This window comes from Xenopus laevis, chromosome 7L (assembly GCF_017654675.1).
Source record: "Xenopus laevis strain J_2021 chromosome 7L, Xenopus_laevis_v10.1, whole genome shotgun sequence".
Lineage (NCBI taxonomy): Eukaryota > Metazoa > Chordata > Amphibia > Anura > Pipidae > Xenopus > Xenopus laevis.
This window is the reverse complement of record NC_054383.1, coordinates 53,008,176-53,296,533: the sequence shown is the minus strand read 5'-3', so window position 1 is coordinate 53,296,533 and position 288,358 is coordinate 53,008,176. Positions and strand designations below refer to the sequence as shown.

General features: G+C 40.2%; 3 protein-coding genes, 2 long non-coding RNA genes and 3 other non-coding genes across 19 annotated transcripts; 3 read left to right on the top strand and 5 right to left on the bottom strand.

Moving 5' to 3' along the window:
* Window positions 1–8,678: 8,678 nt before the first annotated feature.
* On the top strand, window positions 8,679–23,028 carry ncoa4.L (nuclear receptor coactivator 4 L homeolog). Its single transcript, XM_018240346.2, is given in 11 exon segments — window positions 8,679–8,760; window positions 8,763–8,783; window positions 12,230–12,375; window positions 13,649–13,789; window positions 15,607–15,695; window positions 16,011–16,119; window positions 16,221–16,325; window positions 16,873–17,022; window positions 17,225–18,184; window positions 18,660–18,752; window positions 20,632–23,028. Coding segments are annotated over 11 exon segments (1,887 nt in total). The 5' UTR covers window positions 8,679–8,693; the 3' UTR covers window positions 20,638–23,028.
* A 2,378-nt stretch (window positions 23,029–25,406) lies between these two features.
* On the bottom strand, window positions 25,407–54,536 carry timm23.L (translocase of inner mitochondrial membrane 23 homolog L homeolog). Of its 2 annotated transcripts, none has more exon segments than NM_001091593.1 (7): window positions 25,407–26,615; window positions 28,975–29,085; window positions 30,144–30,202; window positions 39,294–39,378; window positions 52,255–52,348; window positions 53,778–53,836; window positions 54,389–54,536. In NM_001091593.1, coding segments are annotated over 7 exon segments (630 nt in total). In that variant the 5' UTR covers window positions 54,495–54,536; the 3' UTR covers window positions 25,407–26,499.
* LOC121395861 lies at window positions 29,912–30,116 on the bottom strand. Its single transcript, XR_005962740.1, has one exon. It is a non-coding gene; the product is annotated as a small nucleolar RNA SNORA74 (small nucleolar RNA).
* LOC121395862 lies at window positions 38,189–38,389 on the bottom strand. Its single transcript, XR_005962741.1, has one exon. It is a non-coding gene; the product is annotated as a small nucleolar RNA SNORA74 (small nucleolar RNA).
* On the bottom strand, window positions 47,856–48,057 carry LOC121395863. The gene has a single exon (XR_005962742.1). It is a non-coding gene; the product is annotated as a small nucleolar RNA SNORA74 (small nucleolar RNA).
* Window positions 54,537–97,121: 42,585 nt separating the features above from the next.
* LOC121395424 lies at window positions 97,122–121,302 on the top strand. Of its 2 annotated transcripts, XR_005962470.1 has the most exons (4): window positions 97,122–98,197; window positions 102,604–102,825; window positions 112,137–112,226; window positions 120,723–121,302. It is a non-coding gene; the product is annotated as an uncharacterized LOC121395424 (long non-coding RNA). The 2 variants fall into 2 exon arrangements; XR_005962471.1 differs by lacking the exon at window positions 102,604–102,825 and having other exon boundaries at window positions 97,123–98,197.
* LOC121395425 lies at window positions 112,136–131,681 on the bottom strand. Of its 3 annotated transcripts, none has more exons than XR_005962474.1 (4): window positions 131,172–131,681; window positions 125,637–125,792; window positions 124,983–125,107; window positions 112,136–112,541 (listed from the first exon to the last, which is right to left on the bottom strand). It is a non-coding gene; the product is annotated as an uncharacterized LOC121395425 (long non-coding RNA). The 3 variants fall into 3 exon arrangements; XR_005962473.1 differs by lacking the exon at window positions 112,136–112,541 and adding an exon at window positions 121,433–121,753; XR_005962472.1 differs by lacking the exon at window positions 112,136–112,541 and having other exon boundaries at window positions 123,685–125,107.
* Window positions 131,682–133,237: 1,556 nt separating this feature from the next.
* On the top strand, window positions 133,238–282,102 carry parg.L (poly(ADP-ribose) glycohydrolase L homeolog). Of its 8 annotated transcripts, none has more exons than XM_041568586.1 (18): window positions 133,238–133,358; window positions 143,357–143,405; window positions 144,331–145,056; window positions 156,892–157,051; window positions 161,348–161,470; window positions 176,985–177,068; window positions 184,595–184,669; window positions 217,266–217,358; window positions 231,027–231,184; window positions 236,690–236,769; window positions 236,868–236,928; window positions 253,093–253,168; window positions 256,277–256,424; window positions 265,664–265,742; window positions 267,682–267,790; window positions 274,749–274,854; window positions 280,460–280,588; window positions 281,401–282,102. In XM_041568586.1, the coding sequence occupies exons 3-18, from the start codon at window positions 144,371–144,373 to the stop codon at window positions 281,511–281,513; spliced, it is 2,280 nt and encodes a 759-aa protein (XP_041424520.1). In that variant the 5' UTR covers window positions 133,238–133,358; window positions 143,357–143,405; window positions 144,331–144,370; the 3' UTR covers window positions 281,514–282,102. The 8 variants fall into 8 exon arrangements, with proteins under 8 accessions (XP_041424520.1, XP_041424522.1, XP_041424519.1 ...); XM_041568588.1 differs by lacking the exon at window positions 133,238–133,358 and adding an exon at window positions 135,983–136,001; XM_041568585.1 differs by lacking the exon at window positions 133,238–133,358 and adding an exon at window positions 136,056–136,155.
* Window positions 282,103–288,358: the final 6,256 nt, after the last annotated feature.

Genomic DNA, 288,358 nt, shown 5'->3' with positions numbered 1-288,358 from the left:
CTGAGGCTTACCCCCTTTTCGGATAAGCGAGAGAATGGGAGCAATTTTGGAAGAAAACCCCTTGATAAATTGTCTGTAATAATTAGCAAAGCCAATAAATCTTTGGATAGCTTTGGTACTGGTGGGGAGAGGCCAGTCCTGGATAGTAGAGATCTTGGCAGGATCCATTCTGAAACCCTGTTGAGAAATTATGTAACCAAGGAAAGAGATGGACGATACTTCAAAGGAACACTTCTCCAACTTGGCAAATAGGTTATTTCTCCGCAGACGGGAAAGGACCTCTTGGACTTGAAGACGATGCTCAGCAAGGTTCCTGGAAAAAATAAGGATATCGTCCAAGTACACCACTACATATTGGCCCAGTAAATCCCTGAAAATGTCATTTACAAATTCTTGGAAGACCGCGGGGGCGTTACAGAGACCAAATGGCATTACAAGATATTCATAATGCCCGTCACGGGTGTTGAATGCGGTCTTCCATTCATCTCCCTCTCTGACCCGGATTAAATTATAAGCCCCACGAAGATCCAACTTGGTAAAAAGACAAGCCCCTTTGAGTTGGTCGAACAGTTCGGAGATGAGAGGAAGGGGATAACGGTTTTTAATTGTGATTTTATTTAAGCCTCTATAATCAATGCAGGGCCGCAAACCTCCATCTTTTTTCTCTACAAAGAAGAAGCCGGCTCCAGCCAGGGAAGAGGAAGGACGAATAAAGCCCCTTTGTAGATTCTCTTGAATGTATTCCTTCATGGCACAGGTTTCAGAAGGAGAAAGCGGATAGGTGCGACCCCTGGGGGGCATGGTTCCAGGAAGAAGTTCGATGGGGCAATCATAGGGACGATGGGGAGGCAGGACTTCGGCAGATTTTTTATTGAAGACATCAGAGAAGGCTTGATAAACCAAGGGCAAAGAAGAATTAGAAGACACAGATGAAACTTTAATGATGGATTTGGTGGGTAAACAATGTTGTTGGCAGAAGGAACTCCATCGGGAGATCTGAGACGAAGCCCAATCAATTACTGGGTTATGAATATTCAACCAGGGCAAACCAAGTACAATGGGAGTAGAAGGACAATCGATCAAAAGAAAGGACAGTCTTTCAAGGTGCATGGATCCCACAATAACGGAAAGTTCATCGGTGGAGTGGGAAATTGTAGCAGAGGATAATGGACGATCATCGATCGCCAGAGCACGAAGAGGAACAGCCAGAGATCGCAGGGGAATGGAGTGGTTTTCAGCGAAGACTTTATCCATGAAATTCCCAGCTGCACCGGAATCAAGGAAAGCTTCAGAAGAAATCGTCTGGGTTCCAAAACGAATCTGCACAGGAAGGAGGAAGCGTTGAGCAGAAGAATGGGGAGAAGGACCAATTCCACCCAGGTAAGTCTCCCCAGTCTTACCTAGGTGTTGGCGTTTCCCGGCTTCACTGGGCACTCGTAGGCGAAGTGGGATTTTCCACCACAATAGAGGCAAAGTCCAGCAGCCCTTCTCCGAAGCTTTTCCTGTTCGGTCAGACGAGCCCGTCCAATCTGCATCGGTTCTTCCGAAGGCAGGGAAGAAGAAGCAGGAGCCGCAGGATTTGGAGAAGACAAGGTGGAAGCCGGATTGGGAAGGAAGGGTCTTTGGAAACGAGGAGCCAGAGTAGGTTGGAACCTGTGGAATCTCTTGGTTGGGGAGCGCTCTCTGTCGAGTTCAGCTTGAAACTCCCTCTGCCGAGTATCTACCTTTATGGCCAGGGCGACTAGATCTTCCCAACGGGATGGAATTTCCCTGGACACCAGATCAGTTTTTATGCGTATCGCCAGACCGTTGTAAAAGGCAGCGTGATACCCGTCATTATTCCACGACGTCTCTGCAACCAGGGTGCGGAATTCAATGGCGTACTCCGAGACCGAGCGAGTTCCCTGTTGAAGATGGAACAGGCGTGCGGAGGAAGCAGTGGCACGACCCGGAGCATCAAAGACCACTCGTAGTTCACGAACGAAAGCTCTGGCATTATCGATAATGGGATCCTCCTTCTCCCATAGAGGTGAAGCCCACTCCAATGCCTTTCCTTGCAGACGGGAGAAAATGAAGCCCACCTTGGCACGTTCAGAAACGAATTGACTAGGTGAGAGTGCAAAGTGGACCTCTTACTGGTTGATAAACCCACGGCAAGCTGCAGGGTCACCACTGTAGAGTGGAGGAGCCGGAATGCGGGGCTCGGAGACGTGAAGTGGGGTCACAGGTACAGGTGCCGGAACAGGATCAGCGGGGGTTAGAGCCGACAACTTGGCAAGTATTGTTTCTAGAGCCTGACCAAAATGAGACTGCTGTACCTCATAGGACTGCATCCGGGAAGCCAGAACACGAAGCGCTCCACCGACATCAGGCGGCGCTGGATTCTCCTCCGAAGGGTCCATGGCCCAATTATAATGTAAGGCCAAAGGCCTCAGAGGTAGTGAGGACCAAGGGAGGAGGTAGCAAAAGTCCAAGTTCGCGGTACAAATAGGGATGAGACGAGAGAATGGTCAAACAGGCAATAATATCAGTCCAGGCAGAAGAGGTTCGAAGTCGATGAATCAGGCAAGAGGTCGGTACACAAAATAGACAAGAATATCACAAGAAACACACCCAGGAATAGCAAGCTAAAACCTATAATTGGGCACTGATGACTTCCCAGAGTTCCTTCTTATAGGCCCAGGTTTGGCGCCAATTTTGGACGCATCGGCGTCATAACGTGTGCGCGGACGCGCTGACGTCAGCGACCGACGCGCGACGTGTGCGACCGACGCCGGCGCCGATTATTGACGCCGACGCCCATTCCGTCGCCGGCGACCAATCAGAGTGCGGGAAGAGGTGGGCGTCATCCGGCTGCGTCCGCGAGGAACCAGGGAGCCACCATCTTGGTCACCATTTTGGAATCCTGACTCAGACTCCATTACAGTGAGTCCATCTTAAAGAGAGAGCAGGATGGATACCTTTAATCCTTAATTAATTAACTACTTGTTATGCTGTGTTTTTTTAGGCACTCTGGGGATCAGGAGCAGTCTGAAAGAGCAGCAAAGAAATCTAAAATCTGTAGGTCTTGTGATAATCCTGCATTGCAAGGCAGAAGATTATGTCAGGATTGTATTACGCTGGCTTCAGGAAATATGACCAATCAGTTGGTAGAATTCATGAATAAAATGTCACAGTCAGTATCTCAATCTATTGAAAGTGCTCTATCTAGAGCTACTGATAAGCTATTAAAAAAGCCAAGGACTCAGGAGGAGATTTATTCATCAGCTGAGTCTGATTTGGATCATTTTGTTCAAGTTTCAGAAGGGGAACTAGAGGATTCTAATGAAGAATATGAGGCTACTGAGCAATCAAATTGTGATCTGGAATTGTTCTCACCCCTTATAGAGGCTATAATTAAAGCTTTAGATTTGGATGATCCACAGGAGGGCAATTCCAGGAGAGACAAATTGGCTCGGTCGCTCTCACAAGAAGCAATCATATTTTCCTGTGCATGAAATATTCAAAGCTGAGTTAGAGAAGGAATGGAAGATTCCAGATAAAAAAAATTCTTCATTTCCAAATGTTTTAATAAAATGTACCCTTTTCAAGAAGATGCTATTCTAAATTGGGTCACACCTCCTAAAGTAGATGCCCCTATTACCATAATTGCCCACAAAACTACATTGCCTGTAGATGATGGTGTATCTTTTCATGATGTAATGGAGAAATGTCAAGAAAGCACATTGAGGAAAGCATACCTCGTGGCTGGTGCTGCCTGTAGACCGGCTATTGCTAATATTTGCCTTGCAAAAGCTTCCAAGATCTGGTTAAATAACATTGAAGATGCTTTATCCAGAAATGTCAGTAGATCCCGAATTAAAGATGCATTAAATGAAATTAAATTGGCTTCCGATTTTATCATAGAGGCAGCAACTGAGAATCTTCATCTAGCAGCAAAATCTATGGCACTGTCTGTGTCAACTAGAAAAGCATTATGGTTGCGGCAATGGCAGGCTGTTGCTGCCTTAAAACATAACCTTTGTGGTTTACCATTTGAAGGGGAATTTATATTTGGTTCCAGTCTGGAAATGATTATCTCTAAGGTTACAGCAGGCAAAAGTCCCTTTTTGCCACAAGATGGAAGAGGTAGAAGATACCAATTTCCGAATTCAAGGACTGAAAGATCTACCTATAAAGAAGCAGAGTTATACAGACCAGGTAGAGTTTTTCCGAACTATCAAGCGTGGAGATCTGGACAAGCCAATCTTATACGTGGCTCCAGAAAACAGATCAGGGCGAACAGGGGAAAGTATACATGACGCCAGAAATTTAACCCAAGACCCAATTGGAGGAAGGCTTGGGAAATTTCGTATAGAATAGGAGAAGACCATCCAAGACAGATGGGTACTTCAAGTAATATTTTCGGGTTACAAGTTAGAATTCAGACACAAACAGTTGAGGACTTTATTTCTGCAGTCCAGGGCTCCGAGGGATCCCAGAGCAAGACAAGCTCTTCTAGGAATTTTGAAGAATTTAAGCAAACAAAATGTAATAACACCAGTTCCAGAGCATCAAAGATGGCTAGGAGTCTATTCCCCTCTGTTTCTAATAAAGAAAAATACAGGAGAATACAGAGCAATCCTAGATTTAAGGATTCTAAACAAAAGTCTACATATCAGAAGGTTCAAGATGGAAACTTTAAGAAGTGTGGTACAAGAGATAGATCAAGGAGATTGGTTGGTCTCAATCGATATAAAAGACGCCTATCTACATATTCCTGTGGCCAGTTCTCACCAGAAGTTTCTTCGATTTTTTGTGCTAGGAAAGCATTTTCAGTATCAAGCCCTCCCTTTCGGGCTAGCAACTTCACCAAGAACATTCACAAAAGTTCTAGTTACATTGGTTGCAGCTTTGAGAGAAAAAGGAATACAAGTCTATGCATACCTAGACGATATCCTAATCAAAGCCAGAGATCCTCAGCTATTAATTCATCAGAAGAATTATGTTCTGGAATTTCTACAACGCCACGGTTGGAAAATAAACTTTGGCAAGTCTCAATTAATTCCAGTTCAGAAGCTTCAGTACTTGGGAGTATTAATCGATTCAATTCAGATGAAAGTTTTTCTGACGAAGAGGAGAACACAGGATATCAGAAAATCAATACAACTAATCAGACAGAAAGAATTTTGTTCTGCAAAAGAATGCCTCAGTTTGATAGGCAAGTTGATTGCAGCAGCCGATGCTGTCGATTGGGCTCATTTTCATCGTCGCCAATTACAATGGGATTTTCTGACCCAATGGTTCAAGGATTCGCACAACCTCAATCAGAAAATATTTCTGAGATGGCAGACCAAAGAGAATCTCAAGTGGTGGTGCATTCCATTAAATTTTCAGAAAGGGAAACACATTCTGTTACCTCAATGGCAAGTCCTCACCACAGATGCCAGCAATCTGGGCTGGGGTGCAGTCATCAACAACCATTCAATCCAGGGCTGGTGGTCAGAAGAGATGAGGAACTTGTCTTCAAATCGGCTGGAATTGCAAGCTATTTGGGAAGCCCTTCAGGTCTATCAACAGGGGTTAAAAGGATTGTCTGTGAATGTCCATTCAGACAATACGATGGTTGTGAGTTATCTGAGGAGACAAGGAGGCACCAAGTCAGTGTCTTTGATGAGATTGACGGAGAAGATTTTCCGTTGGGCAGAGAACAACCTATGTTATCTAACAGCAACATATATTCCGGGGCAACTGAATATCAGAGCAGATTATCTCAGCAGATCCAAAATCCATCCAGGAGAATGGTCACTGGATCCACAGATATTTTCTCAGATAGAGAGGAGATGGGGTCCAGTACAGATAGATTTGATGGCTTCCTCATACAACCGGAAGACGCACAGATATTATTCCAGGAGTTGGGATCATCAGGCAGAGGGGAGAGATGCTTTCTCCAAACCTTGGAGGTTTCATCTTGCTTATCTGTTTTCTCCAATACCATTGATCCAAAAGACCTTGAGAAAAGTGAGACAGGACAAAGCTTGGGTAGTCCTGATAGCTCCTTGGTGGCCCAGGAGGCCATGGTTTGCCCAGTTCCAGAACATGGTAATAGATCAGCCCTGGAAACTACCACTGATTCCGCAATTATTGTCCCAGGGTCCGATTTGTCATCCAAACCGTCGAGGTTTACAACTGACGGCGTGGCTATTGAAAGGAGGAATTTAGAAAAATCTGGGCTGTCAGAAGCAGTGGTAGATACTTTACTGCACTCTAGAAAGTCTTCAACTTCAAGCAAATATTATAGAATGTGGAATATATACCAGGAATGGTGTAAACAAAAGAAGATTGATCCTTCTGTGTACTCGACTGTTCATAGTAGAATTTCTTCAAGCTGGGCTAGAAAAAGGTTTAGCCACAAATACTTTGAAGTCTCAAATTTCTGCTTTATCTGCCCTTTGGAATAAACCATTATCGACAGACCCGATAATAAGATTTATTCAGCCTGCAAACCATATAAATCCTCCAATAAAATACCTCTGTGGGATCTATCTGCTGTTTTACAGGCTCTTATAGAGGAACCTTTTGAACCGTTACAGTCAGTATCTCTCAGGAATATGACACTTAAAGTGGCATTTTTGATCGCCATAACGTCAGCTAGGAGAATTAGTGAAATTCATGCGCTATCCGTGGCAGAAGATTGTCTTGTGTTCCATAAAAGATAAAGTGGTCTTGAGAACTCATTCAAAATTTGTACCAAAAGTATCATCCTCATTCCATTGCAATCAGGATATTGTTCTTCCAGTCTTTTATAAGAATCCTTCTAATGAGTTAGAAGAAAAACTACATAAACTAGATGTTGCAAGAGCCCTATCAGTCTATCTTCAAAGAGTAAAGGATTTTAGGAAATCAGACTCATTGTTCCTGATCCCAGATGGTCCCAAAAGAGGTGCTCCTGCTTCCAAAGCTACTTTAGCAAGATACATTACCTCCTGTATCAAAGAGTCTTATAAATCCTTGAAATTGCCAGAACCAGTGGCAACGTCATGGGCAGTACGGTCCTCAGTGAGTCCTGAAGAGGTGTGCCGAGCGGCGGTCTGGTCTTCAATGAATACGTTCATTAAACATTATCAATTAGATGTAATGTCATTAACAGATATTAACTTTGGTCATTCTGTTTTACAAACAGTGCCTTTGCCTCAATAAATGTTTACTGCATCAATTTCCCTCCCTTCATTGCTATGGTATCTCATACAAGTGACCCACTGCCATGAGTTTAGTGAACAGGAAAAGATAGAATTTAATACTTATCGTAATTTTCTTTTCCTGGAACAAACTCATGGCAGTGGGTCACGATCCCTCCCTATCTTGACTTTGGGAAAACCTAGAACTGAAGGTGGAGGTTCTTATTTGCTATGCTAATTAGTAACTGTCCAATCCTGCGGGGGCAGGGATACATACAAGTGACCCACTGCCATGAGTTTGTTCCAGGAAAAGAAAATTACGGTAAGTATTAAATTTTCTCTTTTTTCTCACTGAAGTGGTATAATAAAATCCCATACTTGCTTCTTTTTGTCAAGTTTCCACTCCACATGTAATGTTGCCATAATGTGCAGTTCTCTGTGGCACAGCCAGGCTGTTCCTTTGCAATTCACTGCATTGTCTAGTATTGACATGAGCAGAGGTGTAAAAGTTAAAACCATAGATAGGGTTGCCACCTGGCTGCATACCTCCCAACATTTTGGAAGTAAAAAGAGGGACAAAAAATTTTTTCGCACATAGAACAGCGATTTTTTTCAAGCACGCCCCTTTCTGTGGCCACACCCTCTAATTACCATGTTCATTTTACAAAATTTGGCAGGTTATGAAAGTTTGAAAAGTTTTTTTGTGTCTCAAAATTGTTACAAAGTATCTTATTTGCATCTGTTAGCTGTTCTGTTCTCTCTGCTAAAAGCCAATTAAGTGAGAAACTTTGTTTCTTTTTCTGGCTGTTCAGTGCAGAGAAAATAGGGACTTTCCAGTACAAATGAGGGACTGCAGGTTGAGCTATCAAAAGAGGGACTGTCCCTCCGAAAAAGGGACAGTTTGTTATTTTACCGGCTTGGCCGGTAAAAATGATGGCTTATCCCAATGTTATTAATAGGGAAAAAAGATAAATATATAGGAAGGCCGGTATTTTTTTCCAGAAAAGGTGACAACACTAACCATAGAGAATGCAATAATTGCAACTTCTGTCTACACAGTGCTGCATAACGTATCAATTGGTCAATGTAAGCAGGAGAAAAGGCTCAAGTTACACAGCAGATAGCAGATAAGCTCTGTAGAACATAATCTGTTATCAATTATTTATCCTGTGCCATATAGCCGGTTTTCAATTTCCGCCATTGCTACTCAGCAGCTTGTTTATATGAACTATAGTAGTGTTTCTGAAGGAAACAGATCAGTTTTACCAGTGCAGGGCAACAGTACATGATATTCTCATTACACTTTCAGTTTTTGGTGTTACTGTTCCTTTAATAAATACAGTAATGTGACGTCTAGGCAAGGACTCTGATAACAGTTTGCCTCTCATTGCAAGTTATCTTGCACAGGCCTCACATTTGGGTTTATCTATACCAATGTCCCTGCCAACCCCACCCTTCCAAGCCTACGTGCGCGGCAGCTCTAGGCTAGTGGCGTCCAATTTTTAGCTCCGCCCCGGGTTTTCCTTTTGCGTCACCATGGAACGTATCGCTTGTGTGGGAAGAGAGCCGGCTCCTTCTTGTACTGTCAGCAGCTGGAGAAGGGGCACGAATTAGACAGTCACACAGGTACTACACTGGATTTTATTTTTGCTGGTGATCGGGGCTTGTGTCAACGTTCGCTTTAGGTGCTGGACCGATGCACGGTGTTTTATGCGGTTTTTTTTTTGTTGGCAACACGCTGTGGCTGCTAGGCTGCCGTCGGATCGTTGCTGGGCGGCCATTATGCACGGCTGTTTTGGTGTCATTTTGCTGATTTTGTTGTTGGAGGTTGCGTTATTCTAACTGTGACCCGCCGCTTACTAATGAGAAGTGAATAGAAAGTGAATGTGTGTAGCTCAGCGGCGCTTACTGTCTCACCGGTTTGTTGTACTGGGAACCTGACAGGGCTAAGTGACTTTTCCACCACAGAGGACATGCACATGGCTGAGGACTTCGTGTACTTTTCCTGGAATGGTTAAAGTCATGTGGTACAAAGGCACCCCTTTCACTCTTGGTTGTTCGGGGCAGTCTTTTCGACATAAACTAGAGACTGAGAGGTGTAGGTTACTACATCTTTGTACCATAATTAACTTTACTGTGAAAGACTTAATAAATTGCTGCCGTTGCATATTATACAAATATTTATTTATTATACAAATTAAATCAGATATTTAATGTTTTACAATAGTAAGATTAATAACCCAGAGAGTCCAACATTTTTCAGATGGGTACAGTAAGCAACTTTGCAGGTGGTCTAAATGTGTGTATATCGTTTTCTTTGATATTCCTTTGCATTTTGTTCCCTGTAACAGCTGAATGTTTGGTTAGAGTTTTATTATCATTATGTTATTGCTGGTAAGGTACTCATAACCATAATTTTTTTGAGCAATTGAACAGTGTCAGTGCTGCATTTCCTCCTGTTAGCACTAATCTTAAAGCACAGAACTGTACAATCTATGGAGTCTGTACTTTTATATAGACACTGTAAATTCTATGGGGGGTTTAAACGGTTACTTGTTGCTAGGTTATGCTACAATCTAGAGCTCCCCAGAAATTGTTAAGGTGGAAGTTTATTTTGAAGTTACTATGATGTACATCAGTGATCTCCAACCAGTGGCTTGCAAGCAACATGTTGCTCACCAACCCCTTGGATGTTGCTCTCAGTGGGCCTCAAAGTAGGTACTTATTTTTCAATTCCTGGCTTGGAGGCACGTTTTTGTTGCTTAAAACCAGGTGTACTGCAAAATAGTGCCTTCTGTAGGCCGAAAGGTTGGGGACTTCTGATATACAGGATATGTAAGAATCTTCTTGCTTAGTCTTCAGTTTGTTTTGCGTTTTTTATGCTTGTTTGTATTTACTATATTTGATTGCTGTAAAAGATTTCCTGCTCAAGGGAAAAAGTATATTGTCTAGCAATGCTTGGTGCAGCAGCAGTAAAAACTTTTGAACAGTCCCACTTACCCTAGAACTTGAATGAGTAATGAGAGGGTCTGAATTATTATTATTTATTTATATAGTGCCAGCATATTTCGCATCGCTGTAAAGTAAATGTGTTTATACAACTAAATCACATTCATTACATACATAGAACATATGGAGTTACATACATCACAACCAATACGGTACAAAAGGTGAGGAAGGCCCTGTGCAAAAGAGTTTACAATCTAAAGGGAAGGGAATAAGACACAAGGTGTGGGAGTGGTCAAGATCAGAATTAAGTGAGTGAGAGATGTAGTACTGTATGTGGTATTGCATTTGGTAGTGAAGCAGAGTGAGGGTAGGCTTCTCTACAGAAGTGCCTTTTAAGAGATCTTTTGAAAGCAGAAAGTTTGGGAGAAAGTCAGGACATTCCGTGGGAGAGAATTCGAGAGGAGTGGTGCAGCCCTTGCAAAGTCTTGAATGTGAGCATGTGAAGAGGTAATGAGAGAAGAGTTGAGTAGCAGGTCAGTAGAGGAGCGTAGCAAGCGGTTGGGAGAGTATATAGAGATGAAATCAGAGATGTAGGGTGGGGCAGAGTTATTAAGTTCTTTGAATGTCAGGGTCATTAATATGAATTTTATTCTGAAAGGTAGCGGAAGCCAGTTTAGAGGTTGGCAGAGTGTCATGGCAGAGGAGGAGCAGATCTACACTTGATAACACCTATTAAAGGGATCGTTCACCTTCAAAACACTTTTTTCAGTTCAGTTGCATTCAGGTTGCTCATCAGAAGAAAACTTTTTTTTTTCAATTGCTTTCCACTTTTTAAAATTTTTCAAGAAATTAAGGTTATATAAAATTTTGTGTTCCTGTCTGGTGTTTCTGGCAGCTCAGAATTCCAGGGGCAGACTTTGAACACACAGTTACAATTTGCTACATTTCTCAGCAGTATCTGTGGAATGTTAGCAAATATTATATCCATGATAAGAAGTGTATCCGTTTAGAGCAGTTTACAGAGTTGGTGACACCCTCTCAGAGCTGCTTGAGAAAGACAGAAGACGAAAATGAAACTTTATGCTTCAATATTATAAAAATAGATTACATAAATAGAAATTAGCTGAAAAAAGTATATATTTTTGGTGAACTATCTGAAAACAACTAAACTGATAAATGTTGGAAGTTGAACAACCACTTTAAAAATAAGTTATTTATTAATTTATGTTCTTTAGCTGACTTCTCAGTAGCTAGTATACATGGTGCCTAAGCTTGCGGTCACTTACCTTTTAAACTGTAAGAATTTGTTTTAGAAAATAGATTTTATTTTGATGACTTTAAATTCCCTTTAAAGATAGTGTTTTTGAGCATCCATACATATTGTTTTATAGTTTCACATGCCTATGCAGAGTGCCATGTGTTTTTTAACTGGTACAGTTGGAAAAAAAACATTTTCTGCTTTCTGAGAGAGCTTTTCAGTGTTGGCCATGTAATATTCATACATGAAAATCTAGAGGTGCTACTATACCTTAGCTAGAAAATAAAATATTTGGAATCTCAGGGTGCTGAGCTTTCATTTTAGCTATTGTTGACTGTCTTATAAATTATGTTGTCCTGAAAGCTTTCTACCTTTTCTTAGTAAATTGGCATTTAAAGGTATCATTTCAAGCCTGCTTAATCGTTTTTTTTCTTTTGCCTTGATACTGTTCTGCTGTCTCAGAGCAGCGCTCTATCAGCTGGATACAAGATTGGATTTAACAAATTCGACATGCTTTGGAATGCCATAGGTTCCCATTGTTTGAAATCATACCAATCATATCATGCCATAGGTACCCATTGTATGAAATCATATTAATGTACTGTTTGTGCCCATTAAATGTGGAAAAATGCTCAATGGCTATACAGCTTATATCTATAAACTGTAGTAGTGCAGCTGAACAAATGCAAATTACTTGTTTGCAAGTTCAGGATAATTATATTTTAATGTGTACAAACATTTGTATTGTTTGCAGTTACTTGTCATTTAAATTAAAAACTGGTGCTTCTTGTCCAAGTCTTGTCGTATATTGAGAGTTTGTAAATTCAGTGGTTTATGTATCTTTGTGTAACTGTTTATTCTGCAGGTCTAAGAAAAATGAATTTGCACCAAGATCATCAATTCAGCAGCCAGGATCCACTTTCTAAATGTCTCCAAGCTAAACAGGAATTGGAATCTGCGATTTCAGCAATGCTGAAAGCAGAGCAACAAGTTAAGGAAAATGGAAGAGAGGTACTTGAAAATCTGAGAAAAGAATTTGCAACGCCAATACAGAATAGTTCTGCAACACCAGCACTCTTGTTTGGTGTCCATATATGACATGCAGCTTTCTGCAACATAGTGTACTGTGACATGCACACTGGTTTGTTTTAATGCAATTAAATGCTTTTATTTTTTAAAGTTGTGTGCAGTATTGAAGCCTTTTAAAATGCCTCACAAATTCTATGGAGTATATAGTAGTGGTAAGTCTACATAAACTGGACTTAATGAGTAATCTTAAACATGAATCAGGGGAGTCCAGGTCTAACTTGCCACTGCTACGTACAGTATATCATGTTCGAGATGAGCAAAAACCATCACACACATTTTTCTTGGGAAGATACAGTTGGTTTCTTCTGTGAATTCGGTACACACCATTTTTATTGTTGAAAAATTCCAAGCTTATTAATATTTTCTCTTATAACCGAGAAAAAGGAAATAGATGAAGGGTCAAATTACTTGCTTAATGGCTCCATAACACCAAAAAATATAATGTACTACTGCCCTGCACTGGTAGAACTGGTGTTTGCTTCAGAAAGACTACTATCGTTTATATAAACAAGCTGCTGTGTAGCCATGGGGGCAGCCATATAGTCTGAAAAAAGGAGAAAAGGCACATGATACACAGCTTATTACTGAAAAGTTCTGTAGAATCCCATTGCATTCTACAGTGTGCTTATCTGTTGTCTACTATGTAAACCTGTGCCTTTTTTCCTTTTTCAGCTTTGGCTGTCCCCATGGCTATGCAAAAGCTCATTTATATAAACTATATAAACACAAAATTTTTACCAATGCATATTTGATTACATTAAAACATTTTAGTTTTTGGTGTTGCTGTTCCTTTAAACGGGGCTTTCTGGGAAATGTAATTATCTTAATTCTGAGTCTATTCCATGATGGCACAGCCGTCATTCACCCAGTATCTTATACTGATTGCAGTACACTGATATGGGCCCTAAGAGAGAGGCAGATCTACAGTTTGGGAACCTCTGCCTACTAGTGGCGAGAAGCAATTTTCCTTGTGTTTTCTGTTGGTTTTTGATAAAGTATAACTTGTTTAAGCTGAGATGGTGAGGTAGTATGAATTCTGTAGCTTGGGTATTGGCAGCTGGGGATATTTAAATACTTTATGGGAATTCCAGGCCATTTCAAGTTGCACAGAGCTTGTTTGCTGACATAAATATAAACAAAACCTTGCACTAGCTCTAGCTTGTTTTATACATTAGTACTTTTTCTTTCTTTTTAGGTGAAGTCTCAAGTCCAGTCTTGCATTAGCCGCCACTTGGAGTGCCTCCGCAGTCGGGAGGTATGGCTCTTAGAGCAAGCAGACCTTGTTCAGCAGCTAAAAGAAGAGGCATTGCAGCAGCAAGCTCAGCAACTTTACTGGGTAAGAGTATACATTTTTTACATCTTTGCCAGTACCCCAACATCCATAAAAGTATTAATGAAAATGGTATAAAGGACCAGTAACATCAAAAAAAAAAAGTAAAAAATTTTTTTAAGTAGATAACGGGAAAAAAAACACCAACACAAATTAAACTTTAAAATCAAAAAGTCTTTATTAAGAAATAACTTACAGAAACTCTGCTTCCCGTCCTCTTCAAAAAAGGCGACAGGGCTACCATCCATGGATCGGCACTCAATTTCTCTGGCTCCCTGGCTCTCTGCTACTGGATCCTTTAGCTCCCACATTCCGTGCTTCCGTGTGCATCGGCGCTTCCAGAATGAATGATGCGGCTGCTCTCTGCGCTGCTTTGCTTTCCGCTACTTCCTGGAATACTCCATCATCCGCACCCTCCGCCGCATTCATGGCTCCGAGCTGGGGGCCGGGCCTGTATCCTGGAGGCGCTCACTGTGCTGCAGAGGGCACTGGGGCTGCTCTGCCCAGATTCATATGCCCCGCAAGTCCCGCTGCCTGTCTCGCTTCCTCCACCTGTCTCCTTCCAGCCTCCCTCCCTCTATTGTTCCATCAGCTCCCCTCCGCTCCCAACAATGCCCCTCCGCTCTCGCTGCTACTGCTCTGCGCCTGACTGCCATTCAGGGCCACACTCAGCGCCTCTGTAGGACCTCCAATATCCTGATGGGGCCCCTGCATCCGTTGCTGCCATCTTCACAGGGACCCACGGATCCTGACTGGAGCCTCCATAGGGGCCACAGCCATCACCCGCATTGCCAATCCTAGAGAGGACCCTGCAAAGTAAAGAGAAGTAGTGGAAAGCAAAGCAGCGCAGAAAGCAGCCGCATCGTTCATGCTGGAAGCGCCACTGCACACGGAAGCACGGAATGTGGGAGCTAAAGGATTCAGCAGGAGAGAGCCAGGGAGGAGAAATCGAGCGCCCCTCCATGGTTGGTCGCCCTGTCGCCTTTTCTGAAGAGAAGGGGAAGCAGAGTTTCTGTAATTATTTCTTAGTAAAGACTTTTTGAATTTAAAGTATAATTTGTGTTGGTGTTTTTTTTTCGTTATGTACTAACGTATTTTTTTTGTTTTTTCCAAAAAATTTGATGTTACTGGTCCTTTAAGAAGAAGAGCCAAATGTTTAGCAAATTTAAGGATCAAGAAAGTGTGCAGGTATTGGACCTCTTATTCAGAATAGTTGGGACCTGGGGGAATGATTATACTATGGGCCTACAGAAACTCATCATCTGAGGACTGCATTAGCACACTGAATGGGAATTTCAGAACTGCCTGATGTCTCACCATTTTTTTTACCACAGCTTGGTCCAACTGGTCCCATACATGGGCCAATAAGTTTGACTTGTTCTGGTTGTGCTATATCTATAAATAAACTATATGTAGACAGATGGGGTAATGAGGAACAGAGTTCTGACTAGAGTACAAACTAATCTGTGCCCCAGCCTATGAGAACATTGCGCTACATTACGACATAAACCAGGAAGTTGCTCAACTTCAAGCTGTGCCAGAGACCGTCAAAGGTTAGTAAGGAGTGAGCTGAAGGAGGCACATAAATTACAAACAAATAGAATCGCTAGGGTTTATGCAAGTGTAGTGACACATACATGTTAAAATTGGAACGTGTCTGTCACTATGTCAAGAAGAAGCCACATCACTCTTTTATGTTAGGAGTATTCACCCGGTGAAACACAATTATTCAATGTACTTTAACTTAAAATTCTCACATTGCAGAATAGAAATGTTAAAGTTTTTGAGATTAATCATTTTTTTTGTTTTGACTATATTTACAGTTGTTGGGGCAATTCAATTGCTTGATTCACCAGCTGGAAAATCCTCAAAGTAATGATCTAGTCAATCAGATTTCTGTTTGCTTGGAAAGGTAAATGCATATGTATTTGGTTAAAACATGTTTAGCTTTGTCCTAAATGTTGCAAGCTAACTTGTTTTTCTGTGATGCAAACAACTATATAGTTTGCTGTGAAAAACACCACCTGTATTTTGTAGCTATTTAGAACTTCTGCATGTTATCAGGTGGCTTTGATCTCAGAGGTCTTCAGTTAGCTAATGTATTGGCAAAAGTGGGTTTTGTGTGAATGATGCTTAGTTTTCACTGGTCCTTTGGGTTGTTAATACAAGTTTATTCACATTCAAATATGACCAAGCTTGTGTATGTTGTTTTATTCTGTGACTCCAGGTTAGGTAACCTTGCTCTTAAACCTGAAGAGTCTTCCACACTATACTTTGAAGGAGATGTTCCCTTTCTCCGCCAAGCAATTACTAAATTTGGATCCATTAAAACTTTGGTAAGAATTATTACGTTTAAAACAATTTATCATTTTGGGTATGTACCCTCTTTTCCTGAAAATGTCATTAATACTACATTTTTGTATTGCTATTTTCCTAGAGTTCCAGTGAAGAAAAACAAGTTTCTTCCCTTGCTGTGCCATGCCCCTTTGTGAGTCAAAATCCATGGCTCCTGAATAACTGTTTTGTTCCAGCAGCTGAACAGGTAAACCATGCTAAAACAAATCTGTATTCTATTCATATTTGTACCTAATGCTATGTGAAAAACGTTTAAAATATGGTATGCTATTTAAAAAAGCTGTATATTTAGAAAGAGGAAGCTTCCGTCTCAGTGATCATATCTAAGGAGTAAATGTAAGATCAGCAAATCTCATGTGAATATAGGGCACTCTTTGCACTGCCGCTTTACTAATATTTAGCATCACCTCATTTTAATATTCTTGGCACTTTCAGGCAATATCATCCAGGCATGCAAGCAGTTGTAAAAAAACTTTGGGCTCTGTCACCTCCTCTAGGCAAAACTTGACACTGGTCAACAATCATACATTTAAGGGCTGAAAGCAGGTGGCCCTTTTCAAAAAGGAAAAAAAACAAAAAGTTCGGCTACCGGTTATCCGATTTTGTAGCTAGCCTAGCATTCTAATTTTATTCAGGATGTGAGACAACAATTCTCTTGAGTCCAGAACCAAATGTACCACTATTTTTGTAAAATACAATGCCTGGAAATCTGCATTTTTTTGTTGTTGTTGTAGCAACCTGTATCTGGAATGTGGAATACCCCGCTCTCGGATTGGCTGCAGCAAAAGAGACCCACTAACATCTCTCAGTGCTACACTCCACACATTCCAAGTCTTTGCACCCAGGATTGGCTTTTGAAAAACCATGTTGCTGAGCCAAATGGGGTACATTACATTTTTTTTTTGTTAAAGAAGTTGGCTAAATGTTTATGAATGTAATATGCAATCATTAGTATCTGAAAACACAATGTAGAAGCATTTAGTCATACCATCAAGCCAGCATACCATGGCATAAATAAATTATAATCTGATAATATCAGTGTGTGTGTGTGTCTATTGGGCTAATGCTTGTCTGTATAATTTATAGGAGTTAAGCAAACCTAACATGGAGCAAATCTGGGGTCAGCTGGGAGAACTGAACAATTGGTTGCTGCAGTCTCAGCAGAAGAAGGATTTGGAATGCATGATCTCCAGCTCTCAATTCTCCATAGAAAAGATTGAAGATAGAGATGTAGAGAGTCAAGATACAGAAGATATGGATTTGTCTGATTGGTTGATAACCCCTACAGTAACTGAAGATCCAACAGATGTGGCAGAAAAATGGAGAGCCATTTTTAAATCATTTGATGAGGACTACAAAATAAGCGACTGGTTACTAAAAGTTGAAGCATGCGGTAATTATTGTGGTGGTCAAACTTCTGCACTAGAGATTGAAAACCTTGGTTATCTTAAGTGCCTGAATGAGCAAATTGGAGGAAAGAAAAATGTCAGCTCCAGCAATGACACATGGCTTTTGCAATCCTCACAACCAGTGTTTAAACCACAAGATGTCTGTAAAGCAAATGAGCAATGTTCTACATTTGCAGATTGTATGTGCGATGAAAGCTGTGAGAAAGAAGCTCTTCGCAAATGGCTTTGGAAAAGGGATGGAAAAGATAAGAATGGAGTACTGCAGAAACAAGGGCAAAATCTCAAAAACCATGAACCTGAAAAGGCAAAACCTTCCATTAGCATGTGGCTTCATCCATGCAGAAGAGATGCAAAAAGCCAAAGCAGTACCCAGAAAACAGAAGAGAATGATCACTCTGTTAAGCATATGATGAATTTGCTTGAAACTCCTTTGAGCAAATGGATTGCAAAGTCTAGTCTGACGGAGGAAAAAACAAGCAAAGAAAGCACACAAAGTAAATGCAGTCACCCAGCAGAAATGCTATCACAATTCCATCTGCCTCTGAATACAACTAGTTGGGTGTTGCCCTCAAAGAACGTCGATAAGTTTGAAAAGTCTGCTATAGAGGATAAGTGGTTGCTACGTAAAAAAGCACATGTAAGTTTCTGATATGGACTTTCAACTTAATTCTGTATGCAGATTGGGGGGTTAGATGGATGACTTGCGTACCGTGCTGTAACTTTTCTCATCATATCTCAATAGAGTTGAAGCTATTATGTTGATTTTGCTGATAATTCTTGCTTGGTAAAGTGTACCTGATACTTCTTTGAATAAGGTCAAAGGTTAACTCTATTCCAGTCAGCCAAATACACAAACACACAGCAAATACAAACAAACTAGATGCTTTTCTGTGTATGCGTATATGTATGTATATAAAGATGATCATTACTGCTACTGTACTTTAGAAACTAGTAGTGCTCTGCTGGTGACTGCAATATGTCAGTACTGTCTGTTATCTAATATTCGTCTACTTGTATACTTTGTTGTAGTCATTGCTTAGTGTTTCAAGTATAGTTTTTAAGCATATTTTACATATATCTTTTCTGCATTTAAATGTATTTTGTTCCTCTAGGACTACTATGGGCTTCCTAGTGTTTGTGACCTGTTTGCTTGCATGAAGCTGGCTGCTGACAAGGAGAAATGGCTATACCAGTCTCCCTTGCAGGTAATGTTATTTTAAAGAACAGGAACCTCTTTCTAAATCTAGTTTAACTGCAATAAATAAAATCCCAGGACAAAGACACACATTATTCAAAAAGGATTGTGCTGTTTATGATCGATATACAGGTATGGGGTTTATTATTTGTAAACCCATTATCCAAAAAGCACTAAATTACTAGATCATCTCCCGTAGACTCTATTTTAATCAAATAATTCTAAATCTTTTAAAATGATTTCCATTTTCTCTTCAATAATAAAACAGTTCCTTGTACTTGATCCCAACTAACATATAATTAATCCTTATTGCAGGCAAAACAATTCGATTAGGTTAAATGTTTCAGTGATTTTTTTTTTTTAGTAGACATAAGGTACGCCAATCAAAATTACAAAAAGTTCCCTTATCTGGAAAACTTCCGGTCCCAAGCATTCTGGATAACAGGTCCCATATCGGTATATAATTTTGCGCACTTTCGTAGCATTCTGGATAACGGGTCCCATAACAGTGTATAATTTTGCACACTTTCATAAAAATTTTATTAAATCGCTATGCAGTTATGGGAAGAAAAACTATATTTAATTTCTAGACTCCCTAATTTACTATGCGGCAATTCTTTCCAGGAAGTGAAATTAAATAATCTGCTCCATGCTCCTAGTGACAGGCGGTTACCATTAAAATTATGTATGTATTGGTGGTTTGTATCTGCATGGAGCATTTTCCGAAATGCCTGAGGGTCTGTTAAATGCCTGTTTAAACATCTATAGTATCCTGGTTTTGAGTAGACATGCATGTCTGAGCAATGATGAACTTCACTTTTTTTATTGTATTATTTAGGTTAAGTATATTTTAGTGTTACTAAAGTGTTTATTCACAATCAATCTATTATCTGGAATGCTTGACACCTGTTTTTTCTGGATTTAGGGTTATTTGCATCATGTGGACCACCATAATCTACTAAAACATATAAACATTAAAACCCAGTTGGATAGTTTTCTCACTTTTTTTTATTATAGATAAATGGGCTTTATGGAAAATAGCATTGCCATATTTTACATCTTTCTAACCTACAGGTTTCCTGATAGTAGATGCCATACCTGGATTACAAAAAAAAGTATTAGACTTTTTTCTTCTTTTTATAGCACTGTTTAGGTATTTATACTTTGTTATGAATAGCTGTACAATGTGGAGTCCTTGAAAAAATGGGGGAAAAGTTTTTCCCATTTGCATGAATTTATCATAGACTTGAATTCTTTCTGCAACTTTATAGATCGAATCAGTGACCACATTTCGATCTGCAAGATCGTAGGCCTTAGAAAACAATGGAATTTGACTGCTCAAATCTGGAAAACACTTTTTTGTTGTAGGAGTCAGTGACACAGAATGTCTGGAAAGGTTATTACATGTAAAAATATAAACTGCTGGCAAAATGCATATTAGACTTGTAAAAGCCACATAGTACATTTAATGGTGGCTGTCTTTTTAATTCTCTGATATGCTGCCATTTACATAGTAGCTTTTTGAAACAGGTTCCCCCCCCCCCCCCAAAGCCTTCAGATCTTCTGGGTTGCTTCAGTGACGCAGGGCTGGGGGCGGAGCGATCCTCCCATTGGCAGAATTCCTGTTTTCATTCGTAATCAGCCTATGGAAGGATCGCGCTGCCCCCAGCCCAACATCACTGAAATGGCTCAGAAGGTCTTTTAGCAGTGTCGGAGGGTTGGGTGAATGCAGGTTTGCGGGGACTGGGGGCGGCTTTGAGGGGAACAATTACAGGTGCAGCATTTACTTGATACTGACACATTCCTATGATTTTTATAGGAACGTGCCAGTATCGCTTTAACTTGAAGATTTAAAAATGAAAAAACTCATGATTATATTCTATTTGCAGATGTGACTTGCCTTGTGAAATCTAGATCCCCAGCTTGCAATATTATTGATGACGCACAAGCATTGATCTTCGTGGCAAATCATTTTTCACCATGCTTTTTATTGTTTTTTTGACATAAGGATTGTATACTTTTGGCATGTATAAAAAATGTGAAATTTGAGGTGAAGACAATCCCTAGACAGACTGTGAACTATTTACTACTGAGCTCTATTAACCTAAGGAAAACTGCGTCCAGACCCATCAGCACTTTCTAGTTTCTAATACAGAGGCCATTTTTAAATCAGAAATTTTAAATGACACCGTTCCCTTTATATAGCAGGTCATTTTGTTCTGTTGTTGTCACTTTGCCTTGACAGTTAACTTTATAGATTTGAATATCTTCTATCCCTTTGCTCACTAACATTGCATTAAATTAGGGCATGGTGATGAAATATTATTTTATGTGGTCCTAAAACTATTGCCTATATATTTTTAAATATCTATTTTAAATTACCATGGCGATTTTTTTATTTTATTTTCATGAACCTTATCTGCAGGTTTAGTTCAAAATTGCTTAGTTATGCAGACTTGTGGCTTTCATTTTTTCCTGGTTGATTTAATGGTAGGCATATAAGTCCTTAATCATATTCATTTGTTTGATCATAAATTCATGGTAAGTGAAGTTGTACTTTTTTAGTTTCATTTTTTAAATAAAAACGAATCTAGCAGTCTGACTGAGCTAAAACTTCAAATGCAACAGTAAGCATTCTCCACAATCCAATAATGTCTCGGCAGCGGAAGTTGTTGAACTTCTTTTTTATAAGGAGACAGGAAGTGGTATAAAATAGCCATGTGACCCATCAATGTTATATAGGTGAGAAATGGCTACACTAGCCACATTACTCAACCTATTGCCAAATTCTTATCTGCTATGTGGTGGTTTGTATCTGCATGGAGCATTTTCCAAAATGTCCGAGGGTAGAGTTGAATGCCTGTTTAAACATCTATAGTATTTTCTGTGAAACTTGATCAGCATAACCAGTAGGATGAGACTATAACAGTGCATGGTTACATCAAAAGATAAAGCTCTATGGATTCTGGACATTGTACTGGAATGATTAATGCTCATTTAAGTACAAAAGAAAAATCTCTGCTTTTGGAACTTACTTTAATTTTTTAAATTCTGATATTTTACCTTGATATGATAGATCAGTCTAACCTCGATGAAGCCTTTGGGATTGATTTTACACCTTAAACATAGATTCACAATCTCACTTTGTTTAGCTTTTTGCACAGAATAATGGGAACATGGCAATTGCTACAATTTCAAGCTGCTTCTATTAGAAGGGTTATAGTTCTCTTTTTTTTTTTTATTTATTTTTTTTTTTATTCAGAAAATCAATGTTGTAGATACCTTTCAGCTTATAAGAATAGGTCAACCATTTCTGTGGGATGCTTTTATAAAAGGAATTCTACATCATCTTCACACTCCTCTGTTGCTCAAAGCAGACATGTTTGATTTGCATTTCTGTGGAGTATTTTGGCTGCTGGCTGAAACCTGAGTAAAGCAATAGTAAATCTTTGTTAAATGGCAGCCCACTTGTTTAAATTAGCTGAAAGAGTTTATTTATTAGTTTTTTTTTATTAAGAGATTTTACCCATGTAACATTAACCCCTTTTTGTGCCACTTCTCTTTGATACTGCTTTGCCAATAATTACATTGCATGGCATAGATCAGAGGAAACTAGAAATACTGTCTAGCAAACACCATTGATTTTGCAAGGAAAGCACACTGTCCTTTATCTTGGGTATGTTGTCTCTGTAATAGACTTAGATTGTTCTTTTCTGTTCTATATGTAGAATGCCTTAGGTGAGTCAGGCAGTGTTGCACTTGCTGGATACTTTTATAAATTACAATGTGCAAAGCAGTGAGATGCCTAGGTGTCTAGATAAGAGAAATAAATGCAATTTAAGATTGTTTTCTGGAATACATGTAGCCAAGTTGCTTTGGAAGATTTTTTTTTTTTTATGTAACTTTTGAAACTAAAGTTCAGTGCCCAATTTGCTAATGGGGGAGTTCATATTTAACCTATTCTAAGCTGCTTTTTAGTTAGTCTCCATTATTTATTTTGTATGGCATATGAATCATAAGTATTTCAATTATTCATATTTCCAGTCCAGCAGCTAAATGCTACATAATTAAAATTTGCAGAATATTTAAATTTACATGGACTGACTGCAAATTGTGGGCCCCTTGTGTTGACTATGTACAATTTGCACCAAAGTATCATTATCTTTATTGTTTGATGCAACAATATTAATGTTCAACCTATATATCAAATGTGCCAATTCATATTAATAAGTAAACTAGTAAATTTAACTTCATTTATAATTTTCCATTAAAGAGTTACAGCACTACAGCTTTCTGTTGGTTTTCATTTTCAAATTACAAAATCAATGATCATATTGCTGAAAAATAGTGCAATCTATATACAGATTAGATGACAAACCTGCTGGTTCATTGGACTACATAATGGAAGTGTGTTATTTAGGTAACCCAAATCTCTTACAAATAGCTTTTTGCATAAATAGCAGTGAATAGCCAAAACTGTAAATCCCCTCATGTACCACACAAGCAGGGGGCAGATCTACTAAAGGGCAAAGTGGCAAACGCTGGTAACAAATCGCCAGCGCTACTGCCAGCAGGGACATAGACGTTTTACTAATGGGCTAGCGCTCATTTGCACTCGATCGCCAGACGACAATTCGTTCTGGCAAATTGACATTACTCCGCAAATTCAGTAAAATGCAGATTTTACGGATTTTCACCAGACTTGCCTTTGCCAGCTCAGACAGGTGCAGTGCATAGATCTTCCTCAGACTTGTTACTTGCATCATATTCTGAGTGGAAAAATATCATCAAAGTTCAAAAAAACGCTGGCGTGTTTTCCCTTTTTTCCCCAGAGTGATAGCCTGCAAAAATCCTTAATGTTTTGGGGGGGTAACCGGTTTCCCCCATACATTTTCTACCATATGGAACATTAATTATACAGTGGGCTCATGTGTAGGGCATTATATTAACTGTTTATTAAGGTTCACTGGACATGTGTAATTAACAAAGATGTCCATTCAACTTTAAATTTTTGGCTGTATACAAATTAACTTGAGCGCAAGACCTCTAGCGAATTGTGCTAGGCAGAAATTAACTCTAGTGCATCTTCGATTTAAATTACTCGCATTGCTGAAGTACTGTTTTCTGGGTGAATTTACTCCTGGTGAAGTGTACCGATGGGTGCAAAGTAGTCGCTGGCGACTTTTCGCCAGTTAGTGAATCTGCCCCATGGTGTCAACTGCATTAAAATGTTATTGCAGCTTGTCAGAACATTTCAGACAATGAAAAGTTAAACAATTGTTTAGCAGTGTACACACACACACAGCCTCTGCATGACTGGCTTTAGAATTCTGCCAAATCCTAGATTCACTGCATCCCTAGTTACCGTATATACTCTAGTATAAGCCGACCCGAGTATAAGCCGAGGTACCTAATTTTACCTACGAAAACTGGGAAAACTTATTGACTCTAGTATAAGCCTAGACACAACTACAGCCCTGTCTCCCAGCAGCGCACATTCTGCCAAAGCGACCCCCCAGCGATCAACCGGACTTCTTTGCAAAGTTGATTGTGACAGAGAATTGCCAAATGGATTACTGTGTGCATTGTCCCACTGTCCCACTACCATGTGCAGAGGGTGCTGTTTGATATTGCCATCACTGTTATTCTTTCATATAACCAACAGAGGGCGCTGTGTGATATTGCAGTCACTGTTATTCTTTCATATAACCAACAGAGGGCGCACTGTTCTTTCATATAACCAACAGAGGGTGCTGTGTGATATTGCAGTCACTGTTATTCTTTAATATAACCAACAGAGGGCGCTGTGATATTGCAGTCACTGTTATTCTTTCATATAACCAACAGAGGGTGCTGTGTGATATTGCAGTCACTGTTATTCTTTCATATAACCAACAGAGGGTGCACTGTTATTCTTTTATATAACCAACAGAGGGCACTGTGTGATATTGCAGTCACTGTTAATCTTTCATATAACCAACAGAGGGCGCTGTGATATTGCAGTCAGTTATTCTTTCATACAACCAACAGAGGGCGCTGTGATATTGCAGTCACTGTTATTCTTTCATACAACCAACAGATGGCGCTGTGTGATATTGCAGTCACTGTTATTCTTTCATATAACCAACAGAGGGTGCACTGTTATTCTTTCATATAACCAACAGAGGGCATTGTGGGATATTGCAGTCTCTCCAAGTGTACTGTTGGTATAGGAATGATTAAAAGTGACTGCAATCTCAGCTACTCGGGTCGGGTACCGCTGACCCGAGTATAAGCCGAGGTAGACTTTTTCAGCACATTTTGGATGCTGAAAAACTCGGCTTATACGCGGGTATATACGGTAGTCCAAGTATAATATAATTAGGACAAATGAAGTCCCTATTTCTTTGTAATAATGCATGACTACTACTCTTGTCAGCTGACCTGCAGCACAATGCAATATCTAGCTAACAGTTGGTAGGTATGTTCAATAAAAATTCATGAGGTCAAAATTAATCCACTTTCACAAGTATATATGTTCACTTGTAGATTAATTCTGCAGCACATACAATTTAAAACAGCTAAAATATATTCATATGAAACAAATTCTGAAGGTTGATTTCAATCATAGCATAGTCCGCAAACTACAAGTGCAGCAAGACTCACAATAAAACAAGTATTTAAAGAAGCTGAAAATGTACACATAAATTTTATTTACGACAAGGAGAGCATTTCATATGAAGGGCTGTGACCAAAATTATATTTTAAAGTTGTGCGCCACTAGATCTGTTTTGTATAAAGCATCACAATCCACAAGTTGTTCTGACTTCATTTGCAGAGAACTAATTATGCCCATTGAACTATGTGATTTGCATCACTGAACTGAAATACACACACATACAATAAATAATCATACCTGACAGACAATCATGACATTATGACAAAAGCATAAATACAACTGTATTTTACAGTACAGAAGTCACCAAAGTACTGATCAGTTTCACCAAAAATAAAGACCTTGTTCTGAAGACCAGAGAAGGGGTCCCACTTAATGGTTCTAAATTATATAATCTGAATCAGTATACTAGTCATTTGATAGTCTTATATTTCCTGACAGACAAAATTTTTTTATAAGGTAATGACTTACAGTTTAACAGAATTTACTTCTAAAAATATTTTTTTTAAAAAAAGGACAGCAAAGTAGAAGTTGCTTATTGACTTGCATGAACTTACTGCTTGAATTATATTCCAACAAGTGAAGCTGGTTTAAGTCGGCTAAACTGCAGCACATGCAAGAACTAGCCAACAGTTGGCAGGTATGAGCAATAAAAATTCATGATGAGATCAAAATTAAATTCACTTTCAGAGGTATATATGTTCACTTGTAGATTAGTTCTACAGCACATAAATTTAAAAACAGCTAAAATATATTCATATGAAACAAATTCTGAAGGTTGATTTCAATCATAGCATTGTCAGCAAACTAAAAGTGCAGCAAGGCTCACAATAAAACACAAGTATTTAAATAGCTGAAAATGTACACATAAATATTTTATTTGACACCAGGAGAGCATTTCATATGAAGGACCATGACCAAAATTATCTTTGAAAGTTGTGCGCCACTAGATCTGTTTTCGGACTGAAAAAGTTCACGGTTCCTTTATAAAATTATGGGCTCAGCTCGTGGAACCTAAAGCATAAAGGTACTATATACAAAGAGTAAAAGGAAGTTCACAAGAATGATTACAGATCCTTTTTCACAGTCCAGAAAGTTTCACTTATAATGACACTTGTGACGACGAGCCTTTTATGTGCTCCCAGTTATTATATAGAGCAAAGGTGCTTGCGAGAGCCAAACCGGCAAGTCCACCACGAGCCACACCACGCAAACCACCTGTAAAAGAAAAGTCATCAACAATCTTGAAAAACAAAATATCAGATTTATTTCAATTTTCAGGACATCGGATCATCAGATTTACATATGAATTATGAAAGCTTCCCCAATATTCCACAGATTACAAAGAGTTCAGATAAATGTCCATAAAATGCTGCTTAAAAGTATGCAAGTAAATATTCTAATAGAAATAATCCAGCCCATTCAAAATGAGGTCAAATCAATGATTCATCCCACACAATTAAATCGAGATTTAAAAAAACAAAAAACCATAACACCAAACACGGTGAAAGGTTTTAGATTATGTAATTTTCATTTTTCATAATTCTTTTAACACAACATTGTAAAATCCTCTACTGTAAGTACAGGACTGTATATATAGTCACATATAAAGATAAACATTAATTGCTTACAACTGCTTTTACATTTGTATCAAAAGAAAATATTCTTTTTTTGGTTCCATTCCAGAACTGGGAAACATTGCTTTCTAAATTGCTGGGTAGATCAGCCTTAGTTTAGTTTGGTCTATACTAGTTACACGCCTTTAAGGTGCCCCCTTCCTTTCTGCTATCAAAACACTCAATCAGTACCCTGTGCTTTCAACAGATAGCAAAATATATACCAGCAACCAGCAATATTGCAGCAACTGCCAGTCCTGAAGATTCTCTTATAATTCCTTTTATATAGCCCCAACATATTTATCATTCACATTGGCTCATGCCACATTGGAGCTCCCCATCATGCGAGTATCCAGAGGAAACCCATGCAAACATTGCAAGAAACTACAAATTCTTTGCCATGCCCACATCAAAATCAAATTCTCAGTAAGAAAATATTTCTAATGCTTATACTATAAAGGATCTCTACTATTCCCTCTACTATTAATCTTTCATTTGCACTGCCCAAGTGCCCGGTGAAAAATAAGTTGAATTAAATAAATACATTTGAAGACGTCTCAGAAAACTCAAATTTTCTGCATTATGCTAGTTTTGTTTTTTTAACATGAGCTACCTGCTAAAGACTTTCAGCAGCCTGACAGACAGCACTGCTTGAGCACAACAGTAACATCAGCTTCAAGATCAGGCATTTTGCATAACCAGACTGTCCAGTACACCTTTTGTAATTTATGTTCTTCCAGACTAGTGCCAGAATACCATGTTTGCAGGTTAAGGCCCTTTCAGTGAAGGACAGCACTACTGCCACATCACAGCACCAGTAAAGTAATTGCAACAGCTACAGCAGAGCCTCTCTTCCAGTGGTGTAACACAATCTCAGGCACAAACAAGCATTGGATAGCAGACTACCATTGGATATTTGTAAATCTTAAAGGGATTCGGTCATGATTTTTATGATGTTTTTTATTTCTAAATCACACTGTTTACGCTGCAAATAATTCACTCTACATATATAAAATTTCATTCCTGAACTAGCAAGTATATTTTTTTTAGTTGTAATATTGGTGTGTAGACAGCCATCTCAGGTAATTTTGTCTGGCCATGTGCTTTTAGAAAGAGCCAGAACTTTAGGATGGAACTGCTTTCTGGCAGGCTGTTGTTTCTCCTACTCAATGTTTTGCAATGGGACCTAGATTTTACTACTGAGTGCTGTTCTTCTATCTACCAGGGAGCTGATATCTGATAACGGACAATAGGTCTAGCCCCATGTCAGATTTCAAAATTAAATATTAAAATATTTGTTTGCTCTTTTGAGAAATAGATTTCAGTGCAGCAGATTGTGTTTTGAAAAAACCCTTTTTCCCCATGACAGTATCCCTTTGTACCAAAGGCTTGCTAAAGAATGCCACAGGAGTCTATATATCATCTTAGAGTGACCTTAGTGCTTTTATATAGCTTATGTAGCTCCAGGAGGACTTCCAAAACAACTGTGCTAATCACTGAAACTTGAGAAGTTTTACTGGTTATTCATGACTTGTGTACACATGGATGCTAGTCTAAAAATCTTTTATTATTGAATACATCTCATAAATTTATACACAAAAACAAATCCCCATTACCTGATCAATCCTTATAAAATAAGATTAAGGGTAGAACTACACAGAGATTTTGATCAGATTTTGTGGATCAGATTATATCTGATCATGCCATGCAAGACCACGCAACACCGCAATCTATTGTAGGATGCTACAAAATCTGTTGCCCCTAGGCTAGAATGTAAAGTCGGATGGACAATTTTACATGTAGTTTATGCATTTGATTTTTTGTATCAGTCCCATTATATTTTAACCCATGAGACAACAGCCGACTTGTAGGATGCGTTGTCGATCCGACCCTATCCTACAAAAGCGATGTTGGAGTTTAGCCCTAAACCAAATGTAATGGTTGCATTTAGGAAGACACACCTGTGGATTTGTAGAGCATCCCAGTCATTGTGCCAGCAGCAATAGTGTTGAGATCATCCTCTGCTCCTCGTGTCTTTTCTACAATAACCCCAAAGGCACTGTACAGTAATGCTGAGGGGAAAAAGATAAACCAGAACTAAAATTACTTTAAATATTAAAATTACTATATTTCAAAATATGCAATACAATGCTCTCGTACTGGATTCATAACCCTTTCAATAGGTTATAGATTGATAAAATCCTAAAAAATCTGGGTACACAAAACCCATGAAATGCACTTATGCAAATATGGCAGTGCAGTAAATCTGCCCTGCCATATTTGGGTGCTTCTTGTGCCAGCTAACAAATGCTGCCACATGAGCCACCAGCCTTTAAATCCAAGCCTTGCCCACTTTTAGTTTAAAGGAGAAACAACCACTTAAAAAAAAAAAAACCCTACCCTACATAGAACCCCCTCCCTCCTCCCCACCAGCCTAGCAGCCCCCCCCCCCCCAGGCAGCAGAGTCCACCACAGCCATCCTCTTCTCTTCGGTAATCTCCGGAATGAGACCGGCGAAGTGGCGCATGCGCAGTTGGAGCAATATTCTGTTTTGCAACAACTGCGCATGTGCCAAAACTCATGAAAATCGACAAAGCGCGGTCTCATTCCAAAGATTACTTAAGTGGCTGAAGATCGTGCTCGTGAACTCCGCTGGACAGAATCTGCACGGAGGGGTAAGTAAAGAGTTAGGGGCATTTGCTGGGGGGGGGGGGAGTCTATGTAGGGTAGAGGGTTTGTTTCTCCTTTAAGGGATTGAGAGGAATGTTTAAGAGGCCCATCTCTTTTGAAGCAATGTCATTATGCCTCTGTCCTAGGAAATCAGCAGAAAAATTATTGCAGAAACATAACAGCAATGCAATGAAAAAAAAAAGAAGTTTACCATAATAAAGACATTGTTTTGTTTGCTTCCAGACTAGCACCAAATGACCAAAGTAGGTCAAGGCGCACTCTCAAGGGAGCAAGATATAGCCTGAAACTTGAGTCACATAAAACCAGAACGGTACCAATGTGCATCTAGAATATAATGGCTATATCTTCATCTGCCAGCAGCGTAACACTATCACAGGCATTGGTAAGCACTGAACAGCTGACTACCGCTGGGAGCAATTCCTTTATGCAGTTCACTTACCTAAAGAACCCAAGGTGTTGGCCCATAGCGCACCCTGCCTTGTGACCATATTTAAAATCCTAAGGAAAAAAAAAATAAATACTTTAGCTAGTGTAAAAATTGTTATTGTTCTATATTCAGACTGCAACAAAATACATCTTCAAAGATTTTCTTTATGAGTAAATAACAAAGTTTGAGTGTAATTAAAAATAAGGTAAAATATACCATTTTATAGAAGCTGACAGTCATTTAACACATATTTATTTTGTATGAATGTCTACTACTTTGTTATTGCAATTGAAAGCAGCATTTGGGTCTCCTATTTCTGTTTTCTGGCTCTGATACTTAAAACAATGAAGCAGAAGCCAGATGATTAACAGACCTGTAGGACAACTGATTTCTGAAATACTGGTTGCAAATCATGGTTAAGTAAATACTTTTTTCAATAGCAATTACATTTAAAATACATTAACAGTTTTCTTATGGGACCGGTTATCCAGAATCCTCAGAACCTGGGGTTTTCCAGATAACGGATCTTTACATAATTTGGATCTTCGTGTTTTAAGTATGATAGAAAATTATGTAAACATTAAATAAACCCAATTGGCTGATTTTGCCTCCAGTAAGGATAAATTATGGCTTAGTTTGTATAAACAAAAATGTACTGTTATTATTACAGAGACAATGGAAATCATTTAAAAATTTGGATTATTTGGATACAATGGAGTCTATGGGAGATGGGCTTTCCATAATTCAGAGCTTTCTGGAAAACAGGTTTCCCGATAATGGATCCCATACTTGTACTGGAAAGTAGAATTTAATATATAGCGGTCCAAGACATATACCTTTAAAGCGTAGATAATGCTCATTCAGCTGGACAGCAGAACTGTCCAGCTGAAGGTCTGGGCGATACACATAGCTTTTGCCAAGTATTTCTATGGCTCACCCAAGGACTTTCATAAAAGGTCTTTATTTTAAAATATCTTAGCTTGGGTAACTCATGGCATAGAAAATTAGCCCAAAACAAAGAAAATTAATTGCAGTTTTAATTTTCAAATATATATTTTTTGGTAGGGCAAATTTTTAAAATATATTTACAAATGATATACAGGTATGGGACCAGTTATCCAGAATGCTCGGGACTTGGGGTTTTGTAGATAAGGGACCTTTCCGTAATTTGGATCTCCATACCTTAAATCTACTAAAAAAAAAAAAAATTAATTAAAACATTAAATAAACCCAATAGAATGGTTTTGCCTCCAATAAGAATTAATTATATATCAGTTAGAATCACGTACAAGGTACAGTTTTATTATTACAGAAAAAAAGAAAATACTTTTTAAAAATCTGAATTATATAATGGAGATGTGATACTACAACCAAGTGGGGTGTGTGGATGGTACTCGGCGACAACCCATTTGGTCACAGAGAACATATCTCCCTAATGGCTGACATCAAAATAATTTAATGGAATGTCAGAGGCTTAAACGATAAAATCAAGAGAGCCTTAGTCTTTAACTACCTGAAGACCTACAATTCACATATCTTACTAGAACAGGAAACACATTTGACAGGACAAAAACTCCTTGCTATAAAAAAGCCATGGGTCGCACATGCATACCATTCCACCTACTCTACTTACAGCAGAGGTACCTCAATACTCATCAGAAAAGGCATACCAATCCTAACACTGTCCCGTATAAATCTTAGCATCCTCTGATCTACTCACAAAAGAGATGTTACATTTCTCCCTCGTGCAATATCAGATCATGTACCTGTCTATTTATTAATACAGATACACCCATCACCCCAGAGTGAACAATGGAGACTCTCTCCAATATAGCTTAAAGATCAAACAATTACTCTACGGTGGCTTTGCAGAACTACTGGACAGAAAATGTAGGCTCTGCAAACCCAAGCACTACCTGGGAGTCCAGCAAAGCAGTTTTAGGAAGGGCTTTAATAACATATATCACGAAAGCGTGAAGTATTACCAAAGAACAATTAGCTACTCTTGAACTTAGCGCAACACAAGCTGAGCAAGACCTCAGACAATCCAACCCCGCAAAAACACACTAAATTTGTCACGGCCCTTAGACAACTAGAACTACACAGGCTAAACCTCACCAAAAAACATCTGTTATACTCCACCAGTAGAGCATTCGCCTTGAGAGACAAAAATGGCAAACCTCTGGCCCTTTTAACCAAAACAATGGACCAGTCCACAGCTATGCCCAAAATAGTTAACTCACAAGGCCTGACCAGTTTGGATCCCTCTGAGGAATTTAAAACATGTAGTTAGGTCCATAAATATTTGGACAGAGACAACTTTTTTTCTAATTTTGGCTTTGTACATTACCATAATGAATTTTAAGTGAAACAACTCAGTTGTAGTTCAACTGCAGACTTTCAGCTTTAATTCAGTGGGTTGAGCAAAAAGATTGCATAAAAATGTAAAGAACTAAAGCATTTTTTTTTTTTTTAACAATCACTTCATTTCAGGGGCTCAAAAGCAATTGGACAATTGACTTAAAGGCTATTTCATAACCAGGTGTGGGCAATTCCTTTGTTATGTCATTATCAATGAAGCAGATAAAAGCCCTGGAGTTGATTTGAGGGGGGGTGCTTGTATGTGGAAGATTTTGCTGTGAACAGACAACATGCGGTCAAAAGAGCTCTTCATGCAGGTGAAACAAGCCATCCTTAAGCTGCAAAAACAGAAAAAAAACATCTAAGAAATTGCTACAATATTAGGAGTGGCAAAATCTACAGTTTGGTACATCCTGAGAAAGAAAGAAAGCACTGGTGAACTCAGACCTGGACATCCATGGAAGACAACCATGGTGGATGATTGCAGAATCATTTTTATGGTGAAGAGAAACCCCTTCACAACAGCCAAACAAGTGTACACTATCCAGGAGGTAGGCGTATCGATATCACAGTCTACCATAAAGAGAAGACTGCACGAAAGTAAATACAGAGGGTGCTCTGCAAGGTGCAAGCCACTCATAAGCATCAAGAATACAAATGCTATATTGGACTTTGCAAAAAACATCTAAAAAAGCCAGCACAGTTCTGGAAAAACATTCTTTGGACAGATGAAACCAAGATCCACCTCTACCAGAATGATGGCAAGAAAAAAGTATGGAGAAGGCGTGGAACAGCTCATGATCCAAAGCATACCACATCATCTATAAAACATGGCAGAGGCAGTGTGATGGCTTTGTCGTGCATGGCTGCCAGTGGCACTGGGACTCTAGTTTTTATCGATGATGTGACACAGGACAGAAGCAGCAGAATGAATTCTGAGGTGTTCAGACCTATATACTGGGGCTCATTTATTAATGCAGCGCTAAAAAGAGCGCAGTAGCCTGACATTTGCCCAGCGCATGCGAGTATTTAATAATGTAGCACACAATACCTTAACAGTGTGATTTGGGCGCTAATGTAGATGCAGACAGGTGCGACGTATGAAACTGCGTATCAGCTGTTGCAATGCTTATAATAAATTGTGTGCACAGGAAGATACCGCAAAGGTAAGGATTAGTTGTGCTCATGTATGAATGCGCTGCTTTAATTCGTTGTGTCACATATTGTGCATATTGCGTTCACTTTGACGCATCTGCGTTTATTTCTGAGCCAATATTTGCTTGGTTGCAAAGGTGTTTAGCCTACCTGATACTCTTAAAGGAACCTTGGTCAATATAAACATGTTGGGGGGAAGGCATGGTTAATCTGCACTTTACAGGGGTTCACCTTTAAGTTAACTTTGAGTTAAACATCCCCACCAACAGCAGCCCCATTGTATTTGCCAGAACCCAGTTTAGCAGTGTGGCTCTGCACACATATATAAAATTCTCTTTCAAGCAACATGAAACGCAAAAATGCGAATGCGAATATACTAGCGCAGCTGGGCAGGAATGCGCATTTTGAAGAGCGTTACTATTACGCCACGAAGTGGCAGTCGTAAAAATTGTGGTGCTGTTGCCCGGGTGCAGTTTTGCACATATACAGACGCAAATCTGCGACGGCCGCAGGGCAAGAGCATTGTAGCCACGCACAGTCACAGCATAATCCAGCTAAATGCAGTTTCATAATACAAATGGACAATGATCCAAAACATACAGCCAAAGCAACCCAGGAGTTTATTAAAGCTAAGAAGTGGAATATTCTTGAATGGATAAAGGTGCCCATATACTGAAAGATCCGCTCGTTGTCGCCAAATGAGCGGATCTCCCTCTGATATGCCCACCTTGAGGTGGGCAATATCGGGCTGATCCGATCGTGGGCCCTAGGGCCCAACGATCGGATCCCAATGATGCCTAACGGGCGGTCGGATCGCGGGACCGCATCAACGAATAGATGCGGCCGCGATCCGACGGGATTTTTTGTTCCATCCGATCGAGATCTGGCCAACTTTCGGCCAGATCTCGATCGGTGAAGCCCGTCGTGGGGGGGCCCCATACACGGGACAATAAGCTGCCGACACGGTCTGTCGGCAGCTTTTATTGGCCCGTGTATGGCCACCTTTAGTCAGTCACTTGATCTGAACCCAATTGAGCATGCATTTCACTTGTTGAAGACTAAACTTCGGACAAAAAGGCCCACAAACAAACGGCAACTGAAAGCCGCTGCAGTAAAGGCCTGGCAGAGCATTAAAAAGTAGGAAACCCATAATCTGGTGATGTCCATGAGTTCATGACTTCAGGTTGTCATTGCCAGCAAAGGGTTTTCAACTAAGTATTAGAAATTAACGTTTTATTTACAGTTTTTTAATTTGTACAAGTCCTTTTGAGCCTTTGAATGAAGTGATTGCATAAAAATGTGATGAACTAAAGAGAACGGCAAATTGGCGACCGCGCGCTCCCAACGCTGATCCTCCACACAGCACTTCCGCTGTAAGGAACCTGGAAGTTGGAGGTAATTCAGAGAAGCCGGGAGGTAATTATTGCTGTGCAGACAGGAGAGAGGCTTTGCGAGCGAACAGTTTGTCAAGGGGGGCTATGTGGAGGGAAAGGCTGCACTGCGGGTAAGACAAAGATGCAGATGGGATGGAACGGACTGAAACTGCTGGGAAAGGGAGACTGGGATGTTAAAAACTAAGGGGGAGGGAAAGGCTGCACTGCAGGGAAGACAGAGTTGCGGAGGGGATGTAACGGACCGGAACGGCTGGGCAAGGGAGACTGTGCGATGGGAAAGGCTGCGGGGAAGAGACAGAGACGCTGAGGGGATGGGCTGGAACTGCTGGGCAAGGGAGGCTGCGGGGAGAGAGAACTGTGGTGGGAGAGGGAAAATGGATGGGCAAACTAGGCTGCAGGAAGAATGAGAGGGCAGAGGAACAGCTGGGGAAGAGTGGCTGGGGGACAGAGGGAACTGAAGCTGGCGACTTGGTTGCTAAGTAACAGTGATGCCAAGAAACAGGAAGCCAGGTCAAGACCCGGAAGGGGCTCACAGCAGCGCGCACGTAGGGAAGAACAAGGGAGAAGAAGCAAGAAGATGGCGGGGACCCCTTGGACGCCGTGGGACAGTGCTGGTTTGAGTTTCTTCTGATGTCTTACTCAAAGAGCAGCATATTGGAGGTAAGTAATGTTTATCCATTATTTTTGATTATGAATTGAAAATGGTGTTACTGGTCCTTTAACCCAACATCAAACCAAATACCTAGACAATCCAATCACACAATTAGAAATAACAGAGGTGATAATGGCCATGTCTACAGGGAAGTCCCCAGGACCAGACAGATACAGAATTGAAGGGTAATGACTCCACATAAAGCAGCTAGTCCCCAAACTCCTACAAACATACAATACAAGAAAAATGTTCACTTCCCCCCTCATTCTCCATCAAGCAACCATCATAGTGTTACCCAAACCAGGTAAAGATAACACCATGTGTGCATCATTATAGACCAATATCCCTCTGGAATTAAAATCAATTCTAGCAATCAAAATTCTAGCAAGAAGACTAATTAAAATCATAACCTCGCTGGTACATGCAGACCAATCTGGTTTCATTCCCTCTAAATAAACTGCAATCAACATACGCAGGCTGTATTCGAACTTACAAGCAATGCATGATAATGGGGAAAACAGGGGCAGTGGTATTCCTAGACACAGCCATAGTGTTAGATTCCATTGAATGGCCATTTCTATGGGAAGTACTAACAAGAGTAGGAATTGGCTCAGGGTTTATCAAATGGGGTTGTCTAATGTACAATAAGTCCATAGGCAGACTTAGGGTTAGTCCACAAAAGGAGATTCAGGGAGATTTTGCCGTCTGGCGACTAATCGCCTCTTCTTCTGGGCGAAATCTCCCCTAACTGCCTTTGCGTGTCTTCCCATCCGTTATAATGAAAAGTCGCCTGCACTAAAGCACACGTGGCGCTAGGCCTAGCAATGCCCTACTACGAATTATATTACCCAGCAACGCAAACACACCATGCCTCCAACTGGAAAACATTTGACAGCGAAAACCCAGCTTCTCTGTTGGAAGCCCTAATACTGCGGTTCCATTGAATCACTACATTATGCTCTCTATAGGCCTAAGAAATCCCAACCCATCTTAATTCCATTGCTAGAAGCCACAAAAAGTCATATGGACTCCTTGGCTGGACTCACCCACAACAACGGTTCATGTGGCCATTGTGTGTGCCACAAAAAAAAAGTCTACTAATAAAGATAACTTTCTCTCACCAGACATGCCCATATGGCCCAATGCTTCCTTAAGCAACTTTAACAAATTTGGTGGGGGGACTTCTGGGCAAGAGCGAGAGTCAAGCAACTACAACATTTAACACAAGCGGATATCTTCAAAACCCTAGATCAGTTCCAACAATCCCCCAGGCGGTCAGATCTGTCAGTGTATCGATACATACAAATGCTACATTCATATCACTCGCAATTTCATAATACTCCACCAAAAATACAACACACAACAGTAGAAACTATAATACACTCACCAGGGAAACATAAGCTATCCTGCATCTCAAAAATATGACCCTAGACCCAGGGTCAAATTTAAGTGGGAAGGTAGTGGAGTTCACTTGGAATCCGATGATTGGGAAGAGATAGAGGTAGAGATAGAGTACAGACTATCTCCCTCTAATAAGCACAAAAGACAGGCTCATTCAATTTAAAATTGTACAGCAAACATTCTTGACACCAAAAAAACGACAACTTATGGGTTGCCGGGAACACTCCAGATGCCCTCCTTGCAATTCACCAGATGCTAACTTCATACATCTAATATGGTATTGTCCAGATGTACAGAAATTCTGGAAAAAGGTAATGCAATTTTTAGCAGATGAATTTACTTTACCGCAAGTATTGAACCCAACTACCTGCCTACTGGGCGTAACAGACACTCTGGTACCTAGAACCCACTCCAGATTATTTACGAGAGCAATCTTGTTCTACGCCAGGAAAACGTTAGCCCTACACTGGATGGGACCAACACCTCCTACGCTTTCAAAATGGATTAAAATGATAAACTCCCAGCCGGAACTTTGCAAACTAACTTACATAGCCAGAGGCTGCCCACCGAAATTCGAAAAAATATGGACTCCTTGGCTGGACTCACCCGCAACAACGGTTCAATAATTCTATTTAAGAACACTCCAATTTATCATCTCCATGTCGACCTCTCCATCCTTCTTCCTACACTTTCCTTCTATATATTTTATTTATTAATGAAAATGTAATAAAAAGTTACTATTAAAAAAAAAAAGTGGTGACTAACAGGCTCAGGTGTAATTTGTGGATCTCAACAAGATAAAATAAACATTCTAGATTAAAATATTACTTTTGCTGCAAAGAAACATCTTATTTGATAGACAAATAATGCAAAATATTTTAACTTTTTTTTGGTATCAGTAGCTCTTTAAATGTCAGGCCTCTTAAGGTCACAATATGAAACAAAAACTTGCTAATGGCCATAAGGCCTCAAATGTCTGTTCCTACAATCCAATAAAACAGGTAAAATTGCTGTGGTGCCCTCATTTTACCAATTCTTTATGATAAAATGGGCCGTGTACCTCTGTCTCATGTTCACTTTTTTTTAATAAAATACACGTGTGCTTCCAGACTAGCACTTAACATTCAAAACTAATGTTCAGCACACTGTCGAGGAAGCCTGGCACTGCCCAACACAAGTGACGTGACTAGAACAGTTACAATTGCACTTAGCGTAAGGGGGCAGTGACTTTATCTACCAGCAGTGTAACACCAGAACAGGCATGGATAAGTGCCAGACATCTGACAACTGCTGGGAAATACTAAGCACAAGTGTGAAATGGTTTTGTTGAAAGAAGCAACATCAGAGCAGATTTATTGAAGGAGAACTAAAACCCTAAAATGAAATGCCTTTTTATATATAATGAACTTATCCTTTTATAATAATTTATATATACTTTTTAGACAGCACACTGTCTCAAGTCTGGACCTAGGTGCAAGGTAAAATAAAAATAGCAGAAAGACCAGCAACACCAGGAATTTCCTTTTCAAAAAAGTGTTATGTAAAGTTGTAGGGCAACCAATGTGACATTTTGGAGATTGTTCTAAGGTCTTGAAAAAAAGTCACGTCAGTTGCAAATACAACTTTAAATAACACGCTTTTGAAAAGGAAATTCCCCATGTTGCTGTCTTTTTGTGATTCCCCATGTTGATGTATTTTTCAGATTTTATTTTTCTTTATTTTGCACCTGGGCCAAGACTTGAGACGGTGTGCTGTCCATTTGTACAAGTATTGATTGACTGAGATTAGGATTTTGTTAGTAGTGTAGGTAACATGCACATGCTCAAGTGTTGTGCTCTGAGCAATTGTTAAGAAGCTATGCTTAGGGGCTGTCACAAAGTTGATGCTACATAACGGATTATTCATTTCTATGTGGACTGTGCTGGTTTCCAAGCTGTAATGTACCAATTTTCTGAATGCATTACTAAGCTCCTGTGGGCATCTTCAGAGGTACCGATCTTTACTGCTAGAAAGCTGTGAATTACTAGTTCTCCGCTGGCCAATCTGCTCCATCCTACCTATCTTGTGATCGTTGAGTGTGGAACACTCAAGCATTCAATGCAACTTCAGGAAGCAAAAGTCTTAAGGGAAAACAGAATGAAATAGACAAAAAATAAAAAAAAATTGTTTCTTTAAAATTGAATCATTTGCTTCACTTACTGAACATTTTTGGGTTTGGACCAGGGCATGTTCTGGGTTTCTTTAAATCCAAGTTTCAGACCATTCAGTGCTCCAAATGCTGCTCCTAAATAAAAAATAAAAAAAGTGTACTTAGATACATGTTGCATAAAATGTACATTCATTAGTTAAGTTATAAAAATAGCTTTTATAATAAATGCCCTTCAAAAACAAACTGATAATAAAATACAAATGAAACATTACTGAAACACAAGTCATACCTGAGAGGAACTTTGTATAATTCAATCTAAATGTGAAATGTAATGCCTCCATTTAGCTTCTTAGGTATAGAATTTACAGAAATGAAGGTCGAGAAGTGGCAGTTTTCTGTCACTAATTAAAAAGCACGTGATTTGCTGAATTTAGCAGTGATTACCAAGTTACCTAATGAACGTATTCATTTTACAGCAGAGATATTATAATGTAATTTAACTTGACTATCTGCTTTTAAAGGAGAAGGAAAGGTTAAAACTAAGTAAGCCTTATCAGAAAGGTCCACCTAAATATACCAGTAAACCCTCAAAGTAGTGCTGCTCTGAGTCCCCTGTCAAAAGAAACACTGCATTTCTTTCCTTCTATTGTGTACACATGGGCTTCTGTATCAGACTTCCTGTTTTCATCTTAAACCTCATTGCCCTGGGCAAGAGCATGCTCAGTTTGCTCCTCTTCCCCTCCCCCTTCCTTCTCTGCTGTAATCTGAGCCCAGAGCAGGGAGAGACTCAGGCAGGAAGTGATGTCACACCACATTAATACTGCAACTCCTATCCTAAACAAACAGACAGTTTCTAGAGCTTTTTACTCAGGTATGGTAAAACATTCTACAGAATAAATATAGCATTCTAGCTTGCACTATTGCAGCTAATCTATTGGCAATAAAATGCCTCTGTAGCTTTCCTTCTCCTTTAAATGACTAAACTGTTTGTCTCAGAACTGAAAACCGTTGACACTAATATAGCTCTTTGAAAGTTGCCTATTTAGCACGTGGTACATTTTTTATTTTGGCTTGTGTAACTATAAAGTTTTTGGTGAACTTCATAGGCTTCTCCTTAGCTTCAGCCAGGGTGTGCCATAAGGAAAAAAACAAATAGACAAACAAATTAGATAAAATAGGCAACAACGTTATACAAAGGTGCAAAAGGTAGTGTCAGATCCACTGCTACAGATATATTTGAGCAAGGAATAACAATAATTCACTAAAATAGAACAAGCTCGGGGGGCGTGGCTAGCCGCATAAGCAGCAACACGTATCTGGAGGGCGCTCCTGGCCCAAAGTTGTAAACCTGCTGCCATCCAGGTGTATTAGTGGGTGCAAACTACCCAAACTGCCTCCGCTAGGGTTCCGACAACCTCCTTACCCTAAATCCCGCAGGCAGCAGCTCTCTGAGGCTCTGGACGGCTGCGACGCAATTGCGGCCTACAAATTACTGGAAGCTGGGGACTCGAGTAAAGGCTACCCGATGGCGGGCCCAATCGCAATGTACACAGGACGGCAATTAACTGGGCTCAGTGGCAAAGCCTCAGGTAAGGGGGAGAAGGCTTGCCATACTCCCCTGCACTAGGGAAATACCAACTGGGAACACAGGAGCGCCCTCTCTCCCCCCAACGCACGTGATAACTGTGCAGGAGACTCAGCAGCATAATATGCGCTCATAGAGCCAAGCCAGCTGCAGCTCTCAGGTCCCACCCGCCCAGCCAGCACAAGGCAAAGGAACAAGACTCCAGCACAAGAGCTCCAACAATTCCCTGCTTTATAGAGGGCTCTCACACTCTAGGACTCTGTCCAGCCAATGCATACATAGCACAGCAGGTTTATTGGTTCCCAAACCTGATACAAAGGTCTGGACGTCTAAGTTTACCAGATAGCCACTGTTAATGCTGCTAGCAACCACCCTTTTCTTTTTTCCACAAATGTTTTTATTGGTTTTCAATGTGTACGAAGAATTTTTACAGTAAACAAAAGAAAGAAAAGGAAATTAGAATAAGGCAAACAAACAATGTCAAGTACAGATTCAAATACAATAAAGCAGGGTTGACAAAGATAGGCTAAAATAGCGTCAAGTGATCGCAGAAAAAGAAATCAGGTAAACATACCCCTAACTGTAGAGCAACCACCCTTTTCATTGCTAATGAGTACCATCCTGCTGCATATTCTGGCTGCTCTGCAGGTCTGAGTAGCTTTGTTTCGGCTATCTGCTGGAATACCGCCCATTTGGGCTCTGGAGGACTCTAAACTACAACAGGCATGATGCATTGATGTTCACATAGCTTGGTGTTCAAGGCATTGCACGCAAATTACAGATCAGTCTTACACAGAGGGATCCTTAGCATAACACATCGTGATCTTAATATGGGCAAATACGGCCCTAAACAGAAAACTCTTGAACATTATACCAAGAAGACAGACAAAGGGCCGGGCTCCCCACCCAGGGATATGGACGACGGATCAAGGGAACCTGAATCTTCCTCACAGCAGGACCCTGGAATACAGATCCTGCTCACTGCCATAGCGGAGTCCAGAACAGCCCTCTCCACACAAATTGAAGAATTGAAAGTGGATGTTTCACTACTCAGAGCAGATCTGCAGACAGTTCGAGAAAGAGTGACCACTGCAGAGGGGCGGATATCTGGGCTAGAGGAATACCTAACCAGATTCAACAACTTACCCAGCAGGTACGCACTCAGGCAGATCTCCTCGAGGATTACGAGAATCGCCAGCGGAGAGACAATTTGAGAATCATTGGTCTTCCTGAAAGAACAGAGGGAAACAACCCAGTGGCATTTATTGAGAGCTGAATAAAGGACACATTGGGAGAGAATAATTTGTCCTCCTTCTTTGTGGTGGAGTGGGCTCACCGAGTCCCAGGGAGGCCTCCCATTCTGGGGGCTCCCCCCAGACCCTTTTTGTTGCGTCTATTGAACTATAGAGACCGGGACACAATCCTAGCCTTGGCAAGAGACAAACGGGACCGGTTTCATGAAGGCAACAGGATTGCAATATACCCCGACTACTCGTCCGGTCTACAAAAGAAACACAACACTTTTATGGGTGTCAAGAGAAGATTAAGGGAATTACAAATAAAATATGCGATGATGTATCCAGCAAAGCTTCAGATCACAGATGGAGCGCAGGCCCTCTTCTTTACTTCTGTGGAGGAAGCCAATAAGTGGTTGGACAACCGTCCACACCAGTCTCCTCGGGCCAGCCCTTCGCTCTAGCTCACAAAGCTTACACAACATGACTACTCTCCTCCGCGACAGTAATTGTCCTGGCACAGATACAAAAGCTGTTTGAGGTGTCTCCCTTCTGTTTTTTTCTTTCCTTTTTCCCTTTTTTTTTTTTTGAATGTCATTGTCAGAGCACCGGGCAGACTTTTTATTGATTTGACAAAATATGGAGACGGGTGGACCTAAACCCGACCCGGTGACTGGGTAGTGATGAAGGGGGGATAGGAGCTCCTCTTGGTAAGACTTTGGAATGTATCTCAGAATGCTGTACTGTACAAGGTCATTCAGATGTCTGGTCATCTCTGCAGGAGGGAGCAGGTGGGCTAAGTTACAACTGGCAAGCACGCATATAGGAACAATATGATGCCTCCTGATGGCAATGCCTATGTTACACCTTCTGTTTAGTTCATGGGTACCTTTGAGTGGAGAAGTCTTCACGCTACAGTTAAGGGAAAAAGCCCGGCAAGTTACAAGGTTGGGCAGGGTGGGTTTGGGATTGTCAATGTTATTTCTATTACTTGCTGGTTTTACTCTTCAATGTTTCCTCCCCCCCCTCCACCTCCCCCCACAGAGGCCGTGGGCTATACAACTTTGCCCCAGTAGTGCGGTGGACTAGGCGTTTTTTTTGTAACTGGGATGAGTAAATGCAAGATTAGAACAGGGTGTGTTGGGTTGAAGACACCCCGTAAGGCAACAAAGTGTCACATGAACTGCCATGGCATCTCAAACTTATCTCCTGGAATGTCAGGGGTTTAAACTCTAAAATTAAGCGTGGTCTTGTCTTTCAATACCTTAAAAAATATGTCCCTGATGTTGTCATGTTACAAGAAACACATTTGGTTGGTAATAGAGTCCTGGCTCTTAAAAAAGCATGGGTCGCCAAGGTATTACATGCCTCATACTCTACTTACTCTCGCGGGGCGGACATCCTTATAGGTAAATCGGCCAACCTCAGTATTCAGCAAATCTGCACAGACCCGCAAGGCAGATATGTACTTATACGATGTCTATGGGACAGCAATGCATACATAATAGCCTGTGTATACCTACCCCCTCCAGCTAATCTAGCTGTTCTGTCTGAAATATTGGCCAAACTTAGCAACCGCTGATACTAATGGGAGACCTCAACCTAGTTCTGTCCCCTGCTCTAGATAGACACGCTTCAACAGATACAACTGTAAGTCCCCTAGCTGACTGGTGTGCGACTTGCAACCTCATAGACTCTTGGAGGCACAAATTCCCCAGCCAAAAAACACATACTCTTGCTACTCTGCCTCTCACAAGGCCGCCTCCAGAATAGACTTGGCGCTCATATCCAGACCCCTTTTAGCAGAGGTGGCCGAATCCAAATACCTCCCAGGTGGTATTTCAGACCACGCCCCCTTAATGATTAGCCTATGCTCCCAAAGTGACGCTTGTTCCCCACTGTGGAGACTACACCCTAGATGGCTCCAAAGAGGTTCGAGATCAAATGATAACTGAACTAGCTCAATTCTGGCCATTGAATGAGGACTCTACATCCTCACCTATTGTCTGGGAGACATCTAAGGCCTTTCTGAGAGGCACCTGTATGTCAGCGATAGCCACTTATAGGAAGAAACTTAACAAAATAAACGTACAGCTAGAAGGGGAAATTGAACTTGCAGAAGGGGAGTTTGCTAGGACCCCCTCACCCCATACTTTCCAACAGGTATCCCAGGCCCATAGAAACCATCAACTCCACTGGATTGATAAAACTAAAAAGAAACTCCTCTACTCAAACCATCTCTTGATTGAGAAAGGAAACAAGGGGGGGAAGCTATTGGCGTTCCTCTTACGGGAAACCACAGCTCCAGTCCCTATCACGCAGATACGCTCCCTTAAGGGGGAACTGTGTGACAACCCTAAGAGCATTAATGACACATTTGTCCAATTCTACCAAACACTCTACCAATCTACACAAAATGAGCACACGTCAGATCCAGGGGAGTACCTTAAAAACGTCCCCCTGGAAAGATTGTCAATACAGGACAGGCAATTTCTGGAAGAACCACTGTCGATAACTGAAATTAAAGATGCAATATCCCTATTCCCTATTGGGAAAACACCAGGGCTAGATGGCATTCCTATGGAATGGTACAAACTAAATAAGGACTCACTGGCTCCTAGGCTGCTTCATTTGTACGGGACGACTTTGGACATGGGAATTTTACCACCATCTCTTAGAGAAGCCTTAATAGTCCTGATACCCAAAAAGGGGGGGGGACCCAGCAGATTGTGCTGACTATCGGCCCATCTCACTTCTATCAAATGATGTTAAAATTCTGGCAAAAGTGCTAGCTAACCGACTTACTAAGGTAATACTGTCAGTGGTATACCCTGATCAGTCGGGGTTCATGCCAGGCCGGGCTACTGACATTAACATACGCAGATTATACACTAATCTGGACCTAGCCCGGTTGGGGGGTTATCCTGGGACAGTGGTCTCTCTGGATATCAGGAAGGCATTTGATTCAGTAGAATGGAGATACTTGTGGGAGGTGATGACAGCTATGGGCTTTGAGCCTAAATTTAAACAGTGGGTTCAACTGCTATACACCAGCCCAATAGCAAGAATTTGTACTAACAAGCTTGTGTCAGGGCCCTTTGCTCTGGAAAGGGGAACGAGGCAAGGGTGTCTGCTTTCCCCTTACCTTTTTGCGCTGGCCATAGAACCTCTAGCAACGGTAATCCGAACAAGCCCACAAATCAAGGGTCTGCGCTTTGGGGAGGTGGAGGAGCATATATCCCTTTATGCAGATGATGCATTGGTGTACTTGGCAGACTCTGGGCAATCCCTTACGGAACTGCTTAAACTTGTGAATCAATTTGGTGAGGCCTTAGGGCTACGAGTCAACTGGCAAAAATCCACATACATGGCACTAAATAAGCCAATACCATCCCCACTCTTACTTAATATACCTCTAAAACAGGTAGAAGTGTTCAAGTATTTGGGAATTTGGGTCAGTCAGGATCCATACAAATTCAGAGAACTGAATATAGACCCGGCAGTTATGCACCAACTTCACGCATTGGGGCAGGCCTCCCACTCAATTTATTGGGTCGTATTAATCTTATAAAAATGGTTGTACTGCCCAAATTATTATATCTATTCCATAATTCCCCAATCCCTCTTCCAGCTCATATGTTTGCCAAGCTACATTAACTGCCCCCAAAAACAAAGGTGGGTTATCAATGCCACACAGCTGGTTTATGTAGCGTGGTGGTTTTCCTCCCCGGCCGACAATGCAGCCTTTTTCATATCAGCGGAGGCAGCTGGATCAATTGAATCACTTGCCAACGTTCCCTTACGGGGGTCCACTCAAAGGGGGTGCCCCCTTTCTACTATAAGTATGCTGCCGAAGATATGGGAAACGGCCCTCAAGTATGACACAGAGGCACAAAACCTTGTTTCTCCCTTCACACCTATATGGTGTAACCCCCGCATGAGTCATTTTATGTCCATTCCGGACCCAGCACTGTGGGCAAAGTACAAAATTAAATATGTGGGACAACTATATAAAAACCAAAAATTTAAATCTTCCGAAACTCTAGCAACAGAATATAATCTTCCTAGAAATATGTGGTTCAGATACCTACAGCTCAGACATGCAGCAAATAGCCAGTTCCCCACTCCTCCCAGGGTATCCCTCTCAACACTCGAGGAAGGGCTCAGGGCACCTGTCAAGAAAGGGCTAACCTCCCGGATCTATTCTATCCTCAACAAGCAAAGGGGAAATCCCTTTGCACATAGCTACGCTAAGTGGCTAACTGATATGCCGCAGTTAGACCTAGAAGACTGGGACGACATCACCCACTCATACTTGCCTTCAGTTATTAGTAGTAATTATACACGGATACAGTACCGCACAATACACAGAACTTACCTCACACCAGCGAGGTTGCACTCAATGGGCCATATGCCAAATAACCTTTGTTTCAAATGTGGAGCCAGTCCGGGCACATTTATACACGCCTTCTGGACCTGTCCGATAATTGTTAAATTTTGGGCAAAAGTAACAACGTTCATTTAACAAACTCTAGACCTGCCCAAGGTGTGCTCACCAGAGGCATGTCTCCTGGGTCTGGTGGAACACGTAGAGCCAGACAAGCACAGGCGCTCCCTGTTGAGACTTCTGTACTTCTATGCTAGGAAATCCATTATTTTGTCATGGAAGCTACATAACCCACCTACCTTGAAAGGTTGGAAATCTTTGATAAATGAGGCCCTCCCACTCTATAAGCTGGCCTATTTGAGTCGAGGCTGTCCAGACAAATTTGACAAAATCTGGGGCCCATGGGCAGACACTTTGGACTCTGCTACAGCACAAAACAACAGGTAAAATAGCACCCAGGACAGGTATGTCTGAGTACACTGGATAAACTACACGGCCTCTCCCCCCCCCCTATTTGTTGTGTGTTTGTTATAAGTTAAAAGGAAAAAAAAAAAAAAAAAAGGTTTGTTCATTCATTCACTCTGCCTTGTTGGAATAATGTAAAACTATGGTTCGGTCTCCAGTGTGAAGAAGGAACGTTGTATTGCGCCCATCGGCAAATACCTTGTTGTACAAACCAATAAATAAAACCTTTTAAAAAAAAATAGAACAAGCTCGTTAAAGTGTTCCATAAATGGATTCTGCCATGATTTTCATGGTGTACATTTTATTTCTATATTACACTGTTTACATTACAAATAATTCATAACATAAAAAGGAGGAGCGATGGTGGGGTTTAAATATGGAGTGCTATTCTCAGATCTACCTCTAAGTAGAGCATTTTAGGCAAAGCAGGTGTCAGGGAGCTATTAACTTGTTACCTTCTCATTTTTCTGTTGATGGGTTGCTGGGGGTGATATCACTTCAATTTGCAATGCAGTGTAAAGAGGGACTAAAGTTTATCAAAGCTCATGCCTGTGTTTTTTTTTCTGCTCCAGTCCACAGCTCTGTTTTTCTTCAATGAAAAAGAGTTCGGTCCAGAAAATATGAAAGCAGGTTTTTTTTTTTAAGTTCGATCTCCACTCCATGTACCTGCACTCAAAACAGAAGCTGTATTTTCATTGCAGATAAATGGAGCGGATTCGCTTCTCTCAGTCTGCAGAAAAAACCCAGGCCAAGAGCAATGGAGCCAATAATCAGTGTGCCATTGGCCTTAGAACACATCTAGCCTGACGTCAAATTTCAAAAAAAGTTTGCTCTTAGAAAAACGGATTCTGGATTCTGCTGGGGCAGCACTAATAATGGTTGTGCTTTAAAAAATATTTTCCCATGACAGAAGCACTTTAAACATAAAAAAAAAAAAAAAAGTGTATGCTTCCAGTCTAGCACCCAACAGCCAAAGCTAGTTTTGGGCGCACTCTCTAAGACGCCAAATACTGCCCAAAGCCAATGACAATTCACTAGAACAATGACATTAACACTGAGCAAGAAAAGCCGTGTCTTTATCTCTCAGAAGTGTAACGCTATCACAGTAATTGAAAAACACTGGACAGGTGACCAATTCTGGCATCCATTTTTGAATTCATAATTGTCACAACCACAGGATGACAATGACAATGCCATTTCTATCAGCATAAGGTTTACAATAGCATAGTTCAACCAAACACTTGTCTGCATTTCAAGACCAAGGTTTCATCTGAAGTCATCCGTAACAAATGCTCCATACAATATAAATTTTGACCCTATGCAATGTCATCTTGTCAAAAGATACCCAAATTAACAAAAGAAAATATTTTACAAATATAGAAAACCCCATGCCTAAAATTTACAGTACACACTGCTACAGGGCACTGTGAGACATTCAGCTTTAAGCTTTATCTGGAGAACAGCTGTGCTGTGGGATAAATAATAGCCAAACAAAAGCAGGCGATGAACCCTTTGCCTGCCAAGCACATATTGCGTACATGCTGGCAGGCAAATGCTCAGAACGTACTATGTATGTTCTTTAGCAGCCGAGCTGTTCTCTCTGCGTCGGCGGAGTGGGGAGGTATGACAGCCCCCTGGACAATGAGGCTGGGGGGGCTGTCACTTCATATCTGCAATGCGATTGTCGCAGATCCAACTTCCAAGTAGCAGACGCAAGAGCATGGTGTGTCTGCTACTTGTCTTACCTCCTCCTCCCTGCAGAGCCACCCACGCACTTCCTGCTGTGCAACAGCATTGTATACACGATCTCCAGGGCCCTCCAGGGATGGCAGCGATCCTCCTGCTCCAAAAATGGTAAGTGCATGTTTTGGGGTTTTTGTTTTTTTTTACACACTTACAGTATTCATTTTGCACACTTATTCACATATATTTACATACTCAAGTCATTTTTTTTTTTTTTTTTTAACTTATTCATTGTTATTTTTTTTTTTACCTAAAAACGGTTTATTTTCGCAGCATGACTATTGGATAATCGATTTTTGCCACTAATTATGCTGTCGGATCAGTTATTTTATTTCATTGATTTAAACAATTTGTGGTTTTATTGCAATTTTATCCCTGCATTATTGTTCCTTTGTTATAGAAAGGTATATCTTACTTAGTTTAATCCGTCAGAATATATGCTTTCCAAAAATATATGGTTTTCTGGGGGTCTTTTTACAGTTTGGTTGTCTTACGGCACATAACACACAGTCGGGGCTCTGTTTTCAGCAGCTGAGTTGGCGATTCTCAGAAATGTAAAAAGCTTTGCAGTTTGGTGTAGAAAGACATCTTTATCTTTGTTGGATTCATCAGAATGTGTACTTTACAAAAATATATGGTTTTGGGGGGGGGAGGGGTCTTTGTGCAGTTTGGAGGGTCTTGTGGTCCTTGTTCACAGAAGGTGAATTTTCAGAAATGTCATAAAAACCGCTGCCTTTAGCGTAGCTTTGCAGTATGGTAGTTTGGAGTAGAAAGTCAGAACTCCCTTTTTTGTCAGAATGTGTACTTTCCAAAAATATATGGTTTTGGGAGGTCTTTGTGCCGCTAGGAGAGTCTTGTGGCACACATTGCGCAGTGTCAAGTCCTTGTTCACAGAAAGCGAATTGGCAGCGGAGAAAATTCATATGCACGATTTATATTTGGGGTCCGCACATGCCAGCTGCCTTGGTATATCTATCTACTGGGCATCAAACTGTTCCATAGATCCTTGGCGTCAATATTTAGGGTGTTTTACAATTGTATGTAAGAAATTGGGTGAGATAAATGTGGCCAATTGCAATATTTTTAGGCAATTTTCAGAAATGTAACAACAGCTGCCTTTAACCCCTAAATTTAGGAAAGGTTTCCGGCTTGGTGCTTTGGAGTAGAAAGACATGTATACCTAATTTGGATTCGGGGGAATGTGTACTTTCCGAAAATATATGGTTTTCTGGGGTGAACCTACTTTTTTTTCTACCTTTGCGATTTTTGGGACTGTCCCCAAAATTGCCAAATTTAGGAAAGGTTTGCGGCTTGGCGCTTTGGAGTAGAATACCCAATTTGGATTCAGAGGAATGTGTACTTTCCGAAAATATATGGTTATATGGGATGAGTACTTTTTCTACATTACCCCCCCCCCCAAACAATGTAAATGTGTTGATTTGCAGTACCTGAAATGACAGACCATATGGGGGGTCTTAATTTTGAGCCCCCTATATGCCACGTGCTTAGGTAAACCAATACATATTAGGCATAAAACTGTTCAGTGGACTGGCAATCATATTTAGGATTTAGATACGATGCTCTAGATTGGAAGCTTTGAGGTAATTTTTCCAAAAAATTCACCAATTTCCATAAAAAAAAATAACTTTAGGAAAGAATTGCAACTTGGTAGTTTGGCGTACATAGATATATTAACCCAATTTTGATTTGTCAGAATATGCTCTAATAATGCATAGTTTTCTAGGGTAAACCTATGGTTAATGAAGTGTTTGGTCTTGAAATCAGTTTTGTGGAGCAGTGCTTTGGAAATTTGGTAGTGTACTGCCTGGAGATTTTGATCTATACAAGTGAAAATCTCCATAAAACAATATATATTTAGTATTGGTGCGTTCAGGAGACATAGAAATTTCCAAATTGGCTGTGTTCTCATACATAAAATAAATTATATTTCTGATATATGCGATTGTACTATATGAAATAGGGATGCACCGAATCCAGGATTCGGCCTTTTTCAGCAGGATTCGTATTCGGCCGAATCCTTCTGCCCAGCCGAACCCGAATTTGCATATGCAAATTAGGGGTGGGGAGGGAAACCGCGTGACTTTTGTCAGAAAACAAGGAAGTAAAAAATGTTTTCCCCCTTCCCACTCCTAATTTGCATATGCAAATTAGGGGTGGGATTCGGTTCAGTATTCAGCCCCGAATCCCAAAATAGTGGATTTGGTGCATCCCTAATATGAAACATGATTTTTTTCATTTTATTAGACACTTAGAACCCTTTATCTTTTTATAGAAGTGGAATTACACCAGAATTCTAGCATATTTTGATAGCTCATGCTGTCCTGAAAAAAAACAAACAATATATTGTTTTCCTGGGTAAACTAAAAGACCCCCACCCAGGAAAAACCCTTAGTGAAATAGTACAAAAAATCTAAAAACTGCTTCTATTTTTCTCCATCTTTACAAGTTTGATAATTACAATAATTATGGGAATTTCTTCTTCCTTCTCTGTAGGTCTGTTAATCACAATGTGAAAGGCAATGTGGCAACTTGGGTCTTGGAAAGGAATGAATTGCAAAAGGCAGAAATTTATTTCAATAGCAATTACATTTACAAAGAGATACATTTAAATTAATGTATATTTGAAAGCATTAAATAGGCTCATTGTTACACACTTCAAGTTCACAGAACCGTGCGCTTGTTATTATAATAGATATGCTGTTATAACACAACACTTCAAGAGTAATAGTGTCACCTTACTCAGGCACACCACAGGAGTTCCAGTGCCTGATGATGCAGTTTGTATCTTGGGACTGACTACCTTCACTATGTCAGAAAAAAGAATTTAAAGGAGAATTCAAGCCTTAATAAAAAAAAAAACAAAAAAAAAACACCCTACCCTGGGTAGATCACCTCTCCCCAGCCTACCTGCCCCCCCCCCCGAGCAAATGCCCCTAATTTTTTTACTCACCCCTCTGTGCAGATTCTGGCCTCAGAGTTCACGGCAGCCATCTTCTCCAGTTATCTTAGTGTCTTGACGGCATTTTTGGTGCATGCACAGTTGGAGTAAATTTCCGGTCCCAAACAACTGTGCATGCACCGAAAGGCACGAAAATTTCAGGAAATTTTCGGGACTTTCGGCGCATGTACAGTTGTTCAGGACCGGAAATTTACTCCAACTGCGCATGCACCGAAACTTCCGAAAAAGACCGAAGAAAGAAGACTGCCGTGAACTACGAGGCTAGAATGTCATGGAGGGGTGACTAAAAAATTAGAGTTACTTGCCCAGAGGGGGGTCTACGCAGGGTAGGGGGAAAGTTTTTTTTTTTTACTATGGGTTGAATTCTCCTTTAATGTAGTTAACTTGTTTTTGGAGACAGTGATCCATGCTATGTTTTCTATAGACACATCTCTTCCCCGCCTTCTCAAACTGCTCAGTAATCTCATGTACAATAATTTATAAATGTCCAGAACAAGAAAAACCGTTATATTCACCCTTTTAAAACATACAAAAGTTTGCAAAAGAGCAGCTATCTTTGTTACAACTATATTTAACAACTTTTACATAACTATTATATAAATTAAACTTAACTAACCTGAAATACAGCAACCCCCAATTGTAAAAAATGCCAACTCAAATCTGCCACGAGTCTTGTTTGCACCAGTGGGTAAAATAAATTCATCAGTGTCCTACAGAAAGCCAAAACAGAAAAAAAAAAAGTTTTCAAATGGTGAGAGAGACTATTTATTTGCATGTAATTTATTTTGAAAGTCATTTAATGTTTGACAACTTCTGCTGCCACAATATGGCCCCTTAGGAGCTACCAGCAGTTTCGATATGATGAATATATAATAGCTGAATATGACTATGAAGATTTTCATTCATCCAGGTCATGGTATATCTAGTATAGGTAAATCTAGTATAGGTAAATCTAAAAAACAACTCAGCAAGTCCAGTTGTTTTTAGATTTACCTATATAATAGCTGAATAATATATTTGCCCTTTATCACAGCTGTATAAAAAGTTGCACAACAAAAGTTGCACCACAGGTACATCCCTGCCACCTGTCAGGCATGGCATTTACACTTAACCTTATACATTAGTGTACATTAGTGTAATGTGTATGGCCACCTGAGGCTTAAAGGGGTTGTTCACCTTTAAGTGTAGTGTGTATGGCCACCTGAGGCTTAAAGGGGTTGTTCACCTTTAAATTAACTTTCAGTATGACGTAGAGAGTGCTATCCTGAGACAATTTGCAATTGGTTTTCATTTTGTATTATTAGTGGTTTTAGAGTTTAGATTTTTAATCAACAACTCTCCTGTTTGCTATTTCAGCAATCTGGCTGCTAGGGTCCAAACAAACCTAGTAACTATCCATTGATTTGAATAAGAGACTGGAATATGAATAGGAGAAGGTTTGAATAGAAAGAGGAGTAATAAAAAGTAGCAATAACAATACATTTGTAGCTTAACGGAGCATTTGGTTTTAGATGGAGGTCAGTGACCCCCATTTGAAAGCTGGAAAGAGTCAGAAGAAAAAGGTAAATTATTAAAAAAAACTAAAATAAATGCAAAAATTCATTCCGATATCAAAAGCAGTATAATAAGATATACACACACACAATGAGTGCATGGTAACTAGTGACGTCTGCACCATGTATACGTGAATATGGCCTTAAAGGGACACTAAATCCCAGCATAAATGTGTCCCAATAAACACCCTAATTCTCTATAGAAATTGATTAAAAACCTAATTACACATGGAAACCAATTCAATTTGAAAGGTGGCCAGTAGCTAGAAGCAAGTTAGTAGCTCTCCATTTAACGCATATTTTAAGGATAACAGAACCATTTTTTATAGTAAATTGACCCAAATCATATTATTCTTGTCACCTACATTTTGAAGGTTAAAAGTAGACATTTTCAAGACAGTCTCATTCTATACATCTCTTATATGTCAATGCCCTTCCCTCCCTAAAAAAACCACAAAGGAGATTGATCATGCCAAACCCTCAAGTTTAACAGCTGTAACACACACAGTTAACTTTAAAAGTGCTATTTGCTCAAGAAGCAATATTACAATAAACACGTAATTCTGAATGAAATGTTGCTTCGTACCTGAACTAAATACATTGGATCCACATTTAAATATGGAGAAAGAGGGCTCATTCCAGTTACTGGGGATGAAGAAAACAGACATGTTAAAAAAATAAATACAAAATTCCTTCAGACGAACTCACCCTCATTTGCCAGCTATAATGTACGACTAAAATCACTAAGTTATACAGTTACATAGTACTAACAACTAAAGGTGAATGATTTGTGGAGTCTCTGCATGCCTATCAATGCCCCAGTGCTTATTGAAAGCAAACCGAACCACATCATTTTAGTAAGAAGGGCTTTTTCTCCTGGTCATTGCACTTTCCATGCCTTACAGCAAATACAAAATAAATTCTGCACTGAATGGTTGCTGCAATCAGTAACTGGCATTTAAAGGTTACTTCATTTCTATTCCCTTATATTATGCGTGATCTTTTGCACAGAAAGATGCGACCACCTCCAAGGAAACCAATACTAACAAGCCCCTTCTAAATCTAATCCGATCACCAAAACCTGACGCGGTAACTACGAAATGTACTTCATCTACAAGTCAACCCCAGTTCCGCCGGCCGACTATCCCGAGTATCAGTCCTTTCTAGCGCTTGTCCAAGGTCCCTCGTGTTACTCACATGGAACGCCAGCAAGATCTGAGTGAGAATAACCGGGGGGTCCTCCGCCGAAAATACTGCCGAGCCCTCCTCTGCCGCCCGCAGATCCGGGGTGGTTTGTGTCCATTTTGACCTGGCTTGAACACCGTTCTGTGCAATAATACTAAACTTCACCCTCGTACTTCCGGATTCCCCTCTCTGACCTCTTCAAGCGCAGCCGTAAAAGAGACCATTTCCGCTTACGTAATTCGCTCGACGTTTTTCCTGTTTTCTACACCCAACTCACTTTCCGGCACTTAGCTCTTTCCCCTCTACGCAAGTCATTTTGAAAAGGTAGCGGCTAGTTCCTATCCTAGTAAAGGACCTGACGTCACGGTCATGTGATCCTATCATGTGACCGCTCCACTGCGGCTTACCTAATCGTGAGAGGCTAATTCAAACATGAGAAAGTGGTAATGGGTTCTAGTGGCGGGCTGCGGACTCTTGACAGGACCTGCAACTAAATTCCCAGGGTTGCCCACTTGTTTTGTAGGTTTAGTACAGGTTGCAATATCTACCTCAGGTTTTGGGGCAATTCATTGTGTCGCTGGATGTTTGTAGGGATTTAAGGGATCACTGCCTCTGAATTTCTGTGGGGTGAGGGGAGATCACAGTGAATTAATGTCAGGTAGACTGTATTCAATATTTAGACACCCAAATGCAGCTACAATATTGTTGTTGGAGCTGGGGTTTTTTTTTACCATTACTCTCGCACAATTACAGTGCAACAATAGCAAGATAAAAATGAAAGGTAAGACATAATGACACAGCTATAATAATATTATATTCATTAACCATAAACAGGTTTACTTTTCTGCCATGCACTGAAAGTCTCCCTTAATGGAGAATAATGTAATGGACAACTTGGGAACAATAAATTGTATAGAAACTGTTGCCTTGGTGTTTCATGAGCTGATGGAAAATGTGGAGTTCCCAGTGAAGTAATAGAACATGGGATAACGGTCATGAGAGGGACTTCTATTTAAGGAGAGGATCATTGCCCCTAAACCTTTTTAAAGGACCAGTAACACCAAGTTAGCTTAACACTTAATTCCCCCCAAACTTCTATATAAGTGAGGCTTACTCTCCCCTTTAGTTTTCTTTTTAAATCTTGAGCTTCAATCTGACTTCCAAAGTGCTTCATAACAGAATGTGAAAAGGTGACGGCCACTTGAATTCCTCTGTGTGCTGAACCAGAAGTCAGCTTGACATGGATGACCTAAAGCACCTAAGCTTTTTTTTTTAAGCATCTGCAGTTCAAATGTCTGTTTCTTTTCCTTCAGACAGCTTTGGTGGTAATATTGTGAGCATATATATTAAAGGAACAGTTCAGTGTAAAATTAAAACACTGGGTAAATAGATAGACTGTGCAAAATTAAAAAATGTTTTCAATATAGTTAGCCAAAAATGTAATGTATAAAGGCTGGAGTGATTGGATGTCGAACAGAACCCAACTTCCTGCTTTTCAGCTCTCCAACTCTTGAGTTAAGGTGGCCAAACACAGCTAGATTAAAGCTGCTGATATGGGTCCTTTATGGTGGCCATAGACACACAGATCCTGTGTGGCATGTGCCGACATCTTTCGTCCGACGGAGATCGGTCAGGTTTGATTTTGACCCGCCGGAGCCCATGGCACATCGTAATCGGATCGTTCAGCCATATGGCTGAACAATCAGATTACCCCCGATATAGCCATGCCTGTTAATGGCATATCGGGGAAAGATCCGCTCGTTTAGCGATGTTGCCAAACGAGCGGATCTTTGCATCTATGGTCACCTTTAGACCGATTCGGCATCTTATCTGCCCGTGTGTGTAGGCTCCCAACGGGTCCCCCCAATCGATATCAGTCCAAAAATTGGGCAGATATAGATAGAGCAAGTTTGATTTTTTTCTTCGATCCAGGATCGCATCGGCTAGTTGATGCGGTCCCGTGATCTGTCGACACCCATTCACAGCATTGTAATCTGATTGTTCGCCCTGCTGTTAGTGGGCATATCGGGTTAAGATTCCCTTGTTTGGCGACCTCTAATAGTGTATGTCCACCATTAGTAAGCGACTCACTCTGGACATGAGTAACTAAGTGCTTCAGTGAGTGCTTCAGAACAGACCCCTGCAGCTTTCACTGTGAGCAGAAACTCTGTATGTCTCTAGCCATTGCTAAACTACCCAGCAGTACCCGTGATAACTAGTAGCTGTAGTTCAGTTACAGACAGAGATCTAAGCAGGGCCGTCATTAAATGGGGACAGGGGGGTCCAGTCAGGGGTCCCAGGAGATCTGATGGGGGCCCTGGTTCTAAAGCTGCTTATGTTTATAGTTTATTAGTGTTGTTTTAGAATGTGCAAGTTTCATATGTATGTGATTGGCTGTCAGTTACTGGGATATCATGCCTTATTATTGTTATTTGCCCTGTCTGTAGAAATCATAGTTACATAGTTAAATCTGGTTGAAAAAAGACAAAGTCCGTCAAGTTCAACCCCTCCAAATGAAAACCCAGCATCCATACACACACCCCTCCATACTTTCACATAAATTATATATACCCATATTTATACTAACTATAGAGTTTAGTATCGCAATAGCCTTTGATATTATATCTGTCCAAAACATCATCCAAGCCACTCTTAAAGGCATTAACTGACTCAGCCATCACATCACCCAGCAGAGCATTCCACAACCTCACTGTCCTGACTGTGAAGAACCACCTACGTTACTTCAAATGAAAGTTCTTTTCTTCTAGTCTAAAGGGGTGGCCTCTGGTACGGTGATCCACTTTATGGGTAAAAAGGTCCCCCTGCTATTTGTCTATAATGTCCTCTAATGTACTTGTAAAGTGTAATCATGTCCCCTTTTTTTCCAGAGAAAACAACCCCAACAGTCTACCCTCATAATTTAAGTATTCCATTCCTCTAACCAATTTAGTTGTGCATCTTTGCACTCTCTCCAGCTCATATATATCCCTCTTAAGGACTGGAGTCCAAAACTGCACTGCATACTCCAGATGAGGCCTCACCAGGGACCTATAAAGAGGCATAATTATGTTTTCATCCCTTGAGTTAATACCCTTTTTTATGCAAGACAGAACTTTATTTGCTTTAGTAGACACAGAATGACACTGCCCAGAATTAGACAACTTGTTATCTAGAAAAACCCCTAGATCCTTCTCATTTATAGAAACTAGAAACTTGAATTTATATTATTTTGCATAACCTTGCAATTATTAACATTGAACCTCATTTTCCAGTTTGCTGCCCAGTTTCACAACTTAGACGAATCACTCTGCAAAGTGGCAGCATTCTGCATGGAACCTATAGTTCTGCACAATTTAGTATCATCAAAAATAAAACAGTACTTTCAATGCCCACCTCCAGGTCATTAATAAACAAGTTGAAAAGCAAGGGACCTTGTACAGAGCCCTGCGGTACTCCACTAACAACACTGGTCCAATTAGAAAATGTTACATTTACCACCACTCTTTTTAGTCTACCTTTTAGCCAGTTCTCTATCCAGGTACAAATACTATGTTCCAGGCCAACATTCCTTTATTTGACCAGTAACCTTTTGTCCTATTAAATGCTGGGTCCATAAAGAGGGTACACATCAATGACTGTTCCATTAAAAGATTCTAGTAAGTGTATAGGATATATTTAATTATTTAGGCTAATCAAAAGGTTGAAGAATTTGTTGCAATTTCCCATTGACTCCAATTTGGAAGCTTGTGGTCTAGGGCACTACCAGACGTGTATTTTACACTGCTGCTACTTCATCTACTTACCTAAGAGAGCTGCAAAAATTGGAAAGTGGCTCATCTTTTAGGCCAAACTGCTTGGCAACTTCCTGCATTAGAAACTGATTGGTGGTCAAATTCTTCTCATTCCAACTGAGTTTGAGGGCATGGAAGCTGTAGTATGAAGAGATGATACAGAGGGAGTCATGAGCAATTAGTCCATGAAAACTATTATCACAAAAGAAGGATACTACCTCCAGGTGATGGTCCTCCAAGCTCTGAAATACCTGGAATGCAGAAACTGAGTTTCCCTCTCCCCACTCAAGACATAAGCCTTCATGCACATGATTGACACGTTTCCCAGAAAGCACCAGCGGCCCTGTGCAAGTGGAGAATGTGGAGCTCGGGTGGCACCAAGGAACCAAGGAAAAGGCTGGTCAAGATAAGAGCTTCACAAGAAAACATGGGCCTTTACTGCATTAGGGCTGCTGTGTATCTGAACTGGTAACATCACCCCTAGCACAAGAAACATTATTTCTACTCCAACACTTTTTTATTCATAATACATAATTTAAAACCTGCTTACCAGGTGCAATCTTTAAAATGTATCAGTACTGAGATTAACTGGCCACTGCACAGTTTACACTTCAAATTCAGATTGTAAAATCCTGCATAGTTCACACCTCTAATCCTCCTGCACTGTTCATACCTGTAACCCCTCTATTGTTTACACCACTAAAGCCCTTTACTGTTCACATCTCAGACTGAAAGTGCCCACTCTGTTCACACCTAATGCAAACTGCTGGGGCACCAGCATTGTGTCGCTGTATATAGCACAGTATGAACTGCCAGGGCTGGATTTATAATGCAGGTGCCCCTGGACCTACTGCCGCTCATCACCCCCATCCCCTTCCTTTGTGTACATGCGGAAATTTTCAGCATCGGGTCTGGAGTATTGGTGATTGGTGCATATGGCATTTTAAAAACTATTGTATCTCCTGCAAATTCCCAGTGCTTCCGAACCAATGCGGGCGTGGTTGGGCGGCATGCCGCCCCTCTAAAATTCTGCCGCCCTAGGCCCAGGCCTTTCTGGCTTTTCCACAAATCCGGGACTGTGAACTGCTCATATTAGAGTCATCCTGATAGGTTTCCCTGTCTCCAGCTGTAGTCTAATGCAAAAAATGAAATAACCAATACCTTGTTCAGATGCGGGGTGATCCCAAATTTATTGTAGTGCTCTTGACATGTGAGTCATGTTCAAACGTTTCGGGACAAACAAATGCCCTTCCTCAAGTCACTTGAGGAAGGGCATTTGTTTGTCCCGAAACGTTTGAACATGACTCACATGTCAAGAGCACTACAATAAATTTGGGATCACCCCGCATCTGAACAAGGTATTGGTTATTTCATTTTTTGCATTATATTATTGCTGGCGGTGGAAGAGGCCAGTACCAATACCTTCCCCAGTTTTTTCTATTTTTCCAGCTGTAGTCTGCCTTCCCTATGCTCCCTGTATGTGCCATACTCTGCCTGCCCTATGCCTCCTGTGTGTGCAATTCTCTGCTTTCCCTATGCTCCCCTGTGTGTGCCATACACTGCCTGCCCTATGCTCCCTGTATGTGCCATACTCTGCCTGCCCTATGCTCCTTGTGTGTGCCATACTCTGCCTTCCGTATGCTCCCTGTGTGTGCCATACTCTGCCTTCCGTATGCTCCCTGTGTGTGCCATACTCTGACTGCCCTATGCCTGTCGGAGCTGTGTGTCATACTGTTCTTGTAATGTTCCCACCATAAAACCCAACTACAACTGCCACAGATATGGAGAAATGTTTTGTGCAACAAAGAATGCCCTTGTATTTCAAAGTCTTGTAAGTCTAGTAAATGTGAATCCCACTTGGGGTTGTTTGCCTTAACCCTTTAACTGCCAAGAACGTAGCTCCTACGTTCTTTTAAAAAAAGGCTTTAAGTGCCAAGAACGTAGGAGCTACGTTCTTTACTAAGACAGCGCTCTCTCTGCACGCGCAGCAAAATCAGCGTGCAGAGAGGAGCGATCAGAGCCACAACCCCCTAGGCAACGAGCTTACCTGCAGCAGATCGCCGATCCTCGCCGACCCCCTTCTCCAGGAGCGACACAGACGCAGCAACAGCTTCCTTGTTGCAGGACCCGGACCTCACGTGTTCCAGCGCCGCCCACGCACTTCCTCCTGCTCTGACTCATCGATCCTGGACCCTACAGCTCTGAAAAGGACCCCCTTCATCTAGATTAGGTAAGTGCCCCTTTTTTTTTTTAATTATTTAGTACATTTACAAGCATTTACATGTACACAATGCACATATTAGTAAAAGTAGTTTTTTGTTTTTTTTTTGCTTTTCTGACTTTTTTGATTTTTCACACTTTGCCACTTATTTACACACTCACATACACATATGCACAAATGTATACACTTTTTAGAGCTGTACATCCATGCATACACAAACACACACTTATAGGGGTTTTTTGTACTTTTTTTTTTTTTAGCTCCCTCTTGTTATTTCCCCAAAAAACGTTAGATTTCATAGCGTGACTACTGGATCAAGCATTCTGACCACTAACAAAAGTTATTTTGTTATTTCGTTGATTTTCCTAATTGTATTTGATTTTTTGTGATTTTTATTGCAGTTTTATGCTTGCATTGTTTTTCCTTGTGTCATTTTTTAGCATCGTTTACACTTTGATCATTTGGGGTAGAAACACATTTTTAGCAATTCTGTGTTCGTCAGAATGTGTACTTTCCAAAAATATATGTTTTTGGGGGGTCTTTGTACTGTTAGGGGGTCTTACGGCACATTATATGCAGTCAGGCGAATTGACAGCCGAGAAAATTCTTTTCATTTGGGGTCCGCACGTGCCCACCTGCTTTGGTATATCTATGCATATTGGGCATCATACTGTTCAGTAGACCCTTGACGTCAATATTTAGGGTGTTTTCCATTTGTATGTAAGAAATTGGGTGAGATAAGTGCGACCAACTGCAATATTTATAGGCGATTTTCAGAAATATCATAAAAACCGCTGCTTTAGCGTTGCTTTGCAGTATGTACGTTTGGAGTAGAAACACAGTTTTAGCAAATTTTTATTCGGCAGAATGTGTGCTTTTCAAAAATATATGGTTTTGGGGGGTCTTTGTACTGTTAGGGGGTCTTACGGCACATTATATGCAGTCAGGGATGCTATGTTCACAGAAGGCGAATTGATAGCCGAGAAAATTCTTATGCACTATTTTCATTTGGGGTCCGCACATGCCCACCTGCTTTGGTATATCTATGCATATTGGGCATCATACTGTTCAGTAGACCCTTGGCGTCAATATTTATGGTGTTTTCTAATTGTATGTAAGAAATTGGGTGAGATAAATGCGACCAACTGCAATATTTTTAGGCGATTTTCAGAAATATCATAAAAACTGCTGCCTTTAGCGTTGCTTTGCAGTATGTACGTTTGGAGTAGAAACACAGTTTTAGCAAATTTTTATTCGGCAGAATGTGTACTTTCCAAAAATATATGGTTTTGGGGGGGGTCTTTGTACTGCTAGGGGGTCTTATGGCACATTATATGCAGTCAGGGATGCTATGTTCACAGAAGGCGAATTGACAGCCGAGAAAATTCTTATGCACTGTTTTCATTTGGGGTCCGCACATGCCCACCTACTTTGGTATATCTATGCATATTGGGCATCATACTGTTCAGTAGACCCTTGACGTCAATATTTAGGGTGTTTTCCATTTGTATGTAAGAAATTGGGTGAGATAAGAGCGACCAACTGCAATATTTATAGGCGATTTTCAGAAACATCATAAAAACCGCTGCCTTTAGCGTTGCTTTGCAGTATGTACGTTTGGAGTAGAAAGACAGTTTTAGCAAATTTTTATTCGGTAGAATGTGTACTTTCCAAAAATATATGGTTTTCTGGGGTGAACGTAATTTTTTGTACCTTTGCCTGTGACAAAATGCTGTATATGTGCTGATTTTGCAGTATCTGGAATTACAGAACTCGTATGGGGTGTCTTCTTTCTGGGGCCCCTATACGCCACATACTTAGGTGTACCTATGCATATTGGGTATCATACTGTTCAGCGGACCCCAGACTTTCATGTTTAGGGTGTTTTATCTTGGTATATAATGATATGTAGGAGATACAATGCTTTAGAGTTGGAGTATTGAGGAGATTTTTGTATATGTCATAAAAACTGCGAAATGTAGGAAAGCTTTGCTGCTTGGTAATTTGGAGTAGAAAGACATGCATACCAATTTTAGATTCGTCAGAATGTGTACTTTCCAAAAGTATATGGTTTTCTGGGGTGAACATGACTTTTTGGACTTTTGCCCCTCATAAAATGCTGTAAATGTGCTGATTTTGCAGTATTTGGAATTACAGAACTGTCTTCGTTCTGGGACCCCTATACGCTACATACTTAGGTGTACTTATGCATATTGGGCATTAAACTGTTCAGCGGACCCTGGGCTTTCATATTTAGTGTGTTTTATTTTGGTATATAATTATATGTGGGAGATACGATGCTTCAGAGTTGTAATATTGAGATGATTTTCGGTAATGTCATAAAAATTGCCAAATGTAGGAACGCTTTACGGCTTGGTACTTTGGAGTAGAAAGACATGCATACCCATATTAGATTCGTCAGAATGTGTACTTTCCAAAAATATATGGTTTTCTGGGGTGAACATGCATTTTTGTACTTTTGCCCCTTGAGAAATTCTGTAAATGTGCTGATTTTGCAGTATTTGGAATTCCAGAACTGATAACTCATATGGGGTGTCTACATTTTGGGGCCCCGATATGCCACATACTTAGGTGTACCTATGCAAATTGGGCATCAAACTGTTCAGCGGACCCTGGGCTTTCATATTTAGTGTGTTTTATTTTGGTATATAATGATATGTGGGAGATACGATGCTTCAGAGTTGCAATATTGAGATGATTTTCGGTAATGTCATAAAAATTGCCAAATGTAGGAACGCTTTACGGCTTGGTACTTTGGAGTAGAAAGACATGCATACCCATATTAGATTCGTCAGAATGTGTACTTTCCAAAAATATATGGTTTTCTGGGGTGAACATGCATTTTTGTACTTTTGCCCCTTAAGAAATGCTGTAAATGTGCTGATTTTGCAGTATTTGGAATTCCAGAACTGATAACTCATATGGGGTGTCTTTGTTTTGGGGCCCCGATACACCACATACTTAGGTGTACCTATGCATATTGGGCATCAAACTGTTCAGCGGACCCTGGGCTTTCATATTTAGTGTGTTTTATTTTGGTATATAATGATATGTGGGAGATACGATGCTTCAGATTTGCAATATTGAGATGATTTTCGGTAATGTCATAAAAATTGCCAAATGTAGGAACGCTTTACGGCTTGGTACTTTGGAGTAGAAAGACATGCATACCCATATTAGATTCGTCAGAATGTGTACTTTCCAAAAATATATGGTTTTCTGGGGTGAACATGCATTTTTGTACTTTTGCCCCTTGAGAAATGCTGTAAATGTGCTGATTTTGCAGTATTTGGAATTCCAGAACTGATAACTCATATGGGGTGTCTTCGTTTTGGGGCCCCGATACGCCACATACTTAGGCGTACCTATGCATATTGAGAATCAAACTGTTCAGCGGACCCTGGGCTTTCATATTTAGGGTGTTTTATCTTGGTATATAATGATATGTGGGAGATACGATGCTGTAGACTGGACACTTTGAGGTAATTTTTCAAAAATGTAACACATTTTTATAAAAACTGCTAACTTTAGGAAAGAATTGCAACTTGGTAGTTTGGAGTACAAATATATATTTACCCATTTTGAACTCATTAGAATCTGTTCTTTCCAATAAGGTGTAGTTTTTTTTAGGGTAAACCTACTGTTAGTGGAATGTTTGGTCTTGAAATCAGATGTATGCAGTTTTGTAGAGCAGTGCTTTGGAAATTTGGTAGTTTACTGCTTCGAAGTTTTTGATCTATAGAAGTAAGAAATCTCCATAAAACTATATATATTTGGTACTGGTACTTTTTATTATTACAGAGAAATTTCCGAAATTTGGAACTTTCAGAATAATGGGTTCCCAGATAACGGATCCAATACCTGTACAAGTTTCTGCTATAGATTGTTTCCCATCACACAGTATATTTACATCCAATTAGTAGTTAGCCAATCACAGCCCTGGAGTCACACAAGACTGGCCTTAGTCCCCTACCAGGTCAGCCCAGCTGCTGATCCCCAAGTATCAGTCTATATTGCACTTAAATACTTGTAATGTACTTGTAAAGGAGAATTATATCCCCTCGCAAGTGTCTTTCCCCCCCAAGATAAAACCGCCACCATAACAGTCAGCCCTCATAATTTAAATCTTCCACCAGTTTAGTTACACATCTTTGCGTTTTCTCCAATTATTTATATCCTTCTTAAAGGGGTGGTTCATCTTTAACTTAACTTTTGGTGTGTTATAGAATGGCTAATTCTATAACTTATTTGCCTTCTCACAGCTTTCAAATATCGGTCACTGACCCCATCTAAAATCAAATGCTCTGTAAGGCTACAAATATATTGTTATTGCTACTTTTTATTACAGGTATGGGATCAGTTATCTGGAAACCTATTATCTAGAAAGCTCCAAATTACGGAAAGGCCATCTCCCATAGACTCCATTTTATCCAAATAATCCAAATTTTTAAAATGATTTCCTTATTCTCTGTTATAATAAAACAGTACCTTGTACTTGACCCCAACTAAGATATAATTAATCCTTATTGGAAACAAGACAGCCTATTGGTTTTATTTAATGTTTACATGATTTTCTAGTAGCCTTAAGGTTTGAAGATCCAAATTACGGAAAGATCAGTTATCCAGAAAACCCTGGCCCCGAGCATTCTGGATAACAGTTCCCATACCTATAGTTTTCTACTGTTAGCATTATTATGGTATATTGATTTACTAATTTTCTTACATTGTATTTTGTTTAGATTACAACCATTTCTTTTAGCCAACACTAAACTCACTGCAACATCTTACACTGATAACAATTCTTATGTTAACACACTTTAACAACACTGCAAAACCAATAAAAATACTGAAAAATATAGTAACGAGAATAACCCCTTGCTAGCCCATTAGTTGGCATCAGAGATCAGAGAAAATCTTGAAATAAGCCAGCAGAGAAAGTGCCTTCAAGCAAACCTTATGATATATTTTAAATTTCCATTATGCAGAGTGTAATGTATTCAGGTGTGGGATCCATTTTCAGGAAACCCGTTATACAGAATGCTCTGAATTACGGCAAGGGCATCTCCCATAGACTCCATTTTATTTAAATAATGCAAGTTTTAAAAAATAATATGCTTTTCCTCTGTAGTAATAAACAGTACCTTTTACTTGATCCAAACTTAGATCTAATTAATCCTTATTGGAAGCAAAACCAGCCTATTGGCTTTATTTAATGTTTGCATGATTTTCTAGTAGACTTAAGATATGCAGATCCAAATTATGGAAAGATGTATTAACCAGAAAACCCCAGGTCCTGAGCATTTTGCATAACAGTTCCCATACCTGTTTTGGTTAATAGGGCCCAAGCATTCTGGATAACAGGTCCCATACCTGTACATCATTTGGATCTTAATAGCTACTAGAAAACCATGTAAACATTAAATAAACCCAATAGTCTGTTATTGCTTCCAATAAGGATTAATTATGTCTTAGTTTGGATCAAGTACAAGGTACTGTTTTATTATTACAGAGAAAAGGGAATCCATTAAAAAAATCTGGATTATTTGTATAAAATGGAGTCTATGGGAAACGGCCTTTCCGTAATTCGAATCTTTCTGGAGAATGGGTTTCCAGTTAACAGATCCCATAACTGTACCATAATTATAGTAACTTACAATTCAATCGAGCACGTACATCTTACTATTATCTGTTACTTGATATTATATCTGCAGAAGCCCCCCCCCCCCAAATGCAATTTGAAAACTCACGAATACCCAGGTATAACCCAAAAGACCAGGCCTAAACCTACACAAACTAGAGACCGAGTTACTGTACAACACCAGGCATATGTAGCAAATACATTCTGTTTCACTGTACGGGGATGTCTTTGCTTCATTCGTATTAAAGTATAAGCTTATGGGAACATCAGACATTTCTACCGCAGTTTTCATGGGGTTCTAGGTCACCTTGTGCAACAGCAAATAATAGCCACTTTACATCAGGATGTACAGGTATGGGATCCGTTATCCAGAAAGCTATGAATTACAGAAAGCCTGTCTCCCACAGACTCCATTTTATCCAAATCTCCCAAAAACTATTTCCTTTTTCTCTGTAATAATAAAACACTACAGGTATGGGATCCATTATCCGGAAACCCATTATCCAGAAAGCTCCGAATAACAGAGAGGCCATCTACCATAGACTCCATTTTATCCAAATAATCCACATTTTAAAAAGGGAGTTACTTTTTTTCTGTAATAATAAAACAGTAGATTGTACTTGATCTCAACTAAGATACAATTAATATTGGAAGCAAAGCCAGTCTATTGAGTTTATTTAATATTTACATGATTTTCTTCTAGACCTAAGGTATGAAGATCCAAATTAAGAAAATATCCGTTATTCCAGAAAACATCAGGTCTCGACCATTCTGGATAACAGGTCCCATACCTGTACCTTGCACTTGATCCAAACTAAGATATAATTAATCCTTATTGGAAGCAACACCAGCCTACTGGGTTTATTTAATGTTTACGTGATTTTCTAGAAGACTTAAGGTACGAAGACCCAAATTAGGGAAAGATCCCTTATCCAGAATACCCCAGGTCCGACCATTCTGGATAACAGGACCCATACCTATACTTTCCCAGTAGAACACCAACACAATGAATTGTGAAACACTAAATATTGTATGTAGGGGGAACCACTTGCTCTGCGGATATAGTTTTTTTAAAAAAAAAATAGGCATAGGGCCCGCAGGAATACAGAGGGTTGTACAGGGTATTCTACTCGGGAGGCCATATTCATGGTTACAAGGGACAGCTGCTATTGCCAGTCTGATAAGAGACTCATCAGAAAACTCATATGAAATAGAATATCTATGTTTTACCTTTAGCACAAAGAAGCACTCAGGTGCGGGATTTGTGGTCGTCTCTCAGGCATGAAACTGGCCCATTAAACATGTATTATTGCCTAAATCTATAAGCTGGTCACAATAATGTGCTTTAAGGGGCAGATTTATCAAGGGTCGAATTTCGAAGTGTAAAATACTTCGAAATTCCACCATCGAATTAAAATACTTCGAATTCGAATATCTAAGTGTTTTTCACCGAATTTGCCCATCAAATGATCAAAGTAAAATCGTTCGATCATACGATTAAATCGTTCGAATGAAACTATTCTAACAATTTCATTGATCGATTGAAGGATTTTACTTCGACCTCTAAAAATTTGTAGAAGGTCCCCATATAGCGTGGGAAGTATTCCCATTAGTAAAATCAAGTCAATATAGATAGGAAATGTCATGTCTAGTGTTTAATCCCTTGGGTATTCTAGTCTCTAATTTCAAAATCCAGAAAGCCTCTCTTAGATTCAATAGCCTCACCTGGTCACCACCTCTTAGGGGTGTCTTCACATGTTCTATAACCTTGACTAACAAGTCAAGTGTTCCTTTTTTGGAGCATGAGGCAAAATGCTTACCTATAGGGGACCCCTCATCCTTTTTATCTATAGCTCTTATATGCTCCTGTATCCTCTCTTTTAAACAGTGGGTTGTATGGCCTACTTATTGCTTCTCACAGCTTTTGCATTCTAGTAGATATACCACCCCCTGATAGACCTTTCCTGTGACAGTCAATTTAAAGCTAGGCCCCGTAGAAATTACCTTACAGGTTTTACATGTCGTGGTCCCACATCTGTAGCTCCCTTTCACTGATTGTCCCGCTGGCTTTTGTTTGTTGAAGTCACTAGGCTTGGTGCCAGCATCTTACCTAATGTAGCCTCTTTGAGACACATTTTATGTCAGTAGTAGATAATATTTCCGATAACCTAGCATCATTATATAGCACCGGAAGGTGCCTACTAATTACATTACAAATCCTCCCATATTCCTCACTGTACTCCGTAATAAAATAGATTTTTACTCTCTCTTCATTTTTACCCAATTCCTCATTAGTATTTGAATTGTTTGGTATATGTAGCCTATTGTTAGCTTGATATTTATTTGCTTTCTCTCAGGATTGTCTTGATTGTTCTTTAAAGATATTATCTTGGCTACAGTTTCTATGATATCTTACAAATTGGCTGTAGGGTGTACTCCGAATTATGTGTTTTGGATGGCAGCTATTCTCTCTCAAAATAGTGTTTCCCGCTGTGGGCTCTCATATATATTTCTGACTCTATTTTACTATTATGTTAATTCTCTCTTAACGTGAGGTCCATGAAATTAATCTCGGATTTGTGATATTCCAATGTAAAATTAAGATTATGTTGATTAGTGTTCAAATAAGTGTGAAACTCCTTTATCTTTTCCTCGGGGCCATCCCAGATAAATAAGAGGTCGTCTATACAGCGACCGTACCATATAATGTGCTCTTGAAAGGGGTTCTCACATCCATAGACGCGGGACCGCTCCCACCAACCCATGTATAGGTTGGCATAGGTGGGAGCAAAGGATGCTCCCATAGCGGTCCCCCGTCTCTGGAGGTAGAACCTCCCATCGTAATAGAAAAAATTATGCTTGAGTAAAAATTCCACCACCAGAAGTGTATAGTGAATCAAAGCATTAGTGTATAAGTGTGTACCCAGTTTGTATTCCTAAATCATGTGATATAGACACCCATGTGAAGGAGTTCAGCCACTTTAAGGTGGACAACCTGTCCAATAAGTGTCCTGAGTCTCTAATATAGGAGTCCAACTGTGAAACTAAGGGTTTTAGACATGTGTCTTCCAAAACAAAAAGGCCTTCATTGATGGACCCTATACTGGCCACTATAGGCCTTCCTTCAGGGATTACAAGCGATTTGTATATTTTTGGGAGGTGGTGGAAGATCAAGACCACTGGTTTAAGCCTGACTAAATAGTCAGTGTCCCGAGGATCCACCACACCCAAAGACACCCTATAGGAGACCAATTCCTCTATCAACCCCATATACTCACTTTGTGGATTTGAAGGTAGGTGTCTGGATCATCCAGCTGTCTTTTAGCTTCCGACAAATAGTCGACCGTGCTCAGCAGAACTACACACCCTCCCTTATCTGCTTGCCTGATGGTTATATCTGTATTCTCTTTTATGGAGTTAATGGCTAACCTATCCTCCTTGGACACGTTTTCAGGACATCCTTTGGTTCTCAGTGAACATAACCTAGTGAGATCCTCTCAACAAGGTCCTGAAATGTGTCCATAGGGGTACATCTAGACTGGAGGGGGTAAAAATTAAGAAGCATCTTTTTGTCTTTAGGCAGTCTAACTTTCTCCACCTGTCCCCCTATATCTTGTCCCTCGACCAAACTTTCATCCTGTAAGGTGTATAGATCTGACAAGAAACAGTGTTCCCGGAATGAGAGCAATGAATCTTTCAAATCCAATCTACTCATCTCCTCCTTATACTTAACTACCTTCGTTAGATCTGCCTCACTTGTGCCTGACCGACAAAGGACCAAAGTGTCTCTGAAGTGTTAACTTACGTACCAACCTGTGTTAACAACATGTTAAACAAACTAAAATGATGTGTAGGTGCAAATGATAAACCATGGCTCAGAACTCGTTCCTGTGGCATAGTCAGAGTAACTGAAGATAAATTCACCACATTCAATAAGTCCTGTCCTTCCTCGCCGTGTTCATCCTTAGCCAATATCGTCTGTCTCCAGGACCTCCCAACCCCTCTTCTAGTTTTCTTTCTGTTTGGTCGTTCCATCTCGGCCAGTCCTTTCTCTCCATTTTTTTTGCGTTTTGGGAACAAATCCTGGCCTTGGTAGTTTTTTGCCTTTCTGGAGTTATCTGTACTACCCAAATCATCCAGATCGGCTTTGGTTGGGTCCCTCCTGGTGGTACATAACGATGTCAACTCCAAGTCTTCCGTACAAAAATTCATTAATTCAACAGAACATTTGGATAAGGTATTGTTCCATTTAGTAGCAAAATCCACATCATCTTTGGCAAAAGTGGGGAACTTTTTGATCATTTATCCTCTGGGTATCCACTCCGAGGAAATATATTTCTCCAATGTGAGAATGTCCCAACATAACAGAAGTTCGTGTGACATCAATCTTTCTATGGTTTTAAATGGAATTGGGACATCATCGGACATCTCCCCATCCAAATCCATATCTCCCAGCATAGACTCATATTTATTAAATCTACTCACTCGGTCCTCTAACCCTTCCAGGGCACACATTTTCACCAGTTCCATAGGTTCTGTAACCCCACCTGCCGTCATATCAGGGTAAAAAGGAGTCGGTTAACACTACAATTTCAGCAGCGGCAACCCCAAGGCAGTAACTAATGTGTTAATAAAAACAAGAAGCAGCAAAGCTGAAAAAAGTCACGGAAAGATATATGTATCATCAAGCATATGGTGCGTTCACCATGCACAACCCACAGTTATTAATTATATCAATGTGGGAACTTTCTCTCCGGTGGGCCCCAAGCATAACTCATTTTGCCCAGGCTAAAACATTCACCCTCACGGATAAGATAGGCCTTATAAATGTCTCCCCACAAAAAGCCAGCAATACATATGAAAGGCAGCTAAGATTGAAAACAGTGCGTTACCAGAGTTTCAGTGCTTCGGCGTTACACTCCATAGACGTCCCTTCCTCGTAGCACTGTGTCTGACAATCTAGCTGCAATAATAGCCGTCATAAGCAAAAACTTTGCGGGAAGTGAAGTCCGTTGAGATTTGCCGGCCGTCTGTTTGTCTGTTTGTATGTATTGTAGAAGGTCCCCATAGGCTAAAATAGCACTTCCACCAACCAAAAGGAAGACGGCACTCCATACCAGGAAAAAGGCAGGTTTATTTCAGATCCCACAGGGATCTCACGCCCTATGCGTTTCGGGACTCAATCCCTTAATCATAGGCATACAATCACAAAAAACAGACAAGTTATATACAAAATGTGCATAGCGACCCCTGCTTGGCACAATGCAATACTGCTGTTAAAAAATATATTATCTTTAATCCTCATAGTAAAAACAAAAACCCAGAGGGAAAATCTCATTTGCATAGTAAAAAACATACTGTTAGTTAAAATGATCCCTGTAACCAAGTTACTCCATGTGTTACCTTTTATCCCTGGTGTTTCGATATCCATAATTAGATTATAGCTATTAATTAACGTATTATAGTAGTTAAATATCGCTGTTAAATAACTAAGTGTCAAGGGTTTAATTATTAGTTCAAATAGGACCCTTAAAAGTTAATTTGATACCGTGCCCCACAAACTACTGCTTTCTAAACTAAGGTCTGTTAATGAAGTCGTTTCCACATGGATAGGAAACTGGCTACACGCAGTGTTCCCCAACCAGTAGCTCGTGAGCAACATGTTGCTCACCAACCTCTTGGATGTTGCTCCCAGTTGCCTCAAAGCAGGTGTTTAATTTTTAAATTCCAGACTTGGAGGCAAGTTTTAGTTGCATAAAAGCCAGATGTACTGCCAAACCGAGCCTCCTGTGGGCTACCAGTCCATATAGGGGCTACCAATCAGCTAATCACAGCTCTTATTTGACATCCCCAAGGACTTTTTCAAACTTGTGTTGCTCTCCAACTCTTTTTTACATTTAAATGTGGCTCATGAGTAAAAAAGGTTGGGGACTCCTGGATAGGGTACAGAGGGTGGTTGTTAATTGTACATTCTCTACTTGGAGTAAGGTTCTTAGTGGGGACCATGTTTGCTGTTAAATAACTAAGTGTCAAGAGTTTAATTAGTTCAAATAGGACCCTTAAAAGTTAATTTGATACCATGCCCCACAAACTACTGCGTTCTAAACTAAGGTCTGTTAATGAAGTCATTTCCACATGGATAGGAAACTGGCTACAGGATAGGGTACAGAGGGTGGTTGTTAATGGTACATTCTCTACTTGGAGTAAGGTTCTTAGTGGGGTCCATCGGGCTCGGTATTGGGTCCACTTTTATTTAACTTGTTCATTAATGACTTAGGGGAGGGTATTGTAAGTAATGTATCAATGTTTGCACAAAACTATCCAGCCCAATAAATTCCATCCAGGATGTGGCACTTGCAACAGGATCTTGACAAACTGGCAATCTGGGCAGCTAAGTGACAAATGAGATTCAATGTTGATAAATGTAAATATCAGGCTTACCGGAGTCTGGAACCAATTAGCTGATGGAAGGCCGCTCTTAGAGTACCCCACACGGTGTGTCCTCAATATGCACATAGGAGAAACTGGTAGGGTAAGGTATGAGAGCCGAAATAACGATGGTAATGATAATGAAGGACCGCTCTCTCTCTGTAGAGAAGAAGTAGAATGGTCAGGCAGGCTGAGTCAGGGATGGCAGAGATCAGCGTAGTCAAGGACAGGCAAGGTCAAAACAGGAAAGGTAGAGAAGTTCTAGGCGTCACAGCAGGAAGGGAGTTCAATAAGTGTGGTCAGATGATTTCCAAAATCTATACACAATTAGGGTTTCCAAGAAGTCTTAAGGAATTAGCCAAGACAATGTCTGAGCAAAGTCCTGACCTTGAAGGTAAGTTTAAATAGGCCTCAGCGTCCAATGGCGACACGTCAAGGCACCTGCGTCACGTCATTGCATCGAATCTGGACGTGCTGCATCACGACGTGGATTCTGGCGTCTGCGCCAAAGAGCAGTGCCAGAACCTTTTGGATCCTGACATTGCCCCCTTAGGTGCGGCCTCTGGACGCGACCATGGGCGGTTTTACCAGAATTCCATGACTGAAAAATTCTCACAAGTCTAGGAGCATGAACATTAGCCGCTGGTTCCCACGAATTCTCTTAGGGACCAAATCCTTTCCATTTAATAAGATACTGAAGCTTGCCTCCTATACGCCTTGAATCCACGATGGACTCAACCTCGAACTCCACATGATCCTCCACAAGAACTGGATCTGGAGTAGAATTTCCACGACAGGAAATTGGTTTGAAACCAGCGGTTTCAGCAAAGCAGAATGGAACACTGGGTGTATACGGAACGAATCAGGCAACCGCAACTTATAGGCAACTGGGTTCATTTGCTGAATTATCTCGAAAGGCCCCACAAAACGTTGTGCTAATTTTTTCGATGGACAGTTCAGTCTGAGTCGACAGCCACACCTTGTCTCCGACCACAAACTCCAGATCCGGATTCCTCTTTTTGTCAGCAAAATACTTGATATTAGCTTGCGCCTTTAACAGATTCTGACGTAAAATCTCAACATTTGATTTCAACAGGGTAAGTCTTTCTTGTGCAGCAGGTACAGATTCCTCCTTCAACAACCCAGGAATCATGGAAGGTGATAACCAAAATTAGTAGGGATGCACCGAATCCAGGATTCAGTTAGGTATTCGGCCTTTTTCGGCCGAATCCTTGTGCCTGGCCGAACCGAATCCTAATTTGCATATGTAAATTAGGGTTGGGTTGGGAAATCACGTGTCGTGCTAGGTCTAAGGTTTTACGAAACCCAAAATGTCCAGCCAGAGGGGAATCATGAATAGTTTTTAAAGCCTCAGTCCTTAAAGGTGCAGGAACAAATAATCTCTCCCCAAAGAAATAAAGACCCTCTTGAAGGTGCAAGGAAACATCTGCTGGAGGGATATCAATCTTAGATCTTTCTTGAATCCTATGTAGAAGTGAGGATTGCAATAGTAAGAAGCTGTTAGCTGGAAGGATAGTTTCAGGAGACTTGACCTAAGGACACTCTTGAGAAAACATACAAGACAATGCGTCAGCCTTGTTGTTTCGTGAGCCGGGACGGTAAGTAATATGAAGTTGAAACCGTGAAAAGAAAAGGGCCCACCTTGCTTGTCTAGGTCTCAACCTCTTGGCAGTTTGTAAATACTCAAGGTTCTTATGATCCGTGTGCACCAAGATAGGATTAAGTGTGCCTTCCAGAAAATGTCTCCACTCCTCCAAAGCTAATTTGATAGCTAACAGCTCTCTATCTACCACATCATAATTGCATTCTAAACTTGATAGCTTCTTTGAAAAGAAAGCAAATGGATGAAGAAGGTTTTGGGCCCCCGAACGTTGGGATAACACTGCTCCCTTCAAATCCAGTTTGAGAATACTGTAGCAGAGCGAAATCTTTGAAACAGTTCATGGATCAAAGGAAGAGGTTAACGGTTTTTGATGGTCAATTTATAATATATGCAAGGCCGTAGGGAATGATCTTTCTTCTCAACAAAAAAAAATCCTGTTCCAGCAGGTGATGTGGATGGTCTGTTAAATGCTTTCCTCAAATTCTCATTAATATATTCAAGAAGTACTCCAAGCCCTTGTTCCCGAAAGAGGGAAGATGCGCCCAAACAGTATAGGAGAACCGGGCATCAATTGGACAGTCATATGCCCTATGGGGTGGAAGGACGTCCGCACCTTTCTCATTGAAGATATCCAAAAATTCATGGTAAACGGAAGGCACTGTTACAAAGAGTTCTTGTTCCACCGCAGTACATGCCACAGTTCTGGGACTAACCTGAGAACGAAAACAATTCTGAAGACAATACGGACAGGAAAAGGTCACAGTTCCTAATGTCCAATCAACCACGGGATTGCGTGCTTTAACCAAGGTAATCCAATAATAATTGGAAACAAAGGAGAAGAAACCACATCAAAACGAATAAACTCATAATGTTCATCATTTATTGAAGAAAATAAAGGTGAAGTCTCCAAAGTAACGGGACCAGAACTAAGTGGAGAGCCATTGGCCATCTTAATAAGGATTGGTTGGGACTTAGTTAATAACGGCACTTCATGGGTCTTTGCGAAGGTTGCATCCATGAAACAACTGCTAGCACCCAAATCAAGGATTGCCGCTACTTTCAGACGGTTTCTTCCCCACTGTAATGACATAAATAGAGTGATATGGGCACTTGAAAATTGAAGTTGAGTCTTTAACCCAGACTTGCAAGAAGAATTACCCTCTGGACGGACAGGACAGGTACGCAGAAGATGATCTGCGGAACCACAATATAGGCAGAGATTAAGGCGCCGTCTTCTCAACGTCTCCTCAGGAGACAAGCCCAGACGGATTAACCCCAACTGCATAGGTTCTGCCTCAGGAAGTGAAGAAGCACCGGAAATCTGGGGTTCCCACGAGAGGAAGGAAATTACTGCTTCCACCTTAGTACGTTCATCGTGGTAGATCCTTCGCTGAAGTGAAAACAAGAGCCTACAACTGTTCCAGAAGGTACGAAATTGACTTCGGTCATCAGAAAGCGCTATTTTTGGTTCTGGATGAGGTGCCCCCCCGAAGCTGCCTGTGCTGAGGTGGTGCTGGATGTGGAGGGCAAAGCAGTAACTGGAGCGGTGGGTTGTAGTTCAGTAAGCCGAGCTTGTACATTCTGATATCCTCCTTGAAGATCTTGTACAGCTCATGTGAGGGCCGCGATCTGCTGAGATAAAGTCTCTAAAGCTGTAGCTTCCCCAGCTGGTTCCAATCTGCTTGAAAAAAGAAGACAAGTTTATTAATCAACTTAGATGAAGATAAAGCATTTGATAGGATCTTGCACACACATATGACTTCTGGAATTCCAACACTTTGGGATACACATGCTTAATCTTTTCAAAGCCTTATATGACTCACCTCAAACCATCCTGACAGTTAATGGGTATAACTCAGAAAAATGTAGAATTCAACAAGGAACTAGGCAGGGTTGCCCCATCTTCCCTCTATTATTTTATATAGCGTTAGACCCTTAAATACAATATCTCCTTCTTAATAAAACCTTTCAAGAAATCCCTCTGGGACACTTAAAACAAAAAATAAAAGCTTTCGCAGATGATCTATTATTTATTCAAGATCCCTAAACAGAATTGCCTGAATTTTAGATACCATCCAACTCTTTAGTACATTCACAGGTTTCCGAATAAATCTGACTAAATCAGAAGCACTGGATATTGGTTTCGAAGGAACAGATAACAGGAATGACTTTCCATTTACGTTGGCAAGACTTGAGATTGATCAAAGATGTTGCTACTGACAAATTCACCATAATTACCAAAGGAAACTTAGCCTAGAAATTCCCATTTCTATCTGAGGACTACCTACTCTCTACATTTTTGCTACAAAAGCTCTACAACGTCTTTCTCAGATCGATAAATATAACCCAATAAATACATTATGGCCCAGAGGCACTACAGTTAAGACTACATCTCAAATCTATCATACAATTAGGACCACATTATTAATTGAAACTCCAAATAATTTTATAAGCAAATGGACCTCAGTAATTCTGCAGACAGAAGCTGCTAAGATACTCCAATTTCACAAAAAGACTATGCAAACACTTTCTACTAGTAAATATCAGGAAATGTCTCTACAAATACTACATCAATCGTATCTGACACCACTTCGGAGACATCATATAGGTACTACAAATACAGACAAATGCATGAGATACCAACAACCTAGAGCTGACCTCGTACACTGTCTATGGCTTTGCCCTAGTATCCAAAAATTATGGGGAGAAGTTCAGGGATATTAGAAATCTCTAAGACAACAAACTGCACCATTTACCTTAACATGGCCAATTTTTGGAATACCCCCCCCCACACACACACAATTAAAACTTACATGTTCGGAGAGACTCTTAGCAGAAAGATTAACTGCTGCAACCAGGAAAACTATTTTACATCACTGGCTTTCTTCATCTGCCTTCCTTCCCACACACATTAAATACCTAACTATTTACTCATTTAGACACACTACCTGGTTTGACACAGAATTACTACCTGGTTTTGACACAGAATTACTATCTAACAATCCTACCGTACAGGAAACAGATCTATACATCCAACCTTTCTCATTCAAGGGAACAGAGCCATCAAACTATGATGTAAGGAAATATTGTTGTTTTAATTAATCCCATATTCAACTATCTACATTAACTCACAATTTGACAGGTTTTCAGATAAATCGCTAAGCTTGTATTGACAATGGAATCTTTTCTCTTTGTATAATTTATGTACCTCCAAATTTCCATTTTGTTACTTTATTTATTTGATTTGTAAAATAAATAAAAACATATGTTAAAAAAAAAAAAAAATATCCACTTATACCCTTAATGGGACTGAACTAGGCAAATCCATAATGGAGACGAAAATCCATAATGGAGACAGAGTTTGGCGTCTTTTTATATAATAAACTTGGCTGTAGCAAACAATGCAAGTCAGCAGCATCAAGGGCAAATAAGGTCTTAAGCTTTATTAAAAGGGGCATAGATTCACCGAGGAGGGGGTCATTCTTCCACTTTATAGACCACTGGTAAGGCCCCATCTAGAATATGCCGTACAGTTTTGGTCTCCATCACTCAAACAGGACATTATTGAATTAGAGAGGGAACAGAGAAGGGCAACTAAGCTGGTAAAAAAAGAAAAAGCTGGTATGGAAAATCTTAGCTATAAGGAAACACTGGCCAAGTTGGGGATGTTCACACTGGAGAAGAGGCGCTAAAATCGATACTGACACAATCCTTTAAAAATCATAGGAATGTGTCAGTATCAGGTGCTGCATCCGCAATAGTTCCCCTCAAAGCCACCGCCAGCCCTGCAAACCTGCGTTGCCCCGACCCTGTGAAAACAGAACTTCAGCCTATGAAAGGATCACTCCGCCCCCAGCACAGCATCACGGAAGCAAGGCACAAAATCCATTAGTAGTGTCAGAGGTCGTCTGTGAAGGGGACAACGAACCGACTGCTACTGGAACCTTTGGATTTCGTCTGACCAACAATGCCTAGCATTCCGGATCCGGGGAACTTGCACAAAGAAACACCAACGAGTGGATCAGAATAACAAGTTCCGTTTATTGAAGGTCAAACATAGGCTTATATAGGTTATAAGTAAAGACGTCCCAATATAGTGACGTATCAGCATAGTTATTAGCATAGTATATGTCTGTAATAGGTATATCCTTCAGGATGGACAAGATAGAAAAGAGACAAATATGTGCATGCGCGTTAGCTAAGATATTTTGTCTGAGGCAAGCTGATAATATTGTTTATAGTACATGATGATACTTATGCAAGGTTGTCTAAGAAGAGACAGTACAGGGTCGTACAGGAAAACAAGTACAGAGGCCTACAAGGGTCGGCACGTAGGCATGTTAACCCTTCAACCCCCTCTTTGATCATAACATGATCATCTAATGTGAAAAAGACATATGAGAATGTATTTTCTTCAACTGAGAATTTTCTGACGTACGTATCATAGAGCGGATACGCTTCCTAAAAGAGCAGGAAAGATATAAATTGAAAATAACAAGAAGAACAAGAATGACTGTAACAATAACAAGGGGATAAATAATAGAATGCACGATAGCAGAACCAGTAGGTGACCAACCAGTAAACACATCATACCAATGGTGTTGTAAATCATCTTGTTACTGAGAACCTAAAGAAATTAATCTGGGTTTGGTAGCAACAGTTTTAACAACAGTATCATACAATTTATCAGTGTGTTTGTGATATGCAGAAACAGTGTCAGTATGATGATGAATAAGTGAATGACACAGAGAAACAGGGAGTTGATAATTAGCAATAAGTAAAATTAACCTAAACTATAAACTCACCTAAATGCAAATAACCGTATTGAGACTACTATGCTCTGAAGAGGGGCTAGGCCTGTCTTCAAAACCAAGAACTCATTCTTGACCAGCAGAATTAGCACAACTACATGCTGGAGAATTCCTAATCCACCCCAATCTTGTTATTTGCCTAACTATACAAACTACTTCAGTTTAAACGAATTAACATGAAGTATTACATATCTAATTCAATCAACACCCAAAAGATTCCATGCCATGTATTTCGAAATATTGCGTTTAGTAAACATAAGTCTCTTTATCCATGTTCCAGTGCCGTTTAGAAAAGATGGTTTGAATAAAGGCATCTGCAAAGATATTGTCCCAAGTATAGTTCTTAGAAGTGATGAATTTAGTATACTTGCATCTCCATGATATAGGCGTAGAGACAGGTGTCATCAAACTTTTTCTATATAGTGCTTTGGAAAGAGACATGGAAAAGACGTCCGTAATTAAAGGGAACTGTGAAATAAGAATGGTTCCCATCTATCACCGATTTTGAATTATCAATAAAGAGTGTTCATTTGAAATCATCATCATAAACATGTAGCAAGAAAAACGATTGCCAAAATCTTCCACATGCTCAGTTGTTCTATAGAAGTAAACAAATTATAATGTTAGAAACTACTTTTATAAAGAATTTCAGAGTCAGGATCTTGAATCCTGATACGGTAGATGTGTTTAGCATTAGGTTCTGTACTTTGAGAAATTATAAACACTGTAAGTTTATAAATGAAAACCATGAACAAGAAAACACTATCTTGCTTAAACTAAATATATCACTAAATTGGAAACCTTTAAAAGGGTTCCACGCCTTATGACTAATTGCCCTTGCTTCATATTGTAACTCTTCAATCTTATTTACAATTCCACAAAAAACATTAAACTTTACTATGGTAAACAATTCTCTTAAAAAGATTGTGGTGTGATTAAAAAAATTTGCTGTTACATTATCCTAATCTACAATTGCTATGGCAGGAGCTGAAGTAGCAATAATACAGGTACCATAGCTATTCTCTGGTAACTAAACATAAGCCCATGTACCACATATAAAGTAGTAGGTAGATTTCTATGTTATTAATCCATAAATAGTTAATTTTATTTTAGAATAGAATAGGTTCTAACACTCTATACTTTTCTTAAAGTTAGTATCTGTCAAATTAACAGTTGTTTTATAAATACCATCTTCTGCTCGTTGCTAAATTCATTAGCTTCATCTTTGGTTGCCTGTAAAAACACACTTAGACCAAACATTATTTTCCATGTGTCATTTAAACATGTTTAATGCTTTAATAGTGCTATTTTCCAAGCCATATATAAATAATAATTGTTATTGTTAAACTAGTTTATGAGCAGAAATTGGGAAAACTACCATGGGTAGTCCCATTGAATCAGTTGGCCTAATGCCAAACACCCAACAATTAGTTCTATTTGCTTCCTTAGTTATTCTTTTTTTTTTGTAAAGTTATGTAATGATTTGATTGTTCATAAAAATTACTTTTGCTAGAGGACATATGAACGAAACCAAAAATCAGTAGCACTTAAAATACAAATACATGCTTGTCGGGTACACTTGCTCTACTACAATTTGAAACATGTATCTATATATCTTTGTCATGTAATTTTACTGAAGTAGGTATTACTGATTGCACTTAGAAAGGACCTTCAAATCTTGGGTCCAAGCTGTTCCTCACATGCTTTTTAATCATTACCCAGTCACCCAGTTTAAGATAGTGTGAACCAGTATTGACATTTGAATCTGGAATAGAATCAAAAACATATTTGTGTATTTCATTTAGACATTTCTGTACAATAGCTACATATACAATCCCATTCTTAGGGCTGACCCAGACAGAATGTCATAGGGTGACAGTTTGTAAGGGCTTTTTGGATTGGTGCATATTGAAAACAAAGCAATGGAAGGAAGTTAACCCAAGATTTGAATGTTTCTTTCAGAATCTATTAAATTTTATTCTATATAACACCATTTAGGCTTTCAACCTTCCCAAAACTCTGAGGGTTATTTTTTATTTAAGACATTATCTGCCCTGTAAAATGTGTACCCCTGTTACTTTCAATGAAGGTTGGTAAAGAATACCTACAGATTACCTCATTTAAAGTTTCTTAGCAGTTGCTTTTGTTGTAGCCTTAGCAACTTGGCCATGCCTCAGGCCATCCTGAGAACATGTCAATACATACTAGTACATATTCATATGGACCTACTTTAGGCAGTTGGCTGTAGTCTATTTGTAATCGCTGGAAGGGTTATTCTGGTTTAGCAAAGTGCTGTCTCGGAGATTTGACTATCTGACCAGTATTATGACGTAAACAGGTAACACAAGAAAATACACATTTTGCAACAAATGCTGGAAACCCAGGTGCTATTCAACTTTTCTAAACTGAAGCAGCCATTGCATTCTTACCTGAGTGCGCATGTCCATGAGTTAGGTGTGCCATCATAGCATACACTGTTTTTGATAGACAGTATAATACATCATTTCTCCATAGATCCATGTCATCCTTGGATGCTCCCAGCTTCGACCACTTTCCTTTTTCCATCTCAGGGGCCTAGTCCTGTATTGTAGCCAGGATATCCATGTGCAACGGCCCTTTGTGGTCTTTCTGGATGCAAATTACTGTCATTATAGGCAAGAGGGCAGCTGACTTGGCTCTCTCGTCAGCTTTTGCATTTCTTTGTAGGTTCTGGAGTTTGAAGCTTTGTGTGCGCTTGTACTTTAAGAATGGCTACCTCAGTTGGAAGCTGTAATGCTAACCATAGCTGTTTTACTAAATTTGTATTTGTATTCTTATTTGGTTTACCTGATGATGTCATAAAATTTCTGGCCCTCCAAATCAGAAGATAGTCAAGACAAATACCAATACAGTACCTGCTATCAGAAAAGATGTTTGCCCTTTGACCTTCTACTAGTGTGCATGCTGTGATGAGTGCTTGGAGCTCAGCTTCTTGAGCTGCCATGTGTGGAAGTAGATTCTGCAGAACTAAAACATCATACAAATGTTACAACAGCATTGGACCATCAAAAAACAATTCACAATAAGGATTTAACAAAGGTTCATCTTTTACATTATCAAACCCATGTACCTCACTTTGTCAGGGTGTGTGAAGCATTTGATGTATCCCAATGTCTTTACAGATCTATCTGCAATATCTGAAATGGGTACATTGGAGGGCCGTGGGTCTACTTGTTTGGACACAGGTGGGATGGATGACATCAACTAGATATCCGTCAATGATAAAGCCCATACATCAATTAGGACACATTATAATTCAGGAGGTACGGAAGGTTCCTCCTTAGACATTTCTTTTAGTGACAAAAGATTTACTGTATCTTGGGCATTAGTCATCTCAGACACTTACTGGGGTTGGACAGACACAAACACTCAATCCGGAATGCAGTATATGGTACACCCTAGTTTACAAAGGATGTCCCTACCTATGAAACTGTCCGGGATGGGGGCACTGATAAGAAAGGCAGCTTGTGTAGATACGGGACCCCTACTTGGGCTGGGTTAGCAGGGTTAGTGTCCCAATTCATTTTAGCGAGCAGATGTTGGTAATCCAATGGACCAGACACATGTATGATTACAACTAACATATCAGTCCAATTAGGGTTATGGGCACTATGGATAAACAAGAGTTCCTGTCCAAATTTGTGTGGATTAGTACGGGGCTGTGGAACGTCTTGAAAAATCCTTCTAAATTTTGGTGCTGTCCATGGAATGAGCTTTCTGTCTGTGTTAATGAGACGTGCTGCAGGGACGCCCTCCACCCCCCTTTTTCTCTACGGGTGGGGTAGAGCTTGGCTGCGGGGCTGAGAACTGCCTGTATCAGCGCTGCTGTTTTCAGCACTGAAAGATGAATTGTCTCTTCTCACTATTCTCTATTTTCTAACTTAACCCTTCTACTAGTAGTTTTTCTTGTTCCTCTCTTTCTACAGCACTTTCCTGACCTTCTTCTATGTCACTTACTTTACCTTCTTCTACTGCACTTTCTGATTCTTGCTCTCCCCTGCTCTGATTACGGGAAACATTCCCAGCATAGGGAGTTGATGGCTCTATGTATGCCATATGAGTTACAACCACTCAACTCTTGTGGGGCTAGAGCTTCTAATACATCACTTTAACATTCCCATTTGATTCGATTATTCTTTGTTCGGACCAAAATTCTTTGTGTAAGCATTTAGCAACTTTGAACCATGCTTCAGCGGTCTCTACAAGACCCTTATCATTATGATGTACAGAGACAGAGTTGTATCAGCGTCCTATTGACGTCTGGATACCACATGCATTAATCATCTAATTCTACTCTCTCAGAAAGAGAATATCACAAAACATAAAACACAAACCGGGTAATAGATAGCTCTATACAGGTTCAATAAAGAGCTGCAGGCAAGAAAATACCTGTTGTTGCTGGCTGCCAGGAGTTGATTTAGACAACAGGTATGAACAGTAATAGCAGGTTTGACACGAGTAAGAAACTATAAAAAAATAGGTCTTCCCGTGTCCTGGAGGTGATCAGTCTCCGTCCCGTCCTCTATTGGTCGACCTGTGTCCTTTGTATCGGCTGATGAACAGTCAGAACCTGCAGCCTCACTATGGGCATTAAAATTGATAAGGACACAAACAGTCCTGAGGATATCTATTCCCGTCTTAATTAGATTATGGGTGTAAACCAGAAGAACCATACTGACACAAGATGTTCAGTATAGAAAAAGCTTCTCCCGATCCTGCTATTTTATCAACCCAGGGATCAACATAAAACCCTACTGTGGGACTGCATCTATACACATATTCTTTACAAGTTTCACCATTAATGGGTGGTGGCAATTTCTTTGAATTATTCGCACCCATATTGAAATAAAACACGCTGTTTGCTTGCACCAAATAAGTAGTGAGTTTCTTAGTGAGAAAAGAAGAGAGGGCTGATAGAAATACTAAAATTAAATGTATGTAGTGTTACATGCAACTCGCAGAGTTCCTAAGGAAGACTACTTATTTTAACAGAAATACTAAAAAAAATACAGCCTGTCTCTGAATGGCAGAGCTCATGTGCACTAATAGTGATTTATAGGGAACGTGTGGTTTCTAAACTCAAATACTACTACTGAGCACAAGCAAGACGTGAAAAAGAAATAGAGTAAAGCGATCGCAATAAATCAAAACAATTTACGGGCTGTCTTGGGATCGAGGGACCCAACAAAACCTTGTCAACTCACAGAGGTATTCCTTAATATAGCGATCGTTTTACATGTATTATACACAACAAAAAATATGCTTTAACCTTTAAACATTGTAACATACAAACAGTAAAACACAGACACATACAACATGCAGTTGAATACAAGGCAGTGACGTTACAGCAGAAATCCGTTCCAGGAGTAACAATATATGAACCGGGATCCTAAAACTCGTGAAACCGGGAGTTTACCTAAAACTCCAGAAACCGGGAGTTTACCTAAAACTCCTTTGGAATCCCCCGTCAGGGATTTCCTTTATCTAACTTGAATCCCTCGTCAGGGATTTCTTTTGTCTCCCCTTTAAGCTTAAGAATACAGCATTAAGCATATACGGATGGAAAGAAAAATATCGTCTATAAGACAGATGTTTTCTTACCTGTCCGTGCCGCTTGCTATTTCCAGCTTCTGACACCAGACTGAAGGGGACAACGAACCGACTGCTACTGGAACCTTTGGATTTCGTCTGACCAACAATGCCTAACATTCCGGATCCGGGGAACTTGCACAAAGAAACACCAACGAGTGGATCAGAATAACAAGTTCCGTTTATTGAAGGTCAAACATAGGCTTATATAGGTTATAAGTAAAGACGTCCCAATATAGTGACGTATCAGCATAGTTATTAGCATAGTATATGTCTGTAATAGGTATATAATACACAAAAGCCATGAATATCCTGTAAATTATATCCTTATAAACGGTGAGTTCTGATGTCATCAGTTATAAACGGTGAGTTCTGATGTCATTTCTGTCACATGACTCATTGAAATTTGTGTATTATAATAAATAAAGTACCCCCAGTTGTAAAATATGAGGATATTAGAAGTTACCTAGGAGTTCCATGACCTGTATAAAAACACTCGGCCTTCGGCCTCGTGTTTTTATATGGTCATGAAACTCCTCGGTAACTTATAATATCCCTATATTTTACAAAAGGGGGTACTTTATTCACTATATCCTTCAGGATGGACAAGATAGAAAAGAGACAAATATGTGCATGCGCGTTAGCTAAGATATTTTGTCTGAGGCAAGCTGATAATATTGTTTATAGTACATGATGATACTTATGCAAGGTTGTCTAAGAAGAGACAGTACAGGGTCGTACAGGAAAACAAGTACAGAGGCCTACAAGGGTCGGCACGTAGGCATGTTAACCCTTCAGTCTGCTTTGAGGGGAACTATTCCGGGCACAGCAACTACTTGATACTGACACATTCCTATGATTTTTATAGGAACTTGTCAGTATCGCTTTAAGGGGTGATATGATCCTATGTACTGTATAAATATATAAGGGGGTCATATAATAGTCTCTGTAATGCTTTATTTACAAGTAGGTCTTTCCAGCTGACAGAAGAAAGTGGTTCCGGATAAATATTCGGAAGGGGTTTTTTACAGTGAGAGCTATGAAGATGTGGAATTCTCTCCATGAATCAGCTGTACAGACTGATAGATTAGATAGCTTTAAGAAGGGGTTGGATGGCTTTTTAGCAAGTGAGCGAATACAGGGTTATGGAAGATAGCTCATAGTACAAGTTGATTCAGGGACTAATCCATTTTGGAGTTAGGAAGGAATTTTTTCCCCCTATGAGGCAAATTGAAAGGCTTCGATCAAAAGGGTTTTTTGCCTTCCACTGGATCAACTGGAAGTTAGGCAGGTTATATATAGACTTAAAAGGTTGAACTTGATGGACGTGTCTATCTAGTATAGGTAAATCTAATGGACGTATGTCTTTTTTCAGCCTAACTTACTATACTATATTATATCATGCTTGTCACGGCCGGCACCCGATACCAGAACAAATGCCAAGCACCCTGGTCTCGGCTCGGCTTCACCAGTAGTGTGACCACCGTTGGGCTTCGGGAGGAGCCCTCAGCTTACTTGGGTGCCACCTGGACTTAACGAGGGGTGCAAGGCGAGATGTTCTGGCTGGCGAAGGGGCACGGCTGTTTAGCAGAGTCTTTAGGCCGAAGGTCACGGTACAAAAGGTCAAGGCTAGCGGATGGTCAGACAGGCTGGGTCGAGGCAGGCAGATAGCAAGAATCGTCAAACAGGCAAAAAGGGTCAAAACCGGGTGATCAATCGAGGGGTTAAACTGAAGAGTAGTCGTAAGCAGGCAAGGTCAGGATCCAGAAATCAGAATAGTCAAAATAGCCAGGCAGGGGTCAAAACAGGAATCAGACAGGTTCAGAAGGAATCAGACAAATAGCACAAGGCTTAGGAGCACCAGGAATACAATCCTATCACGGGCAATGACAACTGTGGGAATGCCCCTTTAATACTTTTAAATTTTGCGCCTTTGTGCGCTGACGTCATTACGTCAGCGCGCATGCACCTTTATATCCAAAAGTGCGCATGCCCGCACTAGGAGAGAGCCGGCACAGGAAGAACAGCACGGCGCGGCTGGTGTCCCCGCCGAGGGGGCGGCAGGCGTCCCTGCCGTCCCCCCACTAGACCACCAGGGTGAGGTATTTTTATTACATTACCCCCCTCTCTAGGGGGGCCATGGACCCCCAGGCTTCCCAGGAAATTTAAGATGAAACTTCTTCCTGAGTCGGTCAGCCTTGATGTCATCAACTGAGACCCAAGAGCTCTCTTCAGGGCCAAAGCCCTTCCACTTAGTAAGATATTGCACCTTACCTCGCACAAGGCGGGAATTGAGGAACTCCTGGATCTCAAATTCAGGCTGACCTTCGACCAACACTGGGGGAGGTACAGGAAGATGACGGACCAGAGTGGCTGGTTTTAGGAGGGAGACATGAAAAGAGTTAGATATTTTAAATTCTGCAGGTAATTGAAGACGGACAGAAGAAGAATTGATTATTTCAGTAATTGGGTATGGACCAATGAACCTGGGCCCCAGTTTGAGAGAGGGAACCTTCAATTTAATATTTTTGGTAGATAACCAAACAGAATCTCCCACCTTATACTGAGGTGCTTCTCTACGAGCCCTGTCAACAGCTTTCTTCTGAGCAGAGGATGCTGCTGAGAGAGAGTCGTGCACCTGTGACCAGATTTTAGAGAAGTGTTCCACAGAGTAGTCAGCAGAAGGGACAGGGGAACCAGAACCGGAAAAAGAAAATGCTTTAGGGTGAAACTCATTGACAATGAAGAAAGGAGACACTCCAGTGGAGGAGTGAGTAGCGTTATTGTAGGCAAACTCTGCCCAGGGCAATAACTCAGCCCAAGAGGACTGGTTGTCAGACACGTAACACCTGAGATATTGCTCTAGGGACTGGTTCACCCTCTCAGTTTGTCCGTTGGTTTGGGGGTGGTAAGCGGTTGAAAAAGACAAATTAATTCCCACCAAGGAGCAAAAAGCCCTCCAAAACTTAGAGACAAACTGAACTCCTCTGTCCGAGACAATATTAACAGGGAACCCATGCAACTTAAAAATTTGAGAAATAAACAGATCGGCTAAGGTTTTAGCAGAAGGGAGGTGTGGGAGGGAAACAAAATGGCTCATTTTACTAAACCTATCCACCACCACCCAAATTACAGTTTTACCCTGAGAGGGAGGTAAATCTACAATGAAATCCATCGAAAGATGGGACCATGGCTTCTCAGGGATTGGCAACGGATTTAACAGACCTTGAGATAAATGACGGGAGGATTTAGATCTTTGACAGACTGGACAGGAGTTGACAAAAAATGTTGTATCCCGTTTGAAAGAAGGCCACCAAACATGACGGGACAATAGAGAAACAGTCTTAGTAACTCCCGGGTGCCCCGCCATTTTAGAATCATAAACCTCCTTCAAAACTTGCTCCCTAAGCTCCTCAGGAACAAACCATCTCCCAGGGGGAGTATCGGTAGGAGCAGATGTTTGTAAGGGAAGTAATAAGGAGGAAAGGTCAGATTCTAAAGTGGCTAAAATTAATTCTTTGGGGATGATGGGAGTACACTCACTAGAGTCAGAGGGGAAAGATTCAAAACTCCTAGAGAGTGCATCCGCCTTGGTATTTTTGGAACCAGGCCTGAAAGTTAAAACAAAATTAAACCTTGAGAAAAATAAGGCCCACTTGGCTTGCCTAGAATTTAGGCGATTAGCGGACTCAATATAAAGTAAATTCTTATGATCAGTATAGACCGTCACCACATGTTTTGCACCCTCTAGGAGATGCCGCCATTCCTCAAAAGCCAATTTGACAGCCAACAATTCCCTGTTCGCTATGTCGTAATTTACCTCTGCAGGTAAAAACTTCTTAGAGAAAAAGGCACATGGATGCAATTTGTTGGTAATCGGATGCCTTTGGGAAAGGACTGCCCCCGCTCCCACCTCAGAAGCATCAACCTCCACAATGAAAGGAAGAGCGGGATCAGGGTGTTGAAGAATAGGGGCAGTACAGAACTCCCTTTTGAGGGTTTCAAAAGCGTGTAAGGCTTCAGGAGGCCATATACTGTGATCAGCGCCCTTCTGGGTTAAACTTGTGATGGGGGCTACAATATGAGAAAAATTCTTAATAAATTGACGATAATAATTGGCAAAACCAAGAAATCTTTGAACTGCACGTAACGAAAGGGGTTGGGCCCAATCCAGGACAGCTTTCACCTTGCCTGGATCCATTTCTAGACCCTTGTTGGAAATAATAAACCCCAAAAACTGAACAGAAGAGACCTCAAAGGTACATTTCTCTAGTTTTGCATAAAGATTATTTTCCCTTAGCCTACGTAAGACTTCGCAAACATGATTACGATGTTCATTTAGATTGGAAGAGAAAATAAGGATATCGTCAAGGTAGACCACTACGAATACCCCCAGCAGATCTCGAAAGATGTCATTGACAAATTCTTGAAAAACTGCGGGGGCGTTACAGAGCCCAAAAGGCATTACTAAGTATTCGTAGTGGCCGTCCCTGGTGTTAAATGCTGTTTTCCACTCATCCCCCTCTCTAATACGAATGAGATTGTAAGCACCTCTAAGATCAAGCTTGGTATAGACTTGGGCACCTTTAACCTGGTCAAATAGCTCAGAAATTAGAGGAAGGGGGTAGCGGTTATAAATGGTGATTTTATTTAAACCCCTGTAATCTATACAAGGGCGAAGACCACCGTCTTTCTTACCCACAAAGAAAAACCCGGCACCGGCATGAGAATTAGAGGGTCGGATGAAACCTCTCTCAAGGTTTTCTTCAATATAGTCCCTCATCGCTTGGGCTTCAGGTAAAGAAAGAGGATAAGTACGACCACGAGGAGGAGTGGAACCTGGAACTAGGTCAATGGGACAATCATACTGTCTACGTGGGGGTAAGGTTTCAGCAGCTTTCTTGGAAAATCGTCGGCATATGCCGAATAGGCTGCAGGTAAACCCTCAATTGAGGTAGTTGCTATTGTTGGAGGAATACAGACGCCCCCACAATATGAACCCCACTGAGAAATCTCCCCCGTAACCCAATCAATATGAGGATTATAAACCTGGAGCCAGGGTAACCCCAAAATAAGAGGAGAAGAGGCACCTTCAATAAGAAAAAGAGCTATCTCCTCACAGTGAGAATCGTTGACACACAATGATAAGAAGGCAGTTTTTTTGTTAATTACACCTGACCCTAGGGGTCTTTTATCCACCGCTAAAATTCTCATGGGGGTACACAGAGGGACTAAAGGAATGCCATGTTTGGCTGCGAAAGCAGTATCCAAAAAATTACCCTCCGCCCCAGAGTCCACAAAAGCGGACAAATTAACAGAACCCGTAGGCCAAGACAATTTAACTGGTAACAAAACCTTGGAGGCAGATTGGGGAGAGGAAACGCCTGCACCCAAATGGAGCTCCCCTTCTCCATTAAGGCTTGGGCGTTTCCCGGCCTCTTAGTACACTGATTAAGGAAATGACCCTTTTCCCCACAGTAAATACATAAACCAAGGGAACGCCTGCGTGCCTTTTCCTCAGGAGTTAAGTGGGATAGGCCTAACTGCATAGGCTCATCCTGACACAGATGGGTTAGATACCTTAACATTAGTGACCCCAGAATAAGAAGAAGTCCCCCTTTCACCCCTTCTCTCTCTCTGTCTCCTATCTATCTGGATGGCGAGAGACATGAGGTCATCCAGATTGGAAGATAGGGGGTCATTTACCAGACTGTCTTTGACAAGATCTGACAGCCCTATACGTAACTGATACATAGAGCCATATCGTTCCACCCTGTCTCTACTGCCCACCGGCGGAACTCAGTGCAGTACACCTCCGAATCCCGTTTCCCCTGGCACAACTTACGAATCTCGGTATCGGCCGAAGAGGCGCGATCCGGGTCATCGTAGAGTATGGCCATGGTCTCAAAGACAGTATCTAAGGAGAAACGGGCTGGATCAGAGGCGGGCAGTCTAAGAGCCCAAATTTGGGGATCACCCTGTAATAGAGTCATGACGAACCTTACTTTCTCCTCACCTGTTGGAAACGAGTGAGGGAAGAAGCCAAGGTATAATTTACATGCCTCTTTAAAGACAAAAAATGTTGCTCTATCCCCACTGAACTTATCAGAAAAGGCAATTTTGGGTTCCTGGGGTCTAGCAGAATCACCCCACACAGCAGAAGAACCCACAGGGGAAGAGACAACTGGTCTGATTGGCTGCTGCGAAGTTTCAAGCTTGCCGGTCAGATTGTGAAACCCCTGAAGCAAATAGTTTTGCTTCTGCTCATGGTCCTCCATGCGCTGTAGCAGGGCAGTAAGGAGTGCTTCGGTGGTAGTTGGAGGAGGTGAAACGGAAGCAGCAGCAGAAGCACTGTCTAGACTTTCGTCCTACATGGCCCGTGATAATGTCACGGCCGGCACAAGATACCAGAACAAATGCCAAGCACCCTGTCTCGGCTCGGCTTCACCAGTAGTGTGACCACCGTTGGGCTTCGGGAGGAGCCCTCAGCTTACTTGGGTGCCACCTGGACTTAACGAGGGGTGCAAGGCGAGATGTTCTGGCTGGCGAAGGGGCACGGCTGTTTAGCAGAGTCTTTAGGCCGAAGGTCACGGTACAAAAGGTCAAGGCTAGCGGATGGTCAGACAGGCTGGGTCGAGGCAGGCAGATAGCAAGAATCGTCAAACAGGCAAAAAGGGTCAAAACCGGGTGATCAATCGAGGGATTAAACTGAAGAGTAGTCGTAAGCAGGCAAGGTCAGGATCCAGAAATCAGAATAGTCAAAATAGCCAGGCAGGGGTCAAAACAGGAATCAGACAGGTTCAGAAGGAATCAGACAAATAGCACAAGGCTTAGGAGCACCAGGAATACAATCCTATCACGGGCAATGACAACTGTGGGAATGCCCCTTTAATACTTTTGAATTTGGCGCCTTTGCGCGCTGACGTCATTACGTCAGCGCGCATGCGCCTTTAAATCCAGAAGTGCGCATGCGTGCGTGCACTAGGAGAGAGCCGGCACAGGAAGAACAGCGCGGCGGGCGTCCCCGCCGAGGGGCGTCCCTGCCGTCCCCCCACTAGACCACCAGGGTGAGGTATTTTTATTACGATGCTACTGTGTCAAAGATTTGTTGTCTGATCCTGCTACATGTTTATTTTTCAATAAGATTATAAATAAAATAACCTTTTTCAGTTAATTTTTAGAAGTTTAAAGGTAACTTTACCTACTTGGCTTGAAATAGACCTGCACAATGTTACACTTGTCAAAGTCAGCCTTAGTTGATAGTATAGGTATGGGACCATATATCCAGAATGCTCGGGACCTTTCTGTAATTTTGATCTCCATACCTTAAGTCTACTAGAAAATCATGTAAACATTAAATAGCCAGACTAATGGCTTCCACTGATCACATTTGGCCAGGTAAGATACAGGGGAAACAGGCCATACCTACTTGCAAATTCAGGGATAGCAATATAAGTGAACCAGTACCATAGCTGTCTGCTCATTTAGAGTAGCATTTATGGAAACAACATAAAAACACCAGATCATAGGCAGGATCTTATTTTACCCCCAAAGGGCTGCCTCTGGACTCTATAGTTGGTGTCTTGGAGCAACTTAAAGAAATGTGAATCACACATTATATTATTCATCCATTGGCAGCTCTAAACAAACCTTGACAGACTTAGGATTTTGTATGGACCAATAAACTTAGGTCATAACTAGGGATGCACCGAATCCGCTAATTTGCATATGCAAATTAGGGGTGGGAAGGGGAAAATGTTTACTTCCTTGTTTTCTGACAAAAAGTCACATGATTTCCCTCCCGCCCCTAATTTGCATATGCAAATTAGGGTTCCGATTCGGTTCGGCCTGGCAGAAGGATTTTACCGAATCCTGCTGAAAAAGATGAATCCTTGCCAAATCCCGAACCGAATCCTGGATTCGGTGCATCCCTAGTCATAACTGGGCAGAGGGAACCTGGAATTGGATATTTTTAGTAGACTGCTAAACCCTGGTACCTAGGAGCAGTCCTATGATGTATGTCAATGGCTCTGTTAGAGAAGGTCCTCAGACAGGATAGGAATTAGCTTGTTCTTATATAAACTGACTAGTTTATATCCCTTTACTGGACCTGTCATGTAATTTCCCATTACAGATGGTCCCTGTACTGTTAGAAAAGGTCCTTAGACAGTATAGGAATTAGCTTGTTCTTATATGAACTGACTAGTTTCTATCCCTTTACTGGACCTGTCAGGTAATTGCCTAATACAGATGGTCCTTGTACTGTTAGAGAAGGTTCTTAGATAGGATAGGAATTAGTTTGTTCTTATATGAACTGACTAGTTTCTATCCCTTTACTGGGCCTGTCAGGTAATTGCCTAATATAGATGGTCCTTGTACTGTTAGAGAAGGTTCTTAGATAGGATAGGAATTAGTTTGTTTTTATATGAACTGACTAGTTTCTATCCCTTTACTGGACCTGTTAGGTATTTACCCAATACAGATGGTTCCTGTACTATTAGAGAAGGTCCTTAGACATTAACTTGTTCACATATGAGCTGACTAGTTTCTATCCCTTTACTGGACCTAGTGTCAGGTGATTGCCTAATACAGATGGTCCTTGTACTGTTAGAGAAGGTCCTTAGATAGGATTGGAATTAGCTTGTTCATATATGAACTGACTAGTTTCTATCCCTTTACAGGACCTGTCAGGTATTTGCCTAATACAGATGGTCCTTGTACTGTTCTAGAAAGTCCATAGACAGGATGGGAATTAGCTTGTATGAACTGACTAGTTTCTATCCCTTTACTGGACCTCATATGAAATAGCAGGAAAACAGTCTAACACAGATGATGGATTTCACACATCTTATATATGAATAACTAAGTACTATCTCTAAAAATGGCAGAAATATGTCCTTTAATGAGTTGCTGTAATAACTTACCCCGGTAGGGGTGGTGGAGTTCCGCGGGGACGCCTGCTGAACTCCAAGCAGGGACGCCCGCAGGGATCTTCTGCGCCTAGGGCGCGTGCCGCTTCTGTCTGGGCCTTAAAGGCGCAGGTGCGCTGACGTGTGACGTCAGCGCGAAATGGCGTGAATTTTAAATATATTTAAAGGGACAGTTTATATTTGTATATTGCCCGTGATAGGACTAGTTTCCTGGTGCCTTTGAGCCTTCTGTTCCTGTTTGTTATTGATCTCCTGTTGTGACCTTGCCTGTTTTTGACCATCCTGATATCCGTACTCTGACCCAGCCTGTATTTTGACTGCGCCTTCTGCCTGATCCTTTTCTGATTGATTACCCGGTTTGACCCTTTGCCTGCCTGATGATCCTAGTTATCTGCCTGCCTCGACCCAGCCTGCCTGACTACGATTCTGCCTTATCCTGTTGTACCGTGACCTTCGGCCTAACTGACTTTTAATTGTTGTGCCCCTTTGCTTGCCAGAACTCTTCGCCTTGCTCCTCTCGAAAAGTCCAGGTGGCATCTGAGTACGCTGAGGGCTCCTCCCGAAGCCAAAGGCGGTCTCACTACTGGTGAAGCCGAGCCGAGACCAGGGAGCTTGGCACTAGTTCTGGTTTAGGGTGCCGACCGTGACAGTTGGAAATAGTTTTCTATCTATTTAACATACCATAAGGGAAATATATTGTGAGGGCCTTTATAAGGAATAGCTAGCTCTATTAGCACAGACTAGAGTCTATCCTTATTTGGGACCTTACATTGAAGGTCCTTGTACTTGATGGCATTTAGCTTTGTCATTATAGACTGGACTAATTCCTATACTTTCCTGTACCTCACCACTAGAGGCATTAGGTCCTTTCTAGGCATAGAAACTAGCTCACTGCCATATGAATCATCTATTTCCTATCCACTAGACGGACGGTCCTTTCCAGGTATAGGAACTAGTCGCTACCATTTTGAAAAGCCAATGAGCGTGTGGAACCTCCCACAAGCACAGCTGAATTGTGGCACGGTCTCACTTATCAGTCATTTGTTATCTGCATTGGCTGGATTTAGCTAGACGCAGCCATGACAGGAGGCAAAGAAACAGGAGCGGCTGTGGAGTTGTATAAACTGCTGAAGGTGTGTAGAACGAGTATGTCTACAACTCTGGTGTAAAGAGGCTCAGTACCCGGCGGTAAGTAATTAAGTAATGTTGTTCCATATGGTCGCTTCTCAAATTCTATTCAGTTATGCCTCTTCTATTTATGGGTTTGTTGTGATTGTAATGTCCTGGTCCTTTAAAGGTAATAGTTATTGGCGACTAAATTCAGCACTTGAAGCTCAGTTCTTCAGTATTTGGTGTCGTAATAGAGTACTACTTGACTGAATGTCTAACATTACAGAATACTACTTCCTGCTTTGCAGCTCTCTTGGTTTTCCACCCCGTACCCCCCACCCCACGTAGACACCCCTCCCTCCTCCCCCAGGCTAACTAGCCCCCGTGGAAATGCCTCATCAGGGCCGCCATAAGAAATCACAGGGCCCGTACAACAAAATATTTGGGGCCCCCTGGGCCCCGCCCACACTGTTGCCCAAGCCCCACCCCAGATCCTGCCCACTCCACATCACAGTTAAAAGACCACACAGACATCAGCGCTAAAAAAGTAACCCCCCACACACAAGTTATAAAAAGCTATTGATGGTCAGGGCCCCCTTATAAGTTAAAAAAAAAGCATTGGTGCCAGGGCCCCCCTTACAAGTTAAAAAAAAATTGGGGCCCCAAAAAATATTTTTTATAAAAACATTGGTGGCAGGGGCCTATAGAATATTAAAATAATACATTGGTGGCCAGGGGATTAAAAAAAAAAAACACAAATTGGTGTTCAGTAGAATTGAACTCATGGCTTCAGGACTTCAACTCTGCCTCCTTTCCTGATTTTGGGTCTTTTCGCTGCTTCAGGACTTCAATTCCGGCTGTTTTCATGACTTCGGGTCTTTTCTCCGCTTCGGCACTTCGGCTATTTTCGTAGTTTCGGGTCTTTTCGCTGCTTCGTCTGTTTGGCTTTTCAGCACTTCCGCATTTTGGCTGTTCGGGACTTCGAAAATGGCCACAGGCTTCTGCGCTCGCAAAGGGAGCCTGGCTCTTTCAAAACTGCAGCACTGCCGGGCCCCTCTTCATGACTGGGCCCAGGACACTAGTCCTCCCTGTCCCCCCCTGATGGCGGCCCTGTGCCCCATACTTTATATTTACCCCTCGTTGCAGATTCTGGCAGTGGACTTAACGGCATCCATCTTCTGGGTCCTCGGTAAGCTGACTAGGAGATCGGCAATCTCTGTCAATTTCGGCACATGCGCAGTTGTTGAAAACCGCCAAATTGCTCCATCTGTGCAAGTCAGCTTCCCGAGGACCCAGAAGATGGATGCCGTGAACTCCGCTGCCAGAATCTGCGACGAGGGGTAAGAATAAAGTATGGGGCATTTCCCCCGGGGGGGGGCAGTTAGCCTGGAGGGAGGGGGGGTCTACGTGGATTGGGGGTATGGGTTTTTTTTCTGCAGGGTTACCTTTAAGGGTAAAAGTTTTCCTCTTGAATCTGAGCTGCATGCGGAGGATCAGTTGCAAAGTCACTGAACATTTATGTCCCATGTGGCCCCCCCTTAAAGTCGCTGACTAACAGAGTCAGAGAGCTGAAAAGCAGGAAGTAGTGTTCTGTTATGTTAGACATCTGTTCCCTCCAACCTTTATACATTACATTTTTGGCTAACTAATTATATCAGAAACATTTTCTATTTTCGACAGGCTATCTATTTGTCCATTTTTATGTTTTCACTGAACTGTTCCTTTAACATAACCAGTAGATATTTAGAGCCCAGGTATGTGGGGTTGGAAAAATTGTATAAAAATGGTCTGTTTCATTCTTTGCTGCTCACCAAACAAGCAGATCATTAAATGGTGCTTATCCAGGCTTGGTCTAGGATTCAAAACAGTTGCTGGTATTTCAAGTACACAGAGGCCAAAACAGCCCAACGCTGCTAATTAGTGTCTATGGCATCTTAAAGCAGCCCCTCTGGCATTTGCCAGAATCCACAGATTGACAGTCTAGGCCTGTGATGATTCTTCTGTTACGCAACAGGCCATTGTAATTAAAGCAGGGCAAGATGGCAGCTACAAAGAACATTCTGCATTCTATCAGCAAGTGTAATGTGATTAAATATAGACGCATGACCAGGAGGCTTTACTTGTGCTTTAACCCTTTCCCTGCCAGCCGTTTTGTCCTAAACGCGAACATCTACTGCCAAGCAGTTTTTAGACTTTTTGTACTCTTTCACTTTAAGGGCTTTTCCTGGGGGGCTTTTTCCAGGAAAACTATTTTTTTTTTCAGGACAACACAAGCTTTCAAAATATGCTAGAATGTTGGTGTAATTCCACTTCTGTAAAAATATATAGGCTTCTGTGACAAAGAGCTTTGTCCCAATAGGCTGCCTGTATATAGCACCACGCTTGAGGTATTGGCTCCTTTAAATCTCCAGGGTAAGACAGGCTAGGGATAGTTCAGTATGCTGCCCAATTAGTCTGCAGATGGGGCTGTTTAAAGGACCAGTAACATCAAAAATTTTTATTCAAGAAATCCATTCTACATGTTAAAAATAATGGTCATGCCGTACTACATTAATATAATATACCTGGCATTTTTTTAAAATTTTTTTTAGAATACCTATTCTCCATTGCCATGGAAAACGGCGAAAAGGTGATCACTTTGTGCGCGTCCCCGACGCTGATCCGCCGCACAGTACCGGAAGTCAGTAACCGGAAGTCCAAATACAGCGTGGGAGCCAGAGCGGTGATTAGTGAAACTGCCGGCTGGGTAAACGAGCAGGCAGAGAGAGAGAGCGAGATGCACGGGGAGGCAGGCAATCTGAAGGAACGGCTGGGTAAAGGAGCAGGGAGAGAGAGAAATACAGGGGGAGGCAGGGAATCTAACGGAACGGCTGGGTAAACGAGCAGACAGAGAGAGAGCGAGATGCATGGGGAGGCAGGCAATCTAAAGGAACGGCTGGGTAAAGGAGCAGGGAGAGAGAGAGAAATACAGGGGGAGGCAGGGAATCTAACGGAACGGCTGGGTAAACGAGCAGGCAGAGAGAGAGCGAGATGCACGGGGAGGCAGGCAATCTAAAGGAACGGCTGGGTAAAGGAGCAGGGAGAGAGAGAAATACAGGGGGAGGCAGGGAATCTAACGGAACGGCTGGGTAAACGAGCAGGCAGAGAGAGAGCGAGATGCACGGGGATGCAGGCAATCTAAAGGAACGGCTGGGTAAAGGAGCAGGGAGAGAGAGAAATACAGGGGGAGGCAGGGAATCTAACGGAACGGCTGGGTAAACGAGCAGGCAGAGAGAGAGCGAGATGCACGGGGAGGCAGGCAATCTAAAGGAACGGCTGGGTAAAGGAGCAGGGAGAGAGAGAAATGCAGGGAATCGAACAGAACAGCAAGAGAAGATAGAAATGGTGGGAGAAAGAGACAAAACCAATGAGGAGTACAACACTGTGGGCTAAAGACCGGAAGTGACGCCACAAACCAGGAAGTCGGGTGCCGGAAGAGAGACACAGCAGCGAGCACGTAAGGGAGAGGAAGAGAACAAGCAAGAAGATGGCGGAGACCCTGTGGACGTCGTGGGACAGTGCCGGTTTTAGTTTTTCTGATGTCTTACCCAAACAGCAGGAAAGATCAGCATATTGGAGGTAAGTAATGTATATGCATTTTTTTTTCTAAAACTAAAAAATTGTGTTACTGGTCCTTTAAGAGAGCCTGGCAGGGCAGTGAGGGTGTGTTGTACAAGCAGTGAAGTTATTTGAACAAACTGTGTATTTGACTGCAACTCAAAAAGAGCGACTGTTTGTGACCGCAGCAGGGAATTTTCCTGTGTACTGTAGCACTACAAACAAAGGTGAGGTTTTCCTTATTATTGACTGTGATAGCACGGAACTTGTGCCTGTTTAAGTTGTCCGGTTTAAACAATAAAACAATAAAACCCCAGGCAGGAGCCTGTTTCATTTTTGTTGCAAACCTAAGCCTCCTGTCTCCTTTGTAAGAACTGTTTTACCTGCTTTGAGCTAATCCCCCACACTTCTAAGTGTCTAATAAAATGGAAAAAAAATCATGTTTCACTTAGTACAATCACATATATCAGAAACATAATTTCTTTTATGTACGAGAACACAGCCGATTTGGAAAGTTCTATGACTCCTGAACCCGCCAATACCAAATATATATACTTTTATTGAGATTTCTCACTTGTATAGATCAAAATCTCCAGGCAGTAGACTAACAAATTTCCAAAGCACCGCTTTTCGGAAAGTACACATCCCCCCAAATCTAAATTAGGTATGCATGTCTTTCTACTCCAAAGCACCAAGCTGCAAACCTTTCCTAAATTTGGCAATTTTGGTGACATTTCCAAAATCACCTCAAAACTTCCACCCTGCAGCATCGTATTTCCTACATACTATTGGGTATCGAGATAAATCACCCCAAATATAAAAGCCTGGGGTCCCCTGAACAGTTTGATGCCCAATATGTATAGGTTTACCCAAGCATGTGGCATATAGGGGCCCCAAAATGAAGACGCCCCATATGGTCTGTCATTTCAGGTACAGGTATGGGACCTGTTATCCAGAATGCTTGGGACCTGGGGTTTTCCGGATCACGGATCTTTCCGTAATTTGGGTCTTCATACCTTAAGTCTACTAGAAATTCATTTAAACATTAAATAAACCCAATAGGCTGGTTTTGCTTCCAATAAGGATTAATTATATCTTAATTGGGATCAAGTACAAGCTACTGTTTTATTATTACAGAGAAAAAGGAAATAATTTTTTAAAATTTGGATTATTTGGATAAAATGGAGTCTATGGGAGACAGTCATTCCGTAATTCGGAGCTTTCTGGTTATCGGGTTTCTGGATAAGGGATCCTATACCTGTACTGCAAAATCATTGTTCATCCCAGAAAACCATAAATTTTCTTAAAAAACACATTCCCCCGAATCCAAATTGTGTATACATGTCTTTCTACTCCAAAGCACCAAGCCACAAACCTTTCCTAAATTTGGTGACAAAGGCAGCGTTTTTACATTTCTGAAAAACGCCTAAAAATATTGCAATTGGCTGCATTTATCTCACATAATTTCTTACATACAATTTTAAAACCCCATAAATATTGATGCCAAGCATCTGCTGAACAGTTTGATGCCCAATATGCATAGATATACCAAGGCTGCTGGCATGTGCGGACCCCAAATAAAAATCATGCATATGATATATATATATATATATATATATAATTTTCTCAGCTGCCGATTCACCTTCTGTGAATATAGACCCTTGACTTCATATTATGTGCCACAAGACCCTCCAAACAGCACAAAGACCCCCCCCAAACCGTATATCTTTGGAAAGTACACATTCTGATGAATCCAACAGAGATAAAGACGTCTTTCTACACCAAGCTACCTAACTGCAAAGATTTTCTAAATGTAAAGGTTTTTACAACATTTCGGAAAATCGCCTAAAAACGTTGGTTTGCCAATTTATCTCACACAATGTTTTACATACAAAGAAAAAATACCCTAAATATGGATGTCAGAGGTCTGCTGAATAGTTTGATGCCCAATATGCATACATTTACCAAAGTATGTGGTATGTGCAGACCCCAAATGAAAAACGTGCATATGAATTTTCAAGTTGGCCAACTCAGCTGCTGAAAAGAGAGCCCCAACTGCGTGTTATGTGCCGTGAGACCACCAAACTGTAAAAAGACCCCCAGAAAACCATATATTTTTGGAAAGCACATATTCTGGTGGATTAAATGAAGTAAAATATGTCTTTTTATACCAAACCATACCATACCATAAAGATGCTAGGGATGCACCGAATCCAGGATTCTGCCTTTTTCAGCAGGATTAGAATTCGGCCGAATCCTTCTACCCGGGCTGAACCGAATCCTAATTTGCATATGCAAATTAGCTTTGGGGAGGGAACTCTCGTGACTTTTTGTCACAAAACAAGGAAGTAAAAAAAATTTCCCCTTCCCACCCCTAATTTGCATATGCAAATTAGGATTCGTTTCAGTATTTGGCCGAATCTCTCGCAAAGGATTGGGGGGTTCGTCCGAATCCAAAATTGTGGATTCGGTGCATCCCTAAAAGATATATAAGGAACAATAATGTAAGGGTAAAATTACAATAAAACCACAAAAATTATGTAAATCAATGAAATAAAATAACTGATCCAACAGCGTAATTAGTGGCCAAAATTGATTATCCAATAGTCACGCTGCCAAAATAACAAGTTTTTAGGCAAAAAAACCCCAAAAGATAACGGTACAATGAATAAGTTAAAAAAGTTGTCTGAGTGTGTAAATATATGTAAATAAGTGTACAAAAGGGAGCAAGTGTGCTAAAATAAAAAATACCAATCTTTATTAAAATGTGTGTATAAATGTACTGTAAGTGTATGTAAGTGCATGTAAGTGTGTTTTTACTCTTCAACTCAATTTTTGAGACATTAAACCTCATTTGGCAATGTTCTGTCTAGGTATCCTTTTTAGTAATAAATGGATAATATCTCTGCAAAGTGGGAACATCCTGCATGGAACTTATTGTTTTGAACAATTTAATATCATTGGCAAAAAATAGAGAGTAGTTACAATGCCAACCTCAAGGTCATTAATAAACAAGTTAAAAAGCAAAGGACCAAGGACAGACCCATGAAGCACACCACTAACAACACATTAAAAATACCCACTATTCCTAAATTTGGTCTGTTTTTTTATCAAATATTTTAGCACTAAGAAGATGCAATCCTTTGCCACCCCATAGCTAGGTTTCTGTTTACCTCCTCATAGAATGCAATTACATTTTTAAAACCATGCTGACACAAAAGTATAGTATTGTGATTTTAAAAGCTTTCCAGAATCTTATCACATATTACCCTGCCAAAACCTTTCCTACCTACCACCTATGTCAAACAGCCATATAGTTTTCAAGTTGTGAAATGCATCCCTTTTAGAATAATGGCACCACAGGTTTTTTTTTAAGTCTGTGCAAATGTGGAATTCTCTCCCTGAATCAGTTATACTTGCTGATACATTAGATACTGTAGCTTTAAGAAGGGGTTGGATGGCTTTTTAGCAAGCAAGGGAAATGCAAGGTTATGGAAGATAGCTCATAGTACAAGTTGATCCAGGGACTGGTCTGATTGCCATCTTGGAGTCAGGAAGGAATTTTTCACCGCTCAAAGGCAAATTGGAGAGGCTTCAAATGGGGTGTTTTTACCTTCCTCTGGATCAACTAGCAGTTAGGTTGATGGACGTGTGTCTTTTTTTCAACCTAACTTACTATGTTACATTAGCCATTTACCAATTTCTTTGAACCATGCCAGACATCAAAGAATCCTGCAAAATTAAGTAGATATGTTGTAGTATCCTGGGGTAAATATCATCAGGTCCTGGACCTTTGTTTGCTTTTCAAATTGTCTAGACTCTTTTGAACTAAAAATCCCCTGTCCCGTTTTGACATGAGCTTTATCAGTTGGGGTTTCTTTCCCCTCCATCGGCTCAATTTTTTTTTCTCATCCGCAACCATTTCTGAGAACACTGCATTTTCTTCATTGTTAATGGGTTCCTCTGATACTACGGGTCCAGCCCCTTCCTAATTAATTTCTTACTATTTTATATTAAGCGGGTTATTTATCAAAGGTCGAATGTTAGTTTTTTATAACTCCAATGAAATCACAACTCGAATGGTTTCTTATTTAAGAAAAAACTTGAATGGAATAAACTTGGTTTGGCGAGTTCGAGTTGCAAAACCCGAAAACGATAATCGAGTTTTCAGCGGAAGAAAATTCTAATCACTCCATGCCATTGACGCCTACATAACCTCGACAGGTTTTAGATGGTGTATTTTCAGATTTGAGCTATTTCCAGGGTCAGGTTATACTAAATCTTGAAAAATTAAGTTTTTAACATCAAAACATTTTTTAAAAAAATTTGTTGGTATACAACGAAAAAAAAAACACCAAGACAAATTGAACTCGCAAAGCCTTTATTAAGAAATAACTTACCGAAACTCAGCTTCCCCTCCTCTTCAGAAAAGGCGACAGGGCGACCATCCATCCTGCGGCGCTTGATTTCTCCTGGTTATTATACTGACAGCATGTGAAGGAGCGCGGACTGGGAAGAGGAACAAGGGACACTAAGCAGCAGCGCAGGAGGAGGAGGTAGCAGCACCGGTTCGGCCTCGGCTCCCCCCCCCCGCAGGCTGCATGTGCTCCCGTGTCTGCACAGTGTCTGGAGGGGCGCCGAAGCCCCGGGTATGTTGTTGGTCCTTTAATTTCTCAGTATCTGTTACAGTGCCTGTGACTCTCCATGGGATGATGTGCCACTCCCACTGGCCAACCCATGAGCTTCTTCCCCGGGAGAGATGGCTAGCGGCGGCTCCGGCTCAGCCTGGTCCTCTCAACCTTACAGAGCAGCATCCCAGCCACGCACTCTAATTATCCAGAGTTCATTTTAGAGACCCCTGACACCCATGTGGGGGTGATTTGTGATCTCCAGTGGAGTGGCATCAGCACTTTAGCCACTATAATTAGAATTGAAATGATTGATTTCTTATATTGTGCTAACGACATATCATTGTGTTGTAGCAAAAAAAAAAAAAAAAAGGAGCTGAATCCTTTATAGAAATGTCAGTGAATCTGGGGAGTAGTTGTTTAATTTGAGAAGAATAAGATTGGATCTTTGGGCAGCTCCACCAGCTATGCGTTCTGTTAACCCCTATTTTAACTAATCTCTACATCAAAGTCTTGCAAGGCTCCCCACTATGGCATGAAGCAAATGTAGCAAGAATTATTCTACTTCCTAAAGAAGGGAGAGACCCAACAGACCAAACTTCGTACAGACCCATATCACTGTTAAATCAAGACACAAAAATCTTGAGTAAAATTATGGCAGACAGACTACAATTGATTCTCCCCAAAATACTTTCCAAACATCAAGTAAAACACAGACAGCCAGTCCAAACCCTCTGAAAATATTCACTACATTGTACCATAGCAACCTAGAAAAAAGAAAACATGTAATGTTATTACATTTGGATGCCGACAAGGCTTTTGATAGGATATCACACACACATTTACAACAACTTAAAATTCCAACATTTTGGCATTCAAATGCTCAAGACAAGACAGGGCTGCCGTTTATCCCCACTACTGTTCAAGTAGTGGGGATACTTTCTACAAACTGGTTACCCTGGTTACCAGGCAGTAACCAATCAGTGACTTAAGGGGGGGGGGCTACATGGTCATATCTGTTGAGTTAGTCAGCGACTTGAAGGAGGGCCACATGGTACATATTTGTTCGGTGAGTTTGCATTTGATCCTCGGCATTCAGCTCAGATTCAAAAGCAACAGATATGACCATGTAGCCCCCCGCTCAAGTCACTGATTGGTTACTGCCTGGTAACCAGGGTAACCAGTCAGTGTAAACCAAGAGAGCTGAAAAGCAGGAAGTAGTGTTCTGGCTATTATATTACACATCCAGTCACTCCAGCCTTTATACATTACATTTTTGCCTAACTAACTATATTAGAAACATTTTTTTATTTTGCACAGCCTATCTATTTACCCAGTTTTTATTTTTGCACTGAGCAATTCCTTTAAAGGGGAAGGAAACCTAGTTGGCGCAAAAACCCTCCCCCCCTCCCGTGTGTTGCCCACCCTCCCTCCTCCCCCCTGGCCTACCCGTCCCGCTGGGCAAATGCCCCTAACTTGTTACTTACCCTTCTGCGCAGGTCCAGTCCAGGGAGTTCACAGATGACATCTTCTTCCATGCGATCTTCTTCCTGCTTTTTCCTTCGCCGGTACGATCTACTGCGCATGCGCCAAAAGTACTTTGTGACTTTTGTCGCATGCGCTGTAGGAGCATTTCGCCGGTACGGATGTGCCAAAACGCCGTTCAAAGCATGAAGAAGATCGCGTGGAAGAAAATGTCGTCTGTGAACTCCCTGGACTGGACCTGCGCAGAAGGGTAAGTAACAAGTTAGGGGCATTTGCCCAGTGGGACGGGTAGGCCAGGGGGGAGGAGGGAGGGAGGGTGGGCAACACACAGGAGGGGGGGAGGGTTTTTGTGCCAACTAGGTTTCCTTCCCCTTTAAGACGCAAACATGGCCTTCATTTACATCATTCACCATACCTAACCTGGATGGAAAACAAAAACTTTCCTACTGGATTATCAAACCCGACCTTATATTCTTGGCAAGACAAAGGATTCTACAACATTCAAGACCTTTATAAAAATGAAACACTGCTCTCCCCGGTACAGTTAAAAGAAAAACTTCTTTTCGCAGCCTCATCTACTTTCCTCCATTTACAAATACCATACTTTGCAAGACGCATAACTAATAATTTAAAAGGAACAAGAGAAGATCATCTGGTTGATATTCTTTGGAAACACAAAACCACAAAACGATCAACTGCCCAAACATATCATTTATTAAGTATAGCCATAAACTTAAACATCTCTATTCAAATGGGCATCTATCATGCCACAAATACCTATAGCAGATATTTTAACATTTCACACACAAATAATAAAACTACTACCAGCCAGCAGATATCAAGAAATGGCCTTACAATTACTCCATAACTCCTGTGTTAACACCTGAAAGACAATTCAGAATGGGTCTCTCCCCTCAGACATTTGCATTCGATGTCAAGCTTCCAAGGCAAATCTCTTACACATGTTTTGGTTGTGCCCCAAATTACAAATCCTCTGGCAGGAAGTAACCTCCTATTGGATGAAAATGGCTTACAAACCAATCCAATTCACAATGGACTGGGCCTTATTTAGCAATGTAGCATCCTACCCAGAATAAAACAGGGCAGAAAGATTGGCAGCAGCATCCCGCAAGGCCATATGACATCAATGGCTTTCTATAGAAACTCCTCCAATCTTATCAATCTTATTAAACGTATTAAACAGAAATTACATCAGATTTTTCATATGGACTGGCTGGAAGCTATGACCAAAAAGTAACAACAAAGCAACACATTTTTTTCTACCTGGATCATATACATCACTAGTCTTCTGCAAACACTTAGATACCTAACAATATATACAGTTCAAAACACAACCTGGTACGACAGAAATTTTGAAGGGCAATCCGTTACTCCAAGAAACCAACAAATTTATTCAAAACACAATCCAGGAACCAAGTGGTACTACGAAGTCACATCCCAGGAGCCACCGCATCAATAGACTTTTGGCATCCTACGAAAGATAAAATAATTTAACCTGTGAATCTTGGTAATTACTATCAGAAATCATTTACAAGATCACAGAAAGTACTGTTAAAATGTTATAATCCCCTTTCTCTTTCTTCCTCTCTTTATTTTATGTTTATATTCTTAAAATGTTTACATAACTATGATCAGACATGCTTTGTCTAAAATAGCTGTTTATTTTTCTTTTGGAAAATTAATAGACAATAATACAAAGAAAAAAAGGCAAGCAGAATTCATAGCCCCTCTTTAATAGAGCATTTTTAATTCAGCATTTGAACACTACTGTTCCACCATCCATGAATAAAGCTGCAATAGAATTGTAGTTGGACAAGGATTTGCAATAATGTGAATTGTCCAATTTGTCTGCTGACTACTAATAATGTAGCATTTACTCATAAACCATTTTACTGATATAAACACTATGTAGTAAAAATGCTCACCAGGCACCCTAGCATGGTAGTCCCTAACACAAAGATCAACTCAGGTTTATGTTTTATAAAAAAAGCACAAATGTTGGTGCAGGGCACACTGGCAAACTCACGTATTGATCAGACCAGAAAAATAGTAAATTAAAAGTAGAAGCTTTATTATATAGTCATCTCTCGCCAGACGTGTTTCGTGTCACTAGGACCTATCAGGGCACCTTTAAATGTGGCTCTGCACGATGTAATCTATGTCCTTATATGCTATGTGGTGATAGTTTTGTTTAAAATGTCACAAGAAAAAGTTACAGAACAGGACAATATATCAATTGCAGTACATAAAATATAATATCTCATTACCTGTAAAAACTGTAATATACAATATGTTGGACAGACTTTGCGTTGTTTGACGGAAAAAATTAGAGAACACATTTCGGACATTCGGAATAAGAAACCCACAAATGTTTCAAAACATTTCTTGTCAGTGGCGGAACTACCGGGGCCGCAGGGGGTGCGGATGTACCAGGCTCCGTGCCCCTGCACCCCCGATGGGGCCCGCCTCTCTGAAGAGAAATTTATTGTATGCGTCTGGTGCCGGAGTTAAGACCAGCAGGAGAGCAGAGCACTGTGGGAGTGGGGACGGAAGCTGCAGTCAATCACAACGCGAGCACCGGAACCTCCAGCAAACAGCATTTCACTGGGCCCTCCCACGCACCCAACCATCCAGGCCCGCTCAACCAGGCCTGCTCCAGGAACATTGGACGCTCTATCGCTTCTCGGCCTTTTGGCTAAGATCAAGTGAAGTACCTGATTTGTTAGATGGGGGGATCAGACCCATCTGATAGGGGAAAAAACTTGATCCTCTGGCCAAGAGGCCATAGCACTATGGAAGCCGGAGCTGTAGTGCCCCCTACGGGGGGTGCCTGACTCACCACTGGGGTCACGCACATTGCACTTCACGCTTTTCATTTTGCTTTTCACTTTTTCTTTGCTCCGGCCTTTTGGCTAGACAAGAAAAAAATTTTCTAACCGGCCTCCAGCCGGAGCCTTAATTGGCACATATGGCACAGCACTTACACTTTGCACTTATTTTTTGTGTTTTACATTGTTCTTCACGGGCTTTGGGTGTCAATAGTCCTTTTGGACTCGACCCCAGGCCAGGTATTGGTGCCCTGGGGGAAGCTTCGGCGGAACCCAGGGTAAAGGGACTCCCCCTAGCCGTAAGGTGAAGGGGAGTCTAAAGACCCTAAGCCCCTCGTCGGTGCCTTTTGGCCGGAGGGGCTGGGGAAGACGGGGCTCACCCTAGCTTCGGCGAAGGTGAACCCAACGATCCTTGTTGTCTTTGGGCCTGGCCTGGGACACTTGGGTATGGGAGCCATGCCTTTGGGTAGGACTCCCGGGGAGCACCTTGCACTCTGCACTTGAGCACTGGGCACAAAGGGGCTCTGAAAGCACGTACTCCGGCTTTCAATAATAAAAAAAAAAAATTGGACGCTCCTCCTCCATCCACCTTCCAGGCTGCAAGTAAGAGGATGTAGCAGACGTGAGGGGAGATGTAGGCAGATGGTGGGGAATTTCATGAGAGTAGGAGTTTGCAACTAGGGTGGGTGTTAACAAGAAGATAGGTAGCTTCATCTTGAAGTCTGGCCCTGACACTGTTCAGTAAAGGAGTTGCTACCACTGCTGCACATTGACTTATCAGTGTCAGGTCACAGTTCAGCTTAAGCTAGGGATCTGTTCAGCCCTGTGACAGTGTCCGGCTGGGGCCAGAGTTCGTCTTAATGATTTGTACTACAGTCTACCATAAAAGTAGCGTGCTCCCGGTTTGCACCACATATAGGCAGAGCGGGACTGGGAGCAAAAAGCAGCCCACGTGTAAACATACACACACAGACACAAACACACACACACAAAGAGACACACAAACACAGAGAGACACACACACATAGACACAAACAAACACACACAAACACAAAGAAACACACACAGGCACACACAGACACAAACACACAAAAAGACACAGAGAGACACACAGACACACAGAGACACAAACACAGAGAAACACACACAGACACACACACACACAAAGACACAGAGAGACACACACAAACACAGACACACAAAGAAACACACACAGAGACACACACAGATACAAAAAGACACACAAACACAGAGAGACACACAAAGACACAAACACAGAGAGACACACACAAACACAAAGAAACACACACAGGCACACACAGACACACAAAGAGACACAAACACAGAGAAACACACACAGAGACACACACACAAAGACACACAAACACAGACACACACAAACACAGAGAAACACACAGAGACACACACACACAGACACACAAACACAGACACACACAAACACAGAGAAACACACAGAGACACACAAACACAGACACACAAACACAGAGAGAGACACACACAGAGACACAGACACCCCTACCTCCCCCCTACCTCACCTAGGAGCTTTGTGAAACAGCACGGGAACTCTCCAACACCGCCCACCCCGTCTGCTGGCCAATCAGAGGGACTTTGCCTTCCTGACTGATCTTAGGAGGTGGGAGGAGGGAGGAGGAAGGAACACGCAGCTGCTTGGTGTGTCTGTGAAGGAGAATCACAGTGTGCATGCTGTAAGTGTCTCTACCTCAAATCGCCATATAGCAGACGCGGCCCATTTCACAGGTAAATGGAGCGGCCCTTCGGGAAATTGCCCGAATTGACAGATTGTCAGTCCGGGCCTGCATATAGGTCACACTGCTTCTGCAAAATACAAGTAAAAGTCTGCCGAAGCAGGCACAATGGAAAAAATACTAGGATCTAGACACAACTGGGCATTCTTTGTAGAACCAGGGGAGGGGGAGAAGTAGGAAGTATCAATAAGGCTCAATGCAGGGGAAGCAAGAATGTATGGCATGTAAGGGTAAAAGAAGACAGAAGCAGAAGTTTAATAACTAGTAAATACAGTGCCTCCTCCACTCGGCCAGTGGGATTTCCGCCTCATTCCCTCAAACGTGTTTATGTACTCCATAAATAACCTTCATTTATTACTTGCTTTCCCATTCATTATCAAACTGACAGCAACTGCCCGAATCCCCTTTACAATTGAACTCTATATTAAAAGGGTAGTTAATATCCCCATGCCAATCACTGCTTATAGTATAATGTGGGTCACTGACCCCATCTAAACAACCCATTCCTTCCTTTTATTCAGAGTCTCTGCAATTCATATTCCAGTCTCTTATATAAATCAATTCATAGTTGCTAGGATAATTTGGACGCTAGCAACCACTGGAATTGCAAACTGGAGAGCTGCTGAATAAAAAGCTAAATAATGCAAACTGGAAATAAAAATTTTTTTAAAAAAAATTGCAGAGTTTCTCAGAATCTCTCTCTCTGCACCTTAAGTTAATGTAAAGGTGAATGACCCCTTTAATGTTGCAATGATTAACCCTTACATCAACACAGTAAAAATTGTATTTCAGACTCCTGTGCTTTTATATCTTTTGAGTACAGGACCTGGGGGTCCAGAATGCTCAGGACCTGGGGGTTTCAAGATAAAGGATCTTTCCATAATTTGGATCTTCATACATTAAGTCTACTAGAAAATCATGTAAACATTAAATAAACCCACTAGAATGGTTTTTCTTCCAATAAGGAATAATTATATCTTAGTTGGGATCAAGGACAAGGTACTGTTTTATTATTACACAGATAGGGCCAGTTGTAAATTTCCGTACCAGGGCCCTTAGGGGTCTAGTTACGCCACTGTTTCTTGTCCAGCACAAATGGGAATATTAACCAGTTTCAAATACAAGGAATTGAGCGAATTGTATCATCTTATAGAGGGGGGGGGGATATCTTACAAATAATACTTAAACGGGAGGTTTTTTGGATTTTTACCCTTGACACCAGATTGCCCAAGGGTCTAAACTCAGACTTCGACGTCTCTTGTTACTATGATTAGAGATAACTATATACATATTCAGGGGTATTTAACATTTATCCAGCTTGATCCATGTCCCTCTTCTCTCCCTTGGTATCTCTTTTCTCCATTTCTTCTCCATCATTTCCCTTATGTTTAGAATGAGGCGAATCATATAGCATAAATTACTATAGAATGATAGTTGATTTATATAGTTTCACACTATGTGTGTAACCAATAGACAAATGTATTTTTTCTTGTATATAAAAAGAAAGAGGCTTCAACATTTTTCTTAAGAGACATAAATTCATATTTATCATATTTATATATCAATATATTGCTCAATATTTATATCAAACTTTTTGAACAAGACAAAACATGTATTTTTTTATTATTGCAACAACTATTTATTCCCTACTTCTCTACAATCATATTTTTCTACTCAAACATTTTTCTTCGATGCCTTTATATAATGATCTCATTCATTGATAGTTGTTTTAAGATTGTATATAGCTTTTTTCCTTTATCAATAATTGTTTATGCTTTTTGTATATATTTTCTGTGTTTTTTCTGTATTTGGACATATTTTGCCTTGAAACTTGGACGTGATGTGATGTAGTTTTTTCCTTTCTCCCCCCCCCCTCCCCTTTTAATTGGTGGTTCAGCCTTTAAATACTGATCCATATATGTGTACACTCAAGCCTATGATTAAGTACCCTAGTGACACGAAATGCGTCAGGCAAGAGATGACTATATAATAAAGCTTCTACTTTTAATTTACTATTTTTCTGGTCTGATCAATACGTGAGTTTGCCATTGTGCCCGGCACCAATATTCAAGCTTTTTTTTTATACGGATTGTCTGCTCCCCTGAGCTGACAGCCTGGGACTGGAGCACCTGGGCCACGTTTTTATTTTGGTGAGTGACTCTACTACATCTGCTTTATGCTTGAAAACTTATTGGTTTAAGAAATTTATGTTTTATAAAACCCAGCATTGAATGTAAGGAGGATGATGTTAGCCCTGTCCATTTCTCACTAAACTGCATATACTAGAGCAGTAGCTGTGAATATTCAATATTCTGAATGATCCAACTTGGTACCTGACTCCAAATTATGCATGTTATGAATCACAGGGGTGGCCACTAGATGGAATGCCCCATAACTTACAGTTGGCAAGGGCCCTATTCCTGGCATGCTGAATATTTACAGCATTTAAAGCTTATAAACAGAGAGCAAGCTTTACCCAGGGGCTCTAGGCTTGCTTAAAATTTTTGATGTATCATATTCTCATTTTATCAAAAAAAGCAGTAACGTTACAACAAATAAAAGTTCTTGACCAATCTTCCCTGTTAATATAAATGTTTCATTTAGGTTTAAAGGGGTTGTTCACCTTCAAAACACTTTTTTCAATTCATTTGTTATAGGATTGTTCCCCAGTAATAAAGACTTTTTTCAGTTACTTTCCATTATTTATTTTTTAAGTTTTTTCCAAAATCTAAGTTTAAAGGTGAATGTTTGTGTCTCTGGTGTTTGAGTCTGACAGCTCAGTAATTCAGGTGCAGACTCTAAACTGTTACAATTTTGCAACATTGAGTTGATACATTTCTCAGCAGTATCTCTGGAGTATTAGCAACAATTGTATCAATTCTAACAGCTAACCCAAAGATTCTGGTCAGCAGGGACAAAGATAAGAAATGTATCAACTAAATGTATCCATTTAGAACAGTATACAGGATCGGCGACCCCCCCCCCCTTCCAAGGCTTCTTCAGAAGGAGAGATATGATACTTTACACTTCAATATTAGAAAAACCGTCACACATAGAAAATAGAAAGTCATTGGAAAAAGTCGTTATTTTTGTGATCTATCTGAAACAAACTAGTTGTTTGAAGGTGAACAACCCCTTTAAAGAATAAGATTTATCTATAAGATTTATAAGATTTATCTATATCTATAAGAATTATCTATCATGTTTCCAGGGCAACCCAAACTAGCAAGGGAAAAAAATGAGCAATTCTGAAGAAGCTTAAATGGAAATTTCTACATCTCTGGAAGCACTAAAAGAAGAGGTGAGCAAATGTAATTGGACTTTCCCTATTAGCATTTATATTTTTTAATAAAACATATGTTTCATTAAAATCATATATACTAATACATATATAAATATTGAATTACTTTGTCATTATAAATTAATAAATGGACAATTTTTACCCTTATTACCATACCTCCCTACTCCATGGAATGGAAGTTAGCTCCTTTCTTCCACCACCTGCTGCCTTTGTGTCAGACTTACAGATAAGAAGGGCATTCTTTTATGCTTGCCATAGACGTACAGATTTTATTCTTATGTCCAACGAACGCTCGTTTGTTGGCGATCTTCCAACCTACAATAAACCATTCGGATTAAATAAAGTAGGAAAACAATGTTCTGGCCAGTTATAGTAATGCCAGTCACCCAATACATGCAGGAATATTATTGGACAGGTTTTTTTTTTCTAACCTGTCCGATCAACTAAACTTACAATCACCATAGTACGAAAAATTATGGGTCAATCCACACATGGTACGAAAACTTTTATCCGTGCATCTATGACCAGCTTTAGATTAATGTCACACTTATCCATCCGCTCTGTGTGTTAAGTGCCTGTGTGCACACAAGCAGATTTTGGCAAGAGAACACAAGGTATGCATATTTGCAGCAAAATCTGCTCCGTGTGTGCACACAGGCTGACGCAATGCCAGTTAGTCCTGTTAACTTACAAAGTGGATTGCTGGAGCAGCCTAGTGTTATATAAGCCGTGACTTTAGCTGGGTAGGTTAATTCACTTCCCCATGGTTGTTTTGAAAAACAAAACTTTTTAATTTCACTACATACATGCTTCCTGGAAGGCTGTCATGAAGCCAGTTATGGTAAGCTATGAGGTGAAAAACAATCTATAATCTGAGGTTAGGGTGACCTTGTTGGATTGTAAAGGGAAGCGTAACATAGCTTTGAGGTGAACAGGATATACCCTTCAATGACAGATGTGAGTTGTTTTGTTTCATTCTTTATATTTTTACTCTTGCAGTGTGTGCAGCTCTGTGGCTAATGGTGATAAGGTTATTCAGAGATTGAGACTGACCTTGACTGATTTTCATCAACTAACTATAGCCTTTACTCAAACTTATGTGAATGAGTTCCAGGAGCTGTCAAGGATTAGGTAGGGGGAGCTGTAGAGACTGAAGGGAAAGGGCGAGTCCTTGAGGCAGGAGCTGTATGTGCCTAGGGAACACTTGAAGGGAAAGCAGGAACAGGTTGATGAGGGCGAAGAGTCAGTCTGGATCAGGTGCAGAACAGGAAGAAGAGGGCAACGACTCAACAGGAACAGACTTGACGGGGCAGGAGTGGAACCGGAACAGACTGGATGGGACAGGACGGTGCGGGCGTAGATCAGATCAAACTTGGGATAGAGTGCAGAGGGAGACTGGAGCAGATAGCAAGACAGGAGCAGAAGGAGATTAGAGTGGAGCAAGAGAGGACTGGAGCAGGATAGCAAGAGAGGACTGGAGCAGGATAGCAAGAGAGGACTGGAGCAGGATAGCAAGAGAGGACTGGAGCAAGATAGCAAGAGAGGACTGGAGCAAGATAGCAAGAGAGGACTGGAGCAAGATATAGCAAGAGAGGACTGGAGCAAGATATAGCAAGAGAGGACTGGAGCAAGATATAGCAAGAGAGGACTGGAGCAAGATATAGCAAGAGAGGACTGGAGCAAGATATAGCAAGAGAGGACTGGAGCAAGATATAGCAAGACAGGACTGGAGCCGAGGATAGCAAGACAGGACTGGAGCCGAGGATAGCAAGACAGGACTGGAGCCGAGGATAGCAAGAGAGGGGTACAAGGCAGGGTCGGATCAAGGTCAAGGTTGGGAAGGTACAAGATAAGATTAAGCAAGACAAGGACAGGCAGACAAGGCAAGGCGGAATAACAAGGGAAAAGGGGCAAGAGCTAGAACTACCTAGTTAGGGGCGCTGCCGTACTAGGAAACCATACAATGCTCTGGCAAGGAGTGGTCTGAGTGCTGCCCTTAAATAGGGAAGAGTCAGCCCTGATTGGCTGATTAAACTAGGCAGCAGCTGGGTTGGGGCTGTAGATGCCAAACAGGCTGCAGCTGAGCTGGGGCTGGAGAGGCCAATCAGGCGGCAGCTGGGCTGGGACTGCAGAGGCCAGGTTACACATAGCGAGCAACCCTACAGGCTGCTCACCTGGCCAAATGGTTAAGGTATTGAGCCAGAAACCCAAAGGTCCCCGGCTCGAATCCCAGCAATACCTGACAGGAGCACTGTGGACATCCTGCCCCTCAGATGAGCCCTACGGGACCTTTTTTCCAATCCGTCCAGCAATCACTTAGAACCTGCTGTAAGGTATAAAGTGCAGTAAAGCTTGTGACGTTCGTTCTGTGTTACAGTATGCTAAGTTGCATGCTAAAATTATTTCTTGGGAAGGCTAATTTGTTCTTCTTAAAGGAGATTGAATCCATCACCCAGTTTACAGAAACTTCGGAGAAGATTGTAGATTTGGTGAAGGCATCAGTCTAAGGAGAAATAGTCAGAAAGCACAATTTCCACACTGTGTGAGTAAGTTCTCCCCTGCTACTTCATCCCTCAACATTTTCTACAGAAGTATGCCTTCTAATTTAGTGTCAAATTATGTCTTCAGTAAGTATGCGCCGTATTGGTGTAAGAGCAAGAGCAATATTCCGGTCCCGAACTGCACATGCACTGAAAGCCATGGAAATTGCCGAAGGTTACCAAAGCGCCAAAAGATTCTGCCGATGAGCTCTGCTTCTCTGACTCTGCAATGAGGGGAAATTACCAGCTTAGGGGCATTTACTTGTGTGAACACCTGTGCAGGGGGTAGCAGGGAGGGGGGACGGTGGAGGGTAGGGGTTTTTATAAGCAAAGGGGTTTAGTTCTCCTTTAACCTTGGTAGGAGCAATCCTCTACCTTGGACTTCACCCTATCTTAAACCAACTAGCAATCAATGCCAGTCTGCAGCTGAAGGGGGAAAAAGGATTTCAGCTGTACTATAAAGGGTTTGTGGGAGGAGAAGGTCAGTCTTCCCATTTACAAAGCACTAGAAAATGCAGTGCAGTTTTGGTCCCCAGTGCCAAAACTTGATTATTAAATTGGAAAGAGAAACCACAAATAATAAAAAATGAAAACCAGTTGCCAATTGTCTCAGAATATTTCTCTCTATATCAAAGTAAAAGTTACTTTAAAGGTGAACAACCCCTTTAATATATACATTTTTTTTAGTTCTGCCTAGAAATACAGTTACCTTTTTATTGTACAAAAATAAACGAAAAAATGGTGGTGACTCTATTTTGACTGTGTGTGAGACAAGATATACAGTCATATGAAAGGAGTTTTAACATAATAACATAGTAAGTAAGGTTGAAAAAAGACACACGTCCATCAAGTTCAACCTTTTTTTTTTAATTATATCTGCCTAACTGCCAGTTGATCCAGAGGAAGGCAAAAAACCCATCTGAAGCCTCTCCAATTTGCCTCAGAGGGGGAAAAATTCCTTCCTGACTCCAAAATGGCAATCGGACTAGTCCCTGGATCAACTTGTACTATGAGCTATCGCCCATAACCCTGTATTCCCTCACTTGCTAAAAAGCCATCCAAACCCTTCTTAAAGCTATCTAATGTATCAGCCTGTACAACTGATTCAGGGAGAGAATTCCACATCTTCACAGCTCTCACTCTAAAAAACCCCTTCCGAATATTTAGGCGGAACCTCTTTTCTTCTAATCGGAATGGGTAACCTCTTCTCAGCTGGAAAGACCTACTGGTAAATAAAGCATTAGAGAGATTATTATATGATCCCCTTATATATTTATACATAGTTATCACATCACCCCTTAAGCGCCTCTTCTCCAGCATGAACATCCCCAATTTGGCCAGTCTTTCCTCATAGCTAAGATTTTCCATACCATTCACCAGCTTAGTTGCCCTTCTCTGTACCCTCTCTAATACAATAATGCCGTGTTTGAGTGATGGAGACCAAAACTGTACGGCATATTCTAGATGGGGCCTTACAAGTGCTCTATACAGTGGAAGAATGACCCCCTCCTCCCATGACTCTATGCCCCTTTTAATACAGCTCAAGACCTTATTTGCCCTTGATGCTGCTGACTGGCATTGCTTGCTACAGCCAAGTTTATCATCTACAAGGTCCTTTCCCATAATGGATCAGTACCATTAAGGGTATAAGTGGCTTGGGTATTTCTACATCCCAGGTGCATGACTTTACATTTATCAACATTGAATCTCATTTGCCACTTAGCTGCCCAGATTGCCAGTTTGTCAAGATCGTGTTGCAAGGATGCCACATCTTGGATGGAATTAGTTGGGCTGGATAGTTTTGTCATCTGCAAACACTGATATATTACTTACAACAACCTCCCCTAAGTCATTAATGAACAAGTTAAATAAAAGTTGACCTAATACCGAGCCCTGGGGGACCCCACTAAGAACCTTACTCCAAGTAGAGAATGTACCATTAACAACCACCCTCTGTACCCGATCCTGTAGCCAGTTTCCTATCCATGTGCAAACGACTTCATTAAGCCCAAAAGACCTTATTTCAGAAAGCAGTCGTTTGTGGGGCACAGTATCAAACGCTTTGGCAAAATCCAAATCTCATCTACTGCCCCCCACTGTCCAGCATCTTACTTACCTCATCATAAAAAGCAATCAAATTTGTCTGACATGACCTATCCTTCATAAAGCCATGCTGATTGCTGCTTATAATGGCATTCACTAGGACAACATTTTGAATGTGATCCCTTAACAAGCCTTCAAATAATTTGCCCACCACAATTAACTCTTTATTTCCTTTCTTTGCTTTCCGGATTGCCGATTTACAATATTTATTACAGTGTTTATATTCATTAAATGCAGCTTCTGTCCCAACAGATTTGTAGTTTTTAAATGCCTTTCTCTTCTTCCCTATTAACTTCTTTACTTCTGTATTAAGCCACATAGGATGATTCTTAGCGCTTCTACATTTACTTCTTAAGGGAATAAATTGAGAACAGTAATGATTTAATATCATTTTAAATGACAACCATTTCTGTTCTGTGTTTTTAGCTGAAAACCTAATGCCCCAATCATTGCTCTGTAGGGCAGCCCTCAAGGCACTAAAATTAGCTTTTGCAAAATTCATGGTTTTTGTTGCCTCAGTATATATTTGTTTTTTGCACCAGACATTAAATGATATAACATATATATATGGTCACTATTACACAGGGGTTCAACGACTTGCACATGTGCTATAAGTTCTGGGTCATTTGAGATCACTAAATCCAGAATAGCATTTTTCTGGTAGGCTCCTCAACAACCTGTGCCATAAAATTGTCATGCAACAAGTTTATAAATTTGTTCCCATTAAAGGGGACCTGCCACCCTAAGAAATAATTTCAAATTCTTTTCTATCATGTTAGTTGAGCAAAATAAACTTTACTTACACGGTATTTATTATTTCAATTTTGTTTCCTTCTGTTTTGGAATTATACAATCACAGCAAGCAGGCAGCTGCCATTTTGTGGACATGGTTATTAAGGGAAATTGTGTATCACCCCAAAATCTTGTGTATGAACCAGAATGAGGGACCTAATGTCCATGTGCAGTGCCCTACACAATTATAGAGCCTGCGGAGGGAAGGGGGAATGTGAGGAGAGCTGTGACATCTAGGAAGTGCTGAATGGAAAGTGAATTGACTGCCCCTCCTCTATGCCACAGGCATAGAGGCGGGGCAGGTAATATTTGATTAACAGTTTAGTTATTTAAACACCTTTATAACAGGTATGGATGTTTTAATGTAAAAAAATTTTGGGGTTCCATATTTAATTTGGAAAGGACTTTCATTATGCAGTTTTTTATGTATAGGTGACAGGTCCACTTTAACTGATGTGGCAGTACTGTTGCTCCAGTCAATATCTGGGTAATTAAAATCTCCCATTATCATTACTTTACCCAAACTAGCAGCCTTCTCTATTTGCATGAGGAGCTTCGCCGCCGCCTCCTCCTCCTCACTTACATTAGGGGGTCTATAGCATACGTCTACAATTAATTTGCTGGACTCTTTACAATTGGTGAAGAACTCCACCCATAAGACTTCTGCCCCCTCATTTTCTAACATAACCTCCTTTATATAAGCTTTTAAATCCTGCCTAAAAAACAGACATACCCCTCCTCCTTTTCTATTGCCTCTGTCCCTCCGAAACAAAGTATAGCCACTGATATTTACTGCCCAGTCATGCGACTCATTCAGCCATGTTTTGGCCACACCAATCACATCATATTTTCCCTCCAGCGTCAGCACCTCCAGCTCTCCCATTTTACAAGTCAGACTCCTTGCATTTGCAAACATACATTTAATACTGGTACCATATTGAACATATGACATGTGGTCCTCCCTATCCTTAACAGTATCCCCAGCCAAATCTCCTCCCCCATTTTCCCTTTCTTTGCCCACTATCTCATCTAACCTGTCTTCCACTGAATCTTTTACTGAACCCTCCCCCCCCACACCTAGTTTAAAATCTCCTCCAACTCTCTAGCCATATTCTCTCCCAAAACAGCTGCACCATCATCATTGAGCCCATCCCTAGCAAAGAGCCTGTAGCCAACTGAGAAATCAGTCCAGTTCTCCAGAAACCCAAAACCCTCCTCCCTACACCAATCTCTCAGCCACGCATTAATCTCCCTACGCTCCCGCTGTCTCCTTAGCGTTGCTCTTGGCTCAGGTAATATCTCTGAGAAAATTACCTTGGAAGTCGTCGCCCTCAACTTTACACCTAGTTTTTTAAAATCGTTCTTGAGGACTTCACCACCTCCTCTAACTTTGTCATTGGTACCTATGTTTACCAAGACCGCTGGGTCTTCCCCAGCCCCTCCCAATAATCTGAATCCCCTATAACTATAACCTGCCTTTCCTTCCTTGCACTCCCCCCACCACCCGTATTAGAGACACTGCCTCCCAGGGTGCTCGGAGAGTCAGTCTGCTCCATACATGCCAGTTCCTCCCCAGCATCTTCAGCCAAAATGGCGAATTTGCTGTTTCGGACAAGCTGTGGACCAGCCCCCCTACCCTTCTGTCCCCTACTTCCCCTGCTGACTGTCACAAACCTTCCTCCCTTATTAGCCCTTCTCCTCCCCCCACTCCACTAGCCCCTGCCAGTGGTTGCTCTGCGAGCCTCCTTTCCTCCACCTCGTTTGCCGCTGCTCTCAGTGCTGCAAGTTCACACCTTAGAGTCTGCAGTTCAGATTCCAAGATGAAAACCCACCAACATCTCTCACATGTAAATACTGCATGGAACTGCTGCTCCAATACCACAGACAAGACACACACTGAGTAATACCAGCAAACCCACTTGCACTCATATTTACACTGGGTACTTACAGTCTCCCAAATGCAATTCCTCACAAACTCCTTTTCGGTTTTAAACGCCTTAAGGTTTTTAACACTACTTAACACTTACACATGCAACACTCGCTTAGCAGCTCCCACACTCGCTTTGAATTGACAAGGTTAAGGTTTCAACCAGAGCACACAAAGCATGATCAGAATTTACCTGATTAACCCCTCCCCCTTAATTAGAAGAAAGAGGGAAAAAAATGCTGTTTGCTACCAGCAGTAAAATAACCCCTTATTAACTTTTTTTTGCTCCCCTTAGAACTCTAAAGCTAAAACACAAAAAGAAAATAAATGCACTTAATGTATCTACAAGTTTACCCCAAACAGAGGAAACAAAAAGCTATTTGTCTCAGTAAGATACACTCAGACTCAGGGCACACAGCAGTCAGTTTTATTGTTGGTTTAGCTTTCAAAGTAGCAACTTCCTTTTAATATATAACATGCCTTATGGAAACAAGTTTATTGGATTAACAGAAAATATGCAATATGCATCATAACAAAATGAGACAGGTGCATACATTTGGGCACACCAACAGAGATATTACATCAATACTTAGTTGAGCCTCCTTTTGCAAATGTAACAGCCTCTAGACACCTCCTATAGCCTTTGATGAGTGTCTGGATTCTGGATTGCGGTATTTTTGACCATTCGTCCATACAAAATCTCTCCAGTTCAGTTAAATTTGATGGCTGCCGAGCATGGACAGCCTGCTTCAAATCATCCCATATATTCAAGTCGGGGACTGTGACGGCCATTCCAGAATCCACCAAAAAATAGAACACAAGAAGATAGGCGCTGAGGCAGGACTGCTAAATCATCAGTGTTTATTTGCCAACACTACATGTTTCGAACCATAGAAGGCTCTTTGTCAAGTGTGGAGACAATCAGTGCATCATTACTTAAAAGGTGTTAGACAGGAAGTGACACAATATAATGGAAACGAACTTTCCAATTATTAACCCAATTATTATTGTACTGGATTAAGAAACTAAACACTATGAATCCAAAAGGCTTGAATGAGTCTTGGAGCGTAAAAAGTTTCTTATAAAAAGTTCTTTATAAACGGTCCTAATATGTGCATTACTCTTCTTTTCCAGATATTGATCAGTATTAATAGCCAAGATATGTTTGAAAACTTCTAATGGTAACGTATGGGCTCAATAAATTTGTTAAACATATATATAATAAACCAATGGCATTTAAGGCCTAGTAATTTTTCGTACTAATGGAACTCTGTTGTTAAGAATTTGTGATGAAAAGAGGGCTTGGTAGGCTTTTTTAGGCAGTACTAAACCTGGATAATAAATTGTTTTTTATTCCCTATGATATTTTTATCTTCACAGTCACTGTTTTTCCTACTTCCACCTTAAAGACTTATCGCAAAAAGTAAAGACACACAACAGACACCATTGAAACGCTTCAAAAGACTTTATTTGTACCAAACAAAAATCTGTATTGGACATTGTCACGCTTCAGTATGTTTTTCTAAATAATTTTTTCACTAATCTTTTAGGCAAGGGTTAATAATTGGAAAGTTCGTTTCCATTATATTGTGTCACTTCCTGTCTAACACCTTTTAAGTAATGATGCACTGATTGTCTCCACACTTGACAAAGAGCCTTCTATGGTTCGAAACATGTAGTGTTGGCAAATAAACACTGATGATTTAGCAGTTAATCCTGCCTCAGCGCCTATCTTCTTGTGTTCTATTTTTTGGTGGATTACTTATTTGCACCTACGGCGGAGGTGCCTCACAAGAAGACTGGGCAATACTATTTAAAGACTTTTCGGTATCCAGTCAACCTTGATTGCTGGGCCATTCCAGAATATTGTACTTCTCCCTCTACATAAATGCCTATGTATATTTCAAACTGTGTTTTGGGTCATTGTGTTGGAATATCCAACCCCTGTGTAACTTCAGTCCCTGAACTAGCCACACAGCCCCACAGCATGATGGAACCTCCACCAAATTTGACAGTAGGTAGCAGGTGTATGATTTTCTTATTTGTGTGATGCAAAGCCATGTGATTATTGCTGATTAGGTTCGGTCAGGCTCTTGGATTCCGCCAAATCCAAATCCTGCTGAAAAAAGCCGAATCACAAACTGAATCCTGGGTTCGGTGCATACCTAAAACAAGACCCATTGCTGTTAAGTACTAGTGGCTACTTTTTGTAACAATGAACTACGGTATTACTGTAAGAGCATGTCTAAGTATGCTTTATCTTATCAAGATATGAAATTGCTGTAGGCAATATGGAGTTCCTACTTAATCCATTTTTTAAGTTAACTTTTACAGACCTATTGTATATAAAGCAAATTTTCGATTCATTTTGTAAGCCTATGATTAAGGGAAGGTGTTCCCAAAACGCGTAAGGCCTATGTATTTCCACATTGCCCAGTAATAAAAAGCCTGTTTTTAATCGGAGTGCCGTTCATCTGTTGGTGTATACATTTGTGGCAGTGGGGACACTGCGGACTGAGCACCCGACCTCAAAGGGAAGCAGCGAAGTGGTGGTGAGTTGGAGCGGTCCTAATTGGTGTTGTTAACTTTTACAGGCAGACATGTGGTTGCCTATGTATATACAATTTCATAAAATAATTAAAGCTATGGCACTTATTGTAAAACACTTTATGTCTAATTTATTCATTGTCTTTAGCAAACATATTGCACACGCGGGTCCTTCACTTCTGAGAATAGAGCTTCCTCTGCTATATAAACTTGCAATATCGTACAGTCGGTGTAGGACTGGGGCTCCAAGGGCCCACCAGAGAACCTGATATCAAGGGCACAGCAGTCGAAGCCTAAAAAATTTTCTTCTTGCAGATAAAAAACACTGGTACCTCCATATTAGAGAGTTTCATCCTTCAATTGTAATGGCTTAATATTGCCAATAAAATACTGTTTTTCCCTCATGTCCCTACAGGCAGCGCATAACGAGAGAGAAGCTCTCTTCACCTGTTGGTAGGATTGGCCCACACCAATTAGAAGTGGCTCCTTCCCTATAAAACTCCCAGCAACCCCAAGCTCTTCAGTGTTTTTCCTACCTAGGAAGGAATCCCACACCAAGTACAACAGGAAGATTAAAGCTAGTCTCCAGGGCGCAAGACTCTGTCTATGCCCCTTGAAATTAAGGTGACATGATTGTCAGGCAGTGAGGGACTGGCTAAAATATACCCAGCTACAAAGTGCACCAGCTTGTTTGAGGGTGTCGCCCCACCTGCTGTTTTCCCTCACTGCAAAGTCCCTCTCAGCAGGTCTCAGGCTGTGGAGGAGTAATGGAACAGCTGGTTTGCCACATGTTTTTTTGACGCGAAAATTGACGCATGAACATCAAAAAATTGGAGCGAAAGTGGACGCATCCACGTCACTTCCATTTTAGTGCTATTTTTGACGCGACATCATTGCGCACACTCTGCTCCTGGATACAACAGAGCTGGGTCCGTGCATGCTGTCCTGCTTCTCCACTGGTAAGACTCTGCCACTTTATGTAACTAAGACTGTATTATTCAGCAAAGTATGGAGTAATTATATTGTTCTAGATAAGGCTTACCGTACACCAGAGCAGGGTGACTCTGATAAGGCAAAAAGTTAAAGGAAACCTGTCACTTTTTTGCTGACAGTAGGACTGTAATTATCAGTGTCGGACTGGCCAGACCCCTCTCCCGACAAGTTTGTTTGAAAAAAAAAAAAGATTTCTATAAGCGCTGCGCTGCTCCATCTGCGCATGCGCGCAGCGGCATTCATACAGATCCCTGAGCGGCGCCTTTCAAGCAGGAGCGCCGAGCCGCGCCGTCACGCAGGCGCGCAGTGCGCATCACAGTAGGGGGGTGGGGGGGTCAGGGGGCCCTGGACAGTAGTCCCGGTGGGCCCCGGGCCCCCCAGTCCGACCCTGGTAATTATTAATTATAAATACTCACATACCAGCATCTTTTTGTTCAATAAATGTAACTATGCAGTGTTTTCAAAGAGTGCACGAGACTCTACCAGTCCGATTTTCTGAAAGTCGTCACGCAAAGCCTCAAGGGAAAAACTATAAATCTCGTGAGATTTCACCTCCCGCACGGACTCGTGCTGTATTCGGCGTGCAGGACAGACTGAAGCATACTTAGTTTATTTATGTTAGAGCTCTCTGTTAGTGACTGTTCACCTTGATTTAATGGTCAGTCTTTTGTGAAACATGTGCCTGTGATGTGCATTTCTGTGTGTATCTCTGTGTGTCCCTGAGTCTGTGTTTGAGTGTGTATCCCTGAGTCTGTGAGTGTGTGTATCCCTGAGTCTGTGAATGTGTGTGTGTCTGAGTGTGTGCCTGAGTCTGAGTTTGTGTGTGTGAGTTCTGTTGACCTGCCTTAAAGGTGCAACTCCATAAGTAACCAACCCCCCACATGCAGTCACAGGCAAATGAAAATAAGAAAATATATACGTTTTCATTAACTGAAGATTCTGCCTTCCACTGGTTTGAGGGATCATCTGATGATTATTTAGAAAAGGCTTGATGAGGCTTGATTCTGCATTATTTCAGGTCTTACACTATATTTGGTTTTGGGAATAAATACCTACATTTCTCCTCTCATTTTCCAGCTGCTCCTAGTTATTATTAATATTCGTAGTTGGACAGCTACCAGTAGTCACTTTAGCTACAATACAAGTGCTACTGTCTCACTTCATAATATACCTGCAGAAAAAATGTACACAACACAACAAAACATAAGCACTAATTTATGTCTTATTTGTGCTGAGGCATATATTGATCAACCAAAAGAATGCTCTTTAAAGTGGGCATTCTCGCCATAGCCCTACATTTTTCTATCAAAGAGTATACTCTATGACTAGGCATGCATGAGATTTGGCAGTTTGGCTCAGCCCACACACAAAACACAAAGGGGTCCTGTTTCAAGATGGCAGCGCCTATGAAACACTTTTTACATATAGGATATTTTCTGATCTGTTTCGGATATAGACAAAAACAGCTGACTAAAGGGTTTAAATAAGGAGGGAAAGCTATATATTACTCATGTCTCAAGGTGACAGGTCCTCTTTAAGACAAGCCAAGATCAAATGACATGCCTTCAGAAAGTAGCAAAAAAGAGCACATGAAGGATTTAAAGAAACAGCACCCTGTAAATTGTGCAGGCTGTGATGGAGTGTTTATTTCTTTGGAAAATTAAAAACTATGCAAACCTTGTGCTGATAACTTTAAAATACCTGTGCCTTCCACATGAAGGATTTAAAGAAACAGCACCCTGTAAATTGTGCAGGCTGTGATGGAGTGTTTATTTCTTTGGAAAATGAAAAACTATGCAAATCTTGTGCTGATAAAATTAAAATACCTGTGCCTTCCATGCAAGATTTTGTTACCTGGATGAAAGGAGGTATGCAAGAGATCTTTGATTCTTTAAGCATTCACATAATCAGGGGACATCCTCTGAAGTGGAGTCAGTGTTTGAGGACGTTTCTTCAGAGGGTTCAGCAGATGAAGGTCCCTGTAAAAGGAAAATGTCATCAGAATCAGAGTAAGGTGAATTACCTGAAACCGAGGGCTTTTTTCCTATTGAGGAAATCAAACCTTTTCTATTGGCAGTCATAGACACCATGGGCATGGAGGAATCAACAGAACCGCCTAAGAAGACTAGTAACCTTTTTGCAGGAATCCATAAAAAAAAGCTTTACTTTGCTTTAGACTTTGCTATATCTGAAAGAATAAGAAACCACTGGTCAACCCTTGACAGGAAATTATCCTTCTCTAAAAGATTTGAATCCCGCTTTCCCTTTGACTCAAAGGACTCAAAAAACGGGGATGCCCAGATGGGGGGGCCACACTACCCCTGGAAGATAGCTCAGGGTTAAATGAGCCAATGGACAGAAAGGCTGAAGGCATATCTAGCAGCTGCAACCTCATTCAAACCAGCAATTGCAGCCGCCTCAGTTGCCAGATCCCTAAAAGTATGGCTCAATCAATTACAAAAAGGATTGAAAAGGGAACTTCAAAAGAATGTCTCCTGGAAGACTTACCAATACTTTCATTAGCCAGATTTTCTTACAGATGCAGCATAAACCAATATTGATTTTCTTGCTAGAACTACTTCTTATTCTACTTTGGCCCGCGGAGCTCTGTGGATGAAGCCTTGGGCAGCAGACATTGCTTCCAAAAATAGTCTTCTTAATATGCTGTTTGAAGGGGAAAAGTTATTTGGGTCAGAATTAGATCTACTTGGAAAGAAATCAGATGACAGATGAGTCAGAGGTCTTCCACGGGATAGAAAACAAGAGAAACAATTTTTTCGCACACAATGTTCATCAAATAAAATGAGACAACAAGGAAGAGGCATCAGATGCAGTAGGTATAAATTTTCCTCTTACATGGGAAAACAACAGAGGCAGAGGACGTTCTGGCTATAACCAAAGACCATTTTTGTCCTGACGCCTAGGCGTCCTAGACAGCCGCCTACCCCTAGTTCTGGCCCTGATCCCTGCCGTGAGCACTAACCATCTTTTTTTTGGTGTGCTATTAATGTGGACATGGTCTTGCGGTAACATGGGTGTGGTTTAAAGTGGGTGTGGTCTAAAAACAGGGAGTGGCTAACATTGGCTTCCATTATCGGCCCTGCACCATGTAGATTAGAAAAAATCCAGCCCTCTGTACCATATAAATTGGGCCAGCACTGATCTAAGCAATCAGCATTTGCCAAAGCAATTATCAATTCAGACCTCCCTTAACTCATTTTACATAATGCTATAATGGTAACCAGGGTGGCAGCTTCTAAAAAGAAATTGCAATGCCACTGATACAGATCGACTATAGAAGATCACACAGAGAATAATGTGCTTATCCACAGAAGCCCTGGTGGGTAACTTTCTCATATTAAGAAAGGTGTCAACATGATTTCAAGATCCAACCAAATGTGTATACTTCCAGAAAAATATGCACAAGGGATCAGCGCCTGTGGCAACAGAAATAAGGAACTCGCATAGCGTAATACGTTCGATGTAAATGGTATATATCACCATGTGCTTTTAATTAGCTTACTCTATGTGTGTTCCCCCTTTTTTTGGTTTAGGTTATTCTATAAGTGCTCCCATTTCCCTTATACACAACTGGTTAAAGGGAACAGGTGCTGGGGGGGGTGCAAATTAAAAACAACTTTAAAAGCCAATTTAAAAGCAGAGTCCTTCGGTGCAGCGATGGGTGAATACAGTTTTCAACACAACACCTCCACCGTTTGGTAAAATTGCCTACTTACAAACCACTCTCGTGGTCAAGCGTATTCATTAACTCCTCCCGAGTGGTCTTAGCTTGACTTTGTATCCTCCATAGACTCCAGGGGAAGGATAGAAAACAGCGGGACTGGAGGGGTGGAGATACCTTTTCAATTAATGCAAGCTGCCAAGGCTTTGATTCCAAGGAACTGGAAGAATAAGGATGCCCCGATATATATTAACTGGTTAAAATCTTTGCAAAGTCCTTTCCCTTTGGGGAAGCATAAACAGCCGCTTCCAATGGCCACACTCAGCTCCCAGCTCTCCTCAGTGTGTGTGTCTGAAAGCTTGAGACACACACTGAGGAGAGCTGGGAGCTGAGTGTGGCCATTGGAAGCGGCTGTTTATGCTTCCCCAAAGGGAAAGGACTTTGCAAAGATTTTAACCAGTTAATATATATCGGGGCATCCTTATTCTTCCAGTTCCTTGGAATCAAAGCCTTGGCAGCTTGCATTAATTGAAAAGGTTCTCCTAACAATATCTCCACCCCTCCAGTCCCGCTGTTTTCTATCCTTCCCCTGGAGTCTATGGAGGATACAAAGTCAAGCTAAGACCACTTGGGAGGAGTTAATGAATACGCTTGACCACGAGAGTGGTTTGTAAGTAGGCAATTTTACCAAACGGTGGAGGTGTTGTGTTGAAAACTGTATTCACCCATCGCTGCACCGAAGGACTCTGCTTTTAAATTGGCTTTTAAAGTTGTTTTTAATTTGCACCCCCCCCAGCACCTGTTCCCTTTAAGCAGTTGTGTATAAGGGAAATGGGAGCACTTATAGAAGAACCTAAACCAAAAAAAGGGGGAACACACATAGAGTAAGCTAATTAAAAGCACATGGTGATATATACCATTTACATCGAACGTATTACGCCATGCGAGTTCCTTATTTCTGTTGCCACAGGCGCTGATCCCTTGTGCATATTTTTCTGGAAGTATACACATTTGGTTGGATTTTTTTATCTACAGTGGAGAGACTGTGAGGTGATCGGCAAGAAATAATTTAAGAGACTGACATTTTTTTATTGATTGTGTGTTTTAAACAATTGATTCTTTATTGTAATGATTTCAAGATATATATCGATAAAGGTATGGGACCTGTTATCCAGAATGTTCGGGACCTGAGGTTTTCCGGATAATGGATCTTTCCATAATTTGGATCATCATAACATAAATCGCAAAACAGCTTCATACACTCCAGATCAGGAAGCAGATGATAATTAAAATTGATTTTATTAATTGATTAAAACCAAGGCCTTCATACCTTAAGACTACTAGAAAATAATTTATTCCAATTAAAGGGATATTTCACGTTCAGGTGAAATTTTAGTATGTTATAGAATGGCCAATTCTAAGCAACTTTTTAATTGGTCTTCATTAAGTTTTTTTTTATAGTTTATGAATTATTTGCCTTCTTCTGACTCTTTCTAGCTTTCAAAAGGGGGTCCCTGACCCCATCTAAAAAAAAGTGCTCTGTAAAGCTACAAATTTATTATTGCTACTTTTTATTACTCATGTTTCTGTTCCGACTCTCCCCTATTAATATTTCATATTCTCATTCAAATCAATGCATGGTTGCTAAGGTAATTTGTACCCTAGCAACCAGATTGCTGACTGCAAACTAGAGAGCTGCTGAAGAAAAAACTAAATAACTTAAAAAACACAAATAATAAAAAATGAAAACCAATAGCAAATTGTCTCAAAATATCGCTCCCTACATCATACTAAAACTTTACTCAAAGGTGAACAACCCCTTTAAAGGAATTGTTCAGTGTAAAAATAAAAACTTGGTAAATAGATAGGCAGTGCAAAATAAAAACTGTTTCTAATATAGTTAGTTAGCCAAAAATGTAATATATAAAGGCTGGAATGATTTGATGTATAACATGTCAGTCAGAACACTACTGCTTTTCAGCTCTCTTGGTTTACACTGACTGGTTACCCTTGTTACCAGGCAGTAACCAATCAGAGACTTGAGGGGGGCCACATGGGTCATATCTATTGCTTTTGAATCTGAGCTGAATGCTGAGGATCAATTGCAAACTCACTGAACAGAAATGTCCCATGTGGCCCCCCTTCAAGTCGCTGACTAACTCAGAGTTATAGAGCTGAAAAGCAGGAAGTTGGATTCTGGCTGTTTTATTAGATATGTGTTCACTCCAGCCTTTATATATTACATTTTTGGCTAACTAACTATATTAGAAACATTTTTTATTTTGCATAGACTATCTATTTACACAGTTTTTATTTTCACACTGAACTATTCCTTTAAGATTAAGAATATCTTAGTTTGCATCAAGTGCAATGTACTGTTTTATTATTACAGAGAAAAAGGAAAATCGAATAATTCACATTTTTAAAAACTAAATCTATGGGAGGCAGCCTTTCCGTAATACAGAGCTTTTTAGGTAAAGGGTTTCTGGATAACTGATCCCATACCCGTATAATATAATTCGATGTAATACATATATAATAACATATGTTGATAACATTAATTATAATTAATTGTTGTTTATTATTAATACTAACATCATCACAATAATATAATACAGGTATAAATTAATATTTTATTATTAACATGGGTTAGCATCTTCTGAGATACCATTAACACTGCAATTCAGGTATGTGGAATGAAGGGTTTGAATATATATAAGGGATAAATTTCAACCTGCGCTAAAATGGACACTGGAAGTGTGATGTGTACTGATGGCATTTAGAAAATGTACTTGTGCTAAAAATTGCTCCTTACACTAACATGAACTTTTGGGAGTGCCAGTGCGCCCAACCCAGTCTGCTCTGATAATGCGCAAGTGCATGCAGTGGTGCCAAGGAACTCTTGAATTAATACGACCATGAACATAGCTGTAATTCTAGGGTTCCCCTGGCAGGATGCGTCAATACCGCAATTGACTGGCAGCAAGATGATCATACATTTGTATGTTTATTAACGATGCACACGTTGGCATGCTGTAACTTACACCATCTCCGCTCTGCATATGTTGGCTGCAAGCTCCATCTTATTCTCAAATGCAAAAAGTAATTTACTAGCATTTTTGAGAAACGCAATTACAGCAGACAAACACTGCATTGTGTACTATATTTGTAAGTGAGCCTTCCCTCTCGAGCACATTGAAGATCCCTACGTGCTCCAGCACCTGGCATATTAGTCTTCAGTTGGGTTCTTTAGGGACACAAGTAAGTCAGGGATAAATAGCTGAGGTGCCTAAACTCCATAATGGCAGCAATTATTGACTTGGCACAAGGTAGAATCTAATAATACTTTAGATTGTAAGCTCCTCTGAGTAGAACCCTTGGATTCCATTTTTATTCTGTAGTCTTTGTTATAGATTAATGAAAGTGCTGCATAACTTGATGGCGCTCAGGGCCGGACTGGGGGTAGAAAGCAGCCCGGGCAAAAAAAAATCCAAGCAGCCCACATGTAAACACTCTTGTACACATCCACTCATATATTGGGGTAAAAATATTTTATGCAAAAAATTATGCGCATAAAAAGCTGCCTTTCTCACTTAAGTGTAATTCATGTAAAATATGTTAAAGATTCTGCAGTCTTGTGCCCCTCAGTGGTCACAGAACAACCCCTCAGTGACTTCTAACATCCTTATCATTTACAGTAGGGGGTACATTATCCCTTATAATACATGAGTGATACTCAGAGTTCCCTGTATAACTCAGCCTGCAGCCCTGTGCCTTTACAGTATATGGTTACAGAACAACCCCTCAGTGACTTCTTATATCCTTATTATTTACAGTAGGGGCTACATTATTCCTTATAATACATGAGTGATACTCCCGAGTTCCCTGTATAACTCAGCCTGCAGCCTTGTGTCTTTATATGGTCACAGAACAACCCCTCAGTGACTTCTAATATCCTTATCATTTACAGTAGGGGGTACATTATCCCTTATAATACATGAGTGATACTCAGAGTTCCCTGTATAACTCAGCCTGCAGCCTTGTGCCTTTATATGGTCACAGAACAACCCCTCAGTGACTTCTAATATCCTTATCATTTACAGTAGGGGGTACATTATCCCTTATAATACATGAGTGATACTCAGAGTTCCCTGTATAACTCAGACTGCAGCCCTGTGCCTTTACAGTATATGGTTACAGAACAACCCCTCAGTGACTTCTAATATCCCTATATTACAGTAAAGCAACATTAGCACTATAGTGTAATTTTTAATTAATGGAATTAAATGCAATGTCTCAAATGACCCCGCCTCACAAAACGCAAAAATCATCATGCCAGTAGCTTGCTATTAATCCCTCACCTCGGCACCTGTAGTACCCACATAGCTTGTTCCCGTAGCGCTTATTGCTCACCCTCCATCCTGGCCGTTGCTCTTGCTTCAGGGAGTTACTTGGCTTGTGTCCGGGGTGAAGGGGGACAGTCACCGGTAGGATCTGCCGGAACAGGGCCTTGCTGTGCAGTTGGTAAAAGCCTGAGCTAAACAGAATCTGTTACCCCTACCTCCAAGCAACATTTGACGGGGTAGGCAGGAGGCAAAAGACACAAGTCCCCAGAAAAAGTGGGGCCAGGCAGCACACATTGGGGTAATTTATATATAATGAGGAGTGAAGCCCTGGTTTTCTCGTGTACTGTTTGTATCCTGGGCTGAACTAGAAGTTTATAGGTGTTTATGAGTCATTAGCAGGGCACTGAGCACCTGGTGACTCTGCAATGCGGAGGTGGACCTGGGCCATTCAGGACTTCCCCCCCTTCAGAACAGGACAGGACTCTCACCCCTTCAGGACAGGACCCCCCCCCCTTCAGAACAGGACTTCCCCCCCCCCTTCAGGACAGCACAGGACTACCCCCCCTTCAGGACAGGACTTCCCACCCTTCAGGACAGGACTCCCCCCCCCATCAGAACAGGACAGGACCCCCCCCCCTTCAGGACAGGACTACCCCACCCCCCTTCAGAGCAGGACAGGACTCCCCCCCCCTTTCAGAACAGGACTCCCCCCCTTTCAGAACAGGACAGGGCTTCCCCCCCTTCAGGACACGACTCCCCCCCCTTCAGGACAGGACAGGGCTTCCCCCCCTTCAGAACAGGACAGGACTTCCCCCCCTTCAGGACACGACTCCCCCCCCCCCAGGGCCTTAATAACGCCACTGCATACTACATACTGAACTAGGATACTCACACAGGAGACAGCAGCAGCGCGAGAACAGAGGAGAGGAGTGGGAGGGGCAGAGCCACGATGAAAGACAGGACGGAGGAACGGTCCTAGAGACCGCTGGATGTACCGAAACAGCTTCTGATGCTGTCAGCGATGTTTTTCAGGTGAGCAGCGGCCCACTTGAACAAAATCTACAGCGGCCCTTCGGGCATTTGCCCGAAAAGATAAATTGTCAGTCCGGGCCTGATGGCGCTATATGAATTAAATGATGGTCATTTTGAGGAAACAGTATGGGTTATGCACTTTTAGACAAGCAATAGTCTCAGGTACACTTTTTTGGCAGATTCTGAGGGATCACTAGGTGTGGGTGATGGAAGTGCAACTATATTGTGTTTAGCAACTCAAAACTTGGGATGGCTTAAAGGAGAATTAAAGTTTAACTAAAAAGTAGGCTAGAAATGTTGTACATTATGTTTTGGGCTTCTGTACCAGCCCAAGACAAATATAGCCCTTTAGCAGTAAAGATCTATGCCTCCAAAGATGTCCCAGTAGCTCCCCATATTCTTTTCTGCTGATTCACTGCACATGCTCTGTGCTGCTCTCAGTTACTGAGCTTAGGGACCCACTCCCAGTATGCATAAATAAAAGAATATAAATGTCAAAATATAAGGCTGATTAGTAATTAATACAGATAATTTATACATGACAAACCAGTGCAATTAACATCAGAATTTAATTATCAGCCTTGTAATATCAGCTTATATTACAGGCCAACCTCATTTTCTGCTTGATAATTTACGACAACCCCTAAGCTTAGCTTCTCAACAGCTGCTCAAAGCCCACTAAGCATGTGAGTGCAGACCCTTTCCAAGATGGTGACCCCCTGTGACAAGTTTAAAGTCCTGGATCATTGCTGCTATTAAGAAGCTGAAACTTTAGGCTGGTGCAGTAAGTGCAGTATATAAAATATGGAATTTGTGGCCATATTAATTTTTAGGGTTTAGTTCTCTTTTAAAACATGTTATCACAGTCATGCCACCTGGTGGTAAAAGTGATGCTTGATGACACTGCTTAATAGAAAAGTACTGTAAAAACACAAATGTTGGTATTAACTCATTCCAAAAAAGGTAAACACAGTGCATCTAATTGATTTTTTTTATGATTGAAATGCCATCAATGTACGTATAAGCTTAACATAAACATTCTTCTTTTGTCTTGGAGTTGTCAGGTCAGTAAATACACCTCTAAAAAATTGTGTACCTTTGTAAAAACAGCTACTTTTGCAGAAAATCAGCCACTATAGTTGTGGAGGCAACCATGAACCGCTACACCAGGTAAGAGGATGCACCAGACTCTTTATTCACCTTACAATTACACCAATTGTTTTTTTCCTAAATTCTTCTTTTGTGCCTAAATTGTAAAAATCTGGTTTGTATAAAAAAAATACTGGGACCCTCATATCATATTTATAAAAACTAAAGATTATCGTAACACTATTTTGGACTATACAGACCAATAGGGTTAATCACCAGCTAGTGCACTAGAGCATGCATTACACGTGACCTCAGGCTAGGGCCTTCGCTGAATGGAAGCTTAAAGGAAAATTTTAACCCCCAAACAATGTAGGTCTCTATAAAAAGATATTGCATAAACAGCTCATATGTAAAACCCTGCTTCATGTAAATAAGCCATTTTCATAATAATATACTTTTCTAGTAGTATGTGCCATTGGTTAATCATAAATAGAAAATTGCCATTTTAAAAAATAAGGACAGCCCCCTGGGATCATAACCAACAAACCATACTTGTTAGGTCACATGAGCCAATTAACAGACAGAGTTCTGTCTTTTGCTTCCACACTTCTTCCTGTTACAGTTAGAGTTGTAGTATTTCTAGTCAGGTGATCTCTGAGGCAGCACACAGACCATCATGAAATGGTGGCTCAAGGCAAGAGATGTAAAAGAGCAAGATTTACTTTAATATATATTCCAGTTTGGTAAGATTCTTTAATATGCCACTTAATATGATGTAAACTATCTGTTGCTTAAGTGTTCATTTTGGGGGTATAGTTTGCCTTTAAAGGTGTGGTGTAGTATAACTACAACTCTCACAGGCTACTGTGCAACAAAACAGGAAAAGAATAGGCGCCAGGAGGTTCTTGCAGTCAAACAGAATAAAACTTTTATTTGTCAGAGACAAATGATCCACAGGGTTGTACTTACAAAGCCACAGAGGCCCAGCAGACAATCATGACATGGTTACATGTCCCTCAGAGACAGAACATCGGAACTCCCTGAGGCGATATCGTCGCACCAGGATAGATACACCCTCAGGATCTCAGTATCATGACCTGGATCCCACACGTTGGACCAGGGAACTCACTAGCCCTAATTCCCTATTAGGCTGTGTCCCTATACTACAGGCAGTCTTGCCTGAGGGGAGAGCTACCTCCCTGCTATCCCTCCTAGTTGGAGACGATCTCCAAGTACAGAAAATAAAGTGCTAAATTCCTCAAAAATTCATTGAGGAGGGGGATTTAACAGAGAGAATAAAATATAGTATAGTATTTTTATACTTTATTAGCACCCACCGTGATTATTGACAGTGATAATAGTGTTCTTTTAATTTAACTTAAAAGAAGAGGACCCAAAAAAGTGAAGTTGTGAAATTTGAAAATTTGAAAATAAAAATAAAAAATAAAATAAAAAAGAGTGAAAAAAATGTGAATTATTCAGTGAATTTATAAGTGCAAACGATTTATCTCCAAGTGATAGTGAATGCAGTATCATTCATTTCTTAAACACATTCATTGTGCAATTGGTGAATATTAATGTGATTAGTGAATATTTAGTGTGGGTTAAACTTCCCCTTCGATTTTGCTCGTTTAAAATCCACACTATATAGGTTAGAGGAAAGGAAACGTAAAATACTTTGCCACAATTCCGGTACAACCGGTTGTGCAGCTCACTCACCAAATGTGAGTTAAGGGAGAGCGTCTGATAAGTCCTGTTCGCACTGTTTCCACTTTTTTTCTACTCTCCGGGTTGTTGCAATAGGGATAAAAATAGAGAGGGGCATGTGCAGGGATCACTTTAAAACAGTTTAATAGAATAAAAATACACTCACAAACATGATCGGTAAAACTGCAAAAGGATAGGTAAAAGTCCCACGAAAGTCGCTGTGTCTCCTTGGCGTCCCTCGGAGGATACAGACGTCTCTTTGGATCGGGTACTCCTGCAAATAGTTTGCGTGGTCCTTTTCGCTTACGCGTTTCGCCTGAATGGCTTCTTCCTGAGCGATAACGTCCACATACTTTCTTGCCCCTTTATTTCCTGTGCGCTCTCAACCAAACTTACAACAACTTTATTTACAACTGTTCCAGTGCATTTAAGCACTGTTCTTTATACAACTAGTACATATCGTAGCTTCAAAAATCCTACCCTCATATTTCTACACCCAAAGGGATTCAGTGCACCTATTTACACATTTAAAAATAATTTTAAATAGACATATGTATTCACCGTTTCTACAGCATTTAAAATCCATTTAAAAAAGTTTAAAAAACTTGGAATCAAACATTAGTCTTAGCGATAATTGTCACATTAAATACTTGTCACACTCTAAATAAATTTTTAAATGTGTAAATAGGTGCACTGAATCCCTTTGGGTGTAGAAATATGAGGGTAGGATTTTTGAAGCTACGATATGTACTAGTTGTATAAAGAACAGTGCTTAAATGCACTGGAACAGTTGTAAATAAAGTTGTTGTAAGTTTGGTTGAGAGCGCACAGGAAATAAAGGGGCAAGAAAGTATGTGGACGTTATCGCTCAGGAAGAAGCCATTCAGGCGAAACGCGTAAGCGAAAAGGACCACGCTAACTATTTGCAGGAGTACCCGATCCAAAGAGACGTCTGTATCCTCCGAGGGACGCCAAGGAGACACAGCGACTTTCGTGGGACTTTTACCTATCATGTTTGTGAGTGTATTTTTATTCTATTAAACTGTTTTAAAGTGATCCCTGCACATGCCCCTCTCTATTTTTATCCCTATTGCAACAACCCGGAGAGTAGAAAAAAAGTGGAAACAGTGCGAACAGGACTTATCAGACGCTCTCCCTTAACTCACATTTGGTGAGTGAGCTGCACAACCGGTTGTACCGGAATTGTGGCAAAGTATTTTACGTTTCCTTTCCTCTAACCTATATAGTGTGGATTTTAAACGAGCAAAATCGAAGGGGAAGTTTAACCCACACTAAATATTCACTAATCACATTAATATTCACCAATTGCACAATGAATGTGTTTAAGAAATGAATGATACTGCATTCACTATCACTTGGAGATAAATCGTTTGCACTTATAAATTCACTGAATAATTCACATTTTTTTCACTCTTTTTTATTTTATTTTTTATTTTTATTTTCAAATTTTCAAATTTCACAACTTCACTTTTTTGGGTCCTCTTCTTTTAAGTTAAATTAAAAGAACACTATTATCACTGTCAATAATCACGGTGGGTGCCAATAAAGTATAAAAATACTATACTATATTTTATTCTCTCTGTTAAATCCCCCTCCTCAATGAATTTTTGAGGAATTTAGCACTTTATTTTCTGTACTTGGAGATCGTCTCAAACAGGTGGAGGAGGACCTGCAAGTGCTGAACTGTGGGGAAACCAAAGTTTGTCCTTGGATACAACCTGATATATTTGGATTTTGTCCTCCTAGTTGGAGCCAAACTGCTCTTGCTACTTAACCTGCCTATCTTAGTCTCCTAGAGAGTACTATTACAGGTAGTATCCTATCTCTAACTGGCCTCATTCACAGGGTCCCTGCTCCCTGAATTATCTCTCTAGAAGTACTGGTCCCTCTAGGGCACATGGCTTTACTGGGCCTTGTTGCACCCAGGCTCCCTAAAACGTCCAGCTGGGTCAGCAACCAGAAGCCAAAGAGGACGATCCACCCCCTTCTCTCTCACTATACCAAAGTGTGACAGGGTGTGGGCACAGCGCCTCCTGGCCAATAACTTAGATATACAAATTACATCTAGCTACATGGGCATCTGCCCAGAAACTAGGGAGATCAGGAATTAAAGCCATAGGGATATATTAACCCTATGGAACACTACATTATATAATTTTACCTTGCCCTAGTTGGCACAAAAAAAACTTTTTTTTTAGTCAAATTGGGAGCAGAGGTGCTGGTGGCAGTGGGTGTTGTTGGCAACCAAAAACACGTTTTTGTTGATCGGCACAAGTGAAAATGAAAGTTACAAATGACCACGTGTTACTGGAATAATGTGTAGCTGTGTCATGATCCCATAAATAAATTACATCACTGGGTCCAATAAGGAACAATTGACCATTACTGCTGAATTCTCTGATCGGGAACGCAGGTTTTAGTGGAAGCTGTATGTCTAGCAACCACGAAGAAAAACTTATTTTTTCCTGTACCGTGACAAAAGCAGAAGCGTCAAACAGTTAAAAACAGATCCCCACTCCCTGCTGCACCCACAAGGTGTACTCATTAGGCACTACTGACAAACTCTGTCATTGTTCGTCATTCGCCAAAGGCTTATACGTACCGCGTCATTGCGTTAATTTACGTGATCCCGTGACGTCACAATCTCGCGTAATGAGACTTCTGACTAGATGAGCAGGCCAGCAGGAGCAGAGGAGTTGGATATTTAAATAGCGTATGAACAGCGATCAGCAACAGTGGACAGTGTTAAGAAAATCGGGTCTGTCCCGCGAAAAGCGGGATGCGGTATGTAGGCCTGTCATAGAAGATCTAGCTAGGTTGCCAGATAAATTACTTTGTGTTTGCTATAACCAAGTCAAGTAGTGGGATAAATCTGTCAAGACTGGTCAATTCGTTTGCGCACTCATGGTAACAATTAGATCTCAAAGAAGACTGATGCGGGCTTGTCGGCCATAGAGCATTCATGGCCGGAGATGGAGAACAATATATCTATAATACAGTATTTTATTTAAAGCATATCCCGTTGAATACAGATACAGCTCCCCCAAGGCGATCTATTAATACTGTAAACTAACTGATGCCTCAGTTATGGCGCTTTGGGTCCTCCTGTTTTGTAGCGGCCTCAAGTTTTTATAGAATACTGCCTAGCGTAAGGCACAAAAACAACCAACAGTCATTGCTTGCACTATGGAATGTATTGCTGCTGTTAGGGCTGAACTTTGGTCTGATAGAATGACCCCTCCCACAAAATGTTGTCATGCGACAGCACATTGTCTAGTGGGATGCTGCCATATGCCTGCATGCTGTAATGTAAAATGTGATCAACTGAACACAGATGTTTTCAATAGTGTAGATCACAAAGTAACAGTCTCTCTGTTGAATGGAAATTAAAGGAAAACTATACCCCCAAAATGAATACTTAAGCAACAGATAGTTTATATCAAATTGAATGACATATTAAAGAATCTTACCAAACTGGAATATATATTTACATAAATATTGCCCTTTTACATCTCTTGCCTTGAGCCACCATTTCGTGACTCTATCTGTGCTGCCTCAGAGATCACCTGACCAGAAATACTACAACACTAACTGTAACAGGAAGAAGTGAAGAAGCAAAAGACAGAACTCTGTCTGTTAATTGGCTCATGTGACCTTACATGTGGTTTGTATGTGTGCACAGTGAATCTTACGATCTCAGGGGGTGGCCCTTCTTTTTTAAAATGGCAATTTTCTATTTATGATTACCCAATGGCACATACTACTAAAAAAGTATATTATTATGATAATGGTTCATTTACATGAAGCAGGGTTTTACACATGAGCTGTTTTACTCAGTATCTTTTAATAGAGACCTACATTGTTTGGGGGGTATAGTTTTCCTTTAAATGTTCTGTTCTGATACGTTTGATGGCACATTATGCTGATTCAAGATCAGTTTTCAATATCAGTTAATTTATTTTTAGATGCACGATTACATCCAACCTGTAGAACCAAAACTTACTAGGGGCAGATGTGGTGTAGTTTTTTTTTGGGGGGGGATTATGTCTTGTTTGCTACTACTTTAAAGGTATTGGGAGCCTTTATGACAATTCTTTTAAATTACCACTAGATTCAGTAATGATCCAAACCAAATTTGACTTTATCCCAGCACAACCTATCTCAAGTATAATATAAATGGACAAGTTGGAGAAAAAGATCCACAGTACAGAACTACCTGTGGCAACTAATGTTGCACTGTTAATTCAAAAGTGTCTTGTTTGAAGATCTGGAAGACCTTTATTTGGCACAAAAACTAAGATACAAGAAATTGTGCAGGGTATGTGGTTCTAGCAGGGGCTGCAACTATTTCAACGTACCTGTATTTTTTGTGAGTTTCCCTGATTTAATTAGTACTAAATGTAAAATCATTCATGGTGCCAAATGTTCGATTGTTAGAATGTTAGATTGTAATGACTTGCCTGATACCACAGGCCAGTGCTCCCGTTAGCAGAAAACTGCACTAGGCCCAGGATACTTCTTTAAAAATGTATCTGTAAAAATGTATCTGCTGCAATTTTCTTCCTCTTCTGTCTTCTTTCCTCCAAGCACAAGTGTTCACAGCAAGGGCTGAATTAAATCATTAAAAACATGTCGTAAAATGAGTTTAAAGGACATGTTAACCCCCACAAAAATTTAATCAGCAAACAACATATTTGAAATCTTTAGATAACTGCCACTCTGGTTGTTAAAAGGTTAACAGGCTGCAGCATCCCCTCAATCACATAGAATTCCTTTTCCTCCTCTAACCCACTCTGCCCCTCCCTCAGGAATTTACTTTGGCTGTTGGCTCATGAGCATGCTCAGTTCTTTTCAGATTACTAAACATACCCTCCAGTCTGTGAAGCAATGCAGTCAATGAAGAGATAGCATTGCTGTTTCCCGTTGAAACCCTAGCTGTCTGATCCTATTTTTTTTTCTCCTAACCACCTCTCCTGAGCTCAGCTTAACCATTACAGTGCTCAACCCCAGCAAAACTTTTTATCAAAATATGTTGTGCCTGTGTAAACCTGCATTGCATGAATTTTACAGCATATATGTCCTGTTTGCAGATGTCAGTGTAACTGATGATGTGTTAGAAGGAAAATGGCTGCTGGGTGAAAGCTGCTATTTGTTTTAGGAAAATGTGATGGCGTTTGCAATTGGAGGGGGTATATACAGTACAAATGTGGCTTGAGTGGGGATTATATGCCCATTTTATATACAGTTAAGTCCATAAATCTTTGGACAGAGACGGGTTTTTTCTAATTTTGCTTCTGTACATTACCACAATGAATTTTAAATAAAACAACTCTTACAACTTTCAGCTTTAATTCAGTGGATTGAAGAAAAATGTGAGGAACTAAAGCCGGGTGTGGGCAATTCCTTCTTTATGTCATTGTCAATTAAGCAGATAAAAGCCCTGGAGTTGATTTGAGGGAGGTGCTTGTATGTGGAAGATACATATGGTCCAAGGAGCTCTCCATGCAGGTGAAACAAGCCATCCTTAAGCTGCAAAAACAGAAAAATATTGCTACAATATTAGGACTGGTAAAATCTACAGTTTGGTACACCCTGAGAGAGAAAAAGCACTGGTGAACTGAGCAACGCAAAAAGACCTTAACGTCCATAGTAGACAACAGTGGTGGATGATCGCAGAATCATTTCCATGGCGAAGAGAAACCCCATCACAACAGCCAAACAAGTGAACAACACTCTCCAGGAGGTAGGCATATCGATATCCAAGTCTACCATAAAGAGAAGACTGCATGAAAGTAAATTCAGAGGGTGCACTGCAAGGTGCAGGCCACTCATATATATTCTTGAATGGCCAAGTCAGTCACCTGATCTGAACCCAATTGAGCATGCATTTCACATGTTGAAGACTAAACTTTGGACAGAAAGGCCCACAAACAAACAGCAACTGAAAGCCGCTGCAGTAAAGGCCTGGCAGTGGAGGAAACCCACAATATGGTGATATCCACGAGTTCAAGACTTCAGACTGTCATTGCCTTCTCGCCAAAATTCAGATGGGAGGTCTGGGTAGAACAAGTAGCACAGCTTGTCTGGTCAGAGGATCCATCTACGTATACACTACTCTCACAAATAGCAGATGCTACAGCCTACATATGCTTTGCGTCTTTGGACGCGACAAAACTGGTCGCCAAGGCATCCGTACAATCTTAGCTGCTAGATGATTCCAATGGCTAAAGACATGGTCAGCGGATCTGACATCCAAGAGGTCACTAGTTAGTCTTTCCTTCCAATCAAAACAACTCTTAGGGGCCGAGCTAGACAAGATAATATCCCAGGCCACTGGCGGCAAAAGTACCTTACTTCCTCAGGCCAGGGCTAACCTGCCTTTAAGCAAAGACCCTTTCGTCCCATTTTGCCAAGCACAGAGGACGAAACCACAAACAGACAAAACTAACTCTAAAACTAGTTGTCCGGAGCCCCATCGGTTGCCATTCCCGCCAGGCTCAGGGCAAGAAAACCAGTATCTGCCAAGGTCTACCATAGAGTGTGAAGACATTCATCGGTTGGTGTGAGGCAAAACCCATGGAACCTCAGAATGCAAAAGAGAAAGAAATACTGTCATTCCTTCAGGAGGGTCTCAACCATGGTCTAGCCTTAAGTTCCCTAAAGGTACAAGTATCAGCGCTGTCTTTCCTTTACCAGAAAAAACTAGCCCTGCGGAGTATTGTGAGAACGTTTCTACAAGGGGCAATAAAGTTAGTCCCACCATATAGATACCTGATTTCCCCCTGGGATCTCAATTTGGTACTCTCCCTATGAACCAATAGAGACTAGTCTTTTACCCACACTCACGGAAAAGGTGGTTCTTTAGGCAATCACATCGGCACGTAGAGTCTCCGAACTAGCCGCACTATCCTGCAAGGCTCCTTTCATCATCATTCACAAGGATAAGGTGGCATTGAGACCAACACCAGACTTCCTACTTAAGGTGTTGTCAGAATTCCACCTCAACCAAGTTATTGTTGTGTCCTGCGGAAAGTAGACTAAATAAGCTAGATGTGGTTTCGAGCTATCAAGACTTACTTCGAGGTTATGGATGGTATACGGAAGACGGAAGTTCTTTTTGTGATCCCAAGTGGTCCAAGAATAGGAACCAAGGAGTCCAAGACAGCCATAGTAAAGTGGATGTGATCCACCATTATCAGAGTCTATGCAGTGAAGGGAAGAAAATCTCCACCCAAAGGAGAAGGAAACCATTTTGCAAAAAAACCCGTACCCCCCACCCCACGTAGACTAAAACCCCCCCGGGGAAATGCCCCATACTCACCACTCGTCGCAGATTCTTCCAGCGGAGTTCCACGCATCTATCTTCTGTGTCCTCTGTAAGCTGACTGGGAGATCAGCAATTACCGTGGAATTCTGTGCATGCACAGTTGTCGCAAAACTGCGCAGAAATACAGATCTCCCAGTCAGCTTGCAGAAGATGCTGAAGATGGATGCATGGAACTCCGCTGAAGAATCTGCAACGAGGTGTAAATATGGAGTGTGGGGCTTTTCCCCGGGGGGTAGTTAGCCTGGAGGGAGGGGGGTCTACGTGGGGTGGAGGGGTAAGGGTTTTTTTGCAAATGGGTTTCCTTCTCCTTTAAGGTATGAGCACATTCCACAAGATCACTCAGTATGTCCTGGGTAATTAGAACAGGCATCGGCTGCACAAGTCTGCAGAGCGGATACCTGGGTTTCCATACATACCTTCACACACTTCTACAGGCTTCACACACAGACCTCAGCCGAAGCCAGCTTCGGGAAGAAGGTGTTACAGACATTAACTGAGCACCTAATAGGAGTTACAGTGTCCCACCCTCAGGGGGTGCTTTGGGACATCTCCATGGTGCCTGTGTCCCCCAATTAGGCAAGAGAGAGAGGGATTTTTGTACTCACCGTTAAATCTTTTTCTCTTGACCTATATTTGTGACACAGGCCTTCTCTCCCTGATTATACACTGAAGTTAAGACAACCTAGGGTTGCACATTAGATTACATTAGATTAAAATTCATTGTGGTAATGTACAGAACCAAAATTAGAAATTAAATCTGTACATGGTAGGAAAATGTGCGCTTTACTATGTTTTTTAAAGTAAAGGGCAGCCAATATATTTTGGAGGTACACCCAAAATTCTGGGATTTAATGCTCTGTTTATGATTGCATTACTTATTTGAAGAAAAAATGTAACCATGAACATATAGCACAATATATTAATAAATACTACATTATTAAAATAGATGTTGACATTGTTATACTTGCAAGATGCACTATATTGTAATTGACATAGTAATGTTTTTGTACCCTTTATTTTACAGTTTCTAAACAGCGGAAACTCCACTCTTGGTTGAAACAAAAAGGCAGAAGGTTAGAAAATTATAAAGGGTATTTGTTTTTATAGTTCATTAATTAATACTTGTTTTTGACAGTAAACAATGATGAATCACCTCCAAAACGTATATTGAAGACAAACATGCTTTGTTTTTTAAGCATGGTGTGTTGCGATCATTACATATTCTGTATCTTTTAACCATTTGTTCTTATTTAGTTTAGTGTGTTGAGGCAAATTAGATTAATCAAATTCGTTTTTTATATAACTAAAAACTGGGAAACAGTTGTGGTGACTGAGAACATAAAAAGGCTGTTTCAAAAATTCCACTGTATTCAACAAAGGGCATTTTTAATTGTCTAGGGCATTTATTTTGCTAATATCACATTTGTGGGTTATCTTACTATTTGCAGTTTTTGGAATACATCAATCAGCTCAGTGTCTTTGAAGGGGTAAAAAGCTTTTGATTCATAAAAAATGTAAAGGTACTATTAATTTGGGGGTGTCTATGTGCCATGTATTTCAGGTACTCCTTTTCAATGATTTCTATTTCTGTCATAGAGCATGTTCGGGATAAACCCTGCACAGTGCCAATTTACTAATCACTAATATGGCACTTGCACATGTGGATATTTCAGTACAGGGGCAACATGGACCTATTGAGGTGTAGCAAGATACTTTTTCATGTTGACCCCCCCCCCCCTTATAAGACAGTGCCAGTTTTTTACTGGGACTGTAGAATGGAGAGTTAAAGTGGGAAATTGGTTGGACTGTAATTTTCTTTATTTTTTAATCCTCAAAAGCATCGTTTTTTAAGAAATCCGTTCCCCATTTATGAAAACTATTGTTATTATTATAAACACGTTTATAAAATGTATGAACATTCTACAGCACTGTACAATAGACCAAATATGCTTTGTTGTCCCTTTTTCTTACGCCGCATGATTTTATATATTTAAACAGTCATCCATATAAGGAAAACCCTCCACGCGCAGCTGCCAGTATGAGTTCAGAAGGAATTGACTGTGACAGGAAGGAGAGCTGTAGTTCCCTGCAAAAATCGTGGACAAATGAACTGGTAGACCCACCCTTGAGTAAACAACAACTTGCCTTAAACTGCAAAGAACATACAGAGGATCAGATCTTAAACAACAGCAAAGACATTGACAATAAATCTTATTCTTTGCTTGAGGATAATAACCTTAGGAGAAACATGGAGGCAACCGTGGAAGCTTCTTTGAATGATGGCCAGAGTAACGACGAAGTGTTGGACTGTGTACCAGAGAGCCCTCTCTCAGATGCAGGATCTTCCAGTCTCCAAGATGCAGAACAGTATGAGTATATGGGAATAAAAATGCTGGTAGAAAGAGAAAGTGAGTCTGAATCGTCTATGGAGATAGATAAGAAAACCAGCCAGGGCTCTGAAGATGATCAAGTTCCTGAGGAAGAACAGGATAAGAGCTTTAAACCTGAAGGCACTGATTGCTATGACACGAAAATGATAGGGGAAAGTTTTGTATCTGATGCAAATAATATGGGCTGCTACCCCGTAGAAGGAATAGATAACCATGATTTAAATGCTGGAGCAGTCACTCCTGGATCGAGCACAACAAAGCACAGTGTTAAGAAGAGGCTGGCCAAAATCACTGACCATTTTTTAGCAGTTACTCCTATAGCTGACAAGAAAAGGTAACTTTATGTTAACTTTCATTTTGTGCATATATGTATATAATCGTGCGTGTGTTATGTATTATCCAGTCAGGTATTTTACAGGCAGGTTGTGTTGTTCCATAAACATTGCATAGTGATTAATTGCTCATTCATAGGGGCAAATTCACGAAGCGCCGAATGCTAGCGTTATTTCGCTAGCGTTTGGCATTTTCGCTACTGCGCAAATTCACTAACGAACGCTGGCGTAGTTTCGCTAGTGTTAATTCGCACCCTTACGCCAGTCGAATTTTCGCTAGCGACGAAACTACGCAAATTCACTAACTTGCGCAGTGTACTGAACGCTACCTTTTACGCTAGACTTCCTTCGCCACCTCAGACCTGGCGAAGCGCAATAGAGTAGATAGGGATTGTTTCCAAAAAAGTCAAAAAATTTTCTAAGTCCCAAAAAACGCTGGCGTGTTTTGTACATGATGGGTGATAGGCTGAAAAAGATCGAAATTTTTTTTGGGGCTCCCCTCCTTCCCCCCCTACATTTCCTGACTCATGGCAACTTACCTAGACAGTGGGCACATGTGTAGGGCAAAATAAAATTTTTATTTGCAGATTTGAAGGTTTTCTTGGCATTTGTAGTGCAGATATGTATTCCTCCATTGAAATTTCAATTTCGCGCCGTATGCAAATTAGCCTTCGCTAGCGTAACTTCGCTTTACATAGCGAATCAACGATAGCGCAACTTCGCAAACTTACGCTACCCCTGTGCGCATCTTCGGATTTTTGAATTTGCGGAGCGCTGGCGAAAATTCGCCTGGCGAAGTGCGGCGAAGTTGCGCCTGGCGCAACTTCGACTCTTAGTGAATTTGCCCCATAATGTCATGCGGCAAAAAATGCTTCAGATCAGGTTGAAATAGAAACAATCAAAATGTTAGATTTTGGGTGTTATCAATTTCTTCAATAATGATGATAGTATTGCTGCATAGAAATGGGAAACCTTAGATTTATTGTCTATCTTAGGTCAGGGCTGTCTAACTGGAATACTACAGAGCAGATGCTGCTCTCTGATTATTATAGCCCCCAGTCTGTCCAGGGGGAAAAAATACTTCCTTTTATAATCCCATACATTATTATAAACCCCAAATATGTAGGGTATTGAATAATCTTAGAAGCCATTGCCTTAGCGTGTCATTGTTGAAGAACTAGAACTATGTACACATAAATCATATAAATACATCTGCAGATTTAAACATACATGTGTGTATAACTATTTAGTCTTGTGCCAGTGTTCTAATAAATAGATTTTACATCAATATATTGTAAATTGCAATTTTTAAATAAATATAGGATAAAATCAGATCTTAAATATATTTAAGAAAACTGTTAGGTGAAACAGTGGGGTATTCAATCCCTCAAATTCCAGTATAATGAACATTAACTTTAAAAGCATAAATTTACTTTACTATCTTGAAGAACCCGCCAAAAGTTGCAGTTAGTTACAGCACAGCATATCACATATGTTAATGTCACATATAGAATAGATCGATAACAATATCTTATGCTGCCTGAAATAGCAATTTACATGACTGTGATGTTGAATAGTTTCTAAATCAGCATTTTTCCTCTGGCCTTTCATGCAAATAAACAGATGTTAGGAGTTGTTATAAAACGTTATCGCATTAATGTATTTTCTTTATTTTGGGTCTTAGCTTGGAGAAATTATGTGATGTTTATTGCCATTTTGTGTCTCCTTTGGGCAAAGGCCAATAAATAAGAAATTCCTCTTATGAATATCAAGTTGGGCATACATGGGTTGACAACATACATTATACAACTGTTGGATACCCTACAAGGGGTCATAAACATGCTACTGCCCAAGCAATCGGAAGAGCAGAAAGTGGGGATTAGTCCCAAGCTATTAAGGAGAACTAAAGAGGTAGGCTAGAAATACACAGAATAGAAATGTCAATATAAGACTGATTAGTAATTAATACAGATAATTACTACACGGCAGCTTAGAAACCAGTGCAACTAGCATCAGAATTTAATAGTCAGCCCTGTAGCAAAAGCTTATATTACAGGCCAACTTCATTTGCTGCTTGATAATCTGCAACAACCTCTAAGCTTGCTTCTCAACAGCTGCTCAGAGCTTACTGAGCATGTGAGTGTCGCAGACACTTTCCAAGATGGTGACCCCCTGTGACAGGTTTAAAGTCCTGGATCATTGCTGCTATTGAGAAGCTGAAACTTTAGGCTGGTGCAATTAATTCAGTGTATACAATATGGCATTTTTAGCCATATTATTTTTACGGTTTAGTTCTCTTTTAAGAAGCTTTTTGGCATAGTACAAAAACTAGGTCCGCTACTCCTGGCTGAGCCTCCGGGCCCCTTACAATATATTTATATGTATCATTATATGTTATCATATCTCCCCTTTTCTCCACTGTAAAGAATTCCACCTTTTCCATTACTGAGATTTTCCATAACATTAACCAGCTTAGTTGCCCTTGCTTGGATTGATATTCAGTAATTCTGTTTGAGGTCAAAACTTTCCTCCTGTGAATCTATACCCCTTTTAGTACAGCTCAAACCCTTCTTTTGCATGCCATTGCATTTATCAACATTGTCACTTAGCTGCCCAGTTTGCCTGTTTGTCCAGATCCTGCTGCAAGGATGGCACATCCTAAATGGAATTAATGGGCTGCAATTGTAATAATATAAAAATGTGTTTATTGAATGGTCATCAGCAAACCCCCATACATCCATTACAATGCCCAGTCCCAAGCTGGACCCTGCAGCACCTCACTAATAACCCTAGTCTTTACAAAATCCTTTAGCCAGTTTCCTATCCATGTGAATTAAATGAATTAGTTAAAGGAGTTGCTTACCTTTAAATTAACTTTTAGTATCTAGAGTGATAGTCTGATACAATTTGCAGTTGGTATGCCTTTTTTGTTCGTGTTTTTTTAAGTTCTAGTTTAGAGTTTTTATTCAGCAGCGCTCCAGATTGCAATTTCAGCAATCCGGTAGCTAGGATCCAAATTACTCTAGCAACCATGCATTGATTTAATTAAGAGCCTGGCATATGTATAGGAGAGGGTCTGAAAGTTGCTTAGAATTAGCCATTCTATAACATATTAAATATTAATATAAAGGTAAGTCACCCCTTTAAGTGAGAAGTGAAATTAATACAGCGTGTGTGTACTGTAAACAAACTTAATACCTCCCAAATAGCATGTTACATTGTAGACAGGTGAGAGGCAAATAATTCAGAAATCATAAAAAATGGATTTGCAGAATATTATTGTTTACATAGTTCTAAAAATGAATTCAAGAACCATGTGTTTAGCAACCTAAACACAGGAGACAAAAAACACCCCACCCATGCCTCTTTAACAGTACACAGCTAGTAGACTCAATGTTACTACTCAAGCAGTTTAAAAAGTTAAAACTGCTCAAGGACTTATTTTGAATTCCAAAATCTGCTTTCATGTGCAGCAACATCTGCAGTTTTCTTTTTGTATAAATAATCTTTCTGGCAAGTAGGCTTTTTGTTTTCTTTCGGGGATTAATTATTTTATGGGCCCCATCCAATGCTAAACCAAGAGACAGTTTGCTTAGTTGAAAAGCCACACCTTAAAATGGAAATGAAAGTGAAAGTTAGGCAGCAGAGAGTAACCAGACTGTAACACAATTGCAGAAGTGGAAAGGTTTGCTCCGGGGTTTTGCTACTGCTGTTTTTATATATTAATAACTTGGCTATATCTGCCACAGTGCCTCTTTAACTGCTCGGACTGAATTGCTGTGTGTGTGTGTGTGTGTGTGTGTGTGTGTGTGTGTGTGTGTGTGTGTGTGTGTATATATATGTGTGTGTATATATATGTGTGTGTATGTATGTATGTATATATATATATATATATATATATATATATATATATATATATATATGCATGCTTTTTACAGATATTTCATACTGAACTCTGAAGTGATAGAAGTATGATTGCTAAAATTAAAGTTACCATTTAAATGTTGCCTTTAAAAATTAATATTTTAGCAGACACTTGAATGTTATGTTATTTTTCATATGGATTGCAAATACTGTTGCCTTGAATGTTAACCTTAGTGACACAAACACATTATATCCTTGCCAGATGTTAAGGTACTTTTTGCCCAGTGGATTAGTGGTCATTGCTGCATTGGAAGTTAAAAGCAGAATTGGCAAGAGGCCTCTGGCATTGTGGAGCTGCAAATGCTCCTTCACAAACTTGTAAGTAACTAGTCAAAAAATGATTATTTGCCATGCCTGATTTGTAGAATGCAGTATAGTTGCTATAAAATATCAGACAGGTTAATGGGTCAGTAAACAAAATTTCTTTAAATTCATTATAACACTTTTGTAATAATTATTTATTGGCTTCAGAAGCCTTAAAGGGGTGGTTCAATTTTAAGTTATAGAATGGCTAATTCTTGGCAACTTTTCATTTTTTCTTTTTTATAGTTTTTTTAATTATTTGCCTTATTCAACTGACTCTTTCCAACTTTCAAATGTGGGTCACTGGCCCCATTTAAAATGCTCTGTAAGGCTACAAATGTATTGTTACTACTACTTTTTATTAGTTATGTTTCTATTCAGGTTTTCTCCTATTCAGATTCCAGTCTCTTTTTCCAATCATTGCATGGTTGTAGGGTAATGTGAACCCTAGCAACCAGATTGCTAAAACTGCAAACTGCTAAATAACTCAAAAAACACAAATAATAAAAAAAGAAAACCAATTGCAAATAGTCTCCGAATATCACCTACTACAGGTATATCATACTAAAAGTTGATTTTAAGGTGAACAACCCCTTTAAAGGCCCATTGCATGAGAGACTTTGTGGTTTTTGCAATATTTTTTCAGTGAGAAGTGCAGTTATCAGCTGTTTATCTCTATTGTAACCTATTTAATTTGACTTCTATGCCACTGTCTAATAGGTAGCATGTACACCAACAACACTATATATGAATGTATAAAAAATTTTTTTTTTAAAGGTAGAATTTATTGTTTTAACTACATAAAACAAACAATCCAAAACACAAAAATTATATATATATTTCAGTTGTGATTGGTTATTATAGCTTCAATTTATGTTGGTGCAGATACAGCATCATGCCTATAGTTGTTAACAGCAGTTATTAGTGCCTATATGGAAATGAGGATATAAAGCTAAGAGATGTAGGTCATGTGTGTTCCAGGGAGTCTGGATCGCCCCAGGTCCCCCACTCTTTGTCGACTTTGTCTGGTGCCCCTCTTGTTGTCAATTTAATTAATGGAAGAGCTCCTTCTATCAGTTGTCTCCAGAAGGGTATGGTAGGAGGGGTATTCCCCATCCAGTGCATAATGACAGGTTTTTTTTTGCATAGAGCATAAGGGAGCATAACAGAGTTCTGGCCACGTTGGTTGGTATTTGATCATTAATCACTCCCAGTAGGCAAACCACAGGGTCGACTATCTGTGGTGTGCCCAGTTCGGTGGCTAGGGTCTCCATTACCTTGGTCCAGAATAACTGTACCGGGGGGCAGAACCAGATCATATGGATAAAACTGGCACCTGGAAGTTTACATCGGGGGCACAGATCGTCTTGTCTTTTTTTCAGTTTAAGAGGGGTTATGTATACTTGGTGGAGAAACTTATATTGTATCAGTCTGTCCCTTATCGAGATTAGGAAGCTGTAGGCCGTTTCTATTGCCTCTTCCCACTGCTCTTGGTTAAGGTCAGGAATGGCCTGTGTCCATAGGAAGTTGGCTCTATCAAAGGGGGGTTTGTCCGTTACCATGATGTTCTGGTATATTTTAGACAGTAGTTTGTTGGGGGAGGGGTGATAGTATTCTCTATATTGACCATGGACATTGTTGGGGTAAGTGTGTGGAACTGTGCCTGAAAGGCGTGTCTGAGCTGGAAGTACCTATAGAGTTGGAAACTGCTCATTTGGAACTAGATCGGACAGCTTTTTTAGGCCTAGGCGTGTCCAGTACCCGAAATCAGGCAGGTCATGTAGGTGAGGGAGTAGTGACTTGCCCCACGGGAAGGTTGGGCGACAGGTGTGGTACCGGGTGGCCCAGAAGTTTTAGCACCATTATTTCCCAAAGTTCTGGACTGTGGTTAGAAGGGCGGAAAGAGAGTCTTCTGAGTCACCTAAGTATATCATCTGCAAAGAGGGACACCTTTTTGGTAATATTGGCGTATGAGAACCCTTGTATGGTTGGACAGTCAAGTTTCAGAATGGCTAGGGGTTCGCAAAGAGGACGAGGGATAGGGGGCAGCCATGTCTAGTTCCCCTTTCAATCTGGAAAGGTTCAGATATAACATTGTTCACTCTAATTTTGGCTTTTTAAGACTTGTAGAGCAGTTTAACCCGACTTATAAATCTATTTCCGAGACCAAATTTGTGGCGTACTATGAGTCAAAGGCTTTTTCTGAGTCAAGGGAGACTACTGCTCTAGTGTTGGTGTGGGATATTTGGAGGTTTGTAAAGAGATGTCGGAGGTTAAAGTCCGTTGCCCTCCCTGGCATAAAACCTGATTGGTCTGGGTGTATCAGATCTGTGATGGCACATGTGAGCCATGTGGCTAGTATTTTCACTAGTATTTTAGCTTCAGTGTTAATGAGAGATATTGGTCGATATGAACTATTATGAGGGCTTCTAGAAATGATGGCAGGGAACCGCAGTCCCAAGCAGCCTGGAAAGTTTCGAGGAGGTGGGGAGAGACCAACTCATCTAGGGACTTGTACCAATCTGGGGGGAGCCCATCTAATCCTGGGGTTTTGTTGGAGGGTAAGGTTTGTATTGCCGACCTCACTTCTTAAATGGTTATGGGTGCATCAAGCCATGCACTCTCCGCAGGAGATAGTTTAGGTACGGCTATGGAATCATAAGAATTGAGTTAGCTGTGGTATGGTACAAGTGGTGGAGGAGCTATATAGAGATTTGTAGTATTTGGTGAATGCTTCAGGTATCAATTGCATGGTCAGACTTCTTAGTATGGCTGTGGAGACCTGTTGTTGTTTGGCCAGTATAGTAAGTATTCTACTATTTTTGTCTCCTTGATCAAAGATTCGCTGTGAATTAAAAAGTAAGCCTTTTTTGTGGTAGAAGTGTTTTCCCTAGCTAAGGCTGCTCCAGCCTGACGCACCTTCTCGTAGGTATCTATGGATGGGGCATTGAAGCTATTTGGTCTCTAGCAGTCTTGGCTTTTTCAACTCCTTCTTTGGCAGCTTTCCTAGTTTGGCCAATGAATGTGATAAGAGAGCCCCGGGTGGCGGCCTTAGAGGCTTCCCACACCATGTTTTGTGAAGTAGACCCTGAGTTTAATATTCTTGGTTTTTTTTTTTTTTTTTTAAATGTAATTCGGCTATGTCTGGGTTCCTAAGACAGAGGGCTTAGGCGCCACAGCTTGTTTGGAGGTCAGGGGAGCCACTGAAGTATCAGTTGTAGGGGAGAATGATTGGATAGGAACTGTGGTAGATAGATTTGTTGCACCAGTGGGAGAACCTCAGGTGTTGACAGGGCTAGGTCTATCCAGGAGAATGTTTTGTGTGGTAGAGAGTGACAAGAGTAGGCCTTGGTGTCAGGGTGCTTCCATCGCCACACATCAGAGAGGCCTAGAGCGTTTGCCCAGTGTGTTAGGTGCGTGGGCCCCTAGTGGTGGAGTGCAGCCTATCCTTTGACAGGTCCATAACTTGGTTCATATCCCTCATTATGCAGGTTGGTGCAGGAGGCAGGTCGGCAAGTTTCTTCCCTATGAGTTCTAATAGGGCAATATTAAGTGGGGGTGGAGCGTACACATTCACCATTGTCAAAGGTTTATTTGCAATAAGGCAAGCCATTATTATATATCTGCCATACTGGTCCGTTATTGGTTTGATTAATTCAAATAGGAGATTTTTTCTTATAAGGATAGACACTCCTATGGAGTTAGTAGAAAATGAGGCGTGGAAGGCCCACCCACCCATGGTTTTTTGATGGCAAGAAGTTTTTGACCACAAGGCTGTGTTTGTATTTAGAATTAAGTCCACGGACATTCCTGGACATAAAGCTATAGGACACCATTTAAGTGTATGGAAGGCATTATAACTGGACGACTGCGTCAAGTAAAGCATCAATCAAATAGTAGCAATTACCTATATACAAGAAACAACCCATCACATGATTTTTCCCTTTACCCACCCCCCAAAAAGAATTTGCCCAGAACCAAACCCTTTCCCACCCTGCCCAACCACCCAACTTGGCAGGCATTATTCCAAAACGTAAACCTTAAGGCACTTTCAAGGCTGTTTCACCTGTGGAAACTGGGAACAAATAAATCAAGGGCAAGGCCACATATGTTACTGGTCATAAGTTAGCCTTGATGTTGATAGTTGTGGTTGGAGCCCATTGAGTTTAAAAACTTTTTTTTAATCAGAAGTCCTATCCTCTTTCAGATTCATCTGCAACTTCCATCCTCTCCTCATTGATTAACATTGCATTAACCATATTGACTTGCAATATTATTCATGCAATTTAAATAAGCAGAGATTTTAAGGAGAGCAGTGACTTTCAGTAAATAATACTTAGGTGATATTGATTTGTTAAAAACAAGTTAAATGTAATTTCTGTGTTGCAGTAATTGGTACAACAAATCCAGGTTTTGGACATTTTTTTTTCCCACTAACATTTTAGTATCAAAACAGGGCAAGGTATTTTGCCAAGCTCATGGATTCAGTGCAGGCCTAATAGCAAGTGATGGATTCATGGCTTATTTGTTGAAGAGGAAGGTGTGATAAATGTTGTCTTTTCCTCCTCAAACGTTTCTGTGCTGCTTATGACATTTTCAAAAATCATTTATAGCCAAAGATATATAAGGTATACTTATATAGATATGCAGCCCCAGCAGCAGTAGGGAAAAAATTGCTCCACTAAAACAAATGCTATATAAGTAGCAACATATATTCGTTATGTGATCATTCCATTTTTAACAGATAATATTTTTGACTGCTTTGCCTTTTTCTAATAAGACAGTATCTAGCCATTGATATTAACTAAGTTCACATAAATCTGTTGATAGCAAAGCAATTGTATTGCTTTTTAATGGATAAATGTTTGGTGGTTACTGAAACCCTCAGGGTTGGACTGGGCCGGTGGGATACCTGGAAAAGACCCGGTGGGCCCCAGCTCTTGTGGGCCTGCCGACCCAGACATGCTAACTGGTCGCCCCAGGTCGCGCGCAAACAGGAAAATACATGCACCATAAAATGGTTGTGGAATTAAGTCACTAACTATAAATATACTTTTTTCTTTTTTAAAGTACCTCTTGACATTACTGTTACTTGCTGCTATTACTACGGAATCTAGTTCAAATTATTGGAATATATGTCTTAAATACGGGTTCCACCATATAATTTTACAGGATAGCATAAAAATCCCCTAAACTGCAGTATGTACATAATAAATCTTTCACAAACATGTTTTATTCATTTTCTTATTCCTATGATTTTTGAAATGTAATTTTTTTGAGTATACTTCCTGATCCTAACCTTTTTTTCTCATGCAATCCACTTTGTCTGTAAGTAATTCACTGCACCTGTTGCCTCATGCTGGAAAGAACCATTTAGTGCAGGTGCAATGAGAGGTTGCAGCCAGGTACAACTTGTTTGATTAAAAGCATTAAAGGGAATGTAAAGGCAAAAAATTAAAAACCCATTTTTACTTTCTTTAATGAAAAAGAAATCTATCTCCAATATACTTTAATTAAAAAATGTATACCATTATTATAATAAACCTGACTGTATGCAGTGAAATTCCCCCTTCGTTTTACTTGACTGCTGAGGATAGGAAACTTCAGACGGTCCTTAACAGCTCTGCAGGGAAACTATCATACTTTCAAACTTCAGGGGGGATCCCCACCACCTTACTTCCCTGACCTCTAGCAGCTTTGTTTGTTTCCCTGTAAAGCAGCCGGAGACTGTGTAGAGATTTGCATCTGCATAATCAGTGCAGTCTGACCACATTGAGCATGTGCTTGGTCTTGCAAAGATGTATAACAAAGTTACAGGATGACAGCCCCCTGTGGCCAACTTTGAAAACATAAATCATTTGTTTAATTAGGCTTCTGGTGCAGTAAGTTTGTTTAATATGCAAAATACAGCATTTTTAGCATTATTTTATTTTAAACTGTAGTTCCCCATATAGTATAAAAGCAACTGTAACAAAAACATGTGTATTAAAGGGGTTGTTCACATTCAAACACTTTTTTCAGTTTCGTTGTTTTTAGATTGTTCTTTAAAAATAAAGACTTTTTTTCAATCACTTTGTGTTTGTGACCATTTTTCTAATATTGAAGTGTAAAGTTTTATTTTTAACCATATGCCTTTCTAAAGCAGCTCTGGGAGGGTGGATCGCTAACTCTGTAACTGTTCTAAATTGATACATTAGTTGATACATTTCTTAACTTTGGACCTGCTGAGCAAAATCCCTGAGTTTTATTAAAAGGCAGCTGTTAGAATTTATACAATAGTTGCTGATATTCCACAGATACTGTAGCAACTAAATGTATCAAACTAACAGTTCAGAATGCCAGACTGAAACAACAGAGGCAGGTACGATAAACTTAAATTTTGGAAAAAACTGTAAGAAATAATAGATGGAAAGCAATTGAAAAAAAAGTCTTAATTCTGGTGAACAATCTGAAAACAACTGAACTGAAGTGTTTGGAATGGGAACAACCCCTTTAAGCATCCACTAAAATTTCATTAATGCTTATATAATGGGGATAGTTTCCCAGTTAACACAAAAAATGAAGATCACAATATAAATCAGTGGGACTGTGTAGTAGCTGGTTATTTACCAGATCTGTTAATGCACACCAGGTACATCTTGTTGCCTTGTGACCTCTATTTGTTGAGTGTGTTCTCTCCATGCTTGCGTTGGTTTCCTCTGGGTACTTAAAGGGATACTGTCATGGGAAAATTTTTTTTTCAAAATGAATCGGTTAATAGTGCTGCTCCAGCAGAATTCTGCACTGAATCCATTTCTCAAAAGAGCAAACAGATTTTTTTATATTCAATTTTGAAATCTGACATGGGGCTAGACATTTTGTCAATTTCCCAGCTGCCCCTGGTCATGTGACTTGTGCCTGCAATTTAGGAGAGAAATGCTTTCTGGCAGGCTGCTGTTTTTCCTTTTCAATGTAACTGAATGTGTCTCAGTGGGACATGGGTTTTTACTATTGAGTGCTGTTCTTCGATCTACCAGGCAGCTGTTATCTTGTGTTAGGGAGCTGTTATCTGGTTACCTTCCCATTGTTCTTTTGTTTGGCTGCTGGGGGGGGGGAGGGGGTTGATATCACTTCAACTTGCAGTAAAGAGTGATTGAAGTTTATCAGAGCACAAGTCACATGACTTGGGGCAGCTGGGAAATTGACAATATGTCTAGCCCCATGTCAGATTTCAAAATTGAATATAAAAAAACTATTTGCTCTTTTGAGAAATGGATTTCAGTGCAGAATTCTGCTGGAGCAGCACTATTAACTGAGTTCATTTTGAAAATCTTTTTTTTTTTTTCCCATGACAGTATCCCTTTAAGTTTTTTCCCACTGTCTGAAAAACATACAGGGAGGTGTATTAGTTTATGATAGCATTTTCTAAAGTGTGATTGTGATGGAACTATAAACTTACCTGGGCAGGAACAGATTTGAAAGATGTTATAATCTCTGTAAAGTGCTGCAGAATATGTTATTGCTATACAAATTGTTGTGGAAAAGATATTTGTAATGCAAGATAATAGGGTCACATGTGAATTCTGTACGTTTTACTAATTAAACTTTTTTTTTCCCGCACAATCACCTAGGAAAGATGTACAAAAAGAGTTTGAAAATTCATGTTTAAGATCCATTGATCCAAACAGCACATGGCTTGGAACACCTTTGGAAAATATGAGGAGAATGCCAGTGTGTGGCATGCCACAACCACCACTTAGACCATCATCGAATCACACTATCACTGTTAGGGTAAGAATATGTAAGCATTTTCACAGCACGACAAACTGCACACACTGTAACATAGTAGTAACATAGTAAGTAAGGTTGAAAAAAGACACACGTCCATCAAGTTCAATCTTTAAGTGTTTAAGTATTATTTTTTTTTAATCTGCCTAACTGCTAGTTGATCCAGAGGAAGGCAAAAAAAAAAAAACCCATCTGAAGCCTCTCCAATTTGCCTAAGAGGGGGAAAAAATTCCTTCCTGACTCCAAAAAGGCAATCGGACTAGTCCCTGGATCAACTGGTATTATGAGCTATCTTCCGTAAACCTGAATTGCCTCACTTGCTAAAAAGCTATCCAACCCCTTCTTAAAGCTATCTAATGTATCAGCCTGTACAACTGATTCAGGGAGAGAATTCCACATCTTCACAGCTCTCACTGTAAAAAAACCCTTCCGAATATTTGCCCTTGAGACTGCCTACTGGCATTGCTTGCTACAGCCAAGTTTATCATCTACAAGGACTCCATAATGGAGTGCAGTCCCATTAAGGGTATAAGTGGCTTGGATAATTTTACATCCCATTGAATCTCATTTGCTACTTAGCTGCCCAGATTGTCAAGATCGTGTTGCAAGGATGCCACATCCTGGATAAAATTAATTGGGCTGAGGGACCCCACTAAGAACCTTACTCCAAGTAGAGAATGTCCCATTAACAACCACCCTCTGTACCCGATCCTGTAGCCAGTTTCCTATCCATGTGCAAACGACTTCATTAAACCCAACAGACCTTAGTTTAGAAAGCAGTCGTTTGAGGGGCATAGTATCCAACGCTTTGGCAAAATCTAAATAGATCACATCTACTGCCCCCCCCCACTGTCCAGCATCTTACTTACCTCATCATAAAAAACAATAAAATTTGTCTGACATGACCTATCCTTCATAAAGCCAAGCTGATTGCTGCTCATAATGCCATTCACTAGGACAACATTTTGAATGTGATTCCTTAACAAGCCTTCAGATAATTTGCCCACCACAGATGTCAAATCTACTGGCCTATAATTGCCAGGCTGAGATCGTAATCCCTTTTTAAATATTGGAATAACATCAGCTTTTCTCCAATCCATAGGCACCATACCAGATGAAAGTGAATCTGAGAAAATCAGAATTTTTATTAAAGCTTTATGGATCATATCCTGAGTCAGCCACTGACTAGATTGAGCTGAGCCATTAGTGCAGCTATAAAGTGAGCCTGGGAACTCAGACTCCTCTATTGTATACACTGAAGAAAAGAACTGATTTAGCACATTTGCCTTTTCTGTATCTGTTACAACTATACTGGTACCATTATTTAATGTAGCAACACTCTCAACCTGCATATTTTTACTATTAATATATTTAAAAAACTTTTTCACCTCCACCGCAATTAACTCTTCATTTCCTTTCTTTGCCTTCCGGATTGCTGATTTACAACATTTATTACAGTGTTTATATTCATTAAATGCAGCTTCTGTCCCAACAGATTTGTAGTTTTTAAATGCCTTTCTCTTCTTTCCTATTAACTTCTTTACTTCTGTATTAAGCCACATAGGATGATTCTTAGAGCTTCTACATTTACTCCTTAAGGGAATAAATTGAGAACAGTAATGATTTAATATCATTTTAAATGACAACCATTTCTGTTCTGTGTTTTTGGCTGAAAACTTAATGCCCCAATCAATACTCTGTAGGGCAGCCCTCAAGGCACTAAAATTCGCTTTTCCAAAATTCATGGTTTTTGTTGCCCCAGTATATATTTGTTTTTTTTGCACAGGGGTTCAATGACTTGAACATTTGTTATAAGTTCTGGGTCATTAGAGATCACTAGATCTAGAATAACATTTTTTCTGGTAGGCACCTCAACAACCTGTGCCATAAAATTGTCATGCAACAAGTTTATAAACTTGTTCCCATTAACTGATCTGGCAGTACTGTTGCTCCAGTCAATATCTGGGTAATTAAAACCCCCCATTATCATTACTTTACCCAAACTAGCAGCCTTTTCTATTTGCATTAGGAGCTTAGCCTCCTCCTCACTTACATTAGGGGGTCTATAGCAGGGATCCCCAACCATTTGAACCCGTGAGCAACATTCAGAAGTAAAAGGAGTTGGGGAGCAACACTAGCTTGAAAAATGTTCTTGGGGTGCCAAATAAGGGCTGTGATTGGCCATTTGGCAGCCCCTATGTGGATTGTCAACCAGATTGAGACTCTGTTTGGCAGTGCACCTGGTTTTTATACAACCAAAACTTGCCTCCAAGCCTGAAATTCAAAAATAAGCTCCTGCTTTGAGGCCACTGGGAGCAACATCCAAGGGGTTGGAGAGCAACATGTTGCTCACGAACTACTGGTTGGGGATCACTGGTCTATAGCATACACCTACAATTAATTTGCTGGACTCTTTACAATTGGTGAAGAACTCCACCCATAAGACCTCTGCCCCCTCATTTTCTAACATAACCTCCTCCTTAAAATAAGCTTTTAAAGCCTGCCTAACAAACAGACATACCCCCTCCTCCTTTTCTGTTGCCTCTGTCCCTCCGAACTAACTGCCCAGTCATGCGACTCATTCAGCCATGTTTCGGCCACACCAATCACATCATATTTTCCCTGCAGCACTAGCACCTCCAGCTCTCCCATTTTACCAGTCAGACTCCTTGCATTTGCAAACATACATTTAATACTGGTACCATATTGAACATATGACATGCGGGGATTCCCTATCCTTAACAGTGTCCCCAGCCAAATCTCCTCCCCCATTTTCCCTTTCTTTGCCCACTATCTCATCTAACCTGTCTTCCAATGAATCTTTTACTGAACCCTCCCCCACCACGCCTAGTTTAAAATATCCTCCAACCGTCTAGCCATCGTCTCTTCCAAAACAGCTGCACCATCGTCATTGAGGTGCAGCCAATCAATCCCTAGCAAAGAGCCTGTAGCCGAAAATCAGCCAAGTTCTCCCAAAACCCTCCTCCCTACACCAATCTCTCAGCCACACATTAATCTCCCTAAACTCCCACTGTCTCCTTATCGTTGCTCATGGCGCAGATAATATCTCTGAGAAAATTACTTTGGAAGTCCTTCCTGTGTTAGTCATCCGTCAGTATACAGCCCATTACAGTGCTTACTTTCTGTAGGTCCAGTGTCACACATTGTGTCTTTTCATTATGAACGAACACATGTACTTCATTGTCTCACATAGACTTCAATGAGAGCTGTACAGAAGCATGGCTGGGAATGCTATTACACTGTCTCAAAAGTCAATAGAAAGTGTTAGTGTGGCAAGAGTTTCCTGCCAGTAGAGAATCTTCCATGTTTTACTTAAAGGAACCATTCAGTGTTAAAATAAAAACTGGGTAAATAGGCTGTGCAAAATAAAAAATGTTTCTAATATAGTTAGTTAGCCAAAAATGTAATATATAAAGGCTGGAGTGAACAGATGTCTAATAAAACAGCCAGAATCCAACTTCCTGCTTTTCAGCTCTATAACTCCGAGTTAGTCAGCGACTTGAAGCGGGGCCACATGGTACATATCGGTTCAGTGAGTTTGCAATTGATCCTTAGCATTCAGCTCAGATTCAAAAGCAACAGATATGACCCATGTGGCCCCCCTCAAGTCTCTGATTGGTTACTGCCTGGTAGCCAGGGTAACCAGTCATTGTAAACCAAGAGAGCTGAAAAGCAGGAAGTAGTGTTCTGACTGACTTGTTATACATCAAATCACTCCAGCCTTTAGACATTGCATTTTTGGCTAACTAAACATTTATTATTTTGCACAGCCTATCTATTTACCCAGTTTTTATTTTTACACTGAACAATTCCTTTAAGCCTAAGGATGTGGTTTAACACTATCAATTGATAAGATCCTGTGTATGTAATAATATGCTAGTTCATGGTTTATTCTTGTAATTATTTATTTTTATTGTTGCTTGGTTTTAATCTTCACATTAAGCTTTAAATTGGAATATTGGCACATATTGTGTTTAAAGGAGACATAAACTTTAAAACGATAAAATAGCTAAAAGTTTACATTTTTAAAAAATTTAAAGAACCAATCTGTCTTCCTTACTGGCATCTCTCTACAGGGTAGAAACCCCCTTTAAACCCATTTTGTGTCTGCATTGATTGAATAAAAAATCCATGTTCCTCTTGTGGAGTTGGATAATGAGTATAATAACACAACTAAAAGAATTCTTCAGGGTTTTTTCAACATTATATAGACTTTAGGTGAATTTACTTTTTATGCTTTTGATCACTTGTCTATTTTGTATATATATATATTTGCAGACTGACAAGCTGTTTGAAAACCGAGTAACTGAGCCATATCCAACTCATTACAAAGACTCCTGGGATAGTAGGCATGTAAAAATGCCCTGCTCGGATAACAACCTGTACCTAGTAGCGGACCAGGTAAGAACTTGTATACATATACACAGTTCAATATTTTCTCAGCACTCTGTAAGCATAAATTGGAATGAACGCATTTTAAGAAAACAAAGTATATTACCAACCCTGAGTGCAGAGCAAGAGGAAATGCTTGCATACAGTTGACACTCCCCATCAAGGCAGTGCACTTTGCTTAAGTTATAGACTAATTTACAATCTTTGTATTCACATCTGCTTCCTAGCCCTCTTAAGTGCACGAACATAGCTAAATGATCTACAGTTCAACGTTTTTTGAATAGCTGCACATTTTTTTTGACAGGTTCTCTCAATTAAGATTTTATGGGCTGACAAAATTGCAAAACCAATACCAAATTAAGCACATGACCAGAACATAAGGATCATACGCTTCTTAATTCTAGGAATTTAGCATGTAGTAACCTGATTATTTAGTTTATTTAATTATTTTTAGTTTATTTAGTTTTTTATTTAGTTATTTACCATAAAACATGATCACTTTGTATAGCTCTATTTGGGTATATTTTGTATTCTTTGTGCACACCATTATAAAAGTCCTGGCGAACAAGGGCTTGCAGGATTTAGACAATTACATGAATTACCTATTAGTTGTGATATTTCAATTCAAAAATTTGTTCCTTAATTATATTTTTTTTGTAAATTCTTTATTTTGTGTTTTTTTTAAGTCAAAAGGATAGGGAGTGGTAGAGTAGAAGAAAAGGATTCTGTCATGATTATGGTGTAGTTTTTATTACTAAATTACACTGTTTACATTGCAAAAAAAATCACTACCATTTACATTTTTATTCTTAAACCAACAAATTATTTTTTTTAAAGGTTTTTATTTTGCATTTTAAACAACACAACAATAAACATTACAATACAATTATTATGGTTGCTTTCTTAGTCATTTCAATTTCAGTGTCATGTGTATCTATTCAGTTTCCCGTCCATTGAAATATTGACCTATTTTGGGTCAGACTCTCGGGCCTTTACTTAATTCTCCCTGCTGGAGGAAAAAAACAAAAAACCTTTAACTGTATTTGGGTATTATTGGCTTAGCATGTCTTGAGGTAATAATTGCTCTGTGGCATCTAACCAGCCCCGCCATACCACTTCATATTTTTGGGGGCACCCTCTTGCCGCATAGGTAAGTTGTATCAGCAGGAGTGTTATCCTTATTAGGTTAAGCCAGCCTTGGAGTGTTGGGGGCTGGGGGGGACATCCAATTCAGGAGAACACATTTCCTTGCATAGAACAGTAGAGTGCGATATAGAATTCTCATTGCTGCCCTTGGTGTGACCTCATCTATTACACCTAAAAGACATACCTTGGGAGTCAGTATTTTGGGGAGTGTTGTTTTCCCCTGAATATAAGTTAGGACTTGTGACCAGAATGCTTGAATTATAGGGCATGACCAAATGAGATGCAAATAATTTGCTTCTGCTATGCTGCACTTGGGGCATTGGGATGATTTGCGTCTGTTCATGCGGAACAGCAGGGTTGGGGTTAGATGGAGTCTATGTAGAATTTTGAATTGGATTAACTTGTCTTTGGTAGAGACCAGGTAATCATAGGCCCTATCCGTTGCCTCTTCCCAATCATCCTCCTCCAGATCTGGGATGTCCCTAGTCCAGGTGGCCCCTGCTGTATTGAATGGGGATTTGACAGTAGAGTGGAGACATGCGTATAGCATGGTGACTAGTTTCTTAGTTGAGGCAGCCCTTAGGGTTGATTCTATTTTTGTAATTGTAAGGGGAATATTGTTTCCCTGCAGTTGTGTTTGCAGAGCTTGTCTCAGTTGAAAGTAGGAGAACCAGGGGAGGACCTGGTGAGTTTGAATATGTTTTATCTCGTTCCTGGGGAGAATTTTCCCATCCTCGAGCAAATTCCCCAGTGTTCTTATGCCCCAGTGTGGCCAGATTTCATATTCCGCTATGTTCTGCAGGTGCGGGAGAAAGGAGTTTCCCCATAGTGGTAGGTTTGGTGAGAGAAGGGGAGACTTTAACTTAAAGATTTTGAGTAGTGTCATCCATGCTGTGAAGGGTGTAATTATGACTGGATGGTCTGTGTGAATGTCGCAGAGCTTGCGGAATGGGATGCAGGCAAGCGACTCTATGGAGCCTGCCAGAGTGGCCTGGAGGGGGAAGTTCGGATTGTTTGGGTCTGGGTTAAACCACCAGTGTATATAGTAGATCTGAGCAGCCAGGGAGTAAAAATACCAGTGTGGGAGGCCTAGTCCCCCCTCCCTGACCGAAGCTCGTAGTTTTGCTCTAGCAAATCTGGGGGGGGTTTGTTTGCCCAGACAAAGGCTGTTTGTGTGGTGTCTATACATGTGCAGGGGAATTATGAAAGATATAAAGGAACTTAGGAAGGAATACCATTTTTAGGAGATTGATCCTACCCCAAATTGATATGGGAAGGTTTGCCCACACCTTCAGTTTCTCTTTCATGTTGAGCAGAATTGGCTCTAGGTTTGAGGGTATGAAGGCATCAAGGCTTCTATGTATATTGATACCCAGATATTTGAATGAGTCCACCCAGACTAGTGGGGTGGGAATGAGTTGGGGTCAGTGTCCTTGTCAATAGGGAAAATGCTGGATTTCCCCCAGTTGATCCTTAGACCTGAGAACCGGTCCACTATTTGCAGAACCGCCTGTAAGGAGTCACCCGGGTTATCCAGGTATAATAGTATGTCATCGGCGTATAGGGATATGCCTTCCTCCAATCTCCCCAGGAGGAGCCCTGTGATATTCTTGGCCTGACGAATCAGGATTGCCAGGGGCTCTATCGCTATTGCAAAGAGAAGCGGTGATAGGGGGCACCCTTGTCTAGTGCCTCTGTACAGGTTGAAAGTTGATAAGTAGCCATTGGATCTTACTCTTGCTGTTGGTTGCTTATATAGTAGCTTCACCCATTGGATAAATTGGTCCCCCAGACCAAATTTCTTCAATATTCCCCAAAGGTATACCCATTCAACAGAATCAAAGGCCTTAGCCGCATCTAGGGACACTATGATACGTGATCCCTGATAACTATGTTTTGCATGTATGTTTGTGAATAGCCTGCGAATATTGAGATTGGTAGATCTACTTGGCATGAATCCAGTTTGGTCTGGTTCTATAATTTCTTCTATCACCTGTTTAATACTAGTGGCCAGTACTTTTGCAAACACCTTGGCATCCGTATTGAGAAGGGAGATAGGCCTATAGGATCCGCAATTAAGGGGATCCTTCCCTTCTTTCAGAATCACCACTATCAGAGCCTCGTTAAACGAGGGGGGGAGCTGGTTCTCCTCTGTGGCATCCGTTAGGGTTTTATGTAGCCAGGGAGAGAGGTATTCTCTGGAAGTTTTACACCAGTCTGAGGGGAGGCCATCTGGGCCGGGAGTCTTGTTGGGGTGAAGGGAGGCAATTGCGTCCTGCACCTCCACTAGGGTAATGGGTGCATTTAAGGAGGTGACCGAGTGGGGTGTCAGCTGGGGGAAAGGTATAGCATCAAGATAGGCCATTAATTGATCTGCTGTGTAATTGACATTGGAGTCATATAAGTCTTGGTAGTACTTGGCAAAGGAGTTAGCTATTTGGGAGGGGTTTGTGACCGTTACACCTGAGGGGGAGACCATTTTGGGGATAGTATTGATTGGGGTTTGGTACCTGAAAAGATAAGCTAGGATTTTCCCATTCTTTTCCCCTTTGTCGAATGTTCTCTGGGTAGCATATAACAGCCTCTTTTGGGTCGTTTTGATTCTAGCTTCTTCTACAGCATTTTGTGCTGCTCTGAGGGCACCGAGCGTGTCAGGCCCCACTTTTTCTATGTAGTTTCTTTCTGCCTCAGCTGACACACTCTGCCTCTCTTCCAACTCCCTTGCTGCCTCCACTCTAGCCCCCTTAATTTCTGTGGTAAGTGCATCCCTCATTGTGGCTTTAAAAGCCTCCCATACAATACCTGAGGATGCAGTGCCGTTATTAAGTTCCCAATGTTCTGTAAGGGCAGCCTCGTTTGCTTCTGCAACATTTGGCTGTGAAAGCCACAATGGGCTGAGTCGCCAAAGGCGTTCGCCAGGTCCTGGGGTGAAGTTGAGCTGCACCAATAGGGGTGAGTGAACAAATTATTTTTTTAGCTGTAATATTGGTTTGTAGGCAGCCATCTCAGGTCATTGTTCCTAATTCTGAGGTTTCAAAAGGAGCCAGCACTTCACAAAGAACTGCTTACAGATAGGCTATTGTTTCTCATTGTTATTTCCCAAGTCACAACATGCACAACTCCACTTAGGTTTCTCATGCTTGGGTATTATTCTCATAGAGAGCATGTTTTGCACTGCTAACGATTTCTGAATTGTTTTGACTCATACAATGGTGAAATGGTTCAGGTAACAACATGCTAGTTTAATAAAAAAGAATACACACGTCGGCACACCCCAAAATATATGCTGTACGTTGTACCTGCAGTGTACATTTCTTATCTCAAATGAAAAATAGATATAACATGGAATTCCTTTACTTAAAGGGGTTATCTATCCAAAAATGTATTTTTTGCATAATGAAATTCTAATGAAATTCTAAGCAACTTTGAGATACACAAAAATGTTCAGTAGTTATAAAGGTACATAAATGTTACTGTAAGCAATGCATATTTTACCGTTTCCATTATTTGCTGTCCTGACTCTTGAGTTTTGAGACAATGTTGCAAGTGGATTAAAAGTCCTGGAGAAGATGTGACTTGTGACTTCTGTTGAATTGTTTTAAGAGCCAGACCCAGAGAACTCAAAGGGATAATCATCTCCATCCATTCCAAAAGGATCAGCACTCACAGGACTTAAGATTCTGAAGCAAGTTTATTAATAAATCAGCTTTAGTACTAACGTTTGAGCCCCCTCAGAGGCCTTTCTCAAAGTGCCAAAACTAACTATGAACATATCTTTTATCTACTAACTGGCGGGAAACAACAGCTGTAGCAGAGTTACGTAATCAGCGTCATTAACAAATACCAATTGAAGTATATATTCAAAATCCCTTTGCTATGTTAAAAAAACTATTTCTGTTCCAAACCCCTAAGGCAACGAGCTAAGGGGGTTCCTACATCGGTCCTGCGACGCGATCGCCGCAGGGCCCGACTTCAGGCTCTTACCTAATGCAGAGTCGCATGGCAAGTCGCAGACCTCGTGGGACACGATCCAGCGCCGCCCACTCACTTCCTGTGAGCGATCCTGGGCCCTCCAACGCTGCCAAGGACTCCCCCCAGCCACAGAAACGGTAAGTGGTGTTTCTTTACTGATTTACACACTCACATGTATGTACACACACACTACACATGTAACAAAAGGTAGGTGCTTTTTTTTTTTTTTTTTTGCTTTTCTGGATTTTTTTGGTCTTTTGTACACTTACATACTTTTGCACATATTTACACACTTACATACACATATAGACACATTTACACACTTTTTAGAGCTGTACACACACAAGCACACACATATATATTTTTTTAAAAAAAAATTAAATTTTTTTTTTTTTTTAGTTCTTCATTTTATCAGTTTTCCACTTGTTATTTCGCTAAAAACTGTTTATTTCACAGCGTGACTATTGGATCAAGCATTCTGACCACTAGCCACGCTGTCGGATCAGTTATTTTGTTATGTCATTGATTTGCCTAATTGTTTTTTATTTTGTATGATTTTATGCTTGCATTGTTATTTGCATTGTTGTTTTTTCTAGCGTCGTTTGTATGTTGATCAATTGGAGTACAAACAAATTTTTAGCAATTTTGGATTCGCCACAATGTGTACTTTACAAAAATATATGGGTTTGGGGGGTCTTTCTGCTGTTAGAGGGTCTTGGGCACATAATATTCAGTCCAGGGTCTATTTTCACAGAAGGTGAATCGGCAGTGGCGAAAATTCATATGCACTATTTTTATTTGGCGTCCGCACATGCCAGATGCTTTGGTATATCTATGCATATTGGGCATCAAACTGTTCAGTAGACCCTTGGCGTCAATATTTAGGGTGTTTTACAATTGTATGTAAGAAATTGGGTGAGATAAATGCGGCCAATTGCAATATTTTTAGATGATTTTCAGAAATGTCAAAAATCGTTTCCTTTAGCATTGCATTGCAGTATGGTAGTTTGGCGTAGAAAGACATAATGACCTATTTTGGATTCGTCAGAATGTGTACTTTCCAAAAATATATGGTTTTGGGGGTATTTGTGCTGTTAGGGTATTTTGTGGCTCAATACGCAGTCACTGGTCTATTTTCACAGAAGGCGAAAAGACAGCAGAGAAAATTCAAATACTCATTTGTTTTGGGGTCCGCACATGCCAGATGCTTTGGTATATCTATGCATATTGGGCATCAAACTGTTCAGTAGACCCTTGGCGTCAATATTTAGGGTGTTTTACAATTGTATGTAGGAAATTAGGTGAGATAAATGCGGCCAATAGCAATATTTTTAGATAGTTTTCAGAAATGTCAAAAATCGCTGCATTTAGCGTTGCTTTGCAGTATGGTAGTTTGGCGTAGAAAGACATAATTACCCATTTTGGATTCGGCAGAATGTGTACTTTCCAAAAATATATGGTTTTGGTGGGTATTTGTGCTGTTAGGGGGTTTTGTGGTGCAATACACAGTCACTGGTCTATTTTCACAGAAGGTGAAAAAAACGCAGAGAAAATTCAAATACACTAGTTTTCTTTGGGGTCCTCACATGCCAGATACGCGGCCAATTGCAATATTTTTAGACAATTTTCAGAAATATCATAAAAACCGCTACCTTTAGCATTGCTTTGCATTATGGTAGTTTTGAGTAGAAAGACACAATTACCTATTTTGGATTCGTCAGAATGTGTACTTTCCAAAAATATATGGTTTTCTGGGGTGAACATACATTTCTGTACTTTTACCCCTTGAAAAATGCTATAAATGTGCTGATTTTGCAGTCTCTGGAATTATAGAACTGATATGGGGTGTCTTCGTTCTGGGGCCCCTATACGCCACATACTTAGGTGTACCTATGCATATTGGGCATCAAACTGTTCAGTGGACCCCGGTCTTTCAGATTTAGTGTGTTTTATCTTGGTATGTAATGTGTGCGATACGATGCTTCAGATTTGGAGTATTGAGGTGATTTTCGGAAATGTCATAAAAATTTCCAAATTTAGGAAAGTTTTGCGGCTTGGTATTTTGGAGTAGAAAGACATGCATACCCATTTTAGATTCGTCAAAATGTGTACTTTCCAAAAATATATGGTTTTCTGGGTGAACATACATTTTTGTACTTTTGCCCATAGAAAAATGCTGTAAATGTGCTGATTTTACAGTATCTAGAATTACAGAACTGTCTTCATTCTGGGGGCACTATACACCACATACTTAGGTGTACCTATGCATATTGGGCATCAAAATGTTCAGCGGACCCCGGGCTTTCAGATTTAGGGTGTTTTATTTTGGTATGTATTGATATGTAGGAGATACGATGCTTCAGATTTGGAGTATTGAGGTGATTTTCAGAAATGTCAAAAAAATTGCCAAATTTGCGGCTTGGTACTTTGGAGTAGAAAGACATGCATACCCATCTTAGATTCAAGGGAATGTGTACTTTCCAAAAATATATGGTTTTCTGGGGTGAACATACATTTTTTTACTTTTGCCCCTTGAAAAATGCTGTAAATGTTTTGATTTTCCAGTATTTGGCATTACAGAACAGAACTCGTTTGGGGTGTCTTCATTCTGGGGTCCCTATACGCCACATACTTAGGTGTACCTATGCATGCTGGGCATCAAGCTATTCAGCGGATCCCAGGCTTTCATATTTATCTTGGTATGTGATGATATGTGGGAGATACGATGCTACAGAGTTGGAGTATTGAGGTGATTTTCGGAAATGTCAAAACATTTTCCAAATGTAGGAAAGCTTTGCGGCTTGGTACTTTGGCGTAGAAAGACGTGCATACCCATTTTAGATTCGTTAGAATGTGTACTTTCCAAAAATGTATAGTTTTCTGGGGTGAACAAACATTTTTGTACTTTTGCCCCTTGAAAAATGCTGTAAATGTGCTAATTTTGCAGTATCTGGAATTACAGAACTGATTACTTGTATGGGGTGTCTTTGTTCAGGGGCCCCTATACGCCACATACTTAGGTGTACCAATGCATATTGGGCATCAAACTGTTCAGCGGCCCCCGGGCTTTCAGGTTTAGAGTGTTTTATCTTGGTATGTATTGATATGTAGGAGATATGATGCTTCAGAGTTGGAGTATTGAGGTGATTTTTGGAAATGTCATAAAAATTTCCAAATTTAGAAAAGCTTTGCAGCATGGTAATTGGGAGTAAAAAGACGTGCATACCCATTTTAGATTCGTCAGAATGTGTACTTTCCTAAAAGATATGGTTTTCTGGGGTGACATGCATTTTTGTACTTTTGCCCCTTAAAAAATGCTGTAAATGTGCTTATTTTGCAGTATTTGGAATTACAGAACTGATAACTCATATGGGGTGTCTTTGTTCAGGGGCCCCTATACGCCACATACTTAGGTGTACCTATGCATATTGGGCATCAAACTGTTCAGCGGCCCCTGAGTTTTCAAATTTAGTGTGTTTTATCTTGGTATGTATTGATATGTAGGAGATATGATGCTTCAGAGTTGGAGTATTTATGCGATTTTCAGAAATGTCATAAAAATTGCCAAATGTAGGAAAGCTTTGCGGCTTGGTACTGTGGCGTAGAAAGACGTGCATACCCATTTTAGATTCGTTAGAATGTGTACTTTCCAAAAATGTATAGTTTTCTGGGGTGAACAAACATTTTTGTACTTTTGCCCCTTGAAAAATGCTGTAAATGTGCTAATTTTGCAGTATCTGGAATTACAGAACTGATTACTTGTATGGGGTGTCTTCGTTCAGGGGCCCCTATACGCCACATACTTAGGTGTACCTATGCATATTGGGCATGAAACTGTTCAGCGGACCCCGGGCTTTCATGTTTAGGGGGTTTTATATTGGTATCTATTGATATGTTGGAGATACGATGCTGTAGACTGGACACTTTGAGGTCATTTTTCAAAAATGTAACACATTTTTATAAAAACTGCTAATTTTAGGAAAGAATTGCAACTTGGTAGTTTTGGGTACAAATATATATTTACCCATTTTGAACTCGTTAGAATCTGTTCTTTCCAATAATGTGCAATTTTTTAGGGTAAACCTACTGTTAGTGGAATGTTTGGCCTTGAAATCAGATGTATGCAGTTTTGTGGAGCAGTGCTGTGGAAAATTTGGTGGTTTGCTGCTTCTAGCTTTTGATCTATAGAAGTGAGAAATCTCCATAAAACTATATATATTTGGTATTGGCGCGTTCAGGAGACACAGAACTTTCCAAATCTTCTGTGTTCTCGTACATAAAATAAATTATGTTTCTGATATTTGCGTTTGTATCATGCGAACCTGTTTTTTTTTTGTTTTTTTATACACTTAGAAGCCCATATCTTTTTACAGAAGTGGAATTACAACAGAATTCTAGCTGAAAAAGCTTCAGTTCTGAAAAGCTTAGGTTGTCATGAAAAAAACAATATCTTGTTTTCCTGGGTAAACTAAAAGACCCCCCCCAGGAAAGGCCCCTAAAGTGAAAGAGCACAAAATGTTCAAAAATGGCCTGGCAATAAAAGTATCAACTTGGCCAAATTGGCTGGCAGTGAAAAGGTTAAAGGAATTGTTCAGTGTAAAAATAAAAACTGGGTAAATAGATAGGCTTCGCAAAATAAAAAATGTTTCTAATATAGTTAGTTAGGCAAAAATGTAATGTATAAAGGCTGAAGTGACTGGATGTGTAACGTAATAGCCAGAACACTACTTCCTGCTATTCAGCTCTCTTGGTTTACACTGACTGGTTATCCTGGTTACGAGGCAGTAACCAATCAGGGACTTGAGGGGGGGCACATGGGTCATATCTGTTGCTTTTGAATCTGAGCTGCATTGTGAGGATCAATTGCAAACTCACCGAACAGATATGTACCATGTTGCCCCCTTCAAGTCGCTGACTAATAGTTTTAGAGCTGAAAAGCAGGAAGTAGTGTTCTGGCTATTATGTTACACATCCAGCCACTCCAGCCTTTATACGTTACATTTTTGGCTAACTATATTAGAAACATTTTTTATTTTGCACAGCCTATCTTATTTACCCAGTATTTATTTTCACACTGTACTGTTCCTTTAAGACTAACACAGTGTAACTACCTCCTCAGCATTAGGTATAGGTTAGGTGTCTTGGTTTTAACATTTGCTTATATTAAGCATTAACAGAAATAGTTTAATAGCAAAGGGATTGTGAATATATACTTCAATTGGTGTTTGTTAATGACGCGGATTACGTAACTCTGCTACAGCTGTTGTTTCCCTTTTCCCTTCGCCTTGATAAAGCAAAATTGCAAAACACGCGTTGGTGTTTTCTTCTTGCTGCTAATTTTTAACTTATAGATAATCATTACATAATTCTTCAATTTACAAGACCGAGCTTCGAAACCAGTCTTGTTAGGGGGCCTTTTTGTAACCTAATGCTCAGCTCAAACCTTATCTGCTCTATTCTGATTCATAAGGGGCCTTGATTTGTGTTTTTTTAGTTTCAGATAGCCTCTCCATCGAGTATAGGTTGAGTTAATAAGACCACAGTCAGGCTTATCCTGCCTGCCTTTGCTTTGTGATGTACCTTGATAGAAAATACACAGGCAGTTAAAATTGGGACAACTTCACCTCTCTTTCTTTTCCATTTTCCAACTTACCTTTATGAACTGGAGCAAGTGGTTTTAATCGTATTTTTATATTAGTGCTGGTCACATTGATCTATTCATTCTCCTAGTACCATTTATTAGTTTTTAATTGGGAGATCTTTTTATTAGGGTATTTATTGCACGGCACTTTATAATGAGCAATTCTGCTCTGAATCAATTGGGATGAATTTTTGTATAAGTATTTAATGGATATATATATATATATATATATATATATATATATATATATATATATATATATATATATATATATATATATATATATATATATATATATATAATTTTTTTTTTTTTTTTTTTTTTTTTTGTAAAGTTTCTTAGTATTCTGTTTTCTTTTGTTATGCAAAATACAGTGTTTGGATGGAAAACTCCTTTAAATAGTAGGGTACAGAATGTGATTTTTCTTGGTGCCCTCACATTTGCATTCAAGATCCTGGATGATTACATAGTTACATAGTTACATAGTTACATAGTTAAATTGGGTTGAAAAAAGACAAAGTCCATCAAGTTCAACCCCTCCAAATGAAAACCCAGCATCCCTACACACACCCCTCCCTACTTTTAATTAAAATTCTATATACCCATACCTATATTAACTATAGAGTTTAGTATCACAATAGCCTTTAATATTATGTCTGTCCAAAAAATCATCCAAGCCATTCTTAAAGGCATTAACTGAATCAGCCATCACAACATCACCCGGCAGTGCATTCCACAACCTCACTGTCCTGACTGTGAAGAACCCTCTACGTTGCTTCAAATGAAAGTTCTTTTCTTCTAGTCTAAAGGGGTGGCCTCTGGTACGGTGATCCACTTTATGGGTAAAAAGGTCCCCTGCCATTTGTCTATAATGTCCTCTAATGTACTTGTAAAGTGTAATCATGTCCCCTCGCAAGCGCCTTTTTTCCAGAGAAAACAACCCCAACCTTGACAGTCTACCCTCATAATTTAAGTCTTCCATCCCTCTAACCAATTTAGTTGCACGTCTCTGCACTCTCTCCAGCTCATTTATATCCCTCTTAAGGACTGGAGTCCAAAACTGAACTGCATACTCCAGATGAGGCCTTACCAGGGACCTATAAAGAGGCATAATTATGTTTTCATCCCTTGAGTTAATGCCCTTTTTTATGCAAGACAGAACTTTATTTGCTTTAGTAGCCACAGAATGACACTGCCCAGAATTAGACAACGTGTTATCTACAAAGACCCCTAGATCCTTTTCATTTAAGGAAACTCCCAACACATTGCCATTTAGTGTATAACTTGCATTTATATTATTTTTGCCAAAGTGCATAACCTTGCATTTATCAACATTGAACCTCATTTTCCAGTTTGCTGCCCAGTTTTCCAGTTTAGACAGATCACTTTGCAAAGTGGCAGCATCCTGCATGGAACCTATAGTTCTGCACAATTTAGTATCATCTGCAAAAATAGAAACAGTACTTTCAATGCCCACCTCCAGGTCATTAATAAACAAGTTGAAAAGCAAGGGACCTAGTACAGAGCCCTGCGGTACTCCACTAACAACACTGGTCCAATTAGAAAATGTTCCATTTACCACCACTCTTTGTAGTCTATCTTTTAGCCAGTTCGCTATCCAGGTACAAATACTATGTTCCAGGCCAACATTCCTTAATTTAACCAGTAACCTTTTGTGTGGCACTGTATCAAATGCTTTAGCAAAGTCTAAGTAAATCACATCCACTGCCATCCCAGAATCGAGGTCTCTACTTACATTCTCGTAAAAAGAAATTAAGTTAGTCTGGCAAGATCTATTACGCATAAAACCATGCTGGCACAAACTCATAGTATTATGATTTGCTATGAAGTCCAGTATCTTATCCTTTATTAACCCTTCGAAAAGCTTTCCTAATACTGACGTCAGACTAACTGGCCTATAGTTTTGAGGCTGAGAACGGGATCCTTTTTTGAATAGAGGCACCACATTAGCAATTCGCCAGTCTCTTGGTACAATACCAGATCTCAATGAATCCTGAAAAATTAAGTAAAGAGGTTTGGCAATCACAGAGCTAAGCTCGCTAATTACCCTGGGATGAATACCATCTGGCCCTGGACCTTTGTTAATCTTAACCTGTTCAAGTCTCTTTTGAATTTCTTCTTGTGTGAACCATGCATCATTAGTTGTATTACTAGAATTGGGAGTGTTAAGAAGGAAACCTTCACTTACTGGTTCTTCATTTGTGTAAACAGATGAAAAATACGAGTTCAGAATCTGCGCTTTTATTTTGTTTTCATCAACCAGCTGATCCCCCTCTGATAGTAAGGGTCCCACCCCTTCCTGCTTCATTTTTTTACTATTGACATATTTAAAAATAATTTGGGATTTTTTTTACTGCTTGCTGCAATATCCTTTTCTATAGCAATTTTAGCTTGCCTTATAGCTTCTTTGCATGATTTATTGGCCTCCTTGTACCTTATAAATGTTTCGGCTGTACCAGCTAACTTGAAAGCCTTAAAAGCACGTCTTTTCTTACCCACCTCAACACCAACGCTTCTATTGAACCAAAAAGGTTTTGCTTTGCAACGACGTTCCTTGCTTACAAGTGGAATATACTGACAAGTATATTTATTAAGCAGCATTTTAAAGACTTCCCATTTTTGTTCTGTGTTTAACCCTGTGAAAAGCATTTCCCACTTAATATGTTGCAGAGATGCCCTTATACTGTCAAAGTTTGCACGTCTGAAATTTAGTGTTTTAGTTACTCCCTTATAGAATTGCTTCTGCAACAGAATCTCAAAGGAGACCATGTTATGATCACTATTCCCTAAATGCTCACCCACACAAATGTTAGAGATGAGTTCAGTATTGTTAGTTATTACAAGGTCCAAAAGAGAGTTATTCCTAGTAGGTTCTTGAACGAGCTGGAATAAAAAGTTGTCATTCAGCATATTTACAAACCTACTAGCTTTTTCTGTCTTAGCAACCCCATTACCCCAGTCAATGTCTGGATAATTGAAGTCACCCATAGCAACAACTTGACCCAGCTGTGAAGCCGCTTGTATCTGCAAGAGTAGCTGGGCTTCATACTCGACACTTATACGAGGTGGTTTATAGCATACACCAATGATAATTCTTTTTGATACCTTTTGCCCAGTCGAAATCTCTACCCAGAGTGATTCTACACCCTCACCAGTGCCAGCTATTTTTATTTCTTTAGCGCATGGCTTTAATTCAGGCTTTACATACAAACCCACTCCTCCACCCTTTTTAATCCCTCTGTCCCTCCTAAAAAGGGTGTAACCATTTAAATTCACAATCCAGTCACATGTTTCATCCCACCAGGTCTCAGTGATACCAATTATATCATAATTTTTAGAGCATGCAATTAATTCTAGGTCTCCCATTTTACCTGACAAACTCCGTGCATTTGCCAGCATACAGCGGAGGTTACTACTTTTACTTTTGAAATGTGCATTACTTAGTGAAGAATTATACGTTAAGTTAGTATTATTCTGTTTTCCTTGTAACAGAGGGACCTCCTTAGCTGGTAAACTGTATGCCCCCCTCACTCCTCCCCCATGACCCCTTACTAACCCCACTACCCCGTCTACACTAGCTTCCCCATAATCCTTTATCTCACCCACCCCCCTCTTGCCTAGTTTAAACACTCCTCCAACCTCTTAGCCATTCTTTCCCCTAGCACCGCGGACCCCCTTCCATTGAGGTGCAAACCGTCACGGCTATATACAGATATCTCACCCACCCCCCTCTTGCCTAGTTTAAACACTCCTCCAACCTCTTAGCCATTCTTTCCCCTAGCACCGCGGACCCCCTTCCATTGAGGTGCAAACCGTCACGGCTATATACAGATATGTTCAGATCAAAGACCAGTGGATTTACATATTAGCAATTTTCAATACAGGGGTATTGTTCACTTGCAATTTGCAGCCAATTATTAATTAGGTTAAGCAGCAAAAAGAAAAAAAATGTGAAAAGTGCTGGTGATATTGTAAGGGGTCTTCCACATAAAAACAATGTTTTTGCACAATAATAGAAAATGTTGTTACAAACATATATTTGTAATTGTTAAAAAGCCAGTATTATTAAAGTTATCCCTAAATGTAATTTCAGTTGAAAACAGTATTTGATTAGTCTGTCAGTAGCTTCTTCTTCATTGTTGGAGTCAGTCAGTCAGTATACCAATAATCAGATGCTGCTTTCAATAGCTTGATGTACATAAAGAGGTGTGGCTTGCATGATGGGGGGCTGGAATAAAAAAAGTGACTTTTTATTAACAGTCTTAGTCTGTTTATTGAAGATTTACTTGCCCTTTATGGTCTTACGTAGTGACAATCTTCCTCTTAGTTCATTAGCTCACAAGCATTTCCATAATCTTTATTGTCCTTTGATGTTTTATCACTTTACTGCATAATCCAAATATTAACAATGGATATAGAAATAAACTGTCTTTAAAAGTTACTCAAGTTTTTAGTCCATATTCACATTCAGTATGTCCATACGAGTTGATTTTAACACTGATTGCTGATCCTTTCAGTGGCAATTTACAGTTTGCCCATAAGAACTACTTGTGTTAATATTGGAGTGACACGCTTTCTCTCTCAACCTAATTGCATATTCCTACTTATTTTTATGTATATTAAAATATAAAGCACAGTAATGCATAATAAACAGAGTTTCAATGAAACTATGATAAATACACTTCTCTTTTGCTGGCTCAGTAAATAGCTACTATATTTACTCATCAATTTGTTGACCAACAGAATGATGAAAAGGAAGCTGTAAGTCGCTGGAAGCTGATTGAAACATCTCTTCTAAACAAGATCAGAACTCCGCAAGATTTAAGGGTAATTGCAAGAATATTGATTTTGCCTTATTATGTGTGTTTATACTTGAGGGATTGTGTAGTCACAGAAAAAAGAAGTTGTCAGATACAAATGAATACATTATCAGTTAAAGAAACCGTAATACCAAAAAATAAAAAGGTTTTAACCCTTTAAGTGCCAGCAGAATTTCACATTTTGGTTACGCGAAATGCCAGCCGTTTTTGAAACATTTTGTGCTCTCTCACTTTAGGGGCATTTTCTGAGGGGAAACCTATAGTTTACCTAGGAAAACTATACATTGTTTTTTTCGGTAGAAACTGAGCTTTCTAAATCTGCCTGAGTTTTCATGTATTTCCACCTGTGCAAAAAAATTTATAGTGCTAAATACCAAAAAAAAATGAAAAATTACCATTTTTCATCGTATATCAATTTATACCAGAAAAATATTTCATTTTACGGATGAAAATCCAACTGATTTGGAAAGCCTTATGTCTCTCGAACGTGCCAATACCAGATATGTATAGTTTTAGGGAGATTTAGGATTTCTGTACAGCAAAAACTCCCGGCAGTATATTACCGAATTTTGAAAGCACTAAGGCAGAAAACAGCATGCTTTAGATTCCAAGGCAAAAAATCCTGAAACCGTAGGTTTACCCCAGAAAACCATACATTTTTGAAAAGTACACATTCTGCCGATTACAAAATGGGTAACTATGTCTCTCTACTCCCAACTACCAAACATAAAAGCTTGTCTGAACATAGCGGTTTTTCAACAAAAAATTCAAAATTCTGAAAAATCATTTCAAAGGTTTTATTTTGCTGCTCCGCATATCCCAAACTATATTAGGTACCAAGAAAAAGCACCTGAAATATGATTGCCAGGGGTCCACTGAACAGTTTGATACCCATTATGCATAGGTTTACCAAAGTATCTGGCATTTAGAGACACCAATATGAAGTTAGCACATCCAAATTGTTCAGGACTTTACTTCAGCTACTGAGAAATCAACACATTGACTGCATTTTTGTGGGGTAAAAACACAGAAATATATGTTTACCCCCCAAAACCCATATATTTTTGGAAAGTACACATTCTACCGAATCTAAAATGGGTACCCATGCCTTTCTGCTCCAAACTACTGAGTCGCAAGGCTTTCCCACAATTGTCGGTTTTGGTGAAATATCTGAAAATTGCCTCAAAGCTTCAACTTCCCAGCACCATATCACCCATGTATCGTTACGCACCAAGAAAAAGCACCCTAAATATGATTGCCAGGGTTCCTCCAAACAGTTTGGTGGCCATTGTTCATAGGTTTACCAAAGTATCTGGCATTTAGAGGCCTCAAAATGAAGTTAGCGCATACAAATAGTCCTGTGGGTAACTTCATCTAATGAAAAATCAACACATTGACTGCATTTTTGTGGGGTAAAAACACAGAAATATATGTTTACCCCCAAACCCATATATTTTTGGAAAGTACACATTCTACTGAATCTAAAATGGGTACCCATGCCTTTCTGCTCCAAACTACTGAGTCGCAAGGCTTTCCCAAAGTTGTCGGTTTTGGTGAAATATCTGAAAATTGCCTCAAAGCTTCAACTTCCCAGCACCATATCACCCATGTGTCATTACGTACTAAGAAAAAGCACCCTAAATATGATTGCCAGGGTTCCTCTGAACATTTTGGTGGCCATTGTTCATAAGTTTACCAAAGTATCTGGCATTTAGAGGCCCCAAAATGAAGTTAGCGCATACAAACAGTCCCGTGGGTAACTTCAGCTAATGAAAAATCAACACATTGACTGCATTTTTGTGGGGTAAAAACACAGAAATATATGTTTACCCCCCAAACCCATACATTTTTGGAAAGTACACATTCAACAGAATCTAAAATGGGTACCCATGCCTTATTGCTCCAAAGTACTGAGTCGCAAGGCTTTCCCAAAGTTGTCGGTTTTGGTGAAATATCTGAAAATTGCCTCAAAGCTTCAACTTCCCAGCACCATATCACCCATGTGTCATTACGTACTAAGAAAAAGCACCCTAAATATGATTGCCAGGGTTCCTCTGAACATTTTGGTGGCCATTGTTCATAAGTTTACCAAAGTATATGGCATTTAGAGGCCCCAAAATGAAGTTAGCACATACAAATTGTCCTGTGGGTAACTTCAGCTAATGAAAAATCAACACATTGACTGCATTTTTGTGGGGTAAAAACACAGAAATATATGTTTACCCCCCAACCCCATATATTTTTGGAAAGTACACATTCTACAGAATCTAAAATGGGTCGCAAGGCTTTGCCAAATTTGGCGGTTTTGGTGAAATATCTGGAAATTGCCTCAAAGCTTCAACTTTCCAGCATCGTATTGTCCATGTATCATTTCCAGTATAAAGCATCCTAAATATAAACATATGGGTCTACTAAACAGTTTGATGCCCAATGTGCATAGATATACCAAATTATGTGGCGCACAGAGACCCCCAAATGACAATATGTATAGACATTTTCACGGCTGACGCGCTGGCTGCTGCAATATAACCACCCGGTGTGTGTATTATGCGACATTAGACCACCTAACAGTACAGAGACCCCAGAAAACCATATATTTTCAGAAAGTACACATTCTGACGAATCCAATATGGGTAAATAAGTGTTTCTACTGCAAACTGCCAAACTGCAAAGCAATGCTGAACATAACGGTTTTTATCAAATTTCTGAAAATCGTCACAAAGCTTGAATTTTACCCCATTATATGCCCCACATTTCGTAACTTATCAGTATAAAACATCCTAAATATGAACGCCAGGGGTCTACTAAACACTTTGATGCCCAATATGCATAGATATACCAAACTATGTGGCGCACAGAGACCCCCAAATGACAATATGTATAGACATTTTCACGGCTGACGCGCTGGCTGCTGCAATATAAGCACCCGGTGTGTGTAATATGCGACATTAGACCCCCCTAACAGTACAGAGACCCCAGAAAACCATATATTTTCAGAAATTACACATTCTGACGAATCCAATATGGGTAAATAAGTGTTTCTACTGCAAACTGCCAAACTGCAAAGCAATGCTGAACATAACGGTTTTTATCAAATTTCGGAAAATCGTCACAAAGCTTGAATTTTACCCCATTATATGCCCCACATTTCGTAACTTATCAGCATAAAACATCCTAAATATGAACGCCAGGGGTCTACTGAACACTTTGATGCCCAATATGCATAGATATACCAAACTATGTGGCGCACAGAGACCCCCAAATGACAATAGTGTATATACAATTTCACAGCTGACGCGCTGGCTGCTGCAATATAAGCACCTGGTGTGTGTATTATGCGACATTAGACCCCCCTAACAGTACAGAGACCCCAGAAAACCATATATTTTCAGAAATTACACATTCTGACGAATCCAATATGGGTAAATAAGTGTTTCTACTGCAAACTGCCAAACTGCAAAGCAATGCTGAACATAACGGTTTTTATCAAATTTCTGAAAATCGTCACAAAGCTTGAATTTTACCTCATTATATGCCCCACAGTTTGTAACGTATGAGCATAAAACATCCTAAATATGAAGGCCAGGGGTCTACTGAACACTTTGATGCCCAATATTCACAGATTTACCAAACTATGTGGCCCACAGAGACCCCCAAATGACAATAGTGTATATACATTTTCACAGCTGACGTGCTGGCTGCTGCAATATAAGCACATGGTGTGTGTATTATGCGACATTAGACCCCCCTAACAGTACAGAGACCCCAGAAAACCATATATTTTCAGAAAGTACACATTCTGACGAATCCAATATGGGTAAATATGTGTTTCTACTGCAAACTGCCAAACTGCAAAGTACTGCTGAACGTAACGGTTTTTATCAAATTTCTGAAAATCGTCACGAAGCTTGAATTTTACCCCATTATATGCCCCACATTTAGTAAAGTATCCGCATAAACCATCCTAAATATGAACGACAGGTGTCTACTGAACACTTTCATGCCCAATATTCACAGATTTACCAAACTATGTGGCGCACAGAGACGCCCAATTGGATATATAGTAGATAAAATTTACAAGACATAAAATAATACAGAAAGTGTGAAATTCAAATAAATTACTAAAATCCAATAAAACCACAAAAATCTATGCTTTTTTTTTCAGACTAGTGTAATCAGACATCAGAATTACAGTTTGAATATTATAGCTTGGCAAAATAGGTTTTACGGACAGAATAAAGCAAGCAACAGTTATGCAGCGCTGAAAATGCAATAAAATGGCTAACAATGCACCAAAATCCCTAAAATTTCCAAATAATCACCGAAATAACATACAAAAGGTATTGCACAGTACGGTTAGCGAATACGCTATTCGCAAAGGCAATAAAACATTTTTTTGAGCCAAAAACACAACGATGCAATATGAAAAAAAAAAAAAAAAAAAAGCTACACAACAGTGTATGTGTGTGCGCATGTGTACAATTGGTAAATTGCATGTTATGTGCATATGTTTGTGTGTGCAAGTGTATGTACCCCCCCAAGTGTGTGTGACCCCCCTGATCCCCCAAAAAATGTATGTGAGTGTGTGTAAGTGTAAATCTAAGCATGTATTAGTGTATAAAGTGTGTGTAACTGTATTTTGTGTGTGTGTTACACTAACCTGGGGTGTGTAGCTGCAGATCTGTGTCCATGATGGCAGGAGGAGTGGAGAAGCAGGAGGGAGTCGCCAGATCCGTTGATCCGATGCGTGGGCGTCGCTGGAGGGACCCGGAAGTGCAGGCAGCAGCAGCAGCGCGCAGCCACGTGCGTCTGTTGCGTTTATGGGGCCCCTGGATGATCGCGCCCCAGGAGCCCCTTTCCCACCCGCTCCGCTCGTTGCCTAGGGGGTTCTGAGCGAGCGGGGAAGGAGCGAGCAGCATTTAAAGCCGCTCCTGAGCTCCCCCGCACGCATATGCTGCAGAACGTAGAATCTACGTTCTGTGGCATTTCAAGATACTTTTCCACAGAACGTAGATTCTACATTCTGTGGCACTTAAAGGGTTAAGGGAATGGCAATGTACTGTTGCCCTGCACTGGTAAAACTGGTGCGTTTGCTTCAGAAACTCTACAATAGTTTATATAAACAATCTGCTCTGTAGCCATGGGGACAGCCATTCAAGCACAGAGTAGATAAAATAAAAGTTCTGAAAAATCCCATTGTATTCTAAAGAGCTTATCTGTTGTGTATCTTGTGCCTTTTCCTCTTTTTTCAGCTTTGAATGGCTGCCTCCGTGGCTACACAGCACCTTGTTTATATAAACTGTAGTTGTGCTTCTGAAGCAAACACACCAGTTTCTGTCAGTGCAGCACAGCAGTACATTATATTGTCATTCCTTTAAAGGGGAACTATCACAAAATTAAAAATTGGTAAAAAGAATCATTGCATGAAGTTATTAAAATGTCTAAATATAATGTATTAAAAAAAAATGTACAGTTTTTAAAATATTGCAGTCATTATAGTGAGTCCATGCCTAGCTAATTCTCTCCTACCTGCCTCTGGCTAGCTCTGAGGTCGGATTTATTTGCATAACAGCACTGTACTGTCTCTCATTGGCTGTCAGTGCTGTCACTCCTAAACTGTGTGAAGCCAGCATCGTTGCTAAATGGCTTCAAAGGCTCCGTTTTTCATGCCCTGTGGGATTGATCCTCTACTGAGCTAGACTCTCACCACCCCCCTGCAGCCAGCTTCGGTACTTAGCTAACTTAAAACATTGTTTCACACAAAGCCTCTCTCCTTCTGCAGCTCTCCCCTCCCATCCGGAAAGTAATGTGGAAAGATAGGCAGACTGTAACAAGCTCCTTCTCTCCCCTGACTAAGCCCCCCCTCCAGCCAGCATCGTAGTTTGTATGCGAGCACTGAGGCGCAGCCATGTTAGATAAGGCGGAAACTCAAACTAGAGCAGCACCATCAATACTTATGCGTCTCAGTGTCACATACAAACTAATGTGCGGCTGGGATTCAGACACTGTTACCAAGTCCACCTTTATTTCCCTATGCCTCGTTTCTGGGAGGGAGGGGAAGTTTCAGAAGGAGTAAAAGTCTTCATGAACCGGAGACCAGACTTGTAAAACTACGATGATGGCTGCAGGGGGGGGGGGGAGGAGGGCTGAGTCAGGGGAGAGAAGTATCTAGTAAAGTTAAGTCTAAAGCAACTGGAATCTCTTGAGTTTTATTGTAAACATTTCACCATTTATCCGAGTGGCTTCTTCAGTAAAATATACAGTATATACAGTGTATATCATGACCTGTATGAATGAGAATCTCCATAGATAACTTTTATAAACTGTAATTAAAAAACACTAAAGTAAAGATTAAAGTGATTTTGTGTGTATAGTGTGTCTGTTCAGTCTTTATGTCACACAGAGAATATGGAAGAGGATTATGATAAGGCATAAAATAAGTGCAAAGATACTGTAGCAGCCTAAAACCAGGGATAATCAATGGTTCCAGGCACTTCATGATAGTATTTACAGGGTAGTGAGCATTGCACTGCTATCCCTACCTGACCTGTATCAACATGCACCTGTTAAAGGAATGGTTCACATTTAAGTTAAGCAACCATATTGTTGAAATTGCAAACTACAGTTGCTGAATTAAAAGCTAACTCAAAAAAACACAGATAATAAAAAATGAAAACCAATTTCAAATTGTCTCAGAATATCACTCTCGACATCATTCTAAAAGTTAATTTAAATGTGAACAGCCCTTTTAATTTAAAGGTGAACAATTCCTGTAAATTTATCAATCCAAGGTTTTTCTCTCCTAACCTTCAAATGAATTCCTATTCTAAATATACATCGCCTCTATACTCAGAGTACATCCAAGCAAAGTACAAAGATATTTTATATTAGATAGAGAATCTGTCATCCACACGTTAGATATCCTTCTTCCTATGCTTGGATCTGCAAAGTTCAACCCAATATAAATAATATTCCCTCTGATTTAAGGGTTAAAGTGATACTGACACTAAAAAATGAATTTTAGCATATGAATGTACATTAAATGTTACCCATAGGTCATGTTGATCATTTTTTGCTGAGAGGTTTGTTTTTGTATAGAATTGTTAGTTGAAGTTCCTAAGCCTGACTCTCTGACACTCTGACTTTGACAACCTGACTGTTTCATCTCAGCCTGTTAGTTACAGTTTCTAATGCTAACGGACTCCTGCTGCACAAATATGGCAGCCCCGTCATACAGGAACATGGGGGATCAGACAGGTAATGTAAAAGCATCATGCAAATACTTTATGGCAAAGTTAAAAGTAGCTTGCAAAGCCAATATTATAATAGATGTAAAAAAAAGTTTAATTTCAGGTGTCAGTATCTCTTTAAGGGTTTGTTTGTGATTACACAAAATTATAACTTGCAAGTTAATATTGGAATGACCTGTAGATGGTGCTATTACTCTGCAAATAATTTTCTTTGTACTGTATTCTTTGTCTGTGATAGTCTGAATAATTTTGTCTGCAATGTTTTCTGTCTTATTTTTATCAGGAAGCGATTCTAAAATACAACATGCTATATTCCAAGAAGTGGGATTTTACTGCTTTGATTGATCTCTGCGAAAAGGTAGTATACAGTTTTAGTGAACATCTTTGATTAGGATGCTAGGATACTGTGACTATACATGTATGAGTTTGTGTGTGTGTATATGTATGTATTTATGTATGTATTACTGTAAAACTGTATTAACTTTAAATTCTATAATCATTTAATCTCAAACGTGAGTGTATAAATTATAGTGTGTGTGTGTATGTGTATATATATATACACACACACACACACACGCACACACACACGCACACACACACACACACACACACATTCATAAAGGTTTATTTCAACATCACTCATGTGTCCAAAGTTTCGGCCCACATTAGGGCCTTTATCAAGGATAAGTGCAAGTGATCATGTGGGTGTTTAAATACAAAAAAAGTGGGCGTCAAGATGACATCATTAACAATCAATTAATGCAAATGAGTGTCTTAATACATTCAAGTGAACAATGTGTTGCAATTCCAAATCTGGTCTCTAGGTGTCAGCATTGTACCAATTTCACCATTTTACTTTTTACAATAATGCTTGTGATTTCCATTTTTGTGAGGAATTTCACATAATCATATGTGATCATGTGTGGTTAAAAAATTAGGTTGTATATGTGTACAATGTGTATCAAAAAGATCATTAAAAACAATAAAAGAATATGTCGCAAAGAAAATTCTTTAGTCTCTTATTGGACTGCTTACTTTGTCTCAGCATAGTAGAGCTATTAACACCATCTAAAAGAAAAAAATGTATATCAATATTACAAACATTGTTGCTACTCATGTTTCATTTCACGTTTCGTTATGCTTCGTATCTCTACTCGTGATTGACAATTGAGAATGGGGAAAAAAAATTTTTTTAGGTTAGGAAACAATTCAGGATTAGTTGCCCATTCAGGCCCCTGGGTGCCACACAGTCTAACTCGTGTATTCAGAATGCTTCTTTCTTCAGAAGCATGTCGTCATAATTACCCCCTCTAGGTTTCTTGGGTATCTGATCGATTGGCATACACCTGAATGCCGCTGGGCTGTGTCTTGCTTCAGCCCAATGTTTAGCTACAGGCTGCTGAGAAATGTCCTGTTTTTTACCCTTAATTTTATGTAATCTGTCTGGATCTAGAGTCGCTCTTATACTAGACCTGTGCATCGCAATACGCTCTTTCAATTGTCAGGACGTTTTCCCACAGTACACCAGACTGCACGGACATTTTATTATATACACTACCATTGATGAGTCACATGTCAATTTCTGTCGAATAGTATATTTTTTGCCTGTCTGTGGATGGTAAAAGTGTGTCCCCTGTATCAGCGTTCCACACATCACACAGCCCATACACTTGTGCACCCCTGGTCGCTCGGATAGAAAATGTTGTACACTAGCCTTCTAGTACTTATCCACAGGGTCAGAGGGGCTCAGGGTTTCTTTTAAATTCCTACCTCTTTTGAAACTGAATTTCGGTTTCTGAGGTAGGTATTTGGAAATAGTCTCGTCCGTGGCTATTATGGGCCAGTGCTCTACCACACTTTTTTTAATGGACATACTATTCACATCATATTGGCTAACATAGTAGAGATCCTCCTTCCTGTTAGTTTTTTCACATCTTTTTGATCTCATCTGTTCACACATGACCTCAGTGCGATCTAAGGAGAGTGCCCAATTTTTAGTATCAGATAGTAGTTGCGCTGGGTACCCTCTCTTCAGAAATTTGTCCTGCATATCTGATAGATCTTCCTCTCTCTTGGCTCAATCACTATCTATTCTTACTACCCTCAACATTTGTGACTTGGGGAGGGAGTTTAATAGGTGTTTGGGGTGGTTGCTATGGTAGTGTACCAGAGTGTTCCTATCTGTAGGTTTTGTATAAATGCGTGTCTGCAGAGACCCTTTATCCTTGTACAGCTCAACATCCAAAAAATTCATACATTGCATGTCATGTTTCACAGTAAATTTCACAGGGCTGTCCAATCCATTCAGTTGCTCTACAAACTCCTCTAGAGCTCTAGAGGGACCCAACCATAGGAAAAACAGGTCATCGATATATCTTCTATAGAAGGCTTCATGTTGCCTAAATAGGGGGTGGTTCAATATGTGATCATTTTCAAATTTACACATATATGCATTCGCGTATACAGGGGCCACTTTTGACCCCATCGCTGTCCCCGTGCTTTGTACATAAAAATTAGTCTCAAATTTGAAGTAATTCTTAAACAGAATGAATTGTCAATTATCAATGTGAGTAAAAATTCGATTGGAGGCCCTCTATACAATGGATTTTGGGTTATTAGTTCGCGCACTGCCTCCACACCAGCATCATGTGGGATGCAGGTGTAGAGACCCTGCACGTCCATCGTAACCAGTATCATTTGTGTTATATCTAAATCAACACTTTGTATAACATGCAAAAAGTCATTTGTATCCTTTACATAGCCATAAGTATTCTGGATGCAACGTTAAGTGATCCATTAGACGAGATTATCGGCCGCCCTGGTGGTCTTTGGGCATTTTTGTGCACTTTAGGTAGTGTATAAATCACTGGTCGTACAGGATATAGTGGCAAAAAATATTTGAACATGTCCTTTGTAATCCAGCCTTTACTCAAAGCCATATTCAAAATTATGCTTAGTTCCTCACTGAACTTCTCAGTCGGATCGAAGGTCAGTTTTTGATACTTGGATGTATCTGACAATTGGGATAGCAATTCTTGTCTATAGTAACTATAATCCATGATTACTATCCCACCTCCCTTATCAGCGGTTTTAATTATAATATCGGAAATTTCGTCTAAGGGATTTGACTGCCTCCCTTTCCACTGCTGTAAGGTTGCCCCTCCATTTGTGTTTACCATAAAGGTGGGCAGACATATCTATGTTTAGCATACGATTATAGGTCTTAATGGATGCATTCATGCTCGGTGGGTCATAGTCACTCTTAGGCTTAAATTTGCTTGTGGTGGGTGGGTTTACCTCCTCAATATCTGCACCCCTTACACTGGATATATCCAATTCCCATGGTTCTATATTGGTAGCATCCATGGCACCTTCAAAGATAGCTGTGCTAATGTCCAGAGTTTTGGCAGATACACCCACAGTACCCCCCAAATGTTCTCTAAGCCTTAATTGCCTGGCAAATTTGTAATTGTCTATGAAATGAGAACAAAGCACGGGGACAGCGATGGGGTCAAAAGTGGCCCCTGTATACGCGAATGCATATATGTGTAAATTTGAAAATGATCACATATTGAAGCACCCCCTATTTAGGCAACATGGAGCCTTCTATAGAAGATATATCGATGACCTGTTTTTCCTATGGTTGGGTCCCTCTAGAGCTCTAGAGGAGTTTGTAGAGCAACTGAATGGATTGGACAGCCCTGTGAAATTTACTGTGAAACATGACATGCAATGTATGAATTTTTTGGATGTTGAGCTGTACAAGGATAAAGGGTCTCTGCAGACACGCATTTATACAAAACCTACAGATAGGAACACTCTGGTACACTACCATAGCAACCACCCCAAACACCTATTAAACTCCCTCCCCAAGTCACAAATGTTGAGGGTAGTAAGAATAGATAGTGATCGAGCCAAGAGAGAGGAAGATCTATCAGATATGCAGGACAAATTTCTGAAGAGAGGGTACCCAGCGCAACTACTATCTGATACTAAAAATTGGGCACTCTCCCTAGATCGCACTGAGGTCATGTGTGAACAGATGAGATCAAAAAGATGTGAAAAAACTTAACAGGAAGGAGGATCTCTACTACTCTGTTAGCCAATATGATGTGAATAGTATGTCCATTAAAAAAAGTGTGGTAGAGCACTGGCCCATAATAGCCACGGACGAGACTATTTCCAAATACCTACCTCAGAAACTGAAATTCAGTTTCAAAAGAGGTAGGAATTTAAAAAAAACCCTGAGCCCCTCTGACCCTGTGGATAAGTACCAGAAGGCTAGTGTACAACATTTTCTATCCGAGCGACCAGGGGTGCACAAGTGTATGGGCTGTGTGATGTGTGGAACGCTGATACAGGGGACACACTTTTTCCATCCACAGGCAGGCAAAAAATATACTATTCGACAGAAATTGACATGTGACTCATCAATGGTAGTGTATATAATAAAATGTCTGTGCAGTCTGGTGTACTGTGGGAAAACTTCCAGACAATTGAAAGAGCGTATTGCGATGCACAGGTCTAGTATAAGAGCGGCTCTAGATCCAGACAGATTACATAAAATTAAGGGTAAAAAACAGGACATTTCTCAGCAGCCTGTAGCTAAACATTGGGCTGAAGCAAGACACAGCCCAGCGGCATTCAGGTGTATGCCAATCGATCAGATACCCAAGAAACCTAGAGGGGGTAATTATGACGACATGCTTCTGAAGAAAGAAGCATTCTGAATACACGAGTTAGACTGTGTGGCACCCAGGGGCCTGAATGGGCAACTAATCCTGAATTGTTTCCTAACCTAAAAAAATTTTTTTTCCCCAGTCTCAATTGTCAATCACGAGTAGAGATACGAAGCATAACGAAACGTGAAATGAAACATGAGTAGCAACAATGTTTGTAATATTGATATACGTTTTTTTCTTTTAGATGGTGTTAATAGCTCTACTATGCTGAGACAAAGTAAGCAGTCCAATAAGAGACTAAAGAATTTTCTTTGCGACATATTCTTTTATTGTTTTTAATGATCTTTTTGATACACATTGTACACATATACAACCTAATTTTTTAACCACACATGATCACATATGATTATGTGAAATTCCTCACAAAAATGGAAATCACAAGCATTATTGTAAAAAGTAAAATGGTGAAATTGGTACAATGCTGACACCTAGAGACCAGATTTGGAATTGCAACACATTGTTCACTTGAATGTATTAAGACACTCATTTGCATTAATTGATTGTTAATGATGTCATCTTGACGCCCACTTTTTTTGTATTTAAACACCCACATGATCACTTGCACTTATCCTTGATAAAGGCCCTAATGTGGGCCGAAACGTTGGACACATGAGTGATGTTGAAATAAACCTCTTTTGATTGAAGATTTTGGTGTGCTGGTCCACTTTGAACATTATATATATATATATATATATATATATATATATATATATATATATATATATATATATATATATATATATATATATATATATATATATATATATATATATATATATATATTGAATGTTGCTTTGTAGGTTGAGTTTTATGACACGTGAAGAAGTATACCATGTGGTACAAATATACACTTTTAATTTATTAATGCAGTCAGGGCCACCATTAGAAATCACGGTGCCCTGCCCACCCCAGATCCCGCACACAACAGTAAGAAGACCACACAAACATCAGTGCTAAAAAAGGTAATCTCCCACACACACAAGTTATAAAAAGCTATTGATGGTCAGGGCCCCCTTATTAGTTAAAAAAAAAACTGTGGTGCCGGGGACCCCTTAAATTGTTTTTTAAAAAATTGGTGGTCGGGGCCCCCTACAAATTGGTGACCGGGGCCCCCCTTACAAGTTAAAAAAAAATTGGGGTCCCAAAGAATATTTTTTAGAAATAACATTGGCCCCAGGGCCCCCCTTACAAGTTAAAAAAAAAAAAGGGGAACCTAAAGAAAAATTTTTTAAAAAAAATTTGTCTCCAGGGCCCCCCTTACAGGTTAAAAAAAAAAAAAATTGGGGCCCCAAAGAATTTTTTTAATTTTTAAAAAAAAAAAAAAAAAACATTGGTGGCAGGGGCCTATAGAATATTAAAATACATCAGTGGCCATCAGAACCCTCGGCTAATCAGATGCTGCCAGGTCTTATAAAGAGAGGTGCCAAGCTTAGGGTTCTGGACAAGCAAACGGGCACGACGGTAAAGCAAAGTCTTTTGGGCAGAAGGTCACAGAACAAGGAGTAGACAAAAGGAGTAGTCAAAACTGGTCGGGGCAGGCAGAGTACAAGAGGAGACAGGCGCGGGTCAAACCAGGAGATCAATTAGAAGATACGGATACAGAAGTCAGAATCGTCAAAAACAGGCAGGGGTCACAACAGGTATCAGAAATCAGACAGGATTTTCAGCACAGAAGCACCAGGAAAAAGCAACTGAAAAATACAAAAAGCCCCTTTAAATATGTTTAAATTTTGCGCCTATAAAATAGGAAGAGGCGCGCCGCGCGCGCCCTAAGGCACTGGTGCACGGGAAGATTAAGGACGGCGTGGAGGGCGTCCCCGCCGATGGCGCAGCGGGCTTCCCTGCCAAACCACTAAACCACCAGGGTGAGTAGCTGTTACATTACCCCCCTCGAGGAGGGGCCACCGGACCCCCAGGTTTCTCAGGAAATTTAAGATGGAACTGTTTCCTGAGACAGTCAGCTCTTATATCACAAACAGGAACCCAAGAATTCTCCTCAGGGCTGTAACCCTTCTATTGTACTAAATATTGCAACTTACCCCGCACAAGGCAAGAGTCAAGGAGTTCTTGGACTACAAATTTGGGCTGACCCTCTACCAACACTGGGGGAGGAAAGGATTGTGGTCAGACTTGTGAGGCTGGTTTCAAAAGAGATACATGAAAAGAATATTTTAAAATTATCAGGTAATTTGAGACGAACAGAGGAAGGATTGATTATTTCAGTAATAGGATATGGACCAATAAACCTGGGTCCCAACTTGAGTGGAGGAACCTTAAGTTTGATATTTTTTGTGGATAACCAAACCGGGTCTCCTACCTGATATTTGGGTGCTTCCCTACGAGACCTATCAGCTGCCCTTTTTTGAGCGGCCGTTGCTGCTGAAAGGGAATCGTGCACCCCGGACCAAATCTTGGCAAATTGCTTAACAGAAGAATTGACAGATTGTACAGAGGATAATGAACCAGAAAATGCTTTGGGATGTAAACCATTAACAATAAAAAACTGAGATTGACCAGTGGAAGCATGATTTGCATTATTATAAGCAAGTTCTCCCCTAGGTAACAGTTCAACCCACGAGGATTGGTTGTCAGAAACATAACACCTTAAGAATTGTTCAAGGGATTGATTAACCCTCTCAGTTTGACCATTGGTTTGGGGGTGGTATGCGGTAGAGAATGACAAATCAATCCCAACCAAAGAGCAGAATGCTCGCCAAAATGTAGAAACAAACTGTACCCCTTTGTCAGAAACAATATTAACTGGAGAACCATGTAATTTGAAAATATTAGGAATAACTTGGCCAAAGTCTTAGCAGATGGGAGGTGTGGGAGGGAAATGAAATGACTCATCTTGCTGAACCTATCCACCACCACCCAAATCACTGTTTTCCCTTGAGATGGAGGGAGGTCAACCACAAAATCCATAGACAGATGGGACCAGGGTCTGTCAAGAATAGGCAATCGCTTTAGCAATCCCTGTGACAGGTTTCTGGAAGATTTTGACCTTTGACAGACAGGGCAAGAATTAACATTTTTTACATGTTTAAATGAAGACCACCACACATTATGAGACAACAAAGACAAGGTTTTAGAGATACCAGGATGTCCCGGCATTTTAGAATTATGAGCCTCACTCAGAACCTGTTCCCTTAAGGCCTCAGGTACAAATAATCTCCCAGGAGGAGTATCTACAGGGGCAGAGGATTGTACTGAAGACAGTAGTGTGGCAAGATCTGATCCCAGAACTGCCACAATCAACTCACCTGGAATGATGGGAAAACACTCAAAAGGTTCAGACAGATTAGATTCAAAACTCCTAGAGAGTGCATCTGCCTTAGTGTTTTTGGAACCAGGCCTGTATGTGAGAGAGAAATTAAACCGGGTAAAAAATAATGCCCATCTAGCCTGCCTAGGATTCAACCGTTTAGCAGACGCGATGTATAACAGTTTTTTGTGGTCAGTAAAGACCATTATAGTATGTTTAGCCCCCTCCAACAAGTGTCACCATTCCTCAAAGTCCCATTTGATAGCCCACTATTACCAATGTCATAATTGGCTTCGGCAGGTGAAAATTTCCTAGAGAAGATACACATGGATGTACCTTTTTGTACCTTGAAAGGACCGCCCCTGCACCAACCTCTGAGGCATCAACCTCTACAATAAAAGGAAGAGTAGTATCAGGGTGACGGAGAATGGGAGCAGACACAAATTCTTTCTTAAGGAATTCAAAGGCTTGAATAGCCTCGGGAGGCCACATACTTGGATCTGCACCCTTTTTGGTTAGATCCGTAATTGGAGACACCACCAAAGAAAAGTTTTTAATGAATTGACGATAATAATTGGCAAAACCTAAGAACCTTTGGGTTGCACGTAAAGAAAGAGGCTGAGCCCAGTCCAATACGGCCTTAACCTTCCCAGGATCCATCTCTAGACCCTGGAGATATCGAACCCCATAAATTGGACAGAAGAAACCTCAAATGTGCATTTCTCAAGCTTCGCAAATAAGTAATTCTTCCTTAACCAGATCAAAACCTTGCGGACATGTTTCTGATGGTCACCCAAGTTAGAGGAAAAAATTAGAATATCGTCAAGATATATCACTACGAATAACCCCAGCAGGTCCCGGAAGATGTCATTGACAAATTCTTGGAACATTGCGGGGCGTTGCAAAGACCGAATGGCATAACTAAGAGTGGCCATCCCTGGTGTTAAAGGCCGTTTTCCATTCATCCTCTTCCATGATACAAACAAGGTTATATGCACCCTTAAGGTCAAGTTTAGAGTAGATGGTAGCATTCTTGACCTGGTCGAATAACTCCGAAATCAGCAGAAGGGGATACAAAGGGGTCACAAAAGGTATCAGAAATCCGACCAGGATTTTCAGCACAGAAGCAACAGTAATTCACAAACAATGATCCTATAACAGGCAACTGAAAAATACAAAAAAACCTTTAAATATGTTTAAATTGGCGCCACTGCACTCTGGCGTCATCATGTCAGCCCAAATGCGCCTATAAAATAAGAGGCATGTCGCGCGCGCCCTAAGGAACTTGCGCACATGAAGATTAAGGGTGGCGTGGTGTCCCTTCCGATGGCGCGGCGGGCGTCCACGTCGAACTGCTAGACCACCAGGGTGAGTAGCTGTTACACCAGTATGTACAGGATGGAGCTCTACAAATAGAGTCCTCTTACTTATGACAAACAACTGCCAGGTTATCATTTCTACAAGGTCAGCTTCAGTACTTGTGAACTTAAAAGAGCATTTGTGTATAGCTCTTAAAGGCACAGCAAAACCATTTATGGAATGAAGTGTGTATGTATATGTGTATATATATATATATATATATATATATATATATATATATATATATATATATATATATATATATATATATATATATATATATATATATATATATATATATATATAAATATAACAAGCAAACTGGAGCACTCACATACAAAATAGGCATCTGCCTGGGGTTTTTTGGTTGCTATATATATATATATATATATCTACCGCTCAAATGCATTTATGCTGCCTGTATACGTCTCCCAGACATGCTGCCGTCTAGGAAACATATTGGTCCTTTATTTTAACCCTTTAAGTGCCACAGAACGTAGAATCTACGTTCTGTGGAAAAGTAACTTGAAATGCCACAGAACGTAGATTCTACGTTCTGCAGCACTTCCGGGTTCTGGAGCGGAGGAGCGGCTGTTAGAGCCGCTCGCTCCGTTCCGCATCGATCCCCTGCCCCTAGGCAACGAGCAGAGCAGGGGATCGAGTGGCCCCTGGGGCGCGATCGCCCAGGGGCCCAAAAACAGCAGCAGGCACGTGTAACTTACGTGTCCTGCTGCTGCAGCCTACACCGCGCTGGATATCTCCGCCCCCACAGCACAGGCACACAGAGGACGTCGCAGATCTCTTCCTGAGGCCCTTCCAGATCGCCTGCAACAGTCTCCAGCGATTTTTTCAGGTTAGTGCAACAATTACACACACAAACACACCAACACACACTTATTACAGTAATACACACTTAGATTCACACTTACACACACTTACACATACATTTTTGGGGATTGGGGGGGTCACTTACACTCACTGCACTTTCACACATGTGCACACGCACACACGCGCACATAACATGTAATTTACCATTTGTACACACGCACACGCACATACATGGCATTGTGGCTTTTTTTTTTTTCTTATCGCATCGTTTCTTTTTTTGGCTGAAAAAAATGTTTTATTTCCATTACGAATAGCGTATTCGCTAACCGTACTGTGCAATATCTTTTTTATGTTATTTCGGTGATTATATTGCAATTTTGGGTATTTTGGTGCATTTTTAGCCATTTTATTGAATTTTTAGCCATTTTATTGCATTTTCAGCTCTGCGTATGTTGTGTTCACTTGTTTCTAGCCGTATAACCTGTTTGGCCCAGCTAAAATATTCAAACTGTGATTCTGACGGCCGATAACACTAGTCTGGAAAAAAAACATTGATTTTTGTGGTTTTATTGGATTTTTTTGCATTTCACTCTTTACTGCCTTATTTTGTTTTGCCTTGTAAATTTTATTTACTATATATCCATTTGGGGGTCTCTGTGCGCCACATAGTTTGGTATATCTATGCATATTGGGCATCAAAGTGTTCAGTAGACCCCTGGCGTTCATATTTAGGATGTTTTATGCTGATACGTTACGAAATGTGGGGCATATAATGGGGTAAAATTCAAGCTTTGTGACGATTTTCAGAAATTTCATGAAAACCGTTATGTTCAGCATTGCTTTGCAGTTTGGCAGTTTACAGTAGAAACATTTATTTACCCATATTGTATTCGTCAGAATGTGTACTTTCTGAAAATATATGGTTTTCTGGGGTCTCTGTACTGTTAGGGGGGTCTAATGTCGCATAATACACACACCAGGTGCTCAAATTGAAGCAGCCAGCGCGTCAGCCGTGAAAATGTATATACACTATTGTCATTTGGGGGTCTCTGTGTGCCACATAGTTTGGTATATCTATGCATATTGGGCATCAAAGTGTTCAGTAGACCCCTGGCGTTCATATTTAGGATGTTTTATGCTGATAAGTTACGAAATGTGTGGCATATAATGGGGTAGAATTCAAGCTTTGTGACGATTTTCAGAAATTTGATAAAAACCGTTATGTTCAGCATTGCTTTGCAGTTTGGCAGTTTGCAGTAGAAACACTTATTTACCCATATTGGATTCGTCAGAATGTGTACTTTCTGAAAATATATGGTTTTCTGGGGTCTCTGTACTGTTAGGGGGGTCTAATGTTGCATAATACACAGTCCAGGTGCTCATATTGCAGCAGCCAGAGCGTCAGCCGTGAAAATGTATATACACTATTGTCATTTGGGGGTCTCTGTGCGCCACATAGTTTGGTATATCTATGCATATTGGGCATCAAAGTGTTCAGTAGACCCCTGGCGTTCATATTTAGGATGTTTTATGCTGATAAGTTACGAAATGTGGGGCATATAATGGGGTAAAATTCAAGCTTTGTGACGATTTTCAGAAATTTGATAAAAACCGTTACGTTCAGCATTGCTTTGCAGTTTGGCAGTTTGCAGTAGAAACACTTATTTACCCATATTGGATTCGTCAGAATGTGTACTTTCTGAAAATATATGGTTTTCTGGGGTCTCTGTACTGTTAGGGGGGTCTAATGTCGCATAATACACACTCCAGGTGCTCATATTGCAGCAGCCAGAGCGTCAGCCGTGAAAATGTATATACACTATTGTCATTTGGGGGTCTCTGTGCGCCACATAGTTTGGTATATCTATGCATATTGGGCATCAAAGTGTTCAGTAGACCCCTGGCGTTCATATTTAGGATGTTTTATGCTGATAAGTTACGAAATGTGGGGCATATAATGGGGTAAAATTCAAGCTTTGTGACGATTTTCAGAAATTTGATAAAAACCGTTATGTTCAGCATTGCTTTGCAGTTTGGCAGTTTGCAGTAGAAACACTTATTTACCCATATTGGATTCGTCAGAATGTGTACTTTCTGAAAATATATGGTTTTCTGGGGTCTCTGTACTGTTAGGGGGGTCTAATGTTGCATAATACACACACCAGGTGCTTATATTGCAGCAGCCAGCGCGTCAGCCGTGAAAATGTATATACACTATTGTCATTTGGGGGTCTCTGTACGCCACATAGTTTGGTATATCTATGCATACTGGGCATCAAAGTGTTCAGTAGACCCCTGGCGTTCATATTTAGGATGTTTTATGCTGATACGTTACGAAATGTGTGGCATATAATGGGGTAGAATTCAAGCTTTGTAACGATTTTCAGAAATTTGATAAAAACTGTTATGTTCAGCATTGCTTTGCAGTTTGGCAGTTTGCAGTAGAAACACTTATTTACCCATATCGGATTCGTCAGAATGTGTACTTTCTGAAAATATATGGTTTTCTGGGGTCTCTGTACTGTTAGGGGGGTCTAATGTTGCATAATACACACACCAGGTGCTTATATTGCAGCAGCCAGCGCGTCAGCCGTGAAAATGTATATACACTATTGTCATTTGGGGGTCTCTGTACGCCACATAGTTTGGTATATCTATGCATACTGGGCATCAAAGTGTTCAGTAGACCCCTGGCGTTCATATTTAGGATGTTTTATGCTGATACGTTACGAAATGTGTGGCATGTAATGGGGTAGAATTCAAGCTTTGTGACGATTTTCAGAAATTTGATAAAAACCGTTATGTTCAGCATTGCTTTGCAGTTTGGCAGTTTGCAGTAGAAACACTTATTTACCCATATTGGATTCGTCAGAATGTGTACTTTCTGAAAATATATGGTTTTCTGGGGTCTCTGTACTGTTAGGGGGGTCTAATGTCGCATAATACACACTCCAGGTGCTCATATTGCAGCAGCCAGAGCGTCAGCCGTGAAAATGTATATACACTATTGTCATTTGGGGGTCTCTGTGCGCCACATAGTTTGGTATATCTATGCATATTGGGCATCAAAGTGTTCAGTAGACCCCTGGCGTTCATATTTAGGATGTTTTATGCTGATACGTTACGAAATGTGTGGCATATAATGGGGTAAAATTCAAGCTTTGTGACGATTTTCCGAAATTTGATAAAAAACGTTATGTTCAGCATTGCTTTGCAGTTTGGCAGTTTGCAGTAGAAACACTTATTTACCCATATTGGATTCGTCAGAATGTGTACTTTCTGAAAATATATGGTTTTCTGGGGTCTCTGTACTGTTAGGTGGGCTAATGTCGCATAATACACACACCGGGTGGTTATATTGCAGCAGCCAGCGCGTCAGCCGTGAAAATGTCTATACATATTGTCATTTGGGGGTCTCTGTGCGCCACATAGTTTGGTATATCTATGCACATTGGGTATCAAACTGTTTAGTAGACCCATATGTTTATATTTAGGATGCTTTATGCTGGTAATGATACATGGACAATACGATGCTGGAAAGTTGAAGCTTTGAGGCAATTTCCAGATATTTCACCAAAACCGACAACTTTGGGAAAGCCTTGCGACTCAGTAGTTTGGAGCAATAAGGCATGGGTACCCATTTTAGATTCTGTAGAATGTGTACTTTCCAAAAATGTATGGGTTTGGGGGGTAAACATATATTTCTGTGTTTTTACCCCACAAAAATGCAGTCAATGTGTTGATTTTTCATTAGCTGAAGTTACCCACGGGACTGTTTGTATGCGCTAACTTCATTTTGGGGCCTCTAAATGCCAGATACTTTGGTAAACTTATGAACAATGGCCACCAAAATGTTCAGAGGAACCCTGGCAATCATATTTAGGGTGCTTTTTCTTAGTACGTAATGACACATGGGTGATATGGTGCTGGGAAGTTGAAGCTTTGAGGCAATTTTCAGATATCTCACCAAAACCGACAATTGTGGGAAAGCCTTGCGACTCAGTAGTTTGGAGCAGAAAGGCATGGGTACCCATTTTAGATTCTGTAGAATGTGTACTTTCCAAAAATATATGGGTTTTGGGGGGTAAACATATATTTCTGTGTTTTACCCCACAAAAATGCAGTCAATGTGTTGATTTTTCATTAGCTGAAGTTACCCACGGGACTGTTTGTATGCGCTAACTTCATTTTGGGGCCTCTAAATGCCAGATACTTTGGTAAACTTATGAACAATGGCCACCAAAATGTTCAGAGGAACCCTGGCAATCATATTTAGGGTGCTTTTTCTTAGTACGTAATGACACATGGGTGATATGGTGCTGGGAAGTTGAAGCTTTGAAGCAATTTTCAGATATTTCACCAAAACCGACAACTTTGGGAAAGCCTTGCGACTCAGTAGTTTGGAGCAATAAGGCATGGGTACCCATTTTAGATTCTGTAGAATGTGTACTTTCCAAAAATGTATGGGTTTGGGGGGTAAACATATATTTCTGTGTTTTTACCCCACAAAAATGCAGTCAATGTGTTGATTTTTCATTAGCTGAAGTTACCCACGGGACTGTTTGTATGCGCTAACTTCATTTTGGGGCCTCTAAATGCCAGATACTTTGGTAAACCTATGAACAATGGCCACCAAACTGTTCGGAGGAACCCTGGCAATCATATTTAGGGTGCTTTTTCTTGGTGCATAACGATACATGGGTGATATGGTGCTGAGAAGTTGAAGCTTTGAGGCAATTTTCAGTTATTTCACCAAAACCGACAATTGTGGGAAAGCCTTGCGACTCAGTAGTTTGGAGCAGAAAGGCATGGGTACCCATTTTAGATTCTGTAGAATGTGTACTTTCCAAAAATATATGGGTTTTGGGGGGTAAACATATATTTCTGTGTTTTTACCCCACAAAAATGCAGTCAATGTGTTGATTTTTCATTAGCTGAATTTACCCACGGGACTGTTTGTATGCGCTAACATCATTTTGGGGCCTCTAAATGCCAGATACTTTGGTAAACTTATGAACAATGGCCACCAAAATGTTCAGAGGAACCCTGGCAATCATATTTAGGGTGCTTTTTCTTAGTACGTAATGACACATGGGTGATATGGTGCTGGGAAGTTGAAGCTTTGAGGCAATTTTCAGATATTTCACCAAAACCGACAACTTTGGGAAAGCCTTGCGACTCAGTAGTTTGGAGCAGAAAGGCATGGGTACCCATTTTAGATTCGGTAGAATGTGTACTTTCCAAAAATATATGGGTTTTGGGGGGTAAACATATATTTCTGTGTTTTTACCCCACAAAAATGCAGTCAATGTGTTGATCTTTCATTAGCTGAAGTTACCCACGGGACTGCTTGTATGCGCTAACTTCATTTTGGGGCCTCTAAATGCCAGATACTTTGGTAAACTTATGAACAATGACCACCAAAATGTTCAGAGGAACCCTGGCAATCATATTTAGGGTGCTTTTTCTTAGTACGTAATGATACATGGGCGATATGGTGCTGGGAAGTTGAAGCTTTGAGGAAATTTTCAGATATTTCACCAAAACCAACAATTGTGGGAAAGCCTTGCGACTCAGTAGTTTGGAGCAGAAAGGCATGGGTACCCATTTTAGATTCAGTAGAATGTGTACATTCCAAAAATATATGGGTTTGGGGGGTAAACATATATTTCTGTGTTTTTACCCCACAAAAAATGCAGTCAATGTGTTGATTTCTCAGTAGCTGAAGTAAAGTCCTGAACAATTTGGATGTGCTAACTACATATTGTTGTCTCTAAATGCCAGATACTTTGGTAAACCTATGCATAATGGGTATCAAATTGTTCAGTGGACCCCTGGCAATCATATTTCAGGTGCTTTTTCTTGGTACCTAATATAGTTTGGGATATGCGGAGCAGCAAAATAAAACCTTTGAAATGATTTTTCAGAATTTTGAATTTTTTGTTGAAAAACCGCTATGTTCAGACAAGCTTTTATGTTTGGTAGTTGGGAGTAGAGAGACATAGTTACCCATTTTGTAATCGGCAGAATGTGTACTTTTCAAAAATGTATGGTTTTCTGGGGTAAACCTACGGTTTCAGGATTTTTTGCCTTGGAATCTAAAGCATGCCGTTTTCTGCCTTAGTGCTTTCAAAATTCGGTAATATACTGCCGGGAGTTTTTGCTGTACAGAAATCCTAAATCTCCCTAAAACTATACATATCTGGTATTGGCACGTTCGAGAGACATAAGGCTTTCCAAATCAGTTGGATTTTCATCCGTAAAATTAAATATTTTTCTGGTATAAATTGATATACGATGAAAAATGGTAATTTTTCTTTTTTTTTGGTATTTAGCACTATAAATTTTTTTGCACAGGTGGAAATACATGAAAACTCAGGCAGATTTAGAAAGCTCAGTTTCTACCGAAAAAAACAATGTATATTTTTCCTAGGTAAACTATAGGTTCCCCTCAGAAAATGCCCCTAAAGTGAGAGAGCACAAAATGTTTCAAAAACGGCTGGCATTTCGCGTAACCAAAATGTGAAATTCTGCTGGCACTTAAAGGGTTAATTAACACCTATGTTTTTGTTATTGTTTATACGGCTCCTTGAAACCCAGTTTAGCAGTGCAATATAAATAAGTGTCAAAATTTCAAAAAACAACATAATATACCGATGTGTCCCCACTTCCATTGCCCACTTATCGTATAGAGCAATCCCCTATCTAAAACCAACATGAATCCAAAAAAGTTCATACTGCCAACATTCTCAAGGAAGTACAGTAATGATTAAATTTGGAAAAATCTGAAAAAAGGAAGGACGGACAAATTTTTCTTTTATACAAAGCAGGCCAGTGAATACATCTCATTAAGGCCCCTGGGAGCCACTGTGTCCAAAGTCCGAATCCACTTGGCCTCTCTTTGAAGCAATCTTCTCCCCCTGTCACCTCCACGTTTGGGTGGGGGGACATGGTCAATTAGTACACATCGAATAGAGGGGAGCGAATGCCCGAAATTTACACAGAGCAGGGGATCGAGTGGCCCCTGGGGCGCGATCGCCCAGGGGCCCAAAAATAGCAGCAGGCACGTGTAACTTACGTGTCCTGCTGCTGCAGCCTACACCGCGCTGGATATCTCCGCCCCCACAGCACAGGCACACAGAGGACGTCGCAGATCTCTTCCTGAGGCCCTTCCAGATCGCCTGCAACAGTCTCCAGCGATTTTTTCAGGTTAGTGCAACAATTACACACACAAACACACCAACACACACTTATTACAGTAATACACACTTAGATTCACACTTACACACACTTACACATACATTTTTGGGGATTGGGGGGTCACTTACACTCACTGCACTTACACACATGTGCACACGCACACACGCGCACATAACATGTAATTTACCATTTGTACACACGCACACGCACATACATGGCATTGTGGCTTTTTTTTTTTTTCTTATCGCATCGTTTCTTTTTTTGGCTGAAAAAATTTTTATTTCCATTACGAATAGCGTATTCGCTAACCGTACTGTGCAATATCTTTTTTATGTTATTTCGGTGATTATATTGCAATTTTGGGTATTTTGGTGCATTTTTAGCCATTTTATTGAATTTTTAGCCATTTTATTGCATTTTCAGCTCTGCGTATGTTGTGTTCACTTGTTTCTAGCCGTATAACCTGTTTGGCCCAGCTAAAATATTCAAACTGTGATTCTGACGGCCGATAACACTAGTCTGGAAAAAAAACATTGATTTTTGTGGTTTTATTGGATTTTTTTGCATTTCACTCTTTACTGCCTTATTTTGTTTTGCCTTGTAAATTTTATTTACTATATATCCATTTGGGGGTCTCTGTGCGCCACATAGTTTGGTATATCTATGCATATTGGGCATCAAAGTGTTCAGTAGACCCCTGGCGTTCATATTTAGGATGTTTTATGCTGATACGTTACGAAATGTGGGGCATATAATGGGGTAAAATTCAAGCTTTGTGACGATTTTCAGAAATTTGATAAAAACCGTTACGTTCAGCATTGCTTTGCAGTTTGGCAGTTTGCAGTAGAAACACTTATTTACCCATATTGGATTCGTCAGAATGTGTACTTTCTGAAAATATATGGTTTTCTGGGGTCTCTGTACTGTTAGGGGGGTCTAATGTCGCATAATACACACTCCAGGTGCTCATATTGCAGCAGCCAGCGCGTCAGCCGTGAAAATGTATATACACTATTGTCATTTGGGGGTCTCTGTGCGCCACATAGTTTGGTATATCTATGCATATTGGGCATCAAAGTGTTCAGTAGACCCCTGGCGTTCATATTTAGGATGTTTTATGCTGATAAGTTACGAAATGTGGGGCATATAATGGGGTAAAATTCAAGCTTTGTGACGATTTTCAGAAATTTGATAAAAACCGTTATGTTCAGCATTGCTTTGCAGTTTGGCAGTTTGCAGTAGAAACACTTATTTACCCATATTGGATTCGTCAGAATGTGTACTTTCTGAAAATATATGGTTTTCTGGGGTCTCTGTACTGTTAGGGGGGTCTAATGTTGCATAATACACACACCAGGTGCTTATATTGCAGCAGCCAGCGCGTCAGCCGTGAAAATGTATATACACTATTGTCATTTGGGGGTCTCTGTACGCCACATAGTTTGGTATATCTATGCATACTGGGCATCAAAGTGTTCAGTAGACCCCTGGCGTTCATATTTAGGATGTTTTATGCTGATACGTTACGAAATGTGTGGCATATAATGGGGTAGAATTCAAGCTTTGTGACGATTTTCAGAAATTTGATAAAAACTGTTATGTTCAGCATTGCTTTGCAGTTTGGCAGTTTGCAGTAGAAACACTTATTTACCCATATTGGATTCGTCAGAATGTGTACTTTCTGAAAATATATGGTTTTCTGGGGTCTCTGTACTGTTAGGGGGGTCTAATGTCGCATAATACACACTCCAGGTGCTCATATTGCAGCAGCCAGAGCGTCAGCCGTGAAAATGTATATACACTATTGTCATTTGGGGGTCTCTGTGCGCCACATAGTTTGGTATATCTATGCATATTGGGCATCAAAGTGTTCAGTAGACCCCTGGCGTTCATATTTAGGATGTTTTATGCTGATACGTTACGAAATGTGTGGCATATAATGGGGTAAAATTCAAGCTTTGTGACGATTTTCCGAAATTTGATAAAAAACGTTATGTTCAGCATTGCTTTGCAGTTTGGCAGTTTGCAGTAGAAACACTTATTTACCCATATTGGATTCGTCAGAATGTGTACTTTCTGAAAATATATGGTTTTCTGGGGTCTCTGTACTGTTAGGTGGGCTAATGTCGCATAATACACACACCGGGTGGTTATATTGCAGCAGCCAGCGCGTCAGCCGTGAAAATGTCTATACATATTGTCATTTGGGGGTCTCTGTGCGCCACATAGTTTGGTATATCTATGCACATTGGGTATCAAACTGTTTAGTAGACCCATATGTTTATATTTAGGATGCTTTATGCTGGTAATGATACATGGACAATACGATGCTGGAAAGTTGAAGCTTTGAGGCAATTTCCAGATATTTCACCAAAACCGACAACTTTGGGAAAGCCTTGCGACTCAGTAGTTTGGAGCAATAAGGCATGGGTACCCATTTTAGATTCTGTAGAATGTGTACTTTCCAAAAATGTATGGGTTTGGGGGGTAAACATATATTTCTGTGTTTTTACCCCACAAAAATGCAGTCAATGTGTTGATTTTTCATTAGCTGAAGTTACCCACGGGACTGTTTGTATGCGCTAACTTCATTTTGGGGCCTCTAAATGCCAGATACTTTGGTAAACTTATGAACAATGGCCACCAAAATGTTCAGAGGAACCCTGGCAATCATATTTAGGGTGCTTTTTCTTAGTACGTAATGACACATGGGTGATATGGTGCTGGGAAGTTGAAGCTTTGAGGCAATTTTCAGATATCTCACCAAAACCGACAATTGTGGGAAAGCCTTGCGACTCAGTAGTTTGGAGCAGAAAGGCATGGGTACCCATTTTAGATTCTGTAGAATGTGTACTTTCCAAAAATATATGGGTTTTGGGGGGTAAACATATATTTCTGTGTTTTACCCCACAAAAATGCAGTCAATGTGTTGATTTTTCATTAGCTGAAGTTACCCACGGGACTGTTTGTATGCGCTAACTTCATTTTGGGGCCTCTAAATGCCAGATACTTTGGTAAACTTATGAACAATGGCCACCAAAATGTTCAGAGGAACCCTGGCAATCATATTTAGGGTGCTTTTTCTTAGTACGTAATGACACATGGGTGATATGGTGCTGGGAAGTTGAAGCTTTGAAGCAATTTTCAGATATTTCACCAAAACCGACAACTTTGGGAAAGCCTTGCGACTCAGTAGTTTGGAGCAATAAGGCATGGGTACCCATTTTAGATTCTGTAGAATGTGTACTTTCCAAAAATGTATGGGTTTGGGGGGTAAACATATATTTCTGTGTTTTTACCCCACAAAAATGCAGTCAATGTGTTGATTTTTCATTAGCTGAAGTTACCCACGGGACTGTTTGTATGCGCTAACTTCATTTTGGGGCCTCTAAATGCCAGATACTTTGGTAAACCTATGAACAATGGCCACCAAAATGTTCAGAGGAACCCTGGCAATCATATTTAGGGTGCTTTTTCTTAGTACGTAATGACACATGGGTGATATGGTGCTGGGAAGTTGAAGCTTTGAGGCAATTTTCAGATATCTCACCAAAACCGACAATTGTGGGAAAGCCTTGCGACTCAGTAGTTTGGAGCAGAAAGGCATGGGTACCCATTTTAGATTCTGTAGAATGTGTACTTTCCAAAAATATATGGGTTTTGGGGGGTAAACATATATTTCTGTGTTTTTACCCCACAAAAATGCAGTCAATGTGTTGATTTTTCATTAGCTGAATTTACCCACGGGACTGTTTGTATGCGCTAACATCATTTTGGGGCCTCTAAATGCCAGATACTTTGGTAAACTTATGAACAATGGCCACCAAAATGTTCAGAGGAACCCTGGCAATCATATTTAGGGTGCTTTTTCTTAGTACGTAATGACACATGGGTGATATGGTGCTGGGAAGTTGAAGCTTTGAGGCAATTTTCAGATATTTCACCAAAACCGACAACTTTGGGAAAGCCTTGCGACTCAGTACTTTGGAGCAGAAAGGCATGGGTACCCATTTTAGATTCGGTAGAATGTGTACTTTCCAAAAATATATGGGTTTTGGGGGGTAAACATATATTTCTGTGTTTTTACCCCACAAAAATGCAGTCAATGTGTTGATCTTTCATTAGCTGAAGTTACCCACGGGACTGCTTGTATGCGCTAACTTCATTTTGGGGCCTCTAAATGCCAGATACTTTGGTAAACTTATGAACAATGACCACCAAAATGTTCAGAGGAACCCTGGCAATCATATTTAGGGTGCTTTTTCTTAGTACGTAATGATACATGGGCGATATGGTGCTGGGAAGTTGAAGCTTTGAGGAAATTTTCAGATATTTCACCAAAACCAACAATTGTGGGAAAGCCTTGCGACTCAGTAGTTTGGAGCAGAAAGGCATGGGTACCCATTTTAGATTCAGTAGAATGTGTACATTCCAAAAATATATGGGTTTGGGGGGTAAACATATATTTCTGTGTTTTTACCCCACAAAAAATGCAGTCAATGTGTTGATTTCTCAGTAGCTGAAGTAAAGTCCTGAACAATTTGGATGTGCTAACTACATATTGTTGTCTCTAAATGCCAGATACTTTGGTAAACCTATGCATAATGGGTATCAAATTGTTCAGTGGACCCCTGGCAATCATATTTCAGGTGCTTTTTCTTGGTACCTAATATAGTTTGGGATATGCGGAGCAGCAAAATAAAACCTTTTAAATGATTTTTCAGAATTTTGAATTTTTTGTTGAAAAACCGCTATGTTCAGACAAGCTTTTATGTTTGGTAGTTGGGAGTAGAGAGACATAGTTACCCATTTTGTAATCGGCAGAATGTGTACTTTTCAAAAATGTATGGTTTTCTGGGGTAAACCTACGGTTTCAGGATTTTTTGCCTTGGAATCTAAAGCATGCCGTTTTCTGCCTTAGTGCTTTCAAAATTCGGTAATATACTGCCGGGAGTTTTTGCTGTACAGAAATCCTAAATCTCCCTAAAACTATACATATCTGGTATTGGCACGTTCGTGAGACATAAGGCTTTCCAAATCAGTTGGATTTTCATCCGTAAAATTAAATATTTTTCTGGTATAAATTGATATACGATGAAAAATGGTAATTTTTCTTTTTTTTTTGGTATTTAGCACTATAAATTTTTTTGCACAGGTGGAAATACATGAAAACTCAGGCAGATTTAGAAAGCTCAGTTTCTACCGAAAAAAACAATGTATAGTTTTCCTAGGTAAACTACAGGTTTCCCCTCAGAAAATGCCCCTAAAGTGAGAGAGCACAAAATGTTTCAAAAACGGCTGGCATTTCGCGTAACCAAAATGTGAAATTCTGCTGGCACTTAAAGGGTTAATTAACACCTATGTTTTTGTTATTGTTTATACGGCTCCTTGAAACCCAGTTTAGCAGTGCAATATAAATAAGTGTCAAAATTTCAAAAAACAACATAATATACCGATGTGTCCCCACTTCCATTGCCCACTTATCGTATAGAGCAATCCCCTATCTAAAACCAACATGAATCCAAAAAAGTTCATACTGCCAACATTCTCAAGGAAGTACAGTAATGATTAAATCTGGAAAAATCTGAAAAAAGGAAGGACGGACAAATTTTTCTTTTATACAAAGCAGGCCAGTGAATACATCTCATTAAGGCCCTTGGGAGCCACTGTGTCCAAAGTCCGAATCCACTTGGCCTCTCTTTGAAGCAATCTTCTCCCCCTGTCACCTCCACGTTTGGGTGGGGGGACATGGTCAATTAGTACACATCGAATAGAGGTGAGCGAATGCCCGAAATTTACACAATTTCTCACTAGTGGGGTGTCGGCCTTACCAGAGGTCAGAGCAGTACGTATAGTGGATCTATGGTTGTTCATGCGGATCCGAAACGTTGTGATACATTTCCCAACATAATACAAGCCACAGGGGCAGATAATGCAATAAACCACATATTCAGAGAGACAAGTTAATCTGTGTCGTATTTCATATCTCTTGCCACTGTGTGGATGGGAAAAGTGGGATCCAGTTAAAAGAAAACCACAAGTAATACATCCGCTGCACCTAAAGCAACCCATCTTGTTAAATTTCAGCCATGGCTGTGGCAGAGTAGTTTCCCGGGTAATAGGCAAATCTGTGACCATCAATATGTCACGTAGGGCCCGACCTTTACGATAAGCGCACCTTGGCGGTTTCACCTCGGTGAACGGTAAGTTACTATCCAATTGTAATAAAGGCCAATTATTTCTGATAGCTGTACGCATATGTTTACTTGCAGGCGAAAAATTAGAAACAAAAGTCAGTGTCTTCCTTATTTGGTACTCCTGACATCGTTCTTGAGGTGCCTATATTTTCTTTTGTCAAGGCTCTTTCCAGTTCACTGTCCAGGAACTCTCTCTGGTAACCACGCTGTGGGAATCTCTCACGCATCTCGTGCGCCTGCTGTTTTGCCAGCCCAAAATCCGAATTATTACGAAAAACCCTGAGAAATTGTGTGTGTGGTATTGATCTCAAAATAGAGGGCGGATGAAAACTGTGCGCATGCAAGACTGTATTTCTGTCCGTATCTTTACGGTAAAGTGTAGTACCCACACCACTGCACGTACGAAAAATTCTGATGTCCAAAAAATCAACTGTATTCCCGGTCAAAGGTCAATGTGAACTTGACCGGAGTAGAAAGGGCATTCAATTCGGCAACAAATGTTTGGAGTCCAACGTGGTCCCCCCACCAAATCAGGAATACATCATCGATATATCTCTTATATAAAAATAGTTGATCAAAATACTTAGAGAAGATGTGTTCCTTTTTCAAAAAAATCCATAAATAAATTTGCATAAGAGGGAGCCACGTTGGACCCCATTGCCGTGCCCGTCAGTTGTAAATAAAAAAAAAATATATATATATACATATATATACACACACCGTATATACTCGAGTATAAGCCGAGGTACCTAATTTACCTACGAAAACTTATTGACTCTAGTATAAGCCTAGACACAACTACAGCCCTGTCTTCCAGCAGCGCACATTCCGCCAAAGCGACCCCCCCCCCAGCGATCAGCCGGACTTCTTTGCAAAGTTGATGGTGACAGAGAATTGCCAAACAGATTACTGTGTGCATTGTCCCAATACCATGTGCAGAGGGTGCTGTGTGGTATTGCCATCACTGTTAATCTTTCGAATAACCAACAGAGGGCGCTGTGTGATATTGCCATCACTGTTAATCCTTCATATAACCAACAGAGGGCGCTGTGTGATATTGCAGTCACTGTTATTCTTTGCTATAACCAACAGAGGGTGCTGTGTGATATTGCAGTCACTGTTATTCTTTCATATAACCAACAGAGGGTGCACTGTTATTCTTTCATATAACCAACGGAGGGCGCTGTGTGATATTGCAGGCTGTCTCTCCCCAAGTGAACTGTTGGTATAGGAATGATTAAAAGTGACTGCAATCTCAGCTACTTCTTGCTGACCCGAGTATAAGCCGAGGTAGACTTTTTCAGCACATTTTGGATGCTGAAAAACTCGGCTTATACTCGAGTATATTCTCTCTCTCGCTCTCTCGCTCGCTCTCTCTCGCTCTCTCGCTCGCTCTCTCTCTCGCTCTCTCTCTCACTCTCTCTCTCTCTCGCTCTCTCGCTCTCTCTCTCATATAATACAAGATTATACCAAGGGTATTAAAATCTTTAACAGCACCTCTTACCTAGATTTATCAACTATGCCCGTTTCTACTCAAGTTTGCTAAACTTTACATGGATTTTTTTTTTCTGAAATTTATACACAAAGCTTTAATGTTAACACTACACTGTTGATTAAAAAACGGTGATATATAGTTAGTGGACTGTGGAAAAAAGTTCAGAAATTCTATCTAAGCCTCTACCACAGCTATATAAATATGTCTTACATATGTCCTAGATTCAGCTTTCTGCTATCATGATTGGCTATTCTATTTCTTCCTTATTTTTTAATTTTCCGTTATGTGATTTTTTTTTAGTAAGCAATAAACAGAGACCAGTACTGATTTTTTTTTTTTTTTTGAAAGCCCCCTACTCCATAAAGCCCAAAAGTTGCACAGGGACCCCTGCCACATCTGTTTGATATGGTAAGTGCCACACTGGGCTAGATAGAAACAACCCTGTCACTCATATCCGAGCTCCTCTGACAGATTCTGACAGATTTTGCCACATCATTACATACTCACATGTTTCGGCACTGAAATCTTCTCCTTGTGGACACAGTGCCTCTGATAACTGGCAACACCAAATTGGTTGTATAAGCTTGTTACGCCTTCATAGACAGGTGTGTCCAATCAAGAGAAACCGTATTTAAAGTGGCCAATTGCAAGTTGTGCTTCTGTTTGACTCTCCTCTGAAGAGTGACTGCATGGGATCTGCAAAGCAACTCTCAAAAGATCTGAAAACAAATATTGTTCAGTATCATGGTTTAGGGGAAGGCTACAAAAAGCTACCTCAGCGGTTTAAACTGCCAGTTTCACCTGTAAGGAATGTAATCAGGAAATGGAAGGCCACAGGCACAACCCAAAGATCACCTCCAAAGACCTGCAAGAACATCTTGCTGCAGAAGGTGTATCTGTGCATCGTTCTACAATTCAGCTCAGTTTGTGTATGGCAGGGTGATGAGAAAGAAGCCCTTTCTGCACTCACGCCACATGCTTTGCATGGTGGAAGAAGAACACCGCATTCCAAGAAATACACCTGCTACCTACTGTCAAATTTGGTGGAGGTTCCATCATGCTGTGTTGCAAGTTCAGGGACTGGGGACCTTGTTGAAGTTTTGCAGGTGTTAGATATTCCAAGACAATGACCCTAAACACACTTCGAAATTCACAAAGGCATTTATGCAGAGGAAGAAGTACAATATTCTGGAATGGCCATCACAGTCCCCCGACTTGAATATCATCGAAAATCTATGGGATGATTTGAAACAGGCTGTCCATGCTCGACAGCCATCAAATTTAACTGAACTGGACAGATTTTGTATGGATGAATGGTCAACAATACTGCCATCCAGAATCCAGACCCTCATCAAAGGCTATAGGAGGCGTCTAGAGGCTGTTACATTTTCTAAAGGAGGCTCAACTAAGTATTGATGTAATATGTCTGTTGGGATGCCCCTACTTGATGCACCTGTCTAATTTTATGATGTATATTGCATATTTTCTGTTAATCCAATAAACATTGTCAATGCTGAAATACTACTGTTTCCATAAGGCATTAAACCACTGTTTACTATATTTGTATGATTGTTGTGAGCTAAAAGTTTGCCCTCTAAGGGAGGGGGTTCAGAACTGAAAACCAGAAATTGAGTGTCTGCTCGATTTCTAAGTCTTCGCTTCTCATGAAAGCAAGGTGGAATACATAAGGCAAAGCCAAATGCAATACTTCTGGCTCACAATATAGCTAAAAATGTAAAACCAGATTATTTGTAAATCTAAGCCATCAATCCTGGAATAGCACAATATAAGTTACTGTAACTAGTATAAGAAATATTGTAAAATATAATGTTTACTTCTGTTAACATTTGCACGTATTTCCATTGCTTCTTTTTAGTCTAAACCTCTACCTCATTATACTCTACAACAGAGAAACTGGATTGATTGAAGTGCTGAGTGTTCCCTGCTGTATAAGTTAGATGTGAAAAATGAACGTGAGAGATATAGCAGCTTTCTTTTCAGTGGCAGGCTTGATTAGCTAAGGACTGTACTGGTTTATGCTGCACATCATGTAAAGCTTGAATAAATATGGATGCTTTACATATTTTGGTTAAAAACTATTAATTGTTTTTTTTTATTTTATACATATCCGTCTTGTTAGGCATATTACTAAATAATGAAATTGTAATTAATGTAGTTATGTATAATGTCGTTTCTTTTTTTAAATAATCATTTACTATTAAAGAGCCTCTGGCACCTACAAATATTGCATGGTTAGATTCCATGTAATTAACATATAAAGCATTTTAACTACTGTATCTAATCGTATACTTTATGCTATAGCAATAACAAAATCACAACAGATTTAACATATTCATGCATACCAATAGTATGCTCTAAGAGGAAGACATGAAATAAAAAGTGGGTATTCAATATATTTCAGCATAATCCACATGCTGCAGGTTGCACAGCAATTAACCAGATGTGTGCTGCAAGGTGCACTGTTTTCACTGCTGTGTTGTGTATTATTTTTGATGTTTACAATATGTACATGTAAGGGAATGGAATGGAAAGTAGGTGAGTGTTTCTGTGGTGAGCGCTTATTACACATTTTGATAAATCTGCCCCATAGTGTTTCTGATTTCCTTCATCTGGCACAATTTTTGTTTGTAGGGTGATGAGGATGCAGGGAATTTCAGGATTTACATTTCAAGAGAATTTTAAGAATATTAACAAAACATAATTTATAGTGCTTGCACTGAACTTACTTTTTACCTATTAAGTCCAAACTCTGGTGCACACATAACAAACGCTTCTGCCTAGGTGCTGGTTATGGTAAATCATAGAGCAAAACAACCGCACTCACAGGACTTTTAAAGGTGCAAAATCAAAAAATGATATTTATTTCAACGTTTCGGCTATTCACTTAAGCCATCATTTTTTGATATATATATATATATATATATATATATATATATATATATCACTTAAAACTCATTTTCCAGCTTCCTTTGTTCTTATGAGCAACTATGAGTGTAGAAAAAGCTAGTTAAATGCAAATCCTATTTATAGTGCTCCTGTTGAAAAAAGGTGCTTAGTGATTTATAATTATACATGCTTCTTCAGAAGAGCTTTGCAAAATGGAAGATGATTGGATGGTAAGGTTATCCACAAAATTATGTGGACTACTCCTTAATTGCAAGGTGTATATTTGGGGGAAAAAAACACTTTAAAGTGATACTGAAACTAAAAAAATATTATTCAAAATATTAATGTACATCAAGCACATGTTGATCATTTTTCAACGATAGGGCTGCTTTTGTAAGTAATTGTTATTTGAAGTTCTTAAGCCTGACTGTTTTATCAACCTGACTGTCCCTTCTCAACACGTCAGTTAGAGTTTCTAATGTTAACAGACTGCTGAAGCTCAAATATGGCAGCAACCTCACAGAGGAAAGGAATCTGCAAATACTTTCATGGCAAAAATATAGATAGCATGAAAAGCCAATATTATAATAGATGTAAAAAAGCTTTAATTTCTGGTGTCAGTATCTCTTTAAATTGATAGAGATGAACATGAATTAAACTGATTAAACAGTAAGAATTTATCATCACTCTTGTGTTTTTTTTGCATATGCTGTATCTGCTGCTGTCTTCTGGAATCTCTTGCCTACAATGTGTATGTTTATTCATTATAAAGTAGCATAGATCTCAATACCCATATGAAAGTTATAGTTTCATATTTTGAAGAACACGAGCCAGGTGCGGGGAGCATCACATTTCTCTCACACGCTCACCTCCATGCTGCACGTAACATCCGTCCCCCTCGGGGTCAAGTCCATGAAGTTTATCCAAAACGGAGCACTCGGAGTGATGTGTTAAAATCATTAAACTTTAATAATCCAAGTTAAAAAAATTTATTTTGAAGAAGAATTTCATTAACATTTAAAGTCATCAAGGCCTCAAGCGTTGACAGTTTTGTAGAGTTCAGGGCAACAATACTTCTTTTGATGAATTGCATACTTAGCCAGTGGCAGTCAACAAAGCATGACAACCTCATATTCATGTGTCACTGATAAAGCCAATGTGTTGGACCCTGACAATGGAGGCATTTAGAAAGTCTGACAGTCTGTTGCATCGCTACCTATTGATAACTAGGAGTGTGTCTTCATCTTAAAAGGAGGAGGTAAATAAACTAACATGCCATCATTTTTCCTTCTGAAAGGTTACTGCCATTGCTTACATCTTTAGAATACTATAACATGTAAGCATTATTATAGCATGTAAGCATTACCATTTAGGGACTTTCCACTATATATATATATATATATATATATATATAATATATATATATATATATATATAATGTGCAGTCCTTGTTGAGGATTAAATGTAGAGCATGAAATGAAGATCGCACTCACAGGTCTTAGAAGTGATAAATGTCTCTTTATTCAGTGGACAATCGCTGACGTTTCGGCTGACACGACAGCCTTTCTCAAAAAAAGGCTGAGAAAGGCTGTCGTGTCAGCCGAAACGTCAGCGATTGTCCACTGAATAAAGAGACATTTATCACTTCTAAGACCTGTGAGTGCAATATTCATTTCCTGCCTGCTCTATATATATATATATATATATATATATATATATATATATATATATATATTAATTTTTTATGCACATGCGTAATTTTTAAAACCTACGACTCTATGTGAGTTGGGGTTGTTGCTTTGCATGGGTAAATGCTGTTTGATATTGTTTTCTATGCTGAGTCGTCTAAAAACAACTGGATTTGCGGAGTAATCAATGAAGCATATAAATGGCATATAAACTCTTCCACTAATCCAATCACAATGGCACATTGTAACTCTTCAAAGAGGTGACATCTGAAGAAATTCACAGAGGTGTAGATTCTGTTTAGTTACTGTGATAGGATTATCCAATGTGTCATGCAACTCCTAGAAAGAGGTGTTACTTGTGAGAGTTGCATGAATGGACGTGGAAAGTGTTCTGAAACCGCCGGGGTACAGATGTTAGAACAGCATTGTATGTAGCAGACAGGTGGTGTCGAAGGCCCCCGCCTCTGTTTAGGGGTGGTTTCTCCACCTTGACATGAATCGCCTCTTTTACGCCTCGTTCAAACCAGCGGTCTTCTTTATCCAATATTTGGACCTTGCTATCTTCAAAGGAGTGTCTCTTGTCTTTTAAGTGTAGAAAGACAGCTGAGCTTTGTCCTGTAGAGTTCGCCCTCCTATGCTGAGCCATTCGCTTGGTGAGCAGTTGTTTTGTCTCCCCACTGTGTATAGATCTGTGCACTCCTCGCTACACTGGACTTCGTATACCACATTGCTTTGTTTTTCTTTAGGGGTTGGATCCTTTGGGTGTACCAGTTTTTGTCTCAGTGTGTTGCTAGGTTTGAAAAACACAGGGACGTGGTGTTTGTTAAAAATCCTCCTGAGTTTCTCAGACACTCCAGCTACATATGGGATGACTATGTTTCGCCTCCTATGTGTCTCCGGGCAGTTATTTCTATTGGTGTTCCTGTTGGGCTTGGTTGCTGCTGTTTTGACAAAGGCCCAGTCTGGGTAGCCACACGTTTCAAAGCTCCTCTAAGATGTTTTTGCACTTTGTCATTGGACTCTGTATCAGTTGCCACAACTTCCGCCCTGTGGTGCAGAGTTCTAATGAGACCCAGTTTGTGTTCCAGCGGATGGTGGGAATCAAACAACAGATATTGATCCATATGAGTTGGTATTCTGTATAGTTCCGTCTTCAAGTTACCCCCCTCTTGGATGCATATCAAACAGTCCAAAAAGGCAAGTTTGTTCTCGTGGACATCTTCCCTTGTGATCTTGATGTTATTGTCCACTAAGTTAATGTGTTCTATAAAGGCCGCCACTTCATTAGATCTGATTTAAACCCAAGTGTCATCCACATACCTGAACGAGTGACTTGGTGTAGTTCCCTGGAAAGTAAGTAAGGCCCTCCTTTGCACTTCCTCCATGTACAGGTTTGCTACAATAGGAGAGTCTGGAGAACCCATTGCACAGCCATGTTTCTGTCTATAAAAAAGGTTCTTGTACATGAAGTATGTGGTGTTAAGACACAAATCTAGCAACAAACATACTTGGTTGGGACTGAGCTTCGTTCTGCTGCTGAGGGTGTTATCTTGTTGCAGTCGATTTCTTACAGTCTCAATTGCCTAGTATACATGTGAACAAAGAAGTGAAACGTCTTCATTGATTACTCAGCAAGTCCAGTTGTTTTTAGATTTACCTATACTAGATATACCATGTAATGGATGAATGAAAATCTTCATAGTCATATTTCTATGCTGAGCTTTAACACAACTCTATAGGGAAAAGGCAACTGTGCATTAACTCCAACAGCTTATAATAAAACAAGTGTATTAAAAGGTGCACATACAGCTGTATGTGCACCTTTTAATACACTTGTTTTATTACAAGAAATCCCGGAGTTGCTGGTCTTTACTGACATATATGGACTTTTTGCGAGAGAGAGAGAGAGACCAATTGGACAAATAGCTAACAAAGGAAGGCAAAAGTATATCTGCCTGTGCCTCGCTGCAATATTTTTAGGTAAGCTTATTAAGTGGCATGGGTGGGAGGCCCCCCCTGCCTGTTATTATGTACATTGCTACCTATAATGGTAGATGTATTGAAAACGCTCAACGGTCAACGGTGTTGACTATATCTATGTATTCCTCAAAATGTTAAATGAAGGTGAATGTCCCCTTCAATACGTACTGACCCAACTGAGGTAGATTATGCAGACAAATTTGTTCAAGGCAGAGCAGCGACTTCTGACACCACTGTGGAGATTGGCTTGGGAGTTTTTAAGGTATACTTTTAGGCTGCTAGCAATACTACTCAGGATATCCTACCGCAGACATGGTTCAGGAAGTAGAATGTAACCTGAAACCCTCTTCAGTACTCTGGTCACTTAACTTTCAGCTAGTAGTACCTAAGTAAAAGCTACCTCCAACTATCCTTGTTGGATCACAAGCTGCTCATAAAAGTACTCCTGACAATAGCTAGACCTATAACTGACCTCAGTCGTGGGGTCACTGATCCCCGACTTTTACTAGAGGGGTTTTTCCTCTAGGGCAGAACTCTTTACTGGGCCTTATTAACACTAGGCTTACCAGGCACATCCACCTAGGGGGAGAATAGAAGGCCAAAGATGTAGTTCCACCACTTTCCAGTCACTATATCAAAGTGTGACTGTTAGTGGTCACTATCTCTAAGAGCCAATAGCATAGATATGTTATGAACTAACTCAGATACATGGGCAACTGGTAAGTAATTAGTAAAATAGAATGTGTAGGGGATTTAAAGACATATGGGGCTATCAGCCCTATGGGTCCCTCCATAAAATTCTATTAACTGTTGAGCACAATTGAAAGGTTAACTAAGAACCCCGCTGTTTAATGAACTACTGTTTATTACAAAGGGGGCTTGTTTGCCATAACAATAGCAGATTAAAAAGACAATACGATATACAAGGCCAATAAGATTAGATGCCTTTTTATATTATTGCCCAATAACTTGATAGAACTAGATATGCTCATGGATTCCCAATTTCCAACAGAGGGGACATTATTTATATTGACCATTAATATTTTTTATTATATTTGTTATATGCTGGAAAGAAACTTTTATTCTGAGATTTACTTCTCATTTATGGCTCTTTATTCCTTTCTTTGTGTGTTGATTTGCCAGTCTGGTTTAAGTTTTTTTAGCAGACAACATTCATAAAAATTATTTAAAAAAAAAACATAAAAAATATTTATTAAAAAAAAATCATAAAAATGATCAGCTAGTGTGAGTGTGTGTTTGTAATTTATGTTCCACCTTCCTTATCTCTTTCAGGTTTTTGAAGAAGCAGAGTATGACCACCTCTTCCACTCCATTCTTCCGGACATGGTGAATTTGGCTCTTAGCCTTCCAAATATTTGCACTCAGGTAAAAAAAATGTTATCTACTAAGTACGGGGTGGCATCAGAATTGCGTGAATTCTGGGAAAATGTAAAATCTGGGGGGAAAACTGTTTCTTGCTGCAAACATTTACATCAGTTTCAGAAAAAAACAGGATTGTACTATATTATAAAAGCAAAAAAAAAAAAAGATAAATTGCAGAGGGAACAATTAACATTAATATATTTTAGCTTTACTTTTTCTTAAATGTGAAAAAGTAGTTAACCATAATATTTACCTGCAGTATGGTGTAGTCACTTGCAATTATTATTGTATTTTTTTGGGTTTTTTTTTAAATGAATTACATTTTATTTTCTTCGGCTCTCAGGCTTGGAATTTATACTTATATGCGTTTGCTAAGGCTTAAAGGAACAGTAACGTCAACAAATAAAAGTGTTTTAAAGTAATAAAGATATAATGCAGTGTTGCCCTGCACTGGTAAAACTGCTGTGTTTGCTTAAGAAACACTACTATTGTTTATATAAATAAGCTGCTGTGTAGAATGGGGGAAGTCATTCAAAGGAGAAAAGGATCAGGTTACACAGCAGATAGCAAATAAGCTCTGTCTGTCTAAGGGTAAGGCTAAGGCCACACTAGGCGATAGCGCCGCGATTTGACTCGCCGCGACTTCTCGCCGCGACTTTTAAGCCGCAATCGCTGGGGAAACTTTTGCGCTGGCGTCTATGGGGAATCGCGAAAAATCGCCAGCGTAAAAACACACGCGGCGATCTTTTCTCTACTGTCGCTCGAAATTGCCTCGCTAGGCGATTTCGAGCGACAATAGAAAAAAGATTGCCGCGTGTGTTTTTACGCTGGATTCCCCATAGACGCCAGCGCAAAAGTTTCCCCAGCGATTGCGGCTTAAAAGTCGCAGCGAAAAGTCACCGCGAGTCAAATCGCGGCGCTATCGCCTAGTGTGGCCTTAGCCTAAGGCCACATGAGGAGATTCGGGGAGATTAGTCGCCTGGCGACTAATCGCCTCGTCTTTTTCGCGACTATCTCCCCGAACTGCCTCAGCGTTTTTCCCCATAGGCTACAACGCAAAGTCGCCTGCGCTAATGCACACGTGGCGATGCGTTTTCTATAATCGCCCGAAGTTGCCTCACTGAGCTAATAGAACAATGCACAGTTCTAAAAAAATCATATTCCAGTCCTCTTTCTTTAAAGTTAGATGGAGTTCTCTTTGCAAGGCCTTAGGTAAAGTAGCATTGGTCCACTTATCATAGAAGGTATAAATTAGCTCTTTAGATTAAGAATACTGATACAGTATAACTCAAATTGAGGAGTGTCATAGGTCACGGCAGATGAGAGTGACTGGATATAGTGTTTAATTTGTAAATAGCAGTAATGTTCCGTTTGGGGGGGGGTCATATTTCTTTCGTAATTAATCCAAGTTCAGACCACCATTGAAAGGATGTAGGTGTGAGACCTGGAGGGAAAGTTGGGTTTTTAAATACACTTGTAGCTGGGGTATGGTCAGATATAAGACCTAAAGGTTTTTTATAAGAGAGTGTGCTATAAATGGATTCATTATCGGTGGGCGAACTCTTGGAGATATAATAAATTGTAAAGGAGTATTGGGAATAGTGCTTTGCATCATAATGACGCGTTGTAAATGGTCCGGAGGGGCATGCCATTTAAAGTGGACCTGTCATCCAGACTTAAAAAGCTGTATAATAATAGTCCTGTTCAAATGAAATATGAAATCCAAATTCTTTTTTTTATCAAACCATTCATAGCTGTTATGTCAAAACATTTAAAAATATCAGCTTTCAATCAAATATTGCCTGCCCCTCCTCTATGTCTTAGGTATAGAGGTGGGGCAGACAATTACTTTCACTTTCCATTCAGCACTTAGTAGATGACACTCTCCACATCCCCTTTCTCTTTACCATTTAATTGAGTAGCCAGTGCATGTGGATGGACATCAAGTCACCCATTCTGGTACACAAACAAGATTTTGAGATGATACCTTAATAACAGTGTCCACAAAATGGCTCCTGCCTGCTTGCTATAATTGAGTTCCCAGACCAAAGGAAACAAGATTCAAATAATTTATATAGTGTAATTAAAGTTTATTGTGTTAAAGTTTATTAATTAAAGTTTATTTTGCTTGACTAACTTGATAAAATAGGATTTGGAATATTTGTTTCGAGTGACTGATTCCCTTTAAAGTGATACTGACACTAAAAAATTAATTTTAGCATATGAATGTACATTAAATGTTACCTATAGGTCATGTTGATCATTTTTTGCTGAGAGGTTTGTTTTTGTATATAATTTTTAGTTGAAGTTCCTAAGCCTGACTCTCTGACACTCTGACTTTGCCAACCTGACTGTCCCATCTCAGCCTGTTAGTTACAGTTTCTAATGCTAACGGACTCCTGCTGCACAAATATGGCAGCCCCCTCATACAGGAACATGGGGGATCAGACAGGTAATGTAAAAGCATCATGCAAATACTTTATGGCAAAGTTAGAAGTAGCTTGCAAAGCCAATATTATAATAGATGTAAAAAAAAGTTTAATTTCAGGTGTCAGTATCTCTAACTACTTGACTTGGAAGTATTTAAAAAAACAGGAATTCCTAAGCCTCCTTTAGTTTTATGTTTAAAGTAATTGGACAAATAAAAAAACTGAAAATAAAATGTTCATTTCTAATACTTGGTTGAAACCCATTTGCTGGCAATGACAGCCTAATGTCTTGAACTCATGGACCTCACCAGAATCTGGGTTTCCTCCTTTTTAATACTCTGCCAGGCCTTTACTGCAGTGGCTTTCAGTTGCTGTTTGTTTGTGGGCCTTTCTGTCCGCAGTTTAGTCTTCAACATGTGAAATGCATGCTCAATTCTGTTCAGATCAGGTGTCTGACTTGGCCATTCAAGAATATTCCACTTCTTTGCTTTAAAGGGATAGTGTCGTGGAAAAACATGTTTTTTACAAAATGTATCAGTTAATAGTGCTACTACAGCAGAATCCTGCATTGAAATTTTTTTATATCTCATTTTAAAATTTGCTATGGGGCTAGACATTTTGACATTTCCCAGCTGCCCTCAGGTCATGTGACTTGTGCTCTGATAAACTTCGGTCACACTTTACTGCTGCACTGCAAGTTGGAGTGATGTCATTACCCCTCCCTCCTACAAGCTGCTGTAATGTAAATAGAGACTTGTCTGCTGAGCCTGTCAATTGAACAATAGGCAGGTATCAAGATAAGCTCTCACTGACACCACTTCAGAAGGATTGAAATAAGATAGTCCTGTGATCACTGAACCCACTTACGTTTCAAAAAAAAAAAAAAATATATATATATATATATATATATATATATATATATATATATATATATATATATATATATATAGTGAAAAAGGATTGCGGCACTCACAGGATTTTAGTGAAAAAACAAAAAAATTTTATTATTAAGCCTCAACATTTCGATCCCCCACAGGGATCTTCGTCAGGAGCAAAAACAAACAAACATCCAGCACCCACAACCCCCCAGAGGTAATAAAGCCTTGAAATGGCACCAAAATCTGTTGCTAGGCAACCATACAGGTGTCAGTGAAAGTGCTCAAATCTATTGGCCAGTGATATAATCTAAAAGGCACATGGGGAAAGTAACAGCAGGGTGAAACGCACAAAAAAGATTAAGAGAAAAATAAAGCAAAAAGAAAACAAGAGCGCAGTACTGAGAGTGCACAGTGTCAGTATGTAGGCCACTCCCCCAACTCCTATTCTAACTGTCAGTGCGTGTCAAAGGCGGGCCTGGCGACCTATCACTGAGCAGCGGTGGGTGTATACTATGCTTCTACCAGGTCTCTGTACTTCTGCATTATCAGTGAGCATACAGTAATTAAGACACGAACGCTGTCCAAGCGGTTCTGCGTGTCACTTATCCAGCCCAGCCATGGAGTGTGTGGTATTCAGGACACGATCGCTGTCAAAGCGGTTCTCAGTGTCGCTGCACAAAAGTTTAAAGAACTAGAGGGTAAATAGACTCCAGGCCTGTCATCGGGGTAAAGGATTAATGTTGGTACACATCAGTACTCCCACTTGCGGTGGGGGATGGTATGCCCGGCGCTGCACCACTCCAGCAAGGAGTGGGCGGCTATCAGATACACAGAGTACTTTGACCACAACCCACATGCTACTGTGTTGCTAGAACCCGTCACGTATGGAAACACATAGGAGTCTAGTGGCTACTGGTCGGTCCGGTGCCCCAGTACTGCGTAGAGTTAAAAACACAGATAACAGGACAGCACATGGACAATAGGAAAGATGGGGGTAAAGGGATGGAGGAAGCACAGAAGAAATGTTTCGATAGAAATCATAAAGCTGAAGCAGATAAAGATAGCTACAAATGTAGCTAGTAAGCTTGTTAGAGAAAGTCTTATTAATATATCCATATCGCCATTGTCCAGAGTTATGTACTTAGTGATATAAGCTATCCCCATATAGAAGTTCAATCCATATATATATATCCATCTCGACTCCCGTCTAAGGAGGGCCAAATCTCTGTTGCCCCCTCTCGCCAGAGGGGGTTGGTGATCGATCGCCATACAACGGAAAGTGGGTAGGGTGTGGCCCATTTGTAGAAAATGTCTTGCCACAGGTTGTTTAGCGTTTTTTTCTTTTAGGGCTTTACTTATAGCTGACCTGTGGTTTGCGATCCTATCCTTCAGTGGTGTAGTGGCTTTGCCTACATAATAGAGGCCACACGGGCAAGTTACAATGTAAACCACAAACGATGTGGTGCAAGTCAAGCGATACTGTATTTTTATGCGTTTTCCAGTATGTGGGGGGGGGAAGTCTTTGCCAGTAAGCATAGATCTACACGTCGTGCAGTCAGGGCACCGGTAGCACCCCAATTTCTGTTGACCCGAGAGCCAATTCGGGGCTTCCTTAGTTCTGTTCACGAAGTCAGTTTTCACCAGAATATCTTTCAGGCTACGATTCCTGCTGTGGCCAAACATAGGTGCTGGGGCAAGGTGTAGGGAAAGTGTTTCGTCCATGGCGATAATTGGCCAATTTTTTTGCACACACTTCTTTAGGTCCTTGGACAGATGTGTGTATGTGGTGGTGAAAATTAACTGTGTATTCTCTGATTTAGTAACATGCGGTTTTTCACTTATCAAGTCCTCCTGAGTATGTGTTAGGGCCCTCTGCAGTTGCTGGTGTAAGAGATCCTCATTATAGCCCCCTGTCTAGAAAACGTGTGAATGTCTCTCGAAGTTGTAACAGTGTCTTTTGAGGATTACTGTTATTGCGTATAGTCCGTAAGAATTGTGAGTATGGGATGGCTCTGGAGGTGGCTGGTGGGTGGTCGCTGCTAGCATGCAAGATCGTATTACGATCCGTTGGTTTCCTATACAGACTGGTACCTAAGCTCCGTTCTGTCTTAAATATCAATAGGTCCAGGAACTCAATGCTATGGTTATCAAAATTCAGTGTCAGTCTGATAGGGTTGTCAAGTGTATTGAGTTTTTCCACAAAGTTTAGCAATGACAGAGTCGTAAGTATAAAATGATATTGTCCCCAGTCCAAGTGGCAATGTTTTCTTGTTCATATTGTAACATAAATAAATTAGCATAGGAAGGAGCTAGGGCACTTCCCATTGCTGTCCCAGATACCTGTAAATAAAAGGTATTTTCGAATCTAAAGTAGTTCCTAGTTAGTGTTAATTCTAACAACTGTAATAGGAATTCTGTTGGTACAGTTTTGTCTGTGCGTGTCTCAAGTGCTATCCTGCAGGCATGAATGCCTAGGTCATGGGGTATAACAGTGTATAAACTTTTTACGTCCATTGTCGCTAGTAAGTAGTTATCTGGTAGTTCCCCCAGTGCTTTAAGGGTTCTGATTACGTGTGTCGCGTCACGGGTATAATATGGCATTTCAGTGACAAGTGGTTGTAAGAAATAGTCAATAAATTCTGCCACAGGTTGGAACAGGGAGCCCTTAGCCGAGATGATGGGCTGTCCTGGGGGTGCAGACTGGGATTTGTGTATTTGGTCTATCCAACCTGTGGAAAGGGCTAACTGCAGCAAACTGTCCAGTTCACGTTTAAAAGTTGCCGTGGGATCCCCTGGTAAGGTACGGTAAGTCGAAGTGTCAGCCAGCTGGCTCAGTAATTCTTGTTTATATTAATCATAGCTCATTAGTACAATCCCGCCTCCCTTGTCCGCTGGCCGATGGCTTGTCTCTCTAAGGGCGATAAGTTCTGGTGTGGTCTGGAATGCAATATTATTTGAGACATCTCTTTAGACAACATGTTGCTGAATGTGCGTATAGAGGCAGGGGTATTTGGGGGGTCAAATTTACTGGCTGTTTTAAAGATCGGGGCAGTGGTTCTAGATTTGTGCCTGAAGTGCTCCCGAAGTTTCAATTTCCGCTGAAATCTATGGATGTCCCCCAGGATGTCAATTGGTTCAGGCGTTTTACAGGGTATGAATGAAAGGCCTTTGTTGAGGAGAGAGAATTCACCAGGGGTGAGGATATGTTGACATAAATTGAATATCACATTTGTTTCCCCCGTGGGGGTTTCCCTCTTGGGTTTGTACCTCCCCCTTCTGGTGTGTCCTCTCTTCCTCTTTCTTTGTCCAACCTGGATCTTGTGGTGACCCCTAAAAAAGCACTTTGCTATCTACAATCTGTAATGTCCTGGGTTTACGTCTGCGTCTAATATTGGTATAACGGTCAGTTTTAATACCCATTAACCATCCATACACCCGTTTTTGTTTATAGTCTTCTGCCACTTTACGTACTTTGCTTTGTTTGAAGTTCGTTAAATCTGATCTGTGTTTGTCAATATTGTCAGTAAGTTTCTTTAGCCAGTCACATGTAGTGTCAGTCTTAAGGGTCTCAGTATGATTCACCTCTATCTTGCTAATCTCACTACGGGTTAGAGCTAGATCCTTACCCACTTGTTCAACCACCAGTAAAACTAAGTCCAATGAGCAGCGATTTAATATGCCACACCACTTACTGCAAAAGTCAGGGTTATTGCGACCAATAGTGGGGATATTGTTGATCCTAAAACCTCTGGGTATCAGCTTTTGCCTATGGTAATTAGAGAGAAACACTCCATGGAGCTGCAGATCCACTTCCTTCCTCTTTAAATCCAAGAGTTCATGGTAGATATTAGTGAAAGATTTACTTACAGTCTCATCAAATGAGGTCTCAGGGAATAAGATACGATCAGCATCAGAAGCTGTGAAGCCAAATTCTCTGGTGGTGTCGATATTGATTGTGTGCTGTGTGTGGGTGTCCTCCATTCTCCCCTCCCACTTTCCTGGTGCTATCAAGCGTGGTCTGGGTGGGAGTTGTAGTTCTTGCACGGCAAACAATTCTGTGTAGCTTGCATCAAAAATTGGGACGGGTGCTACCATAATAGGTCCAGAGACCCCATATGTATAACCAAAGGAATGGTGCACTCCGTAGACAAAATACCTGGGTGCCAGCATGGGAAATAAGCAGTGAAAAAGGATTGCGGCACTCACAGGGTTTTAGTGAAAAAACAAAAAATGTTTTATTATTAAGCCTCAACGTTTCGATCCCCCACAGGGATCTTCGTCAGGAGCAAAAACAAACAAACATCCAGCACCCACAACCCCCCAGAGGTAATAAAGCCTTGAAATGGCACCAAAATCTGTTGCTAGGCAACCATACTTTCCCCATGTGCCTTTTAGATTATATCACTGGCCAATAGATTTGAGCACTTTCACTGACACCTGTATGGTTGCCTAGCAACAGATTTGGGCGCCATTTCAAGGCTTTATTACCTCTGGGGGGTTGTGGGTGCTGGATGTTTGTTTTTGCTCCTGACGAAGATCCCTGTGGGGGATCGAAACGTTGAGGCTTAATAATAAAACATTTTTTGTTTTTTCACTAAAACCCTGTGAGTGCCGCAATAATGAATGGCAGAAACACAGGAGTACACTCCCAGGACTGATGACAGGGAATAGAAAAAAAGGATAAAATAAGAAGGACATACTTGAAAACCAGAGGAAGTCTAGGAAGGGTTAAAATAGCTCAGGAGAAAGGAGGCAGTAAGTAGTTAATGAAAAAAGAAGTATTGCAGGCAGGAAAGGAGCAAGGTCTGTGTGAGGTGGATAGCAGAGGGAACTCACAGCTTCTTTACCTCATCTAGTAACCAGTAAAACAAACTAGGAAGGCAGCAAGGAGAGAAAGTTCCCCCCCTCCAAAGGAATGCAGAGATCAAACTTACAGAACGGCAGGAGCTTTGATAGTGTCTGTGGGAGGAGGGGCTGCTAGTGCAGCTGTAGAGCAGGCAGAACGTAGGAAAGTGAAAGTAATTGTTTCCCTGCAAACCATGTGACCTCTCTCCTCCAAACATCACACGCATGGGCAGAGAGGGGAGGGGGAGTGTACAGCTAGATTCTCATGTCGTAGACGTAGTGCGAACTGGCTTTTCATTACAGAGTGGCTGCCTCCAAGCACACAGTTAATGCTGTGCCTGCTGTTAGAGCAGCACAGGATGAATGTGTAATGAGCAGAGCTGGATGCCCCCATGACAAAATACAAACTAAAATAACTTATGCTTGGATTTGTGGATTAACATTTTATTTGCCAGACAGTGTTTATGGATGTGTTTTTTTATAAAAATGCAAAAAAAAATTTTTTTTAAAATGACGACAGATTCCCTTTAAAAAACTCCTGGGTGCTTTGTCGGTATGTTTTGGGTCATTGTCAGTCTGTATTATGAAACGCCTCCCAATCAATTTGACTGCATTTAGCAGACTGTATGTGTCTGAACACCTCAGAATTAATTTGGCTGCTTCTGTCCTGTGTCACATCATCAATAAACAGTAGTGTCCCAGTGCCACTGGCAGCCATGCACGCCCAAGCCATCACACTGCCGCCGCCATGTTTTATAGATGATGTGGTATGCTTTGGATCATGAGCTGTTCCACGCCTTCTCCATACTTTTTTTCTTGCCATCATTCTGGTAGAGGTTGATCTTGGTTTCATCTGTACAAAGAATGTTTTTCCAGAACTGTTCTGGCTTTTTTAGATGTTTTTTTAGCCAAGTCCAATCTAGCATTTGTATTCTTGATGCTTATGAGTTGCACACTCTGTATTTAGTTTCATGCAGTCTTCTCTTTATGGTAGACTTGAATATCGATATGCCTACCTCCTGGAGAGTGTTGTTCACTTGTTTGGCTGTTGTGAAGGGGTTTCTCTTCACCATGGAAATGATTCTGCGATCATCCACCACTGTTGTCTTCCGTGGACGTTAAGGTCTTTTTGCGTTGCTGAGTTCACCAGTGCTTTCTCTCTCAGGATGTACCAAACTGTAGATTTTGCCACTCCTAATATTGTAGCAATTTTTTGGATGGGGTTTTTTCTGTTTCACCTGCTTGGAGAGCTCCTTTTACCACATTTTGTCCACATACAAGCGCCCCCCCCCCATCAAATCAACTCCAGGGCTTTTAGCTGCTTCATTGATAATGACATAACAAAGGAATTGTCCACACCTGCCCATGAAATAGCCTTTGAGTCAATTGTCCAATTGCTTTTCGGCCCCTGAAAAGAAGTGATTGTGTTAAAAGAAAGGCTTTAGTGCCACAAATTTGTATGCAATCTTTTTGTTCAACCCACTGAATTAAAGCTAAAAGTCTGCAGTTCAATTGCATCTGAGTTGTTTCATTTAAAATTTATTGTGGTAATGTACAGAACCAAAATGATAAAAAAAAAGTCTCTGACACTTATTTATGGACCTAACTGGTCCTTAAATATTTGGGCTCTGGGCATCCCAGATTGTCTGAGCAGAGACATCAGCTGTACAGTTTAGCTTCAGTAAGTTGTTAAGAGGTTTGTTCTATAACCTGTGTGTAAAGGAGATGGAAATTTGTCTCCACTGCAATTGTCTAAGGCTTTGAAAAGGTAGCTGTAACCGAGTAATCACAATCTAATTGTCTGACCAAGCAGTAGATCAGATAGTAGATGATAACATAGAATAAGGTTACAAGAAAGGAAATCTAGCGACCTAGTACTTCCGGCCTCTAAATTTATAGACCCATGCCTGCCTTGCCCCACCCCTTTCATGACATCACTGCGAGTCTATAAATAGAGGGGAAACACTGGCCCAGGTGTGTGTTCGGAGGGGGCGTGTTAGGGTCAGGTGCGGACCTAGAGTTTCTCGACCTGCACACCAATAAAGGGCAGAGTTCCCCTAGAGGAAGCTCTATCCCAAGATGAGTTGATAACGCAAACACTCACCAAGCCCCTCTGATGCATTTCCAGTGTCTGGAAAAAGGATTGAAAAAAGTGGTCTAGTTTATCATTGGGACCATATAAGGAAGCCAAAGTTATTTCCTGGTCTTGAAGCAGTCCCGTTACAATAATATATCGGCCATTAGTATATCTAACTTCTGAAAGCAAACTAAAGTTTAATTTTTTATGCAGGCAAACGGCCACTCCATATATTTTATTGTCTGCTTTGTAAAAACAAAATGGGATTTATAGTTGAGTGAGAAGTGTCAAAGTCATGGTTTATCCATAGAGCTTTGCTGTAACCATAGGCTCAATTGTGGGTAGTGAGCTATGAAAATAGAATCATATAAAGAACAAGTCCTAAACGTCAAGGAAATCTTCCATTGTTTATATAACTGATATTAAATAAAAGCAAACCTGAACTGGACCCATCTATATGGACGGGAAAACTGTTGATTGGTTGTAAGACCATGCATCAGAGTGGCCATTGAATGGGAACCGTGGTAGGGGGGGTGGTACTCCTCTGGCCAGGCCACAGATTGATATTAAAGTAAGTTCCATCAAGTGTTTAGTGGGTTATAGCCAAAACTTTTTTGGAGCTTGTCTGCTAGATAGGTAAAGGCGGTGAATGGTGTCTTGGTGAAGAAGAGGATCCTGCAGTCGATGCGGAAGATGGTGCAAAGTTTTTTTTTGCAAAATGATTTGCAACTTTGTTAGGAGGACCTGGCCTTCCATGAGTGATAAGCAGGAATGTTGTTTGCCTCAACAAGTGAAAATCAGCTTGAAAGGAAAAGCCCAGTGGTAATGGACACTGTGAGCAATCAGATCACTGTAATAGGTTTAAGCTGTCTCTGCCTTTGAATGGTAGTAGGAGAGAAATCTGTAAATAGTCGATAAGTGAAGCCCTTACACGATAGGGTATTCGCTGCTCTAGCAGTGATTATAATAGCTCCCCCCCACACACACAAATCATTTTTAATTTCAAAAGGCCACTTTTGCTTTTCCTCTGCTGAAAGGTCATGTATTTGAGCATCCTATATTCATATTCATTTTTGTTCTCAAAAATACTGTCAAAACAGGAATTCCCCAAATGTGTTTACTCTCTGTACAATTTAGCAATCACTTGACAACTGTTTCATATATTTTTCTGATTCAGCATGTAAACAGATCTGACAAAACCTAATGAAGCATGCATTTTGTGATTTGGCTTACAGTCTTTTCAATTGTGCTCATGTCAAAATCCTAAAATCTTTCTGTTTTTACAAATGCAAATATATTCATCAGAAATAGTTATACAGTAGATGCTGTCATAGAATCTCAAGTCTCATGTAGAATTATGCAAATTATAAGCTCTAGATAAATAGGCAATTTAATAGAACTTTACATTATTCATATTACCCAGTGTTATTCCTACACAGCCATACTTCTGAGGATATGTTTGAAGTAGCTATTGTGAGGAAAAAATACATAAAACCTGGACTGTTGCGCGATCTAAAGGGGAACTCACCTTACATGATTCTTGATAACAATAGGCAATAAGTATGTTCAGCACAAGCCCTGTTTATTTTACTCAAGTTGAACAGGGGGATATACTGCCCCTTTAGGGCTAGTCCACACGGGGAGATAGCGACGCGTTTGCGGTCGCGGCGTCAAAGCGCCGCGACCGGCGCAGGCGACAGTTTTGTATGGGCGCCTATGTAAAAACGCCTGTGCTAACCACACGAGGCGATGCGCTTTTCAACAGTCGCCTGAAAATGCCTCGCCAGGCTTTTCAGGCGACTGTTGAAAAGCGCATCGCCTCGTGTGGTTAGCACAGGCGGTTTTACATAGGCGCCCATACAAAACTGTTGCCTGCGACGGTCGCGGCGACTGTCGCGGCGCTTTGTCGCCGCAAACGCGTCGCTATCTCCCCGTGTGGAATAGCCCTTAATGTGTGACGTTTGCAGCAAAATAGCAGAGGCCAGCTAAATCTGGAGGAGAACTGACTTCTGTTAAGGAGAGCAGAAAGAGTTAGACTTATGCAGGTTTCTATTGTAGATGCATTTACAAATAATTTAGCCATTGCAATTAATGGACAGTATATTGGAAAGTTGATTAGAATTATAAATTTTTTCACTAACCAAAATATTATTCCTTTTAAAAGCAATCATTGGAACCTGCCCTACACAATGGCGCTAAATTTGGTCCTAACCAATGTTAGGAATCACACTACTAAGTAATAGTGAACTTCCATTTTCATTTTACATTTATCTGTATCTATAAAGCCATATATAAACAGGGGCGATTCTAGCCATTATGCCGACTGAGGCGGCCTTCTTTTGCCGCCCCCTCCCCACGGCACTCACCTTTGGAGCGCCAGAGAGGGCAGAGGCGGTCCATGTCGCTTAGTCCAGAGAGCGCAATTGCGCTCTCTGCGCTAGAAGAGCCGAGTTTCCGGGTTGAAAACCAAGTGGGCGCTGCCGCCTGAGGCAAGTAGCTCAACTCGCCTCATTGGTGGAGCACCCCTGTATATAAATGCATTTCTTCTCAGGTATGGATTTTTAGGTAAAACCTTTTACAATAATTTGTAAAAGGTTACCTTATTTGGCTTCTAACTCTTTCTGCTCTTCTTTAAATAGAGTAACAGAAGTCAGTTCTCCTCCAGATCTAGCTGGTATGTACCGATCAGCAGAATAACAATTTGGAACTAGACTACTGTTAGGCAAGAAGTTATTTGGCTTCAGTAATAAAAAATAAAAGGCAGTCTGTCTTTGCTTTTTTATAATTAATTGCTAATAGTGACTAATCTTCAGAAAAGATATAATCTTTATGGCTATTTTTTCTATTTGATTATTGTGCTACTCAATGTGCCTAATGGCAAATAAATTGTTTCTGAAATGTACTTTAAACAAAAACTATTAATATTAAAGCAGTTTCTGAGGTTTGCTATACATTTCAGCTCTTAAAATGATATATACTTTTAGCTCAGTCAAGCTGTTTTCTATGGAACTTAATATGTGAACCTGTAAGTTAATAGGAATAGGAAATCCAGTGAACCAAACATTGGTTAGTATTTTTTATTCTAGTGTCCATAATGGAACAATAGCTATAATTTTCATTCTCTATCAATTTTATTTTTCCCCCATTTAAGAAAAGTGTTATCCTTTTCTCATCTTCATGTGTATAAATAGCTATTGATTGTGAACTAAGGTTCATAATTCAAAGGGCTTCTATTATTTATATTGATTAGATGTTTTTCAGAAGCCCTTTTGGGGCAATTGAATGTAATGGCTGTTGATTTAAAAATCAGCAGACAGTACAAAATTAATCTTCTAATGATTGAGCAAAAGTAAGCAATTTTTATGTTTCCAAAATTGCCAATTTAATTACTGTGCACTTACCCTCATTGATATATTCTAGTTTTTCCTTTAATGTTTTGCAGCCTACTCCTTTGCTCAAACAAAAAATGAATCACTCCATCACCATGTCGCAGATGCAGATTGCTTCCCTACTTGCAAATGCTTTCTTCTGCACGTTTCCACGACGGAATGCCAGGATGAAATCTGAGTACTCATCCTACCCAGACATAAACTTCAACAGGTAGTTGTATTTCTGTTTCCACTACCTCATTGTGTGATAACTAATAACAGTGTTAAGGGTGACTACCTGATGCATTTACACTCATAACAGTATCTTTTTTTGTAATGCTTTTTTATAAATCTTAAAAGACTTACTGTCAAAAGAGAATTACACTTTCTGGAAAATTACCTATAAGCATTTTATAAGCATAGGGCTCTGTTTATTTATCATTGGAATACCATGCAGTTATAGTCAGAGCCATATTGCAATTCCTGTAGATGCCCACTTTATTTGGTCTCTAATAATCTACAGTTCTGAGAATTGGTACCTAAGTATTTGTCTCTCTAAACTTTTTTTTGAAACAAGGCTTACAAGAATTTGGTAAGTCCTGTCTTGTTTGTTCCTTCATTCCTTCGTATATGAACATATAATATTGTTCTCTCTCTTTAACACAGTGGAGAATTATAAAAAATATATAGTTATATGAATTCTACTTCTCTAAACCCCAGTCTTTTGTACTCTAATGCAAAGTCACAATGATAAGCAAGAGTTGTGCTTTATAATGTAGGTCATGAAATCCATTGCCATCTTTTGCAGGAATGTAAGCCTAAGAGACATTATTGGTTGCAGTTTTTTTGTGAATGAATGCCTGTGTAGTTTATTGCTAGCCATAAACTGACTTTGGACAGTATATAACTTAATTTTGCACGGGACCTTACATAGTTCCTTATATTCAAGGAACTACTTCCCGACTGCCCACTTTATTTACTGCTTTCAAAATCAATGAGCAATAACAGCCCACCATAATGTTTTTAGGGGAAAATTGTGTTTGTGTCACATCCGCACCTAAATACCATAAAAACCATAAGCCTAAATCAATTATACGTAGATTTCTCTTCACAGTTTTCCAAAAAGAACACATATGATTGGTTGGTTTGGTATTTAGACAGAAACCTGGCCTCTGATTTTACCTAGGGGTACCTGTCTTTTATAGTGTAGATCCAATTTTTATTCACGTTAATGTTTTTGTGTAACATGGATTATTTGACGTCTAACATTTTTAGCTTTTCGATGAGCACAAGATAGTTTTTTGGGGGAAGGTAGGTGTTTAGTCTGGAAGCTCAGTAATCAAGGTGCAGACTCTTAACTTTTAAAATTCACTACATTTCTCAGCAGCATATGTATGATGTTGGCGAACTATCAGAAAACATCTAATGAAAAAGCTTTGGAAGGTGAATAACCCCTTTAAGTAGACTAAAAATGATTACAGATAATTATATTCTTTATTCAGCACCCATTTTGTCTTACCAAATGGTAATTTACAAAGAAGTAGTTTTTGAATGCAATGCATTTTGGTGCTGAGCAAGCAAATCTATACAAACAAAAAAAATAAGATAGAATACCGGGTATGCTATTTTTACAGGGCTGCTTGGACAAACAGTCACTCTTCATATGCCCTTAGAGCTGCCTGATGCTGCCTGCTGGCGTGGAGAAAACTAAATTGTTTATCTTTGCAACAGTAAGAAAAAAAAAACCATTGGAAAATGGAATTGTATGTTGGAAGCTTACTTGCAAGTTGTAACGAATTCCTTTAATTGTAATTGGATGTCTATACATCCCCTTTAAATAAAGTAGAAAGAAAGGAGTGGGCTGTATGATGCGAATTTGTAACGTACCTATCCCCCCTTTCCCCAGGATTGTGATAGTTTGTGACTCCTCAGCCAGTGCCCCAGATTGCTGAAAACTGCATGTGGCGTGAAAAGCTAGATTTTTACTTTAATATTTATGTTAAAGGTATTTAACAATTTCATGACATTTATTACTTCAGTTTGTCAATTTACAAGAACTATGTAATTGATTGTATTAATAGTAGAGGAAGTACTACAGAATCTCCCTCAATCATACAGTAAATAGAATGTATGCCTTTGATGTGTGCTGACATTTGATTTCTGAATACTCTGAAACTTCATTAGCTACAGTTTGATCCTAATTGACACGGGAAAAAGTTTTCTTAACCCACTAAACATTCTAGAACAAGTACACAAAGCCCCAATTGAATTCCGTTTTATAAATTCCAATGTTAGAAAACTGTGACCCTTTGTTCCGTTTGTGATGTTGTATTCTGCATAGCTAAATATCTATTAAAATAATTCCAATTTGATTAGCATTGATCTCACTTGGAAGATGGAAGGCTGAGGGTAAACCTTTTTTTTTTTTTTTAATTAGAATGCTTGCATCTGCCTCTTTAAAAAGTGAAGTGTAGCTGTATTTTAGACTAGCTTAACCATGCAAAAAAAGATAATTGAAAGCAAAGCACAACTGTCTTAAAAGAATTCTGATTTGATTTTATGGTTTTTATATTTTAATACTATATTACACTCTGTACATTTTAAATAATTCCTTTTGCCATTTAATATTTTATTCTTTAGCCATTAAATGTATATATATTTTTTAGTTCTAATAATGGTGTGTGGGCAGCCATCTTGGTTCATTTTGGATAATCCTCTGATTTCAGAAGTGGCTAGCACAGCACATTGCAAGTCTTTTCAGGCAACTGTTGGCTCACACAATTCAAACTTACAAGTTGTGATTGACTCAGCTTTTACTCCCTCTTCTCCTTCTTTGGTGCTATTCTCGTTTCTATAGTAGGTGGAGCATGGGAAGCAATTATAGCAATGCAGATAGGGTTGGCACCTTTCTAGTTGTGACTGCCTGCCCGTGTTTCCAAATTAGGAAAACCGGGCAGGATTATCTGCGGTTGACGCGACAATCGGGCCAACATCATTGACCCGCACCCAATATGTCATTGGCCCGCCCTCATCCGGACTTAAGCACGGAGAAAGCTGGAAACCCAAAATGCAGATTTTTTCTGATCAGTACAATGCTGAAACCTTCTCCAGCCTTCAGTTAACATGCATTTTGGAAGGGTAAGAGGTGGGGTTTGACATTTCAGCACCAATTCTCTCTCACAGTATAATTTATTTAGCATCTGGAGACATTGTACTCTGTACCATTTATTGACAAAGGCATAATGCTTGTATGTGTTTGTATGTGTGTTTATATTCAATATGATTCTACTGTGTTCCTTCAGTAAAAAAATTAAATAGAAAAATGGAATAAAGGTTGCATTTTGACATTTTTGGCATGAAAAATACCTAATGTGAAGGGAGAATCCAATTATCATTGGTTGTATCTATTGCTTTACATATGCACAGATTAATTTTCATATTACTATAGTAAATAAGCATCATGCAAGGCAAACTTGATGCTTATTTCCTGCTTATTCTCTGCAGGAAGAAGAGCAGCAAACTGTAAAAAAAAAAAAAAAAAAGATTGAAACGCCCTACAATATTTAGCAGAAGTATATTGAAAAAAAAGATGGGGGAACTGAATATCAAGTTTACATTTTTTGCTATATGTTCCCTTTAAAGTTTTAATGTGCTGCTTTATTGCACTAATTAAATATCACCATGTTTATGATTGCGTGCTACAAAAAATAAGGGGAAATTTTAATTTTGTTAAGTTAATGTAAGATTTTCCTCATCTCCATTTCTATATATTGTTTGTTTTTCTAAAATGTACACTTATAGCCTTATAGCACTAATAGTATTTATAGCTGCATCTGTTTGCAACTATTGTAAACAGGAACTAGCCTTTGCAAGATCTGTCAAGTAAAGTGTGTCCTACAGAATGCATCTTTTATTAACTCTATTACCAGGGGCAAATGCTACATTTCTCTAGAGTTCCATCAATGTTACCGATACAAAGATGTAATGAATGAATTGTCATTTTCTTGCTTGGGGCTGAAATACTAAGTGCAGTCTTGTTAGCCTAAAATTAGACCATTTTTGTCTCTTCACTCTCAGTGGACTTTTTTTTCATAAGGGCATGTACATCATAGCTTTTGGTATTGCCGACAGTTATATGTTGTTCTCAGTTGCTGGTAATTTTGAAAACTGTTCCTAAAAAATATTTCAGTTAAGATTGCAGATGGCATCCTTTTATTTTTTGCTGTTCGATGTTGCTTGCCAGTATGTACCTAACACCATTATAACTACACTGGGAAAGAACAAAGTGTTAGGGGTTGTTCATGCAATTTGATCATACATTATTTCAGTTTTATTTTTGTGTTAATATCACTTTTACACTTTTACTTAAGGAAGCAGAACCTTTGTAAGTTCCATTTAGACATGCAGCAGGGTATTAAATTGACATTAGGTCTGTGTTTTGACAAGTATCTGAATGTTTTAAATTGTTTATGTATAATAGTTTAAGGCTGCAATAAAGCTTAATCAAACTTTGGATTCTGAGGGAATAGTTACCTCCCCAATCACTTATTTAAATTGGCACTTAAAGGAATTGTTCAGTGTAAATATAAAAACTGGGTAAATAGGCTGTGCAAAATAAAAAATGTTTCTAATATAGTTAGTTAGGCAAAAATGTATAAAGGCTGGAGTGACTGGATGTCTAACATAATAGCCAGAACACTACTTCCTGCTTTTCAGCTCTCTTGGTTTACACTGACTGGTTACCAGGCAGTAACCAATCAGAGACTTGAAGAGGGGCCACATGGGTCATATCTGTTGCTTTTGAATCTGAGCTGAATGCTGAGGATTGATTGCAATCTATTTACACAGTTTTTATTTTCACACTGAACTGTTCCTTTAACCCATCTTCATCTCTTACTTTTTACAACCTTTTGTTTTCTGTGCATAGTCTTATCAATGTCAAGGCAATTGCTTGGCACAGGACTCTCTGCATTCAGAAGCGAAAGCTAGGACCTCCAAGGACTCCTCAAAACTAGGTTTTTCCCAAAGGACTCCATGTCCCTTCTGTCTTTGTAAACTGCTTGCAGTTGTATTGATAAAGGCTCCTATAGAAATTTATACTGTATGTCCATTTGCCTCATAGCTCTCTGAATGACAGCTCATCTGCCTAAGAAATATATCCCCTTGATTTATCAACATGGATTTTTAGAATAATACTTTCTTCTTGCTGCTTCCTTCATCACTGAGGCCTGGAGCTCTTTGCAGAGTTTACACTTTCAAAGATCAAAGCAAAATCTAATGTTACTCAAATACTACCTCAGAGCATGTGATAATAGAATAAGAAATGAATTTGCTTTGCTAACTAGTGAAAAAGGTTTATATAATTACTTGTTTGCAATGTAGTGAGGATACCTTCTGACCAGCATTCTACTGTATATAGGCCCGGATTTGTGGAGAGGCCACCAAGGCCCGGGCCTAGGGTGGCAGGATTTTAGGGGGCGGCATGCTGCCCAACCACACCCACGTTAGTTCAGAAACACTGGGGATGAGCAAGAGATACAATAGGTTTTTGAAATCTCCTATGTGCCAATCCCCTTTTCTCTGGTCTTGATGATGAAAATTTGAGCAAATTAAAGGAAAGGGGACAGGGACGACAAACTACAGTGGGCCTAGGGGTGCCCTCTATGTAAATCCGGCCCTGACTGTATATAAGTAAACTATGTGTCAGTAATCATAATATCTTGCTTCTATATTCTAGGTTATTTGAAGGGAAAAATCCAAAGAAAGCAGAGAAACTGAAGACACTCTTTTGTTATTTTCGAAGGGTTACAGAAAAGAGTATGTAGTTTATTTTAGTTTTACTATAATTTCACTCTTAAATGGATCTCACTCTTAAATGGAGTTTAACCTATCTTCAACACACTTTATTTTTGCAGAGCCTACAGGTTTGGTAACATTCACAAGGCAACATCTTGATTGTTTTCCTGATTGGGAAAGGTAAGGTTAAATATCTGTCGCAAGGCATTATGCTAATGGTACAAGTGACCGTTTACATTTCTTCACCTACTTTTTAATCCGTATACAGAATATATTTTAATTATTTGACACTGGTATAGTATAATCTTTTCCTTAGTGGTATAACATGTTTGCAGGTATGAACATTTGCAGGAATTCTTGTTAGATCTTCAAATAACCAATATTGCAATGCAGATGCTTACTAAACCATTACATGATATTAACTATATTTAAAGGGGAGTCACAACTAACTGTGTGTTTGTTTAAATATAAACACACACACATATATATATAAAATTCCATGAGCTAAAACTACAGGAAGCTAAATGCTTGAAATCCATCCTTTGTGACATTGACCTAAATGCTTATTGTAAGGTCAGTCACCTTATATAATTTCCATTGATTGTTTGTCATTAAAGAATTAAAGGGCTGTTCAATTGAGAGCTGGACTCCCAGTCTGCCCAAGTGTTCCCAAGTCTGTATGACATTATTTTTATATCATTTAGCCCTCAGATATGTAGTAGGCCTAGTAATAAGCAAATGTGTTAACGCTACACAGCATTGATTTACAAAATACTATCATATAAACTCTGTATTTTATTGTAATACAGCTTGGTACAGCAACAGTAGTAAGACTGAGGTAGCATATAAAAATAACATTTCATATACAGTCTTTTTTCTTGATTTATTTGTGAATTCCTTAACCCAACATTTTTCCAGCAGCAACCAGTAAATCTTTGGAAATTGAACTTAAATTATTCACAGGGAAGCACACTTTATTTAAGCATTTTAGGTAGAATGTAAACTCGCACAAGCAGGGCTGTCGCCCTGTTGTTTATAGGAAGTGATAGACTTCTGTATTAGGATGCTATCAACTTTTTCCACAATATCCTGGGGTTTATTAGACCATATAAATGCTATTAAATCATAATTAACACTTTGAAAGACTTATTAATAATAAGTTAAATGGGACCTGTCATCCAGACATAAAAAGCTGGATAATAAAAGTGCTTTTCAAATTAAACGTGAAACCCCCATTTTTTTATTGAATCTTCCATACCTGTTATAATGTTATATGCAGTCATATGAAAATGTTTGGGAACCCCAATTCTTTGGAGTTTTGTTTATCATTGTCTGAGCTTTCAAAGTAGCAAATTCCTTTTAATATATAACATGCCTTATGGAAACAGTAGTATTTCAGCAGTGACATAAAGTTTATTGGATTAACAGAAAATATGCAATATGCATCATAACTAATTTAGACAGGTGCATAAATTTGGGCACCCCAACAGAGATATTACATCAATACTTATTTGCAAATGTAACAGCCTCTAGACGCCTCCTATAACCTTTGATGAGTGTCTGGATTCTGGATGGCGGTATTTTTGACCATTCGTCCATACAAAATCTCTCCAGTTCAGTTAAATTTGATGTCTGCCGAGCATGGACAGCCTGCTTTAATTCATCCCATAGATTTTCCACGATATTCAAGTCGAGGGACTGTGACGGCTATTCCAGAATATTGTACTTCTCCCTCTGCATAAATGCCTTTGTAGATTTCGAAGTGTGTTTAGGGTCATTGTCTTGTTGCAATATCCAACCCCTGCATAACTTGTGACTGATGCTTGAACATTATCCTGAAGAATTTGTTGATATTGGGTTGAATTTATCCGACCTTCGACTTTAACAAGGGCCCCAGTCCCTGAACTAGCCACACAGCCCCAAAGCATGATGGAACCTCCACCAAATTTGACAGTAGGTAGCAGGTGTTATTCTTGGAATGCGGTGTTATTCTTCCGCCATGCAAATCGCTTTTTGTTATGACCAAATAACTAAAATTTTGTCTCATCAGTCTAAAGTACTTTGTTCCAAAATGACTGTGGCTTGTCTAAATGAGCTTTTGCATACAACCATCATCTCTGTTTGTTGCGTGAGTGCATAAAGGGCTTCTTTCTCATCATCCTGCCATACAGATGTTCTTTGTACAAATTGTGCTGAATTGTAGAACGATGTACAGATGCACTATCTGCAGCAAGTTGTTCTTGCAGATCTTTGAAGGTGATCTTTGGGTTGTCCTCCGCACATGCTGCTCCTGTATTTTTCTTATCCTGCCAGACCTGGGTTTTTACATTCCTTACAGTTGAGATGATTCTCGTCTGTTCATATGAACAGCCGGATTGGGGCTAGATGCAGTCTATGTAGGATTTTAAATTGGAAAAGCTTATCTTTGGTAGAGACCAGGTAGTTTTTCACATTTGATTTAATTTCATACAACAGAATACTGCTTCACTAAAAATCTTTGTTCAGAAAACACCCCAGTACTCCTGTTGTTCCTGGGAAATGAAAGACATACCACTGTTATCTTTTTTTGTTGAAAAATGGAGTAAATTATTATTAAGCCTGAGAGGGGTTCCCAAACTTTTTCATATGACTGTATGTTTAAAAGTCTTTGCCGTTAATCATGTATTGCCTGCCCCTCCTCTATGCCTTAGGCATAGAGATGGGCAGTTAATTACTTTCACTTTCCATTCTGCATGTTCTAGATGTCACATGTCCTTTCATTCCCCATCCATCCTCACCATCTAATTGTGTAGCCATTGCATGGGCATTGGCATCAGGTGCCCCATTCTGGCACTTTAGGATGATGCAAAGCTTGCCTTAATAACAGTGTCCACAAAATAGTTCCTGCCTGTTTGCTTGCTGTGTTTGTGAATTCCATTTAGTGAACGTAAAGTTTATTTTGCTTGACTAACATCATAAAATAGGATTTGGAATACTTCTTTTTTTTTTAGGGTTACAGGTCCCCTTTAAGCAAGGGAGATATGAAGTAAAATAGGTGCGGCATTTTAAAATTAATTTATCCTGCCCTTAAAAGTCAATAGCATTCTGTTATAATGGACCACAGCTTTTTAAAAAAGATAGATGCAATAGATCTGTCTAAATGTAGAATTCCCTTGATCTTCATAGCTCTTTATATTACATCAGTAACTGTAACCCGGGCCACAACTTTTTTTTTTTTTCTATTGAAAAATGTTTTATTTGTTTTTATTCAAAATTATACAGTGAAAAATAAAAAAAACAATATACCAGGGATGGATGGATTCACAGCAGAGTATTACAAACTGTTGAGAAACGAGCTAACACCGTCCTTAACCTCCCTTTACCAATATGTTTTGGATGGAGATGGGGTTTGGGATAGATTCAGTGAGGCCAAAATTATACTGATTCTTAAAAAAGACAGAAAGGAGGATCAGGTGGAGTCCTACAGACCCATCTCTCTCCTAAATCATGATTATAAAATACTTACTAAGCTTTTATCTATTAGGCTGCAAAATATCTTGTCGGAAATCACCATACCTGAACAGCTAGGCTTCACCCGTAATAGACAAGCCGTTACTGCTATACGTTCCGCTCTTGCAGCAGTAATCTCTGATGCTCAGAATAAAAATTCGCAAACGTTGATGATAAATTTAGACGCAGATAAGGCGTTTGATCGGATTTTTCACTCTCATCTGATACGCCTGGTTAAATTTAGACACTTCGGACCAGTTTTTATTAGGGCTATATCAACGCTGTATCGCCCTGCTCAGGCTAAACTGTATATTAATGGATTTCTCTCCTCTCCTTTTACCCTTTCAAGGGGAACCAGACAGGGATGCCCACTCTCCCCCTTGTTGTTCAATTTAGCTCTAGACCCATTTCTCCGATATCTATTGGCATCCCCACATATACGAGGGATTAATATTAGCACCCAACATCTTAAGTTGCAAGCCTTTGCGGACGACATCTTGCTAATAACGACGAATCCGCGAGAGGCCATCCCCTTGCTCTTGAAATATATCCAAGATTTTGGACGAATAGCGGGGTTTTTGATAAACACTACTAAAACTGTTGCATTGCCGCTTAACCCACGACTCCATGTATCATGGGACGGCCCTTTCCCATTCCAATGGGCTACTTCCTCAATTAAATTTTTAGGAATCAAAATCCCTCCTTCGATACATGCTTTATATAGACTTAACATCACCCCTTTATTAAATAAAGTGCTTCAGGAGGTTAAAGCTTGGTCACGCCTACCGGTTAATTATTTGGGTAAATGTCATCTGATTAAAATGGTGTGGTTCCCCCGGTTGCTCTATCCATTACATATGCTTCCAGTGTTACTTTCCCGTACTGACTTAATGAAACTTAATCAGGCAGTGAGTCAATTTGTCTGGGGGGGTAAACATCCCCGTATAAGTCGGAAAAAACTTCAGCAATCAAGGGCGTGTGGGGGGTAGGCCTTCCAGATATATCGACATATAATTTGGCATGCAACATTCGGTATGTTTCAGATTGGGTTCACAACAGGGAACTGTACGCTGTGCCCCGGCTGGAACAGGCCCTAGTACCAGATCTTTCTTTAGTCTCACTGTTACACTTGACTGAGAGCCAACTCCCATCGCAGGTAAAAAACAATCCTTTATTACACGTTACGATCAGGGCCTGGCGGTTGGCACGTCACAGATTGTCTCTTTCGGCTTCTGACTCCCTCTTTCAACCCTTTGTGAGTAACCCTCATTTTCTAAATAATTATAGAGGTCGGCCATTCCTTGAGTGGGCAGCACAAGGGGTAACACAGGTGCGACATCTATTACGCACTCCAGACACTTTCTATACACTGTCAGAGCTAAGGGAAAAATATACCGGAGTGTCATGGGATATGTTTTCATATTTGCAGGCCAGACATTACGCTCATTCGGTTGTTCGAACTCTTTCCACTCAGGATAACAACAACCCAATGGATAGCATTCTCTGCTCAAATGCAGTGAAACCTTCCATCTCCCTATTATATAAAATATTGCGAATATCGTTGGCGGAGAGGGAGTTTGCGAGAGGAATAGGTAGGTGGACACTCCAAATTCCAGAACTGTCAAAAGACAAATTGTTATCCTTACATGTAAAATCATTAACGCTTCTCCGATCCAGCCAGTTTCATGAAATGTTCTTTAAAATATTGCACAGGGGTTACTTCTCCCCAGAACTCAGAAAGAAGGTAGGCTGGTCGGATACAGATTGTTGTCTAAAATGTTCAGCCCCTGGGGCGGATATCTATCACTGCTTGTGGACATGTCCACTTATTCAACAGTTTTGGAATGAAGTGATGCTGTATTGTAAAACTAATTTATTAATCAACATACCACTTACCTCCACTTGGGCGATATTTGGTGATGTAACAAAAGTTCTGAAAGCAGATAGAAAATTAGCGGGCATTGTTTCAGCTGTGAGTAGAAAAGCTATATTGAACTGCTGGATTTCAACTACGCCTCCAATGCTTCACCTTGCGAAGTTGAAACTGGATTTTGCATTTCAAATGGACTGGCTGGAGGCTAATCTTAATAGGGAACGTCAGGTAGCAAGTTTCTTCAACACTTGGTCAAAATATGTGTATACTTTGTCCCCTCAAAGACAACAAGAAATAGATTCGGTATTCAGATTCACATCATGGTATATGTCCGAGGAATTGTCGGGGAGGCAAATAATACCCTCAGGGAGTCTGACATAGGGATCGATAAATGGCAGGCTAATTGATTATGAAGATGGGAAAGGTTTGGGGAACTGGGGGAATATTCAATTACATAATTTCCATTATGTTAACTCTGTCTAATATTGAACTGTAGTTGCATGTTATGCTATTATGACTGGTGACGGTCAGGAAGGGAGTGCAGACCGGACCCAGTCTCAAAATTGCAAAGTTTTATTCACAAATGTAATAACATGTTTGCTTTGTAATGTCTGTTGGATATTTCTGGTGCAAATAAAAACATTTAAAAAAAAAAAACCAAAAAAAAAACAATATATATAGAATTATATTATTAATTATATTATAAGTAGATACAGTGTGTTGTCTAATACATAAGGTCTTGGTCATTGAATTGAATCTAGGAAGCAAATTGAGAGTCAGGTTTGATTAGGTATGGAGGTCTACTGATTCCCATGTGGGTCTTAAAGGGCATTGGCAGTCCTGACTTCGGCAAGAGTAAAAGTTACTGAAGCTCCCAGTCCAGATTCCCACCAGGGGCTCCAGATTTTATCATTTTTTTTTGTAGCTACCTCTGTCCTAATAAGTGAGTTTAATGAGGGGAATTGTAGCGTTAACCAGGCGGATCCAGGAGTCTTTGGTAGATGGATTAGGGCTCATCCAGTGCAATATCACTTTTTTTGGCATAGTATAATAACTAATAACTCAAGCGGGCCTGGTTGGTGGTGAGGACATTGTCCAGGATTCTTAGTAAGCAAAATGAGGGAGACATAAGACATGGGGATCCCAGCTCTGTGGCCAGAGTAATTCGGCCCCATAGTGTTAGTGGCATATTGGCCCATATTTTGAGATCAGATGAGAAGCAAGAGACCATCGGTTCTAAGTTGAGATTTAGTCGGGATCCCAGCTCTGTGGCCAGGGTTTGGATTATTTGTGTCCAGTGGGAGGCTATGGTTGGGCATTCCCAGAGCATGTGGTAGAGTAGAAGATGGCTTGTTGGGTGTTACATCGAGGGCAATATTGGTGGGGAGTTGCGCTTAAGTTTCACTGGGGATACATATAGTTGATGAAAGTGCTTGTAATTTATTAGTCTGTCTCGAATCGAGGTAAGAGTTTTATACATATGTTTGGCTTCATCCCAGTCGTCTTGGGACAAAGTAGGAATTTATTCTGACCATCGTGCTTGTGCAGATGTGAAAGGTGAGGGTGTTCCTGCCAGAATATTGCGATATAGGTTTGCTGTTAGTTTTGTGGGATTGTTGGATGTGAGGGTTTCTTCCATATTGGTGACAGAAAGAGTGGGTGAAAGTGTGCCAAACTGCGTCTTAAAGAGGTGTCTCATTTGAAAATACCGAAATAAAGGTAGTTGCTGTGTAGCACTGAGGGAGGTGTAAATTGCCCCATAGAGGGAGAGACGTGGCCAGTAGATGGGGTTTCTTTTTGAGGTATTTTAAGGCTTGTAGCCATGAGATATGGGGGGCAGTCATAGTCGGTGGGAGATTGTCCAGGTCTGCCATTAAACAATACGGTATATTTCTCATGCTTTCCAAGGATCCTGTCAGTAAAGATTGGGGGGTCATATTGGGGTTAAATAATATAAGTAGAAGTTCGGCAGGGCTAGGCCACCCTCATATGGTGCTGTTAGTTTTTCCCAAGCGATTTTTGGGACTTTCTTGTTCCAAATAAATGGTAGTAGGTGTGTGTTGATTTTTTTTTTTTAACAGTGTTTATTTTGTTTTCAAGGTGGGGGGGTACAGAAGAAAAAGGGGGGGTATCAGGTACATTCCACACAGTCCACAAAATACAGTGTAATGGCAAAAAATAGTAGACCTCATCTCAGTACATAAAGCATAGCATATTCAAGAAGCACAAAGTAACAAATGCATAGAGACATTGTAATATCAGGTGCACCTAAGTTTCATCTCTGGACACGAGCCCGTGTATCACTACAGAAGCCCAATAGTCTAAGAATTGGCCTCCGTCCAGTTCTCCCAGGTTTTCTCAAATTTGGCGGGGCACCCTCTGGCAAGATACGTCATCTGAATCAGCGGAAGATTTTTATTAATAAGGTCCAACCAAAACTGTAAGGAGGGCACTTTTGGGTCCATCCATTTCATAAGGAGCGCTTTCCTAGCATAATACAGTAGGCTACGCCAGAGGTCTCTCTTTGCTCTAAAGGGGGTCACCTCGTCTACCACTCCAAGAACACATACTTGTGGTGACATTATTTTGGGGAAGGTCGTTTTGTCCTGTATATGGGACATCACTCTGTTCCAGAATCTATGCACCTTAGGGCAGTCCCATATCATATGAAGATATCCCACCTCCCCCTGTTGACATTTGGGACAGCACGCCTTGCTCGCATCACCCATACGACTCAGCCTCAATGGTGTAATGTGGAGCTGATGTAGTATTTTAAACTGAATCAACCTGTCCCTAGTAGCAATGAGATATTGATATGCTGTAGAGGTGGATTCGTCCCATTCCTCCTGTGTGAGATCAGGAATTCCGGTCTGCCACAATGTGTATGCCCTGGCAAATGGTGAGGGAAATGTAGAGAGCAAAGTACTATACAATTTGGTTATCAATTTTTTCTGAGATGGAGACTTCAGAATTTCCAACACAGGAGGTAAAGCCAACTCCAACCTATTAGATGTAAATTGTGCCACAAAGGCGTGTCGAAATTGCAAATAGCCCATATGACTAATCTGTGCCCCCGGGTGTGCCTGGATCATTTGGTCCCTAGTGAGGAGTAGCCCATCTGGCGCCGCATCCCCCAACGTCATAATCCCAGCTCTCGGCCATCTCATGTAAGTGAGGAGTGGCCCAAAGTGGGGCAAGTGTGAGTTGCCCCACAGTGGGAGATCCTCGGTAAGCAGCGGATTAGAAAGGCGAAGAGTTTGCATGGCCATTGTCCATGCTCTATGGGGGGTAGTAAGGACCGGATGGTTCACTGGTAGGTCGGATACCTTCCGGTACAGAATATATTTCAAGGAATCAACCGAGCCAGCCAGAGTAGTTTGCAGTTTAAGATTAGGGTTGTGTGGGTCTGGCACCAGCCACCAGGCTATATAAAACAGCTGCGAGGCCAGGAAGTAACAGAAAAGGTCTGGGAAGCCCAGTCCCCCTTCACTGAGTGGTGCTTTCAATTTAAGTTTAGAGAACCGGGGGGATTTCTTTCCCCAAATAAACGAGGACTGGATTTGCTCTATACGCTGGAAAACAGATTTGGGTATATATACAGGGGAATTATGTAGGATATACAGATATTTGGGTAGGAAGACCATTTTTAGCAAGTTGATTCTGCCCCATAGGGTAAGAGGTAAATTTTCCCATTGCTTAAGCTGAAGTGACATATTATCTGTTATTGGGGTTAGATTTAGATCCTTGTATCTGGAGCTATCTTTTACAATTATAATACCTAAGTATCGAAATGAAGTAACCCATTTCAATGGCTAGGGGGGGTAATCCAAAGGCTCTAAACCTTCATCTACTGGGAAGACACTCGACTTGTCCCAGTTAATGCACAATCCTGAGAATCGACCAAATTCTATAGTGATTTCAAGTACTGCCTGAAGGGAGGGGCCAGGATCATTTAGGTATAACAGCACATCATCCGCATATAGGGATATTCGTTCCTCCTCCTGCCCCAAATACATTCCCCTGACAGAATGGGCTGAGCGTATTAGGATCGCCAAGGGCTCTATGGCCAGGGCAAATAATAACGGTGAGAGAGGGCATCCCTGTCGGGTGCCCCGGCTCAACCGGAATTCCCGTGACATCACCCCATTGACACTGATCCGTGCCTGAGGGTTCTTATATAGAAGTTGTACCCAGTCAATAAAGTGATCACCTAAACCAAACCTCTGCATAACCCCCCATAGGTACCCCCACTCCACAGAGTCGAAGGCCTTTGCAGCATCCAGAGAGACTACCACTCTACTCCCTATCTCTGATGTTGGTATAGAGCCTTTGGATGTTAATGTCAGTGGACCTCTCTGGCATGAACCCTGACTGATCTGGGTGAACTATTTCCGTAATCACATGTTTTAATCTATTGGCCAGTACCTTTGCCATGATCTTAGCATCCACATTTAGTAAAGAAATGGGTCTATACGACCCTGGGGAGAGGGGGTCCTTCCCTTCCTTAGGGATAACTACAATAGTCGCTTCCTGGGAGGACTTAGGAAGGGTTCTGCGCTCTATATCATCCACAAGCGTCTCATGCATACGCGGTGTAATTACGTCAGCATACTTTTTGTACCATTCAGCTGGATACCCATCTGGCCCCGGTGACTTATTAGCAGACATTGAGTTTAAAGCTAGAGATATCTCCTCCACCGTTATCGGGGTATTCAGCTGTTGCCTCAGGTCTTGGGATAACGTAGGGATGGGGATGCTATCAAGATAGGTGTTCAGTTGGGGCAGAGTGTAGTCAACTCGCGTAGTGTAAAGGGCCTGGTAGTAACTAGAGAAGGCCAGTGCAATACCCTCGGGGTCAGTAATTACATCCCCAGCCATGGACCGTATTCTAGGGATCGCAGTAGATTGGTCGTGTGCCCTAGCTAGATAAGCCAGTAGTTTCCCATTCTTTTCACCCTTGTCAAATGTGCGTTGTGCAGCGTAAAGTAATTTCTTTCGGGTCGCTTTGGTTCTGGCCTTCTCTAGTTCGGCCTGTGCCGTTTTGAAAGCCGTCAGGTTGGGGATGGATGGGTTGGTGATATAATGTGCTTCCGCTTGGGAGAGGGAAGTCTGAGTATGTTGAATCTCTTCTGCCGATTTGGATCGCGCCCCCGCCACTGCACTAATGATATGCCCCCTGACTGAGACTTTAAAGGCCTCCCATAATATTGGTGGGTCTGCTGTTGTTGCATTTAGAGCCCAATAGTCAGTTATGGCCCCCTCAGTCTGCTCAGCTACTGTGTCATTTGTGAGCCATAGCGGGCTTAACCTCCACGGCCTAAGAGTTTGGGGCGACAGCATATCCAAAGTAATAAGTAATGGGGCATGATCTGAAATGCCCCTGGGCAAGTACTGCACATCACGTACATGGTGTAGCAAATTCCCTGTTGCCAGAGCTCGATCTATGCGGGTCAGTGTATTATGTGTGGCAGAATATCATGAAAAAGCCTTCCCTTCAGGGTTCTTCCAGCGCCAGATATCAGTCAACTGCATTGCCTCTGCCCATTGTGCCAGTTTATTAGAATGTGGCGAGGTAGCATTAAACCTGTCTTTGTCTGCAGCCAAGGTGGCGTTAAAGTCACCCAATATACAGGTAGGTGCAACTGGGTGCTTAGCTAACGGGGACATCAGGGCATCCAGCAGTGAGGAATTTAGTGGTGGAGGGGCATAAAGGCTAATCAGATTGAGCGGTTGGTTCGCAATCAGCATCGATAAAATAACAAACCTCCCATAATGATCAGTCGTAAGTGTTATCAGCTCAAACGGGATATTACGTCTAATTAAATGGAGGTGCCTCTGGCATGCGAAGAGAAAGTGGCGTTATAAGTATGGGCTACCCAGGGCCTTTTCAATGCCAGCAGTCTCTGTCCCACCAAATGAGTTTCTTGCAGCAGGAGAATGTGTGGACTATACTTCTTAACATAATCAAAAACAAGAGCTCGTTTGAATCTCGTATTCAGGCCCCTGACATTCCAGGACATAACGTTAAGTGACCCCATTGTGCTCTCTAACAGGAAGTGGCAGCTGAGATGGGTCAAACAGGGGCTGAGATGGTGTACCTGAGGGTGGGGAGAGGAGAGTGGGTGGAAGGGGGTTAGGGTACAAACATTTATTTACAATCCCTTGAACTTTCCCTACCTGTCGCAGAACTTGACAGGTCTCTGATCCCATAACTGGTTAAACTAACCGTAATAACGGAGTGTGGTCAGACTGGACTAGGTTATGTCCACTAAACTATACACTAACCGTGAGAGAGGTCGCTTGTGGAGCTCTCCAATAATTGAAAATTACAACCATTCCCGGTAACAAATAGCAACCGGCGACCCGCGACCCCAGCCGGCACACTATGAACACAGTAAACTCTGAAGTAATCAGAAGTAACATAGTTACTCAGCGACTGCAGCAAAAAACACAGAAACATTCCTTCAAGTGTTAAACATAATGATAAACATTGAGCTAGGGAAGGAGGATTAGCAATGCCCAGTATCCCGGTGAGACTGCGTACTGGCAAGGCATCTTAACGGGAGGGGGCGTAGGCCAGATGTCCCTTGGCTGACAGGCATGTCCTGAGATCTGCAGCTACTCTGTCCCACCCACCCAAAATCCAAGTGGAAAAGGAGCTAGCAGGGCGGTCAGGGGGGGGATATAAGTGTTCAAAAAAAGCTGCCATGTCCTCCAAACATCCCCCGCCAGGCTTCCCCAGGTCACAGCAGAGTCAACAGTACTGGGTAAAACGCCCCAGCAGTCACCAACCCTGGTGCATAGAAGTGTCTCAAGAAATGTCCCGCCAAAAAGAAAGGGGTTTGTCCCCCTGGGGGGGGGAACCATTCCGGCCTAGAATGGACCCAATGCTGAATAAAGAAATGTTGCTACTTACAGCCCCGGAGCATCACGGTGGCCTCTACTGTCCAGCCATTCAGTAGCCGCTTGAGGTGTATTTAAAAATTGCGCCTTACCATCCGCCTGGACTCGCAACTTGGCCGGGTACAGCATGGCTTAGGTCAGATGGGCCTCTCGAAGTCTGCGTTTCACTCCTATAAATGCTGCTCGAACCTTCTGGAGCTCAGCGGAGTAGTCAGGAAAGAGGTACACTTTGGCGCCTTGGTGCAGTATGTCGGGGTGTTGCCTCGCAGCCCGTAGAATCTCGTTCCTGTCTCGGAAGTTGAGAAGCTTCATGAGGAACGGCCGAGTTGGGGCCCCAGGGGGGAGCGGGCGAGCTGGAACTCTATGGGCGCGCTCCACCACCAACTGTTGTGAGAAGGAGGCCTCTGGTAGCTGCTCTTTTAGCCAGTTCTCAATAAATCGCGTCGGGTTATCCCCCTCTGCCTTCTCCGGGAGCCCCACTATCCTCACATTATTCCGTCTCTGCCGGTTTTCATAATCATCAAGCTTCGCAAACAGGGTTGCGCTCTGTTTCTGCAATATGCGTACCTGCTGCGTCATAGGAGTGCACATGTCTTCCAGCGCAGAGATCCTCCGCTCCGTCTCCGTCGTTCTCTCTCTCAGCACTTGTAAGTCAGCGCGTAGGAGAGAGAGATCCGTCTTTACCTCCTCTATTTTGGAGGATAGCGCTGCCCGACAGTCGGTAATCGCCGTGAGTAAGAGCTGAACGGCCTGGTCCTGCGCAGCATTAGGTGCTGGGTGTTCGTCCTCCCGCTGCAGGGAGGCGCCGCCATTTTGCGGGGAGATCCGGGCATACTGTTCCAAGCGAGCTGCGGCCTCGGATCGCACTGTTTGGGGTCTACTGCTCCCCTTCATAGTCTAGGATGACCAGGTAACCTCAGTACCTCAAATGGAGGGGTTTAATCGGTAGTTACCGGGGATATCAGGATCTTTCCAGCGGAGCTCCACAATGCACGTCTGCTCAGCGCGCCATGCAGACCACGCCCCCGCCTGCCGTGTTGATTTTTTTTAAACCAAGTTTTGGGAATATAAGTTGGAGCGTTCTGAAAAAGATATAGGAATCTTCGGAGGTATTCATATTGATGAAGTTAATCTGGCCCCATAATGTTAGTGGCAGATTGGCCCATTTTTTGAGATCAGATGAGAAACAAGAGACCATCGGTTCTGAGTTGAGATTTATAAATTGTGCATGGCAGGCATAGACTATAATTCCCAAGTATTTAAAGGAAGAGGCCCAGTAAAGAGGAGTTGAGGGGTGTAAGGGCCTCAAAATGTCTCCATCTATTGGGAATAGGATAGATTTTTCCCAGTTGATACGGAATCCTGAGAATTCACCAAAATAGTCAACCAGGGCAAGGAGATTTGTTAAACAGCTATATGTGTCTGCTAGATAAACCAGTAGATTGTCTGGGAAATCTCGCTGGGATTTTCCCATCTACGGAGAGGCTTAGATGAGAGTGGTATCTTGAATAAGGGCAGCTAGGGGTTCGATGGCTAAAGCAAAATAATGAGGATAGGGGCAGCCTTGTCGTGTGCCTCTGTGGAGGGTGTAGATGTGATCCCATTAACCCTTACTTATGCAGAGGGTTTTTGATAGAGTAGCTTAATCCACAATATGAATTGCTCCCCTGGGTTAAACTTTCAAAGCTCCTCCCAAAGGTAAGTCCATTCAATCAAATCGAGGGCTTTGGCCGAGACCAGCAACGCCACAGCTCTGGACCTCTTAGGTTCATGCTTGATGTTAAGGTTGGTAAATGGCCTTCGTAAGTTAATGTTGGTTGATTTGTCTGGCATGAAGCCTGATTGATCTGGGTGTACCAGATCTGTAACGACCCTTTAAAGCTTACTCAACAAATATCTTGGGTCAGGATTTTGGCATTTGTGTTTATTAGTGAGATAGGTTGGTAGGAACTACAAAGGCCGGATCTTTTCCTTGTTTGTGGATAATAATTATGAGGTCTTTTGCAAATGTGATGGAAGGGCTGAATCTTCCTGGGATTTCTGCAAGGTCAATAAGAGTTTAGGGGTTATATGTTCAGAGAGGGTCTTATACCATTCGGCTGGGAGGCCATCCGGCCCTGGAGTTTTATTTGCATTTAGAAAGGTGATTGCAGTCTGGATTTCTTCCTTGGTGATTGGGTTGTTGAGGATTGAATGTTCTTTGGGTGATAGTAAGGGTAGATTGATATTTTTAAGATAGTCCTGTAAAGGGGCAGGGCAGTGCGCGATAGTAGAATTATACAAGTCACTGTAGTATTCTGCGAACCTTTGGGTCAGTTTATCTTCACTCGAGGAGTAGATATATTGGATGGCAGTGGACAGGGTTTGTGTTTTTGCTAGGTATGATAACAAGCGGCCATTTGTATCCCCTTATTCAAAGTATTTTTGGGAATAGTACAGAACGGCAGTGAGTAAGTGTTGTATTTTGTCTCTCAAGTGTATTCCTGGCAGCAATGAGTGCGGAGTGTGTATCGTGTTTGGGATCTGCTATAAAGTAATTTTCTGCTGTGCACACTAGATCTTCAGCCTGTTTGACTGCTTCTTTGGACACTAGTGCCAGATCTATTCTGGACAGCAACTAGTGAGTCACTGAATGGCTGGAGTTTGCTTGTTTTGTTGGGTGTTTCCATCTCCAAGCATCTATCAAGTTGAGGGCCTCGGACCATTCTGCTAATTTAGTTGGGCCAGTGGACTGAGGGTTAAGTTTGTCCATTTGCCAGCGGGCCACAGCCTTTTTTTTTTTGCTCAGAAAAGGTTTTTATTCGAGAAATATGGTAACATACAGGGGTCACAAACATTTATACCGTGTAACATGCAAATTACATCCCAAGATACATAAACCTAGGGCCAGTGTTTACCTTGGCCACCCTGTGCATGCTAAACGTCTGAAAACCTGAGGAGAGGTATACAACTTTAGGCACCTACTCACGCCTTGCCAGCTGAGGTGGAGTGCAATCCAAGCTACCCACCCAGAGGCGCCAAATTTGTACGTATTTAAGTAGCTGACCCTTCTTTAATAGACGGTGGTGCAGAGTCCTTCCGGTGCAGAGTTACCACCTTTCATGCCTGAAATAGGGCTTTTAAAATAAAGATCCTGGTAAATTTGTCCAAAGAAGCGTCCAAGTCCAGGTTCAACAAACAGGATCTAACTCCAGCCACACTCCAACACGGAAAGGCATTTGTTAACCACGCTATCACCTTCTGCCAATATTGTTGTAGTGTCGTGCATGCACATACCGTGTGCAGCAGGATGGCCACCTCCGTCCCACATCTAACATACAATGGTGATGGCACCACCTTCATAACATACAACCTGTGCATAGTGTAGTACGCCCTGTGTATGAAGTAGAGTTGCACCAGCCTGTGCCTTTTAGACAGAGAAACCAGCAGTGGTGTACCCAGGATCATGCCCCATTGCTCATCCGTTATAGCACCTACCTCCTCCCCATCTTGCCCTGGCCGGGAGCTCTGGGTCTTGATATAATGGTTTGTGGAGCTGTTTGTATAGAGTGGATATCTTACCCTTCTGCTTACTACTTTGTAAAATATCTATTGTAGGCGAATCCCCCAACGTGATTGGCATTTTTACACACTGCTTTTTTAGGGCCATAGTTTATAATGAATGAACCACTGTGATGAGGGCAACCGCCTGGAGATTTGTAGGGTTTGCATTGGGATCACCTGGACTCCCCCCCCCCCCCACATCCCCTATAGAGGTAATAGAGAGAGTCTCCCATATTTTCGGGGGGATGCTCAAGAGCAGGTGTGGGAACTCTGCATCCCCCCATAATGGAGTCTGGGGTAGATAGTTCCTGAAGCTGACTATCTTGTGGACTTGCTGCATCACTACGGATTGGATTAGGACCAGAGCAGAGGAACTCTTGCTAGGCTTCTTGACAAGTAATCCCAGCCAGGGGGAGCCCGGGAATCCAGCTACAGACTCGACCACAACTTTTAATGTAATCTTCAAACATAATGCTGTCTGTGAGGTAGAACATGTACAATACTGTTCCCACTACTACTTTTTGTTTCATTTGCAGGTCTAGTAAAAAGTTAACAAGAATACATGTTACCTCTGAAGGTACTATTGAAGGAAATGGACACGGCATGCTTCAGGTGAGTTGTACAAACTAGGTACCTGCTCTTACTGCATTTTATAACATACAAGTTTCATATTTAGAAGTAATTTATGCAGTAAGAAACATGAAGAACAGAGCTCATGGATTTATCAGAGTATCTGACTAAGTTGCAATTATAATGCCAATTGTGCTCTGGATTTGAATATTTGAACTTCATAACTGTCTAACTTCCACCTAAATCAACCCATTTATTATAGAATTCTGATTTGGCTACTAGGTGATCTACAGGAGTTAAACTATTCCAAAGCAGACAAGGGGGGGGGGAGTTGCACTCACCACTAAATTAAACCATTAAGCTGGGTGCAATGAGGCTGTGACCATATAATTCATACAGACAAAGACAAGAGGTCCTCTGCACTCAATCCATAATCAGTATGCTAAGGACATTAGGTCATTTTGTGCAGTATATTCATGCTGGCCAACTACATTAAAGTCATCCCTGGTGTGGCTAGTTCTTCACTGACTTTAACCTGATTTATTGAAATAGTGGAATTCATAATGAATCAGGTTAAAGTCAGTGTAGGGATGGCCTAACCATAAACTGAAAGTACTTTGGTTTGTGCTACTGCCACAAAAAGTATCTATGGTACCACTCAACAAATAAATATTAAATGAGTAAAGATACAAAAATGTATAATAGAAGAAATAATAAGGAGAAAAACACTCACAGTTCACCTAAAGCCTATGAGTAAGTGCCCCTATAGGCACGAAACGCGTTAGGTCTTCATGTCCTAATAAATTTTTCTACTTTTTACATTTGTTTCTTTATTTTTGGAGACCCTCACACTCTTTGGATACAGTGTTTATGGCCTAACCATACTCCAGTTTGCTTTAAAAAAAATAATAGCTTGCCTGTAAGTTGCACTGCATAGATGGGAGTCAGCTGACTAAGGAAGTAAATCTAGGAAACATTTTTATTTACCAAGGGAACATGGCTGTAGCGCTACAGCTGGCAAGAACCCCCTTAAGGCTCCGTCGATCACCAACCCCTTCACGGGGGGGGGGGTTTAGGGTAAGACTGATTACACAGGCTGTTTTTTCACATGCTGAACCTGGAGGGGAGCTCTGTGGGTGAAGGGGCTGGTGATCGTCGGAGCCGTAAGGGATAGAATTCTTAGATACTGCTCATATGTTTTGAGCCTCCATGTAGAACTGCAACTCGGCTAGGCAGGTTTCAGGTGTGTTTAGATGCACATGACAATTCACCTGTGTCTTTCCCACAAAACTCACATTAATGAGTAAATCAAACTCAGTAAACAGTTGAACAAAAAATAAACTTTATTCTTCACATAACCAGAGGCATTTTAAAATGTATTCTAAATTCAGAAAGGGCTGTTAGTTAAGCTACAGTGCATTAGCAGTATCAGAGAAGAGAAGTCTTCCAGTTCTTCCTCTCAGTGCTGCTGTGATCTGGAATGAACCAGAACGAGCAGGGAGTGGCACATGAGGAGAAAAAAAAAAAGCTGCTGGTGCACACACTGGCCCTTCCTTCCTCCCTGCTATGTCACAGCATGCAAATGATCTCTCCGACTAGTCAGATAAGGAGAGCTTAGTAAGCTAATGGGCAGGGCTTCACTCTGCACCAGGAAGAAGGGGAAACAAGCTGCTGATAACACAGGAACCAGAGCAGACTGGCAGCAGGGACTAAAGGTAGCCATAGACACACAGATCCTATCGTACGAATCAAAGATTCATCCGATTTTCGGATCGTGTGTGGCGTGTGCCAACATCTTTCGTCCGGCAGAGATCGGTCGTTCGGTGGATCGGTCAGGTTTGATTTTGACTCAATCCTGCCGGAGCCCATGGCACATCGTAATCGGATCGTTCGGCCATACGGCCGAACAATCAGATTACCCCCGATATAGCCATGCTCGTTAATGGCATATCGGGGAAAGATCCGCTCGTTTGGCAATGTTGCCAAACGAGCGGATCTTTGCGTCTATGGCCACCTTAAAGGAATTGTGTTCAGTGTAAAAATAAAAACTGGGCAAATAGATAGGCTGTGCAAAATAAAAAATGTTTATATATTACATTTTTGGCTAACTAACTATATTAGAAACATTTTTTATTTTGCACAGCCTATCTATTTACACAGTTTTTATTTTCACACTGAACTATTCCTTTAAGGTACATTTATCTGGGGGGCTGTTTAGAGTAAATTTATTGATAGAAAAAAAAAACTATTTACTTCTCCTTTAAGATCTTAAATACCCGCTATTTACGTCTAATCTACTCCACTCCGTGGCAACGCTAGCAACCAGCTGCAAATTAATTAGGCGGGTCTGAGACCCATTTTGCAGCCTTTGTATACCAACAACCTACTTCCAGTCCATTCATCTCCCTGTTCTTTACCTTATTTAATGCCTCCTGGTTTTTTTATTTTAATTATTTAGTATTCAGATCTTGTGATGGGGAGGTGCAATCTTAAGGGTTAATTCTTTTTCCATTCATTATTCACAATTCAGACCCTGCACACCAACCACTGTTTCTCTAGATCAGTGATCCCCAAGCAACATATTGCTCTCCAACCCTTTGGATGTTGCTCCCAGTGGCCTCAAAGCAGGAGCTTATTTTTGAATTCCAGGCTTGTAGGCAAGATTTGGTTGCATAAAAATCAGGTGTACTGCCAAACAGAGTCTCAGTGTAGGTTGACAATCCACATAGGGGCTACAAATGACCAATCACAGCACTTATTTGGCACCCCAAGAACATTTTTCTTGCTAGTGTTGCTACCCAATTCTGGGTAGCTGCTCTAGATTGATGGAAGCTGCTCCCTTATCTATAATTGTCTACTCAATTTTCAAATAGTTAACTGTAGTTATGATCTGTTTATGGTAGTGTGAGCAACACAGAACCCAGAAGTTTTTACTAATCTGTAAAATGTTACTGACAAGATGGGACTTATTGAGCCTGGGAGCAGAGAGAAATGGAGGAGGGGCTGGTGTTTCTATTGCAGAGTTCTATTTGTCATTCACTGACATCAGACTGTGGTTGTCCGTTGTCCTGACTCTGCTAGACATCCAAGAGATGCTTTTAATTTTGCATCACAGATAACTGACACAAACTAATGTTTTTTTTTTATCAGGTTGATTTTGCCAACCGCTTTGTTGGGGGTGGTGTCACTGGTGGAGGCCTTGTTCAAGAAGAAATTCGATTCCTTATAAACCCTGAATTGATAGTATCACGTCTTTTTACTGAAGTTCTGGATTCCAATGAATGCCTTATTATCACAGGTAAGTGAAGTTGTATGGCACACAGCATATTATCTTCACTGAAATTATTCTGCTGGTGGAGAGGGGCTCAAACTTGGCCATTCAGCCTGTCGTATCCTTTTAAATTGGCATTGATCACTGGTCAGTGATTAAAAACTATCACTGCTTGTGAAAAACAAATGTGGATAATACATTCCATGTACCATGGAGCCTAAGCATGCAAACTGTTTTTTCTTAAGGCTCTAAAAAAATAAGTGCACAAATTGGTATGAATATATTAATTTCATAGTTTGTCTTTAAAACCTTTGTGTACCAGAATACTTCACATTTGTTTTTAGTCTCAAAGGCTGGCCAGACAGAAAATGTTGTAATAAAAGTATACACTGCCTCACACTGTAGTATATTTTGTGATGTTAAATGTGGAACCACTTAAACCTTAAAGCATAAGTAGAAAATTAGTTGCTCTAATATTTTTACCCCTAACAGCATACTTATTTTGCAAATAATTATATATTTTATCTTAGGATATATATTTTAAAGGGTTCCTTCAAAACACTTTTTTCAGTTCAGTTGTTTTCAGATTGTTCAACAGAAATAAAGACTATATACAATTGCTTTCTGCGTTTTATTTTTGACTGTTTTTCCAAGATGTAAATTTTAATGTTCCCGTCTCATGTGTTTGTCTGGCAGCTCAGTGATAACAGTGCAGATTGTTGAACTGTTACAATTTGCTACAATAGTTGATACATTTCTCAGCAGTATCTGTGGGATAGTCACAACTATTGTATCAATTCTAACTGCTGCATTTAAAGAAAAACAGGGATTCAGTTTTGCAGGGCCAAAGGTAAGAAATGTATACATTTACAGTCATATGAAAAAGTTTGGGAACCCCTCTTAATTCTTTGAAGTTTTGTTTATCACTGGCTGAGCTTTCAAAGTAGCAACTTCCTTTTTATATATAACATGCCTTATGGATACAGTAGTATTTCAGAAGTGACATAAAGTTTATTGGATTAACAGAAAATTGCAATATGCATCATAACAAAATTAGACAGGTGCACACATTTGGGCACCCCAACAGTGATATTACATCAATACTTAGTTGAACCTCCTTTTGCAAATGTAACAGCCTTTAGACGCGTCCTATAGCCTTTGATGAGTTTCTGGAAGGCGGTATTTTTGACCATTCGTCTATACAAAATCTCTCCAGTTCAGTTAAATTTGATGGTTGCCGAACATGGACAGCCTGCTTCAAATCATCCCATAGATTTTCAATGATATTCAAGTTGGGGGACTGTGATGGCAATTCCAGAATATTGTACTTCTCCCTCTGCATAAATGCCTTCGAAGTGTGTTTAGGGCCATTGTCTTGTTGCAATATCCAACCCCTGCATAACTTGTGACTGATGCTTGAACATTATCCTGAAGAATTTGTTGATATTGGGTTGAATTCATCCGACCCTCAACATTAACAAGGGCCCCAGTCCCTGAACTAGCCCCACATCATGATGGAACCTCCACCAAATTTGACAGTAGGTAGCAGGCTTGTTCTTCTTCTGCCATACAAAGCACTTTTTTTGTTATGACCAAATAACTAAAATTTTGTCCAAAGCACTTTGTTCCAAAATCACTGTGGCTTGTCTAAATGAGCTTTTGCATACAACATGCGACTCTGTTTGTGTGAGTGCAGAAAGGGCTTCTTTCACATCACCCATACAGATGTTCTTTGTGCAAATGTCTCAGTGGGAAATGGGTTTTTACTATTGAGTGCTGTTCTTAGATCTACCAGGCAGCTGTTATCTTGTGTTAGAGAGCTGCTATCTGGTTACCTTCCCATTGTTCTTTTGTTTGGCTGCTGGGGGGAAAAAGGGAGGGGGTGATATCACTCTAACTTGCAGTACAGCAGTAAAGAGTGATTGAAGTTTATCAGAGCACAACTCACATGACTTGGGGCAGCTGGGAAATTGACAATATGTCTAGCCCCATGTCAGATTTCAAAATTGAATATAAAAAAATCTGTTTGCTCTTTTGAGAAATGGATTTCAGTGCAGAATTCTGCTGGAGCAATGCAATTAACTGATTCATTTTGAAAAAAAAAAAATTTCCCATGACAGTATCCCTTTAAATTAATTGATTATAGTGCATCGCATCCCTTTGCCATTCTGCTGCTATAGGTTCTGTGGCGTTTTTTATACATGGAATTGCACTGTGCCATCCTACTATGAATTCTGGGGGCATTTATACATGGAATTGCGCCTGTGCCATTCTACTATGAATTCTGGGGGCATTTATACAAGGAATTGTGCCTGTGCCATCCTATTATGAATTCTGGGGGGGGGTTATAAATGGAATTGCGCCTGTGCCAACCTACTATGAATTCTGGGGGCATTTATACATGGAATTGCTACTGTGCCATCCTACTATGAATTCTTAGGGCATTTATACATCGAATTGCGCCTGTGCCATCCTACAATAAATTCTGAGGGTTTTAAACATGGAATTGCCATGGTGCCATCCTGCCGAAAATTCTTGGGGCATTTATACATGCAATTGTGTCTGTCACCCTACTATGAATTCTGGGGGTATTTAAACATGGAATTGTGCCTGTGCCATCCTACTATGAATTCTGTGGGGTTTTCTACATGGGATTGCCATGGTGCCATCCTGCCATTAATTCTGGGGTTATTTATACATTCAATTGCCACTGTGCCATCTTGATATAAGTTCTGGGGGTATTTATACTTGGAATTGCCACCATGCCATCTTGATATAAGTTCTGGGGGGGTTTATATATGGAATTGCTATTCTGCTATGAATTCTGGGGGTATTTACATTATAAATGAAGTTGCCATTCCGCTATAATTCTTAGGGGTATTTATACATGAAATTCTACTGTGCCATCCTGCTTTCTGGGTGGGGGTATACAGAAAATACAGGGTTAAAGATATTGGTATAAAGTTATTCCAGAAAATAGTCCAATTGTATCTTGGAGTAACTTGGAAGGGGTTGTTCCTTCCTTTGTATCAGCAAGAAATTAGACAGGTTTTACTTAGGCCAAAAGGCTAGATGTGTCTTTTTTCAAACCAAATTACTATGTTTATATATAATTATTATGCTGATGCAGTGGGATTGGAGCATTTGTACAAATGTCCTAGTATAATATAATATTGCAGTCTAAGTTGCATAAAAGGGATCCATGTAGTGAGAGATATTTGAATTTTTCACGTTACTAATGCAGCTCCTCATTACTTGCATTTTGGCAAAGCAATAGAGTGAGGCAGTACATCAAGAGGTGCTAGAATTTATAGGCTTGGAGTCCCTGTGCTTACTGATTCTTTGTATCAATATTTAGTTGGGAATCCACACCTGATTTCTATGTATCCCAAACCAAACTTGGCCCAGTTCACATGCAATCAGCATAAACAAAGTTAAATCCAAAGATATGTGTCCCCAGGCTTTTCATTAGTAAAAAATATATTTATTTAAAGTTACATTAAAAAGTTTTGATACATACTGACCCCAGCTATATAACTTTGTTCTTACTGATTCTTACTATATAATGCATTCTTGTACTTATACACACTTTGTTTTAATGTATATTGTGCTTGACCTGCCAGTATTCTCTATATCTTACTGCTCGTGGTGCCATTGTAAATTGCTCTCTATGTATGTATTTGGTGTACCAGTGCCCTCTGCTTCTTACTATATAATGTTCTTTATAGTGCTTGTGTTGCCTTCTTTTTATGTTCTTGGGAGAACAGTACCTACAGCTCCTTTGTATGTCTTTTGAGTACCTCACAGTCTCAGCATGTAATGTACTTTACAGAATCCTTTTCCCCATAATGTGCTAAGCGCGCCGCGCCTGTGTTCTTCGTATTGGGCTCGCCCTGCCAAAACCATCTTCTGCTGCCTATGCACCTGCCTATGAAGTTCAAGGCTTAACAAGCTAATCCAACCAAGTAGGTAGGGCTACATGGACGTTTTCGGAGCGATCCGACACGCTGCAACAAAACGCTAGTGTCAAATCACATGCGACAGAAATAATGTAAGTGAATGCATTGTCGGATAGTGTCACAGCATTGATCCGATGCGACACGTCTATCGGATGCAGACGCTGCGTCTGCATCCAACAGTCGTGTCGCGCTGGATCAAAGCCAGGCCCGGACTGGCAATCTGCCCGTTCGGGCAATTGCCCGAAGGGCCGTTCCACTTACAGGTGAAATGGGCCGCTTTGTGGAGTTAAACTGTAGTCGTACAGCATTTTAGCACAGCATCAGCAGAATATGCACGCACACTCCTGCGTGCGCTAACCAGTGCTGGCCTTAGGCTGATTGTAGCAGCAGATTAGGATGGGGGTTGAGCGAGTGAGCGGCGGAGACGTGGGACTGGGAGAAGGATCGTTCGTTACAGTGGCGTAAGTATGGCCCTGGCAATGCGGGGGAGGAGGGAGTCCTGAAGAGCCGCCACTTTGCAGGGTCACCGGGTGCTTCTTTACTCCCCTGCTCTAATCCGTTCTGACTGGAAATGCTGTGAGAGAAGCCTGGGTTAGTCAGTTTCGACATAGAGACTGTGCAGCAGCAGATGAGTTACAGCAGGGCTTAACCCATGTGTCTGCCAGGCCCATGCTGCAGAAAATGACAAGAGGCATGTTGTTAGACCGGGACTGGCAGTTGTTGCATTGCCGGGACTCTATGGGCTGGTACCCGCGGTTTCTGTCTGCTGGCAGCCTGACAAAGTGATTTTGCAGCACGTCTGGAAATCCCCTGCATAGTATAATAGTAATAGTGGTTTCATGAGAGGAGAGGCGAAAGGGTAAATCACACAATAGAGGAATGAGGGTGGTCTTACAGGGTATCATGGTGCTGCAGATTCATCCTCTCCCCCCCAGACTATTAGTGCAGAAAGAATGCTGGCCAATTAAGGCTACAAGTCATGTTTATTACACTGCCTTGTGAATTTTAACCCTTTCCTTGATGGCAAAAATTGCAGTTGTGCCATTCTTCTGTTATGATTTTTTTGGTATTTATACATGGAATTGCCTCTCTGTCACCTGACAGATGTCACCCCTGATGGGGTATTTATACATAAATTGAAATGTATACACAAACTATGACAGTATAGGTATTCCCCTGTACTAAGCACAATTCAGCAGGAACAGTCCCCTAAATTTGCTCATAGTCTGTACAGAGAGATCCCATAAAACTATGGCAGCATAGGTATTCCCCTGTACTAAGCACAATTCAGCAGGAACAGTCCCCTAAGTTTGCTCATAGTCTGTACAGAGATATCCCATAAAACTATGGCAGCATAGGTATTCCCCTGTACTAAGCACAATTCAGCAGGAACAGCCCCTAAGTTTGCTCATAGTCTGTACAGAAAATACCAGAAAACCAGAAATACCAGAAAACCATGTCAGCATAGGTATTCTCTTGTAATATTTACCATACAACAGGAAGGTTTGAGGGTAGTTCTTTAAAAAAAACTTCAAATACACTGGGAATGATTTACTAACAGATGCTAAATTGCACAAGAGTGGTTCCCCATAACAGCAATTTGCTGTTTATTGTTTATTAAATGCTTTAATTTTCAAGCCATTGATTCATTTATATAGGCAACTGCATACATGGAGGGTAAACAGACTCACGAAGTGGACACCAATATATTTGTTTTAACCCAATATATGTGTGTCTGAGTACAAGAGCATTGTGTGTTTACATGTGGGCTGCTTTGATTTTTTTTGTCCGGGCTGCTTTTCCCAGTCCGGCTCTGATCAACGCTGCGACTTCATCCAACATTTCCATTACTTGCCTTATTTTCTTTGCATGTGGTTTGACGCCAGCTTTTTATTGCAGCACGTCGGATCGCGCCGAAAACGTCCATGTAGTCCTACCCTAACTGGCATTCAAATTAGCAAAATTACAAGGGTTCCCACATTTTTGCACAGCCAGTTTTTCACATTTGATTTAATTTCATACAACTGAATACTGTTTCACTAAAAATCTTTGTTCAGAAAATACCCCAGTACTCCGATGTTCCTGGGAAATGAAAAACATACCAGTTATCTTTTTTTGTTGAAAGTGGAGTAAATTATTATGCAGGCTGAAAAGGGTTTCCCAAACTTTTTCATATGACTGTATGTATCTATTTAGAACAGAGTTGGTGACCCCCTCCAAGAGCTGAATGTGATTTTTCACTTTCTTTAAACTTTTCTTTAAAGGTAGAAAGCCATTGAACTACGGCTTGCATATTTATACTTCATTGATTAAATATTTATTGTGCTTTATAGACCAAAAACTAACTAAAGTACAGCTGAAGTACAAAACACTGTGCCAAATCCATTTTTATCTACAGGTTGAATTCTCCTTTAAATGGCTATAGTCTGGAAAGTTGATGGGAAGTTTGTAATTAACTTATAGCTGTAAGAGTCTAGTAATCTTTGCAGAAGCAGGGATCCCAGTCAAAATAGTATTTAACATAAATGGCAACAAGTTATCATACAGATTACAACCCGATTCACCATCTGTATGTATATACATTGTGATGTTATCCATGTAGGCATGTGTGGTATGTGGCATCCAGATGGTAAACCATTGTGTAAATACAGATTTACTCCCCTACTACTACCCCTATTTTTGAAAACAACACAACTTTGTCATACTGTATGTACCCAAAAAACTTATACCCACAATTTGCATAATTATGTAGGACATTAGGTTTTTTTTACCAGTTTTTGTGTTTTTTTAAATATGCTTATTTCCAAAGCACTTTATTTTATTAGAGTAACTACTAATGAATTAAGCTGGTATCATCTTCCGTTCCATTAATGAAAATGGCCACTTCATCATCTTTGTTAAAGAACTGGCTGTCTTCCATCTGCCTACTCTGGCCAGCTTTTCCCCTATGCCATACACCAATAAATTACCTCCCTTACAATATTGGTATTCGTGACTTGAATCTAATGAATGTAATTGTCTAGCTTTAATTTGCACAAGCACATAACAAATTGATGACAAATTAAATTTGCTCTGGATTTTGCTGCACCTGCTTAGCTTCAGATTCGTAATAGTTATAGCAGAAGGCAGCGCTACAGAATCTTTTTTTTTTTTTTTTTTTTCATGATTTAACCTTGGCAAATATTGTTTGCATTACAGAACACAGCATAAATAACAGTGCTACGTTGTTTGGCTCTAAATCCATTATTAAATTATATACAGTTAAGTCCATAAATCTTAGGACAGAGACAACTTTTTTCTTATTTTGGTTCTGTACATTACCACAATTAATTTTAAATGAAACAACTCAGATGCAGTTGAACTGCAAACTATCGGCTTTAATTCAGTGGGTTGAACAAAAAGATTGCATAAAAATGTGATTAACTAAAGCCTTTTTTTGACACCATTACTTCATTTCAGGGGCTCAAAAGCAATTAGACATATTAAAAAAAACTGAAAAAAATGTTCATTTCTAATACTTGGTTGAAAACCCTTTGCAAGCAATGACAGCCTGAAGTCTTGAACTTCTGGACATCACTAGATTCTGGGTTTCCTCCTTTTTAATGCTCTGCAGCGGCTTTCAGTTGCTGTTTGTTTGAGGGCCTTTCTGTCCGAGGTTTAGTCTTTAACAAGTGAAATGCATGCTCAATTGGGTTCAGATCAGGTGACTGACTTGGCCATTCAAGAATATTCCAATCCTTTGCTTTAATAAACTCCTGGGTTGCTTTGGCTGTATGTTTTAGGTCATTGTCCATCTGTATTATGAAATGCCTCACAATCAATATGACTGCATTTAGCTGGATTTGAGCAGATAGTATGTCTCTGAACACCTCAGAATTAATTCGGCTGCTTCTGTCCTGTGTTACATCCTCAATAAACACTAGTGTCCCAATACCACTGGCAGCCATGCACACCCAAGCCATCACACTGCCTCCAGCATGTTTTATAGATGATGTTGTATGCTTTGGATCATGAGCTGTTCCACGCCTTCTCCATACCTTTTTCTTGCCATCATTCTGGTAGAGGTTGATCTTGGTTTCATGTATCCAACGAATGGCTTTTTTAGATGTTTTTTTTTTTTTTTTTTAGCAAAGTCCAGTCTAGCCTATTTTTTATGCTTATGAGTGGCTTGCACCTTGCAGTGCACCCTCTGTATTTACTTTCATGCAGTCTTCTCTTTATGGTAGACTTGGATATTGGTATGCCTACCTCCTGGAGAGTGTTGTTCACTTGTTTGGCTATTGTGAAGTGGTTACTCTTCACCATGGAAATAATTCTGCGATCATCCACCACTGTTGCCTTCCGTGGACGTTCAGGTCTTTTTGCGTTGCTGAGTTCACCAGTGATTGCTTTCTTTCTCAGGATGTACCTGTAACTGTAGATTTTGCCAGTCCTAATATTGTAGCAATTTCTCGGATGGGTTTTTTCTGTTGCAGCTTAAGGATGGCTTGTTTCACCTGCATGGAGATCTCCTTTGACCGCATGTTGTCTGTTCACAGCAAAATCTTCCACATACAAGCACCCCCCCCCTCAAATCAACTCCAGGGCTTTTATCTGCTTCATTGATAATTAAATAACGAAGGAATTGCCAACACCTGCCCATGAAATAGCCTTTGAGTGAATTGTCCAATTGCTATTGAGCCCCTGAAATGAAGTGATTGTGTTAGAAAAAAGGTTTAGTTCCTCACATTTTTATGCAATCGTTTTGTTCAACCCACTGAATTAAAGCTTGAAAGTCTGCAGTTCAAATGCATCTGAGTTGTTTTATTTAAAATTCATTGTGGTAATGTACAGAACCAAAATTTGAAAAAAGTTGTCTCTGTCCAAAGATGTATGGACCTAACTGTATGTATAGGATCTCATCTCCAGAAACCTAATACCAGTAAGCTCCGAACTACAGAATGACCATAAACTCCATGTTAAGCAAATTTAAACACAGGGGGATGTGGGAAGGGTACATGCAGGACAAAGAGGAGGGAAAGAAAAAATAAAGGAGTGGGCCAAAAGGGAAGAGTGAATGTTTGGAGCAAGATTAGCTATGAAATAGATTTTGTAGGACAGAAGAATAGGAAAGGGGTTCCTGATCAATCATTGTATCAACCGATGGGGTTCTTCTTCAAGGGCGGGAAGATGGTTTATCATCTAAAATCAATAAACTATTTTTCGGTAGCCAAAGTCTGAAATTGGAATCTGTATTGAGAGCATATTTTTAAAATGTTTTTACATGAATGATTTAAGTCATACAAACGTGGTCCTTTTTCTATGTAGGTGCAGAGCAGTACAGTGAATACACTGGATATTCAGAGACCTACAAATGGGCTTGTGTTCATGAAGATGAGTCTCCCAGGTAAGGAAATATGTACTGCTGTGTATAGAAAGTTTGTCTTCTCCTTGTGACCATCTCTTGATGGGCATGAGGTTACACAATGGTTAGCACTGCTGCATTTCAAAACTGAGTATTTCAGTTCTATTCCATCCAGGACACTATCCGAACATTTAACAATAATAAGGTAGCCAAACCTCATATGGCCCACATAAATGATCCTTGACTGGATACAACAATGTAGGACTACGCACACCCTTCAATTCAAACAGAGATGCCTGGTGCACAAAGGTAGAGGCTCGGCAACCTCACAAACTTCTTAGTAGAAAAGGAACCAATAGCACACAGGACTGGTGAAATCTTCCAATTATTTTATTGTGCAAGCGGAGTGCAATGCAACGTTTCGGGGAACAATACCCCTTTGTCAAAGGGGTATTGTTCCCCGAAACGTTGCATTGCACTCCGCTTGCACAATATAATAATTGGAAGATTTCCCCAGTCCTGTGTGCTATTGGTTCCTTTTCCACATAAATGATCCCTCAGCCCACAGACCTGCCTTACAATATGCAAGGTTTACCTGTGTATGGATGCTTAGCAAGGATGACTCCCACATTGTACCTCTATCACCTTCAGTAAATGGGGTAGGATAGCCTTTTGCAACTGAGTTGCACTTGTTTTGGTTTGTATGTTTTAGACAATAGCTGTAACTAACTGCCGCTAGGGGAATGGTCAATCTAATGCAGAATGGACAAGCAGAGTATTGACATGAACCTTTAAAGGGATACTGTCATGGGGAAAAAAATTTTTTCAAAATGAATCAGTTAAAAGTGCTGCTCCAGCAGAATTCTGCACTGAAATCCATTTCTCAAAAGAGCAAACAGATTTTTTTATATTCAATTTTAAAATCTGACATGGGGCTAGACATATTGTCAATTTCCCAGCTGCCCCAAGTCATGTGACTTGTGCTCTGATAAACTTCAATCACTCTTTACTGCTGTACTGCAAGTTAGAGTGATATCACCCCCAGCAGCCAAACAAAAGAACAATGGGAAGGTAACCAGATAGCAGTTCCCTAACACAAGATAACAGCTGCCTGGTAGATCTAAGAACAACACACAATAGTAAAAACCCATGTCTCACTGAGACACATTCAGTTACATTGAGAAGGAAAAACAGCAGTCTGCCAGAAAGCATTTCTCTCCTAAAGTGCAGGCACAAGTCACATGACCAGGGGCAGCTGGGAAATTGACAAAATGTCCAGCCCCATGTCAGATTTCAAAATTGAATATAACAAAATCTGTTTGCTCTTTTGAGAAATGGATTTCAGTGCAGAATTCTTCTGGAGTAGCACTATTAACTGATGCGTTTTGAAAAAAAACATGTTTTCCGATGACAGGATCCCTTTAAGTTTGCTATCTGCCTGTATAGAGAGGTAATTCAGATATGTACCAAGTACTCTTCCACAGTAAGCACAGTAAATTAAGGGCAATTAAAGGTTTTGTGTAGTTTTAAAGCAGAGGATTTTGTAACTTTTTTGTAATACCCCCAGTTGTAAGCCCCCCAACCCAGGATATGCCATTTGTATATGCACCCTTAGCTCATATACACAGTGTAATGTTTTAACGCTATGAGTATTATTTGTGCTCAGTCCCCTTAGATTACTTCTGATACTTCTGTTGTGAAAATTACAATCATTCATTGGGCTAGCACATTTCCCTTCTTATTTTAAGCACTTAGACAGAGTTGTCTGTAATATCCAGTGGGTGGTAGTTGTTACTGAGATTGTTAGAGAACTGTGTGCCACGCCGTGAGAAAATGTTCTGTTTTGATATGCTTCATCCAAATGTTGCCTTTAAAATGCTGCATTGTTCATGAAGAAAATACACACAATGTTTGCAACAGTGGAAAATGTCAATATTTACTTTTGCTATCTGCATTATAACTGCAATTTCTTATTTAACAGGGATGAATGGCAGCGACGGACTACAGAAATTGTTGCTATTGATGCTTTCCACTTCAGACGACCCATTGACCAGTTTGTCCCTGAGAAGATTAAGAGAGAGCTAAATAAGGCATGTGTCTGATTTAATTTAACTAACTTTACCTAGTTAAACAAAATTTTCTGTAAATGTTTGAATGTGGCACCAATGTATTACACTTGATAAAGAGCTTTGTGCTCTAATCATGCTGTGCTAAAAAATAACACTAAGCAGCTAGACTGCCTGTCCCTTGCCTCTCTACCTAAAATTAATTGCTATTGCACCGTGAGTGGGGGTGCTTTAAGAGAAGAACTGGACATTATTTCCTCCATTGTTGGAACTTCTACAGACAATTTTAATTTAACTTGAGAACTTGAGGAAAATCCTTGGAGGGCCATCTTCAGCCTACAGGCCCCTCCAATGTTTTGTGAGTCAAAAATACACCTGACAGAAAGGGGTTGTTCACCTTCAAACGACTAGTTTTCTGATAGATCACCAGAAATAACGACTTTCTCCAATTACTTTCTATTTTCTATGTGTCACCGTTTTTTTTCTAATATTGAAGTATTTTTTTTTCATCTTCTGAAGCAGCTCTGGGATGTGGGTTCACCGACCCTGTAAGGGCTAGTCCACACGAGGAGATTCTGGGAGATTTTGTCGCCGGCGATTCGTTTTATATAGTCGCCCAACGTTGCCTCACATTAGCTCAGGCGACTTTTCATTGTAGCCTATGGGGAAAAACGCTGAAGCAGTTCGGGGAGATAGTCGCTCAAAAGACGAGACGATTAGTCGCCAGGCAACAAAATCTCCCCGAATCTCCTTGTGTGGCCTTACCCTAAACTGTTCTGAATTGATACATTTAGTTGATACATTTCTTATCTTTCTTGCTGCGGAGCAAAATCTCTGGGTTTAATTACAGACAGCAGTTAGAATTGATAAAATAGTTGCTAATACTAAGAAATGTGTCAACTAAATGTTGCAAGATTGTAACAGTTTAGTGTGCACCTGAATTACTGAGCTGACCGACTCAAACACCATAGACAGGAACATTCAACTTTTACAAACAGTAAAAAATAAATAGTGGAAAGTAATTGAAAAAAGTCTTTATTTCTGGGGAACAATCTGAAAACAACTGAACTAAAAAGTGTTTGGAAGGCGATAATAAAATAATTTGCACTTGGCATCCACCACTAATAATAAGTAAAAAAACAATGTTGGGTGCTTGTAAAAGGTGTGTATTGAAACCGCACACCCTGAGAATGTGCTTGAAGTTCAAGGGCATTGATTACATGCATACAGTTTCCCAAGCAGCTTGAGCTGGGCTGACCAGGGGTGTGGATTATACGTATTTATGGAAAGTACTAGCTGTAATGCTTTAGTTAAAGTTTAAGGTACAATTAACAAATCATCTGAATAATCAGGTGGATGTTTAACCAGCAAACATTATTTGTTATGTTTACATCACTGTGAAGCTTTTTTCAATGAAGTAAAGTGACAGCACCCTTTTTTTTTTTTTTAAAGGGGTTGTTCACCTCTGAGTTAACTTTTAGTATTATGCAGGGAGTGATATTCTGAGACAATTTTGCAATTGGTTTTTCTTTTTTATTTGTGGTTTTTGATTTATTTAGCTTTTTTATTCAACTACTCTCCAGTTTGCAATTTCAGTAATATGGTTGCTATGGTCAAATTACCATAGCAACCATGCATTGATTTGAATAAGGTACTGGAATATGAACAGGAGAGGCCTGAATAGAAAGATTATTATTATTATTAGAAACAGAATTAGTTTTTCTGTAATTCTGACTTGTAGGTTCAACTGCAGTTTTAATTACTCTCAGAAATAAAGGTGTATGATAGGGCCTGAGAAGAAAGATAAGTTATAAAAACTATGAATAACCATATAACTAACCTGGACAACTACCTAGCTTTTGTGGGGGAATTGTTCTTTAGGCAGTAGCAGCAGCAGCAGCTCCTTTCACACAGATAAGCGACAGTACACAGGGTTTCCAACTGAACTTTGCATGTTAAAGGGATCCTGTCATCGGAAAACATGGTTTTTTTAAAAACACATCAGTTAATAGAGCTGCTCCAGCAGAATTCTGCACTGAAATCCATTTCTCAAAAGAGCAAACAGATTTTTTTTATATTCAATTTTGAAATCTGACATGGGGCTAGACATTTTGTCAATTCCCCAGCTGCCCTTGGTCATGTGACTTGTGCCTGCACTTTAGGAGAGAAATGCTTTCTGGCAGGCTGCTGTTTTTCCTTCTCCTGAATGTGTGTCAGTGGGACATGGGTTTTTACTATTGAGTGTTGTTCTTAGATCTACCAAGGAGCTGTTATCTTGTGTTGGGGAGCTTTATCTGGTTACCTTCCCATTGTTCAGTTGTGAGCTGCTGGGGTGGGGGGGGGGGGGAGGGAGAGGGGTGATATCACTCCAACTTGCAGTACAGCAGTAATGAGTGAATGAAGTTTATCAGAGCACAAGTCACATGACTTGGGGCAGCTGGGAAATTTACAATATGTCTAGCCCCATGTCAGATTTCAAAATTGAATATAAAAAAATCTGTTTGCTCTTTTGAGAAATGGATTACAGTGCAGAATTCTGCTGGAGCAGCACTATTAACTGATTCATTTTGAAAATAAATTTTTCCCATGACAGTATCCCTTTAATTTAACACAGCATTTAAAACACGAAAGGAATGTTCATGACTTCTGAGGTTTCAATAAAACAAAATAGTAACAGCCTTACTTTTGGAAAAAAAGGTCCTTCCTGAAAGGACCCACAGCACCACTTGGGCAAGTTAAATCCGATAAATGAAAATTTCACTCACAGTCCTTTGGAGATTCCAAGTGTTTTCTGTCTTATGCAGCTGCAGCTTACTCCCAATTATTTAGGGCAGCAGTTTGTGACTTGTCCTTGCTACCAGGGAATTGGCCTCCTTGTGAATAAAACCTCAAGTGTCCAGCAACAATCCTTATGCCAAATAACACCCAGTTGCATGCAGTGAAACTAAATTCCCCAATACAGTCATAGTTGCTCTCCTTTTTCTCATTTCTTATTTTCACAGCCCCTCTGTGCTGCCGTATAGAGGATTCTTGGAGGGATATACTTTCCATGTATAATTTTCCAACCATGCTACAATTTTCAAATGTACACTTGAAATAGGCAATAGGAACAAATATACATAATTACAAGACAAGGTCTGAAAATGAGGACAGCAAAATATCCTTACTGTAGTCCGTATTTCTATGAATCTATATAATAAGACATGTGGGTCATTTGTTTCTGTGGTAAAGACCAGTTTTATGTTTTTCCTGGACTCCAGGTAATTTATCAATTCATGTTCTTTGTATGAAACTTTCCCCAATAAATCAGCAGAAGTAATGCATTTTCAAGCTATCACTTTGGTTAAGACAAATTTTGTTTTGAAAACTTGCATCTGGTGAAAACATCACATTGATCATCGAAAATTTTTATTGAAGAAGTAAAAGCAACCGAGAGCAAGGAAGTTGTGTAGGCAAACAGATTTATTTAAAAAAATATTGCTGACAACTTAATTGGGACTGTAGATTGCATGACTGTGCATATAGATATATAGTCATCCTCAAGTATTCAGTCTTCATTGGCTTCTTGTGGTACTCATGCTGGGTCCATTATTCTAGTGAAGCTCTGTTGGCTAAAGAGTTGCTTCAACGCAAAGGATCCCTTATATAAGGAAACCTTAACTGTAAGAGTTAACTTCTGCAAGAAGCACATTATTGTGCAGAATGAACTTTGCTTTAATTAATTACAATATTGCTACTTTTAAAGTTTACTTTTGACTGTTCTATTGCCAGCAATGGAGACTATCCGTGCCACAACAAGTAGAAAAGATGTTAGCAGGAAATAGTTTACCTCCCATGTAGAAATTACCTTTTGATGCTGCAGTCATGGTGCAGCTGAAAAGCATTTTCAGCCACTGGTATGGGACCTGTTATCCAGAGTGCTTGGGATTTATGTTATTCCAGATAACGAATATTACTGTAATTTTAACTTTCTACTAGAAAATCATGTAAACATTAAATAAACCCTATAATCTGGTTATACTTCTAATAAGAATGAATTATATCTTAGTTTGGATCAAGTACAAGGTAGCTTTATTAAAATGTGGATCATCTGGATAAAATATAGTCTATGGCAGACAGCCTTTTGTAACTCAGAGCTTTCAAAATAATGGGTTTCCGGATAACTGATCCCATACCTGTTTATAAATACTGCAGCAAGTTCCATACAAGGTACATATTTAAATGATCTGGTTGCACACCCTAACTTTTACTGATTAAGCTGTTTTAAAGGGAAAATATTCAATGTTTAGTAAGGTGTAGATTTATTGTGTGACAAAAGCATATTTTTCTCTTAAAAATAAACTTCTATAGGAATGCTCCCCTTACAATGTGCCAGTTTTTTACACCCGTATGTTATGTGTGGCACCATAACCTCAACTGCTGACCCTTTAAGCCTCCATTCAAGAGATTAAAGGAAAACTATACCCCCTAACAATGAAGGTCTCTATAAAAATATATTGCATGAAACAGCTCATATGTAAAATCGTTCTTCATATAACTAAACAATTTTCATAATATACTTTTTTTAGTAGTATGTGCTATTGGCTAATCCTAAATAGAAAATTGCCATTTTAAAAAAACAAGAGCCACCCCCTGGGAGCCGACAATTCATGGTGCACACAAACTATATATATATATATATATATATATATATATATATATATATATATATATATATATATATATATATATATATATATATATATATATATATATATATATATATACACACATATACATATATATACATACATATACACATATACACATACATATACATATACACATATACACACATATATATATATACATATATATATATATATATATATATATATCTCTCTCTATCTCTATCTATCTATCTATCTATCTTTGATATGTCACTTAAAAGTACATAAACTACTTTCTGTTGCTTAAGTGTTCATTTTGGGGGTTTAGTTTTTTAACCTGTCAAAACCATGCTACCTTGGAAGGCCAGTTAAGGTTTAAGGTTATTTAGGCTGAAATTAATATTGAAGATTTATTTGATGCTGTCAGTTATTCTTGAAAATGTTGCTTAATGTTAGAATATAATTTCAAATAACTGTATGTTTTAAGGGTGCCCTGGGGGTTGTTGGACCTCAAAATTGTCATGAACCAATAAAAAGACTCTCCTCCCCTAAGCAGAAAATTACAACTCTATTGGTATATGTTTCAGCATCCTCTTATTGGCCCAAGGCCTATGGCAAATGTGGCACATTTAGCCCAACACTATGTCACTGATCCAGTCCCAAAGGCACCACATAAAACAGGGAAAAGTTAATAGGAGGTGTGTTTTTGACTTTGTGTGTGTTTTAATGACACACCCCTTCAAGTTTGTACACACAGTTGCGGGTGGTCATCATGTATGTCTGACCACATGCTCTCATAGCGGTACACCTGGGGGCCAATTCACTAAGCTCGAGTGAAGGATTCGAATGAAAAATACTTCGAATTTCGAAGTATTTTTTGGGTACTTCGACTATCGAATGGGCTACTTCGACCTTCGACTACGACCTTCGACTTCGATTCGAACGATTCGAACGAAAAATCATTCGACTATTCGACCATTCGATAGTCGAAGTACTTTCCCTTTAAAAAAAACTTCGACCCCCTACTTCGGCAGATAAAACCTACCGAAGTCAATGTTAGCCTATGGGGAAGGTCCCCATAGGCTTGCTAAACTTTTTTTGATCGAAGGATTTTCCTTCGATCGTTGGATTAAAATCCTTCGAATCGTTCGATTCGAAGGATTTAATCGTTCGATCGAACGAAAAATCCTTCGATCGATCGAACGAACGTTTAGCGCTAAATCCTTCGACTTCGATATTCGAAGTCGAAGGATTTCAATTCGAGGGTCGAATTTCGAAGTATTTTTTACTTCGAAATTCGACCCTTAGTGAATCTGCCCCCTGATGTCTGGGAAATGGGAATACTTTCACGTTTGGGTGTTCATTATTTAAAGGGGTTTTTCACCTTTGAATTAATTTTTTTTTTATTTTAATACGTTTTTTTTTCCAAATCATATTACAAATATCAGCATAGGGCTGTAACATATTTCAACCTTGTGTGAATTAACTTTTTAACTGAATGTAGAAGGTTATAGTCTGAGACCATTTGCAATAGGTCTTCCTTTTTATTATTTGTGGTTTTTGAATTATTTAGCTTTTTGTTCAGCACCTCTCCAGTTTTGAATTTTAGCAGCTATCTGGTTGCAAGGCTCCAAATTACACCAGCAACCAGGCAGTGGTTTGAATGAGAGACTGGAATATGAATATAAGAGTATAAAGGCATAAAAAATGACAACTGTAAAATTGTAGTCTCGTTCAGCAATAGTTTATGGGCAATGTTCCCTCTAAGCTGTGCACTCATGTGCATGCACACACATTTTGAGGCAAGTGCACACAACAAATTTTGAGCACACCATTTTTAAAAATATGCACACATAGCCAAGAAGGAATTAAAGGTAACATTGCCCCCATTTCGAAGCTTGAAAGAGTCATAAGGCATATAATTCAAAGACTGAAAAATGGTGACCAACAGCAAGTTGCTAAGAATTGGTCATTCTATAACATAATAAATTTTAACTTGAATGTGAACAACTCCTTTAGCACTGTATTGCACTATTTCTTTTTTCCTTTCTGAGTTTTTTTATTCCTTTTAGCCTATGGTGCTGACCAACTGATGATAATGGACTGACCAACTGTGTTTTAATGAACTTTTGTTTGTCTGTAGAGGTGCATGTTTGTATTTATAACAATACAAAAATGACTGGTAACAATTTTTTTTACTGCTAATTAAAGGGAACAAAGAGGTGTACAACTGTCTGCTAATTTAGGCCAATTTAGCACCATATTAGCAACTCTTAAAACAGAGAAGGACTTTCAAAAAAAGACAATTTCACCAAAAATGTTTTCTAATACAGGCTTTTTGTGGGTTTTATCGTCCTGAAGTAAATCCACAAAATTTGTCTGCGGTGGCTACAGGCAACTGGGGCTGCGGTGCATTTGGAGGTGATCCTAGATTAAAAGGTAAACTTAAGAAGAGAAACTGTATATTTTAATTATAAAAATGTGTTAGGTTAGAGATGCTGCACTTTACATTTTGAGCTTTTCTACCAGCCAACGGCTACACCAGACTCTTAAAGGTGAAGATCCATGCCTCCAAACATGCTCCCATACACTTAGAGGGAGATTTAATATGTGCTGAAAAAAAACGTGAAAAATTTTCTTATGCACTTTTTCTTTGAGCAACTTCTGCCAGAATTTACTTACAAAGGTCTGTAGCAGTTTAAAATTACGGCAGAAAATCTGGCGTTTGCATGAATAGAATATAAAACCATGATACAAGGCTGATTACAGCAAAGAAACCATTCTGCATCTGACTTGATTAATAATCAGACCTGTAGTATCAGTGTCTATGACAAATTCAAACTTACTTTCTGCTAATGTTTTGATGATGCTAGCATTCTCTAAGCTTAGTTCCTCAACAGCAGCCCAGAACTGGTGTTGCTGTGGCCAACTTTGAAGGCATAGATTTCTAGGGCTGGACTCCACAAGCGGTTTTTGGTTGGATCGACACCCGCTGACAAAACGCATGTGACAAGTCGGATGGAGTCGCATGCTTGAAGATATATTGGACTGAATGAAAAGTCGGAGGTAACAACTACATTAAGTCCGACACGTCACGACTGTCGGATGTGGACGCAGAAAAGCGTCATCCGACAGTCGGACTGTGTAGTTGTTAACTCCGACTTTTCATTCAGTCCAATTATATAACGCGTGCGACTCCAACGGACTTGTCGCGCTTTGTCAGCGGGCATCGATCCAACCAAAAATGCTCGTGGAGCTCTGCCCTTACTGTTATAGAGCTGCTAAACCTCTGGGTTGTGCAGTATATAAAAGCATATAAAAACAGCATTTTTAACCATTTTCTATGTTAGTAGTTTCCTTTAATCTGATCGTATCATCCTATCTAGTCACTTCTACTGATTATTCTATAACAGTTACGTGCCTTTCTTATTAAAGTGTAACTTAACCATAATAATTAATTAAAATGTTAATTTTTTTGCATAATTGATGAAAGTGAAATTTAGAGCAACTTTTTAATTTACATTTATTAAAAATGTTCAGTAGTTATGGAGGAATGTATAAATGTACAAAAGGATGGAAAGGAGACACTCCGGTAAAAAGAAGAAGGTGGTTTATTGAAACGGGTCACAAACCAACATCACCTGATGTGTTTCGTGAGCAACTCCCTTAATCAGCTATGATTAAGGGAGTTGCTCCCGAAACGCTTCAGGTGATGTTGGTTTGTGACCTGTTTCAATAAACCACCTTCTTCTTTTTACCGGAGTGCCGCCTTTCCATCCTTTTGCACAATTGATTAAAGTGGGAACGCTGATGGCTGAGCAGCCGGCTCATTATAATGAAGCTGCATTGATTTGAGCATGCAGGGGGTGAGTTTAGAGTGGTCAAAAACCATTTTTTTCTAAGCTATGTAGCAGTAGCCAGCTAATTAATAGACTTGCAAACAGTGGCAGAACTACTGGGGATTCGGCGGTGCGGCTGTTAGTTTTATTATTGCCTGCAAAGTATCATGTAAGGTATTGTGTGAATTAGCGTACTGGCTGGAGGAAGGTCTGCATCTGCTACATTGTTTCAATAGTCAGAACCAGTAGTTTAGAAACAGGCAATATACTGTGTTCAACTGCAAGTAATTTTATTTTAGAGAAGCCAAACTGGCATTCTACCATTGGTCATAAGTATTTGGCCACAGGAGGGCACAATTACTTTAGTCTGTATATAAGATGCAGTACATACAGACTAAATAAGGCTCATGTGGTATTTTGCTAAATATAAGATTAATTGACAATGTGGGTTTAACATATGTAGATTGTGTTAATTATACTGTGGCTTATAAATGAAGGCAATGACGCCTGACTAAGTATACAGTATGTCAAAAGACTTGTATTGACTGGCATACTATTATTATTATTAATAAAATTATTATAAAAGATTATTAATGAATTTAGGGGCACTATGGGTATATCTACAGTATTTATATTTAGTAAATGCAAAAAAAATTGTAGCAATAGTAGAACAAGATACTCGCATAAATGTAGTTATACAGTTTATTATGGAGAAAACAAAATCCAGTGTTCAGAATACAATGTTGTGGTTGAAATGTTATATTTAATTTTCTCCTGTCATGAGTGTGCTTCAGTGCTCCCTATCTGGATGACAGCATAAGATATGGGGGGGCTCACCATCTCTGCAATGCCATATCTGTACGGCTTAATGTCCGTACTAGTGTGATAACACATCGGCATGTGACGTCATCACGGCACAGTTTGATGCAAAATTCTAAATAAAAGGATGCTGAGGACTGGGGTTTAATGCCAGATTATGGGATTTTGTCTGATCCTGGGTGCACTCTAAATTGCTGTTCCTGAATTTTCTGCTTGACTGACTATTTTGATTGCTGACTGCCATGACCATTGACAGATTTGACTAGGATATTTCTTAAAGTAACAGTTCAGTGTAAAAATAAAAATTGGATAAATAGGCTGTGCAAAATAAAAATGTTTCTAATATAGTTAGGAAAAAATGTGACTGGATGTCTAATATAATAGCCAGAATCCAACTTCCTGCTTTTCAGCTCTCTAACGCTGAATTAGTCAGCGACTTGAACAGGGACCACATGGGATATAACTGTTCAGTGAGTTTGTAATTGATCCTGAGCATTCAGCTCAGGTTCAAAAGCAACAGTTATGGCCCATGTGCCCTCCCTCAAGTCACTGATTGGTTACTGCTTGGTCACCAGGGTAACCAGTTAGTGGAAACCAAGAAAGCTGAAAAGCATAAAGTTTTATTCTGTTATGTACACTATTCTATGTACACTATTCTATTCTGTTATATACACTCCACTCCAGGCTTTATACATTACATTTTTGCCTAACTAACTATATTAGAAACATTTTTTATTTTGCACAGCCTATCGATTTACCTAGTTTTTATACTGAACAATTCCTTTAACCCCTTTGAGACTGTGTATTGAACATGTCTGTAAGGTCTTTAATCCACAGAGCACTAGACCAGGTCGGAGCTTAAAATATTTCAATTTATTGAAGATCAAGTAACATCAATGAAAATACACCAACAGTGCATCAAACAAAGCCCACGCTTTACTCGTTTCGTGGCCTCAACGCCACTTCGTCAGAAGCATAGGATTCAAACTCTCTCCCCACCCCTAAATAGTGCAAATACCCGTAGGCAATTAAAGTGAATCAAAGCATTTAACCCTAAAGACTCCCGAGGTTAAAAATGTCCACAAGATAAATATAATAAAATGTTAACACTCCCTCAGTGTCTAGCATGACTAATACTAGTTAAAAGCCACACCAAAGGATGAAAGGTAAGGAACAGTACAAGTACAAAAAGACATATCCCATAATGCTTATACTAAAAATATATAATATTGTAATATTGTATACTCAGTGGGAGACAGTGGGTCCTGGCACATTATACACAGTGGGAGACAGTGGGCCCTGGCACATTATACTCAGTGGGAGACATTGGGTCCATGCATATTATACTCACTGGGAGACAGTGGGTCCTGACACATTATACACATGGGGAGACAGTGGGTCCTGGCACATTATACTCAGTGGGAGACAGTGGGTCCTGACACATTATACACATGGGGAGACAGTGGGTCCTGGCACATTATACTCAGTGGGAGACAGTGGGTCCTGACACATTATACACAGTGGGAGACAGTGAGTCCTGGCACATTATACTCAGTGGGAGACAGTTGGTCCTGGCACATTATACACAGTGGGAGAAAGTGGGTCCTGGCACATTATACTTAGTGGGAGACAGTGAGTCCTGGCACATTATACTCAGTGGGAGACAGTAGGACCTGGCACATTATACTCAGTGGGAGACGGTGGGTCCTGGCAATTTATACTCAGTGGGAGACAGTGGGTCCTGGAACATTATACTCAGTGGGAGACAGTGGGTCTTGCCATATTATACACATGGGGAGACAGTGGGTCCTGGCACATTATACTCAGTGGGAGACAGTGGGTCCTGGCACATTATACTCAGTGGGAGACAGTGGGTCCTGGCAATTTATACTCAGTGGGAGACAGTGGGTCCTGGAACATTATACTCAGTGGGAGACAGTGGGTCCTGGCATATTATACACATGGGGAGACAGTGGGTCCTGGCACATTAGGCACAGTGGGTCCTGGCACATTATACTCAGTGGGAGACAGTGGGTCCTGGAACATTATACACAGTGGGAGACAGTGGGTCCTGGCACATTATACTCAGTGGGAGACAGTGGGCCCTGGCACATTATACACAGTGGGAGACAGTGGGCCCTGGCACATTATACACAGTGGGAGACAGTGGGTCCTGGCACAAGAAACGGACCAAAAAAAAAAAAAACTAAAAAAACCTTTAATACTTATTCAGGCTGTTGAAGAATCTGCTGTGTATAGTACCTGTGAGTTAAATGAAAGCTGCAAACATGCCCATCTGGATGTTCCAATCCAACTGCTTCATATCAGTCTCCCTTCTGCCATGCTGCCTTCAGTCGGTAAAGTTTTCTCAGCCATGCCTACTCTGAATCCTGTTGGTATATTTCAATGTCTGTAAAGTCAGCTGTGCTCTGATTGGACAAGCTACAAACCACATTATCCAATCAGATTGCAACTGATCTCTTCAGCATTGTGGTTTGGAGGCGGACCTTAGCAATCAATCCGTGATTAAAGGAACGGTGCAGTCAGCAATGGAGCAGGTTTTTGTTTTATTTCTTTTTAATTTAGGGGTCAGACAGGTTTGGAGAGGCTTAGCCTCCCCTAGCCTTATTGAAAATCTGCCTATGAGTGTGTGTATTTTTTAATTAAAAAAATGGGGCTTCAGTACAACAGGTTGGCCACAGTTTGTAAATTCATGCCATGTTAAGGTTTTTTTGTATGTATTTATATACATTATGTAGGAATAGGGATTCCTATATTGAGAAAAGTAAAAAACAGAACTATTCAACATATTTTGTGTGTGTTCCCTGCGAGTGTATTACTTGGATTCAGAGAAAGTTGACCGATATATTGACTGGAGATGGATTAAACTGGACTAGATTTTCAAAAACTGAGACCATAGTCTGTACTGTATCATAGAAGTTGCAGATTTAATAACTGATAATAGTAACATAAGTTAGTAGTAGGTTAGGTTGAGAAAAAGATACACATCAATCAAGTTAAACCTTTTAACTCTATTTTTACCTTTCTAACTGCTAGTTGATCCAGAGGAAGGCAAAAAAACTATTTGAAGCCTCTCCAATTGCCTCAGAGGAGGAAAAATTCCTTCCTGACTCCAAAATGACAATCTGGATCAACTTGTACTATGAGCTATCTTCCATAACCCTGTATTCCCTCACTTGCTAAAAGGCCATCCAACCTCGATAATACTACTTGTGTTCATTGCTATTAAAACAATATTCTCATATCACTACAAATTAAGATCTATATTTTGTTTTTGCATCAAAAAAAAAAAATTGTCTCTTGTTGAAAAAAAAAATGAAGGCTGTCTATATGTGGTGTCACTTAATTCTCTTCATTCCATGCAGCGTTAATACAGCTTCTTGCTGCTGCTGAAGTTGGGCGTGACCTGGTGTATTTCACTTTTGGAGACCGTGAGCTAATGAAAGATATCTACCTAATGTACTCATTTCTTACAGAAAAGAATAAAACAGTGGGTGAGTATATCTGTTTTTTATTTCGTAAAAACATTAAAAATGTGTAACGGTTAAGTGAAGCTAAGTGCCCAGGGCAGCCAGAATTCAACCCAGTATCAACAAATTTTTCAGGATAATGTTCAAGCATCAATCACAAAGTTGAAGTTACGCAGTGGTTGGATATTCCAACAAGACAATGACCCTATACACACTTCGAAATCTGCAAAAACATTTATGTAGAGGGAGAAATACAATATTCTGGAATGGTCGTCACAGTCCTCCGACTTGAATATCATCAAAAATCTATGGGATGATTTGAAACAGGCTGTCCATACTCGGCAGCCATCAAATTTAACTGAACTGGAGAGATTTTGTATGGACGAATGGTCAAAAATACCACCGTCCAGAATCCAGACCCTCATCAAAGGCTATAGGAGGCATCTAGAGGCTGTTACATTTGCAAAAGGAGGCTCAACTAAGTATTGATGTAATATCTCTGTTGGGGTGCCCACATTTATGCACCTTTCTAATTTTGTTATGATGCATATTGCATATTTTTCTTTAATCTAATAAACAGTCACTGCTGAAATACTACTGTTTCCATAAGGCATGTTATATATTAAAAGGAAGTTGCTACTTTGAAAGCTCAGCCAATGTTAAATAAAACTGCAAAAAATTAAGAGGGGTTCCCAAACTTTTTGCCATAGCTAATCATTCACACTGTTGTCAGCCTGGGTTTGAAGAAATGTGGTATACCACATGGAGCCAAAATAGTGCTGTATTAAAATATTTCTCATCCTTACTAATCCTAGAATGGTTTTCTTTCTTTGCAGGTGATATATACAGCATGTTGATAGAATATCATAACAAAGTGTGCAGAAACTGTTCTACTCCAAGGCCAGATGAAAAGCTGTACCGATTTATATACAACAACTTGAAATCCTGAATGATTCGGGAAACTACACTTGTACTCAACTAAAAGCAATTACAATAATCTGGGTATTATATAGGCTATCATTATCTGTGTATATATAAGAGCCCTTTAGTCCTACATGCTTTTTTAGTGTAAAATGGGATATTTACAGGGCTGTGTTTATATTATTTGGTTTACAATATGCATTCACTTTGACTGAATTTTTTCTTTCATTGATTTTTATTTTCCTTATTACTGCAGAGTTGATAATTATTTTTATTAGGTTGTTTAGAGAAAAGAAAAATGCACCATGCCAGCCTATATAAGCAATACTGTGTTTATAGCTGCTGCTCTATAAAACTTGCATCAACAGTGGGATGATATGCAGATCTTGTACATCTGTGCTGGTGGATCAAGCAATGGAATTATTACTTGCTTTTTAACTGATGAAGTCCTGACTCATGTCCAGCCACAAAACGTTCTGGAAGTATTTACACATGTTGAGTTTCATGCAAGTTTGATATGCACCATTTAACTGTTTCTGAATTTAAAAATATCCTGTCAATAAACAGAACAATTAAAGTATACATTTATTTGCAGCTACAAAGTATTAAATATAAAATTTCATGAAATAATCTGTAGAATTGTAGTATATGTAGCGCCTACACTTGCAAACACAGATTTTTATACTAATACCAATTTTCCATCAGCATCAAAAAGCTCATAGTTCTCTGCTTTCTATGTAATACAAATTACGCCAATTGCTTCACGTGTGTGTGTGTGTGTCTATATATGTACTTTTATGCATTGTACAGCACTGCAGCTCCTTACCATCGCTTTACAAATAAAGTTGTACATACATATATATATATATATATATATATATATATTTATTTATATGTATGTTTGACTAGTAGAAATAATACATTGAATGTATGCATTCTTGTTTGTTTTCCCTAAATTCTCTTCTCTGCTTACAGTATGCCCAGGGTTTTAGCCACAATCCTTCCTTATCTCATCCACTAGCCATTCTGTAGTGTTATAATCCCTTTATAAAAGCCAGGAGGATGTGTTCTGATGTTGCATCAGTCTCCCACATAGCAAGAATATTTCTGAGATAGACATTCTATAAACTAAATCGGCTAAAGAAAATATTGGGTCAGTTACCCATTATATGTTTAGCATCTCCTGCTTTACATGAATAAATGATCCTTCATGACTGAGCACCACTAAGGATCTTTAAAACCAGCTGTTTTCAAACAGAAAAAGTGGTGCTGATCTCAGTGTGGGCTTTCAGTCTCAGGGGTGTGTCACAGTGTCAGTGCTGTGTGATGTTCACCATGACATGCTAGTGACCTTTCCCAGGATAATCTGCTTTGCTTACGTGGCATATCCTTGAGATTTATATGCTTGCATTTAGGCTCTTGCATTAAACTTGCCAGTGACCCACCACTAAGAAGAGATGTAAAATGTTGTAAGATGTTTTTTTCAACACAGTTATACATTTACTTATCATACTGTTAATGAAATCTGCACTTCTGCAATTCTTCACTATTTCTAAAAACTTTAGTTTTATTAAAAATACCCATTCTCTCATTTTGGAGTGCTTTATTGCCAATATCTTTGAAATCTATTATCTAAATTTCGAAATAAACTGTTGGACTTGTGTGCAATATGCATTGTGCATACATTTCATCACATGATTCACAGGAAGTGCTGGTCCTCATGGCATAATTTATATGTTTGTGTGCATATATACACATACATGTGCTTGTCAAGCTTAAAACTTTCCTCTCTGAATGCTTACTTGAGTGCAGCCATCACATTGTGATTGCGGGCAGTGCAAAGACCCCATAGAGACCATGCTTACAATTGTGTTCCAGCCTGTGGACCACTAGCCAAATCTCTGGTGCGAACAGACTTGGCGGATTTTAGCTCAAAATGCAAAGTCGCACATTTCTACGCTGAAATCTGCCATGTCTGTTTGCGCCACAACTGACACAAGGCTTCTGGACACCAGCAGAGAAGAAGGTCTGTTGGGCTTAATGAAGTTGTTGCACATGGATAGGAAATTGGCTACAGGATCGGGTACAGAGGGTGGTTGTTAATGGTACATTCTCTACTTGGAGTAAGGTTCTTAGTGGGGTCCCTCAGGGCTCGGTATTGGGTCCACTTTTATTAAACTTGTTCATTAATGACTTAGGGGAGGGTATTGTAAGTAATGTATTCTCTCTCTATACTTCCTCCCTCTGCAAATTAATCAACTCGTATGGTTTCCACTACCACCTCTATGCTGACTATACTCAGATCTCTCATCTCCTGATCTCAACCCAGAACTCCTAACTCGGGTCTCCTCCTGCCTGTCCGCTATCACTACCTGGATGTCACAAAGCTACCTTAAATTAAACCTCTCTAAAACTGAAATGGTTCTCTTTCCTCCAAATAACACCAGTAACATCCCGGAAGTATCCATCATAGTTAACAATTCCACTATCACCCCCTCTCCCCAGGCCTTGGGGTTATCCTAGATTCTGTCATTCACTCCTCATATCCAGTCACTTATTAAATCATGTCACTTCCACCTAAGGAACATATCCAAAATATGATCATTTATCACCCAAGATGCTGCCAAAATTCTTATTCACTCTCTCCTCATATCGCGTCTAGACTACTGTAACTCTCTTTTAATTGGCCTTCCCCTCCAGAGACTGTCACCTCTCCAGTCCATAATGAACACTGTTGCGAGGCTCATATACCTCAGCAACCGCTCCTCCTCTGCCTCACCATTCTGTCAATCCCTGCACTGGCTTCCATTACCTTTCAGAATCAAATTTAAATTAATGACACTGACTTTCAAAGCACTTCATAACTCTGCCCCACCCTACATCTCTGAATTCATCTCTATATACTCACCCAATCGCTTACTACGCTCCTCTACTGACCTGCTACTCAACTCTTCTCTCATTACCTCCTCACATGCTCGCATTCAAGACTTTGCAAGGGCTGTACCCCTCCTCTGGAACGCTCTCCCACGGTCTGTCCGACTTTCTCCCAACCTTTCTGCTTTCAAGAAATTTCTCAAAATGCACTTCTTTCGAAAAGTCTACCCTCACTCTGCTTAAATACCATACGCAACACCACATACAATACCACATTTCTCACCCACTTAATTTGATCTTGCCCACTCCCACACCTTGTATATTACTTCCTTCCCTTTAGACTGTATGCCTATGCATAGGGCCTTCCTCACCTTCTTGTACCTGTATTGATTGTGATGTATGTAACTCCATATGTTCTATGTATATAATTCATGTGATTTAGTTGTATAATCACATTTACTCTACAGTGCTACGCAATATGTTGGCGCTATATAAATACATGTTAATAATAATAAAATGTATCAGTGTTTGCATAAGATTAAGATAAGATTGCAAGATGCCACATCTTGGATGGAATTAATTGGGCTGGATAGTTTTGTGTCATCTGCAAACACTGATACATTACTTACAATACCCTCTCCTAAATGCCCTCTTCTTTCCTATTAACTTCTTTACTTCTGTATTAAGCCACATAGGATGATTCTTAAAACGTCCTCCTTACGGAACAAATTGAGAACAGTAATGATTTAATATAATTTTAAATGACACCCATTTCTGTTCTGTGTTTTTAGCTGAAAACCGGTCCATGGTTGTTGGCTTTTTCTGAAAACACAGAATCATGCACAATGACCTGAGAAGGGTGCCTACACACACCAATATTACAAAAAAAAAAAAAAAAATAGAAACATATTGGTTCAAGAGTAAAATAAACAGCCCATACTTAAATCCATGGCTATGCAATGCAGTGATAACAATGGACTTGTTTACTCTGGAGCAATAACCCACCAATCATAATCAACCAACATTTTTTTTTTTTAGTTAACTAAAGCCATACTACGAAGGGGTATTAAATGATGGAATGTTTCACATTTGTTCTATCATGAACATGAAGTATATTGAGAAGCCCCTGGATTCATGCTTGATGGGCAATAGCCCATAGCTTTTCTAATTACCTCCACAGTAGCCATGGACATTTCATAAAACAACAACGTTGATTTAAGATCTTCCCATGATTAAAGGGGATTGGGGGAGTTATTTTTTTTCATAGCAGTAATCTGTTTGCTTTGATCTAACCTGTTTGATTAAACACACAATAGAAATCAATAAATATTTTGGTACAGTATCGATGCAATGTTCTCATTTAATCAGATGTAACTAAAGATTTTGGTGGAGTAATTTCTTTTTTATATTTCACCCCTTGTAATTGAGCCTACATATGGATTGATTTGCTGTAGACTTATCCATAAACAATGTATTGTATTGATATACAAGAGATCTGGTTAAAATATCTTAAAGATGAGGACCTTTTGATCTATTGATTCCTGCCTAGATAGTTTTAATATATTCCACACTTGGACAGTTCATGATTTATGTGCACATTTAATCAAATCTAAGATATAGTTCAAGGTCCAGCTTCAACACAACATATTGCAACATTGAGCTGTATTTCCAGGCAATCTCAGAGCTGGAAAGATGATTTTTAATGAGTTATAGTCCAGTAGTACCGTGTACATATAGGGTTGCCACCTGGCCGGTAAAAATAATGGCTGATCCCAATGTTATTAATAGGGAAAAAAGATAAATGTATAGGAAGGCCGGTATTTTTTTCCAGAAAAGGTGGCAACCCTATGTACATACATACATACATAGGTTTCTACTGAGTCAACGGAGCGCACCTTTGGATTTGGTATTATATATATATATATATACATACATACCCTGATGACGGTCCTGTGCGGACCGAAACACGTTGGTATGTGGTAGAAACAATTGATTCCGTGAGTGCTTTCTACGCTTTGGATTTAAGTATTATATATAAAAGTCCTTAGTTATCCGCACTCCACTGTATTCAGCAAGCTACCCAGGTGCTACTCAAAAAGAGCATAATCAATGTAAGTCCAAGGTAAATGAGTGCACACTGGGAACCTATCCACAGGTTTACTTTAAAAACATTGTTTTATTAAGATAATTAACCGACGATTCGGTCCACCTCTAGGACCTTTATCTAGACCATTAGTGTTTTTAAATCATCACCTTAAGTAGGCAAAGTAAAGAGACACTCACCCAATTATGTGCAACAGATAGAATCATGTGAACGAAAGAAAGAAACCAATCACCAGCATGTACCATATTGACCATGTGATATAGATCAGAAACAATTAACCCTGTGAGGGAAAGCACAATAAGTTAAAGAGTTAAGTCAGCATGGTCAGAACATTATCCCAAATCCTCCAATGGTTTGTTATAAACGGGGAACCAATTTGCATGATCTCCTGGTTAAAAATTATCCTGTACAACGCTATATCACTAATACCCGCACCTGGTTAACAAGTGGGAAACCAGGATGTTTTAGGTGTCTAACTTGCACTTCCTGCCACTTTATGTCCCCGGGACAATCTTTTTTGCACCCTCAAATGGCTAATAGGTTTGGAATTAGGCACCAGATTACTTGCAGTACTACTCACGTGATAAATCTTATCACATGCCCCTGTGGCTTGTTCTATGTGGGGAAAACTGATTTGGCACTTAGGTTAAGAATGGATGGACATCGATCTGCAATAAGCACAGCATTCAGGGATGGCAAGACAAATAAGCCGGTAGCGAAACATTTTTTGGAGCATGGCCACAGACTCCAACGTTTAAATATATTGCAATTGATCACATTCCACCACTCAGGAGGGGGGTTGACCACTCTAATATCCTTCTCCAGAGAAAGTTTTTTTGGATTAAAAAGTTAAATACACTGGCCCCTCTTGGCCTTAATGAAAACTGTCCACTAACATGTTTCCTACAGCAGAGATGATTTGATAAGCTTTTCCAGTCCTTGCTTAAGGTGGCCATAGACTCAAAGATCCGCTCGTTTGGCGACATCGCCAAACGAGCGGATCTTTCCCCGATATGCCACTAACTGCATGGCTATATCGGGGGTAATTCGAACGTTCGGCCGTATGGCCGAACGATTGAATTACGATGCGCCAAGGGGCTCCGAAGGGTCGGTCGGGTAAAAATCCAACCTTCCCGATCGATATCGTGGCCAGATATCGATCGGGAAGACCCGTCGGAAGCCCCCATACACGGGCAGATAAGCTGTCAAATCGGTCCAAACGACCGATATCGGCAGCTTTATCTGCCCGTGTATGGCCACCTTTAGCCTCTGGTTACATTCTGTGTTTGTTACTGAATTTTCAGTTACTATTGCCATTTTTGCAGTTGTTGATATTTTGTATTTAATATATACCTATTAAGGTGTGATTAGTCATATGTTTCTGCAGTCTTGTTATCTATTGAGTGATTTATAACTATAGGTTTTTTTAAAACTTTTGTGACAGTGCTGACTTGTATTTTTTAACAGCATGATTTAACTCTTTAACTTATTGTGCTTTCCCTCACAGGGTTAATTGTTTCTTACCTATATCACATTCTCAATATGGTACATTCTCAATATGGTACATGCTGGTGATTGGTTTCTTTCTTTCGTTCACATGAGTCTATCGGTTGCATGTAATTGGGTGAGTGTCTCTTTACTTTACCTACTTAAGGTGATGATTTAAAAACACTAATGGTCTTGATAAAGGTCCTAGTGGTGGACGGAAAGTCGGCCTGTTTTTTAATTATCTTAATAAAACGATGATGAGAACAGTTTGAAGGGAGATATACAATATTTCCCCTAGGTTCATGTCTTACTCCCATATGTACAGATACTGTGACTCTGTGGAGTGGTACTTTTGTGTTTGGTCAGGAATCTCTGTAGGGGACTGGTAGTAGAGAGGAAAATACCTT

Excerpts from the sequence above, each read along its gene's own strand:
- timm23.L (XM_018240311.2), bottom strand. The coding sequence starts at position 53,828 with ATGAGCCCTCTTTCTCCATATTTAAATGTGGATCCAATGTATTTAGTT. Across the intron at positions 39,379-52,254 it reads TGGGGGTTGCTGTATTTCAG|GAGCAGCATTTGGAGCACTG; the intron begins GTTAGTTAAGTT and ends TTTTTTATTTAG. Across the intron at positions 30,203-39,293 it reads TCCAAACCCAAAAATGTTCA|GATTTTAAATATGGTCACAA; the intron begins GTAAGTGAAGCA and ends TTTTTTCCTTAG.
- parg.L (XM_041568586.1), top strand. The coding sequence starts at position 144,371 with ATGAGTTCAGAAGGAATTGACTGTGACAGGAAGGAGAGCTGTAGTTCC. Across the intron at positions 157,052-161,347 it reads ATCACACTATCACTGTTAGG|ACTGACAAGCTGTTTGAAAA; the intron begins GTAAGAATATGT and ends ATATATTTGCAG. Across the intron at positions 161,471-176,984 it reads TGTACCTAGTAGCGGACCAG|AATGATGAAAAGGAAGCTGT; the intron begins GTAAGAACTTGT and ends GTTGACCAACAG.